Here is a 288,358-nt window from a genome sequence, read left to right on the forward strand (position 1 = left end):
ACAACATCTTGGTGGCTGGCCCAGCACCTGAACTTTCCTATCAGTCCTGGGATGTGCGTGGCAGTGTGTGCTCTCTTTGGCTCTCTTAGTTTATTAGGCAGTGACATGACTATACAGTGTTGTGGCATGATCTCAGTGTGTGTATTGTGCTGCATCTGCCAGGGGTGGGTATGCATGTGTTATTTGTCCTCACACCCACATGTGGTGTGTCATGCAGTGGGGGAAAGACATCCATCCTCCTGGGAGTGGGACACTGCTGTCAGTGATGTGTTGTTATGGCACTATCATCATTGTCCAAAGTTAGGGATACGTACATACACCCATGGAGTTGTGGTCATCTGATAAGGATGTACACCCCCCATTTCTCTGTCCACTGCTGGGAGTGATGGGCACCCACCCCTCACATGTCCCTGTCCACTGGTGGTATTCCTCTGCACCCACCCCATGTCTCTGTCCACTGCTGGGAGTCCTCTGCACCCACCCCCATGTCTCTGTCCACTGCTGGGAGTCCTCTGCACCCACCCCCTTGTCTCTGTCCACTGCTGGGAGTGATGGGCACCCACCCCCATGTCTCTGTCCACTGCTGGAGCTGATATGCACCCACCCCCATGTCTCTGTCCACTGCTGGTATTCATCTGCACCCACCCCCATGTCTCTGTCCACTGCTGGGAGTCCTCTGCACCCACCCCCATGTCTCTGTCCACTGCTGGGAGTGATGGGCACCCACCACTCACATTTCCCTGTCCACTGCTGGTATTCCTCTGCACCCACCCCCATGTCTCTGTCCACTGCTGGGAGTCCTCTGCACCCACCCCCATGTCTCTATCCACTGCTGGGAGTCCTCTGCACCCACCCCTATGTCTCTGTCCACTGCTGGGAGTCCTCTGCACCCACCCCCATGTCTCTGTCCACTGCTGGGGGTGATGGGCACCCACCCCCATGTCTCTGTCCACTGCTGGAGTTTATATGCACCCACCCCCATGTCTCTGGCCACTTCTGGGAGTCCTCTGCACCCACCCCAATGTCTCTGTCCACTGCTGGGAGTCCTCTGCACCCACCCCCATGTCTCTGTCTACTGCTGGGAGTCCTCTGCACCCACCCTTCATATGTTTGTCCACTGCTGGGGGTGATGGGCACCCACCCCCATGTCTCTGTCCACTGCTGGAGTTAATATGCACCCACCCCCATGTCTCTGTCCACTGCTGGGAGTCCTCTACACCCACCCCCATGTCTCTGTCCACTGCTGGGAGTCCTCTGCACCCACCCCCATGTCTCTGTCCACTGCTGGGGGTGATGGGCACCCACCCCCATGTCTCTGTCCACTGCTGGAGTTGATATGCACCCACCCCCATGTCTCTGTCCACTGCTGGGAGTCCTCTGCACCCACCCCCATGTCTCTGTCCACTGCTGGGAGTCCTCTGCACCCACCCCCATGTCTCTGTCCACTGCTGGGAGTTCTCTGCACCCACCCCTCATATGTCTGTCCACTGCTGGGTTGATGGGCACCCACCCCCATGTCTCTGTCCACTGCTGGAGTTGATATGCACCCACCCCCATGTCTCTGTCCACTGCTGGGAGTCCTCTGCACCCACCCCCATGTCTCTGTCCACTGCTGGGAGTCCTCTGCACCCACCCCCATGTCTCTGTCCACTGCTGGAGTTGATATGCACCCACCCCCATGTCTCTGTCCAGTGCTGGTATTCCTCTGCACCCACCCCCATGTCTCTGTCCACTGCTGGGAGTCCTCTGCACCCACCCCCATGTCTCCGTCCACTGCTGGGAGTGATGGGCACCCACCCCTCACATGTCCCTGTCCACTGCTGGTATTCCTCTGCACCCACCCCCATGTCTCTGTCCACTGCTGGGAGTCCTCTGCACCCACCCCCATGTCTCTGTCCACTACTGGGGGTGATGGGCACCCACCCCATGTCTCTGTCCACTGCTGGGAGTCCTCTGCACCCACCCCCATGTCTCTGTTCACTGCTGGGGGTGATGGGCACCCACCCCCATGTCTCTGTCCACTGCTGGAGTTGATATGCACCCACCCCCATGTCTCTGTCCAGTGCTGGTATTCCTCTGCACCCACCCCCATGTCTCTGTCCACTGCTGGGAGTCCTCTGCACCCACCCCCATGTCTCTGTCCACTGCTGCGAGTCCTCTGCACCCACCCCTCATTTGTCTGTCCACTGCGGGGGTGATGGGCACCCACCCCCATGTCTCTGTCCACTGCTGGAGTTGATATGCACCCACCCCCATGTCTCTGTCCACTGCTGGGAGTCCTCTGCACCCACCCCCATGTCTCTGTCCACTGCTGGGAGTCCTCTGTCCTCTGCACCCACCCCATGTCTCTGTCCACTGCTGGGGGTGATGGGCACCCACGCCCATGTCTCTGTCCACTGCTGGAGTTGATATGCACCCACCCCCATGTCTCTGTCCAGTGCTGGTATTCCTCTGCACCCACCCCCATGTCTCTGTCCACTGCTGGGAGTCCTCTGCACCCACCCCCATGTCTCTGTCCACTGCTGGGAGTGATGGTCACCCACCCCTCACATGTCCCTGTCCACTGCTGGTATTCCTCTGCACCCACCCCCATGTCTCTGTCCACTGCTGGGAGTCCTCTGCACCCACCCCCATGTCTCTGTCCACTGCTGGGAGTCCTCTGCACCCACCCCATGTCTCTGTCCACTGCTGGGAGTCCTCTGCACCCACCCCCATGTCTCTGTTCACTGCTGGGGGTGATGGGCACCCACCCCCCATGTCTCTGTCCACTGCTGGAGTTGATATGCACCCACCCCCATGTCTCTGTCCAGTGCTGGTATTCCTCTGCACCCACCCCCATGTCTCTGTCCACTGCTGGGAGTCCTCTGCACCCCCCCCATGTCTCTGTCCACTGCTGCGAGTCCTCTGCACCCACCCCTCATATGTCTGTCCACTGCTGGGGGTGATGGGCACCCACCCCCATGTCTCCGTCCACTGCTGGAGTTGATCTGCACCCACCACATGTCTCTGTCTACTGCTGGGAGTCCTCTGCACCCACCCCCATGTCTCTGTCCACTGCTGGGAGTCCTCTGCACCCACCCCCATGTCGCTGTCTACTGCTGGGAGTCCTCTGCACCCACCCCCATGTCTCTGTCCACTGCTGGGGGTGATGGGCACCCACCCCCATGTCTCTGTCCACTGCTGGAGTTGATATGCACCCACCCCCATGTCTCTGTCTACTGCTGGGAGTCCTCTGCACCCACCACCATGTCTCTGTCCACTGCTGGGAGTCCTCTGCACCCACCCCCATGTCTCTGTCCACTGCTGGGAGTCCTCTGCACCCACCCCTCATATGTCTGTCCACTGCTGGGGGTGATGGGCACCCACCCCCATTTCTCTGTCCACTGCTGGAGTTGATATGCACCCACCCCCATGTCTCTGTCCACTGCTGGGAGTCCTCTGCACCCACCCCCATGTCTCTGTCCACTGCTGGGAGTACTCTGCACCCACCCCCATGTCTCTGTCCACTGCTGGGGGTGATGGGCACCCACTCCCATGTCTCTGTCCACTGCTGGAGTTGATATGTACCCACCCCCATGTCTCTGTCCAGTGCCGGTATTCCGCTGCCCCCACCCCCATGTCTCTGTCCACTGCTGGGAGTCCTCTGCACCCACCCCCATGTCTCTGTCCACTGCTGGGAGTGATGGGCACCCACCCCTCACATGTTCCTGTCCACTGCTGGTATTCCTCTGCACCCACCCCCATGTCTCTGTCCACTGCTGGGAGTCCTCTGCACCCACCCCCATGTCTCTGTCCACTGCTGGGAGTCTTCTGCACCCACCCCCATGTCTCTGTCCACTGCTGGGAGTCCTCTGCACCCACCCCAATGTCTCTGTCCACTGCTGGCTGGGGGTGATGGGCACCCACCCCCATGTCTCTGTCGATTGCTGGCGTTGATATGCACCCACCCCATGTCTCTGTCCACTGCTGGGAGTCCTCTGCACCCACCCCCATGTCTCTGTCCACTGCTGGGAGTCCTCTGCACCCACCCCCATGTCTCTGTCCACTGCTGCGAGTCCTCTGCACCCACCCCTCATATTTCTGTCCACTGCTGGGGGTGATGGGCACCCACCCCCATGTCTCTGTCCACTGCTGGAGTTGATATGCACCCACCCCTATGTCTCTGTCTACTGCTGGGAGTCCTCTGCACCCACCCCCATGTTTCTGTCCACTGCTGGGAGTCCTCTGCACCCACCCCCATGTCTCTGTCCACTGCTGGGAGTGATGGGCACCCACCCACATGTCTCTGTCCACTGCTGGAGTTGATAAGCACCCACCCCCATGTCTCTGTCCACTGCTGGGAGACCTCTGCACCCACCCCCATGTCTCTGTCCACTGCTGGGAGTCCTCTGCACCCACCCCCATGTCTCTGTCCACCGCTGGGAGTCCTCTGCACCCACCCCTCATTTGTCTGTCCACTGCTGGGGGTGATGGGCACCCACCCCATGTCTCTGTCCACTGCTGGAGTTGATATGCACCCACCCCCATGTCTCTGTCCACTGCTGGGAGTCCTCTGCACCCACCCCGATGTCTCTGTCCACTGCTGGGAGTCCTCTGCACCCACCCCCATGTCTCTGTCCACTGCTGGGGGTGATGGGCACCCACCCCCATGTCTCTGTCCACTGCTGGAGTTGATATGCACCCACCCCAATGTCTCTGTCCAGTGCTGGTATTCCTCTGCACCCACCCCATGTCTCTGTCCACTGCTGGGAGTCCTCTGCACCCACCCCCATGTCTCTGTCCACTGCTGGGGGTGATGGGCACACACCCCATGTCTCTGTCCACTGCTGGAGTTGATATGCACCCACCCCCATGTCTCTGTCCACTGCTGGGAGACCTCTGCACCCACCCCCATGTCTCTGTCCACTGCTGGGAGTCCTCTGCACCCACCCCCATGTCTCTGTCCACTGCTGGGAGTCCTCTGCACCCACCCCTCATTTGTCTGTCCACTGCTGGGGGTGATGGGCACCCACCCCCATGTCTCTGTCCACTGCTGGAGTTGATATGCACCCACCCCCATGTCTCTGTCCAGTGCTGGTATTCCTCTGCACCCACCCCATGTCTCTGTCCACTGCTGGGAGTCCTCTGCACCCACCCCCATGTCTCCGTCCACTGCTGGGAGTGATGGGCACCCACCCCTCACATGTCCCTGTCCACTGCTGGTATTCCTCTGCACCCACCCCCATGTCTCTGTCCACTGCTGGGAGTCCTCTGCACCCACCCCTCATATGTCTGTCCACTGCTGGGGGTGATGGGCACCCACCCCCATGTCTCTGTCCACTGCTGGAGTTGATATGCACCCACCCCCATGTCTCTGTCCACTGCTGGGAGTCCTCTGCACCCACCCCCATGTCTCTGTCCACTGCTGGGAGTACTCTGCACCCACCCCATGTCTCTGTCCACTGCTGGGGGTGATGGGCACCCACTCCCATGTCTCTGTCCACTGCTGGAGTTGATATGTACCCACCCCCATGTCTCTGTCCAGTGCTGGTATTCCGCTGCCCCCACCCCCATGTCTCTGTCCACTGCTGGGAGTCCTCTGCACCCACCCCCATGTCTCTGTCCACTGCTGGGAGTGATGGGCACCCACCCCTCACATGTTCCTGTCCACTGCTGGTATTCCTCTGCACCCACCCCCATGTCTCTGTCCATTGCTGGCGTTGATATGCACCCACCCCATGTCTCTGTCCACTGCTGGGAGTCCTCTGCACCCACCCCCATGTCTCTGTCCACTGCTGGGAGTCCTCTGCACCCACCCCCATGTCTCTGTCCACTGCTGCGAGTCCTCTGCACCCACCCCTCATATTTATGTCCACTGCTGGGGGTGATGGGCACCCACCCCCATGTCTCTGTCCACTGCTGGAGTTGATATGCACCCACCCCCATGTCTCTGTCTACTGCTGGGAGTCCTCTGCACCCACCCCCATGTCTCTGTCCACTGCTGGGAGTCCTCTGCACCCACCCCCATGTCTCTGTCCACTGCTGGGGGTGATGGGCACCCACCCTCATGTCTCTGTCCACTGCTGGAGTTGATATGCACCCACCCCCATGTCTCTGTCCACTGCTGGGAGACCTCTGCACCCACCCCCATGTCTCTGTCCACTGTTGGGAGTCCTCTGCACCCACCCCCATGTCTCTGTCCACTGCTGGGAGTCCTCTGCACCCACCCCTCATTTGTCTGTCCACTGCTGGGGGTGATGGGCACCCACCCCCATGTCTCTGTCCACTGCTGGAGTTGATATGCACCCACCCCCATGTCTCTGTCCACTGCTGGGAGTCCTCTGCACCCACCCCCATGTCTCTGTCCACTGCTGGGAGTCCTCTGCACCCACCCCCATGTCTCTGTCCACTTCTGGGGGTGATGGGCACCCACCCCCATGTCTCTGTCCACTGCTGGAGTTGATATGCACCCACCCCCATGTCTCTGTCCAGTGCTGGTATTCCTCTGCACCCACCCCATGTCTCTGTCCACTGCTGGGAGTCCTCTGCACCCACCCCCATGTCTCTGTCCACTGCTGGGAGTCCTCTGCACCCACCCCTCATATGTCTGTCCACTGCTGGGGGTGATGGGCACCCACCCCCATGTCTCTGTCCACTGCTGGAGTTGATATGCACCCACCCCCATGTCTCTGTCCACTGCTGGGAGTCCTCTGCACCCACCCCCATGTCTCTGTCCACTGCTGGGAGTACTCTGCACCCACCCCATGTCTCTGTCCACTGCTGGGGGTGATGGGCACCCACTCCCATGTCTCTGTCCACTGCTGGAGTTGATATGTACCCACCCCCATGTCTCTGTCCAGTGCTGGTATTCCGCTGCCCCCACCCCCATGTCTCTGTCCACTGCTGGGAGTCCTCTGCACCCACCCCCATGTCTCTGTCCACTGCTGGGAGTGATGGGCACCCACCCCTCACATGTTCCTGTCCACTGCTGGTATTCCTCTGCACCCACCCCCATGTCTCTGTCCATTGCTGGCGTTGATATGCACCCACCCCATGTCTCTGTCCACTGCTGGGAGTCCTCTGCACCCACCCCCATGTCTCTGTCTACTGCTGGGAGTCCTCTGCACCCACCCTTCATATGTTTGTCCACTGCTGGGGGTGATGGGCACCCACCCCCATGTCTCTGTCCACTGCTGGAGTTAATATGCACCCACCCCCATGTCTCTGTCCACTGCTGGGAGTCCTCTACACCCACCCCCATGTCTCTGTCCACTGCTGGGAGTCCTCTACACCCACCCCCATGTCTCTGTCCACTGCTGGGAGTCCTCTGCACCCACCCCCATGTCTCTGTCCACTGCTGGGGGTGATGGGCACCCACCCCCATGTCTCTGTCCACTGCTGGAGTTGATATGCACCCACCCCCATGTCTCTGTCCACTGCTGGGAGTCCTCTGCACCCACCCCCATGTCTCTGTCCACTGCTGGGAGTCCTCTGCACCCACCCCCATGTCTCTGTCCACTGCTGGGAGTTCTCTGCACCCACCCCTCATATGTCTGTCCACTGCTGGGTTGATGGGCACCCACCCCCATGTCTCTGTCCACTGCTGGAGTTGATATGCACCCACCCCCATGTCTCTGTCCACTGCTGGGAGTCCTCTGCACCCACCCCCATGTCTCTGTCCACTGCTGGGAGTCCTCTGCACCCACCCCCATGTCTCTGTCCACTGCTGGAGTTGATATGCACCCACCCCCATGTCTCTGTCCAGTGCTGGTATTCCTCTGCACCCACCCCCATGTCTCTGTCCACTGCTGGGAGTCCTCTGCACCCACCCCCATGTCTCCGTCCACTGCTGGGAGTGATGGGCACCCACCCCTCACATGTCCCTGTCCACTGCTGGTATTCCTCTGCACCCACCCCCATGTCTCTGTCCACTGCTGGGAGTCCTCTGCACCCACCCCCATGTCTCTGTCCACTACTGGGGGTGATGGGCACCCACCCCATGTCTCTGTCCACTGCTGGGAGTCCTCTGCACCCACCCCCATGTCTCTGTTCACTGCTGGGGGTGATGGGCACCCACCCCCATGTCTCTGTCCACTGCTGGAGTTGATATGCACCCACCCCCATGTCTCTGTCCAGTGCTGGTATTCCTCTGCACCCACCCCCATGTCTCTGTCCACTGCTGGGAGTCCTCTGCACCCACCCCCATGTCTCTGTCCACTGCTGCGAGTCCTCTGCACCCACCCCTCATTTGTCTGTCCACTGCGGGGGTGATGGGCACCCACCCCCATGTCTCTGTCCACTGCTGGAGTTGATATGCACCCACCCCCATGTCTCTGTCCACTGCTGGGAGTCCTCTGCACCCACCCCCATGTCTCTGTCCACTGCTGGGAGTCCTCTGTCGTCTGCACCCACCCCATGTCTCTGTCCACTGCTGGGGGTGATGGGCACCCACGCCCATGTCTCTGTCCACTGCTGGAGTTGATATGCACCCACCCCCATGTCTCTGTCCAGTGCTGGTATTCCTCTGCACCCACCCCCATGTCTCTGTCCACTGCTGGGAGTCCTCTGCACCCACCCCCATGTCTCTGTCCACTGCTGGGAGTGATGGTCACCCACCCCTCACATGTCCCTGTCCACTGCTGGTATTCCTCTGCACCCACCCCCATGTCTCTGTCCACTGCTGGGAGTCCTCTGCACCCACCCCCATGTCTCTGTCCACTGCTGGGAGTCCTCTGCACCCACCCCATGTCTCTGTCCACTGCTGGGAGTCCTCTGCACCCACCCCCATGTCTCTGTTCACTGCTGGGGGTGATGGGCACCCACCCCCCATGTCTCTGTCCACTGCTGGAGTTGATATGCACCCACCCCCATGTCTCTGTCCAGTGCTGGTATTCCTCTGCACCCACCCCCATGTCTCTGTCCACTGCTGGGAGTCCTCTGCACCCCCCCCATGTCTCTGTCCACTGCTGCGAGTCCTCTGCACCCACCCCTCATATGTCTGTCCACTGCTGGGGGTGATGGGCACCCACCCCCATGTCTCCGTCCACTGCTGGAGTTGATCTGCACCCACCACATGTCTCTGTCTACTGCTGGGAGTCCTCTGCACCCACCCCCATGTCTCTGTCCACTGCTGGGAGTCCTCTGCACCCACCCCCATGTCGCTGTCTACTGCTGGGAGTCCTCTGCACCCACCCCCATGTCTCTGTCCACTGCTGGGGGTGATGGGCACCCACCCCCATGTCTCTGTCCACTGCTGGAGTTGATATGCACCCACCCCCATGTCTCTGTCTACTGCTGGGAGTCCTCTGCACCCACCACCATGTCTCTGTCCACTGCTGGGAGTCCTCTGCACCCACCCCCATGTCTCTGTCCACTGCTGGGAGTCCTCTGCACCCACCCCTCATATGTCTGTCCACTGCTGGGGGTGATGGGCACCCACCCCCATTTCTCTGTCCACTGCTGGAGTTGATATGCACCCACCCCCATGTCTCTGTCCACTGCTGGGAGTCCTCTGCACCCACCCCCATGTCTCTGTCCACTGCTGGGAGTACTCTGCACCCACCCCCATGTCTCTGTCCACTGCTGGGGGTGATGGGCACCCACTCCCATGTCTCTGTCCACTGCTGGAGTTGATATGTACCCACCCCCATGTCTCTGTCCAGTGCCGGTATTCCGCTGCCCCCACCCCCATGTCTCTGTCCACTGCTGGGAGTCCTCTGCACCCACCCCCATGTCTCTGTCCACTGCTGGGAGTGATGGGCACCCACCCCTCACATGTTCCTGTCCACTGCTGGTATTCCTCTGCACCCACCCCCATGTCTCTGTCCACTGCTGGGAGTCCTCTGCACCCACCCCCATGTCTCTGTCCACTGCTGGGAGTCTTCTGCACCCACCCCCATGTCTCTGTCCACTGCTGGGAGTCCTCTGCACCCACCCCAATGTCTCTGTCCACTGCTGGCTGGGGGTGATGGGCACCCACCCCCATGTCTCTGTCGATTGCTGGCGTTGATATGCACCCACCCCATGTCTCTGTCCACTGCTGGGAGTCCTCTGCACCCACCCCCATGTCTCTGTCCACTGCTGGGAGTCCTCTGCACCCACCCCCATGTCTCTGTCCACTGCTGCGAGTCCTCTGCACCCACCCCTCATATTTCTGTCCACTGCTGGGGGTGATGGGCACCCACCCCCATGTCTCTGTCCACTGCTGGAGTTGATATGCACCCACCCCTATGTCTCTGTCTACTGCTGGGAGTCCTCTGCACCCACCCCCATGTCTCTGTCCACTGCTGGGAGTCCTCTGCACCCACCCCCATGTCTCTGTCCACTGCTGGGAGTGATGGGCACCCACCCACATGTCTCTGTCCACTGCTGGAGTTGATAAGCACCCACCCCCATGTCTCTGTCCACTGCTGGGAGACCTCTGCACCCACCCCCATGTCTCTGTCCACTGCTGGGAGTCCTCTGCACCCACCCCCATGTCTCTGTCCACCGCTGGGAGTCCTCTGCACCCACCCCTCATTTGTCTGTCCACTGCTGGGGGTGATGGGCACCCACCCCATGTCTCTGTCCACTGCTGGAGTTGATATGCACCCACCCCCATGTCTCTGTCCACTGCTGGGAGTCCTCTGCACCCACCCCGATGTCTCTGTCCACTGCTGGGAGTCCTCTGCACCCACCCCCATGTCTCTGTCCACTGCTGGGGGTGATGGGCACCCACCCCCATGTCTCTGTCCACTGCTGGAGTTGATATGCACCCACCCCAATGTCTCTGTCCAGTGCTGGTATTCCTCTGCACCCACCCCATGTCTCTGTCCACTGCTGGGAGTCCTCTGCACCCACCCCCATGTCTCTGTCCACTGCTGGGGGTGATGGGCACACACCCCATGTCTCTGTCCACTGCTGGAGTTGATATGCACCCACCCCCATGTCTCTGTCCACTGCTGGGAGACCTCTGCACCCACCCCCATGTCTCTGTCCACTGCTGGGAGTCCTCTGCACCCACCCCCATGTCTCTGTCCACTGCTGGGAGTCCTCTGCACCCACCCCTCATTTGTCTGTCCACTGCTGGGGGTGATGGGCACCCACCCCCATGTCTCTGTCCACTGCTGGAGTTGATATGCACCCACCCCCATGTCTCTGTCCAGTGCTGGTATTCCTCTGCACCCACCCCATGTCTCTGTCCACTGCTGGGAGTCCTCTGCACCCACCCCCATGTCTCCGTCCACTGCTGGGAGTGATGGGCACCCACCCCTCACATGTCCCTGTCCACTGCTGGTATTCCTCTGCACCCACCCCCATGTCTCTGTCCACTGCTGGGAGTCCTCTGCACCCACCCCTCATATGTCTGTCCACTGCTGGGGGTGATGGGCACCCACCCCCATGTCTCTGTCCACTGCTGGAGTTGATATGCACCCACCCCCATGTCTCTGTCCACTGCTGGGAGTCCTCTGCACCCACCCCCATGTCTCTGTCCACTGCTGGGAGTACTCTGCACCCACCCCATGTCTCTGTCCACTGCTGGGGGTGATGGGCACCCACTCCCATGTCTCTGTCCACTGCTGGAGTTGATATGTACCCACCCCCATGTCTCTGTCCAGTGCTGGTATTCCGCTGCCCCCACCCCCATGTCTCTGTCCACTGCTGGGAGTCCTCTGCACCCACCCCCATGTCTCTGTCCACTGCTGGGAGTGATGGGCACCCACCCCTCACATGTTCCTGTCCACTGCTGGTATTCCTCTGCACCCACCCCCATGTCTCTGTCCATTGCTGGCGTTGATATGCACCCACCCCATGTCTCTGTCCACTGCTGGGAGTCCTCTGCACCCACCCCCATGTCTCTGTCCACTGCTGGGAGTCCTCTGCACCCACCCCCATGTCTCTGTCCACTGCTGCGAGTCCTCTGCACCCACCCCTCATATTTATGTCCACTGCTGGGGGTGATGGGCACCCACCCCCATGTCTCTGTCCACTGCTGGAGTTGATATGCACCCACCCCCATGTCTCTGTCTACTGCTGGGAGTCCTCTGCACCCACCCCCATGTCTCTGTCCACTGCTGGGAGTCCTCTGCACCCACCCCCATGTCTCTGTCCACTGCTGGGGGTGATGGGCACCCACCCTCATGTCTCTGTCCACTGCTGGAGTTGATATGCACCCACCCCCATGTCTCTGTCCACTGCTGGGAGACCTCTGCACCCACCCCCATGTCTCTGTCCACTGTTGGGAGTCCTCTGCACCCACCCCCATGTCTCTGTCCACTGCTGGGAGTCCTCTGCACCCACCCCTCATTTGTCTGTCCACTGCTGGGGGTGATGGGCACCCACCCCCATGTCTCTGTCCACTGCTGGAGTTGATATGCACCCACCCCCATGTCTCTGTCCACTGCTGGGAGTCCTCTGCACCCACCCCCATGTCTCTGTCCACTGCTGGGAGTCCTCTGCACCCACCCCCATGTCTCTGTCCACTGCTGGGGGTGATGGGCACCCACCCCCATGTCTCTGTCCACTGCTGGAGTTGATATGCACCCACCCCCATGTCTCTGTCCAGTGCTGGTATTCCTCTGCACCCACCCCATGTCTCTGTCCACTGCTGGGAGTCCTCTGCACCCACCCCCATGTCTCTGTCCACTGCTGGGAGTCCTCTGCACCCACCCCTCATATGTCTGTCCACTGCTGGGGGTGATGGGCACCCACCCCCATGTCTCTGTCCACTGCTGGAGTTGATATGCACCCACCCCCATGTCTCTGTCCACTGCTGGGAGTCCTCTGCACCCACCCCCATGTCTCTGTCCACTGCTGGGAGTACTCTGCACCCACCCCATGTCTCTGTCCACTGCTGGGGGTGATGGGCACCCACTCCCATGTCTCTGTCCACTGCTGGAGTTGATATGTACCCACCCCCATGTCTCTGTCCAGTGCTGGTATTCCGCTGCCCCCACCCCCATGTCTCTGTCCACTGCTGGGAGTCCTCTGCACCCACCCCCATGTCTCTGTCCACTGCTGGGAGTGATGGGCACCCACCCCTCACATGTTCCTGTCCACTGCTGGTATTCCTCTGCACCCACCCCCATGTCTCTGTCCATTGCTGGCGTTGATATGCACCCACCCCATGTCTCTGTCCACTGCTGGGAGTCCTCTGCACCCACCCCCATGTCTCTGTCCACTGCTGGGAGTCCTCTGCACCCACCCCCATGTCTCTGTCCACTGCTGCGAGTCCTCTGCACCCACCCCTCATATTTATGTCCACTGCTGGGGGTGATGGGCACCCACCCCCATGTCTCTGTCCACTGCTGGAGTTGATATGCACCCACCCCCATGTCTCTGTCTACTGCTGGGAGTCCTCTGCACCCACCCCCATGTCTCTGTCCACTGCTGGGAGTCCTCTGCACCCACCCCCATGTCTCTGTCCACTGCTGGGGGTGATGGGCACCCACCCTCATGTCTCTGTCCACTGCTGGAGTTGATATGCACCCACCCCCATGTCTCTGTCCACTGCTGGGAGACCTCTGCACCCACCCCCATGTCTCTGTCCACTGTTGGGAGTCCTCTGCACCCACCCCCATGTCTCTGTCCACTGCTGGGAGTCCTCTGCACCCACCCCTCATTTGTCTGTCCACTGCTGGGGGTGATGGGCACCCACCCCCATGTCTCTGTCCACTGCTGGAGTTGATATGCACCCACCCCCATGTCTCTGTCCACTGCTGGGAGTCCTCTGCACCCACCCCCATGTCTCTGTCCACTGCTGGGAGTCCTCTGCACCCACCCCCATGTCTCTGTCCACTGCTGGGGGTGATGGGCACCCACCCCCATGTCTCTGTCCACTGCTGGAGTTGATATGCACCCACCCCCATGTCTCTGTCCAGTGCTGGTATTCCTCTGCACCCACCCCATGTCTCTGTCCACTGCTGGGAGTCCTCTGCACCCACCCCCATGTCTCCATCCACTGCTGGGAGTGATGGGCACCCACCCCTCACATGTCCCTGTCCACTGCTGGTATTCCTCTGCACCCACCCCCATGTCTCTGTCCACTGCTGGGAGTCCTCTGCACCCACCCCCAGGTCTCTGTCCACTGCTGGGGGTGATGGGCACACACCCCATGTCTCTGTCCACTGCTCGGAGTCCTCTGCACCCACCCCCATGTCTCTGTTCACTGCTGGGGGTGTTGGGCACCCACCCCCATGTCTCTGTCCACTGCTGGAGTTGATATGCACCCACCCCCATGTCTCTGTCCAATGCTGGTATTCCTCTGCACCCACCCCCATGTCTCTGTCCACTGCTGGGAGTCCTCTGCACCCACCCCCATGTCTCTGTCCACTGCTGCGAGTCCTCTGCACCCACCCCCCATATGTCTGTCCACTGCTGGGGGTGATGGGCACCCACCCCCATGTCTCCGTCCACTGCTGGTGTTGATATGCACCCACCCCCATGTCTCTGTCTACTGCTGGGAGTCCTCTGCACCCACCCCCATGTCTCTGTCCACTGCTGGGAGTCCTCTGCACCCACCCCCATGTCTCTGTCCACTGCTGGGAGTCCTCTGCACTCACCCCCATCTCTCTGTCCACTGCTGGGGGTGATGGGCACCCACCCCCATGTCTCTGTCCACTGCTGGAGTTGATATGCACCCACCCCCATGTCTCTGTCTACTGCTGGGAGTCCTCTGCACCCACCCCCATGTCTATGTCCACTGCTGGGAGTCCTCTGCACCCACCCCCATGTCTCTGTCCACTGCTGGGAGTCCTCTGCACCCACCCCTCATATGTCTGTCCACTGCTGGGGGTAATGGGCACCCACCCCCATGTCTCTGTCCACTGCTGGAGTTGATATGCACCCACCAAAATGTCTCTGTCCACTGCTGGGAGTCCTCTGCACCCACCCCCATGTCTCTGTCCACTGCTGGGAGTCCTCTGCACCCACCCCCATGTCTCTGTCCACTGCTGGGGGTGATGGGCACCCACTCCCATGTCTCTGTCCACTGCTGGAGTTGATATGCACCCACCCCCATGTCTCTGTCCAGTGCTGGTATTCCTCTGCCCCCACCCCCATGTCTCTGTCCACTGCTGGTATTCATCTGCACCCACCCCCATGTCTCTGTCCACTGCTGGGAGTCCTCTGCACCCACCCCCATGTCTCTATCCACTGCTGGGAGTCCTCTGAACCCACCCCTATGTCTCTGTCCACTGCTGGGAGTCCTCTGCCCCCACCCCCATGTCTCTGTCCACTGCTGGGGGTGATGGGCACCCACCCCCATGTCTCTGTCCACTGCTGGGAGTCCTCTGCACCCACCCCCATGTCTCTGGCCACTTCTGGGAGTCCTCTGCACCCACCCCCATGTCTCTGTCCACTGCTGGGAGTCCTCTGCACCCACCCCCATGTCTCTGTCCACTGCTGGGAGTCCTCTGCACCCACCCCCATGTCTCTGTCCACTGCTGGGAGTCCTCTGCACCCACCCCCATGTCTCTGTCCACTGCTGGGAGTCCTCTGCACCCACCCCCATGTCTCTGTCCACTGCTGGGAGTGATGGGCACCCACCCCTCACATTTCCCTGTCCACTGCTGGTATTCCTCTGCACCCACCCCCATGTCTCTGTCCACTGCTGGGAGTCCTCTGCACCCACCCCCATGTCTCTATCCACTGCTGGGAGTCCTCTGCACCCACCCCTATGTCTCTGTCCACTGCTGGGAGTCCTCTGCACCCACCCCCATGTCTCTGTCCACTGCTGGGGGTGATGGGCACCCACCCCCATGTCTCTGTCCACTGCTGGAGTTGATATGCACCCACCCCCATGTCTCTGGCCACTTCTGGGAGTCCTCTGCACCCACCCCCATGTCTCTGTCCACTGCTGGGAGTCCTCTGCACCCACCCCCATGTCTCTGTCTACTGCTGGGAGTCCTCTGCACCCACCCTTCATATGTTTGTCCACTGCTGGGGGTGATGGGCACCCACCCCCATGTCTCTGTCCACTGCTGGAGTTAATATGCACCCACCCCCATGTCTCTGTCCACTGCTGGGAGTCCTCTGCACCCACCCCCATGTCTCTGTCCACTGCTGGGAGTCATCTGCACCCACCCCCATGTCTCTGTCCACTGCTGGGGGTGATGGGCACCCACCCCCATGTCTCTGTCCACTGCTGGAGTTGATATGCACCCACCCCCATGTCTCTGTCCACTGCTGGGAGTCCTCTGCACCCACCCCCATGTCTCTGTCCACTGCTGGGAGTCCTCTGCACCCACCCCCATGTCTCTGTCCACTGCTGGGAGTCCTCTGCACCCACCCCTCATATGTCTGTCCACTGCTGGGTTGATGGGCACCCACCCCCATGTCTCTGTCCACTGCTGGAGTTGATATGCACCCACCCCCATGTCTCTGTCCACTGCTGGGAGTCCTCTGCACCCACCCCCATGTCTCTGTCCACTGCTGGGAGTCCTCTGCACCCACCCCCATGTCTCTGTCCACTGCTGGAGTTGATATGCACCCACCCCCATGTCTCTGTCCAGTGCTGGTATTCCTCTGCACCCACCCCCATGTCTCTGTCCACTGCTGGGAGTCCTCTGCACCCACCCCCATGTCTCCGTCCACTGCTGGGAGTGATGGGCACCCACCCCTCACATGTCCCTGTCCACTGCTGGTATTCCTCTGCACCCACACCCATGTCTCTGTCCACTGCTGGGAGTCCTCTGCACCCACCCCCATGTCTCTGTCCACTGCTGGGGGTGATGGGCACCCACCCCATGTTTCTGTCCACTGCTGGGAGTCCTCTGCACCCACCCCCATGTCTCTGTTCACTGCTGGGGGTGATGGGCACCCACCCCCATGTCTCTGTCCACTGCTGGAGTTGATATGCACCCACCCCCATGTCTCTGTCCAGTGCTGGTATTCCTCTGCACCCACCCCCATGTCTCTGTCCACTGCTGGAAGTCCTCTGCACCCACCCCCATGTCTCTGTCCACTGCTGCGAGTCCTCTGCACCCACCCCTCATTTGTCTGTCCACTGCGGGGGTGATGGGCACCCACCCCCATGTCTCTGTCCACTGCTGGAGTTGATATGCACCCACCCCCATGTCTCTGTCCACTGCTGGGAGTCCTCTGCACCCACCCCCATGTCTCTGTCCACTGCTGGGAGTCCTCTGTCCTCTGCACCCACCCCATGTCTCTGTCCACTGCTGGGGGTGATGGGCACCCACGCCCATGTCTCTATCCACTGCTGGAGTTGATATGCACCCACCCCCATGTCTCTGTCCAGTGCTGGTATTCGTCTGCACCCACCCCCATGTCTCTGTCCACTGCTGGGAGTCCTCTGCACCCACCCCCATGTCTCTGTCCACTGCTGGGAGTGATGGGCACCCACCCCTCACATGTCCCTGTCCACTGCTGGTATTCCTCTGCACCCACCCCCATGTCTCTGTCCACTGCTGGGAGTCCTCTGCACCCACCCCCATGTCTCTGTCCACTGCTGGGAGTCCTCTGCACCCACCCCCATGTCTCTGTCCACTGCTGGGGGTGATGGGCACCCACCCCATGTCTCTGTCCACTGCTGGGAGTCCTCTGCACCCACCCCCATGTCTCTGTTCACTGCTGGGGGTGATGGGCACCCACCCCCCATGTCTCTGTCCACTGCTGGAGTTGATATGCACCCACCCCCATGTCTCTGTCCAGTGCTGGTATTCCTCTGCACCCACCCCCATGTCTCTGTCCACTGCTGGGAGTCCTCTGCACCCACCCCCATGTCTCTGTCTACTGCTGCGAGTCCTCTGCACCCACCCCTCATATGTCTGTCCACTGCTGGGGGTGATGGGCACCCACCCCCATGTCTCCGTCCACTGCTGGAGTTGATATGCACCCACCCCCATGTCTCTGTCTACTGCTGGGAGTCCTCTGCACCCACCCCCATGTCTCTGTCCACTGCTGGGAGTCCTCTGCACCCACCCCCATGTCTCTGTCCACTGCTGGGAGTCCTCTGCACCCACCCCCATGTCTCTGTCCACTGCTGGGGGTGATGGGCACCCACCCCCATGTCTCTGTCCACTGCTGGAGTTGATATGCACCCACCCCCATGTCTCTGTCTACTGCCGGGAGTCCTCTGCACCCACCCCCATGTCTCTGTCCACTGCTGGGAGTCCTCTGCACCCACCCCCATGTCTCTGTCCACTGCTGGGAGTCCTCTGCACCCACCCCTCATATGTCTGTCCACTGCTGGGGGTGATGGGCACCCACCCCCATGTCTCTGTCCACTGCTGGAGTTGATATGCACCCACCCCCATGTCTCTGTCCACTGCTGGGAGTCCTCTGCACCCACCCCCATGTCTCTGTCCACTGCTGGGAGTACTCTGCACCCACCCCCATGTCTCTGTCCACTGCTGGGGGTGATGGGCACCCACTCCCATGTCTCTGTCCACTGCTGGAGTTGATATATACCCACCCCCATGTCTCTGCCCAGTGCTGGTATTCCGCTGCCCCCACCCCCATGTCTCTGTCCACTGCTGGGAGTCCTCTGCACCCACCCCCATGTCTCTGTCCGCTGCTGGGAGTGATGGGCACCCACCCCTCACATGTCCCTGTCCACTGCTGGTATTCCTCTGCACCCACCCCCATGTCTCTGTCCACTGCTGGGAGTCCTCTGTACCCACCCCCATGTCTCTGTCCACTACTGGGGGTGATGGGCACCCACCCCATGTCTCTGTCCACTGCTGGGAGTCCTCTGCACCCACCCCCATGTCTCTGTTCACTGCTGGGGGTGATGGGCACCCACCCCCATGTCTCTGTCCACTGCTGGAGTTGATATGCACCCACCCCCATGTCTCTGTCCAGTGCTGGTATTCCTCTGCACCCACCCCCATGTCTCTGTCCACTGCTGGGAGTCCTCTGCACCCACCCCCATGTCTCTGTCCACTGCTGCGAGTCCTCTGCACCCACCCCTCATTTGTCTGTCCACTGCGGGGGTGATGGGCACCCACCCCCATGTCTCTGTCCACTGCTGGAGTTGATATGCACCCACCCCCATGTCTCTGTCCACTGCTGGGAGTCCTCTGCACCCACCCCCATGTCTCTGTCCACTGCTGGGAGTCCTCTGTCCTCTGCACCCACCCCATGTCTCTGTCCACTGCTGGGGGTGATGGGCACCCACGCCCATGTCTCTGTCCACTGCTGGAGTTGATATGCACCCACCCCCATGTCTCTGTCCAGTGCTGGTATTCCTCTGCACCCACCCCCATGTCTCTGTCCACTGCTGGGAGTCCTCTGCACCCACCCCCATGTCTCTGTCCACTGCTGGGAGTGATGGGCACCCACCCCTCACATGTCCCTGTCCACTGCTGGTATTCCTCTGCACCCACCCCCATGTCTCTGTCCACTGCTGGGAGTCCTCTGCACCCACCCCCATGTCTCTGTCCACTGCTGGGAGTCCTCTGCACCCACCCCCATGTCTCTGTCCACTGCTGGGGGTGATGGGCACCCACCCCATGTCTCTGTCCACTGCTGGGAGTCCTCTGCACCCACCCCCATGTCTCTGTTCACTGCTGGGGGTGATGGGCACCCACCCCCCATGTCTCTGTCCACTGCTGAAGTTGATATGAACCCACCCCCATGTCTCTGTCCAGTGCTGGTATTCCTCTGCACCCACCCCCATGTCTCTGTCCACTGCTGGGAGTCCTCTGCACCCACCCCCATGTCTCTGTCCACTGCTGCGAGTCCTCTGCACCCACCCCTCATATGTCTGTCCACTGCTGGGGGTGATGGGCACCCACCCCCATGTCTCCGTCCACTGCTGGAGTTGATCTGCACCCACCACATGTCTCTGTCTACTGCTGGGAGTCCTCTGCACCCACCCCCATGTCTCTGTCCACTGCTGGGAGTCCTCTGCACCCACCCCCATGTCGCTGTCTACTGCTGGGAGTCCTCTGCACCCACCCCCATGTCTCTGTCCACTGCTGGGGGTGATGGGCACCCACCCCCATGTCTCCGTCCACTGCTGGAGTTGATATGCACCCACCCCCATGTCTCTGTCTACTGCTGGGAGTCCTCTGCACCCACCACCATGTCTCTATCCACTGCTGGGAGTCCTCTGCACCCACCCCCATGTCTCTGTCCACTGCTGGGAGTCCTCTGCACCCACCCCTCATATGTCTGTCCACTGCTGGGGGTGATGGGCACCCACCCCCATTTCTCTGTCCACTGCTGGAGTTGATATGCACCCACCCCCATGTCTCTGTCCACTGCTGGGAGTCCTCTGCACCCACCCCCATGTCTCTGTCCACTGCTGGGAGTACTCTGCACCCACCCCCATGTCTCTGTCCACTGCTGGGGGTGATGGGCACCCACTCCCATGTCTCTGTCCACTGCTGGAGTTGATATGTACCCACCCCCATGTCTCTGTCCAGTGCTGGTATTCCGCTGCCCCCACCCCCATGTCTCTGTCCACTGCTGGGAGTCCTCTGCACCCACCCCCATGTCTCTGTCCACTGCTGGGAGTGATGGGCACCCACCCCTCACATGTTCCTGTCCACTGCTGGTATTCCTCTGCACCCACCCCCATGTCTCTGTCCACTGCTGGGAGTCCTCTGCACCCACCCCCATGTCTCTGTCCACTGCTGGGAGTCTTCTGCACCCACCCCCATGTCTCTGTCCACTGCTGGGAGTCCTCTGCACCCACCCCAATGTCTCTGTCCACTGCTGGGGGTGATGGGCACCCACCCCCATGTCTCTGTCCATTGCTGGCGTTGATATGCACCCACCCCATGTCTCTGTCCACTGCTGGGAGTCCTCTGCACCCACCCCCATGTCTCTGTCCACTGCTGGGAGTCCTCTGCACCCACCCCCATGTCTCTGTCCACTGCTGCGAGTCCTCTGCACCCACCCCTCATATTTCTGTCCACTGCTGGGGGTGATGGGCACCCACCCCCATGTCTCTGTCCACTGCTGGAGTTGATATGCACCCACCCCTATGTCTCTGTCTACTGCTGGGAGTCCTCTGCACCCACCCCCATGTCTCTGTCCACTGCTGGGAGTCCTCTGCACCCACCCCCATGTCTCTGTCCACTGCTGGGAGTGATGGGCACCCACCCTCATGTCTCTGTCCACTGCTGGAGTTGATATGCACCCACCCCCATGTCTCTGTCCACTGCTCGGAGACCTCTGCACCCACCCCCATGTCTCTGTCCACTGCTGGGAGTCCTCTGCACCCACCCCCATGTCTCTGTCCACCGCTGGGAGTCCTCTGCACCCACCCCTCATTTGTCTGTCCACTGCTGGGGGTGATGGGCACCCACCCCATGTCTCTGTCCACTGCTGGAGTTGATATGCACCCACCCCCATGTCTCTGTCCACTGCTGGGAGTCCTCTGCACCCACCCCGATGTCTCTGTCCACTGCTGGGAGTCCTCTGCACCCACCCCCATGTCTCTGTCCACTGCTGGGGGTGATGGGCACCCACCCCCATGTCTCTGTCCACTGCTGGAGTTGATATGCACCCACCCCCATGTCTCTGTCCAGTGCTGGTATTCCTCTGCACCCACCCCATGTCTCTGTCCACTGCTGGGAGTCCTCTGCACCCACCCCCATGTCTCTGTCCACTGCTGGGGGTGATGGGCACACACCCCATGTCTCTGTCCACTGCTGGAGTTGATATGCACCCACCCCCATGTCTCTGTCCACTGCTGGGAGACCTCTGCACCCACCCCCATGTCTCTGTCCACTGCTGGGAGTCCTCTGCACCCACCCCCATGTCTCTGTCCACTGCTGGGAGTCCTCTGCACCCACCCCTCATTTGTCTGTCCACTGCTGGGGGTGATGGGCACCCACCCCCATGTCTCTGTCCACTGCTGGAGTTGATATGCACCCACCCCCATGTCTCTGTCCACTGCTGGGAGTCCTCTGCACCCACCCCCATGTCTCTGTCCACTGCTGGGAGTCCTCTGCACCCACCCCCATGTCTCTGTCCACTGCTGGGGGTGATGGGCACCCACCCCCATGTCTCTGTCCACTGCTGGAGTTGATATGCACCCACCCCCATGTCTCTGTCCAGTGCTGGTATTCCTCTGCACCCACCCCATGTCTCTGTCCACTGCTGGGAGTCCTCTGCACCCACCCCCATGTCTCCGTCCACTGCTGGGAGTGATGGGCACCCACCCCTCACATGTCCCTGTCCACTGCTGGTATTACTCTGCACCCACCCCCATGTCTCTGTCCACTGCTGGGAGTCCTCTGCACCCACCCCCATGTCTCTGTCCACTGCTGGGAGTCCTCTGCACCCACCCCTCATATGTCTGTCCACTGCTGGGGGTGATGGGCACCCACCCCCATGTCTCTGTCCACTGCTGGAGTTGATATGCACCCACCCCCATGTCTCTGTCCACTGCTGGGAGTCCTCTGCACCCACCCCCATGTCTCTGTCCACTGCTGGGAGTACTCTGCACCCACCCCCATGTCTCTGTCCACTGCTGGGGGTGATGGGCACCCACTCCCATGTCTCTGTCCACTGCTGGAGTTGATATGTACCCACCCCCATGTCTCTGTCCAGTGCTGGTATTCCGCTGCCCCCACCCCCATGTCTCTGTCCACTGCTGGGAGTCCTCTGCACCCACCCCCATGTCTCTGTCCACTGCTGGGAGTGATGGGCACCCACCCCTCACATGTTCCTGTCCACTGCTGGTATTCCTCTGCACCCACCCCCATGTCTCTGTCCATTGCTGGCGTTGATATGCACCCACCCCATGTCTCTGTCCACTGCTGGGAGTCCTCTGCACCCACCCCCATGTCTCTGTCCACTGCTGGGAGTCCTCTGCACCCACCCCCATGTCTCTGTCCACTGCTGCGAGTCCTCTGCACCCACCCCTCATATTTATGTCCACTGCTGGGGGTGATGGGCACCCACCCCCATGTCTCTGTCCACTGCTGGAGTTGATATGCACCCACCCCCATGTCTCTGTCTACTGCTGGGAGTCCTCTGCACCCACCCCCATGTCTCTGTCCACTGCTGGGAGTCCTCTGCACCCACCCCCATGTCTCTGTCCACTGCTGGGGGTGATGGGCACCCACCCTCATGTCTCTGTCCACTGCTGGAGTTGATATGCACCCACCCCCATGTCTCTGTCCACTGCTGGGAGACCTCTGCACCCACCCCCATGTCTCTGTCCACTGTTGGGAGTCCTCTGCACCCACCCCCATGTCTCTGTCCACTGCTGGGAGTCCTCTGCACCCACCCCTCATTTGTCTGTCCACTGCTGGGGGTGATGGGCACCCACCCCCATGTCTCTGTCCACTGCTGGAGTTGATATGCACCCACCCCCATGTCTCTGTCCACTGCTGGGAGTCCTCTGCACCCACCCCCATGTCTCTGTCCACTGCTGGGAGTCCTCTGCACCCACCCCCATGTCTCTGTCCACTGCTGGGGGTGATGGGCACCCACCCCCATGTCTCTGTCCACTGCTGGAGTTGATATGCACCCACCCCCATGTCTCTGTCCAGTGCTGGTATTCCTCTGCACCCACCCCATGTCTCTGTCCACTGCTGGGAGTCCTCTGCACCCACCCCCATGTCTCCATCCACTGCTGGGAGTGATGGGCACCCACCCCTCACATGTCCCTGTCCACTGCTGGTATTCCTCTGCACCCACCCCCATGTCTCTGTCCACTGCTGGGAGTCCTCTGCACCCACCCCCATGTCTCTGTCCACTGCTGGGGGTGATGGGCACACACCCCATGTCTCTGTCCACTGCTCGGAGTCCTCTGCACCCACCCCCATGTCTCTGTTCACTGCTGGGGGTGTTGGGCACCCACCCCCATGTCTCTGTCCACTGCTGGAGTTGATATGCACCCACCCCATGTCTCTGTCCAATGCTGGTATTCCTCTGCACCCACCCCCATGTCTCTGTCCACTGCTGGGAGTCCTCTGCACCCAACCCCATGTCTCTGTCCACTGCTGCGAGTCCTCTGCACCCACCCCCCATATGTCTGTCCACTGCTGGGGGTGATGGGCACCCACCCCCATGTCTCCGTCCACTGCTGGAGTTGATATGCACCCACCCCCATGTCTCTGTCTACTGCTGGGAGTCCTCGGCTCCCACCCCCATGTCTCTGTCCACTGCTGGCAGTCCTCTGCACCCACCTCCATGTCTCTGTCCACTGCTGGGAGTCCTCTGCACTCACCCCCATCTCTCTGTCCACTGCTGGGGGTGATGGGCACCCACCCCCATGTCTCTGTCCACTGCTGGAGTTGATATGCACCCACCCCCATGTCTCTGTCTACTGCTGGGAGTCCTCTGCACCCACCCCCATGTCTATGTCCACTGCTGGGAGTCCTCTGCACCCACCCCCATGTCTCTGTCCACTGCTGGGAGTCCTCTGCACCCACCCCTCATATGTCTGTCTACTGCTGGGGGTAATGGGCACCCACCCCCATGTCTCTGTCCACTGCTGGAGTTGATATGCACCCACCCCCATGTCTCTGTCCAGTGCTGGTATTCCTCTGCCCCCACCCCCATGTCTCTGTCCACTGCTGGTATTCATCTGCACCCACCCCCATGTCTCTGTCCACTGCTGGGAGTCCTCTGCACCCACCCCCATGTCTCTATCCACTGCTGGGAGTCCTCTGAACCCACCCCTATGTCTCTGTCCACTGCTGGGAGTCCTCTGCACCCACCCCCATGTCTCTGTCCACTGCTGGGGGTGATGGGCACCCACCCCCATGTCTCTGTCCACTGCTGGGAGTCCTCTGCACCCACCCCCATGTCTCTGGCCACTTCTGGGAGTCCTCTGCACCCATCCGTCATATGTCTGTCCACTGCTGGGGGTGATGGGCACCCACCCCCATGTCTCTGTCCACTGCTGGAGTTAATATGCACCCACCCCCATGTCTCTGTCCACTGCTGGGAGTCCTCTGCACCCACCCCCATGTCTCTGTCCACTGCTGGGAGTCCTCTGCACCCACCCCCATGTCTCTGTCCACTGCTGGGAGTCCTCTGCACCCACCCCCATGTCTCTGTCCACTGCTGGGAGTGATGGGCACCCACCCCTCACATTTCCCTGTCCACTGCTGGTATTCCTCTGCACCCACCCCCATGTCTCTGTCCACTGCTGGGAGTCCTCTGCACCCACCCCCATGTCTCTATCCACTGCTGGGAGTCCTCTGCACCCACCCCTATGTCTCTGTCCACTGCTGGGAGTCCTCTGCACCCACCCCCATGTCTCTGTCCACTGCTGGGGGTGATGGGCACCCACCCCCATGTCTCTGTCCACTGCTGGGGTTGATATGCACCCACCCCCATGTCTCTGGCCACTTCTGGGAGTCCTCTGCACCCACCCCCATGTCTCTGTCCACTGCTGGGAGTCCTCTGCACCCACCCCCATGTCTCTGTCTACTGCTGGGAGTCCTCTGCACCCACCCTTCATATGTTTGTCCACTGCTGGGGGTGATGGGCACCCACCCCCATGTCTCTGTCCACTGCTGGAGTTAATATGCACCCACCCCCATGTCTCTGTCCACTGCTGGGAGTCCTCTGCACCCACCCCCATGTCTCTGTCCACTGCTGGGAGTCATCTGCACCCACCCCCATGTCTCTGTCCACTGCTGGGGGTGATGGGCACCCACCCCCATGTCTCTGTCCACTGCTGGAGTTGATATGCACCCACCCCCATGTCTCTGTCCACTGCTGGGAGTCCTCTGCACCCACCCCCATGTCTCTGTCCACTGCTGGGAGTCCTCTGCACCCACCCCCATGTCTCTGTCCACTGCTGGGAGTCCTCTGCACCCACCCCTCATATGTCTGTCCACTGCTGGGTTGATGGGCACCCACCCCCATGTCTCTGTCCACTGCTGGAGTTGATATGCACCCACCCCCATGTCTCTGTCCACTGCTGGGAGTCCTCTGCACCCACCCCCATGTCTCTGTCCACTGCTGGGAGTCCTCTGCACCCACCCCCATGTCTCTGTCCACTGCTGGAGTTGATATGCACCCACCCCCATGTCTCTGTCCAGTGCTGGTATTCCTCTGCACCCACCCCCATGTCTCTGTCCACTGCTGGGAGTCCTCTGCACCCACCCCCATGTCTCCGTCCACTGCTGGGAGTGATGGGCACCCACCCCTCACATGTCCCTGTCCACTGCTGGTATTCCTCTGCACCCACACCCATGTCTCTGTCCACTGCTGGGAGTCCTCTGCACCCACCCCCATGTCTCTGTCCACTGCTGGGGGTGATGGGCACCCACCCCATGTTTCTGTCCACTGCTGGGAGTCCTCTGCACCCACCCCCATGTCTCTGTTCACTGCTGGGGGTGATGGGCACCCACCCCCATGTCTCTGTCCACTGCTGGAGTTGATATGCACCCACCCCCATGTCTCTGTCCAGTGCTGGTATTCCTCTGCACCCACCCCCATGTCTCTGTCCACTGCTGGAAGTCCTCTGCACCCACCCCCATGTCTCTGTCCACTGCTGCGAGTCCTCTGCACCCACCCCTCATTTGTCTGTCCACTGCGGGGGTGATGGGCACCCACCCCCATGTCTCTGTCCACTGCTGGAGTTGATATGCACCCACCCCCATGTCTCTGTCCACTGCTGGGAGTCCTCTGCACCCACCCCCATGTCTCTGTCCACTGCTGGGAGTCCTCTGTCCTCTGCACCCACCCCATGTCTCTGTCCACTGCTGGGGGTGATGGGCACCCACGCCCATGTCTCTGTCCACTGCTGGAGTTGATATGCACCCACCCCCATGTCTCTGTCCAGTGCTGGTATTCGTCTGCACCCACCCCCATGTCTCTGTCCACTGCTGGGAGTCCTCTGCACCCACCCCCATGTCTCTGTCCACTGCTGGGAGTGATGGGCACCCACCCCTCACATGTCCCTGTCCACTGCTGGTATTCCTCTGCACCCACCCCCATGTCTCTGTCCACTGCTGGGAGTCCTCTGCACCCACCCCCATGTCTCTGTCCACTGCTGGGAGTCCTCTGCACCCACCCCCATGTCTCTGTCCACTGCTGGGGGTGATGGGCACCCACCCCATGTCTCTGTCCACTGCTGGGAGTCCTCTGCACCCACCCCCATGTCTCTGTTCACTGCTGGGGGTGATGGGCACCCACCCCCCATGTCTCTGTCCACTGCTGGAGTTGATATGCACCCACCCCCATGTCTCTGTCCAGTGCTGGTATTCCTCTGCACCCACCCCCATGTCTCTGTCCACTGCTGGGAGTCCTCTGCACCCACCCCCATGTCTCTGTCTACTGCTGCGAGTCCTCTGCACCCACCCCTCATATGTCTGTCCACTGCTGGGGGTGATGGGCACCCACCCCCATGTCTCCGTCCACTGCTGGAGTTGATATGCACCCACCCCCATGTCTCTGTCTACTGCTGGGAGTCCTCTGCACCCACCCCCATGTCTCTGTCCACTGCTGGGAGTCCTCTGCACCCACCCCCATGTCTCTGTCCACTGCTGGGAGTCCTCTGCACCCACCCCCATGTCTCTGTCCACTGCTGGGGGTGATGGGCACCCACCCCCATGTCTCTGTCCACTGCTGGAGTTGATATGCACCCACCCCCATGTCTCTGTCTACTGCCGGGAGTCCTCTGCACCCACCCCCATGTCTCTGTCCACTGCTGGGAGTCCTCTGCACCCACCCCCATGTCTCTGTCCACTGCTGGGAGTCCTCTGCACCCACCCCTCATATGTCTGTCCACTGCTGGGGGTGATGGGCACCCACCCCCATGTCTCTGTCCACTGCTGGAGTTGATATGCACCCACCCCCATGTCTCTGTCCACTGCTGGGAGTCCTCTGCACCCACCCCCATGTCTCTGTCCACTGCTGGGAGTACTCTGCACCCACCCCCATGTCTCTGTCCACTGCTGGGGGTGATGGGCACCCACTCCCATGTCTCTGTCCACTGCTGGAGTTGATATATACCCACCCCCATGTCTCTGTCCAGTGCTGGTATTCTGCTGCCCCCACCCCCATGTCTCTGTCCACTGCTGGGAGTCCTCTGCACCCACCCCCATGTCTCTGTCCGCTGCTGGGAGTGATGGGCACCCACCCCTCACATGTTCCTGTCCACTGCTGGTATTCCTCTGCACCCACCCCCATGTCTCTGTCCACTGCTGGGAGTCCTCTGCAGCCACCCCCATGTCTCTGTCCACTGCTGGGAGTCTTCTGCATCCACCCCCATGTCTCTGTCCACTGCTGGGAGTCCTCTGCACCCACCCCAATGTCTCTGTCCACTGCTGGGGGTGATGGGCACCCACCCCCATGTCTCTGTCCATTGCTGGCGTTGATATGCACCCACCCCATGTCTCTGTCCACTGCTGGGAGTCCTCTGCACCCACCCCCATGTCTCTGTCCACTGCTGGGAGTCCTCTGCACCCACCCCCATGTCTCTGTCCACTGCTGCGAGTCCTCTGCACCCACCCCTCATATTTCTGTCCACTGCTGGGGGTGATGGGCACCCACTCCCATGTCTCTGTCCACTGCTGGAGTCGATATGCACCCACCCCCATGTCTCTGTCTACTGCTGGGAGTCCTCTGCACCCACCCCCATGTCTCTGTCCACTGCTGGGAGTCCTCTACACCCACCCCATGTCTCTGTCCACTGCTGGGAGTCCTCTGCACCCACCCCCATGTCTCTGTCCACTGCTGGGAGTCCTCTGCACCCACCCCCATGTCTCTGTCCACTGCTGGGGGTGATGGGCACCCACCCCCATGTCTCTGTCCACTGCTGGGAGTCCTCTGCACCCACCCCATGTCTCTGTCCACTGCTGGGAGTCCTCTGCACCCACCCCCATGTCTCTGTCCACTGCTGGGAGTCCTCTGCACCCACCCCCATGTCTCTGTCCACTGCTGGGGGTGATGGGCACCCACCCCCATGTCTCTGTCCACTGCTGGAGTTGATATGCACCCACCCCATGTCTCTGTCCAGTGCTGGTATTCCTCTGCACCCACCCCATGTCTCTGTCCACTGCTGGGAGTCCTCTGCACCCACCCCCATGTCTCCGTCCACTGCTGGGAGTGATGGGCACCCACCCCATGTCTCTGTCCACTGCTGGTATTCCTCTGCACCCACCCCCATGTCTCTGTCCACTGCTGGGAGTCCTCTGCACCCACCCCCATGTCTCTGTCCACTGCTGGGGGTGATGGGCACACACCCCATGTCTCTGTCCACTGCTGGAGTTGATATGCACCCACCCCATGTCTCTGTCCAGTGCTGGTATTCCTCTGCACCCACCCCATGTCTCTGTCCACTGCTGGGAGTCCTCTGCACCCACCCCCATGTCTCCGTCCACTGCTGGGAGTGATGGGCACCCACCCCTCACATGTCCCTGTCCACTGCTGGTATTCCTCTGCACCCACCCCCATGTCTCTGTCCACTGCTGGGAGTCCTCTGCACCCACCCCCATGTCTCTGTCCACTGCTGGGGGTGATGGGCACACACCCCATGTCTCTGTCCACTGCTCGGAGTCCTCTGCACCCACCCCCATGTCTCTGTTCACTGCTGGGGGTGATGGGCACCCACCCCCATGTCTCTGTCCACTGCTGGAGTTGATATGCACCCACCCCCATGTCTCTGTCCAATGTTGGTATTCCTCTGCACCCACCCCCATGTCTCTGTCCACTGCTGGGAGTCCTCTGCACCCACCCCCATGTCTCTGTCCACTGCTGCGAGTCCTCTGCACCCACCCCTCATATGTCTGTCCACTGCTGGGGGTGATGGGCACCCACCCCCATGTCTCTGTCCACTGCTGGAGTTGATATGCACCCACCCCCATGTCTCTTTCTACTGCTGGGAGTCCTCTGCACCCACCCCCATGTCTCTGTCCACTGCTGGGAGTCCTCTGCACCCACCCCCATGTCTCTGTCCACTGCTGGGAGTCCTCTGCACCCACCCCCATGTCTCTGTCCACTGCTGGGGGTGATGGGCACCCACCCCCATGTCTCTGTCCACTGCTGGAGTTGATATGCACCCACCCCCATGTCTCTGTCTACTGCTGGGAGTCCTCTGCACCCACACCCATGTCTCTGTCCACTGCTGGGAGTCCTCTGCACCCACCCCCATGTCTCTGTCCACTGCTGGGAGTCCTCTGCACCCACCCCTCATATGTCTGTCCACTGCTGGGGGTAATGGGCACCCACCCCCATGTCTCTGTCCACTGCTGGAGTTGATATGCACCCACCAAAATGTCTCTGTCCACTGCTGGGAGTCTGTTAGACGGCGACCTCAGAGGAGCCCGGAAGGGGGGTCCTGACTACCCTGAGTCCCACCCGTGTAGTATCGTAGCCGGGCACTGGCGGGAGATTCCCCAGGGGGAGGAATCTCGCAACTAGGATCGTACTTCTGGCACCACACGACACAGAGAGACCACACTGGGTATTCTCAGAAAACAAGCTTTATCAAATAGGTATCACTGCAAATATGTACAAGGTGAGTACGGGCTCAAGAGTCTCGGAAAGGTAGGGGGTAGCGGGACTGTCTCTGGTAACGGTTCAAAGCAGGGACGTATCCGGCGCACAGCTCACAATCCTCGAGCTGGGGGATACGTGGTCGGAGTCGGGGTCCGGCGGGACCGTGAGAGTCTGGGGGAGCCGCGAGTCACTCAGCGGGCTCAGGTACAGGTTCAGAGGTCTTACGATCTTCAAGGAGCCGCGAGTCACTCAGCAGGGCTCAGGTACAAGTTCGGAGGTCTTACGATCTTCAGGGAGCCGCGAGTCACTCAGCAGGGCTCAGGTACAAGTTCGGAGGTCTTACGATCTTCAGGGAGCCGCGAGTCACTCAGCAGGGCTCAGGTACGAGTTCGGAGGTCTTACGATCTTCAGGGAGCCGCGAGTCACTCAGCAGGGCTCAGGTAGGTTCAAATTCCAGGAGCCGCGACCGCGTCGGTAGGCTCTCGTTGTTCCAGCGTCGAATCTGCCGGACAGTCTCAGAGCACCCCTTGTTATAGGTCGACCCCTCTTTGATGTCCGGAGTCTGTGCAGGCAGGGGTCTTGTCACCTGGGGGGCCGCTTGTCGGGGTTTCCTGCTATTGTCTTTTGATCCTTTCAGGGCCGGGTCGGGAGGAGTCCCAGACACCCAGCAGGCACGGAGCCAGCCCGCAGGGAGGCCGGAGGGCCGATCGAAACCCATCGTCCCAGGGGAGTTAGAGGTGCGATAGAAACTGCTCCTCCCTCTCTCATCCCCTGGAAGCGTGATGTCCTCCAGCCGGAGTGGCGCCTCGAGGCCCGGGTCGCGCTGGGGCCGGGCGGCCATCTTGTTGCATGGAGTGGGCACGCGGGCCCGGGGTGGCCGAAAGGAGAGAGGCCATGGACGGGGATGTCCGGGGTTGGTGCGGGTGTCCTGGTGGGAAGGGTCGGCTGGGCCGTGTGCTTGGGCTGCAGGTACCAGGTTTCGGTGGTGCGGGGGCACGGAGGGCCATTCTACGAGGCCGGGTCCAACACGCGTCCCCCCCAGCTGAAAGCCGGAGAGAACTGCCCATCACCTTGGGGGGTTCTCTTCGCTGAGGCGGAAGAACCGGGAGAGGCCGTCAGCGTTGGCGTGGTCCGTACCAGGGCGGTGTTCTACGGTGAAGTCCATTCCCTGGAGGGAGATTGACCACCGCAGTAGCTTGGGGTTTTCTCCTCGCATCTGCATGAGCCATCGCAAGGGCCGATGGTCAGTTTGGACTCTGAAATGAGTGCCGAACAGGTAAGGTCGTAGTTTTTTTAGTGCCCAGACCACGGCAAAGGCTTCGCGCTCTATGGTGCTCCACCTCTGTTCTCGGGGCAGCAGCCGCCGACTGAGGAAGGCGACGGGCTGGTCTAGGCCTTGATCATTCACTTGGGACAGGACGGCCCCAATGCCATGCTCGGAGGCGTCGGTCTGGACTAGGAACTCCTTGGTGTAGTCGGGAGCCTGGAGGACGGGGGCAGTGCACATGGCCTTTTTTAGAGCATCGAAAGCTTCCTGGCAGGCAGCCGTCCACTGCACCTTCTTTGGCTGTTTTTTAGACGTGAGTTCAGTGAGAGGGCCGACCAGGCTGCCATACCCCCGAATGAATCGGCGGTAGTAGCCCGTGAGTCCCAGAAAGGCTCGGACCTCCGTTTGGGTGATGGGTGGTTCCCATGCCAGGATGGCGTCGATTTTTGGCTGTAGAGGGGCGACCTGGCCACTCCCGACTTGGTGCCCCAGGTAGACTACGGATCCTTGCCCGATCTGGCACTTGCTGGCTTTTACGGTGAGGCCTGCCTGGCGCAGGGCGGTTAGCACTCTCCGGAGGTGCTCACTCCACTCTGAACTGAAGACAGCGATGTCGTCCAGATAGGCCGCGCTGAACTGTTCTAGCCCGGCCAGGACCCTATTCACCAGTCTCTGGAAAGTGGCCGGGGCATTTTTCATCCCGAAGGGCATCACGCGGAAGCGGTAGTGCCCATCGGGGGTGGAGAAAGCAGACCGCTCCTTGGCCCCTTCGGTGAGCGCAATCTGCCAGTATCCGCAGGTGAGGTCGAAAGTGCTGAGGAGCCGGGTGGCCCCTAGTCGGTCAATGAGCTCGTCGGCTCGTGGAATGGGGTGGGCATCGGCTCGGGTAATGTCATTGAGCCCCCGGTAATCCACGCAGAACCGGAGCTCGGGGGCGACACCGGGGGCTGCTGCCTTCGGAACCAGGACCACGGGGCTGGCCCAGGGACTGTCAGAGGGCTCGATCACCCCCAGGGTCAACATCTTCGAGACTTCAGCTTGAATGCAGGACCGGACCCGGTCAGGAACCCGGTAGGCTCGGTGTCTCACCGGCGGGCTGTCCCCGGTGTCCACATCGTGAACACACCAGTTGGTGACCCGGGGGGTCAGGGAGAAGAGGTCGGAAAATTGTCTGAGGAGCTGGCGGCAGTCCGCTTGTTGCTGGGCAGTGAGGGCTGGGGAGAGGTTCACTCCCTCCACGGAGCCATCCTGCTCCTTGACACACAGGAGGTCCGGGAGGGGATCCGACTCATCTTCGGCCCCGTCATCGGTGGCCAGCAGGAGGCTCAGTTCTGTCCGCACGAAGTGAGGCTTGAGGCGGTTCACGTGCAGGACCCGGAGGGGATCCCGAGGCGACTGGACGTCCACCAAGTAGGTGACTTGACTCTTCCTCTCAACCACTTTGTAGGGCCCAGTCCATCGGTCCTGGAGGGCGCCAGGCTTCACGGGGGCCATGACCCACACCTGCTGGCCCGGCTGGAACTCGACCAGAGTAGCATTCTGGTCGTACCAGCGCTTCATTTCTTCTTGACTCGCCTCCAGGTTGGCCTCGGCCAGTTCTCGGAACCTCCTGGTCTGGTTCCGGAGGGCCAGGACATATTGGAACACATCTCGGGGGGTGGTCTGGGGTGCTGCCTCCCACCCTTCCTTAACCAAACTGAGGGGACCTCGGACGGGGTGCCCATAGAGTAATTCAAATGGGCTGAACCCTAAGGACTTCTGGGGGACCTCCCGGTAAGCGAACAAGAGGCAGGGGAGCAGGACGTCCCACTTACGCCGGAGGGGCTCTTCTAGGCCAGCGATCATCCCTTTCAAAGTCCTATTAAACCTCTCTACTAGGCCGTTCCCTTGGGGATGGTACGGGGTGGTAAACTTATAGGACACCCCACATTGTTGCCACAGGGACGTCATATACCTTGATATAAAATTAGTTCCGCGATCGCTCACGACCTCGCGGGGGAAACCCACCCTGGAAAAGATCCCCATCAGGGCCCGGCCCACCACGGGGGCCATAATGGTGCGTAGGGGAATAGCCTCCGGATAGCGGGTGGCGTGGTCTACTAGGACCAAGATGAAACGGTGACCTTGGGAGGTGGGGGGGTCCAGTGGCCCCACGATGTCGATTCCGACTCGTTCGAAGGGGGTACTGACGACCGGGAAGGGTTGGAGGGGAGCCTTGCGCTTCCCCCCACTCTTCCCACTGGCTTGGCACGTGGGGCAGGACTTGCAGTGTGCCTCTACCGCTGCTTTCATCTTAGGCCAAAAAAAATGGGTCACGAGACGGCTGTAGGTCTTGTCCTGACCCAGGTGGCCGGCGAGGGGGACGTCGTGGGCTAAGCCCAGGAGGAAATCTCGGAAGCGGAGGGGTACCACCAGTACCCGTCCGGATCCCAGCTCCACCGACTTCTGCTCACTATACAGGATGTTATTCTCCCAATAGATTCGGTGCGTTCCGGTCTGGTCACCTGCGGCTTGGCCCTCGGCCTGGCGCCGCAGCCCGATCAGGGAAGGACAGGTGGCTTGCTCCCGGCAAAATTCTTCCCGGGTGGGCCCGCCCTCGTGGCGCCAATGGGCCAACTCGGGTAGATCCCCCAACTCGGGGACCGGGGCGGGGTCGGATGGTGCGGGTTCGTCGCTGGCGACGGACCCTTCCGATGGGGGAATGGGAGGACCCTCGGCGGGGACGGTACGGGTTTCTTCGACCGGGGTGCTCTCGACTTCTCTCCGGGGAGTGAGTCGGGCTGTCATAGATCGGGTGGTGGCACACACCCACTCGGGGAGTCCCATCATTCCTAGGTGGGCCTTGCGCTCTACGTGCTTCCAGGGAGAACTCTCCAGGTCGTTCCCTAGGAGGCAGTTGACCGGCTGGGAGGTTCTTACGGCCACCTTGAGTTTACCTATCACCCCTCCCCACTCAAATGGCACCAGGGCTACCTGACACATACTTTCCCTATTGTCTGCGGATATTACGGGGCAAAAGACATTGGGGAGGATCAGCTCCTCGGGGACTAGGTGCCTGAGGACACCGGTGATACTGGCCCCGGTGTCCCGCAGGGCCTCTACCTGGTGGCCATTGATCTTGACGAGCTGCCCATATTTCTGTGTGTTGGACGGTAGGAGGCTACCAGGGATCATTTCCCTATCTCCCAGGGATACTAGGGCCATAGCGGCGGGTTCCCACTCCTCGGCTTCCTCAACCTCCTCCCCCAGGGCTACGTTGGCTATCTGTCTCGCAGGGGTGACTTGGGTGGCCATGGGGCACTCTGGGTCATTGGCGTAGTGCCCGGGTTTCTGGCAACGGAAACATGTGACGGTCCCCCGGTGTCCTCGTCTCCCAGGGGGCCCTGTCACTGGTGGGGGGGGCGCCGGGAAAGGTGGAGGTGGTGTCTTCGGGGGGCTAGGCTGGGACTCTCTCGGCCCTCCCTGGTTCCCTCCCCCTCTATGGCGGGGTGGTCCCTGACTGGTTCGGGGGTACTCTCCTACCATGCCCCGGGAGACCCGGGTGTTGGTCCAGCGGTCGGCCTCCACAGCCAGCTTCCGGGGATCTGTGAGCTTGCTATCCAGCAGATGTTGACGTAGCTCTATGAAGCAGTTCGCAGCCAGATGTTCCCATAACATGAGATCAGTGAGTTCGGCAAGGGTGGTGACTTTGCTGCCCTTGACCCACCCATCGAAGGCCCGACTAAAAAAGTTTACATACTCCACCCAGGTGGTGCCCGGGATCTTCCTGCAGTCCCGGAACCGTTGGCGGTACATTTCTGGGGTGAGGCCGTATCTTGTGAGGAGAGCCTCTTTCATGTGGCTGTAGGAGGTCTGCAGGGAGAGGGGTAGGTCGAGCAGGGTGTCCCTTCCTTCGCTCAGAAACCGCCCCCACAACCCCGCCCCCCAGTCCTTCTGTGGGATCCGATGGGAGGTCATGGCGACCTCGTAGGCCCGAAACCATTGCTGAATGTCATCGTTTTTTTAATATTCCTTGACCACATCCTTGGGGATGTGGACCTTCTGTTCCGATGGGGGGGCCGTCTCTCGGTTTCCCGAGGGCCTCCCGTCCTCATTTCGGGCCTTGAGCTCGAGTTCCTTTAAGCTGCGTTCGTGCTCCAGTTGGAGCTTCCTTCCTTCGTGCTCCCGTTGGAGCTTCTTTTCTTCCAGTTCGCCTTGTACGCGCATTTGCTCTACCGCTAGCTTTTTCTCCGCTAACTTCAATTCGCCCTCGATTTTGAGTTTGGCTAACTCGAGTTCATGACTGCGGCTTCTCTCTCTGTCCGTGAGTTCTTCCGGGGATAGGCCCCCGTCTGGTACAATGCCTCGCACCTGATTGTCGCTGCTTTCACTTGGAGGGGGTTCGGCTTCGTCGGGGCGCTCCCCGGTGCCTTCCGGGCGGGAGGCCCCGGTCTCCACCCAAGTTTTCAGTGCTTTCTGCAAGTCTTCCTTAGTGTTGAGGCCAGTGGTAGCGATTTTAAGTTCTTTGCAAAATTGCTTTAGCTCTTTGTGTGTGTATTCTTCTAGATGCTCCACCTGGAACACTCTGTTGGCGTTGGTTTCTGCGGAGCTCATGGCGCTTCCTTCTGCCATCTTTGTTGGTCGTGCGTCCGTTGTTCACTGTACGATCTCTAGGTGATGGGCCCGAATCCCGTCGCTTGCCACCAATGTTAGACGGCGACCTCAGAGGAGCCCGGAAGGGGGGTCCTGACTACCCTGAGTCCCACCCGTGTAGTATCGTAGCCGGGCACTGGCGGGAGATTCCCCAGGGGGAGGAATCTCGCAACTAGGATCATACTTCTGGCACCTCACGACACAGAGAGACCACACTGGGTATTCTCAGAAAACAAGCTTTATCAAATAGGTATCACTGCAAATATGTACAAGGTGAGTACGGGCTCAAGAGTCTCGGAAAGGTAGGGGGTAGCGGGACTGTCTCTGGTAACGGTTCAAAGCAGGGACGTATCCGGCGCACAGCTCACAATCCTCGAGCTGGGGGATACGTGGTCGGAGTCGGGGTCCGGCGGGACCGTGAGAGTCTGGGGGAGCCGCGAGTCACTCAGCGGGCTCAGGTACAGGTTCGGAGGTCTTACGATCTTCAAGGAGCCGCGAGTCATTCAGCAGGGCTCAGGTACAAGTTCGGAGGTCTTACGATCTTCAGGGAGCCGCGAGTCACTCAGCAGGGCTCAGGTACAAGTTCGGAGGTCTTACGATCTTCAGGGAGCCGCGAGTCACTCAGCAGGGCTCAGGTACGAGTTCGGAGGTCTTACGATCTTCAGGGAGCCGCGAGTCACTCAGCAGGGCTCAGGTAGGTTCAAATTCCAGGAGCCGCGACCGCGTCGGCAGGCTCTCGTTGTTCCAGCGTCGAATCTGCCGGACAGTCTCAGAGCACCCCTTGTTATAGGTCGACCCCTCTTTGATGTCCGGAGTCTGTGCAGGCACGGGTCTTGTCACCTGGGGGGCCGCTTGTCGGGGTTTCCTGCTATTGTCTTTTGATCCTTTCAGGGCCGGGTCGGGAGGAGTCCCAGACACCCAGCAGGCACGGAGCCAGCCCGCAGGGAGGCCGGAGGGCCGATCGAAACCCATCGTCCCAGGGGAGTTAGAGGTGCGATAGAAAGTGCTCCTCCCTCTCTCATCCCCTGGAAGCGTGATGTCCTCCAGCCGGAGTGGCGCCTCGAGGCCCGGGTCGCGCTGGGGCCGGGCGGCCATCTTGTTGCATGGAGTGGGCACGCGGGCCCGGGGTGGCCGAAAGGAGAGAGGCCATGGACGGGGATGTCCGGGGTTGGTGCGGGTGTCCTGGTGGGAAGGGCCGGCTGGGCCGTGTGCTTGGGCTGCAGGTACCAGGTTTCGGTGGTGCGGGGGCACGGAGGGCCATTCTACGAGGCCGGGTCCAACAGAGTCCTCTGCACCCACCCCCATGTCTCTGTCCACTGCTGGGAGTCCTCTGCACCCACCCCCATGTCTCTGTCCACTGCTGGGGGTGATGGGCACCCACTCCCATGTCTCTGTCCACTGCTGGAGTTGATATGCACCCACCCCCATGTCTCTGTCCAGTGCTGGTATTCCTCTGCCCCACCCCCATGTCTCTGTCCACTGCTGGTATTCATCTGCACCCACCCCCATGTCTCTGTCCACTGCTGGGAGTCCTCTGCACCCACCCCCATATCTCTGTCCACTGCTGGGAGTGATGGGCACCCACCCCTCACATTTCCCTGTCCACTGCTGGTATTCCTCTGCACCCACCCCCATGTCTCTGTCCACTGTTGGGAGTCCTCTGCACCCACCCCCATGTCTCTATCCACTGCTGGGAGTCCTCTGCACCCACCCCCATGTCTCTGTCCACTGCTGGGAGTCCTCTGCACCCACCCCCATGTCTCTGTCCACTGCTGGGGGTGATGGGCACCCACCCCCATGTCTCTGTCCACTGCTGGGAGTCCTCTGCACCCACCCCCATGTCTCTGGCCACTTCTGGGAGTCCTCAGCACCCACCCTTCATATGTCTGTCCACTGCTGGGGGTGATGGGCACCCACCCCCATGTCTCTGTCCACTGCTGGAGTTAATATGCACCCTCCCCCATGTCTCTGTCCACTGCTGGGAGTCCTCTGCACCCACCCCCATGTCTCTGTCCACTGCTGGGAGTCCTCTGCACCCACCCCCATGTCTCTGTCCACTGCTGGGAGTCCTCTGCACCCACCCCCATGTCTCTGTCCACTGCTGGGAGTCCTCTGCACCCACCCCTCATATGTCTGTCCACTGCTGGGTTGATGGGCACTCACCCCCATGTCTCTGTCCACTGCTGGAGTTGATATGCACCCACCCCCATGTCTCTGTCCACTGCTGGGAGTCCTCTGCACCCACCCCCATGTCTCTGTCCACTGCTGGGAGTCCTCTGCACCCACCCCCATGTCTCTGTCCACTGCTGGGGGTGATGGGCACCCACCCCCATGTCTCTGTCCACTGCTGGAGTTGATATGCACCCACCCCATGTCTCTGTCCAGTGCTGGTATTCCTCTGCACCCACCTCCATGTCTCCGTCCACTGCTGGGAGTCCTCTGCACCCACCCCCATGTCTCCGTCCACTGCTGGGAGTGATGGGCACCCACCCCTCACATGTCCCTGTCCACTGCTGGTATTCCTCTGCACCCACCCCCATGTCTCTGTCCACTGCTGGGAGTCCTCTGCACCCACCCCCATGTCTCTGTCCACTGCTGGGGGTGATGGGCACCCACCCCATGTCTCTGTCCACTGCTGGGAGTCCTCTGCACCCACCCCCATGTCTCTGTTCACTGCTGGGGGTGATGGGCACCCACCCCCATGTCTCTGTCCACTGCTGGAGTTGATATGCACCCACCCCTATGTCTCTGTCCAGTGCTGGTATTCCTCTGCACCCACCCCCATGTCTCTGTCCACTGCTGGGAGTCCTCTGCACCCACCCCTCATTTGTCTGTCCACTGCTGGGGGTGATGGGCACCCACCCCCATGTCTCTGTCCACTGCTGGACTTGATATGCACCCACCCCCATGTCTCTGTCCACTGCTGGGAGTCCTCTGCACCCACCCCCATGTCTCTGTCCACTGCTGGGACTCCTCTGTCCTCTGCACCCACCCCATGTCTCTCTCCACTGCTGGGGGTGATGGGCACCCACGCCCATGTCTCTGTCCACTGCTGGAGTTGATATGCACCCACCCCCATGTCTCTGTCCAGTGCTGGTATTCCTCTGCACCCACCCCCATGTCTCTGTCCACTGCTGGGAGTCCTCTGCACCCACCCCCATGTCTCTGTCCACTGCTGGGAGTGATGGGCACCCACCCCTCACATGTCCCTGTCCACTGCTGGTATTCCTCTGCACCCACCCCCATGTCTCTGTCCACTGCTGGGAGTCCTCTGCACCCACCCCCATGTCTCTGTCCACTGCTGGGAGTCCTCTGCACCCACCCCCATGTCTCTGTCCACTGCTGGGGGTGATGGGCATCCACCCCATGTCTCTGTCCACTGCTGGGAGTCCTCTGCACCCACCCCCATGTCTCTGTTCACTGCTGGGGGTGATGGGCACCCACCCCCCATGTCTCTGTCCACTGCTGGTATTCCTCTGCACCCACCCCCATGTCTCTGTCCACTGCTGGGAGTCCTCTGCACCCACCCCCATGTCTCTGTCCACTGCTGCGAGTCCTCTGCACCCACCCCTCATATGTCTGTCCACTGCTGGGGGTGATGGGCACCCACCCCCATGTCTCCGTCCATTGCTGGAGTTGATATGCACCCACCCCCATGTCTCTGTCTACTGCTGGGAGTCCTCTGCACCCACCCCCATGTCTCTGTCCACTGCTGGGAGTCATCTGCACCCACCCCCATGTCTCTGTCCACTGCTGGGAGTCCTCTGCACCCACCCCCATGTCTCTGTCCACTGCTGGGGGTGATGGGCACCCACCCCCATGTCTCTGTCCACTGCTGGAGTTGATATGCACCCACCCCCATGTCTCTGTCTACTGCTGGGAGTCCTCTGCACCCACCCCCATGTCTCTGTCCACTGCTGGGAGTCCTCTGCACCCACCCCCATGTCTCTGTCCACTGCTGGGAGTCCTCTGCACCCACCCCTCATATGTCTGTCCACTGCTGGGGGTGATGGGCACCCACCCCCATGTCTCTGTCCACTGCTGGAGTTGATATGCACCCACCCCCATGTCTCTGTCCACTGCTGGGAGTCCTCTGCACCCACCCCCATGTCTCTGTCCACTGCTGGGAGTCCTCTGCACCCACCCCCATGTCTCTGTCCACTGCTGGGGGTGATGGGCACCCACTCCCATGTCTCTGTCCACTGCTGGAGTTGATATGTACCCACCCCCACGTCTCTGTCCAGTGCTGGTATTCCGCTGCCCCCACCCCCATGTCTCTGTCCACTGCTGGGAGTCCTCTGCACCCACCCCCATGTCTCTGTCCACTGCTGGGAGTGATGGGCACCCACCCCTCACATGTTCCTGTCCACTGCTGGTATTCCTCTGCACCCACCCCCATGTCTCTGTCCACTGCTGGGAGTCCTCTGCACCCACCCCCATGTCTCTGTCCACTGCTGGGAGTCTTCTGCACCCACCCCCATGTCTCTGTCTACTGCTGGGAGTCCTCTGCACCCACCCCAATGTCTCTGTCCACTGCTGGGGGTGATGGGCACCCACCCCCATGTCTCTGTCCACTGCTGGGAGTCCTCTGCACCCACCCCCATGTCTCTGTCCACTGCTGGGAGTCCTCTGCACCCACCCCCATGTCTCTGTCCACTGCTGCAAGTCCTCTGCACCCACCCCTTATATTTCTGTCCACTGCTGGGGGTGATGGGCAACCACCCCTGTTGGACAGGCCACATGAAGGGCTCGCTCCCTCCCCGCATGACACGGCCCAAGCCCCGGACTCCTAGGTGTTACCCACAAGAGCAACCCGCACCCCGTCTCCCGACGGAACTCCTGCCCCCGGACATCCATGGATCATGGGGCCGAACCCCTACCGGCTCCCCCGGCCGGATCAGCCGCCATCTTGGACACTGCGCCACGAGGCCGCATGGCCTCAGCTCGACCCTAACCCTGGACCTGGCCCGGCCCCGACAGCCCGGCACCACCCTCCACCCAGGAGGTGAACGGGCACTGGCTCCACCCCCTGCTGGGTGTCTGGACTCCCTCATCCCGGACCCCCCGACCTCCAAGTGCGAGGGTCCGGACATCAAAGGGCGCCAGACCTATAACTAGGGCAGCTCCAGAGCAGGAAGGCAGTTGTATCCTGGAGTCGAGAGACACCGAGAAGAACTCAGCCTTGACGGACTACTGGCGCTGCCGTAGCCCTGCCTTGTGAATTATCGTCCTGCCTGCTGGCGCTGCCGCGGCCTTCTGCATCATCCACCTTCATCGGGACCTGCTGGCGCTGCCGCGGACCGTGTAACGACCACCTTCCTCGGGACCTGCTGGCGCTGCCGCGGACCGTGTAACGACCACCTTCACCGGGACCTGCTGGCGCTGCCGCGGACCGTGTAACGACCACCTTCACCGGGACCTGCTGGCGCTGCCGCGGCCCGTCCAAGCTAGAACACCGAGCTCGAGGATTGTGAGCTACCCACCATACCATCTCAGCTACCAGATTGGTAACCAGAATGTCCCGCTACCCCCTTTCCCAAACCAAGAGACTAGAATCGAGGGGACCCCTGAGTCCAGACCTCCTTGTACCATTTCATCGTACCTCAAGAAATCGCCTATAAAGAACGTTAAATCCTATCCTTGTGTGGTGTGTATCTGTGGGGGTGAAGTTACTCATCTGTACGATCGCTGGAGACGGCTCTCCCCGGAGACCTCTCCCCTTGTCCTCGGCCGACCCTCCCGGTCCGTCTAACATTGGTGGCCAGCGGCGCGATCCGAATCAACGCGTAATCGTACAGAGAGTAGCTCACCCCACGACAAAACCACGATGTCAACCAAAGAGAGCGGATCCACCGAGAAATTCCAGATGGATAAATTGGAAGAGTATAGCCATCGTGAACTCAAACAATTCTGCATGGAACTAGGCATTGCTACCACCGGCCTGAGTACCAAAGACGATTTTAAGCACGCCATTGAGTCGTGGGCAGAAACCGGGGTCGCCTGATCCCCAGACCAAAACGGTGCAGCATCGGAGAGGAACGCCACGGCTCCCGAGGAGCGAGGAACGGGCCTCTCGCAGGAAGAGATCCAAGAAAGAGAAAAAAACAGACTACATGAGTTGGAAATGGCACGACTCAAAATGGACGGTGAACTAAAATTAGCCGAGCAAAAACTGAACCTAGAACATCTGCGGCTCCGAGAAGAACGGGAAGAAAAACAGAGGCAGAGAGAGCTCGAAGAAAAAAGACTAACATTCGAACACGAGCGCAAACTGGCAGAAATAGAACTACGGAAGCAGAACAAAGAACCGGAGGTGCCCGAGCGACCGCGCACCCCGGGAGCGACAGAAAAGAAAGTCCACATCCCCAAGGATGTTGTCCGAGAGTATGTCCGAGAGGACGACATACAACAGTGGTTCAAGGCCTACGAGATCGCCATGACCTCCCACCGGATCGATCGGAGTGACTGGGGAGCCGGCCTATGGGGGAGGTTCGTCAACGAAGGCCGCGATGCCCTACTGCAGCTCCCAGACCATCAGATGTCATCCTATGACCACATGAAGGCTGCCCTCCTCACCCGATATGGGCTCACACCCGAAATGTACCGCCAGAGGTTTCGGGACTGCACCCGGATCCCGGGTACAACGTGGGTGGAATATGTCAACTATTTCAGCCGAGCCTTCGAGGGTTGGATCAAGGGAAGCCACGTAACGACCTACGAGCAACTTTTTAACCTCATGGTGTGGGAGCACCTGTCTAACAACTGCTTCGTCGAGCTCAGGCAGCACCTCCTCGACAGTAAATTGACTGACCCACGGCAACTCGCCGCCGAAGCTGACCGGTGGGAAAGCACCCGAGTGGGCCGGAGAGGGCCACACGAGCAAAACCGGAACAACCAAGGTCAGCACCGTCCCCGAGGAGGAGGAGGAGGCCAGGGGCGAGGGAGAGACACCGTCCCGGCCACTCCCGCTGCCAGCACCCCGCCCCCGGCCGGCCGGGGCAACCCCCCGATGTGCCCGGGGTTCCGAGCCAACGTCACGTGTCACCGATGCCAGCGAGTCGGCCACTACGCCAATGACCCGAACTGCCCGCAGAACCAAACGCCAAAACCCCGCCAGGTAGCTGCCTCCGCCCTGGGGGGAGAACAAACCTCAGAGGAACAAGAAGAATATGAGCAGGCACAACAAGAGTGGGAACCGGCCGCCATGGTTCTAGCGTGCCTAGGGGGAAAAGACATGGTCCCGCGGGCTCCCCTACCCGCCAACACCAGAAAATATAGCCAGTGGGTGAACATTAATGGGCGCCGGGCCGAAGCCCTACGTGACACAGGGGCCAGTGTGACGGCCGTCCGCTGTCACCTGGTAAAACCAGAGCAGATCCTGCCGAACATTCTCTGCCCCGTCCGCTCAGCCGACAATTCCGAGAGTCTATGTCGGATGGCCTGCGTCCCCTTCGAATGGGGAGGGGTCTCCGGCATGTTGAAGGTGACGGTCCGGGATGATGCCCCCGTGGACTGTCTCCTGGGGAATGATCTTGAGAGTTCCCCGTGGGCCGCCGTCGAAAGAAGAGAGCACCTGGGGATGCTGGGCCTCCCGGACTGGGCGTGCGTAACCACCCGGTCCATGGCCGCCCGTGCCATCCCCCGACCAGAAGAACCAGAATGGCCTGCACCTCCTCCCCCGATCGCTCCAGTAGAGGACACCGACTATACCGACCCCCCAGAGCCAACCCCCGAAGGGGTGGCCCAGCCCCAGGACCTTCCCGGCCTGGCTCAGTGGCGTCAAGAAGGGGGGCCCACCCAGGAACAGTTCCGCCAGGAGCAGAAGACCTGTCCCTCCCTCGAGGGACTCCGCCAGCAAGCCATCGCCCAGAGCGCAGGGGACTCCACCGGAGCCCATTGGGTCTATTGGGATAACGACCTGCTATACAGTGAACAGAGAATCGCGGAGTTAGGGGCCAGTCGAGTGCTGGTGGTGCCCCTCCGTTTCAGAGACTTCCTGCTAAATTTGGCCCACGATGTCCCTCTGGCGGGACACCTGGGCCAGGACAAAACCTACAGTCGCCTGGTGACCCACTTTTTCTGGCCGAGGATGCGAAACGACGTCCTCAACCACTGCCGGTCCTGCCCCACGTGCCAGGCCAGCGGGAAGAGCGTCCGCAAGCTCAAAGCACCTCTGCAACCCTTCCCAGTTGTCACCACCCCGTTTGAGAGGGTGGGAATAGACATTGTGGGGCCCCTGGACCCCCGCACAGCACAAGGACATCGGTTCATCCTGGTACTGGTGGACCACGCCACCCGCTACCCCGAGGCTGTGCCCCTGCGAACTGTAACAGCTCCGGTGGTCGGCCGGGCCTTAATGGGGATCTTCTCCCGGGTGGGCTTCCCCCGAGAAGTCGTCAGCGACCGAGGCACAAACTTTATCTCGAAATATATGAAGTCCCTCTGGCAACAGTGCGGGGTCACCTACCGATTCACGACCCCCTATCATCCTCAAGGAAACGGACTAGTTGAGCGATTCAACCGCACGCTCAAGGGAATGATTGGGGGATTGGAAGAGCCCCTCCGTCGCCAGTGGGATGTACTACTTCCGTGCCTCCTCTTCGCCTATCGAGAAGTTCCCCAGAAGTCCCTCGGTTTTAGCCCCTTCGAACTGTTGTACGGGCACCCTGTGCGAGGGCCCCTCAGCCTAGTCAAAGAAGGTTGGGAGATGGCCCCCCTAAAGACCCCTCCAGACGTCTTCAAGTACCTCCTGGCACTGCGCAATCAGACCCGGCGATTCAGGGAAATGGCAAAAGCGAATCTTGAGGCCAGTCAGGAGGACATGAAAAAATGGTACGATCAAAATGCCTCCTCCGTCGAATTCGAACCTGGTCAACAAGTGTGGGTGATGTCCCCCACCGAACCATGTGCCTTGCAGGACAAGTGGACGGGGCCCTTCAAAGTGGTCGAACGCAAGAGCCCCGTCACCTATCTCATCGATATGGAGTCTCCCCGGAACCCCCTCCGGGTCCTCCACACCAACAGACTCAAACCCCACTTTGTGCGCTCGGAACTCAGCCTCCTGATGGCTACAGACAGTGGGGCGGAAGAAGACTCCGAGCCTCTCCCTGATCTCCTGAAGACTCAGGAGAAAGACGGTTCCGTGGACGGGGTCCGGCTCTCCGATGCCCTCACCCCAGAGCAACGCCAAGGCTGCCGGAACCTCCTGCTGCAGTTTGCTACTCTGTTTTCCCTCACCCCAGGGGTCACCCCCTGGTGCTTGCACGACGTGGACACGGGGGACAGTCCCCCTATCAGACACCGGGCATACCGCGTACCAGATAGGGTGCGGGCCTGCATCCAAGAGGAAGTGTTCAAGATGCTCACGCTCGGGGTCATCGAGCCCTCGGACAGCCCCTGGGCCAGCCCGGTCGTGCTGGTCCCCAAAGCCGCTGCCCCCGGCACCACTCCTGAACTCCGATTCTGCGTCGACTATCGGGGCTTGAATGCTGTCACCAGGACCGACGCTCCTCCCATCCCCCGAGCAGATGAATTGATCGACCGCATGGGGGCTGCCCGCTACCTCAGCATCTTCGACCTGACAGCGGGCTACTGGCAGATCGGTCTCACACCCCGAGCCCAAGAACGGTCCGCCTTTTCTACCCCCGATGGCCACTACCACTTCAAGGTCATGCCCTTCGGCATGAAGAATGCCCCAGCTACTTTTCAGCGACTAGTGAACCAGGTCTTGGCGGGGCTCGAAGAGTTCAGCGCCGCCTACCTGGACGATATCGCTGTGTACAGCCACCACTGGTCCGACCACCTCCACCACCTCCGAGAGGTCCTGCAAGCCCTCCAGCTGGCCGGCCTCACAATCAAGGCCGGCAAGTGCCAAATTGGTCAGGGGTCCGTGACCTACCTCGGACACCAGGTGGGAAGCGGTCTGGTGGCCCCTCTGCAACTCAAAATCGCTGCCATCCAGTTCTGGCAACCCCCAGTCACGCAGACCGAGGTCCGAGCCTTCTTGGGACTCACCGGCTACTACCGGCGGTTCGTGAGGGACTATGGCAGCATTGTGGGGCCCCTCACGGGTCTCACGTCCAAAAACCAACCGAAGAAGATTAACTGGACCCCCGACTGTCAGGCGGCCTTCGAGAAGCTGAAAGCCGCCCTGTGCACCGCCCCTGTGCTCCAGGCCCCCGATTACAGTCGGGAATTCATTGTGCAAACGGACGCCTCCGACCACGGCATCGGGGCGGTTCTCTCCCAGCTGAACCCCGAGGGTCTTGACCAGCCGGTGGCCTTCATCAGCAGACGCCTCCTGGCCCGAGAACAGCGCTGGAGCACAATCGAGAGGGAGGCCTTCGCAGTGGTGTGGGTTCTCAAAAAGCTCCGGCCCTATCTCTTCGGTACCCACTTCCGGGTGCAAACCGATCATCGACCCCTGCAGTGGCTAATGCAGATGCGGGGGGAAAACCCAAAACTATTGCGCTGGTCCATCTTCCTGCAGGGGATGGACTTCACTGTGGAACATCGACCGGGCCAAGACCACGCCAACGCAGATGGCCTGTCACGCTTTTTCCGCCTCGACGAGGAGAGTCCCCAAGAGGATGGGTGACTCTCCCCGCCTTCAGCTGGGGGGGACGCATGTTGGACAGGCCACATGAAGGGCTCGCTCCCTCCCCGCATGACACGGCCCAAGCCCCGGACTCCTAGGTGTTACCCACAAGAGCAACCCGCACCCCGTCTCCCGACGGAACTCCTGCCCCCGGACATCCATGGATCATGGGGCCGAACCCCTACCGGCTCCCCCGGCCGGATCAGCCGCCATCTTGGACACTGCACCACGAGGCCGCGTGGCCTCAGCTCGACCCTAACCCTGGGCCTGGCCCGGCCCCGACAGCCCGGCACCACCCTCCACCCAGGAGGTGAACGGACCACTTGGCAGGTCAATGGGAGAACGAAGTGTCGATGGCTCTCCCCCGCCAGGTGCCGATCGCCCTCCAGCTCCCCCGGGCGCTGGCTCCACCCCCTGCTGGGTGTCTGGACTCCCTCATCCCGGACCCCCCGACCTCCAAGTGCGAGGGTCCGGACATCAAAGGGCGCCAGACCTATAACTAGGGCAGCTCCAGAGCAGGAAGGCAGTTGTATCCTGGAGTCGAGAGACACCGAGAAGAACTCAGCCTTGACGGACTACTGGCGCTGCCGTAGCCCTGCCTTGTGAATTATCGTCCTGCCTGCTGGCGCTGCCGCGGCCTTCTGCATCATCCACCTTCATCGGGACCTGCTGGCGCTGCCGTGGACCGTGTAACGACCACCTTCCTCGGGACCTGCTGGCGCTGCCGCGGACCGTGTAACGACCACCTTCACCGGGACCTGCTGGCGCTGCCGCGGACCGTGTAACGACCACCTTCACCGGGACCTGCTGGCGCTGCCGCGGCCCGTCCAAGCTAGAACACCGAGCTCGAGGATTGTGAGCTACCCACCACACCATCTCAGCTACCAGATTGGTAACCAGACTGTCCCGCTACCCCCTTTCCCAAACCAAGAGACTAGAATCGAGGGGACCCCTGAGTCCAGACCTCCTTGTACCATTTCATCGTACCTCAAGAAATCGCCTATAAAGAACGTTAAATCCTATCCTTGTGTGGTGTGTATCTGTGGGGGGGAAGTTACTCATCTGTACGATCGCTGGAGACGGCTCTCCCCGGAGACCTCTCCCCTTGTCCTCGGCCGACCCTCCCGGTCCGTCTAACAACCCCCATGTCTCTGTCCACTGCTGGAGTTGATATGCAATGGGATTTCTGGTTGGCTAGGGCTTGCGCCAAAGCCAGACAGAAACCACCACTCTAGTCAGGGCTGGGGAGTTACACGCCAAAGATAACCCCTGCTCACCCCCTTGGTAGCTTGGCACGAGCAGTCAGGCTTATCCCTGAGGCGATGTGTAAAGCGTTTGCGCGCGCACCCAGCAACAACACCCAAGGCCCTCCACAAAGGAAACTCCACACAAGGTATTCTATAAAAATAGCCTTTGTATTATACACAACACATTAGATAAAAACACACACTCTACAATGTGCCAACAGGCACGGGCAGAATTTACAAGGGATTATATATACAGGGGACAGGGCCACCTGGACCACTGTCAGGAATTAGCACTTTTTAGAACATAGGAATAATACTGTAGTACAAAATAACATATGTAGCACACAACCAGTAACTACTGGTATCAGGTAAGTACCACCTACGCAACCCTAACCACCTTAGGACAATATTGCGCAGGGAATCAGGACCTCACTAGCACCACCTGTACTAGGAGAAAACAACCACCTAAGTATCACAATACCTGTAGGGGTAAACGCACATTACACATGATGCATCACATTCAGAGGTGTAGGGAAGGAACAATAGCGCCAAACTCACATTAGCCACCACTGTGGCAGTCCCTAGGCCAACTGGCTTTGAAGGGGCAAGGACGCCCTGTGTCCAGGAAAGTCAGGGTGCGCCTGCGCAGGCTGCGCAAGCCAGAACACCGAGGCCACAACCTAAACGTTGCAGCTGCCCACTAAGTGCTGGGCAGCTGGGAAAAGGAGCGTGGGCCCCACTGTGCCTTCTCCAACCAATATATAGGACTGGAGCCACCGAGGCTCTACGAGGAGAATGCCCCCTAACGGCGTGGGAGCCTACTAGGCTCTTGAACAAAGAAATGCGCCCCTGGCACGTGGGTTCTCTAATCACACAAAATGCCTCCTAGAGTCTCTCAGGGCTCTATTTAAATATGGCCCCCGACGTTGGAGCCACGGGGCTCTTAACACTAAAATGCCCCCGAGATCGTTGGAGCCTCATGGGCTCGAAAGAGAAATGCCCCCGTTCGTTGGAGCTACCCTGAGCTCTTAGACGAAACTACACTGCCTCCAACGGGGGAGTCCCTCTCAGGGACTCGAGAGATTACTGCCCCCGCACTCCCACCACATGCGCGGAGTCCCCCAGCCCTCTTGTACTTACTGGGCTGCTCTCGGGGGACTCCTGCGTTGCCTCCGCTTCCCGCCGTCGGCTCCACGGGACCGGCAGCACTCCTCTCGCGGCGGGGCAGTCTCGTCCTTCTCTCCTGGGGGAAGCGCGGGGTAGGCTCCCGCCCGCTTCCTCCCACGACGTCCTGGCTTCACCCGGGCACTTCAGCACTTCACAGGAGCGCGGGGTAGGCTCCCGTCCGCTTCCTGATTCCAGAACGAGGCTTCCGTCCCGCGGCACGCCCCCAGGGGACGCCTGACTTCCTGTCTGTCCCGGCCCGGGCTGCAGCGGTGATTTTTAGATCGCGGAAACAGTTTCACGTCGCGGGGTGGGCACCCGCGACGTAGGGGAAATAAACGGGGTGGGCACCGCAACGTAAATGATCAAATAAGCGGGGTGGGCACCCGCCAACGAGTGGCAATGTCCCTGGCAGGGTGGGCACCTGCCAGGAGGCTTTAAAATCCGCAAAGACGGGTCAAACGCCGGGTGGGCACCGGCTTCCCCAAATAAAGCGCTCCTAGCGCTACGGCCAAAGGAAAAGCGCTCTGGAAGCGCTGGGGGTACCATAAAAAGCGCTCCTAGCGCTATTTGCAAGATAAAAGCGCTCCCAGGCGCTTAGGGGTGCCAGTAGCCACAAAAGTCCAGCAAAGTCCTTCCCTGCATGCAGCAGGGCAGGGGTGGGGGGCAAGGCTAGGCCCAGAGCCAGCTCACTGGGCCTCCAGGCAGGGAGGTAGTCCAAGTGGCGGTCCTCTGGTCCAGCAGCAGCAGCAGCCCCCCTCAGGTAAGATCCTGGCAGAGAACAGTTTCTGTGGGGACACAGCCCCATTTTTATACAGCAAAACCCCTTTGTTCTGGGTTCAGGGTGAGGGGGAAAACCAGTCGCAGCTGGTTGGGGAGCACCCTTGATGTGCTCAGCCCCTCACTCTATTCATTGGCAGGGCTAGGGTCGTCAGTCGCACCGCAGGGGGCGGGGCCAGCATTGTGTGTGGAAAACCCTGTCCTATTCAGGACCCAGGTGTACTCCTCCCACCCATCTAGCTGCTGATCTCCCCAGTCACCACTGGGTGACTCATCCTGACTCTGGGGAATCCCTAGCCCGTCACATGACATGACCAGCCAATCACGCGACAGACACACTGCACACAGAAGTGCCCACTTCTAGAAGTGGCACTTCCACACTAGGTACATGCACGCCGCACACATCATCGCGCAGCATTCACTCCCACGAGTCCGCACATACCAAACTCGGGCCTGCACACCCCATGCATCAGGAACTACTAGGGACACATACATTCCCCATGCATTCCTATGGGAGGGCAGGCCTATCTCACCACATGCACTCAGAGCACGCACGCACTTTACCCTGGGACACAGGGAAAGTGCGCAGAGACCAAACAATTACCACACCAAGTCACCAATAAAAAGCAAAAAAGTTCAGGGGTGAACCTGCCAGAAGGGCCAAGTCCAACAGGGAAGTTACTCATCTGTACGATCGCTGGAGACGGCTCTCCCCGGAGACCTCTCCCCTTGTCCTCGGCCGACCCTCCCGGTCCGTCTAACAACCCCCATGTCTCTGTCCACTGCTGGAGTTGATATGCACCCACCCCCATGTCTCTGTCTACTGCTGGGAGTCCTCTGCACCCACCCCCATGTCTCTGTCCACTGCTGGGAGTCTTCTGCACCCACCCCCATGTCTCTGTCCACTGCTGGGAGTCCTCTGCACCCACCCCAATGTCTCTGTCCACTGCTGGCGTTGATATGCACCCACCCCATGTCTCTGTCCACTGCTGGGAGTCCTCTGCACCCACCCCCATGTCTCTGTCCACTGCTGGGAGTCCTCTGCACCCACCCCCATGTCTCTGTCCACTGCTGCGAGTCCTCTGCACCCACCCCTCATATTTCTGTCCACTGCTGGGGGTGATGGGCAACCACCCCCATGTCTCTGTCCACTGCTGGAGTTGATATGCACCCACCCCCATGTCTCTGTCTACTGCTGGGAGTCCTCTGCACCCACCCCCATGTCTCTGTCCACTGCTGGGAGTCCTCTGCACCCACCCCCATGTCTCTGTCCACTGCTGGGGGTGATGGACACCCACCCACATGTCTCTGTCCACTGCTGGAGTTGATATGCACCCACCCCATGTCTCTGTCCACTGCTGGGAGACCTCTGCACCCACCCCCATGTCTCTGTCCACTGCTGGGAGTCCTCTGCACCCACCTCCATGTCTCTGTCCACTGCTGGGAGTCCTCTGCACCCACCCCTCATTTGTCTGTCCACTGCTGGGGTTGATGGGCACCCACCCCCATGTCTCTGTCCACTGCTGGAGTTGATATGCACCTACCCCCATGTCTCTGTCCACTGCTGGGAGTCCTCTGCACCCACCCCCATGTCTCTGTCCACTGCTGGGAGTCCTCTGCACCCACCCCCATGTCTCTGTCCACTACTGGGGGTGATGGGCACCCACCCCCATGTCTCTGTCCACTGCTGGAGTTGATATGCACCCACCCCCATGTCTCTGTCCAGTGCTGGTATTCCTCTGCACCCACCCCATGTCTCTGTCCACTGCTGGGAGTCCTCTGCACCCACCCCCATGTCTCCGTCCACTGCTGGGAGTGATGGGCACCCACCCCTCACATGTCCCTGTCCACTGCTGGTATTCCTCTGCACCCATGCCTTAGTGAGAATGGATAGAGTAGGCCAGATGGGTGGTGGGATTGGCATTCTTCACAGGGACCATCTGTCCTGTCATATCACTCCCCTAGACGAGTATCAGGAGTCCTTTCAGGCCCTCCAATTTTCTATTAATGGGGCTTATGGAGCGCCGTTTAAGGGTCTCCTTATTTACAGACCCCCAGCGAGCAAAACAGATTTCTGTACTCAAATGCTCAAGATCTTAGAACCTTACTTCGGTTGTGACCATCTCACCGTTCTGGGGGATGTAAATTTTCATCTAGAGAAGGTGGATCTGTCCGAAACCCAATCTCTTTTGGATACATTCTCTGTGTGTGGGCTGACACAATTAGTCAGTGGACCCACCCATTCGGCTGGCCACACGCTCGATGGGGTTTTTTCCAACGACACTCGGTTGGTCACTGAACGGCCTCTTCCCCTTTCATGGTCAGACCGTTATGCAATTCCCTTGGTCCTAACGACCTCCCTCTCCAGCAGTAGGGGAAATAAGCCTAGCAAGTTTGAACGAAGACGTAATCTGAAAAAGTTAACTAATAACTTACTCGCTCCCAAACTTGCAGGGCTATTGATTACCCCTGGGGAGGATGTAACATCGGCAGTGGAGAGGTTGGAGAAAGGGGTCACAATAGCCCTGGACGAACTGGCACCGGCCACCTCGTGCTATTCTGCCAGAAGAACTCCCTCGGCCCCTTGGTTCTCGGAACCACTCCGACTACTCAGGCAGGGTCTACGGCGACAGGAACGTCGCTGGCGGTCTAGCGGGTTCTCGTGTGAGAGGGATAGACATAAAACTCTTCTGAGGATATATAAGAAGGAGGTAATAAAAATCAAACAAGAATATTTCACCTCTCTCACTGCCTCACTTTCCTCACCTAAAGATCTCTTTAAAATCGTGGACACCCTCATATCACTAAAGACGCCAGACCCTGTGGTAAGCTCACAACAGTTGTGCAATGATATTGCACAATTCTTTAACACCAAGATTGCTGATATTCATTCAGCATTGGAGCTACAGAGGGTGACCCTATCCATCTCCACAGACTGTTTGCCGCTATCTCCATCTGAGGAGGTGTCTACTGGAAGTCTGCTTAGTTTTCCTTCCCTCTCCCTACTGGATCTTGAAGGCCTTCTGGCCAAGGTTAGGTCGGGTTCCCCCTTAGACCCTTGCCCCCTTAAGCTTCTTAAACAGTGCAAAGACTGTCTTCTCCCACCCTTATTGGGTGTGATGAATGGAGCAATAAAGCAAGGGACCTTTCCCATTCAGTGGAAGAAGGCGGTGGTCAAGCCTCTTTTAAAAAAAAACACTCTTGATCCGGGGGTGCTTAAAAATTTTCGCCCCATATCGTTGCTCCCAGCTCCGGCCAAGATGCTGGAAATTCACCTAAATAAGCATCTTGTTGACTTTCTGGAGTCCCATGATAAGTTGGATCATTCGCAGCACGGTTTTAGGAGAGAACACAGCACCGAATCCGCCCTTACTATTGTGCTTGACACCATTCGCACCAGGGTTGATAAGGGACTGACTACTCTCCTCATCCTTTTGGATCTCTCGGCTGCCTTTGATACCCTGTCTCCCTCAGTATTAACATCCAGGCTGAGGGAGATTGGGGTCAAGGGTACGGCACTTAGTTTGCTGGTATCCTTCCTTAATCAGAGGGAACAGAGAGTAAAGCTGGGGGAGTTCTTATCTCCATCCCTCCCTGTGCTTTGTGGGGTCCCTCAGGGGTCGGCCTTAAGTCCGACCCTTTTTAACATCTATGTTACCCCACTGGCCAGGCTTATTAGATCTTTTGGGATGGAGGTAATCTCCTATGCCGACGACACACAGATTCTGCTGTCTTTTACCCAACCTACTAGTCTGGCTGCCTCCAATTTTAAAAACTGTATGAAGGCAGTCGCTCAATGGATGGTAGGTAATTCATTGAAACTTAATGGGGAGAAGACAGAGATTCTGGTGTTCGGGGGAAAGGAGGATCTCTGGTCAGCTGATTGGTGGCCGTCCTCCATGGGGGTGTGCCCTATACCGTCGACTCTGGCCAAAAACCTAGGGGTCTTGATCGATCCCCTTCTGAGGATGGATCAACAGGTAAAGAGGACCATCTCCACGTGTTGGGGACTGATAAACATCCTACGGAGGATTAGGCACTATTTGTCTCCTCAGGCCAGGAAACAAACTGTCCTGGCACTGATTGGGTCCAGGCTTGATTATTGTAATGCTCTTTATTTGGGCATCAATAAAGGCCTGGTGACCCGTCTTCAAATGGTGCAGAATGCTGCCGCCAGACTGGTCCTGGACCTGCCCAAACGGGCGTCGGCTCATTCGGCTAGAAGGTCTTTGCACTGGCTCCCTATTGAGGCCAGGATATCCTTCAAGGCCCTGACTTTGATCTATAGAGCACTGGCAACTAAGCGGTCGGGTGGTGTGAAGGATTTGCTGGTCCCCTACACACCTCCTAGAACTCTCCGGTCGTCAAATAAGCTCCTGCTTCTAGTGCCCAGGATACGTAAAGCTAAGTGGGGAGGTAGAGCCTTCTCAATTCTTGCTCCCAGGCAGTGGAATTCCCTGCCTTTTGAGATAAGATCTCTTCCCTCGGCGCTGGCTTTTAGGAAGGCCCTTAAGACATGGCTTTTCGCCAAGGCCTACGCCTAGATATGATCTGCCTTACTATTGAATTTGTTTTGGTTAGGCGCCTTGATGCCTTTGGGCTAAGTAGCGCGTTTATAAGTCTTCTTTCATTTCATTTCATTTCATTTCACCCACCCCCATGTCTCTGTCCACTGCTGGGAGTCCTCTGCACCCACCCCCATGTCTCTGTCCACTGCTGGGGGTGATGGGCACACACCCCATGTCTCTGTCCACTGCTCGGAGTCCTCTGCACCCACCCCCATGTCTCTGTTCACTGCTGGGGGTGATGGGCACCCACCCCCATGTCTCTGTCCACTGCTGGAGTTGATATGCACCCACCCTCATGTCTCTGTCCAATGCTGGTATTCCTCTGCACCCACCCCCATGTCTCTGTCCACTGCTGGGAGTCCTCTGCACCCACCCCCATGTCTCTGTCCACTGCTGCGAGTCCTCTGCACCCACCCCTCATATGTCTGTCCACTGCTGGGGGTGATGGGCACCCACCCCCATGTCTCCGTCCACTGCTGGAGTTGATATGCACCCACCCCATGTCTCTGTCTACTGCTGGGAGTCCTCTGCACCCACCCCCATGTCTCTGTCCACTGCTGGGAGTCCTCTGCACCCACCCCCATGTCTCTGTCCACTGCTGGGAGTCCTCTGCACCCACACCCATGTCTCTGTCCACTGCTGGGGGTGATGGGCACCCACCCCCATGTCTCTGTCCACTGCTGGAGTTGATATGCACCCACCCCCATGTCTCTGTCTACTGCTGGGAGTCCTCTGCACCCACCCCCATGTCTCTGTCCACTGCTGGGAGTCCTCTGCAACCACCCCCATGTCTCTGTCCACTGCTGGGAGTCCTCTGCTCCCACCCCTCATATGTCTGTCCACTGCTGGGGGTAATGGGCACCCACCCCCATTTCTCTGTCCACTGCTGGAGTTGATATGCACCCACCAAAATGTCTCTGTCCACTGCTGGGAGTCCTCTGCACCCACCCTCATGTCTCTGTCCACTGCTTGGAGTCCTCTGCACCCACCCCCATGTCTCTGTCCACTGCTGGGGGTGATGGGCACCCACTCCCATGTCTCTGTCCACTGCTAGAGTTGATATGCACCCACCCCCATGTCTCTGTCCAGTGCTGGTATTCCTCTGCCCCCACCCCCATGTCTCTGTCCACTGCTGGGAGTCCTCTGCACCCACCCCCATGTCTCTGTCCACTGCTGGGAGTGATGGGCACCCACCCCTCACATGTTCCTGTCCACTGCTGGTATTCCTCTGCACCCACCCCCATGTCTCTGTCCACTGCGGGGAGTCCTCTGCACCCACCCCCATGTCTCTGTCCACTGCTGTGAGTCTTCTGCACCCACCCCCATGTCTCTGTCCGCTGCTGGGTGTCCTCTGCACCCACCCCAATGTCTCTGTCCACTGCTGGGGGTGATGGGCACCCACCCCCATGTCTCTGTCCATTGCTGGAGTTGATATGCACCCACCCCATGTCTCTGTCCACTGCTGGGAGTCCTCTGCACCCACCCCCATGTCTCTGTCCACTGCTGGGAGTCCTCTGCACCCACCCCCATGTCTCTGTCCACTGCTGCGAGTCCTCTGCACCCACCCCTCATATGTCTGTCCACTGCTGGGGGTGATGGGCACCCACCCCCATGTCTCTGTCCACTGCTGGAGTTGATATGCACCCACCCCCATGTCTCTGTCTACTGCTGGGAGTCCTCTGCACCCACCCCCATGTCTCTGTCCACTGCTGGGAGTCCTCTGCACCCACCCCCATGTCTCTGTCCACTGCTGGGGGTGATGGGCACCCACCCACATGTCTCTGTCCACTGCTGGAGTTGATATGCACCCACCCCCATGTCTCTGTCCACTGCTGGGAGACCTCTGCACCCACCCCCATGTCTCTGTCCACTGCTGGAAGTCCTCTGCACCCACCCCCATGTCTCTGTCCACTGCTGGGAGTCCTCTGCACCCACCCCTCATTTGTCTGTCCACTGCTGGGGGTGATGGGCACCCACCCCCATGTCTCTGTCCACTGCTGGAGTTGATATGCACCCACCCCCATGTCTCTGTCCACTGCTGGGAGTCCTCTGCACCCACCCCCATGTCTCTGTCCACTGCTGGGAGTCCTCTGCACCTACCCCATGTCTCTGTCCACTGCTGGGGGTGATGGGCACCCACCCCATGTCTCTGTCCACTGCTGGAGTTGATATGCACCCACCCCCATGTCTCTGTCCAGTGCTGGTATTCCTCTGCACCCACCCCCATGTCTCTGTCCACTGCTGGGAGTCCTCTGCACCCACCCCCATGTCTCTGTCCACTGCTGGGAGTGATGGGTACCCACCCCTCACATGTCCCTGTCCACTGCTGGTATTCCTCTGCACCCAACCCCATGTCTCTGTCCACTGCTGGGAGTCCTCTGCACCCACCCCCATGTCTCTGTCCACTGCTGGGAGTCCTCTGCACCCACCCCCATGTCTCTGTCCACTGCTGGAGGTGATGGGCACCCACCCCATGTCTCTGTCCACTGCTGGGAGTCCTCTGCACCCACCCCCATGTCTCTGTTCACTGCTGGGGTGATGGGCACCCACCCCGATGTCTCTGTCCACTGCTGGAGTTGATATGCACCCACCCCCATGTCCAGTGCTGGTATTCCTCTGCACCCACCCCCATGTCTCTGTCCACTGCTGGGAGTCCTCTGCACCCACCCCCATGTCTCTGTCCACTGCTGCGAGTCCTCTGCACCCACCCCTCATATGTCTGTCCACTGCTGGGGGTGATGGGCACCCACCCCCATGTCTCTGTCCACTGCTGGAGTTGATATGCACCCACCCACATGTCTCTGTCCACTGCTGGGAGTCCTCTGCACCCACCCCCATGTCTCTGTCCACTGCTGGGAGTCCTCTGCACCCACCCCCATGTCTCTGTCCACTGCTGGGGGTGATGGGCACCCACTCCCATGTCTTTGTCCACTGCTGGAGTTGATATGCACCCACCCCCATGTCTCTGTCCAGTGCTGGTATTCCTCTGCCCCCACTCCCATGTCTCTGTCCACTGCTGGGAGTCCTCTGCACCCACCCCCATGTCTCTGTCCACTGCTGGGAGTGATGGGCACCCACCCCTCACATGTTCCTGTCCACTGCTGGTATTCCTCTGCACCCACCCCCATGTCTCTGTCCACTGCTGGGAGTCCTCTGCACCCACCCCCATGTCTCTGTCCACTGATGGGAGTCTTCTGCACCCATCCCCATGTCTCTGTTCACTGCTGGAAGTCCTCTGCACCCACCCCAATGTCTCTGTCCACTGCTGGGGGTGATGGGCACCCACCCCCATGTCTCTGTCCACTGCTGGAGTTGATATGCACCCACCCCCATGTCTCTGTCCACTGCTGGGAGTCCTCTGCACCCACCCCCATGTCTCTGTCCACTGCTGGGAGTCCTCTGCACCTACCCCATGTCTCTGTCCACTGCTGGGGGTGATGGGCACCCACCCCCATGTCTCTGTCCACTGCTGGAGTTGATATGCACCCACCCCCATGTCTCTGTCCAGTGCTGGTATTCCTCTGCACCCACCCCCATGTCTCTGTCCACTGCTGGGAGTCCTCTGCACCCACCCCCATGTCTCTGTCCACTGCTGGGAGTGATGGGTACCCACCCCTCACATGTCCCTGTCCACTGCTGGTATTCCTCTGCACCCCCCCCATGTCTCTGTCCACTGCTGGGAGTCTTCTGCACCCACCCCCATGTCTCTGTCCACTGCTGGGAGTCCTCTGCACCCACCCCCATGTCTCTGTCCACTGCTGGAGGTGATGGGCACCCACCCCATGTCTCTGTCCACTGCTGGGAGTCCTCTACACCCACCCCCATGTCTCTGTTCACTGCTGGGGGTGATGGGCACCCACCCCCGTGTCTTTGTCCACTGCTGGAGTTGATATGCACCCACCCCCATGTCCAATGCTGGTATTCCTCTGCACCCACCCCCATGTCTCTGTCCACTGCTGGGAGTCCTCTGCACCCACCCCCATGTCTCTGTCCACTGCTGCGAGTCCTCTGCACCCACCCCTCATATGTCTGTCCACTGCTGGGGGTGATGGGCACCCACCCCCATTTCTCCATCCACTGCTGGAGTTGATATGCACCCACCCCCATGTCTCTGTCTACTGCTGGGAGTCCTCTGCACCCACCCCCATGTCTCTGTCCACTTCTGGGAGTCCTCTGCACCCACCCCCATGTCTCTGTCCACTGCTGGGAGTCCTCTGCACCCACCCCTCATATGTCTGTCCACTGCTGGGGGTGATGGGCACCCACCCCCATGTCTCTGTCCACTGCTGGAGTTGATATGCACCCACCCCCATGTCTCTGTCCACTGCTGGGAGTCCTCTGCACCCACCCCTATGTCTCTGTCCACTGCTGGGAGTCCTCTGCACCCACCCCCATGTCTCTGTCCACTGCTGGGGGTGATGGGCACCCACTCCCATGTCTTTGTCCACTGCTGGAGTTGATATGCACCCACCCCCATGTCTCTGTCCAGTGCTGGTATTCCTCTGCCCCCACCCCCATGTCTCTATCCACTGCTGGGAGTCCTCTGCACCCACCCCCATGTCTCTGTCCACTGCTGGGAGTGATGGGCACCCACCCCTCACATGTTCCTGTCCACTGCTGGTATTCCTCTGCACCCACCCCCATGTCTCTGTCCACTGCTGGGAGTCTTCTGCACCCACCCCCATGTCTCTGTCCACTGCTGGGAGTCCTCTGTACCCACCCCAATGTCTCTGTCCACTGCTGGGGGTGATGGGCACCCACCCCATGTCTCTGTCCATTGCTGGCGTTGATATGCACCCACCCCATGTCTCTGTCCACTGCTGGGAGTCCTCTGCACCCACCCCCATGTCTCTGTCCACTGCTGGGAGTCCTCTGCACCCACCCCCATGTCTCTGTCCACTGCTGCGAGTCCTCTGCACCCACCCCTCATATGTCTGTCCACTGCTGGGGGTGATGGGCACCCACCCCCATGTCTCTGTCCACTGCTGGAGTTGATATGCACCCACCCCCATGTCTCTGTCTACTGCTGGGAGTCCTCTGCACCCACCCCCATGTCTCTGTCCACTGCTGGGAGTCCTCTGCACCCACCCCCATGTCTCTGTCCACTGCTGGGGGTGATGGGCACCCACCCACATCTCTCTGTCCACTGCTGGAGTTGATATGCACCCACCCCCATGTCTCTGTCCACTGCTGGGAGACCTCTGCACCCACCCCCATGTCTCTGTCCACTGCTGGAAGTCCTCTGCACCCACCCCCATGTCTCTGTCCACTGCTGGGAGTCCTCTGCACCCACCCCTCATTTGTCTGTCCACTGCTGGGGGTGATGGGCACCCACCCCCATGTCTCTGTCCACTGCTGGAGTTGATATGCACCCACCCCCATGTCTCTGTCCACTGCTGGGAGTCCTCTGCACCCACCCCCATGTCTCTGTCCACTGCTGGGGGCGATGGGCACCCACTCCCATGTCTTTGCCCACTGCTGGAGTTGATATGCACCCACCCCCATGTCTCTGTCCAGTGCTGGTATTCCTCTGCCCCCACCCCCATGTCTCTGTCCACTGCTGGGAGTCCTCTGCACCCACCCCCATGTCTCTGTCCACTGCTGGGAGTGATGGGCACCCACCCCTCACATGTTCCTGTCCACTGCTGGTATTCCTCTGCACCCACCCCCATGTCTCTGTCCACTGCTGGGAGTCTTCTGCACCCACCCCCATGTCTCTGTCCACTGCTGGGAGTCCTCTGCACCCACCCCAATGTCTCTGTCCACTGCTGGGGGTGATGGGCACCCACCCCATGTCTCTGTCCATTGCTGGCGTTGATATGCACCCACCCCATGTCTCTGTCCACTGCTGGGAGTCCTCTGCACCCACCCCCATGTCTCTGTCCACTGCTGGGAGTCCTCTGCACCCACCCCCATGTCTCTGTCCACTGCTGCGAGTCCTCTGCACCCACCCCTCATATGTCTGTCCACTGCTGGGGGTGATGGGCACCCACCCCCATGTCTCCGTCCACTGCTCGGAGTCTTCTGCACCCACCCCCATGTCTCTGTCCACTGCTGGGAGTCCTCTGCACCCACCCCAATGTCTCTGTCCACTGCTGGGGGTGAAGGGCACCCACCCCCATGTCTCTGTCCATTGCTGGCATTGATATGCACCCACCCCATGTCTCTGTCCACTGCTGGGAGTCCTCTGCACCCACCCCCATGTCTCTGTCCACTGCTGGGAGTCCTCTGCACCCACCCCCATGTCTCTGTCCACTGCTGCGAGTCCTCTGCACCCACCCCTCATATGTCTGTCCACTGCTGGGGGTGATGGGCACCCACCCCCGTGTCTTTGTCCACTGCTGGAGTTGATATGCACCCACCCCCATGTCCAATGCTGGTATTCCTCTGCACCCACCCCCATGTCTCTGTCCACTGCTGGGAGTCCTCTGCACCCACCCCCATGTCTCTGTCCACTGCTGCGAGTCCTCTGCACCCACCCCTCATATGTCTGTCCACTGCTGGGGGTGATGGGCACCCACCCCCATTTCTCCATCCACTGCTGGAGTTGATATGCACCCACCCCCATGTCTCTGTCTACTGCTGGGAGTCCTCTGCACCCACCCCCATGTCTCTGTCCACTTCTGGGAGTCCTCTGCACCCACCCCCATGTCTCTGTCCACTGCTGGGAGTCCTCTGCACCCACCCCCATGTCTCTGTCCACTGCTGGGGGTGATGGGCACCCACCCACATGTCTCTGTCCACTGCTGGAGTTGATATGCACCCACCCCCATGTCTCTGTCCACTGCTGGGAGACCTCTGCACCCACCCCCATGTCTCTGTCCACTGCTGGAAGTCCTCTGCACCCACCCCCATGTCTCTGTCCACTGCTGGGAGTCCTCTGCACCCACCCCTCATTTGTCTGTCCACTGCTGGGGGTGATGGGCACCCACCCCCATGTCTCTGTCCACTGCTGGAGTTGATATGCACCCACCCCCATGTCTCTGTCCACTGCTGGGAGTCCTCTGCACCCACCCCCATGTCTCTGTCCACTGCTGGGAGTCCTCTGCACCTACCCCATGTCTCTGTCCACTGCTGGGGGTGATGGGCACCCACCCCATGTCTCTGTCCACTGCTGGAGTTGATATGCACCCACCCCCATGTCTCTGTCCAGTGCTGGTATTCCTCTGCACCCACCCCCATGTCTCTGTCCACTGCTGGGAGTCCTCTGCACCCACCCCCATGTCTCTGTCCACTGCTGGGAGTGATGGGTACCCACCCCTCACATGTCCCTGTCCACTGCTGGTATTCCTCTGCACCCAACCCCATGTCTCTGTCCACTGCTGGGAGTCCTCTGCACCCACCCCCATGTCTCTGTCCACTGCTGGGAGTCCTCTGCACCCACCCCCATGTCTCTGTCCACTGCTGGAGGTGATGGGCACCCACCCCATGTCTCTGTCCACTGCTGGGAGTCCTCTGCACCCACCCCCATGTCTCTGTTCACTGCTGGGGTGATGGGCACCCACCCCGATGTCTCTGTCCACTGCTGGAGTTGATATGCACCCACCCCCATGTCCAGTGCTGGTATTCCTCTGCACCCACCCCCATGTCTCTGTCCACTGCTGGGAGTCCTCTGCACCCACCCCCATGTCTCTGTCCACTGCTGCGAGTCCTCTGCACCCACCCCTCATATGTCTGTCCACTGCTGGGGGTGATGGGCACCCACCCCCATGTCTCTGTCCACTGCTGGAGTTGATATGCACCCACCCACATGTCTCTGTCCACTGCTGGGAGTCCTCTGCACCCACCCCCATGTCTCTGTCCACTGCTGGGAGTCCTCTGCACCCACCCCCATGTCTCTGTCCACTGCTGGGGGTGATGGGCACCCACTCCCATGTCTTTGTCCACTGCTGGAGTTGATATGCACCCACCCCCATGTCTCTGTCCAGTGCTGGTATTCCTCTGCCCCCACTCCCATGTCTCTGTCCACTGCTGGGAGTCCTCTGCACCCACCCCCATGTCTCTGTCCACTGCTGGGAGTGATGGGCACCCACCCCTCACATGTTCCTGTCCACTGCTGGTATTCCTCTGCACCCACCCCCATGTCTCTGTCCACTGCTGGGAGTCCTCTGCACCCACCCCCATGTCTCTGTCCACTGATGGGAGTCTTCTGCACCCATCCCCATGTCTCTGTTCACTGCTGGAAGTCCTCTGCACCCACCCCAATGTCTCTGTCCACTGCTGGGGGTGATGGGCACCCACCCCCATGTCTCTGTCCACTGCTGGAGTTGATATGCACCCACCCCCATGTCTCTGTCCACTGCTGGGAGTCCTCTGCACCCACCCCCATGTCTCTGTCCACTGCTGGGAGTCCTCTGCACCTACCCCATGTCTCTGTCCACTGCTGGGGGTGATGGGCACCCACCCCCATGTCTCTGTCCACTGCTGGAGTTGATATGCACCCACCCCCATGTCTCTGTCCAGTGCTGGTATTCCTCTGCACCCACCCCCATGTCTCTGTCCACTGCTGGGAGTCCTCTGCACCCACCCCCATGTCTCTGTCCACTGCTGGGAGTGATGGGTACCCACCCCTCACATGTCCCTGTCCACTGCTGGTATTCCTCTGCACCCCCCCCATGTCTCTGTCCACTGCTGGGAGTCTTCTGCACCCACCCCCATGTCTCTGTCCACTGCTGGGAGTCCTCTGCACCCACCCCCATGTCTCTGTCCACTGCTGGAGGTGATGGGCACCCACCCCATGTCTCTGTCCACTGCTGGGAGTCCTCTACACCCACCCCCATGTCTCTGTTCACTGCTGGGGGTGATGGGCACCCACCCCCGTGTCTTTGTCCACTGCTGGAGTTGATATGCACCCACCCCCATGTCCAATGCTGGTATTCCTCTGCACCCACCCCCATGTCTCTGTCCACTGCTGGGAGTCCTCTGCACCCACCCCCATGTCTCTGTCCACTGCTGCGAGTCCTCTGCACCCACCCCTCATATGTCTGTCCACTGCTGGGGGTGATGGGCACCCACCCCCATTTCTCCATCCACTGCTGGAGTTGATATGCACCCACCCCCATGTCTCTGTCTACTGCTGGGAGTCCTCTGCACCCACCCCCATGTCTCTGTCCACTTCTGGGAGTCCTCTGCACCCACCCCCATGTCTCTGTCCACTGCTGGGAGTCCTCTGCACCCACCCCTCATATGTCTGTCCACTGCTGGGGGTGATGGGCACCCACCCCCATGTCTCTGTCCACTGCTGGAGTTGATATGCACCCACCCCCATGTCTCTGTCCACTGCTGGGAGTCCTCTGCACCCACCCCTATGTCTCTGTCCACTGCTGGGAGTCCTCTGCACCCACCCCCATGTCTCTGTCCACTGCTGGGGGTGATGGGCACCCACTCCCATGTCTTTGTCCACTGCTGGAGTTGATATGCACCCACCCCCATGTCTCTGTCCAGTGCTGGTATTCCTCTGCCCCCACCCCCATGTCTCTATCCACTGCTGGGAGTCCTCTGCACCCACCCCCATGTCTCTGTCCACTGCTGGGAGTGATGGGCACCCACCCCTCACATGTTCCTGTCCACTGCTGGTATTCCTCTGCACCCACCCCCATGTCTCTGTCCACTGCTGGGAGTCTTCTGCACCCACCCCCATGTCTCTGTCCACTGCTGGGAGTCCTCTGTACCCACCCCAATGTCTCTGTCCACTGCTGGGGGTGATGGGCACCCACCCCATGTCTCTGTCCATTGCTGGCGTTGATATGCACCCACCCCATGTCTCTGTCCACTGCTGGGAGTCCTCTGCACCCACCCCCATGTCTCTGTCCACTGCTGGGAGTCCTCTGCACCCACCCCCATGTCTCTGTCCACTGCTGCGAGTCCTCTGCACCCACCCCTCATATGTCTGTCCACTGCTGGGGGTGATGGGCACCCACCCCCATGTCTCTGTCCACTGCTGGAGTTGATATGCACCCACCCCCATGTCTCTGTCTACTGCTGGGAGTCCTCTGCACCCACCCCCATGTCTCTGTCCACTGCTGGGAGTCCTCTGCACCCACCCCCATGTCTCTGTCCACTGCTGGGGGTGATGGGCACCCACCCACATCTCTCTGTCCACTGCTGGAGTTGATATGCACCCACCCCCATGTCTCTGTCCACTGCTGGGAGACCTCTGCACCCACCCCCATGTCTCTGTCCACTGCTGGAAGTCCTCTGCACCCACCCCCATGTCTCTGTCCACTGCTGGGAGTCCTCTGCACCCACCCCTCATTTGTCTGTCCACTGCTGGGGGTGATGGGCACCCACCCCCATGTCTCTGTCCACTGCTGGAGTTGATATGCACCCACCCCCATGTCTCTGTCCACTGCTGGGAGTCCTCTGCACCCACCCCCATGTCTCTGTCCACTGCTGGGGGCGATGGGCACCCACTCCCATGTCTTTGCCCACTGCTGGAGTTGATATGCACCCACCCCCATGTCTCTGTCCAGTGCTGGTATTCCTCTGCCCCCACCCCCATGTCTCTGTCCACTGCTGGGAGTCCTCTGCACCCACCCCCATGTCTCTGTCCACTGCTGGGAGTGATGGGCACCCACCCCTCACATGTTCCTGTCCACTGCTGGTATTCCTCTGCACCCACCCCCATGTCTCTGTCCACTGCTGGGAGTCTTCTGCACCCACCCCCATGTCTCTGTCCACTGCTGGGAGTCCTCTGCACCCACCCCAATGTCTCTGTCCACTGCTGGGGGTGATGGGCACCCACCCCATGTCTCTGTCCATTGCTGGCGTTGATATGCACCCACCCCATGTCTCTGTCCACTGCTGGGAGTCCTCTGCACCCACCCCCATGTCTCTGTCCACTGCTGGGAGTCCTCTGCACCCACCCCCATGTCTCTGTCCACTGCTGCGAGTCCTCTGCACCCACCCCTCATATGTCTGTCCACTGCTGGGGGTGATGGGCACCCACCCCCATGTCTCCGTCCACTGCTGGGAGTCTTCTGCACCCACCCCCATGTCTCTGTCCACTGCTGGGAGTCCTCTGCACCCACCCCAATGTCTCTGTCCACTGCTGGGGGTGAAGGGCACCCACCCCCATGTCTCTGTCCATTGCTGGCATTGATATGCACCCACCCCATGTCTCTGTCCACTGCTGGGAGTCCTCTGCACCCACCCCCATGTCTCTGTCCACTGCTGGGAGTCCTCTGCACCCACCCCCATGTCTCTGTCCACTGCTGCGAGTCCTCTGCACCCACCCCTCATATGTCTGTCCACTGCTGGGGGTGATGGGCACCCACCCCCATGTCTCTGTCCACTGCTGGAGTTGATATGCACCCACCCCCATGTCTCTGTCTACTGCTGGGAGTCCTCTGCACCCACCCCCATGTCTCTGTCCACTGCTGGGAGTCCTCTGCACCCACCCCCATGTCTCTGTCCACTGCTGGGGGTGATGGGCACCCACCCACATGTCTCTGTCCACTGCTGGAGTTGATATGCACCCACCCCCATGTCTCTGTCCACTGCTGGGAGACCTCTGCACCCACCCCCATGTTTCTGTCCACTGCTGGAAGTCCTCTGCACCCACCCCCATGTCTCTGTCCACTGCTGGGAGTCCTCTGCACCCACCCCTCATTTGTCTGTCCACTGCTGGGGGTGATGGGCACCCACCCCCATGTCTCTGTCCACTGCTGGAGTTGATATGCACCCACCCCCATGTCTCTGTCCACTGCTGGGAGTCCTCTGCACCCACCCCCATGTCTCTGTCCACTGCTGGGAGTTCTCTGCACCCGCCCCCATGTCTCTGTCCACTGCTGGGGGTGATGGGCACCCACCCCCATGTCTCTGTCCATTGCTGGAGTTGATATGCACTCACCCCCATGTCTCTGTCCAGTGCTGGTATTCCTCTGCACCCACCCCATGTCTCTGTCCACTGCTGGGAGTCCTCTGCACCCACCCCCATGTCTCCGTCCACTGCTGGGAGTGATGGGCACCCACCACTCACATGTCCCTGTCCACTGCTGGTATTCCTCTGCACCCACCCCCATGTCTCTGTCCAATGCTGGGAGTCCTCTGCACCCACCCCCATGTCTCTGTCCACTGCTGGGGGTGATGGGCACCCACCCCATGTCTCTGTCCACTGCTGGGAGTCCTCTGCACCCACCCCCATGTCTCTGTTCACTGCTGGGGGTGATGGACACCCACCCCATGTCTCTGTCCACTGCTGGAGTTGATATGCACCCACCCCCATGTCTCTGTCCAGTGCTGGTATTCCTCTGCACCCACCCCCATGTCTCTGTCCACTGCTGGGAGTCCTCTGCACCCACCCCCATGTCTCTGTCCACTGCTGCGAGTCCTCTGCACCCACCCCTCATATGTCTGTCCACTGCTGGGGGTGATGGGCACCCACCCCCATGTCTCTGTCCACTGCTGGAGTTGATATGCACCCACCCCCATGTCTCTGTCTACTGCTGGGAGTCCTCTGCACCCACCCCCATGTCTCTGTCCACTGCTGGGAGTCCTCTGCACCCACCCCCATGTCTCTGTCCACTGCTGGGGGTGATGGGCACCCACCCACATGTCTCTGTCCACTGCTGGAGTTGATATGCACCCACCCCCATGTCTCTGTCCACTGCTGGGAGACCTCTGCACCCACCCCCATGTCTCTGTCCACTGCTGGAAGTCCTCTGCACCCACCCCCATGTCTCTGTCCACTGCTGGGAGTCCTCTGCACCCACCCCTCATTTGTCTGTCCACTGCTGGGGGTGATGGGCACCCACCCCCATGTATCTGTCTACTGCTGGAGTTGATATGCACCCACCCCCATGTCTCTGTCCACTGCTGGGAGTCCTCTGCACCCACCCCCATGTCTCTGTCCACTGCTGGGAGTCCTCTGCACCCGCCCCCATGTCTCTGTCCACTGCTGGGGGTGATGGGCACCCACCCCCATGTCTCTGTCCATTGCTGGAGTTGATATGCACCCACCCCCATGTCTCTGTCCAGTGCTGGTATTCCTCTGCACCCACCCCATGTCTCTGTCCACTGCTGGGAGTCCTCTGCACCCACCCCCATGTCTCCGTCCACTGCTGGGAGTGATGGGCACCCACCCCTCACATGTCCCTGTCCACTGCTGGTATTCCTCTGCACCCACCCCCATGTCTCTGTCCAATGCTGGGAGTCCTCTGCACCCACCCCCATGTCTCTGTCCACTTCTGGGAGTCCTCTGCACCCACCCCCATGTCTCTGTCCACTGCTGGGAGTCCTCTGCACCCACCCCTCATATGTCTGTCCACTGCTGGGGGTGATGGGCACCCACCCCCATGTCTCTGTCCACTGCTGGAGTTGATATGCACCCACCCCCATGTCTCTGTCCACTGCTGGGAGTCCTCTGCACCCACCCCCATGTCTCTGTCCACTGCTGGGAGTCCTCTGCACCCACCCCCATGTCTCTGTCCACTGATGGGGGTGATGGGCACCCACTCCCATGTCTTTGTCCACTGCTGGAGTTGATATGCACCCACCCCCATGTCTCTGTCCAGTGCTGGTATTCCTCTGCCCCCACCCCCATGTCTCTGTCCACTGCTGGAAGTCCTCTGCACCCACCCCCATGTCTCTGTCCACTGCTGGGAGTGATGGGCACCCACCCCTCACATGTTCCTGTCCACTGCTGGTATTCCTCTGCACCCACCCCCATGTCTCTGTCCACGGCTGGGAGTCTTCTGCACCCACCCCCATGTCTCTGTCCACTGCTGGGAGTCCTCTGCACCCACCCCAATGTCTCTGTCCACTGCTGGGGGTGATGGGCACCCACCCCATGTCTCTGTCCATTGCTGGCGTTGATATGCACCCACCCCATGTCTCTGTCCACTGCTGGGAGTCCTCTGCACCCACCCCCATGTCTCTGTCCACTGCTGGGAGTCCTCTGCACCCACCCCCATGTCTCTGTCCACTGCTGCGAGTCCTCTGCACCCACCCCTCATATGTCTGTCCACTGATGGGGGTGATGGGCACCCACCCCCATGTCTCTGTCCACTGCTGGAGTTGATATGCACCCACCCCCATGTCTCTGTCTACTGCTGGGAGTCCTCTGCACCCACCCCCATGTCTCTGTCCACTGCTGGGAGTCCTCTGCACCCACCCCCATGTCTCTGTCCACTGCTGGGGGTGATGGGCACCCACCCACATGTCTCTGTCCACTGCTGGAGTTGATATGCACCCACCCCCATGTCTCTGTCCACTGCTGGGAGACCTCTGCACCCACCCCCATGTCTCTGTCCACTGCTGGAAGTCCTCTGCACCCACCCCCATGTCTCTGTCCACTGCTGGGAGTCCTCTGCACCCACCCCTCATTTGTCTGTCCACTGCTGGGGGTGATGGGCACCCACCCCCATGTCTCTGTCCACTGCTGGAGTTGATATGCACCCACCCCCATGTCTCTGTCCACTGCTGGGAGTCCTCTGCACCCACCCCCATGTCTCTGTCCACTGCTGGGAGTCCTCTGCACCCGCCCCCATGTCTCTGTCCACTGCTGGGGGTGATGGGCACCCACCCCCATGTCTCTGTCCATTGCTGGAGTTGATATGCACCCACCCCCATGTCTCTGTCCAGTGCTGGTATTCCTCTGCACCCACCCCATGTCTCTGTCCACTGCTGGGAGTCCTCTGCACCCACCCCCATGTCTCCGTCCACTGCTGGGAGTGATGGGCACCCACCCCTCACATGTCTCTGTCCACTGCTGGTATTCCTCTGCACCCACCCCCATGTCTCTGTCCACTGCTGGGAGTCCTCTGCACCCACCCCCATGTCTCTGTCCACTGCTGGGGGTGATGGACACCCACCCCATGTCTCTGTCCACTGCTGGGAGTCCTCTGCACCCACCCCCATGTCTCTGTTCACTGCTGGGGGTGATGGGCACCCACCCCCATGTCTCTGTCCACTGCTGGAGTTGATATGCACCCACCCCCATGTCTCTGTCCAGTGCTGGTATTCCTCTGCACCCACCCCCATGTCTCTGTCCACTGCTGGGAGTCCTCTGCACCCACCCCCATGTCTCTGTCCACTGCTGCGAGTCCTCTGCACCCACCCCTCATATGTCTGTCCACTGCTGGGGGTGATGGGCACCCACCCCCATGTCTCCGTCCACTGCTGGGAGTCTTCTGCACCCACCCCCATGTCTCTGTCCACTGCTGGGAGTCCTCTGCACCCACCCCAATGTCTCTGTCCACTGCTGGGGGTGATGGGCACCCACCCCCATGTCTCTGTCCATTGCTGGCGTTGATATGCACCCACCCCATGTCTCTGTCCACTGCTGGGAGTCCTCTGCACCCACCCCCATGTCTCTGTCCACTGCTGGGAGTCCTCTGCACCCACCCCCATGTCTCTGTCCACTGCTGCGAGTCCTCTGCACCCACCCCTCATATGTCTGTCCACTGCTGGGGGTGATGGGCACCCACCCCCATGTCTCTGTCCACTGCTGGAGTTGATATGCACCCACCCCCATGTCTCTGTCTACTGCTGGGAGTCCTCTGCACCCACCCCCATGTCTCTGTCCACTGCTGGGAGTCCTCTGCACCCACCCCCATGTCTCTGTCCACTGCTGGGGGTGATGGGCACCCACCCACATGTCTCTGTCCACTGCTGGAGTTGATATGCACCCACCCCCATGTCTCTGTCCACTGCTGGGAGACCTCTGCACCCACCCCCATGTCTCTGTCCACTGCTGGAAGTCCTCTGCACCCACCCCCATGTCTCTGTCCACTGCTGGGAGTCCTCTGCACCCACCCCTCATTTGTCTGTCCACTGCTGGGGGTGATGGGCACCCACCCCCATGTCTCTGTCCACTGCTGGAGTTGATTTGCACCCACCCCCATGTCTCTGTCCACTGCTGGGAGTCCTCTGCACCCACCCCCATGTCTCTGTCCACTGCTGGGAGTTCTCTGCACCCGCCCCCATGTCTCTGTCCACTGCTGGGGGTGATGGGCACCCACCCCCATGTCTCTGTCCATTGCTGGAGTTGATATGCACCCACCCCCATGTCTCTGTCCAGTGCTGGTATTCCTCTGCACCCACCCCATGTCTCTGTCCACTGCTGGGAGTCCTCTGCACCCACCCCCATGTCTCTGTCCACTGCTGGGAGTGATGGGCACCCACCCCTCACATGTCCCTGTCCACTGCTGGTATTCCTCTGCACCCACCCCCATGTCTCTGTCCAATGCTGGGAGTCCTCTGCACCCACCCCCATGTCTCTGTCCACTGCTGGGGGTGATGGGCACCCACCCCATGTCTCTGTCCACTGCTGGGAGTCCTCTGCACCCACCCCCATGTCTCTGTTCACTGCTGGGGGTGATGGGCACCCACCCCATGTCTCTGTCCACTGCTGGAGTTGATATGCACCCACCCCCATGTCTCTGTCCAGTGCTGGTATTCCTCTGCACCCACCCCCATGTCTCTGTCCACTGCTGGGAGTCCTCTGCACCCACCCCCATGTCTCTGTCCACTGCTGCAAGTCCTCTGCACCCACCCCTCATATGTCTGTCCACTGCTGGGGGTGATGGGCACCCACCCCCATGTCTCCGTCCACTGCTGGAGTTGATATGCACCCACCCCCATGTCTCTGTCTACTGCTGGGAGTCCTCTGCACCAACCCCCATGTCTCTGTCCACTGCTGGGAGTCCTCTGCACCCACCCCCATGTCTCTGTCCACTGCTGGGAGTCCTCTGCACCCACCCCCATGTCTCTGTCCACTGCTGGGGGTGATGGGCACCCACCCCCATGTCTCTGTCCACTGCTGGAGTTGATATGCACCCACCCCCATGTCTCTGTCTACTGCTGGGAGTCCTCTGCACCCACCCCCATGTCTCTGTCCACTGCTGGGAGTCCTCTGCACCCACCCCCATGCCTCTGTCCACTGCTGGGAGTCCTCTGCACCCACCCCTCATATGTCTGTCCACTGCTGGGGGTGATGGGCACCCACCCCCATGTCTCTGTCCACTGCTGAAGTTGATATGCACCCACCCCCATGTCTCTGTCCACTGCTGGGAGTCCTCTGCACCCACCTCCATGTCTCTGTCCACTGCTGGGAGTCCTCTGCACCCACCCCCATGTCTCTGTCCACTGCTGGGGGTGATGGGCACCCACTCCCATGTCTCTGTCCACTGCTGGAGTTGATATGCACCCACCCCCATGTCTCTGTCCAGTGCTGGTATTCCTCTGCCCCCACCCCCATGTCTCTGTCCACTGCTGGGAGTCCTCTGCACCCACCCCCATGTCTCTGTCCACTGCTGGGAGTGATGGGCACCCACCCCTCACATGTTCCTGTCCACTGCTGGTATTCCTCTGCACCCACCCCCATGTCTCTGTCCACTGCTGGGAGTCCTCTGCACCCACCCCCATGTCTCTGTCCACTGCTGTGAGTCTTCTGCACCCACGCCCATGTCTCTGTCCACTGCTGGGAGTCCTTAGCACCCACCCCAATGTCTCTGTCCACTGCTGGGGGTGATGGGCACCCACCCCCATGTCTCTGTCCATTGCTGGAGTTGATATGCACCCACCCTATGTCTCTGTCCACTGCTGGGAGTCCTCTGCACCCACCCCCATGTCTCTGTCCACTGCTGGGAGTCCTCTGCACCCACCCCCATGTCTCTGTCCACTGCTGCGAGTCCTCTGCACCCACCCCTCATATGTCTGTCCACTGCTGGGGGTGATGGGCACCCACCCCCATGTCTCTGTCCACTGCTGGGAGTCCTCTGCACCCACCCCCATGTCTCTGTCCACTGCTGGGAGTCCTCTGCACCCACCTCCATGTCTCTGTCCACTGCTGGGAGTCCTCTGCACCCACCCCCATGTCTCTGTCCACTGCTGGGGGTGATGGGCACCCACTCCCATGTCTCTGTCCACTGCTGGAGTTGATATGCACCCACCCCCATGTCTCTGTCCAGTGCTGGTATTCCTCTGCCCCCACCCCCATGTCTCTGTCAACTGCTGGGAGTCCTCTGCACCCACCCCCATGTCTCTGTCCACTGCTGGGAGTGATGGGCACCCACCCCTCACATGTTCCTGTCCACTGCTGGTATTCCTCTGCACCCACCCCCATGTCTCTGTCCACTGCTGGGAGTCCTCTGCACCCACCCCCATGTCTCTGTCCACTGCTGTGAGTCTTCTGCACCCACGCCCATGTCTCTGTCCACTGCTGGGAGTCCTTAGCACCCACCCCAATGTCTCTGTCCACTGCTGGGGGTGATGGGCACCCACCCCCATGTCTCTGTCCATTGCTGGAGTTGATATGCACCCACCCCATGTCTCTGTCCACTGCTAGAAGTCCTCTGCACCCACCCCCATGTCTCTGTCCACTGCTGGGAGTCCTCTGCACCCACCCCCATGTCTCTGTCCACTGCTGCGAGTCCTCTGCACCCACCCCTCATATGTCTGTCCACTGCTGGGGGTGATGGGCACCCACCCCCATGTCTCTGTCCACTGCTGGAGTTGATATGCACCCACCCCCATGTCTCTGTCTACTGCTGGGAGTCCTCTGCACCCACCCCCATCTCTGTCCACTGCTGGGAGTCCTCTGCACCCACCCCCATGTCTCTATCCACTGCTGGGGGTGATGGGCACCCACCCACATGTCTCTGTCCACTGCTGGAGTTGATATGCACCCACCCCCATGTCTCTGTCCACTGCTGGGAGACCTCTGCACCCACCCCCATGTCTCTGTCCACTGCTGGGAGTCCTCTGCACCCACCCCCATGTCTCTGTCCACTGCTGGGAGTCCTCTGCACCCACCCCTCATGTCTCTGTCCACTGCTGGAGTTGATATGCACCCACCCCCATGTCTCTGTCTACTGCTGGGAGTCCTCTGCACCCACCCCCATGTCTCTGTCCACTGCTGGGAGTCCTCTGCACCCACCCCCATGTCTCTATCCACTGCTGGGGGTGATGGGCACCCACCCCCATGTCTCTGTCCACTGCTGGAGTTGATATGCACCCACCCCCATGTCTCTGTCCAGTGCTGATATTCCTCTGCACCCACCCCCATGTCTCTGTCTACTGCTGGGAGTCCTCTGCACCCACCCCCATGTCTCTGACCACTGCTGGGAGTCCTCTGCACCCACCCCCATGTCTCTGTCCACTGCTGGGGGTGATGGGCACCCACCCCATGTCTCTGTCCACTGCTGGGAGTCCTCTGCACCCACCCCCATGTCTCTGTTCACTGCTGGGGGTGATTGGCACCCACCCCCATGTCTCTGTCCACTGCTGGAGTTAATATGCACCCACCCCCATGTCTCTGTCCAGTGCTGGTATTCCTCTGCACCCACCCCCATGTCTCTGTCCACTGCTGGGAGTCCTCTGCACCCAGCCCCATGTCTCTGTCCACTGCTGCGAGTCCTCTGCACCCACCCCCATGTCTCTGTCCACTGCTGGGAGTCCTCTGCACCCACCCCTCATATGTCTGTCCACTGCTGGGGGTGATGGGCACCCACCCCCATGTCTCTGTCCACTGCTGGAGTTGATATGCACCCACACCCATGTCTCTGTCCACTGCTGGGAGTCCTCTGCACCCACCCCCATGTCTCTGTCCACTGCTGGGAGTCCTCTGCACCCACCCCCATGTCTCTGTCCACTGCTGGGGGTGATGGGCACCCACTCCCATGTCTTTGTCCACTGCTGGAGTTGATATGCACCCACCCCCATGTCTCTGTCCAGTGCTGGTATTCCTCTGCCCCCACCCCCATGTCTATGTCCACTGCTGGGAGTCCTCTGCACCCACCCCCATGTCTCTGTCCACTGCTGGGAGTGATGGGCACCCACCCCTCACATGTTCCTGTCCACTGCTGGTATTCCTCTGCACCCACCCCCATGTCTCTGTCCACTGCTGGGAGTCCTCTGCACCCACCCCCATGTCTCTGTCCACTGCTGGGAGTCTTCTGCACCCACCCCCATGTCTCTGTCTACTGCTGGGAGTCCTCTGCACCCACCCCAATGTCTCTGTCCACTGCTGGGGGTGATGGGCACCCACCCCCATGTCTCTGTCCACTGCTGGAGTTGATATGCACCCACCCCCATGTCTCTGTCCACTGCTGGGAGTCCTCTGCACCCACCCCCATGTCTCTGTCCACTGCTGGGAGTCCTCTGCACCTACCCCATGTCTCTGTCCACTGCTGGGGGTGATGGGCACCCACCCCCATGTCTCTGTCCACTGCTGGAGTTGATATGCACCCACCACCATGTCTCTGTCCAGTGCTGGTATTCCTCTGCACCCACCCCCATGTCTCTGTCCACTGCTGGGAGTCCTCTGCACCCACCCCCATGTCTCTGTCCACTGCTGGGAGTGATGGGTACCCACCCCTCACATGTCCCTGTCCACTGCTGGTATTCCTCTGCACCCCCCCCCATGTCTCTGTCCACTGCTGGGAGTCCTCTGCACCCACCCCCATGTCTCTGTCCACTGCTGGGAGTCCTCTGCACCCACCCCCATGTCTCTGTCCACTGCTGGAGGTGATGGGCACCCACCCCATGTCTCTGTTCACTGCTGGGGGTGATGGGCACCCACCCCGGTGTCTTTGTCCACTGCTGGAGTTGATATGCACCCACCCCCATGTCCAATGCTGGTATTCCTCTGCACCCACCCCCATGTCTCTGTCCACTGCTGGGAGTCCTCTGCACCCACCCCCATGTCTCTGTCCACTGCTGCGAGTCCTCTGCACCCACCCCTCATATGTCTGTCCACTGCTGGGGGTGATGGGCACCCACCCCCATGTCTCCATCCACTGCTGGAGTTGATATGCACCCACCCCCATGTCTCTGTCTACTGCTGGGAGTCCTCTGCACCCACCCCCATGTCTCTGTCCACTGCTGGGAGTCCTCTGCACTCACCCCCATGTCTCTGTCCACTGCTGGGAGTCCTCTGCACCCACCCCTCATATGTCTGTCCACTGCTGGGGGTGATGGGCACCCACCCCCATGTCTCTGTCCACTGCTGGAGTTGATATGCACCCACCCCCATGTCTCTGTCCACTGCTGGGAGTCCTCTGCACCCACCCCCATGTCTCTGTCCACTGCTGGGGGTGATGGGCACCCACTCCCATGTCTTTGTCCACTGCTGGAGTTGATATGCACCCACCCCCATGTCTCTGTCCAGTGCTGGTATTCCTCTACCCCCACCCCCATGTCTCTGTCCACTGCTGGGAGTCCTCTGCACCCACTCCCATGTCTCTGTCCACTGCTGGGAGTGATAGGCACCCACCCCTCACATGTTCCTGTCCACTGCTGGTATTCCTCTGCACCCACCCCCATGTCTCTGTCCACTGCTGGGAGTCCTCTGCACCCACCCCCATGTCTCTGTCCACAGCTGGGAGTCTTCTGCACCCACCCCCATGTCTCTGTCCACTGCTGGGAGTCCTCTGCACCCACCCCAATGTCTCTGTCCACTGCTGGGGGTGATGGGCACCCACCCCCATGTCTCCGTCCATTGCTGGCGTTGATATGCACCCACCCCATGTCTCTGTCCACTGCTGGGAGTCCTCTGCACCCACCCCCATGTCTCTGTCCACTGCTGGGAGTCCTCTGCACCCACCCCCATGTCTCTGTCCACTGCTGCGAGTCCTCTGCACCCACCCCTCATATGTCTGTCCACTGCTGGGGGAGATGGGCACCCACCCCCATGTCTCTGTCCACTGCTGGAGTTGATATGCACCCACCCCCATGTCTCTGTCTACTGCTGGGAGTCCTCTGCACCCACCCCCATGTCTCTGTCCACTGCTGGGAGTCCTCTGCACCCACCCCCATGTCTCTGTCCACTGCTGGGGGTGATGGGCACCCACCCACATGTCTCTGTCCACTGCTGGAGTTGATATGCACCCACCCCCATGTCTCTGTCCACTGCTGGGAGACCTCTGCATCCACCCCCATGTCTCTGTCCACTGCTGGAAGTCCTCTGCACCCACCCCCATGTCTCTGTCCACTGCTGGGAGTCCTCTGCACCCACCCCTCATTTGTCTGTCCACTGCTGGGGGTGATGGGCACCCACCCCCATGTCTCTGTCCACTGCTGGAGTTGATATGCACCCACCCCCATGTCTCTGTCCACTGCTGGGAGTCCTCTGCACCCACCCCCATGTCTCTGTCCACTGCTGGGAGTCCTCTGCACCCGCCCCCATGTCTCTGTCCACTGCTGGGGGTGATGGGCACCCACCCCCATGTCTCTGTCCATTGCTGGAGTTGATATGCACCCACCCCCATGTCTCTGTCCAGTGCTGGTATTCCTCTGCACCCACCCCATGTCTCTGTCCACTGCTGGGAGTCCTCTGCACCCACCCCCATGTCTCCGTCCACTGCTGGGAGTGATGGGCACCCACCCCTCACATGTCCCTGTCCACTGCTGGTATTCCTCTGCACCCACCCCCATGTCTCTGTCCACTGCTGGGAGTCCTCTGCACCCACCCCCATGTCTCTGTCCACTGCTGGGGGTGATGGGCACCCACCCCATGTCTCTGTCCACTGCTGGGAGTCCTCTGCACCCACCCCCATGTCTCTGTTCACTGCTGGGGGTGATGGGCACCCACCCCCATGTCTCTGTCCACTGCTGGAGTTGATATGCACCCACCCCTATGTCTCTGTCCAGTGCTGGTATTCCTCTGCACCCACCCCCATGTCTCTGTCCACTGCTGGGAGTCCTCTGCACCCACCCCCATGTCTCGGTCCACTGCTGCGAGTCCTCTGCACCCACCCCTCATATGTCTGTCCACTGCTGGGGGTGATGGGCACCCACCCCCATGTCTCCGTCCACTGCTGGAGTTGATATGCACCCACCCCCATGTCTCTGTCTACTGCTGGGAGTCCTCTGCACCCACCCCCATGTCTCTGTCCACTGCTGGGAGTCCTCTGCAGCAACCCCCATGTCTCTGTCCACTGCTGGGAGTCCTCTGCACCCACCCCCAATGTCTCTGTCCACTGCTGGGGGTGATGGGCACCCACCCCCATGTCTCTGTCCACTGCTGGAGTTGATATGCACCCACCCCCATGTCTCTGTCTACTGCTGGGAGTCCTCTGCACCCACCAGCATGTCTCTGTCCACTGCTGGGAGTCCTCTGCACCCACCCCCATGTCTCTGTCCACTGCTGGGAGTCCTCTGCACCCACCCCTCATATGTCTGTCCATTGCTGGGGGTGATGGGCACCCACCCCCATGTCTCTGTCCACTGCTGGAGTTGATATGCACCCACCCCCATGTCTCTGTCCACTGCTGGGAGTCCTCTGCACTCACCTCCATGTCTCTGTCCACTGCTGGGAGTCCTCTGCACCAACCCCCATGTCTCTGTCCACTGCTGGGGGTGATGGGCACCCACTCCCATGTCTCTGTCCACTGCTGGAGTTGATATGCACCCACCCCCATGTCTCTGTCCAGTGCTGGTAATCTTCTGCCCCCACCCCCATGTCTCTGTCCACTGCTGGGAGTCCTCTGCACCCACCCCCATGTCTCTGTCCACTGCTGGGAGTGATGGGCACCCACCCCTCACATGTTCCTGTCCACTGCTGGTATTCCTCTGCACCCACCCCCATGTCTCTGTCCACTGCTGGGAGTCCTCTGCACCCACCCCCATGTCTCTGTCCACTGCTGTGAGTCTTCTGCACCCACGCCCATGTCTCTGTCCACTGCTGGGAGTCCTTAGCACCCACCCCAATGTCTCTGTCCACTGCTGGGGGTGATGGGCACCCACCCCCATGTCTCTGTCCATTGCTGGAGTTGATATGCACCCACCCCATGTCTCTGTCCACTGCTGGGAGTCCTCTGCACCCACCCCCATGTCTCTGTCCACTGCTGGGAGTCCTCTGCACCCACCCCCATGTCTCTGTCCACTGCTGCGAGTCCTCTGCACCCACCCCTCATATGTCTGTCCACTGCTGGGGGTGATGGGCACCCACCCCCATGTCTCTGTCCACTGCTGGAGTTGATATGCACCCACCCCCATGTCTCTGTTTACTGCTGGGAGTCCTCTGCACCCACCCCCATGTCTCTGTCCACTGCTGGGAGTCCTCTGCACCCACCCCCATGTCTCTATCCACTGCTGGGGGTGATGGGCACCCACCCACATGTCTCTGTCCACTGCTGGGAGTCCTCTGCACCCACCCCCATGTCTCTGTCCACTGCTGGGAGTCCTCTGCACCCACCCCCATGTCTCTGTCCACTGCTGGGGGTGATGGGCACCCACCCCCATGTCTCTGTCCACTGCTGGAGTTGATATGCACCCACCCCCATGTCTCTGTCTACTGCTGGGAGTCCTCTGCACCCACCCCCATGTCTCTGTCCACTGCTGGGAGTCCTCTGCACCCACCCCCATGTCTCTGTCCACTGCTGGGAGTCCTCTGCACCCACCCCTCATATGTCTGTCCACTGCTGGGGGTGATGGGCACCCACCCCATGTCTCTGTCCACTGCTGGAGTTGATATGCACCCACCCCCATGTCTCTGTCCACTGCTGGGAGTCCTCTGCACCCACCCCCATGTCTCTGTCCACTGCTGGGAGTCCTCTGCACCCACCCCCATGTCTCTGTCCACTGCTGAGGGTGATGGGCACCCACCCCCATGTCTCTGTCCACTGCTGGAGTTGATATGCACCCACCCCGATGTCTCTGTCCACTGCTGGGAGTCCTCTGCACCCACCCCCATGTCTCTGTCCACTGCTGGGAGTCCTCTGCACCCACCCCCACGTCTCTGTCCACTGCTGGGAGTCCTCTGCACCCACCCCTCACATGTTCCTGTCCACTGCTGGTATTCCTCTGCACCCACCCCCCATGTCTCTGTCCACTGCTGGGAGTCCTCTGCACCCACCCCCATGTCTCTGTCCACTGCTGGGAGTCCTCTGCACCCACCCCAATGTCTCTGTCCACTGCTGGGGGTGATGGGCACCCACCCCGATGTCTCTGTCCATTGCTGGAGTTGATATGCACCCTTCCCATGTCTCTGTCCACTGCTGGGAGTCCTCTGCACCCACCCCCATGTCTCTGTCCACTGCTGGGAGTCCTCTGCACCCACCCCCATGTCTCTGTCCACTGCTGCGAGTCCTCTGCACCCACCCCTCATATGTCTGTCCACTGCTGGGGGTGATGGGCACCCACCCCCATGTCTCTGTCCACTGCTGGAGTTGATATGCACCCACCCCCATGTCTCTGTCTACTGCTGGGAGTCCTCTGCACCCACCCCCATGTCTCTGTCCACTGCTGGGAGTCCTCTGCACCCACCCCCATGTCTCTGTCCACTGCTGGGGGTGATGGGCACCCACCCACATGTCTCTGTCCACTGCTGGAGTTGATATGCACCCACCCCCATGTCTCTGTCCACTGCTGGGACACCTCTGCACCCACCCCCATGTCTCTGTCCACTGCTGGGAGTCCTCTGCACCCACCCCCATGTCTCTGTCCACTGCTGGGAGTCCTCTGCACCCACCCCTCATTTGTCTGTCCACTGCTGGGGGTGATGGGCACCCACCCCCATGTCTCTGTCCACTGCTGGAGTTGATATGCACCCACCCCCATGTCTCTGTCCACTGCTGGGAGTCCTCTGCACCTACCCCCATGTCTCTGTCCACTGCTGCGAGTCCTCTGCACCCACCCCCATGTCTCTGTCCACTGCTGGGAGTGATGGGCACCCACCCCTCACATGTCCCTTTCCACTGCTGGTATTCCTCTGCACCCACCCCCATGTCTCTGTCCACTGCTGGGAGTCCTCTGCACCCACCCCCATGTCTCTGTCCACTGCTGGGAGTCCTCTGCACCCACCCCCATGTCTCTGTCCACTGCTGGGGGTGATGGGCACCCACCCCATGTCTCTGTCCACTGCTGGGAGTCCTCTGCACCCACCCCCATGTCTCTGTTCACTGCTGGGGATGATGGGCACCCACCCCCATGTCTCTGTCCACTGCTGGAGTTGATATGCACCCACCCCCATGTCTCTGTCCAGTGCTGGTATTCCTCTGCACCCACCCCATGTCTCTGTCCACTGCTGGGAGTCCTCTGCACCCACCCCCATCTCTCTGTCCACTGCTGGGAGTGATGGGCACCCACCCCTCACATGTCCCTGTCCACTGCTGGTATTCCTCTGCACCCACCCCCATGTCTCTGTCCACTGCTGGGAGTCCTCTGCACCCACCCCCATGTCTCTGTCCACTGCTGGGAGTCCTCTGCACCCACCCCCATGTCTCTGTCCACTGCTGGGGGTGATGGGCACCCCCCCATGTCTCTGTCCACTGCTGGAGTTGATATGCACCCACCCCGATGTCTCTGTCCACTGCTGGGAGTCCTCTGCACCCACCCCCACGTCTCTGTCCACTGCTGGGAGTCCTCTGCACCCACCCCCACGTCTCTGTCCACTGCTGGGAGTCCTCTGCACCCACCCCTCATATGTCTGTCCACTGCTGGGAGTGATGGGCACCCACCCCTCACATGTCCCTGTCCACTGCTGGTGTTCCTCTGCATCCACCCACCCACCCACTTGCGCCCTTTCTGTGGTACACTGCTGTCCTGGGCATACACCACCCCCAATTTACAGCTGATGTGCTGCACCAAGCCGTACACCTACATCCGTGGCGTGTGTATGCCTTGTATCCATCATGTGATGGCGCTGTAGGGGTACGCGTGGTACGGCCCGTACCCATGCTCTGGGGGCGTGGGTACGGGCCATACCACCATAGTGGCGGTGACGTTGGGGTACGCGTGGTATGACCCGTACCCACGCTCTGGGGGGTGTGGGTACAGGCCGTACCACCATAGTGGCGGTGACGTAGGGGTACGCGTGGTACGGCCCGTACCCATGCTCTGGGGGCGTGGGTATGGGCCGTACCACCATTGTGGCGGTGATGTAGGGGTACGCGTGTACAGACCGTACCCACACCCCCAGAGCGTGGGTACTGTCCGTACACGTGTACCCCTACATCACCACTACAATGGTGGTACTGCCCGTACCCACGCCCCACAGAGCGTGGGTACGGGCCGTACCACCATTGTGGCGGTGACGTAGGGGTACGCGTGGTACGGCCCGTACCCACGCCCCCCAGAGCGTGGGTACAGGCCGTACCACCATTGTGGCGGTGATGTAGGGGTACGCGTGGTATGGCCCGTACCCACGCTCTGGGGAGCGTGGGTACGGGCCGTACCACCATTGTGGCGGTGACGTAGGGGTACGCGTGGTACGGCCCATACCCACACTCTGGGGGGCGTGGGTACGGGCTGTACCACCATTGTGGCGGTGACGTAGGGGTATGCGTGGTACGGCCCGTACCCAAGCTCCCCAGAATGTGGGTACGGGCCGTACCACCATTGTGGCGGTGATGTAGGGGTACGAGTGGTACGGTCCGTACCCACACTCTGGGGGGCGTGGGTACGGTCCGTACCACCATTTTAGTGGTGATGTAGGGGTACACGTGTACGGACCGTACCCACGCTCTGGGGGCGTGGGTACGGTCAGTACACGCGTACCCCTACATCACCACTGCAATGGTGGTACGGACCGTACCCACGCTCTGAGGGGCGTGGGTACGTCCCGTACCACCATTGTGGTGGTGACGGGTACGCGTCCACGTCCACTTCCGTTGTGGCGGGACATGGGATTGGTGGACACGCCCCCCGAAGTGACCAGACCATGGAGGTAATTAATGTGCAGGATATATTAGTTTTTTGTGGGGTGTGGGTTATGTTTCATGCCCCTTGCACCCCCCCTTTGCCCCTGGGGGTTGTTCTGACCTTCTGCGGCGTCTGCGTCGGTTTCTGAACACGAGGTCGTAGGCTATGAGGGCTGGGATGGCGCGTAGGTTGGGGTCCATCGCTATCCGTCGCGTACCGGTGCTCCTTGTTCGCGTCGTTCTCAATTTCCCGGCAGTTTTTGGCTCCCGTAAAAAATGCTACGTGCAGAGGCACGAATCGTACTTGCTGGTCCGTAAAACTCTGCCTGACTCTGTCCGGACGTCGCGTATGCGCCGTCCAGAATCAGATTTGTATGTATTTTTTTGCCGGTCGGTCTTTTGTACGACTCGTACGGAAATGGTATTTCTGTGCGAATCGTACTTGCGAGTTTGTAAGGTGTTTTTCCCGGGTACGAGTCGGACGGAGAAAACGCTCCGTACGACCATTTGTACCCGGGTTTTACAGGATCGGAATCGGCACCTTAATGTTTTAACTTCTATTTTTACACGTGTTTATATTGTTAAGGTTTTGATTGACCAAACAATAAAAATTTACTTACTTACTTACTTACTTACTTACACTGTGGTGCCGATTCCGATCCGTTAAAAAACATTTACCGTCCGACTCGTATCCGTATTTTTTTACGTACGAATCATACAAGTACCGTACAAACTGCGAAGTACGATTCGTAAGTTAAAAATACATACGAATTGCATCGGGAAAATGGTCCGAGAGGGAGCCGTAAATTTTTACGTCCGAATAGCGTCGGGAATTGTGTCCGACAGGGAGCCGGACATTTTTACTTGCAAATCGTAAAACAGAAGTCCGAGCGCGCAAGTACGATCCGTACCACCCGTCCGAATACACAACTGCATGTAAAAGACCCCGTACGGAGCGAACGCTGTAGCCTACATGTACACGGGTAAACTTGTGCCCGAATACGAGTCATACAGCCCCCCTCACCCCGCACATGTCAGCACCATACCCCCGTATGTCAGCACCGTACCCCCCTCCGCACTGTACCCCAACACCGTAGCACAGCCCCGCACCTGTACGGGCCGCACCCCAGGCCCGTCTCCCAGCCCCCCACCTGTATGCGCCGCACCCCAGGCCCGTCTCCCAGCCCCGTACCCGTACGCACCATACCCCAACACCGTAGCCCAGCCCCGTACCTGTACGCACCGTACCCCAACACCGTAGCCCAGCCCGTACCTGTACGCACCGTACCCCAACACTGTAGCACAGCCCCGCACCTGTATGCACCGTACCCTAACACCGTAGCACAGCCCGCACCTGTACGCTCTGCACCCCAGGCCCGTCTCCCAGCCCCACACCTGTATGCCCCGTACCCCAGGACCATACCCCAGCCCCCCACCTGTACGCACCACACACCAGGCCCGTCTCCCAGCCCCGTACTTGTACGCACCGTACCCCAACACCGCACCCCAGCCCCGTACCTGTACGCACCGTACCCCAACATCGTAGCCCAGCCCGTACCTGTACGCACCGTACCCCAACATCGTAGCCCAGCCCCGTACCTGTACGCACCATACCCCAACACCGTAGCACAGCCCGCACCTGTACGCCCCGTACCCCAACACCGTAGCACAGCCCGCACCTGTACGTGCCACACCCCAACACCGTAGCACAGCCCCGCACCTGTACACACCATACCCCAACACCGTAGCACAGCCCGCACCTGTACGCGCCGCACCCCAACACCGTAGCACAGCCCCGCACCTGTACGCACTGTACCCCAATACCGTACCCCAGCACCCTCACCCAGCATCGCGTATGTACGGACCGTACCTACGCGAAAAAGACTCTTACAGAACCAGGACACTAAAACAGCACAAGGAGGGTCAATTCGACTCGCACAACACCACAAAACACGTCAACATGACAAAATACATCTCTATGACTGACCTGGCACATCCAAACAGGCAAACAGAGGACCAAATCACAACCACCTCTTATAACACACCCACACCCACCACAAATTCAAACACAGCCACACCCACAAATGGACCAATAAAAAGGGCCCACACACACAACCCATGAGCCATTGCAACAGACCCACTGCTCATAGACACCACAGACAAACAACTGCACCTTACTCACACCTTAACTACACCTTAACTTACACACCTTCACACAACCTCCTTCACAAACACCCCCTCTTCACCTTCACACACACACCGTCACATTCACACCCACACACCCACAACCATCCACACCCACACCCCACACCATGCCCACTGACAAGAATCCAAAGTTCACAATGGCGGAGCTGGAGCTCCTTGTCAACGAAGTCATCAGAGTCGAGCCACAGCTGTTTGGAACATTGGTCAGACAGACCAGCATAGCCCAAAAAACCAGCCTGTGGCAGAGGATCGTCGATAAGGTGAATGCTGTTGCGCCCATCCAAAGGACCAGGCATGAATGCCAAGCCAGGTGGTACGATCTGCGCAGGGCAGTCAAGGGGAAAATGAACATGGAATACGCCCAGAGTAACATCACTGGAGGTGGGCTGCCCCGCAGACCCGTACATTACCATCCCTGGGAGGAGAAGGTGATGGCCACGCTTCCGCCGGTGGGAGTACACGGAGTCGAAGGAGTCGCAGAGCCTGGTGAGTACACAAAGAACTTACGTAACATGGGGGGAATGGCATCCACACCCCAACTACACCAAATGCATGCAACTACCCCCAAGCCCTCACCGGACACCACCACACTCAAAAACAACGCTCATACCACTAACATGTGTATGCCCCATCCACAAAGCAAGGCCATGCCAAGTCCCAGGCTACACGAAGCACAAACCCAAGACTGGATGTCTGGGATGCTGGGAGGGTGGGGCTCACAAAACACATTGTTCAACTCTGAATCAGACACCATTGCCCTCAGCCCATATGGCCGAGGTACATACCGATGCACCATGCTCAATCCACAGGGACTGGCAAAGTACTGACAAGGTAGCTGACACTTGGCCCTGCTGTAGCCAGCACAAGGCCCTCCTGTGACCACTGTAAACTCAAACACCAACTCACACTCACAGTCATGCCAGCATGCACCATGAGGGGACAGATACATCACCTGGGAGACCCACAGCCAAATCACACTACACCCACCAGCAGGCCCTGTCACACACACCCCTTACACAAGCACACACCCCTGGGGCAGGCAATGGATTTACCCTCTCTCACAATGGACATGTGACACAACAAGATCAATCCATAGCCAAAGAAGCACCCAAGCCAAAAATCTACATGTCAAACACTCAGGAGAACATATCATTCTGTCCCCCGCAACATACCCATCCACAAGTGAACAGTGAGGGGAATGCTAGACACATACAACTACCTGGAGGAACTGTGCCAACCTGAATATGTATGAAACATGGATGTCGCATGAAACAGCATTAACATTGTCTCTCTCTCAAACACAGGGCAACGCCATGGATCTCCCCCCAACAATGGGGGGGAAGAATCACAGTCCCAGGTTCGGGAGGAACCTGATCCCACCGGCAGCGACGCCTCTCAACACTTCGCGAATGACCCCAACCCACCTGGACCCTCTGTTGTCCAAGCCCCTGCAGCACCTGCCTCAGGTACATCTGTGCCAACCACCACCCCCATTCCTGCCACATCCCAGGAGATACCCAGGAGCCCTGCCCGCACTGAACAACTGAGCCAGTCTGACCTGGAGGGACAAGGTTAGCCGGGCACCCAGGAGGAGGCAGACAACCCCGGAACTGCCATCCCTCAGGGGTCCCGTAGACCCGATGTGTCTACAACGGCAGACCAGGCTCGTGTGGGCAGGGGTGGTGGGAGTGGAGGACGGCGGAGGCGAGAACCTGACCAGCCAGCTGAAGGGCCCGGTATGTCACACATACGCAACATCATGGACGCATACCGGCGTGACACCAGGGCCATCAGTCAGGTAGTGGAGACCCTCACATAGATTAAGAACCAGCAGGCCGAGCAACACGCCAGTCAACAACAACACCAAGGATGGATGAATGCAAGACTGGCTGAGCTACTGGCGGTGCAAATGGACATAAGCCGTTCACTCCGTCGGATCGCCGACAACATGGGCAACCCTCCCTGTGCCACCAGGCGAAGACCAACACCAGCCACAGGGAGGGAGGAGGAGGAGGATTCGTCCGACGGAGCGTCCCAAACATCGTCAAGGCCTGCATCTGAGGGTCCCGCGAGGAAGGTGGGTCGTCCATGGAAAAGACCGTGAGAGGCAGCGGACCATCCATATCTCCCAGGTCACCTGGCCTGGCACCTGGCCTTCATGCGCAACAGCAGCACCTCATTCACTGACATTCTCTGCCAAATGGACTTGCTGGTCACCGTCTGACCAATGATGACAAACACTGTATTCTGGACTCTGATGACTTCAAATGCAAAGGATCCCATCTCCCCCTGTGAACTTTGGATTCTAGGCACACTGTATAGCACCTATTTTTACCCACAATAGACGCCCCCCACCGAGAATAAAACTAAATTTCATTAATTAGATGTTGCAGTCATTTTGCATGAATCCACAACATATGTGTGGGGAAATGTCAAACTATGCCGGAGTGTTGAAATAACTCCAGCCATCCATTCCCTGGGATCTGAGTCCGGTACAGGACACACATGGGTCACAATGTATCATCCAATACAGACATGGAGCACAATACTCACCCTGAGGGGGGGCTTGCAATACTGTGCGGACAGACCAATTTGGAAGAGCATCATTAAGGTATAGAGGTCATGGCTCATGTGGAGGTGCCCGGGGAGGGAGTCCCAGGTATGTTTAGCCAGGTGGGAGAACTATGTCCTGCATGCTGGACTTCGGTGGATGTGAAGAATGTTGGCCAGGGCAAGGTTGGATGCACGGAGTTGGCCCAAAGGGGTCTTGGATGACAGACGTCCAAGGTTGGTTTGGGGTCTGGGGTTGTGGACTGCCTCCTGAGTGTGGGTGAGGAGTCTGAAGGTCATCCTGCAGCAGACAGTGATCCATTGCAGCTATATCAGGTGGACGGTGATGTGGCTGGCGCGCGGGATGTTGAAGCTGAGGTGTGCAGATGCACCCTGGATGTGGACAAGTTTTCCGGGAATTTGGCTGTACTTGCTCCGTAGAGGGCGGGGCTGTAGTTGACAAGGCTGGTGTCGTGGACCTGGGGGACGGTCTGTCTTGCCTTGGAGTGGATCTATCGGTGGGTCATGTGCATCATGCGGAGGGTGTTGCAGCATGAGGTACAGATGCTGGTGAGTTGCATGGCAATTGTGAGCGACGAGTCCATGATGCACATCATCTTGTGTGCGTTGCCACTGGGTGCTGGTGCAGTGCCCTGGTGGGTGGGACACAAGGAGTTGACCCAGCTGTAAGGGGACAATCCTCAGATGATTACCTCAGTCCTGTACAAGTCCAGCCTCAGGTGGCTAATGTTCAGCCATTCATCAACGGACCTATTGCCTTCTTGAAGATTGGAACTGGCAATAGCTGTGCCTTTGGTGAGGGTGAGGAGCAGCTGGCTGTCAATGGCATACGAGATGATGATGAGGTTGTGTGCGCATGTGATGGTAGAGAGGGGGGTCATGGACACATTGAAGATTGACACGCTGAGAGATGAGCCCTGGGCCATGTGCCAGATGACGCCACTGTACTACATGCTGAAGGCTTGAGTCCCACTCCCATGGCCTTGCTGGTGAGCCACTTGGTGATTTCATCCTGGTCCATCCCCTGGATACCAGTGTTGGAGATGTGTGAGCTGACAGTGTGTGAGCACATCGTGCATAATGCTGTGGAGAGGTCAAGGGGGGTGGCCTCACCATTGTTGAGCAGGGCAAAGTTGTCGGTGTTGGTGGCAATGATGACGGTTGCAGTGGGGTGATTACTGTGAAAGACGGTCTTGTGCAGGTTGCCTGGAGCTCTTTGCATGGAGGAAGTTTGTCAGTTGCTCGTTGACTGTCTTCCTGATGACATTTGCCAGCTAGGGAAGCACGTTGAGGTTCCTTGAGAGCCAGCGTTCCTGTCGTCCATTGTCTAAGAAGGGCCTGGGTCACTGCATGCCTCTATCTACCATGGAATGTGGCTAACTCCAAAGATACATACATGACGTGCTGGACGGGGGCTACAAGGATGTGGAATGATGTGGTTGAGATGTTGTGTGCGAAGGGTCCTGATGGAGATCCCCAGGGGATGTTGCACATGAGCCGGGTGTTGTATCTGCTGATGATGGAAGTCCAAAACCTGAGGGTGGTTGGTCACGCGTATAATAGTGCGTTCTGCCTCTGTGTGCCAAGGCTTGCGTGTATGTCCATGAGCTTTCAGTGGTAGAATGTTGCAAGGGATTGACTCAGCCTTGCAAGGGTGGGGTGTCTTTTGGATGGAGAGCTGATGTCAGTGCACTCACGATGCTGATGAGCTCCTTGATGTCGTGCTGTTTTTTGGCCTCGTCCCCATCTGAAGGATCTCCAATTGTCCTTGCTGATGATATGGTGACGGCTGTGTTTTCCAGGGTTGTAAGGCCACTGATGGTTATTTATGTTGCACGCTGTGCACAAGAGTCATGCTAGACGCGTATGAGTCCAGTAGGTCTGCCTTGTCCCAGGTGGCTTAATTGTTGATGTGCGTCACAGGAAAGTCCGTCAACGTGGCTAGATTGTTGGATCTGTTGCTGATCCAGTGTGTGAGGTTGCAGGGTGTGGCGGTGGTGTTGGTTCCAGTGTCCCACACAGCATGTCTGTGTTAACTTATATCAAGCATCTTTGGGGTCTTGGTAGCGGGGTGTGTGGCAGTGTGTTGCCCGTCGGAGACGTGGATGCTAATATGGATGGACCAATGATGGATGCTGGTGTTGTTCTCATCCAGCCAGAAGTTCCTGGCCCACAGCCACATGTATCCTGTGGATGTGAGAGCGTGCGTGACGATGGACGTGTTGATGGCTTTGCGGAATTGTGGATGTAGGCCTGGAGATCTGTAGATGAGTGTTACTCTGAGGGTTTGCAGGGGGTTTGAGCCAAACCAGATTTGTGACCCTGAGTGCGTACTTGGGAATAGATATCAATTCATCCTCCGGGACTGTTAGTGCCGTCCTTGCGGGTGCTCTTGTATCTGTCTGAGATGGCAATGAAGAAGTTGTGTGCTGAGGATGCTTTCATCCAGGTCACTGTCATGATGGTGATGTGTGGGACTGTTGTGTTGAGGAGGTAACAGAGTCCAATGGCGTGCTGTTGGACGGAGCCGGTGTGGAGTAGGAGGGACATGACCTGGTTGCTGTGACAGGGCCTGGAAGGTGGGGCAGCGCTGTGTAGGCAGTTGGAGTTGCACACTCAGCATGCGAAGGTGTGGTGTGTGCGCTTAGGGTATGCCTGAGAGTAGGCGGTTGATTTTCGCATGGACATTGCTTGGAGGGTGGCTGCAACATGAGACTGTTGTATGATGTGGGTCTTGCAAGGACATGAGGGTCATGCGTTGATGGTCCTGCCTTTGGCACCGCCTGGCCGCAACAGTGGCACAGTCAAGCTGATGACAGCCTAATGAATGGGTGGAGGGAGGAAGGGAGGAGCATCTTGGAGGTGTGTGAGTTGCAGAATCGGGGAACTTGGGAACTTGGTGGGCCCTTGCCGCAGGACCCGCAGCAGCAGGCGGCATGCACTGGAAACTAGGCCAAAAGTAGCACACAAAGACAAGGATGCCAGAAAGGACAACTGCAACAGGTGCATGTAAAGGAAGGAGTGTCAGGTTACTCATGGCTCACCCAGAGAAAATGGATGAACAATCACCAAAGATGACTGACCCAGGATCAGGAAACAGAAGGCCAAGCTGCGCACAGGAGACACACCCTCAGCAGGCGTTGACGGCCCGTAGGTGGGAGCAACCTGCCCAAATACATACAAAACCATGGACTTCATGCACAATAGAGATTATTATCCATGAAGAACTGCATGCATGTTGCCGAACTACACATACACTCATATGCACAATCTTTGACAACTATGCCAGAGATGACGCATGCAAAGTGGCAAGAGTCCTGCATTGACAGAGATGAGGCACTTCGGAGGGTGAGGAACACCTTTATTACTCAAGATCACACTGAGGGAAATGCATCAATATGAACAGACTCACAGGTCATTTGACTGAACATGTGGGACCTACGCTGGACACCCCCTTCACAACACGAATGTGGTAAATCCAAATGAACTGGCACACAAGTTAAGGGGATGAGCCAAACACCTCCTGCTGCACACGGAGAGGCTGCAATTCCCCATTGAGCCCGTCATGGGGATGTCCCACACTATGTCCACCCGTAGCATCCTGTATGTTTCAGAGGGAAGTTTTACACACATTAATGCCTTCATCAGAATCCAAAAACCATTAAATATGCCTCTCACGAAGGGTGACTGTCAATTCATGGGAGTCATGCTACATGTTATGTGCCCCATGGTGAGTCAACATGTGTGCATGGTAACAACACATGCACAGAAGCAGTCCCCACACATTCCAAACACGTACCACCCCCAAAATGCCTTGCGCAATCCTTACCCAAAATGAAATTTTCCAATGTCCGTGCATGGAACGCTGATTCAGCACACGTTGCAATACTCATGAAGAATAGCAGGAGGACAGCGATGACACGAGCAGACAACATGCACAAGAACCTGGGAATGACAGACACACAAAGAAGTCAGCTAAAAGATATATCTCCGCATACATGGTCATTTACTAAACAGGAACAATGTTGTCCCCATACAAATATAAAAGAAAGTGTCCCAGCTAAAATGTGTGGAATGACATCATCACTCGAGTGACACATCAGAACACACATCTAAGTCACTTAGCATACAGTCAGCTGGACACACACATTGCAACACATGCCACCCAAGGCTACAAGCGTGCACACTCAGACCCAGTGACTCACCATTATGAGAAGAAGTTGCGTATGAGCTGACTCCGGATATCCTCCTCCTCCTCCTCCTCCTCACTTGCCTCGTGACCAAGCCCTCCATCCTCCAAGGGTGGATGTTCCTGCTTATCCTGCTCCAGGATGAGTGGCACTGCCTTCTCCACTGCCATGTTGTGCAGCATGCAGCACACAAGGAAGATTTTGCAGACCTTCGCCGGGGCATATGGGAGGGACCCACCTGTCTTGTGAAGGCACCAGAATCGGCTCTTCAGGAGGCCAAACGTCCTCTCAATCACTCGCCTGGTCTGCCCGTGTGCATTGTTGTACCGGTGATCTGCAGCTGATCTTGGGTTGCGGAGAGGCGTCATCAGCCATGGCATGTTGGGATAGCCAGAGTCCCCTACATGGAAACATCATGTAAATAAGTGGGTCAGGAGATGCCGTAAGAGCCAGAGATACCGCAACACACAGGACAAACAGAGTATACCCACCAACAAGACATGCTCGTTCGTTGTGCAGCCGCAGCATCATTTGTGGCACCCTGCTACGCCTCATGATGTAGGCTTCGTGTGCTGACCCTGGAAAACGTGCACAGACATGGGAAATCAGCATGTTAGCAAGACACACCACAAGGGCATTTATAGAGTGGTAATGTTTACGGTTGCAGTAGGCTACCTCCTGTGCTTGTGGTGGTACCAAAGCCACATGTGTCCCATCAATGGACCCAATGACATGGGGCATCCGTCCCAGGGCATAGAAATCACCCTTGACACCTGTCAACTCCTCAGGAGTCGGAAAATGGATGAATTCATCAAGGTGCTCCAACATGGCTGCCAAATCATCACGCAGGACACGGCTGAACATTGTCTGTGACATGCCACCAACATCAGCTATGGTGAATTGAAACGTACCTGTGGCAAAAAAATGTAGGGCTGCCATCACCTTCATCTTGGGGGTCAGCGCAGTGGCATACCTGTGTCGCGGTTGGAGGTGTGGTGCTACCTTGGCGGTCAAGTCCTCAATCAACTCTTGAGTGAATCTGTAACGTCGGCTGCAGGCACGTTCCCTCATGGCACCCCAAGTCTGGCATTGGTCGGGGGACAGGCGGTGCCCTGCAGAAAATTGTGATGAATGACGAAGATTGAGAGCATAACAACATCAATGTCAATGAACAGAGCACATGCTCAACTGCTACTACACATCTGCTGAATACAGAGTCTGGTGTGTGCAATACATCCAGGACACGTATGCTAGCTTGGTGATACTCCTACGAAAAGTCAGATACACCCGATGATTGGCAAGTCTACATGACATGCCCTGAAACGAGCTGGGGGCCAGTCTGAGTGAACAGCCAGAGACATCACAGGAGTGACCTACATCCACATAGCTGCATGTAAAGGATGTCATCTCATACAGACAGCTGACGGCAAGCTAGACGCACAGGTCACATGGAATGTCAAATGTACAGATCACACACATTGTGATGAAGGAGTACACGTGAAAACAGGAAACACAGACATTGAGATGACGCAGATATGTCCTCATGTGAAAATATCATGTCCAATGCATACAGACCCTGCTTACATGGGAATCCACATGTGGCATGGTGTGCGTAGATGTGTGCCATGCCCATCTCCACACAGACACATGTTGGATGCAGCAACAGCAGATGTAGTTGACGGAACAGTAACAGCAAGCTCATGGGAACACATGACACACACATGACATAGTCACATCGGGGCACGCTGATTGTGAAATGTCAGTTTTTAGTGTCCCTGTCCCTGGCATCAGGGGACAGTTGCGGGTGGTGGTGACTGTGCCATACCAGTGATGCTGTGCTTGACACGTTTGTACTACAGGCCCACATGTGCAAATTGTGAAGGGGAAGTGTGTCACATAGTGCCCCATCACACATGCCATGTGTACACAGGTCATCACACATCAATTGTGCAACTACATGAGGAGACATGTGCAATATCACTGCCTGACACACCTAGGCCCTGCACATGAAAGTCTGCAATGACAATGACTTGCTGTACAGCCTTTTGCGAGTCGGAGACCTCTATTCCTTTCGTGTGCGCCTCCTATCACCAGTGTAAGTGTGTGAAACGCACCATACACACGCTCTGAGAGCGTGTGTACGGTCCGTATCACTATTGTAGTGGTGCCGTAGGAGTACGCTTGTTACGGACCGTACACACGTCATGTGTACGGTCCGTATCACTATAATAGTGGTGCCGTAGGAGTACGCGTGGTACGGACAGTACACACGCTCTCAGAGCGTATGTATGGTCCGTATCACTATAGTAGTGGTGCCATAGGAGTACGCGTGGTACGGACCGTACACACGTTCCCAGAGCGTATGTACGGTCCGTATCACTATAGCAGTGGTGCCGTAGGAGTACGCGTGGTAAGGACCGTACACACGCTCACAGAGCGTATGTACGGTCCGTATCACTATAGTAGAGGTGCCGTAGGAGTACGCGTGGTACGGACCGTACACACGCTCTCAGAGTGTATGTATGGTCCGTATCACTATAGTAGTGGTGCCGTAGGAGTACGTGTGGTACGGACCGTACACACGTCGTGTGTATGGTCCGTATCACTATAATAGTGGTGCCGTAGGAGTACGCGTGTTACGGACCGTACACACACGCGTACTCCTACGGCACCACTACTATAGTGATACGGACTGTACACAGGCTCTCAGAGCATGTGTACGGTCCGTATCACTATAGTAGTGGTGCCGTAGGAGTACACGTGTTACGGACCGTACACATGTCATGTGTACGGTCCGTATCACCATAGTAGTGGTGCAGTAGGAGTATGTGTTGTACGGACTGTACACGCATTGTGTGTACGGTCCGTATCACTATAATAGTGGTGCCGTAGGAGTACGTGTGTTACAGACCGTACACACACGCGTACTCCTACGGCACCACTACTATAGTGCTACGGACCGTACACAGGCTCTCAGAGTGTGTGTACAGTCCGTATCACTATAGTAGTGGTGCCACAGGAGTACGCATGTTACGGACCGTACACATGTCGTGTGTACGGTCCGTATCACTATAGTAGTGGTGCCGTAGGAGTACTCATGGTATGGACCGTACACACACGCCTACTCCTACGGCACCACTACTATAGTGATACGGACCGTACACAGGCTCTCAGAGCATGTGTACGGTCCGTATCACTATTGTAGTGGTGCTGTACGGGTACGTGTGAAACGCACCGTACATATTTTTTTGAATCAAAAATGACATAGGGGACAAGTATTAGGCCCAAAATGCATGCTGGTTGTCATGGATACAGAGATTTCAGTTGCAATGTGGCCATCATGTGGGCTTGAAAAGTCAGTTGGCCCAAAAATTACAATGTTGCAAAGTGGTGTTTGCCTTGCTATGATGCTCAAAATTTGAACCATGCCAATTCGTGTCATTGGTGTATGTTTAAAGGGATTGGAGGAAACGTAGGATGCAAATGAGTCTGACCAATCACTCTGTTCTCCTGTAAATGAATGCCCCCAGCAAGACAGATACAAGTCAGCCAGAACCCATGAGAGGGCACTTGCCTGCACAACTTTCCTGTCGACCACACTGCTGCTGTCTGTGCTTCCTCTGGCGTCGCGGACTGTGGAGAGGGCCCAGCCATTCACACTTGAGGGGAATGAGGCCTTGCTGAATATCCTCCTCCCACAGTACCCCAGCCTGTTTGGGAGACCAGGGGAGCAGGTGAGTGCTGACCCCACTACCTTTGACTGTGCACCTTTTTCGTGGCTGTCACTTCTGGCATTGTGTCCAGGTGTGACAGACATGCAATGAGGTTTAGAGTGGGTCCCGGGGGGGGGGGGGGGGGTAAGGCTTATGTCTGTCATGCAGAGCATGAAATAATTCCTGTGTGCACTCCTCACTTGCATTGTGCTTACTGTGACATTCACTGCATAGTGCATGACACATTCAGCCTGGCAAATCCTTTGTGGCATTTTTTGGCTATTGTCCTGAGGTGATTCAGTGGTCCCCCCGGTGTGACAGGTGACTGTACCCACAGATGTGTATGAGTTGAGGGGAGCTGTGGTGAGAGTGTCCAAGTGATGTGTACGCCCTCCTGGACATTGATGTGTGTGAAGGTTCCTTGTAATGTTGGTGAGTGTCTATGTGAAGTGTTGCACCACAGCTGCATGGAGGAGGCAACAGCTCTACCCATCTGATGTGAGAAGTAAGCCGTACTGTGTGTCTGACTTGCTGAGCTAGCCCGACACCTGTGACACCCCACAGGCAAGTGGCACATGTGCAGAGTGAGGTATGTATCCGCTGTTGCCAATGGCAGGTGATTGATCTGTGCCTTTGTGTGTCTGTGCACTCTGCTGAGGTTGCGTCAGTGGGCTGGGGCATGTAACTGCTTTGAGGTGGTGTCCATCAGCCTTGTGTTGCATGTGATGCACAGTGTGTGCCATGATCAGGGAGTGTGTCGCACCACTCTTGCCACCTGCGTACTTTCAATGCCATGTAGTGCATTGGGGCTTCCACAGAGGCCAATGTCGATATAAGTAAGATGGGATTCCTTGGCAGCATCCTATGCCCTGTTCAACATATCATCGATGTTCAAATGTGTGTCTCTGTGACATGGAGCAGGTGTAGTGATGTTGTCTCACTTTGTCATCCTCACAGGTAACTGCCTACGAGAAGGGGGGGATCTGGAAGCGGATCGTCAGGGCCGTGAGAGTAGCGGGGGGTCGCAGTCGGCGCCTAGCCCAAGTCAGAAAACGGTGGCAGGACATCCGGTGCTGGACCCGGCGGATCGCCCGGGTCCAGCTGGGGCTCTCACCTCCACGCCCCCACAGCGGGCGCCGACGCCTGACCACCCACATGATGTGTGTCCTGGCGGTGGTGTTCCCTGACCTGGATAGGCAGTTACAGGAGAGACAGCAGCAAGGAGGGGGTAGGTACATGTCTGTTTGTTGTGTTGTGTGTCCCCAGCTTTTGGAAGTGCTCTGTAGCCTGGATACACTGCCAGGGTTTATATGTGCAGTGCATATTATGTTCCCCAAAGTCAACTGGTGCTCTTATTCGTCCATTCCCCTGCTTGACATGTGTCCCCTGGTCTGTGTGTAGTCACAATTGCACATGGTCATCTAGCCTGCCAGTTGATCCAAGTGCACATTGCTTTCTGCATCATGTGGGAGGGTGGTCTGTGACATGTGTTGTTACCTTGCCTGTGCACTGTCCTGTTCACTCTGTTGGGGGTCCATATTTGTTGGCACTGATGATGAGTCTCAACATGGGAGTGTGAGGTTTCAAATGAACACCCTTGCAGCATGCATGACCAATGTTGTGGCCTCAGACATGATGTGCATGAGTGGGAGATATGCATAGTGCCAGGCCGGTTGCTCATGTTATAGTCAGATCATTCCAGGAACAAGGAGCAGTGAGCCCACTACAGTCCCCTGAGACACCCTTGCCTCGTAATCATGTGTGTCATCCAACACTGTGTCCATTCTCAGTGTGTTCAGCATATGTTTGCCTCTGTGGCATTGTTCCCTGGCCTCATTTGTATTTATCCAAAGTGTGCTACATGTGTCCACTGGACAGGGAGACCCCATTTGGCTTGTGCATACTCGCACTGGGCAGTGCCTGTGTGTCTATTCACAACTATCTGTCGATGGTTCTTAGTCACAAATATGTGTTGGCAGCCTCACGAGGTGATGTGGAGTACATTCGGGAAGTCTTGCTGCACATTTTAGTAAAGCCTCAGTAAGAGGTGTCACTTCTTGATCTGTCTCAATCACATTGTCTCAGGTATAGGGGATTTGTGCGGGCGAGGCCTACATGGCCAGACCTGATGTCTCCTTGCCTGGTCTGACCTGTGTGTGATAATTGGCTGGACAGAGACTCAACGTGCTGTGTCCCAGTGATGTTGTGCAGGGTTTAATGTTTGTGCTTTGCAGCATGTGTCAATTGTTTAAATACATGATTCCTGTTCATTCATTTTTTGCACTAGTGTGTGGTCAAGATGCTACGTAGTTTGGTCTTTGTGTGCTGACATCTGTGTGGACATTCTGGCTTGCCAAGGGGGTGTATCCTCAGTGCAGGTATGCCTTTTTACCACACTATAGCAGGCCCATTAGCTCATGCATTGTCCTTGGTTTGGACATGTGTGCCACTCCACATGACAGGCAGTGGGTCAGATGTGTTGGCAACTGTGTCATCAGGTCACGGATGGCCATGTGACAACTGACATAATTCAAGTTGTTAGTCACAAGGTATTGTACCTTGGCACTCACAACACTTGTCAACAGGTCTTCATGTTTTCTATGCTTTAGTTTGATGTTTTGTTGTTAAGAACAGTAATGTGCCTGCATGACAGATGTCTCCCAAGGAAGGGCACACCAAACCACCTTTACACTTTCAGGGAACACGCCAGGGAACACGCTGGCACAATTTTAAAGAAGGCACTGTTCTAATGAGACTGTTTTTCAGATTATACATATACATGTTCCCCCAGTGTTGTGGAAATTGGGTAAGTCCTTGGTTGTTGGTGATGCCAACTTACGAGTGTCAAGTCATCAAGCCCTCCGTGGGCCCATGTATATGTACTTTCTGCAACAACATTTCTTTCTAACAGTGGCTTCTTTAAAGAAGGCTGCCAGCTTCTTCAATGACTGGGTAAATGTAGTTTTGTGTGCACCTCCATGGGAGCCATATGTTATGAAGGCACATGTGTGTTCTGTTCACAAAATGGCACATTCCCACATTCTGACCATGTCGATTGTGTCAAGTATTGTGATTCCCATGGGACCAACTTTTTTTCGTTTTGTGTTCCAAAGTACTTACAGGTCTCTGAGTGTGGGGACACCTTTGGTATTGAGGTGTGTTACTTTGCCTTGGGTGCACCACTACTGTTTCTTTCAGGGTAAACAAGAGGTGGCATGACTTCATTGTATTGCTGTGCTCACCTGTTCCCAGACACTAGCTCCTCAGTGTTTTCTCATTCAAGTTTTGGGTTGGTGTGTCCTATTGTTCCTTGTGTCCAAGTGCCATGGTGGGTCTACCAACTGGGGAGTACAGGGCTTACATATGTGCGGAGTAATCTAGCTGTTACTCATGATGCATTGCCTGATATGCACTGTGACCTATTGTTTTTGTACTCATTTGTCAGTTGTATACAGGTGACTGATGTTTTTCTGTATCTTCACCTTGCCCACAGCATCATCATTGGAAACTGAGGGAGACACCTGCACGGACCTGGATGAGGGACCCAGCACCAGTGCCACCAGTGCTGGCGAGTCTGTGGGAGCCAGTGGCACGGAGGACAAAGGGAGTCAGTCAGAGGACCTGTCTGGTTGCGATTCAAACTACGACGCAGACGGGTCCGAGGCTGACCTCATCGAGGGGGCGGAGGCTGCTACAACACCTGGCAGCAGCCCAACATCTGTCCCCGCCTCCTCCATTCCCAGCACCACCCTCCCAGTTGCTCCGGTCCCTTCTGTCCGTGCAGGGCACCACCATGTCTCCTTCGGGACAGGCACCGCACTCCTGCCCCTGTCACCCCTGCTGTCCTCAGTGCAGAGTCTGTCGACATACTGCGGCAGTTTCAGGTTGAGCAAGCATAGGTGCTGACTGTCCTCCATGGCCACACCACACTGCTAACACAGATGGTGTAGTTCATGGAGGGCATGTCAGCATCGATGTCTGAACAACGCAGGTTTCTGCGGTCCATGGACTCTGTCTTCACTGACGGCAGTAGTGAGTCTCCTGCAGCGCTTCGTCCCCCCCTACCCCAGCCCCATCCACACTTCCCTCTCCCATACCTGTCCCATGCATACCCAGACATTCTCAAGCACGCACCCCACCAGCCACAGGCAGCACACCACCAAGTAAGGGCAAGCGCACACCTCCTGTCACGCACACTGAGGGGGATGTACGCACACCCACTGGGTCTGGGGCAAAAAGACATACATGCAGCCACAGTCTGAGTCCGCCGGCCTCACAACCCAGTCCCTCTAAAAGCACTCCCCTTGGCTCCCCTGCCAAACTGACACCCGAAGAGCTACCCATCAACCCCACTGTGACACCACCCCGCAAGCGGGTGAGGAAGTACTCCCCCACGAGTGCTGCACCCCATCCCTCGGCCACCCCCCCTCCATTGGCCCTGGGGTTTCTTCCGGTGCAGGGCTTACCATGGATGCCCTGGCAGCAGTGTGCAGCGACGTGCTCACATCCACCTTTGCCGCTGCCCCACCCCCTGCATTGGAGACGTCCACCCCTGCACCCACCACACCTGCCCTTCCCCCTCCTGTGCCTGTGCCTGGTCCTTCCCCACATGATGCCCCCCCCCCGGTCAACGAACCTGAGGGTGCCAATGTGCAGGTAAGCTAGGGGAGACGCGTGCCCATGTGTCCCCCCAAGGACTTCTATTGTGGACTGGCCATTGGCCTTTGTATATAGTGTCATTTCATTTTTGTTATGCTGAATAAAGCATTTTATTTTTACTTTGCACACTATTGCATTTCAGGTATTGATGTTGGTGCTGAGGCTCCTGGAGTTGGTGTTGTGGTAATGTGTTATGGTTCTGAGAAATGTTCTACTCTGATGGTCAAGAGGTGGACCATGGTTTCTGCGTGCCATCACAAGGTCTCTGCAAAGAATCATTGGTAGTGTGTGTTATTTTGGTTTTGAGACAAATTCCCAAGGAGTGTTCCTTCCTCTGTGGCACCTGACATCTTCCCTGCAAAGAGTTGTACAATTGTTGTGCTGACCTGTGTCTACATTTCCTTTGTTGGTGACGGATCCCTTCAACTATGGCCATGCCTGCTCAGCAATGTCTCCGGCTGCATCGTCTGTGCCATCCTTGCTAGTCACTATACTTGTGTATTAATTATGTTGAAAAGCCTTCATGGAGAAATTCTCCCTTTTCAGCACTATGCATGTGTGTACTCCCGGCCTAGCACACATACGGTACTTTTTCTGCAGGGTATTTGGGCACCTGACTCACAATTGTGGGGATTGTATCTGTGGGAACTCCACCCTAGTCCTTCCATGAGGGACAAAATCTTGGTGGCTGGCCCAGCACCTGAACATTCCTATCAGTCCTGGGATGTGCGTGGCAGTGTGTGCTCCCTTTGGCTCTCTTAGTTTAGTAGGCAGTGACATGACTATACAGTCTTGTGGCATGATCTCAGTGTGTGTGTTTTGCTGCATCCACCAGGGGTGGGTATGCATGTGTTATTTGTCCTCACATCCACATGTGGTGTGTCATACAGTGGGGGAGTCACATCCATCCTCCTGGGAGTGGGACACTGCTGTCAGTGATGTGTTGTTATGGCACTATCATCATTGTCCACAGTTAGGGATGCGTACATACACCCATGGAGTTGTGGTCATGTGATAATGATGTACACCCCCCCATGTCTCTGTCCACTGCTGGGAGTGATATGCACCCACCCCTCATATTGCAGGCCACTGCTGGGAGTCCTGTGCACCCACCCCCATGTCTCTGTCCACTGCTGGGAGTCCTCTGCACCCGCCCCTCACATGTCTGTCCACTGCTGGGAGTGATATGAACCCACCCCTCATATTGCAGGCCACTTCTGGTAGACATTTACACCCACCCCTGAAATGTCTGTCCACTGCTGGTAGTGATATGCACCCACCCCCATGTCTCTGTCCACTGCTGGGAGTCCTCTGCACCCACCCCTCACATGTCTGTCTACTGCTGGGAGTGATATGCACCCACCCCTCATATTGCAGGCCACTGCTGGGAGTCCTCTGCACCCACCCCCATATCTCTGTCCACTGCTGGGAGTCCTCTGCACTCACCCCTCACATGTCTGTCCACTGCTGGGAGTGATATGCACCAACCCCATGTCTCTGTCCACTGCTGGGAGTCCTCTGCACCCACCCCTCACATGTCTGTCCACTGCTGGGAGTGATATGCACCCACCCCCATGTCTCTGTCCACTGCTGGGAGTCCTCTGCACCCACCCCTCACATGTCTGTCCACTGCTGGGAGTGATATGCACCCACCCCCATGTCTCTGTCCACTGCTGGGAGTCCTCTGCACCCACCCCTCACATGTCTTTCCACTGCTGGGAGTGATATGCACCCACCCCCATGTCTCTGTCCACTGCTGGGAGTCCTCTGCACCCACCCCCATGTCTCTGTCTGGTGCTGGGTGTCCTCTGCACCCACCCCTCGCATGTCTGTCCACTGCTGGTAGTGATCTGTACCCACCCCCATGTCTCTGTCCACTGCTGGGAGTCCTCTGCACCCACCCCTCAAATGTCTGTTCACTGCTGGGAGTGATATGCACCCACCCCTCATATTGCAGGCCACTGCTGGGATTCTTCTGCACCCACCCCCATGTCTCTGTCCACTGCTGTGAGTCCTCGGCACCCACCCCAGCTATATCAGGTGGACGGTGATGTGGCTGGGGCACGAGATGTTGAAGCTGAGGTGTGCAGATGCACCCTGGATGTGGACAAGTTTTCCGGGAGTTTGGCTGTACTTGCTCCATAGAGGGCGGGGCTGTAGTTGCCATGGCTGGTGTCGTGGACCTGGGGGACGGTCTGTCTTGCCTTGGAGTGGATCTATCGGTGGGTCATGTGCATCATGCGGAGGGTGTTGCAGCATGAGGTACAGATGCTGGTGAGTTGCATGGCAATTGTGAGCGACGAGTCCATGATGCACACCATCTTGTGTGCGTGGCCACTGGGTGCTGGTGCAGTGCCCTGGCGGGTGGGACACAAGGAGTTGACCCAGCTGTAAGGGGACAATCCTCAGATGATTACCTCAGTCCTGTACAAGTCCAGCCTCAGGTGGCTGATGTTCAGCCATTCATCAACGGACCTCATGCCTTCTTGAAGGTTGGAACTGGCAATGGCTGTGTCTTTGGTGAGGGTGAGGAGCAGCTGGCTGTCAATGGCATACGAGATGATGATGAGGTTGTGTGCGCATGTGATGGTAGAGAGGGGGGTCATGGACACATTGAAGATTGACACGCTGAGAGATGAGCCCTGGGCCATGTGCCAGATGACGCCACTGTACTACATGCTGAAGGCTTGAGTCCCACTCCCATGGCCTTGCTGGTGAGCCACTTGGTGATTTCATCCTGGTCCATCCCCTGGATACCATTGTTGGAGATGTGTGAGCTGACAGTGTGTGAGCACATCATGCATAATGCTGTGGAGAGGTCAAGGGGGGTGGCCTCACCATTGTTGAGCAGGGCAAAGTTGTCGGTGTTGGTGGCAATGATGACGGTTGCAGTGGGGAGATTACTGTGAAAGACGGTCTTGTGCAGGTTGCCTGGAGCTCTTTGCGTGGAGGAAGTTTGTCATTTGCTCGTTGACTGTCTTCCTGATGACATTTGCTGGCTAGGGAAGCACGTTGAGGTTCCTTGAGAGCCAGCGTTCCTGCCGTCCATTGTCTAAGAAGGGCCTGGGTCACTGCATGCCTCTATCTACCATGGAATGTGGCTAACTCCAAAGATACATACATGACGTGCTGGACGGGGGCTACAAGGATGTGGAATGATGTGGTTGAGATGTTGTGTGTGAAGGGTCCTGATGGAGATCCCCAGGGGATGTTGCACATGAGCCGGGTGTTGTATCTGCTGATGATGGAAGTCCAAAACCTGAGGGTGGTTGGTCACGCGTATAATAGTGCGTTCTGCCTCTGTGTGCCAAGGCTTGCGTGTATGTCCATGAGCTTGCAGTGGTAGAAAGTTGCAAGGGATTGGCTCAGCCTTGCAAGGGTGGGGTGTCTTTCGGATGGAGAGCTGATGTCAGTGCACTCACAATGCTGATGAGCTCCTTGATGTCGTGCTGTTTTTTGGCCTCGTCCCCATCTGAAGGATCTCCAATTGTCCTTGCTGATGATATGGTGATGGCCGTGTGCGCCGTTTTCCAGGGTTGTAAGGCCACTGATGGTTATTTGTGTTGCAAGCTGTGCACAAGAGTCCTGCTAGACGTGTATGAGTCCAGTAGGTCTGCCTTGTCCCAGGTGGCTTAATTGTTGATGTGCATCACAGGAAAGTCCGCCAACGTGGCTAGATTGTTGGATCAGTTGCTGATCCAGTGTGTGAGGTTGCAGGGTGTGGCGGTGGTGTTGGTTCCAGTGTCCCACACAGCATGTCTGTGTTGACTTACATCAAGCATCTTTGGGGGATTGGTAGCAGGGTGTGTGGCAGTATGTTGCCCGTCGGAGACGTGGATGCTAATATGGATGGACCAATGATGGATGCTGGTGTTGTTCTCATCCAGCCAGAAGTACCTGGCCCACAGCCACATGTATCCTGTGGATGTGAGGGCGTGCGTGACGATGGACGTGTTGATGGCTTTGCGGAATTGTGGATGTAGGCCTGGAGATCTGTAGATGAGTGTTACTCTGAGGGTTTGCAGGGGGTTTGAGCCAAACCGGATTTGTGACCCTGAGTGCGTACTTGGGAATAGATATCAATTCATCCTCCGGGATTGTTAGTGCCGTCCTTGTGGGTGCTCTTGTATCTGTCTGAGATGGCAATGAAGAAGTTCTGTGCTGAGGATGCTTTCATCCAGGTCACTGTCATGATGGTGATGTGTGGGCCTGTTGTGTTGAGGAGGTAACAGAGTCCAATGGCGTGCTGTTGGACGGAGCCGGTGTAGAGTAGGAGGGACATGACCTGGTTGGTGTGACAGGGCCTGGAAGGCGGGGCAGCGCTGTGTAGGCAGTTGGAGTTGCACACTCAGCATGCGAAGGTGTGGTGTGTGCGCTTAGGGTATGCCTGAGAGCAGGCGGTTGATTTTCGCATGGACATTGCTTGGAGGGTGGCTGCAACATGAGACTGTTGTGTGATGTGGGTCATGCAAGGACATGAGGGTCATGCGCTGACGGTCCTGCCTTTGGCACCGCCTGGCCGCAACAGTGGCACAAACAAGCTGATGACAGCCTAATGAATGGGTGGAGGGAGGAAGGGAGGAGCATCTTGGAAGTGTGTGGGTTGAAGAATCGGGCAACTTGGGAACTTGGTGGGCCCTTGCCGCAGGGCCCGCAGCAGCAGGCGGCATGTACTGGAAACTAGGCCAAAGTAGCACACAAAGACAAGGATGCCAGAAAGGACAACTGCAACAGGTGCATGTAAAGGAAGGAGTGTCAGGTTACTAATGGCTCACCCAGAGAAAATGGATGAACATTCACCAAAGGTGACTGACACAGGATCAGGAAACAGAAGGCCGAGCTGCGCACAGGAGACACACCCTCAGCAGGCGTTGACGGCCCGTAGGTGGGAGCAACCTGCCCAAATACATACTGTTAGAAGGCGACCTCAGAGGAGACTGGGAGGGTACCTGAGCACCCTGAGACCTACCCTCGGGGTATCGTAGCCGGGCACTGGCGGGAGACTCCTCAGGGGAAGAGTCTCGTGTCTAGGATCGTACACACTGCACCACACGACAAAGAGACACAACACTGTATGTACTTGGGAACAGATCTTTATCTAATCAGCTTCGTAGGATCTCTATGATCAACAAGTTGGATATTTACAAATAGAGCACGGGCTCAAAGAGTCTCGGTAGGGATAGGGGGAAGCGGGACAGTCTTTGGGGATCCGGATCAATGCAGGAACGTACCCGGCGCACAGCTCACAATCCTCGAGCTGGGGAATACGCTGTGGTCACTGGGGTCCAGCCAGACCGAGGGAGTCTTCAGGAGCCACGAGTCACTCAGCAGGGCTCAAGCACAAGGTCGGAGGTCTTACGATCTTCAGGGGAGCCGCGAGACACTCAGCAGGGCTCAAGCACAAGGTCAGAGGTCTTACGATCTTCAGGGGAGCCGCGAGTCACTCAGCAGGGCTCAAGCACAAGGTCGGAGGTCTTACGATCTTCAGGGGAGCCGCGAGTCACTCAGCAGGGCTCAGGTGTTCCAAGGTTGCAAGGGAGCCACAACCACGTCAGCAGGGCTCTCGTCGTTCCAGAGTCGAATCTGCCAGATAGTCCCAGAGCTCCCCTTGTTATAGGTCAACTCCTCTTTGATGTCTGGAGTTTGTGTAGGCAGGGGTCTTAGCACCTGGGGGTCGCTTGTTGGAGTTTCCTGCCAGGTCGTCCTTTGATCCTTTCAGGGCCGGGTCGGGAGGAGTCCCAGACACGCAGCAGGCATGGAGCCAGCCCTCAGGGAGGCCGGAGGGCCGATCGAAACCCATCTCCCAAGGGGAGGTCAGAGGTGCGATGGAAACTGCTCCTCCCTCTCTCACTCCGTGGGAGCGCGATGTCCTCCAGCCGGGGCGGCGCCTCTAGGCCGGGGTTGCGCTGGAGCCGGGCGGCCATCGTAGGTGCATGAAGTGGGCACGCGGGCCCTGTGGTGCTGGGAAGATGGAGGGCACGAACGGGGAAGTCCGGGTCGGGTGTGTGTGAGTTCTGGCGGGAAGGACCGGCTAGGCCGTGTACTCGGGGGCTGAATGAGGTGCACGGGTCAGGGTGTGTGGCTAGGGGTCAGGGATGGCCACGCCACAAGGCCGGGTCTAACACGCGTCCCCCCCAGCTGAAAGCCGGAGAGAACTACCCATCCTCTTGGGGGTTCTCTTCGCTGAGGCGGAAGAACCGGGAGAGGCCGTCAGCGTTGGCGTGGTCAGTACCAGGGCGATGCTCTACGGTGAAATCCATCCCCTGGAGGGAGATTGACCACCGCAGTAGTTCGGGGTTTTCTCCTCGCATCTGCATGAGCCATCCCAAGGGGCGATGGTCGGTTTGGACTTTGAAATGGGTGCCGAACAGATAAGGTCGTAATTTCTTGAGGGCCCAGATTACGGCGAACGCCTCGCGCTCAATGGTGCTCCATTTCTGTTCTCTTGGTAACAGCCTTCGGCTGAGGAAGGCTACGGGCTGGTCTAGGCCTTGGTCATTCACCTGTGACAGGACTGCCCCAATGCCATGCTCGGAGGCATCAGTTTGCACCACAAACTCCTTGGAGTAGTCGGGGGCCTGGAGCACGGGGGCAGTACACATAGCCGCTTTCAGGGCATCGAATGCCTCCTGGCAGGCAGAGGTCCACTGCACTTTCTTGGGCTGTTTCTTGGACGTGAATTCCATGAGGGAACCGTCAAGGCTGCCATTCCCCCCGGGTGAATCTCCGGTAGTGGCTGGTGAGGCCCAGAAAGGCTCGGACCTCCGTTTGGGTAGTGGGTGGTTCCCAGGCTAGGATGGCGTCGATCTTAGGCTGCAAAGGGGCGACCTGCCCGCTTCTGACCCGGTGCCCTAGGTGGACCACCAAACCTTGCCCAATCTGACACTTGCTGGCTTTTACTGTGAGGCCTTCCTGTCGCAGGGCCGTTAGCACCCTCCGGAGGTGCTGGAGGTGCTCACTCCATTCGGAACTGAAAACCGCGATATCGTCTAGATATGCGGCGCTGAACTTTTCCAGCCCGGCCAGGATTCTATTTACCAGTCGCTGGAAGGTGGCCGGGGCATTTTTCATCCCGAAGGGCATCACGCGAAAGCGATAGTGCCCATCCGGGGTGGAGAAGGCGGACCGCTCCTTGGCTCCTTCTGTGAGCGCAATTTGCCAGTACCCGCAGGTTAGATCGAATGTGCTGAGGAAATGAGCAGACTCGAGACGGTCAATGAGCTCGTCTGCTCGGGGAATGGGGTGAGCGTCGGCTCGGGTGACTTCATTGAGTCCCCGGTAGTCCACACAGAATCGGAGTTCTGGGGCGACACCGGGGGCAGCTGCTTTCGGGACCAGTACCACGGGGCTGGCCCAGGGGCTGTCTGAGGGTTCGATCACCCCCAAGGTCAACATCTTCGAGACCTCGGCCTGAATGCAGGACCGGACTCGATCAGGGACTTGGTAGGCTCGGTGCTTCACCGGCGGGCTGTCTCCGGTGTCCACGTCATGGACACACCAGTCGGTGACTTGGGGGACAAGAGAGAATAAGTCGGGGAACTGCCCTAAGAGCTGGCGGCAGTCCTCGCGTTGCTGGGAAGTGAGGGATGGAGAGAGGTTCACTCCTTCCACGGAGCCATCCTTCTCCTTGGTACACAGGAGGTCAGGGAGGGGATCTGACTCCTCTTCGGCCCCATCATCGGTGGCCAGTAGTAGACTCAGCTCCGTCCGCACGAAGTGAGGCTTGAGGCGGTTCACGTGAAGGACCCGAAGGGGGTCCTGAGGTGACTGGACGTCCACCAAGTACGTGACCTGGCTCTTCCGCTCAATGACTTTGAAGGGCCCGGTCCATTTATCCTGGAGGGCGCAAGGTTTCACTGGGGCCATGACCCATACCTGCTGGCCCGGCTGGAACTCGACCAGAGTGGCATTCTGGTCGTACCAGCGCCTCATTTCTTCCTGGCTCGCCTCCAGGTTGGCCTCGGCCAGTTCTCGAAACTTCCTAGTCTGGTTTCGGAGGGTCAGAACGTATCGGAACACATCTCGGGGGGGTCTTGGGGCGCCGCCTCCCACCCTTCCTTGACCAGGCTGAGGGGCCCCCGGACGGGATGCCCGTAGAGTAACTCAAACGGGCTGAACCCCAAGGATTTCTGGGGAACTTCCCGGTAGGCGAACAAAAGGCAGGGGAGCAGGACGTCCCACTTGCGCCAGAGGGGCTCTTCCAGGCCCGCGATCATCCCCTTCAGAGTCCGGTTAAACCGCTCTACTAGGCCATTTCCTTGGGGATGGTACGGGGTGGTGAACTTATAGGACACTCCACATTGTTGCCACAGGGACGTCATGTATTTGGAGATAAAGTTCGTCCCGCGATCGCTCATGACCTCACGGGGAAAACCCACACGGGAAAAGATCCCCATCAACGCCCGGCCCACCACGGGGGCTGTGATGGTGCGTAGGGGAATGGCCTCAGGGTATCAGGTCGCATGGTCCACTAGGACGAGGATGAAGCGGTGACCTTGTGAGGTTGGGGGGTCCAGGGGCCCCACGATGTCGATCCCGACCCGTTCAAAAGGGGTACTGATGACAGGGAAGGGTTGGAGGGGAGCCTTGCGCTTTCCTCCACTTTTCCCACTAGCCTGGCACGTAGGACAGGACTTGCAGTGGGTTTCTACATCTGCTTTCATTTTAGGCCAGTAGAAGTGAGTCACTAGGCGACTGTAGGTTTTGTCTTGGCCCAAGTGGCCTGCGAGGGGGACATCGTGGGCCAAGCCCAGGAGGAAGTCTTGGAAGCGTAGGGGTACCACCAGCACCCGGGCTGATCCTAGCTCCACCGACTTCTGCTCGCTGTACAAAAGGTCATTTTCCCAATGTTAGAAATAGGGGTCTCTAGTTGGCAATGGCTGGCCACTGTCCAAGTAGGGACCCTTCTTCCTAAGTCAGAGTAAGCAGCCTACACCCTTTGACAACCCCTGCTCAACCCTGTGGTAACATAGCACGAGCAGCTAGGCTTATCTCAGAGGCAGTGTGTTAAGCATTTATGACCATACACAGTAATATAATGATGAACACTACAAATGGACACCACTCAAGTAGTTATGAAAAATAGGTATTTTTATATAGACTTAATCACAAGACCAATAACAGGAAAAATCCACAATACTATAAAAATATAATTACTTTAGAAATGCTGCAAGGAAAAATAGTTCAGGATGCACAAAATGTTGTTTAGTTCAAGGCAGTGGTCTCTGCGACCCTTTTACTCACAAAGTATCTGGTTCCTGGAGCAAAGCAACAAAAATGTCGCTAAGGAGCTGTAGCGATAGATTTCCTCCGCTAACCAGCGATGCGTTGAATCCTTACTGCAAGGGAGGACGATGCGCTGGGTTGCGGGCAGGACAAAGCGACAAACTTCTTCACGCTAAGCGGGTGATGCGATGAAATCCTTGCCGCGAAGGGAGGATGACGCACCGGGCCTGTTGCGTGTGTGATCGTGCTGCGATGACGAAAATGGCGCTCCGCGAGGGAGCGACGATCCGGATGCGATGCGGGGAAAATGGCGAACACTCTGCGTCCGCGCTGCGATGATCCTGTTGCGATGATTTTCAGATAGCGGGCGTTGTCGGGCCCGCTGACTAATGATGCGATCTTCTTGGGGATAGCGAGCACTCGGCGACAGCGGAGCGGCGATTTTCCTCACGCTCACCAGCTGCAGCGGCTCGCTAACGGGGGTTAGCGACGATTCTCAGCGCTCTCTTCTCAGCAGTAGAAATAGAGGCCCTGGAACACACAGGGGCCTCACCTGCAGATAGTAATCCTCGCTGGGAGGAAACAGGAGGCTGATGGTGGAGTCTGATGTGCCTGAGACTCCAGCAGGAGGCTAGCTCTCTTCTAGCCCTTGGGTAATTGCTGTAGCAAAAGAAAATAAAAGTCCAATCAAAGTTCTTTTCCTCTTCTTGAAGTCCCGTAGTAGCAGCTGCAGGCCAGTCCCAGAAACAGCACACAAGCACAAGGACAGTCCTTCTCCTGCAGATCCTTGTAGCCACACGGACAGAGGTTCTTCTTGTTATCCAGGAGCAATACAAATTGTAGGGGTTTGTGCACAAATATTTATACCCCCAAAGTCTTTGTTCTTAGGGGTCCCAAGCCTCTGAACCCAGCCAGAACCAGTTTTGCCCAGCCCTGGAGCACTTTGTTGATCAGGCTGCATCCTTCCTTTCAGAAAGAGGGGGTCTGCCTCAGACGCCAGTGGGAGGTGGAGCCAGCTTTCACCTTGCCAGGCACAGCCCTATTCAAGTGCAGGAGCTACCCCTCCCCTCACACCTAGGCAGGTCGCTCTATTCAACCCAGGTCTGACTCAGCCTGCCCTGTCCCTCCAAAACCAGACAGCCAATACACATAATAGCAGAGCAACTGGAAGGCTTAGGCAAGAAAGTACCTATACTTTAAAAGTGGTAGTTTCAAACACAGAATATAAAAATAACCTTCACTAAAAGATGTATTTTAATATTCTGAGCTCAGGCATACTAAATTCGTTTTTCTACCATGTTCTGTGGGTCAGTTAGGACTATAGGATGTAATAGCCCAGACCTCCCATTCTGGCCTATGGAGAACAGGTAGCCTTACAGTAGTGAAAAACGAAATTGGGTGTAATTCACTACTAGGACATGCTACATACAACAGGGCATGTCCTACCTTACACATACAATGCGCCCTATCATAAGGGGGGCTTACATGATGCCAAGGGAAGGTTTAGGGGCTGGGAAGTGGGTGCACTTCACAGCCAAGATGGCAGTTCTGGACTGCACGCAGACACTGCAGTGTCTCAGGTCTGAGACACACTTTACAAGCTGCTTCTGTGGGTGGCACAAACCAGTGCTGCAGGCCCACCAGCAGCATTCGGTTTACCAGCCCTGGGCACACACCGGCCACGCTACTAGGGACTAACAGGTAAACTGAATAAGCCAATCAGGGATATACCAATTCACATAGTCATATTTACAAAGGGAGAGCATATGCACTTTAGCACTGATCAGCAGTGGTAAAGTGCCCAGAGTCATAAAGCCAACAAAAACAGGTTAGGAAAAATCCAGGAGGGAGGCAAAAAGCTTAGGGATGACCCTGCAAAAAGGGCCATTTCCAACGCAACCCCCTTCCAGCCAAAATGCAGGGGAGACCAATCACCACCTTGATGGGATTCCCTGCTTTGGGCGATAGAACACGGAACTGGCCCGCGACTGCAGGGGCATATTCCAGTTCTACGCCAATCTGAATCCTGGTGGAGCCCTCTGTCCACTCTCTCAGGGCCCACTAAAACAACCAATGGGGAACTCTTCCCCTCACCTGTGGACACCACCTGTGCAGCACCTAACCCTAACTTGATCACAGGTGTGTCCCAACAGAGATACTGCAAGCCACAGTTCCCACGGACAGTAGTCAGCGACAAGACCCAGGCCCTATACCTCTCAGGGCTCTCAAACCTCTGTGGCATCAGAGAACGGGGAACAGTAGCCCCAGGTGCCCGGCACCTTTTGTCCACTCTCCCTCCTGTCAGGTCAGGCATATCACCCTTACTCGGACCCACCAGCCCTGGGCCTGTATCCAGCAGCTGGGTGAGAGACTGGGGTGGGCTTTCCCACACCCGGTCCTCCTCCTTGGGGCTCGGTACCCTCCCACCTGGAGCGGTAACCCCTTCCAGACTTGTCAGGGCACCTGTGGCGGGTGTCCTGCACAAGTCACCCACCAGTTCAGGGGTTCTATCCTGCAACTGGCATACCAGCCTAGGGTCTGCACCCTTAGACTGGGCGGAGGTCAGGGGGGAGGCTGCCCTCTCCCTGCCCCCCTTACTGGGGCCCTGCACCCTCCCACCTGGAGAGGTGCCCCCATAACACAAACCGGGAGGGGCACTGTTAGCAGTGGCCCCTTCCTCCAGGTCAGGGGGGACACCCTGAACCTGGCCCTCCAACCCAGGGTCTGTACCCTTAGGCTGGGCCTGTGCCTGGCAACCCAGGACTTCTGGGGGAGTATTCCAATTCCCCCCAAGGAAAACACACTCCTCTAGAGTTGTGCAACAGTCTGCCTGGCACACCAGGACTTCCTGGGGGGCACACAGGCCCCCCTTGAGGGAAACATACCCCTCCACCAGATCAGGGCCTTGATCCTGCAACCGATCTACCAACCTGGAAAACCCCTCAGGTGGCACCGGGGTCAGAGGCGAGGACTCCCTCCCTCTGCACCCCCTTCCAGCATACTGCACCCTCCCACCTGGAGTGGTGCCCTTAGAAAAAAAAATTGTTGGGACACTGCTTACAGTTGTCCCTCCCTCCAGGTCCGATAACACCTGGACCTGACTTGCCAACCCAGGGACCAACCCCTGCGGCAGAACAACTGCCTGGCCAACCAGGACTTCAAGGGGTGCACACAACATCAACCCCATGGGCAAGACACCACCCATCGATGTCCTTCCCTCCAGGTCAGGAATCGCCTGTACCTGGCCTTCCAACCCAGGGACCATCCCCTGCGGTTGAGCAATTGCCCGGCAAACCAGGACTTCTTGGGGAGTACTAACACCCTCCCCGAGGGTAACACATAACTCCGGTGTTGCGTGACAGTCTGCCTGGCGCAGATCTCCCGGTCCCTGCCCACCTGACAGGGCGCGAAGATCTCCGGGGACAGAAATGGTGTCACCATGGTCACTCCTCTGGTGCTCAGTCCTTCTGACTGGCCCCTGACCCACTGGTTCTCCCACTGGGGGCTCCTTCCCCCTCTCACCCCTCAAGCTGGACTTCTGCACCCTTCCCCTAGGAGTGGCACTGCCAGACACAAGAACTGATGGAGGCCTGACTACAGGCACTCCCAGCTCACCTAACACAGGGATATTCCCCACAACTGAAGGTCCATCCGGACAGACTAGATTCCCTACCTGGCGTTCCCTCATGGAACCATCCAGTACTGGAGACTGAGGTGGGAGCACTTCGGGACCTATCCCAGTCTCACTCCTGCTCCCACGAGACAGGATGTGAGTCCCTACAACCTCCTCACAATAAGGGGACCTAGCTGCATCACTCCGGACCTCTCCCACCACTCTGGGTTGGAAGACCTCTGAACCACTCATATTAGGGTCATTCCCTAATGCCTCTACAGAGCCTCTGGTACTCACCCAGAGGTCTGCCTCCTGTGCCAGCTTCCTATGACCAGAGAACTTGCGCTCTAACAGGTGTTGGTTTAGCTCTGGAAAATAGGAACTCACAATATGCTCTCCCACAATTGGATTACACATTTCCACGCAGGTGCTAACCTTCACCTCACAATCCAGTGCCTCACATACGTACCCCACACCACTCTCCTGAAATGGGCGAGACATTACATGACTGTCTCTATCACTCAACCCACACTCTTCTGGGCGGTTCTCACACTCATACACCAGGACTTCTACCACGGGGGACCCCTCTCCCTGCACCTCACATCTAGAGTTGGTAGGGCGTCCTTCCCCTCACAAGGACTATGGGCCCCTGCGCTAGTTCCCCAATCCACCTCAGGGACACTGCACACCAATGGAGCTACCTCATATCCTTGAATCCCCTGGTGTAGATCAACCCCCTTCTTCGAGTCAGGTGCCACATCTCTGGGTGGGCGTACTACACTGTCATCATTACATAACTCAATTTTGCTGCCACCACTGGACCCCACCCTCACTGGTGAATCCAGACAATTAAAACTGCACTCAGGGGATAACCTACCCTCCAGAGCTAACTTTTCCTTTACTGATATCTGCGCTAGGTGTGCCTCCAGCTGGGCAACCTCCATTTGGAGCCTCTCTAATACCCGCTGGTTCTCCCTCTCCCTCTGTCTGTCCAACTCCTCTGGGGACCATGAAGGGGATTGGGCACTACTCTGGGCACTAGACCTAGCAAGGGACTCTCTACCTATGGGACCCTCCCACCTGTCCACCAACTCCTCTGGGGACCATAAAGGGAATCGGCACTAAACTCAGCAAGGGACTCCCCATCTCTGAGATATTCCATAACACTTTCTCCATCCTCTTCAAATTCTCCAGAGCCACCCTCAGACCAGCTACCCTCTTGGTAGGTGTACTGGGACTCCAAGAATCTCCATCTTTCTTGTTGCCAAAGCCTCAGGGATGTCTGCAAGGATAGCTGAGTCTCCTTCCTACTCACTGCTAAACCTCTCTCCTCACAGAACCCCCTTAGCTCCTCTAGACTGTATGTCAACAGGTCATCTATGTAAAAGGTAGGTCTCATATCAGCAAGACCCATTGTAGCAATAACTGGAAATAACGATCAAAAATAGAATCAAAAATCTCAAAAACGTACGTGGTTATGTTATGGTCTGCACTCACTAGTAGTGTACACTATAATTACTGTATGCAATCATAAATGCAAGTCCAGATCCTCACCGCTGACCACCAATGTTAGAAATGGGGGTCTCTAGTTGGCAATGGCTGGCCACTGTCCAAGTAGGGACCCTTCTTCCTAAGTCAGAGTAAGCAGCCTACACCCTTTGACAACCCCTGCTCAACCCTGTGGTAACGTAGCACGAGCAGCTAGGCTTATCTCAGAGGCAGTGTGTTAAGCATTTATGACCATACACAGTAATATAATGATGAACACTACAAATGGACACCACTCAAGTAGTTATGAAAAATAGGTGTTTTTATATAGACTTAATCACAAGACCAATAACAGGAAAAATCCACAATACTATAAAAATATAATTACTTTAGAAATGCTGCAAGGAAAAATAGTTCAGGATGCACAAAATGTTGTTTAGTTCAAGGCAGTGGTCTCTGCGACCCTTTTACTCACAAAGTATCTGGTTCCTGGAGCAAAGCAACAAAAATGTCGCTAAGGAGCTGTAGCGATAGATTTCCTCCCGCTAACCAGCGATGCGTTGAATCCTTACCGCAAGGGAGGACGATGCGCTGGGTTGCGGGCAGGACAAAGCGACAAACTTCTTCACGCTAAGCCGGTGATGCGATGAAATCCTTGCCGCGAAGGGAGGATGACGCACCGTGCCTGTTGCATGTGCGATCGTGCTGCGATGACGAAAATGGCGCTCCGCGAGGGAGCGACGATCCGGATGCGATGCGGGGAAAATAGCGAACGCTCTGCGTCCGCGCTGCGATGATCCTGTTGCGATGATTTTCAGATAGCGGGCGTTGTCGGGCCCGCTGACTAATGATGCGATCTTCTTGGGGATAGCGAGCACTCGGCGACAGCGGAGCGGCGATTTTCCTCACCAGCTGCAGCGGCTCGCTAACGGGGGTTAGCGACGATTCTCAGCGCTCTCTTCTCAGCAGTAGAAATAGAGGCCCTGGAACACACAGGGGCCTCACCTGCAGATAGTAATCCTCGCTGGGAGGAAACAGGAGGCTGATGGTGGAGTCTGATGTGCCTGAGACTCCAGCAGGAGGCTAGCTCTCTTCTAGCCCTTGGGTAATTGCTGTAGCAAAAGAAAATAAAAGTCCAATCAAAGTTCTTTTCCTCTTCTTGAAGTCCCGTAGTAGCAGCTGCAGGCCAGTCCCAGAAACAGCACACAAGCACAAGGACAGTCCTTCTCCTGCAGATCCTTGTAGCCACACGGACAGAGGTTCTTCTTGTTATCGAGGAGCAATACAAATTGTAGGGGTTTGTGCACAAATATTTATACCCCCAAAGTCTTTGTTCTTAGGGGTCCCAAGCCTCTGAACCCAGCCAGAACCAGTTTTGCCCAGCCCTGGAGCACTTTGTTGATCAGGCTGCATCCTTCCTTTCAGAAAGAGGGGGTCTGCCTCAGACGCCAGTGGGAGGTGGAGCCAGCTTTCACCTTGCCAGGCACATCCCTATTCAAGTGCAGGAGCTACCCCTCCCCTCACACCTAGGCAGGTCGCTCTATTCAACCCAGGTCTGACTCAGCCTGCCCTGTCCCTCCAAAACCAGACAGCCAATACACATAATAGCAGAGCAACTGGAAGGCTTAGGCAAGAAAGTACCTATACTTTAAAAGTGGTAGTTTCAAACACAGAATATAAAAATAACCTTCACTAAAAGATGTATTTTAATATTCTGAGCTCAGACATACTAAATTCGTTTTTCTACCATGTTCTGTGGGTCAGTTAGGACTATAGGATGTAATAGCCCAGACCTCCCATTCTGGCCTATGGAGAACAGGTAGCCTTACAGTAGTGAAAAACGAAATTGGGTGTAATTCACTACTAGGACATGCTACATACAACAGGGCATGTCCTACCTTACACATACAATGCGCCCTATCATAAGGGGGGCTTACATGATGCCAAGGGAAGGTTTAGGGGCTGGGAAGTGGGTGCACTTCACAGCCAAGATGGCAGTTCTGGACTGCACGCAGACACTGCAGTGGCAGGTCTGAGACACACTTTACAAGCTGCTTCTGTGGGTGGCACAAACCTGTGCTGCAGGCCCACCAGCAGCATTCGGTTTACCAGCCCTGGGCACACACCGGCCACGCTACTAGGGACTAACAGGTAAACTGAATAAGCCAATCAGGGATATACCAATTCACATAGTCATATTTACAAAGGGAGAGCATATGCACTTTAGCCCAGAGTCATAAAGCCAACAAAAACAGGTTAGGAAAAATCCAGGAGGGAGGCAAAAAGCTTAGGGATGACCCTGCAAAAAGGGCCATTTCCAACACCCAATATAACCGGTGTGTTCCAGATTGGTCGCCCGCTGCTTGGGCCTCTGCTTGCCGCCGGGGTCCGACCAGGGAAGGACAGGTAGCTTGCTCCTGGCAGAACTCCTCTCGGGAGGGGCCCCCCTTGTGGCGCCACTGGGCCAACTCGGGCAGATCGCCTAACTCTGCGATCTGTGCGGGGTCGGAAGGTAGGGGTTCGTCGCTGGCGACAGATTCTCCTGGTGGGGAGATGGAGGGGACCTCGGCTGGGACAATCCTGTCCTCGTTGGCAGGTGCGTCCTCGACTTCCCCAAGGGGGGGCAGTCGGGTCGCCATAGATCGGGTGGTGGCGCACACCCACTTGGGGAGACCCATCATCCCTAGGTGGGTCTTGCGCTCGACTTGCTAACAGGGGGAATTTTCCAGGTCGTTCCCCAGGAGACAGTCGACCGGCTGGGAGGTTCTTACTGCTACTTTCAATTTACCGACCACTCCTCCCCATTCAAAAGGCACCAGGGCTACCTTACAGAGGCTCTCTGTGTTGTCAGCTGCAATTACAGGGCAAAATATATTGGGGAGGACCTGGTCTTCGTGGACTAAGTGGCTGAGGACACCGGTGATGCTCGCCCTGGTGTCACGAAGGGCCTCTACCTGTTCGCCATTGATCGTCACTAGCTGCCCGTATTTCTTTGAGTTGGAGGGCAGGAGGCTCCCAGGGACCATTTCTCTGTCTCCTAATGATACTAAGGCCATGGCGGCGGGTTCCCACTCTACGGTCTCCTCCATCTCCTCCCCTAGGGCTACATTGGCTATCTGTCTGGCTGGGGGGGCTGTAGTGGGGATGCGCAGGGCCATGGGGCATTCGGGGTCATTGGCGTAATGCCCGGGCTTCTGGCAACGGAAACAAGTGATGGTCACCCGGTGCCCCCGTCTCACGGGTGGACCGGATACAGCTGGTGGGGGTGCCGGGAAGTGCGGAGGTTGGTTTTTCAGAGGACCGGAATGGGATTCTTTCTGCCCTCCCTGGTTCCCCCCCCTCTCTGGCGGGGTGGTCCCTGACTGGCTCAGGGGTATTCTCCTACAGGGCCCCGGGAGACCCGGGTGTTGGTCCAGCGATCTGCCTCAACCGCCAGCTTCCTCAGATCCGTGAGCTTGCTGTCGAGCAGATGCTGGCGTAGTTCCACAAAGCAGTTCGCGGCCAGGTGTTCCCATAACATGAGGTCGGTTAGTTCGTCCAGGGTGGTTACTTTGCTGCCCTTAATCCACCCGTCGAATGCACGGCTGAAAAAGTTCACATACTCCACCCACGTGGTGCCAGGGATCTTCGTGCAGTCCCGGAACCGCTGGCGGTACATCTCCGGGGTGAGGCCGTACCTTGTGAGGAGGGCCTCCTTCATGTGGCTGTAGGAGGTCTGCATGGAGGATGGTAGGTCGAGCAGGGTGTCTCTCCCCTCGCCCCCCAATCCTTCTGCGGGACTCGGTGTGAGGTCATGGCGACCTCGTAGGTCTTGAACCATTGTTGGATGTCATCATTTTTGTAATATTCCTTGACCACATCTTTGGGGATGTGGACCTTCTGTTCCGCCGGGGGGGCCGCCTCTCGGTTCTCCAGGGGTCGAGCTTCTTCGCTCCTTGCTTTGAGCTCGATTTCTTTCAAGCTGCGTTCGTGCTCCAGTTGAAGTCTTCTTCCTTCGTGCTCCCGTTGGAGTTTCTTCTCTTCTAGTTCGCCTTGTACTCGCATCTGTTCTACTGCTAGTTTCGTCTCAGCTAATTTCAACTCGCCCTCGATTTTCAGTTTGGCCAGTTCGAGTTCGTGATTACGACTTCTCTCTCTGTCTGCGAGTTCTTCCTGGGATAGACCCCCGTCTGGTATGAAGCTTCGTACCTGGTTGCTGCTGCTTTCTCTTTGGGAGGGTCCAGCTTCGTCGTGGATCTCCACCGCTCCTTCTGGGCGGGGGGCTCCGGATTCCACCCAAGCTTTCAGTGCCTTCTGCATATCTTCTTTGGTGTTGAGACCAGTGGTAGCGATTTTTAGTTCTTTGCAGAATTGCTTCAGTTCTTTGTGCGTGTACTCTTCCAGTTGTTCCGCCTGGAACACAGTACTCGCGTCGGTTTCTGTGAGACTCATGGCATTTTCTTCTGCCGTCTTTGCCGGTAGGGCGTCAGCCGTTTACGGTACGGTCTCTAGATTATGGGCCCGAATCCCGTCGCTTGCCACCAATGTTAGAAGGCGACCTCAGAGGAGACAGGGAGGGTACCTGAGCACCCTGAGACCTACCCTCGGGGTATCGTAGCTGGGCACTGGCGGGAGACTCCTCAGGGGAAGAGTCTCGTGTCTAGGATCGTACACACTGCACCACACGACAAAGAGACACCACACTGTATGTTCTTGGGAACAGATCTTTATCTAATCAGCTACGTAGGATCTCTATGATCAACAAGGTGGATATTTACAAATAGAGCACGGGCTCAAAGAGTCTCGGTAGGGATAGGGGGAAGCGGGACAGTCTTTGGGGATCCGGATCAATGCAGGGACGTACCCGGCGCACAGCTCACAATCCTCGAGCTAGGGGATACGCTGTGGTCACTGGGGTCCAGCCGGACCGAGGGAGTCTTCAGGAGCCGCGAGTCACTCAGCAGGGCTCAAGCACAAGGTCGGAGGTCTTACGATCTTCAGGGGAGCCGCGAGTCACTCAGCAGGGCTCAAGCACAAGGTCGGAGGTCTTACGATCTTCAGGGGAGCCGCGAGTCACTCAGCAGGGCTCAAGCACAAGGTCGGAGGTCTTACGATCTTCAGGGGAGCCACGAGTCACTCAGCAGGGCTCAAGCACAAGGTCGGAGGTCTTACGATCTTCAGGGGAGCCGCGAGTCACTCAGCAGGGCTCAGGTGTTCCAAGGTTGCAAGGGAGCCGGGACCACGTCAGCAGGGCTCTCGTAGTTCCAGAGTCGAATCTGCCAGATAGTCCCAGAGCACCCCTTGTTATAGGTCAACTCCTCTTTGATGTCCGGAGTCTGTGTAGGCAGGGGTCTTAGCACCTGGGGGTCGCTTGTTGGAGTTTCCTGCCAGGTCGTCCTTTGATCCTTTCAGGGCCGGGTCGGGAGGAGTCCCAGACACGCAGCAGGCGTGGAGCCAGCCCTCAGGGAGGCCGGAGGGCCGATCGAAACCCATCTCCCAAGGGGAGGTCAGAGGTGCGATGGAAACTGCTCCTCCCTCTCCGCGATGTCCTCCAGCCGGGGCGGCGCCTCTAGGCCGGGGTTGCGCTGGAGCCGGGCGGCCATCGTAGGTGCATGAAGTGGGCACGCGGGCCCTGTGGTGCTGGGAAGATGGAGGGCATGGACGGGGAAGTCCGGGTCGGGTGTGTGTGGGTTCTGGCGGGAAGGACCAGCTAGGCCGTGTACTCGGGGGCTGAATGAGGTGCACGGGTCAGGGATGGCCACGCCACAAGGCCGGGTCTAACACATACACAACCATAGACTTCATGCACAATAGCGATTATTATCCATGAAGAACTGCATGCATGTTGCCGAAATACACATACACTCATATGCACAATCTTTGACAACTATGCCAGAGATGACGCATGCAAAGTGGCAAGAGTCCTGCATTGACAGAGATGAGGCACTTCGGAGGATGAGGAACACCTTTGTTACTCAAGCTCACACTGAGGGAAATGCATCAATATGAACAGACTCACTGAACATGTGGGACCTACGCTGGACACCCCCTTCACAACACAGATGTGGTAAATCCAAATGAACTGGCACACAAGTTAAGGGAATGAGCCAAACACCTCCTGCTGCACACGGAGAGGCTGCAATTCCCCATTGAGCCCGTCATGGGGATGTCCCACACTATGTCCACCCGTAGCATCCTGTATGTTTCAGAGGGAAGTTTTACACACATTGATGACTTCATCAGAATCCAAAAACCATTACATATGACTGTCACGAAGGGTGACTGTCAAATCATGGGAGTCATGCTACATGTTATGTGCCCCATGGTGAGTCAACATGAATGCATGGTAACAACACATGCACAGAAGCAGTCCCCACACATTCCAAACATGTACCACCCCCAAAATGCCTTGCTGCAATCCTTACCCAAAATGAAATTTCCCAATGCCCGTGCATGGAACGCTGATTCAGCACACGTTGCAATATTCATGAAGAATAGCAGGAGGACAGCGATGACACGAGCAGACAACATGCGCAATACCCTGGGAATGACAGACACACAAGAAGTCAGCTAAAAGATTTATCTCCGCATACATGGTCATTTACTAAACAGGAACAATGTTGTCCCCATACAAATATAAAAGAAAGTGTCCCAGCTAAAATGTGTGGAATGAAATCATCACTTGAGTGACACATCAGAAAAACACATCTAAGTCACTTAGCATACAGTCAGCTGGACACACACATTGCAACACATGCCACCCAAGGCTACAAGCGTGCACACTCAGACCCAGTGACTCACCATTATGAGAAGAAGTTGCGTATGAGTTGACTCCGGATATCCTCCTCCTCCTCCTCCTCCTCACTTGCCTCGTGACCAAGCCCTTCATCCTCCATGGGTGGATGTTCCTGCTCATCCTGCTCCAGGATGAGTGGCACTGCCTTCTCCACTGCCATGTTGTGCAGCATGCAGCACGCAAGGAAGATTTTGCAGACCTCCTCCGGTGCATATGGGAGGGACCCACCTGTCTTGTGAAGGCACCGGAATCGGCTCTTTAGGAGGCCAAACGTCCTCTCAATCACTCGCCTGGTCTGCCCATGTGCATTGTTGTACCGGTGATCTGCAGCTGATCTTCGGTTGCGGAGGGGCGTCATCAGCCATGGCATGTTGGGATAGCCAGACTCCCCTACATGGAAACATCATGTAAATAAGTGGGTCAGGAGATGCCGTAAGAGCCAGAGATACCGCAACATACAGGACAAACAGAGTATACCCACCAACAAGACATGCTCGTTCGTTGTGCAGCCGCAGCATCATTTGTGGCACCCTGCTACGCCTCATGATGTAGGCACCGTGTGCTGACCCTGGAAAACGTGGGAAATCAGCATGTTAGCAAGACACACCACAAGGGCATTTATAGAGTGGTAATGTTTACGGTTGCGATAGGCTACCTCCTGTGCTTGTGGTGGTACCAAAGCCACATGTGTCCCATCAATGGACCCAATGACATGGGGCATCCCTCCCAGGGCATAGAAATCACCCTTGACACCTGTCAACTCCTCAGGAGTCGGAAAATGGATGAATTCATCAAGGTGCTCCAACATGGCTGCCAAAACATCACGCAGGACACGGCTGAACATTGTCTGTGACATGCCACAAACATCAGCTATGGTGAATTGAAACGTACCTGTGGCAAAAAAATGTAGGGCTGCCATCACCTTCATCTTGGGGGTCAGCGCAGTGGGATACCTGTGTCGCGGTTGGAGGTGTGGTGCCACCTTGGCGGTCAAGTCCTCAATCAACTGTTGAGTGAATCTGTAACGTCGGATGCAGGCACGTTCCCTTATGGCACCCCAAGTCTGGCATTGGTCGGGGGACAGGCGGTGCCCTGCAGAAAATTGTGATGAATGACGAAGATTGAGAGCATAACAACATCAATGTCAATGAACAGAGCACATGCTCAACTGCTACTACACATCTGCTAAATACAGAGTCTGGTGTGTGCAATACATCCAGGACACGTATGCTAGCTTGGTGATACTCCTACGAAAAGTCAGATACACCCGATGATTGGCAAGTCTACATGACATGCCCTGAAACAAGCTGGGGGCCAGTCTGAGTGAACAGAGACATCACAGGAGTGACATACATCCACATAGCTGCATTTAAAGGATGTCATCTCATATAGACAGCTGACGGCAAGCTAGACGCACAGGTCACATGGAATGTCAAATGTACAGATCACACACATTGCGATGAAGGGGTACACGTGAAAACAGGAAACACAGACATTGAGACGACGCAGATATGTCCTCATGTGAAAATATCATGTCCGATGCATACAGACCCTGCTTACGTGGGAATCCACATGTGGCATGGTGTGCGTAGATGTGTGCCATGCCCATCTCCACACAGACACATGTTGGATGCAGCAACAGCAGATGTAGTTGACGGAACAGTAACAGCAAGCTCATGGGAACACATGACACACACATGATATAGTCACATCAGGGCATGCTGATTGTGAAATGTCAGTTTTTAGTGTTCCTGTCCCTGGCATCAGGGGACAGTTGCGGGTGGTGGTGACTGTGCCATACCAGTGATACTGTGCTTGACACGTTTGTACTACAGGCACACATGTGCAAATTGTGAAGGGGAAGTGTGCCGCATAGTGCCCCATCACACATGCCATGTGTACACAGGTCATCACACATCAATTGTGCAACTACATGAGGAGACATGTGCAATATCACTGCCTGACACACCTAGGCCCTGCACATGAAAGTCTGCAATGTCAATGACTTGATGTACAGCCTTGTGCGAGTCGGGGACATCCATTCCTTTCGTGTGCGCCTCCTATCACCAGTGTAAGCATGTGAAACGCACCATACACACGCTCTGAGAGCGTGTGTACGGTCCGTATCACTATTGTAGTGGTGCCGTATGAGTACGTGTGTTACGAACCGTACACACGCTCTCAGAGCGTATGTACGGTCCGTATCACTATAGTAGTGGTGCCGTAGGAGTACGCGTGGTACGGACCGTACACACGCTCTCAGAGCGTATGTATGGTCCGTATCACTATAGTAGTGGTGCCGTAGGAGTACACGTGGTACGGACCGTACACACGCTCTCAGAGCGTATGTACGGTCCGTATCACTATAGTAGAGGTGCTGTAGGAGTATGCGTGGTACGGACCGTACACATGGCGTGTTTACGGTCCGTATCACTATAATAGTGGTGCCATAGGAGTACGCGTGTTACGGACCGTACACACACGCGTACTCCTACGGCACCACTACTATAGTGATCCGGACTGTACACAGGCTCTCAGAGCATGTGTACAGTCCGTATCACTATAGTAGTGGTGCCGTAGGAGTACACGTGTTACGGACCGTACACACGTCGTGTGTACGGTCCGTATCACCATAGTAGTGGTGCAGTAGGAGTACGTGTGGTACAGACCGTACACACACGCGTACTCCTATGGCACCACTACTATAGTGATACGGACTGTACACAGGCTCTCAGAGCGTGTGTACGGTCCCTATCACTATAGTAGTGGTGCCGTAGGAGTACGCGTGTTACGGACCGTACACACGTCGTGTGTACGGTCCGTATCACTATAGTAGTGGTGCCATAGGAGTACGCGTGGTACGGACCGTACACCCATGCGTACTCCTACGGCACCACTACTATAGTGATACGGACCATACACAGGCTCTCAGAGCATGTGTACGGTCGGTATCACTATTGTAGTGGTGCCGTACGTGTACGGCTACGTGTGAAACGCACCGTACATATTTTTTTAATCAAAAATTACATAGGGGACAAGTATTAGGCCCAAAATGCATGCTGGTTGTCATGGATACAGAGATTTCAGTTGCAATGTGGCCATCATGTGAGCTTGAAAAGTCAGTTGGCCCAAAAATTACAATGTTGCAAAGTGGTGTTTGCCTTGCTATGATGCTCAAAATTTGAACCATGCCAATTCGTGTCATTGGTGTATGTTTAAAGGGATTGGAGGAAACGTAGGATACAAATGAGTCCGACCAATCACTCTATACTCCTGTAAATGAATGCCCCCAGCAAGACAGATACAAGTCAGCCAGAACCCCTGAGAGGGCACTTGCCTGCACAACTTTCCTGTCGACCATACTGCTGCTGTCTGTGCTTCCTCTGGCACCATGTCGCAGACTGTGGAGAGGGCCCAGCCATTCACACTTGAGGAGAATGAGGCCTTGCTGAATGTCCTCCTCCCACAGTACCCCAGCCTGTATGGGAGATCAGGGGAGCAGGTGAGTGCTGACCCCACTACCTTTGACTGTGCACCTTTTTCGTGGCTGTCACTTCTTGCATTGTGTCCAGGTGTGACAGACATGCAATGAGGTTTAGAGTGGGTCCCTGGGGAAGGGGGGGGGCGGGAGGCTTATGTCTGTCATGAAATAATTCCTGTGTGCACTCCTCACTTGCATTGTGCTTACTGTGACATTCACTGCATAGTGCATGACACATTCAGCCTGGCAAATCCTTTGTGGCATTTTTTGGCTATTGTCCTGAGGTGATTCAGTGGTCCCCCAGGTGTGACAGGTGACTGTACCCACAGATGTGTATGAGTTGAGGGGAGCTGTGGTGAGAGTGTCCAAGTGATGTGTATGCCCTCCTGGACATTGATGTGTGTGAAGGTTCCTTGTCGTGTGGGTGAGTGTCTATGTGAAGTGTTGCACCACAGCTGCATGAAGGAGGCAACAGCTCTACCCATCTGATGTGAGAAGTAAGCCGTACTGTGTGTCTGACTTGCTGAGCTAGCCCGACACCTGTGACACCCCACAGGCAAGTGGCACATGTGCAGAGTGAGGTATGTATCCACTGTTGCCAATGGCAGGTGATTGATCTGTGCCTTTGTGTGTCTGTGTACTCTGCTGAGGTTGCGTCACTGGGCTGGGGCATGTAACTGCTTTGAGGTGCTGTCCATCAGCCTGGTGTTGCATGTGATGCACAGTGTGTGCCATGATCAGGGAGTGTGTCGCACCACTCCTGCCACATGCGTACTTTCAATGCCATGTAGTGCATTGGGGCTTCCACAGAGGCCAATGTCGATATAAGTAAGATGGGATTCCTTGGCAGCATCCTATGCCCTATTCAACATATCATCGATGTTCAAATGTGTGTCTCTGTGACATGGAGCAGGTGTAGTGATGTTGTCTCACTTTGTCATCCTCACAGGTAACTGCCTACGAGAAGGGGGGGATCTGGAAGTGGATCGTCAGGGCCGTGAGAGTGGCGGGGGGTCGCAGTCGGCGCCTAGTCCAAGTCAGAAAACGGTGGCAGGACATCCGGTGCTGGACCCGGCGGATCGCCCGGGTCCAGCTGGGGCTCTCACCTCCACGCCCCCACGGCGGGCGCCGATGCCTGACCACCCACATGATGAGTGTCCTGGCGGTGGTGTTCCCTCACCTGGATAGGCAGTTACAGGAGGGACAGCAGCAAGTAGGGGGTAGGTACCTGTCTGTTTGTTGTGTTGTGTGTCCCCAGCTTTTGGAAGTGCTCTGTAGCCTGGATACACTGCCAGGGTTTATATGTGCAGTGCATATTCTGTTCCCCAAAGTCAACTGGTGCTCTTATTCGTCCATTCCCCTGCTTGACATGTGTCCCCTGGTCTGTGTGTAGTCACAATTGCACATGGTCATCTAGCCTGCCAGTTGATCCAAGTGCACATTGCTTCCTGCATCATGTGGGAGGGTGGTCTGTGACATGTGTTGTTACCTTGCCTGTGCCCTGTCCTGTTCACTCTGTTGGGGGTCCATATTTGTTGGCACTGATGATGAGTCTCAACATGGGAGTGTGAGGTTTCAAATGAACAACCTTGCAGCATGCATGACCAAAGTTGTGGCCTCAGACATGATGTGCATGAGTGGGAGATATGCATAGTGCCAGGCCGGTTGCTCATGTTACAGTCAGATCATTCCAGGAACAAGGAGCAGTGTGCCCACTACAGTCTCCTGAGACACCCTTGCCTCGTAATCATGTGTGTCATCCAACACTGTGTCCTTTCTCTGTGTGTTCAGCATATGTTTGCTTCTGTGGCGTTGTTCCCTGGCCTCATTTGTATTTATCCAAAGTGTGCTACATGTGTCTACTGGACAGGGAGACCCCATTTGGCTTGTGCATACTCGCACTGGGCAGTGCCTGTGGTGTGGAGGAGTGTGGCTCAATGGTTAGAGCGGCAGACCCTGAAGCAGAGTTCTGGCCAGGGACCAGGGTTCGATTCCCGCCTCGGCGGGGCTCGGGCTCAGTTTCCTCGGACCTGTCTATTCTCGCCTCGGTGCCTATTCTAATCACGGGCCCCACGCTGCAACTCTGGGCAATAGCTTGCTTAGCCTCCACACCGGCCCCAACAGCGCTAAGGATGCCTGGCTTCACCCTGGGGGTGCCCAGGAGTGGACACTTCACAGGGAAAAGCCAGGAGGGGTTCCACAGCGGTATGAGTATCAGCGCCAGGAAACCGCAAAAGGCGACACCGCAAGGTGGCCGTCTGGTGACAGTGCGCTCTATAAGTACCTTGACATTTGATTTTGCCTGTGTGTCTATTCACAACTATCTGTCGATGGTTCTTAGTCACAAATATGTGTTGGCAGCCTCACAAGGTGATGTGGAGTACATTTGGGAAGTCTTGCTGCACATTTTAGTAAAGCCTCAGTAAGAGGTGTCACTTCTTGATCTGTCTCAATCACATTGTCTCAGGAATAGGGGATTTGTGCGGGCGAGGCCTACATGGCCAGACCTGATGTCTCCTTGCCTGGTCTGACCTGTGTGTGATAATTGGCTGGACAGAGACTCAACGTGCTGTGTCCCAGTGATGTTGTGCAGGGTTTAATGTTTGTGCTTTGCAGCATGTGTCAATTGTTTAAATACATGATTCCTGTTCATTCATTTTTTGCACTAGTGTGTGGTCAAGATGCTACGTAGTTTGGTCTTTGTGTGCTGACATCTGTGTGGACATTCTGGCTTGCCAAGGGGGTGTATCCTCAGTGCAGGTATGCCTTTTTACAACACTATAGCAGGCCCATTAGCTCATGCATTGTCCTGGGTTTGGACTGTGTCATCAGGTAACGGATGGCCATGTGACAACTGACATAATTCAAGTTGTTAGTCACAAGGTATTGTACCTTGGCACTCACAACACTTGTCAACAGGTCTTCATGTTTTCTATGCTTTAGTTTGATGTTTTGTTGTTAAGAACAGTAATGTGCCTGCATGACAGATGTCTCCCAAGAAAGTGCACACCAAACCACCTTTACACTTTCAGGGAACACGCTGGCACAATTTTAAAGAAGGCACTGTTCTAATGAGACTGTTTTTCAGATTATACATATACATGTTCCCCCAGTGTTGTGGAAATTGGGTAAGTCCTTGGTTGTTGGTGATACCAACTTACGAGTGTCAAGTCATCAAGCCCTCCGTGGGCCCATGTATATGTACTTTCTGCAACAACATTTCTTTCTAACAGTGGCTTCTTTAAAGAAGGCTGCCAGCTTCTTCAATGACTGGGTAAATGTAGTTTTGTGTCCACCTCCTTGGGAGCCATCTGTTATGAAGGCACATGTGTGTTCTGTTCACAAAATGGCACATTTCCACATTCTGACCATGTCGATTGTGTCAAGTATTGTGATTCCCATGGGACCAACTTTTTTTCGTTTTGTGTTCCAAAGTACTTACAGGTCTCTGAGTGTGGGGACACCTTTGGTATTGAGGTGTGTTACTTTGCCTTGGGTGCACCACTACTGTTTCTTTCAGGGTAAACAAGAGGTGGCATGACTTCATTGTATTGCTGTGCTCACCTGTTCCCAGACACTAGCTCCTCAGTGTTTTCTCATTCAAGTTTTGGGTTGGTGTGTCCTATTGTTCCTTGTGTCCAAGAGCCATGGTGGGTCTACCAACTGGGGAGTACAGGGCTTACATATGTGCGGAGTAATCTAGCTGTTACTCATGATGCATTGCCTGATATGCACTGTGTTGGACAGGCCACGTGAAGGGCTTGCTCCCTCCCCGCATGACAGGGCCTGAGCCCCGGCCCCCCAGGTGTTACCCACAGAAGCAACCCGCACCCCGTCCCAAGACGGGATTCCTGCCCCCGGACATCTCTGTATCATGGGGCCGAACCACTACCGGCTCCCTCGCCCGGCCCGGCCGCCATCTTGGACACTGCACCACGAGGCCGCATGGCCTCAGCTCGACCCTAACCCTGGGCCTGGCCAGGCCCCGACATCCCGGCACCACCATCCACCCAGGAGGTGAACGGACCACTTGGCAGGTCAATGGGAGAAAGAAGTGTCGATGGCTCTCCCCCGCCAGGTGCCGATCGCCCCCAGCTCCCCCGGGCGCTGGCTCCACCCCCCTGCTGGGTGTCTGGACTCCCTCATCCCGGACCTCCCGACCTCCAAGTGCGAGGGTCCGGACATCAAAGGGCGCCAGACCTATAACTGGGGCAGCTCCAGAGCAGGAAGGCAGTTGTATCCTGGAGTCGAGAGACACCGTGAAGAACTCATCCTTGACGGACTACTGGCGCTGCCGTAGTCCTGCCTTGTGAACTATCATCCTGCCTGCTGGCGCTGCCGCAACCTTCTGCATCCTTCATCCTCGTCGGGACCTGCTGGCGCTGCCGCGGACCGTTGTAACTACCATCCTCGTCGGGACCTGCTGGCGCTGCCGCGGACCGTTGTAACTACCATCCTCGTCGGGACCTGCTGGCGCTGCCGCGGACCGTTGTAACTACCATCCTCGCCGGGACCTGCTGGCGCTGCCGCGGACCGTTGTAACTACCACCTTCACCCGGACCTGCTGGCGCTGCCGCGGCCCGTCCATCTCGAACGCCGAGCTCGAGGATTGTGAGCTATCCATCATACCATCGCATCTACCTGATTGGTAACAAGACTGTCCCGCTACCCCCTTTCCCAACCAAGAGACTAGAATCGAGGGGACCCCTGAGTCCGGACCTCCTTGTACCATTCTATCGTACCTAAAGATTGCTTATAAAGAACGTTAAACCTTATCATTGTGTGGTGTACCTCTGTGGGGGGGAAGTTATTCGTCTCTACGATCGCTGGAGACGGCTCTCCCCGGAGACCTCTCCCCTTGTCCTCGGCCGACCCTCCCGGTCCGTCTAACATTGGTGGCCAGCGGCGTGATCCGAATCAACGCGTAATCGTACAGAGAGTAACTCACCCCACGACGAAACCACAATGACAACCAAAGAGAGCGGATCCACCGAGAAATTCCAAATGGAGAAATTGGAAGAGTACAGCCATCGTGAGTTGAAACAATTCTGCATTGAACTAGGCATTGCTACCACCGGTCTGAGTACTAAAGACGATTTCAAGCACGCCATTGAGTCGTGGGCAGAAACCGGGGCCGCCAGACCCCCGGACCAAAACATTGCAGCATCAGAGAGGAACACCACGGCTCCCGAGGAGCGAAGAACGGGCCTCTCGCAGGATGAGATCCAAGAGAGAGAGAAAAACAGACTACATGAGTTAGAAATGGCACGGCTCAAAATGGACGGTGAACTAAAATTAGCCGAACAAAAACTGAACCTAGAACATCTGCGGCTCCGAGAAGAACGGGAAGAAAAACAGAGGCAGAGAGAGCTCGAAGAAAAGAGATTAGCGTACGAGCACGAGCGCAAACTGGCAGAAATAGACCTACGGAAGCAGAACAAAGAACTGGAGGTGCCCGAGCAACCGCGCACCCCAGGAGCGACAGAAAAGAAAGTCCACATCCCCAAGGATGTCGTTCGAGAGTATGTCCGAGAGGACGACATACAACAGTGGTTCAAGGCCTACGAGATCGCCATGACCTCCCACCGGATCGATCGAAGTGACTGGGGAGCCGGTCTATGGGGGAGGTTCGTCAATGAAGGCCGCGATGCCCTGTTACAGCTCCCAGACCATCTGATGTCATCCTATGATCACATGAAGGCTGCCCTCCTCACCCAATATGGCGTCACACCCGAAATGTACCGCCAGAGGTTCCGAGACTGCACCCGGATCCCGGGTACAACTTGGGTGGAATATGTCAACTATTTCAGCCGAGCCTTCGAGGGTTGGATCAAGGGAAGCCACGTAACGACCTACGAGCAACTTTTTAATCTCATGGTGTGGGAGCACCTCTCTAACAACTGCTTCGTCGAGCTCAGGCAGCACCTCCTCGATAGTAAATTGACTGACCCACGGCAACTCGCCGCCGAAGCTGACCGGTGGGAAAGCACCCGAGTAGGCCGGAGAGGGCCGCACAAACAGAACCGGAACAATCAAGGTCAGCACCGTCCCCGAGGAGGAGGAGGAGGTCAGGGACGAGGAAGAGACACCGTCCCGGCCGCTCCCGCTGCCAGCACCCCGCCCCCGGCCAGCCGGGGCAACCCCCCGATGCGCCCGGGGTTCCGAGCCAATGTCACGTGTCACCGATGCCAGCGAGTCGGCCACTACGCCAATGACCCGAACTGTCCACAGAACCAAACTCCGAGACCCCGCCAGGCAGCTGCCGCCACCCTGGGGGGAGAACAAATCTCCGAAGAACAGGAAGAATGCGAACAGGAACGACAAGAGTGGGAACCGGCCGCCATGGTTCTAGCGTGCCTAGGGGGAAGAGACATGGTCCCGTGGGCTCCCCTACCCGCCAACACCAGAAAATATAGTCAGTGGGTGAACATTAATGGACGCCGGGCCGAAGCACTACGTGACACGGGGGCCAGTGTGACGGCCGTCCGCTGTCACCTGGTAAAACCAGAGCAGATCCTGCCGAACATTCTCTGCCCCGTCCGTTCAGCCGACAACTCGGAGAGTCTATGTCGGATGGCCTGCGTCCCCTTCGAATGGGGAGGAGTCTCCGGCATGTTGAAGGTGACGGTCCGAGATGATGCCCCCGTGGACTGTCTCCTGGGGAATGATCTTGAGAGTTCCCCGTGGGCCGCCGTAGAAAGAAGAGAGCACCTGGGGATGTTGGGCCTCCCGGACTGGGCGTGCGTAACCACCCGGTCCATGGCCGCCCGGGCCATCCCCCGATCAGAAGAACCAGAATGGCCAGCACCTCCTCCCCCGATCGCTCCAGTAGAGGACACCGACCATACCAACCCCCCAGAGCAAACCCCCGAAGGGCTCGCTCAGCCCCAGGACCTTCCCGACCTGGCTCAGTGGCGTCAAGAAGGGGGGCCCACCCAGGAGCAGTTCCGTCAAGAACAGAAGACCTGTCCCTCCCTCGAGGGACTCCGCCAGCAAGCCCTCGCCCAGAGCGCAGGAGACACCACCGGAGCCCATTGGATCTATTGGGACAACGACCCATTGTACAGTGAACAGAGAATCGCAGAGTTAGGGGCCAGTCGAGTGCTGGTGGTGCCCCTCCGTTTTAGAGACTTCCTGTTAAATTTGGCCCACGATGTCCCTCTGGCTGGACACCTGGGCCAGGACAAAACCTACAGTCGCCTGGTGACCCACTTTTTCTGGCCAAAGATGAGAAACGACATCCTCAACCACTGCCGTTCCTGCCCCACGCGCCAGGCCAGCGGGAAGAGTGGCTGCGCACTCAAAGCACCTCTGCAACCCTTCCCAGTGTTCACCACCCCGTTCGAGAGGGTGGGAATAGACATTGTGGGGCCCCTGGACCCCCGTACAGCACAAGGACATCGGTTCATCCTGGTACTGGTGGACCACGCCACCCGCTACCCCGAGGCTGTGCCCCTGCGAACTGTAACAGCCCCGGTGGTCGGCCGGGCCTTAATGGGGATCTTCTCCCGGGTGGGCTTCCCCCGAGAAGTCGTCAGCGACAGAGGCACAAACTTTATTTCGAAATATATGAAGTCCCTCTGGCAACAGTGCGGGGTCACCTACCGATTCACGACCCCCTATCACCCTCAAGGAAACGGACTAGTCGAGCGGTTCAACCGCACGCTCAAGGGAATGATTGGGGGGTTGGAAGAGCCCCTCCGTCGCCAGTGGGATGTGCTACTTCCGTGCCTCCTCTTCGCATATCGAGAAGTCCCCCAGAAGTCCCTCGGCTTTAGCCCTTTCGAACTCTTGTACGGGCACCCTGTGCGAGGGCCCCTCAGCCTAGTCAAAGAAGGTTGGGAGATGGCCCCCCTAAAGACCCCTCCAGACGTCTTCAAGTACCTCCTGACCCTACACAATCAGACCAGGCGATTCAGAGAAAAGGCGAAAGCGAACCTTGAGGCCAGTCAGGAGGACATGAAAAAATGGTACGATCAAAATGCCTCCTCCATCGAATTCGAACCTGGCCAACAAGTGTGGGTGATGTCCCCCACCGAGCCATGTGCCTTGCAGGACAAGTGGACGGGGCCCTTCAAAGTGGTCGAGCGCAAGAGCCCCGTCACCTATCTCATCGATGTGGGATCTCTACGGAACGCCCTCCGGGTCCTCCACACCAACAGACTCAAACCCCACTTTGTGCGCTCGGAGCTCAGCCTCCTGATGGCTACAGACAGTGGAGCGGAAGAAGACTCCGAGCCTCTCCCTGATCTCCTGAAGACTCGTGAGAAAGATGGTTCCGTGGACGGGATCCGACTCTCAGATGCCCTCACCCCGGAACAGCGCCAAGGCTGCCGGGACCTCCTGCTGCAGTTTGCGACCTTGTTTTCCCTCACCCCAGGGGTCACCCCCTGGTGCTTGCACGACGTGGATACTGGGGACAGTCCCCCTATCAGACACCGGGGGTACCGCGTACCAGATCGGGTACGGGCCTGCATCCAAGAGGAGGTATCAAAGATGCTCACGCTCGGGGTCATCGAGCCCTCGGACAGCCCCTGGGCCAGCCCGGTCGTGCTGGTCCCCAAAGCTGCTGCCCCCGGCACCACTCCTGAGCTCCGATTCTGCGTCGACTATCGGGGCTTGAATGCTGTCACCAGAACCGACGCTCATCCCATCCCCCGAGCGGATGAACTGATCGACCGCATGGGGGCTGCCCGCTACCTCAGCATCTTCGACCTGACAGCGGGCTACTGGCAGATCGGTCTCACACCCCGGGCCCAAGAACGATCCGCCTTTTCTACCCCCGATGGCCACTACCACTTCAAAGTCATGCCATTCGGCATGAAGAATGCCCCAGCTACTTTTCAGCGACTAGTGAACCAGGTCTTGGCGGGACTCGAGGAGTTCAGCGCCGCCTACCTGGACGATATCGCTGTGTACAGCCGCCACTGGTCCGACCACCTCCACCACCTCCGAGAGGTCCTGCAGGCCCTCCAACGAGCCGGCCTTACAATCAAGGCCGGCAAGTGCCAAATTGGTCAGGGGTCCGTGACCTATCTCGGACACCAGGTGGGAAGCGGTCTGGTGGCCCCTCTACAACTCAAGATCGCTGCCATCCAGTCCTGGCAGCCTCCAGTCACGCAGACCAAGGTCCGAGCCTTCTTGGGGCTCACCGGCTACTACCGGCGGTTCGTGAGGGACTATGGCAGCATTGTGGGGCCCCTCACGGGACTCACATCCAAAAACCACCCGAAGAAGGTCAACTGGACCCCAGACTGTCAAGCGGCCTTCGAGAAGCTGAAAGCCGCCATGTGCACTGCCCCTGTGCTCCAGGCCCCCGACTACAGTCGGGAATTCATCGTACAAACAGATGCCTCCGACCATGGCATCGGGGCGGTCCTCTCCCAGTTGAACTCCAAGGGACTTGACCAACCAGTGGCCTTCATCAGCAGACGCCTCCTGGCCCGAGAACAGCGCTGGAGCACCATTGAGAGGGAGGCCTTCGCAGTGGTGTGGGCCCTCAAAAAGCTCCGGCCCTATCTCTTCGGTACCCACTTCCGGGTGCAAACAGATCATCGGCCCCTGCAGTGGCTAATGCAGATGCGGGGGGAAAACCCCAAACTATTGCGTTGGTCCATCTCCCTGCAGGGGATGGACTTCACTGTGGAACACCGACCGGGCCAAGACCACGCCAACGCGGATGGCCTGTCACGCTTTTTCCGCCTCGACGAGGAGAGTCCCCAAGAGGATGGGTGACTCTCCCCGCCTTCAGCTGGGGGGGACGCATGTTGGACAGGCCACGTGAAGGGCTTGCTCCCTCCCCGCATGACAGGGCCCGGCCGCCATCTTGGACACTGCACCACGAGGCTGCATGGCCTCAGCTCGACCCTAACCCTGGGCCTGGCCAGGCCCCGACATCCCGGCACCACCATCCACCCAGGAGGTGAACGGACCACTTGGCAGGTCAATGGGAGAAAGAAGTGTCGATGGCTCTCCCCCGCCAGGTGCCGATCGCCCCCAGCTCCCCCGGGCGCTGGCTCCACCCCCCTGCTGGGTGTCTGGACTCCCTCATCCCGGACCTCCCGACCTCCAAGTGCGAGGGTCCGGACATCAAAGGGCGCCAGACCTATAACTGGGGCAGCTCCAGAGCAGGAAGGCAGTTGTATCCTGGAGTCGAGAGACACCGTGAAGAACTCATCCTTGACGGACTACTGGCGCTGCCGTAGTCCTGCCTTGTGAACTATCATCCTGCCTGCTGGCGCTGCCGCAACCTTCTGCATCCTTCATCCTCGTCGGGACCTGCTGGCACTGCCGCGGACCGTTGTAACTACCATCCTCGTCGGGACCTGCTGGCACTGCCGCGGACCGTTGTAACTACCATCCTCGTCGGGACCTGCTGGCGCTGCCGCGGACCGTTGTAACTACCATCCTCGTCGGGACCTGCTGGCGCTGCCGCGGACCGTTGTAACTACCATCCTCGCCGGGACCTGCTGGCGCTGCCGCGGACCGTTGTAACTACCACCTTCACCGGGACCTGCTGGCGCTGCCGCGGCCCGTCCATCTCGAACGCCGAGCTCGAGGATTGTGAGCTATCCATCATACCATCGCATCTACCTGATTGGTAACAAGACTGTCCCGCTACCCCCTTTCCCAACCAAGAGACTAGAATCGAGGGGACCCCTGAGTCCTGACCTCCTTGTACCATTCTATCGTACCTAAAGATTGCTTATAAAGAACGTTAAACCTTATCATTGTGTGGTGTACCTCTGTGGGGGGGAAGTTATTCGTCTGTATGATCGCTGGAGACGGCTCTCCCCGGAGACCTCTCCCCTTGTCCTCGGCCGACCCTCCCGGTCCGTCTAACACACTGTGACCTATTGTTTTTGTACTCATTTGTCAGATGTATACAGGTGACTGATGTTTTTCTGTATCTTCACCTTGCCCACAGCATCATCATTGGAAACCGAGGGAGACACCTGCACGGACCTGGATGAGGGACCCAGCACCAGTGCCACCAGTGCTGGCGAGTCTGTGGGAGCCAGTGGCATGGAGGGCGAGGGGAGTCAGTCAGAGGACCTGTCTGGTGGCGATTCCAACTACGACGCAGACGGGTCCGAGGCTGACCTCATCGAGGGGGCAGAGGCAGCTACAACACCTCGCAGCAGCCCAACATCTGTCCCCGCCTCTTCCATTCCCAGCACCACCCTCCCAGTTGCTCCGGTCCCTTCTGTCCGTGCAGGGCACCACCATGTCTCCTTCGGGACAGGCACCGCACCCCCTGCCTCTGTCACCCCTGCTGTCCTCAGTGCAGAGTCTGTCGACATACTGCGGCAGTTTCAGGTTGAGCAGGCATAGGTGCTGACTGTCCTCCATGGCCACACCACACTGCTAACACAGATGGTGTAGTTCATGGAGGGCATGTCAGCATCGATGTCTGAACAACGCAGGTTTCTGCGGTCCATGGACTCTTCACTGACGGCAGCAGTGAGTCTCCTGCAGCGCTTTGTCCCCCCCTACCCCAGCCCCATCCACACTTCCCTCTCCCATACCTGTCCCATGCACACCCAGACATTCCCAAGCACGCACCCCACCAGACACAGGCAGCACACCACCAAGTAAGGGCAAGCGCACACCTCCTGTCACGCACACTCAGGGGGATGTAGGCACACCCACTGGGTCTGGGGCAAAAAGACATACATGCAGCCACAGTCTAAGTCCGCAGGCCTCACAACCCAGTCCCTCTAAAAGCACTCCCCTTGGCTCCACTGCCAAACTGACACCCGAAGAGCTGCCCATCACCCCCACTGTGACACCACCCCGCAAGAGGGTGAGGAAGTCCTCCCCCACGAGCGCTGCACCCCATCCCTCGGCCCCCCCCCCTCCATTGGCCCTGGGGTTTCTTCCGGTGCAGGGCTTACCATGGACGCCCTGGCAGCAGTGTGCAGCGACGTGCTCACATCCACCTTTGCCGCTGCCCCACCCCTGCATTGGAGACGTCCACCCCTGCACCCACCACACCTGCCCTTCCCCCTCCTGTCCCTGTGGTGCCTGGTCCTTCCCCACATGATGCCCCCCCCTGGTCAACGAACCTGAGGGTGCCAATGTGCAGGCAAGCTAGGGGAGACGCGTGCCCATGTGTCCCCCCAAGGACTTCTATTGTGGACTGGCCTTTGGCCTTTGTATATAGTGTCATTTCATTTTTTTTATGCTGAATAAAGCATTTTATTTTTACTTTGCACACTATTGCATTTCAGGTATTGATGTTGGTGCTGAGGCTCCTGGAGTTGGTGTTGTGGTAATGTGTTATGGTTCTGAGAAATGTTCTACTCTGATGGTCATGAGGTGGACCATGGTTTTTGCGTGCCATCACAAAGTCTCTGCAAAGAATCATTGGTAGTGTGTGTTATTTTGGTTTTGAGACATTGTCCCAATGAGTGTTCCTTCCTCTGTGGCACCTGACATCTTCCCTGCAAAGAGTTGCACAATTGTTGTGCTGACCTGTGTCTACATTTCCTCTGTTGGTGACGGATCCCTTCAACTATGGCCATGCCTGCTCAGCAATGTCTCCGGCTGCATCGTCTGTGCCATCCTTGCTAGTCACTGTACTTGTGTATTGAGTATGTCGAAATGCCTTCATGGAGAAATTCTCCCTTTTCAGCACTATGCATGTGTGTATTGTGCTGCATCCGCCAGGGGTGGGTATGCATGTGTTATTTGTCCTCACACCCACATGTGGTGTGTGATGCAGTGGGGGAGTGACATCCATCCTCCTGGGAGTGGGACACTGCTGTCAGTGATGTGTTGTTATGGCACTATCATCATTGTCCACAGTTAGGGATGCGTACATACACCCATGGAGTTGTGGTCATGTGATAATGATGTACACCCCCCCATGTCTCTGTCCACTGCTGGGAGTGATATGCACCCACCCCTCATATTGCAGGCCACTGCTGGGAGTCCTGTGCACCCACCCCCATGTCTCTGTCCACTGCTGGGAGTCCTCTGCAACCACCCCTCAAATATCTGTCCACTGCTGGGAATGATATGCACCCACCCCTCATATTGCAGGCCACTGCTGGTAGAAATTTACACCCACCCCTGCAATGTCTGTCCACTGCTGGTAGTGATATGCACCCACCCCCATGTCTCTGTCCACTGCTGGGAGTCCTCTGCACCCACCCCTCACATGTCTGTCCACTTCTGGGAGTGATATGCACCCACCCCTCATATTGCAGGCCACTGCTGGGAGTCCTCTGCACCCACCCTCATGTCTCTGTCCACTGCTGGGAGTCCTCTGCACCCACCCCTCACATGTCTGTCCACTGCTGGGAGTGATATGCACCCACCCCCATGTCTCTGTCCACTGCTGGGAGTCCTCTGCACCCACCCCTCACATGTCTGTCCACTGCTGGGAGTGATATGCACCCACCCCCATATCTCTATCCACTGCTGGGAGTCCTCTGCACCCACCCCCATGTCTTTGTCCACTGCTGGGTGTCCTCTGCACCCACCCCTCACATGTCTGACCACTGCTGGTAGTGATATGCACCCACCCCCATGTCTCTGTCCACTGCTGGGAGTCCTCTGCACCCACCCCTCACATGTCTGTCCACTGCTGGGAGTGATATGCACCCACCCCTCAAATTGCAGGCCACTGCTGGGAGTCCTCTGCACCCACACCCATGTCTCTCTCCACTGCCGGGAGTCCTCTGCACCCACGCCTCACATGTCTGTCCACTGCTAGGAGTGATATGCCCCCACCCCCATGTCTCTGTCCACTGCTGGGAGTCCTCTGCACCCACCCCTCAAATGTCTGTTCACTGCTGGGAGTGATATGCACCCACCCCTCATATTGCAGGCCACTGCTGGGAGCCCTCTGCTCCCACCCACATGTCTCTGTCCACTGCTGGGAGTCCTCTGCACCCACCCCTCATATGTCTGTCCACTGCTGAGAGTGATATGCACCCACCCCCATGTCTCTGTCCACTGCTGGGAGTCCTCTGCACCCACCCTTCACATGTCTGTCCACTGCTGGGAGTGATATGCACCCACCTCTCATATTGCAGGCCACTGCTGGTAGTCATTTACACCCACCCCTGACATGTCTGTCCACTGCTGGTAGTGATATGCACCAACCCCCATGTCTCTGTCCACTGCTGGGAGTCCTCTGCACCCACCCCTCACATGTCTGTCCACTGCTGGGAGTAATATGCACCCACCCCTCATATTGCAGGCCACTGCTGGGAGTCCTCTGCACCCACCCCAATGTCTCTGTCCACTGCTGGGAGTCCTCTGCACCCACCCCTCACATGTCTTTCCACTGCTGGGAGTGATATGCACCCACCCCCATGTCTCTGTCCACTGCTGGGAGTCCTCTGCATCCACCCCCATGTCTCTGTCCACTGCTAGGTGTCCTCTGCAACCAGCCCTCACATGTCTGTCCACTGCTGGTAGTGATTTGCACCCACCCCCATGTCTCTGTCCACTGCTGGGAGTCCTGTGCACCCACCCCTCACATGTCTGTCCACTGCTGGGAGTGATATGCACCCACCCCTCATATTGCAGGCCACTGCTGGGAGTCCTCTGCACCCACCCCCATGTCTCTGTCCACTGCTGGGAGTCCTCTGCACCCACCCCTCGCATGTCTGTCCACTGCTGGGAGTGATATGCACCCACCCCCATGTCTCTGTCCACTGCTGGGAGTCCTCTGCACCCACCCCTCACATGTCTGTCCACTGCTGGGAGTAATATGCACCCACCCCCATGTCTCTGTCCACTGCTGGGAGTCCTCTGCCCCCACCCCTCACATGTCTGTCCACTGCTGGGAGTAAGATGCACCCACCCCATGTCTCTGTCCACTGCTGGGAGTCCTCTGCACCCACCCCATGTCTCTGTAAACTGCTGGGTGTCCTCTGCACCCACCCCTCACATGTCTGTCCACTGCTGGTAGTGATATGCACCCACCCCCATGTCTCTGTCCGCTGCTGGGAGTCCTCTGCACCCACCCCTCACATGTCTGTCCACTGCTGGGAGTGATATGCACCCACCCCTCATATTGCAGGCCACTGCTGGGAGTCCTCTGCACCCACCCCCATGTCTCTGTCCACTGCTGGGAGTCCTCTGCATGCACCCCTCACATGTCTGTCCACTGCTGGGAGTGATATGCACCCACCCCCATGTCTCTGTCCACTGCTGGGAGTCCTCTGCACCCACCCCTCACATGTCTGTCCACTGCTGGGAGTGATATGCACCCACCCCCATGTCTCTGTCCACTGCTGGGAGTCCTCTGCACCCACCCCTCAAATGTCTGTTCACTGCTGGGAGTGATATGCACCCACCCCTCATATTGCAGGCCACTGCTGGGAGTCCTTTGCACCCACCAACATGTCTCTGTCCACTGCTGGGAGTCCTCTGCACCCACCCCTCACATGTCTGTCCACTGCTGGGAGTGATATGCAACCACCCCATGTCTCTGTCCACTGCTGGGAGTCCTCTGCACCCACCCCTCACATGTCTGTCCACTGCTGGGAGTGATATGCACCCACCCCCATGTCTCTGTCCACTGCTGGGAGTCCTCTGCACCCACCCCTCAAATGTCTGTTCACTGCTGGGAGTGATATGCACCCACCCCTCATTTTGCAGGCCACTGCTGGGAATCCTCTGCACCCACCCCCATGTCTCTGTCCACTGCTGGGAGTCCTCTGCACCCACCCCTCACATGTCTGTCCACTGCTGGGAGTGATATTCACCCACCCCTCATATTGCAGGCCACTGCTGGTAGTCATTTACACCCATCCCTGACATGTCTGTCCACTGCTGGTAGTGATATGCACCCACCCCCATGTCTCTGTCCACTGCTGGGAGTCCTCTGCACCCACCCCTCACATGTCTGTCCACTGATGGGAGTGATATGTACCCACCCCTCATATTGCAGGCCTCTGCTGGGAGTCCTCTGCACCCACCCCCATGTCTCTGTCCACTGCTCGGAGTCCTCTGCACCCACCCCTCACATGTCTGTCCACTGCTGGGAGTGATATGCACCCACCCCCATGTCTCTGTTCACTGCTGGGAGTCCTCTGCACCCACCCCTCGCATGTCTGACCACTGCTGGGAGTGATATGCACCCACCCCCATGTCTCTGTCCACTGCTGGGAGTCCTCTGCACCCACCCCTCACATGTGTGTCCACTGCTGGGAGTGATATGCACCCGACCCTCATATTGCAGGCCACTGTTGGAAGTCCTCTGCACCCACCCCCATGTCTCTGTCCACTGCTGGGAGTCCTCTGCACCCACCACTCACATGTCTGTCCACTGCTGGGAATCCTATGCAGCCCCCCACCCACCCACCCACCCACCCCCTTGGTGCAGTACACTGCTGTCCTGGGCCTACACACACACCAATATAGAGGTAATATGCTGCACCAGGCCGTAGGCCAACATTCGTGGCGTGCGTACGCCTTGTATCCCAAATGTACTGGTGCCGTAGGGGTACGTGTGATACGGACCGTACCCCCACATTCATGGGGTGTGTACGGTCCGTACCACGTGTACCCCTACGGCACAAATACAATGGTGATACGGACCGTGCCCACGCTATGTATGTGTGGGTGCGGTCTGTATCACTATAGTAGTGGTGCCGTAGGAGTACGCGTGGTACGGCCTGTACACACGCCCTGTGAGCGTGTGTACGGTCTGTTCCACGCGTACCCCTACGGCACCACTACAATGGTGTTACGGACCATACACGCGCTCTGAGGGTGTGTGTACGGTCCGTACCACGCGTACCCCTATGGCACCACTACAATGGTGATACGGACCATACACACGCTCTGAGGGCGTGTGTACGGTCTGTACTACGCGTACCCCTACGGCACCACTCCAATGGTGTTACGGACCGTACACACGCTCTGAGGGCGTGTGTATGGTCCGTACCACGCGTACCCCTATGTCACCACTACAATGGTGATACAGACCATACACACGCTCTGAGGGCGTGTGTACGGTCCGTACCACGCATACCCCTATGGCACCACTACAATGGTGATACGGACCGTACACACGCTCTGAGGGCATGTGCACGGTCCGTACCACGCGTACCCCTATGTCACCACTACAATGGTGATACAGACCATACACACGCTCTGAGGGCGTGTGTACGGTCCGTACCACGCGTACCCCCACGGCACCACTGATATAGTGCTACGGACCGTACCCACGCTATGTATGTGTGAGTACGGTGCGTATCACTATGATAGTGTTGCCGTAGGGGTACGCGTACACATCCACTTCCGTTGTTGCGTGACGCAGGGATTGGTGGACACGCCCCCCGGAGTGACCAGACCCTTGAAGTAATGTATGTCCTCAATATTGTAGGTTTTAATTTGGGTAGGAGGTATGTTTCATGCCCCTCACCCCCCCTTGGCACCTGGGTGTTGTTCTCACCTTCTGCGGCGTGTGCGTCGGGTTCGGTGCACCAGGTCATAGGCTAAGAGGGCCGGGATGACACATAGGATGGGGTCCATGGCTGTCCGTCGCGTACCGGGGCTCCGTTTTTGCGTTGAACTCAGTTTTCCGGCTTTTTTTGGCTGCCGTAAAAAAATAGCTGTGCGGAGTGACGTAGGGACGAATCGTACTTGCTGGTCCATAAAACGCTGTCTGACTCCGTACGGATGTCGCCTACGCGCTGTCCAGGATCAGACTCGTAGGTATTTTTTAGCCGTACGGTGTTTTGTACGATTCGTACAGAAATGGTATTTCTGTACGAATCTTACTTGTTGGATTGTACGGTGGATTTCCCGGGTACGAATCGTATAGAGAATACGCTGCGTACGACAAATCGTACCCGGGTTTTACAGGATCGGCCCGGGTACGAATCGTATAGAGAATACGCTCCGTACGACGAATCGTACCTGGGTTTTACAGGATCGGAATCAGCACCTAAATCTACAAACAACTAAATGATCCATCTCCTTATGAGAGGGATATCTTAGGTCTGAGGTCAATGTGTTTAGAGTAAGGTAAAGGTATTCCTCTCATGTCAGCGTTTGGAAGCGTATTTCCCTCAGAGGACAGATCAACGGAGTGTAAGTATATTGGTGTTATGGGCCCCACCAATGAATGTATTTGAGCGAATTTGTTGCTGAGGTAGTTGGTCTGTGCCGAAAGGGGAATTTGACGTTCCGCGCTGCAACAGTTTTTCTGGTAGCAAGACGATGGTTTTTATTGTTTTGGTTTGGTGATTATTGCTTGCAAATAGCTTATTGATTATTGGTTATTGATATTGGTTTATGTACTAACACTCTATGGTGAGTCGTGTTGAGTTTTATGTTGTTTGCACGGCTTCTGCGATGTAGGAAGTCGGAAATTTGTAACGGTTCCGTAGTAGAGCAGAGGTAAGCGCTGTTCTCGGGAAAGACGGAATTGTTGTTATCCTGTAGGTAACCAGGAGAAAACATGTGACGATTGAAGTTGCACGACGCATTGTCTGGGTTCGATTCGGTGACATCGCCGTGTGTTGCCATTAGATACATTTTCTGTGTGGAAGAAGTGTATATGATAGTGAAGGTTACCTGTGAAATTCTGGTCTTAGGTACCAGGGATCCAACTGGCATTCCGATAACGCTTATCACTGGAAAGGTAATAGGTACTCTCTGAACTTGTTAGAAGGACAAAGAAGAGGTAAGCGCTGCTTTGTTAACGTATGTCATAATTCTGTAGCAGGACAGACTGTTTGCTGTTCTCGGGAAAGACAGGATTATGTGTGAATGTACTACATTTTTCTTATGTGAAAGTGTGTGAACGAAATAGCATTTGGGTTAATTGTGAAACTCTGGTTTTATTTCTCAGGAGCATTGGGTCTCCAACTATTTGTCTTAATTCTGGAGAAACGGTTAGCTAATGCTTGTTTGAAGGGTGAAGAAGAGGGATGTGCTACTTTATCAACGGAAGTAACGATTCCGTAGTAGGGCAGAGGTAAGCGCTGCTCTTGGGAAAGACGGAATTCTCATGAGAAAGGTCTATTGCTATTCTTTGGTTAGCGAAGCGGACAATGGAGACATTTTTATGTTGTTACTAACAGAAATGTAGAAATTGAAACAAAAACTTACTGAGCAGATTTGTAAAGGAGGGGTAGACAGGAGCAGGAGCTGCCGCAGCGGCTTCTGACGTCAGAACGACCGCGCTGGGATTGGACAGTCGGTCAGAAACGCAAAACGCTCCGGATTGGTGCGTTAGTGTGCGCCGCGCTAGGAGTGGAGAAATACAAGGTGACGTAAACGCTCCCTATTGGTGCGTTAGTGTGAATCGCGCTGGGATTTGAGAATTGTGACAGTGACGTAGATGCTCCGGATTGGTGCATTAGTGTGGGGCACGCTGCGATTGGACAGAAAAGCAGTACAGTCGTAAGGAGAAACTAGTGAGACACGAAAGAAAGGAAAATGTATTACGATCCACCAGAAAAGGAGAAAAAGTATTGGTTTGGTAAAATTAAGAAGTGGTTTAAGAAGGACAAACCGATCATAACTAGGGAAGGACAGTTACTTCCTCCACCGAAAACCCCTGCATCCTTTATGGTTGCGAAATATGGATATCACACCTGCATTTGGTTAGATAACTGGGTTAAATACACTGAAAAAGACGGAGTGTTGGCTTTTCCAGAGCATGGTTTGTTTAATTTGGCTGTTTTGAGAAATTTGAGAGAGAAAATGAGGAATTTAGAACCGAGACCTAGACCGACTCAATTTGAGGCTTTGACGGAGTGGGAAGACGAAATGCATGACCGAGAAAGACAGAGAAATGGTAGAGGATATAGGTATCTGTTTGGCAGATCATACGAACATGAGACGCATGATGATCGAAGGAGAAGGTGGCGAAATGCGAGTATGACTGAGGGTTTGTTTCCCGTAAGAACTGCAGGAGAGAATGAAGGACGAAAGTGTGTAGAAAAGAGGCATAATGTGGAATCGAGAGGGTATGGAATGAATGAATCAGAGGATGATGTTCTTGATGATATGTTTTATAAGAATCCACCTCCATACCGACCACAACCAGAAATATTAACTCCAAGTGCCCTAATGAAAGAAACAGTACGAATCATAAAATCGGAGCCAGAGTTCCAAGATTTGGGAAGAAACAATTCCATTAGACAGGTAGAGAGGAAGTCTGGATGAAAATTGGATGGAGAAAATTCAGCAGAATTAGCAAAAACGACCCTAGAATTAACTGAGAAAATAAGAGAATTGACTAAGAATTTAGAAGCAGTAACTGTACCAGTAACGATAGGTCCAGTAATGCCTATTTTTGACAAACAGAAAGACAGCGAACGTTGTTTGACAGTCCCTTATAAAAGTAATAAACCGGTTGAACAACCAAGAATGAGTCAGAGTGAGAATCCATGGAGACAGACTATGAGTATGATTGAACCAAATTTTTCAAATAACCCTTTTGTAGGTCAAAACTGTGCAGAGAAACGTATGACAATGATAGAGACAATGTCAGAAACTCAAAAAGATTTTGGACAACGAAATATAGAGAAGCCAGGAGGACCATCTACAGAGGAGTTAAGTGAAGTGTTGAGAAGCTTGCAAAAGAAAGACAAGGAATCCCAGTCAAAAGATGTGGCAAAATTACGAATGGTACTGGAAGAATTAATAGTAGGAACTATCCCGACAGAGAAATAAAAAACGTACCAAGATGAGGAGTTGTTATTTCTGTGCAAAAGCGTAACATGGAGAGCGAAAAGTCTTCATGAAAGATTAGAAGAAGTGGCAAATGAGATGGGTATTGATATTGAAAAGGTAAAAGCCTTACAGAAACCCTATCGAGTAGATTTCACCGAAAAAGACATTGAAAACATGAATACCACAGGACGAATAGGTCAGATTAAGGATATAATTATTTTGTTGAGAAAATGGGGAGATGTGGACAAATGGAAGAGCAGATGGTATCGTAAGTGAGACGAAGTTTCAGACAAAACGTTTTCAGCCTATCCTATGAGAGAAAAAGAGAAGGTTGTGACAGAATACCCTATGAGAGAGATTCCGGGAGGTGGATATGTGCATGTCCCATGGACTAGACAGGATATTTTGTCATTTAAGAATGACTTCCCTCGACTGCGTGAAAAACCCGTCGAGTGGTATAGACAGGTGGACAGATTTGTGAAGCTATCCAAAGTATTGTGGATTGATTTGAATAGCTTGTTTGACATAATCGTACCAGCAGATCTATGTACAGAATGTAAAATAGTAATAGATTGGCCGACACAGGAATACCCAAGGGATCCTAAGACAGGAGCTCCAGACCGTGAGGTAATGAAGAAATATGAACAGGTTATGGCATTCTTGAAGAACAAGGTACCCTCTAAAGAGACAGATTGGGTGAAAATTGACAGAACACATCAGGAAAGCAAAGAATCAGTACATGCCTATTATGAGAGGTTAATTTTAGCCTTTAAACAATTCAGTGGAGATGAAAATTTGAGTGACAAGGATTTGAGTCATTTCGTATACAGATTTGTATATGGTCTTCGTCCAGAAATTAGTGAAATGATAAAACAACATACGGTAGATTGGCAAAATAAGAAAATAGACGAAGTATTGAGACATGCTAAATATTTCAGTGATGAAATTGAAGCAAAACAGCGAAAACTAAAAGAGAAGGCAATGTGGGCACAGGTAAAAGTAGCAGAGAGACAGGAAGCACAATTAGTGGAACAAGCTGGGTCAAAACAGAGACTCAATTCTGGAAAAATAAAGGGAATATTGAGGAAGCTAAAAAGAAATTTCCGTGTCATAATTGCGGTAGGATAGGGCATTGGAAATCCGAGTGTAAGAATCCACCAAGTACTAATGATGAACATTCATCATTGAATCCATAGGTGCAGAATGAGGTGAGTGGTCAACAGCAACGACAACAGCAGGGTGTAACACAACAGAATCAGGTGCCAAAACCACCTTTTCCACAGAACAAAAATTGCCAGAAGTATAGTAAGGAGAATGGATTCTACAACGAAGAACAGGTAAATAAGCCGCAACGCGCTAGCGCTGCTTCGCAGTATTGGCTGCAACGCGATGAAAGCGATTCAGAAGAGGGTTATTGACGGTGCCGAAGGGAGGAAGAGGAGTGCGTACTTGGCGCAACTCTAGAAGTAGACCAGACAGGCCCATTTGTAGATGGAAAAGTTAATAATTAAAATATTACTTTCCTAGTTGATACTGGTGCTACTCGATCAACTGTTAGATCAGCTGATGTCAAGAATCTTCCTCTCTCGGATGAAACGATCCAAGTAGTTGGGGTCTCCAACAGACAGATTAAAACTTACCTTACAGAACCAGTGAAAGTTAGTATAGGGAAATTTTCTGAAATGCACAGATTCGTAGTGTGCGATACCAGTCCTGTGAATTTGTTAGGTAGAGATTTATTGTGCAAGATGAATTGCACTATATTTTGTACTCCAGATGGAATAGCCTTTGGAACACCAGATGATGATGTGCTGTACAAAATAACAATGGCAAACAGAGAGAAAGAGGTTACAGGAATCTATGCTGTATTCAACCCTGACGAACTACCAAAAGAATTGAAACAATCAGTAAAAGCAGAAGTTTGGGACTTCACAGGAGAAGATGTAGGATTGATGAGGAATGTAGATCCAGTAAAGATAACTGTAAAAGAAGGAGTATGTTATCCAAATGTTCCACAATATAAATTGACCCCTGAAAAAATCGAAGGAGTTACTCCTGTGATTGAGAAAATGATAAAACAAGGAATTTTGAGAGAAATAATGAGTAGCCCATGTAATTCACCAATAATGGGACTGAAAAAGCCTAGTGGGAAGTTCAGAATAGTGCAAGATCTGAGAAAGATAAACAAAATTGTTGTACCATGTTGTCCCATTGTACCGAATCCATCTGTGATTTTATATCAGATCCCTCATGACGCAGAATGGTACACATTGATTGATTTATGCCATGCTTTCTTTTCCATCCCATTGCACCATGACAGTCAGCAAATTTTTGCATTTCGTTTCGGTGAGCGTATTTTGGCGTGGTGTCGAATTCCACAGGGGTATACAGAAAGCCCCTCAATATTTAATCAGCTATTGAAAAAGTCTTTGGAGAGTCTAGAAATGCCTGAAAATTCAGTACTAGTCCAGTATATCGATGACCTACTTGTGGCATCGAAAACTCGTGAAGCTTGTGAGGTAGACACGGTAGCTTTGCTGAATCATTTGGCAGATGGAGGACTAAAAGTGTCACCATCGAAATTACAATTCTGTAAGGAAGAAGTCCAATATTTGGGACACAGCATTGAGAAAGGACACAGGAAAATAACCATAGATAGAATCAGGATCATAAAAAGAATGAGTCCACCAATGACCCAAAGAGAAGTGAGAATGTTTCTGGGAATGGTTGGATATTGTCGCCAGTGGATAGGAAATTTTTCATTGATTGCAAAACCTTTGGTACGATTGACAAGAAGTGATGTGAGAGATCCAATTGATTTGAACAAAGAGGAGTTGGCAGCATTCAAGAAGTTGAGAGAAGGATTGTGTGAAGTGCCAGCATTAGGTATGCCTGACTATAAGGAGTTCGAGTTGTATTGCAGTGAGAGAAATGGATGTGCGCTCTCTGTTCTAGTACAGAAGCATGGAAAACTGAGGAAACCAATTGCATATTTTTCATCCATGTTGGACCCAGTAGCTGTAGCCCTTCCAGGGTGTCTTAAAGCAGTAGCAGCTACATGTCGAAGTTTGGAACAGAGTGAAGGAATTGTGATGGGATATCCTGTGAAAGTGTTTGTACCTCATGATGTGGCGATTCTTTTAACAAGGAGTCATGCTCAGTATATGACGCACATCCAACTGACTAAGTATGGAAAGGTCATTTTGGGTGCAACAAATGTGAGTCTCGTGAGATGCGTAAATGTGAATCCTTCAACATTGTTGTCTGATGTATATCATGATTGTTTGGATGTACTTGTTTTCTGTACAAAACCAAGACCTGACATAAAAGATGAACCTTTGCCAGAAAGTGATTATGTCATGTTTGTTGATGGATCTTGTTTGAGAACAGATGATGGAGTGCTGAGTGCAGCATATGCGGTATGTACAGTTACAGCAGTGATGGAAGCATCCTATTTGAAAGGAGTAAGGTCGGCCCAAGTAGCTGAACTTGTTGCCCTGACCAGAGCATGTAAGATTGGGAAAAGTGTGAGAGGGACTGTGATAACTGATAGCCAGTATGGCTACGGGGTGGTCCATGATTTCGGCCAAATTTGGCTGCAAAGAGGTTTCCTGACCTCAAGTGGAACTCCCATTAAGAATGCTGAAGTGGTTGGAAAGTTGCTTGAGGCAATACAGCTGCCTAGGCAAATGACTGTGGTAAAATGTGCTGCTCATAGTCGCAGTGGTGATTACATTGCTACTGGAAATAAATTTGCCTATGATATGGTGCAATATTGTGCACGAAATCAGAATTCAATCAATCGGGCAAAGGAAAAGGAGATGATTTCTTGTTTCCCAATGTTTACTAACACTGTGGGAACATGGGATGAGATAAGACAATTGCAGGAAGAAGCAGGAGAGGAAGAAGTAAAACAGTGGGTAAAAGCAAGATGTGCACCAAGAGAGAAAAATCATGTGTGGGTCTATCGAGATGGAAGACCAGTTATGCCTGATGGCATGATGTCTGCCATTGCACGGATGTATCATGGACAGGGACATATAGGGAGAAACGCCATGATTAGGTCTTTTAAACAAACTTGGTATAATGCTAAGTTTAGGCTTGTGGCGGAGAGTATTTGTCAAAGATGTCTAATTTGTCAGCAGTACAATCCAGGAAGAAAAACAGTGGTGAGTCTAGGAACAATAAGCCGAGAGGGAGGACCTTTCACCAGAATGCAAGTAGATTTCATTGAGATGCCTCCTTGTAACAGGTTGAGGTATGTTTTGGTAATGGTATGCCTATTCTCTAGGTGGTTAGAGGCGTTCCCAACAAGAAGAAATGATGGAATGACAGTGGCAAAAATATTGTTGAGGGAATTTATACCTAGGTTTGGGTTCCCAGTAACAATTGAATCAGACAGAGGAGGACATTTTCATAATGAGATCATAAAACTGATTTGTGAAGCATTGAATGTACGACAAAAACTGCATTGTGCCTACCGACCAGAGGCTTCTGGTGTAGTAGAACAAATGAATGGTACTATCAAAAACAGAATAGGGAAAATGTGTTTAGCCACAGGTATGAAATGGCCCGATATCTTGCCTCTAGTACTCATGACTATTAGATCAATACCAGACAGACCTACTGGTTTGAGTCCTCATGAGATCCTCATGGGACACGCAATGAGACATGTATTTATACCAGTCAACAAGCTGATGACAATAACTGATGACATGGTATTGGAATACTGTTAAAGCCTGGCTCACGCAGTTCATTCTGTGTTTCATCAGGTTGGAGCGGATGCCACCACTCTTGAAAAGAATCCAGCTCATGATCTAAGCCCAGGGGACTCGGTAAGGTTAAAAGTACACAGAAGAAGAAACTGTTTGGTTCCCAGGTGGGGAAAACCAAGGCAAGTCATTTTGACTACAACAACAGCTGTGAAGTGTGCTGGATTGAAGAACTGGATCCATGCAAGTCATACCTTGAGAATTCCAAATCCAGTTGACTGTAAAGAAAAGGAGTACTTTGATGAGTCAGAATCCAGTACTGAGTCAGATGACAGAGAGCCAAAAGACAAAGAAGGAGAAAACTCTGAAAGAGGGGAGACAGAGCCAAGGTTAACTTGGTTCCCAGAACTAACTCCCTGAGGAAAAGGTTACAGATTTCTGAATCCAGTTCAGACTCAGAGACAGAACAAAGAGCACATTCGTCCAAGAAAGAACAAAGGAGGAACAAAGAAAAAGAAAGTGGAGAGACAATAAAAGAAATATGTGAGAAGGAAGTGCCAGATGAAAGATTGAGAGAAATTCCACCTGAAATAACACCTTTAGATGGACAGGTGCCAGATACAGAGAGAGAGGAAAAGATTATTGCGGACGACCCCCGAGGAGGTGTAGGGAACTCCAACATCCAGTTCGAAGCAGGAACAAGTAGTCAGCAGGAAGATTGCGTGACGGAGATTCGAGGAGGGACAGAAGTAGGGAAAACAAAAGAAGAGGTGGAAAAAGAACTCGTTGAAGGTAAAAAGCAAGTTGAAACAGAGTCTGAGGAAAGCGAAGATGAAATACCAGGAGGCCGAGTTCGGAAAAAGAGAGCTTGGAGAACTGAAAAGAATGAAAAGGGAGTAAATTGAAAAGAGCGGCAAAAGACGAGGTGTGGCCAAACAAAATAAAGAGACTGAGATATTGACTGACACGTGTAAATTCGCCAAGAACTGAACAGGTGAAGGAAGTAACGAGTCAGGAAAAATCGAAAGAAGAAGAACAGACAGTAATCAAAGAAAACAAACGAACAAGAAAACCTAACCAGAAGTATAAATCACCGGAATGGACATATGTGGCCCTGCCTGAAGTGAAGGAAGAGGCGGATAGCCAAGGAAATCCAGAGGTGGTTGTACCGGAAGTGGTTGAGGAAGACGAAGAATCGGAAATCCTGAGAGTTATCTCGTCCGATATTGGAGAAGAAGCGGATGTTCAGGACAACCTGTATGCTGAAAACGAAAGGAAAGTGAAAGATGATGAGATGCCAAACTGAATGAGACAGGGAAGTTACTGATGGAAAAACAATAAAATACTGAAAAATACAAAAACTGGTAGAACCACGTAGGTGCTTAGAAGCCTTGGGCTAGAAACTAATTGTGAAGTAGAAGAGTCTAAGTCAAAAGACACGGCTCATTTAGAAAAGATGGCAAACATAGAAAGTAGCAAAAGTAGATGCACCTTCCTCAGAAGATGGTGCAAAATGTGTTGTTGTTGTATAGGATTATTAATGCTTCTTTGGAGTATTCTTGCTCTGCTAATTTCATTTAAAGTTACTGTTGATACATTAGAAGGACATAGTATTAACATAACTAATATAGAGAAAGTTCAAAAGGTAGTTCCAACTAGAATAGATAAAAACTATTTACATAAAGACAGGTCAATAACAGATTTCTCTAACAATGTGTTTTCAAAGTTGTTGTATGAATATGTAAAAACAATGGACCTAAGGGATTGCTACGTATGTATGCAATTACCTGCATCTGTATCTGAAGGAGTGACTTATCATCACCTTCCTGTAACATATGGAATAACATGTAGTGTAATAGCTAGTTTATTTTATCAAACAGGTAAATTAGAGTATTATTTTTCGGATGTAGATACTATATTTTCACAAGTACCAGCAATTAACAAACTAAACAAGGTAAAACCTGCAATGGTATTAGGTGAATTTTTCTTAGAGACAAATGAACTAACCTTAGAATATATATTTAGAAATAACTTGACTTGCAGTTTAAAGAAAGAGGAGAAGACATTTTTGGATATGGTTGAAGAAAGGAGATTGAAAATGCAAAGGAAGGTTTCAGAAGGGAAAGTGGAGAAAACGGTTTGGGATGTAGAAACGGAGAAACATTTAAGAGGGGAAACAAGTCCAACAATGGCTTTAGATTGGCCTCAGAAAGGGAAATTGTGTATAAGAAGGAATCAGACGGCGTATGACAATTATTTTCTACGGAATAGTGAGTGCCATGATACATACCGAATCATGGGAGGATGGGGATTTAAAGGTGGAAGAGATCCAGTCTTTCCAGGACTGTATTTCATTTGTGGGAACAGGGCATATTATCGTTTGCCAGACCATTGGTATGGCACATGTTATGTTGGCCTGGTTTTTCCAAAGATTTTTCACATGGATGGAGGAGAAGATGGTGTACATAGTTTAGGTAGTTATTTAGCACGTAGTAAGAGAGAATCTTGGACTGAAATTGTGGGTGAAATTTTTGGAGCACTGATACCCGCAGTGGGAATATCTCTGAATGCGAACAAATTAGAAAACTTTCAACAGTAGTGGATCGCTTGTCAACAAGCACCGCTGGAGGATTCTTATTGGTAAATACTGAAATGGTTGCCATGCGTGCTATGGTAATGCAAAATCGACTTGCCCTTGATATTTTATTGGCAAAAGAGGGTGGAGTCAGTGGAATGCTGAAAGTTCAACATTGTTGTACTTACATTCCTGACGAAAGTAGAGATTTGAAAATTTATATTAACAATATTACAGAATTGCATGACGAAATTGTACCACTGGAGGTTGAAGGTGTTTGGGAGAAGATTGGTAAGAAAATATCAGCTATTAAAGACTTTGTAGTAAAACTAGGTAGTACGTTTCTAGGTAAGATATTATTTCCATTAACATGTGTGATTACTTTAGTATTAATAATTAGACTAGGTTGTATTTGTTGTAGAAAGAATAACAACCAGAAAAGAATAAAAAGAGAAAACTTAAGGAGAAGGGATAAGAAACAAGAAAGAGAATTTGAAGAAATAGAACTAGAAGCGTTAAAGGATAGCATGTATAAAACAGCAAACAGAGAAGAAACAGGGGAGACTGAAATATGAACGAAACAAGAAATCAATTTAAACTTCCGTAAAAGGGATACAAACATTTTAATCAGTGTGGTGATATAATCACCAAAGGGGGGATTGCTGGAGCGGGTAGCACAACATTGTGTATACCTCCCATTCTGCATGTTTATATTAATCTGAATAATCAATTAATTGTAATATTATTAATTTGTTTGAAGTGATAACTCACCATTTATATTAACAAAAGAATTACACGTGGGAATTGCACCTTGCATGGCTATATTAATTGTAAACTAACTTGAGTACGCATATTAATAGTAGAAAACTAGAATATTGCATGTTATATGTCGCTTTGGTGATGTATTTGTGATTTTTGCTTTATTCAGTGAGTATAAACCGCTCTGAGTGTTGCTTCTGCTAGATAAATACACACACATATGGGTATTAGCAAGAGGATAACATTTTATTAGCCATTTCCATGTTTTAATTACGTTTTTCTGTTTCTTTTGCTTAAGTTGACCATTTTGGCCGTTAGACGTGACTGCCCTGACAACACAAGGTTCTGGGTGAAGTGCGCAGGCGTCACCGCCAGCAGCAGTGGCCTGGACCTGACCCCGGGAGAACATGTACCCTTCAAGGACGCTCCGGGAACCTATCCAAGACCAAAGACAAAGCTCAATTTAAAAACTGTAACAAGCAAGTTTGATGACTTCATCGTTCGACACCCTGAGAACTGTACCTCTCGACCCCAAGTGGACCAATCAGGACTTTCTAAACCCCGATCTTGATACTTTTTGACATTATTTTCATTATAAAAGTAGGTAGGGAATTGAAATGTCATCGCTTGCTCTTCTTTGACGAACTCGATTTCCTGACGTTATGCTGACGGAGAGGATGGTGACACTGTTGGACAGCTGTTATCCTGAATCTTTGAGAGACTGAATTGCGGCCTAACATTGCTGAATACAATTCTTCTTGACTGACTGACTTAGAGGACAACTTTAGCCAGAATAGGTAAATATGATGCTCTGAAATGCTGATGATGATTTCTAACGTTTCTTGCAATATTTCTTAGATAAAGAATAATTGATTAATTGACAAATGTGTTGTGTTGATTATTTAAGAAGAGAATTTAATGAGATTTAAAGACTAGATAAATGATTGTAACACTAAATCTACAAACAACTAAATGATCCATCTCCTTATGAGAGGGATATCTTAGGTCTGAGGTCAATGTGTTTAGAGTAAGGTAAAGGTATTCCTCTCATGCCAGCGTTTGGAAGCGTATTTCCCTGAGAGAACAGATCAACGGAGTGTAAGTATATTGGTGTTATGGGCCCCACCAATGAATGTATTTGAGTGAATTTGATGCTGAGGTAGTTGGTCTGTGCCGAAAGGGAAATTTGACGTTCCGCGCTGCAACATACGCACCTTAAATAAAACACAAAGGCAAGTTAAACTAGATGCTGGGAAATGCACTCTTATGTTGTGAAAGCTCAGTTGGTTAATGCGATAACGGCTTGTGTTTTTGTGTTTAACATTGACACATAATTGAATCCTTGTTGATGCATTGGAGATTAGCCCCAGCCTCTGATAGCACTATGAATATGCATTTCGATATTTTCAATTTGTACCACACACAGTTAGAAAGGCTGCGATAAAATGTGCCAAAAAATCCATGGACTATTTAGAGTTTGGCAGGGGCGTAAGGACATCTCCACTACCGCCGGAGTCCGGGTGAACCCCTGCCTCCCAGTCCTTAAAGAGGCACCTCAGCAAATGTATGAACTTAGTATTGTGTCTACTGTGTTAAATGTTCAGCATGTACCTTAGCCAAGCCTCGAACGGACATCAAAACGTTAGTTTCTCTTTCAGTTGGGCCGGTCAAAGAAGCCTGGTTTATAGAGCAGGTTGGGCCAGAGCTTTAAACCAGAATATAGAAGTTCAGGTACTCGCTATTTGGAGAACCTCTTTGCTTCTGAGAAGTGCCAGTCGTAGAGCTTGGAAATGTATGGGGGCATGAGTGCTGGAAGAGGAAGGGCTAGCCATGATCCGTGCAGGTAACACTGGTGGGACTTTGGGGCCGCGTTGGGGAGGATTCTGAAGGACGATGCCAAGGGAGAATTAATTATTTATTTAATTTTAAGGGAGAATTAATTATTTATTTCATCATCTCAATCTTTATTTCGACACATAGTCATAAAAGTACAAACAGTTTGAGAAAAAGTACAATAAATAAACAACATACATATACATCACAATGGGGAAATTAATATCATAGACTGGATACCTAGGACTTCAGGCAGGGATTACACAAGATCTTCTCTTCCTCCACATAGACGCAAGAAATGAAGATACAGCAAAGACTATTGGAGTAGATAGATCTGTTTTGAAGACCCGATAGGCAGGCATACATAGAATAAACCCCAGATTCCTATAAAGAGGGACAATCCAACATTTCCTGATTTTTTTATAAAAAGCGGGACAAAAGAATAATACGTGTAGGCCAGTTTCCAGTTCTGCATCGCAGCCAGGAAAGCGGCATCCATTTGCTTGTAAACGCTCTTATGGGCAATGTGCCATATCTCCACTGCATGTAGAGTTTTCTAGCAAGGTGGGGTCTAATCTCGCTCAAAGCCTCCTCAACATGGTAAAAATCTTTAAAATTTAAAAAAGCATATGTTAGAGTAGAAGATTGAGATTTGCGAATAAGAGCTACTAACTTAAATTCATAATAAGAATTAATGAGAAGCTTTCGGGAGACAGTAGGACATGTTGTCAGCGGGTCCGACCATAATTGTGGGAAGCCTAGTGAACCTAGTTCCTTCTTCACATAGCTAAGCCAAGGGTGTCTCCCTGCATTTGGTAAGCTCAAAATTTCCATGAGTTCGTTTCTATATGCCTGAAGCTCTGGAGTAGTCCAGATCCTCCGCCAAAATGTTAGAGGTTTGAGACCAAGAACTTCATCAATTGGTCGCAAGCCCAGGTCGAGTCTCAGTGAAAGTAGGGGAGTGCTAGAGGGGAGGGCAAACAATTGCCTGAGGAACTTAGTTTCAGTGGATGAAATCACTGGGAACACTTGGTCCCCCAGAGTTCACCTCCATAAACCGCTCAACCTCTTGCCTGAGCTTTATATATTTCGATGGGCGGGGCAATCGGTTTTACGCTTGATGTAGTAAAAAGTTTCATAATCCCCCCAATTGCTTGGACTAGTTTTAGTTGGGCCTTAATTTGGTGTGGAGCCCACGTCATTGTTTCGTTTAGAATAAGCCCCAAATACTCAAAAGTATGGACCCTTTCCAAAGCAATTCCCCCTATACACGGATTTGGGCGTGTCATAGTTGGTGGGTTAAAAACCATGAATTTGGTTTTAAGGGTATTTATTTCTAAGCCCTGCTCCAAACAAAATAATTCAAAGCCATTCAGCACTCGCTGTAGGCCCATCGGGGATTTAGAGAGTAATAGGGTATCATCTGCGAACATTATCGCTGGGACCCTATTACCGGCAAGTTTGGGGGCGTCATTATCAATAACCTTATTTAGATGTGAGAAAGCTCCATTTACATATAGACAAATGAGGGTTGGAGCCAAAACACACCCCTGTCTGACTCCCTTAACGACGGGGAATTTAGGTGTTAGTGCCCCGTTCTTCCCACACCTAACTTGCGCAAAATTTCCCGTATGAAGACGAATTATCATGTTCAGTAGAGAGGCAGGGATACCCAACTGAGATAGTACGGACCATAGTTTTGATCTAGGGACCAAATCAAAGGCCGCACGTAAGTCCACAAATACAGTGTACAAAGAGCCACCCTCGACCTTTACAGTTTTCCAATATAACATCATGAGGCGGAAGATCTGGTCCAAAGTTGAAACATTCTTCCTAAACCCTGCCTGGTAGGGACTCAGGATGGAGAACTCCTCTATCCAGGCCCCAAGGCGCTCTAAAATCAGCTTTGCAAAGATTTTTTGGGGAACATCTATAAGGCTTATAGGCCTGTAATTAGCCGGGAGTAAGGGAGAGCATTTCTTAAAAATTGGCACTATTTCAGCTCCCAGCCAGGTACTGGGCATTGGCATACCCTGCTGAACTGCATTAAATAACGCCATTAGGTAAGGGGCCCAAATCATCGGTTCATTTTTAAAAAGATCACCGGGGAGTTTGTCAAGACCGGGCGCTTTGCCTGCTTGAAGACTAGAGATTATATCCAAAACTTCCTGTTCCCCAAAATCATCCCCATATTGAACAGTAGTAAGTTTGGTCGTTTTTTCCCCCTGGACATCACCATCAATGGCAGCTCGCTACCATAAAGGGAGGAGAAGTGGGCTTCCCACACACTAGCAGCGATGTTAGGAGCTATAGCCGATAAGGGTTCGGACGAGCCCGTATTGACGATTTGCCAAAACTTGCGAGAGTCTTTCTTATGGATTGCCTCCGTTAAATTATCCCATTTGTCGCTGTCCCACTCAGATTTAGCATGATCACTTAATTGCTTGTATTCCCAGCGTTTCTGTCTAACTAATGCCTTATTATTGTTAGATTTAACAGCTTCAAGAAGTTCTGTTTTTAATTTTCTACAAGCAGTATTGTACCAAGTAGGAACATTACGGCTCCTAGACTCTTTAGTCACTATAGGATTTAAAACAGTGGCCAGAATAGTGTTTAGCTCCAGATTTAGCTCCTCAAACTTCTTGTGCATTTCAGGGGTGGGAGCATGCAGTGGTAAAGAGCCAACAGCTTCCAGTACCGGGATTACCTTTTCATATAGTTCAGGCAGTGAGGCAGGGTGGTTAACTAATTTTTCCCACCTTAGCCTGCGCCTGTTACTGGATAAATCACAACCTATGTCTGAGTCCTTATTTTCAATGCATGGCACAATTGAATTCCCCGGAGATAGCAACTGGAGAATCAGTGGGTTGTGATCGCTATCTTCCCTTGATTCAACCCAGAAGTCCAGAACCTTTTCCCATGCACTTGTCTCAACAAAGATGTAATCCAACCTAGACTCTTTACCAGGTTTATTATAAGTGCACTTAGTGGGGACATCAGATTGAAAACGGCCATTGCATGCCCTAAATGAGTACTTGAAAGTTAGGGCCGTAATCTGCACAACGAGAGGCGTCCATGACCTTGGTGACAGACCCACAGCTGGGGGTATTGCCCAGTAATCATCCTCCTCCTGAATATCACCATCTATCAAACCCGGTAGCGGCTCAAAATGACAGTTAAAATCTCCCCCTATTAGCGTGATGGAGCCCTGGGGAATGGTATTTAGGAAGGTGGAGAGCTCGTCAATGGTATTAGACTCCGCTGTAATGCTTACCGGTCTAGAGTAAACATTAATCAGAGTGAGCCGGAAATCATTAGGCCATGCCAGGATCACACACTGCACATCCGGGGATGATGTATCCACAACCGTCGCCTGGCATCCCAAATCTGTACGAACCCAAATTGTCAGACCTCCAGATGGTCTACCCCCCCCCACCTAGATGGGATCGAAAAAGAGGCAAAACCACTACGGTAGTGTTCATCCCTTGCCCAAGTTTCTTGAAAAAGGCATATATCATTCTTGTCTATAAACAGGCCCCATTCAGGGCACATTAGTTTATTACCAATACCGGCTAAATTCCATGATAAAATTGTTAGTGGTGCAACAGGAGGTAGAACTTCCGGAATTGGGCCCACAGTATCTACAGTGACTGTCGAATTTGCAGCCCCCAGGCTATTATCAATGGGCTTATTCGAGTCACCTAAATATGGTATGGCAGGAAGAGCTGTAATTAGTAGATTCTTGGGAACATCCAAGCCCTCCAGACCACCCTTGTTGGCTAATGTGGCTCTGGGGTCGGAGTAAAAAGTTTCATTGCTATCCGTAGGAACAAAGGGCGGGGCGCTTGCTGGATTGGAGTTAATGGTTAGTCAATCTATCTCGCTCAAGCCTCTGAACCTGTTATAGTCCCTAAAGTACGGAATAGAGCTTGGGGGAAGACAATGACTCGGGGCCCCTCTAGAGTGACTTCTCCGGCCCACCCTCGTCCACCCTGGTTCCAGAACCTCGTCAAAATGCATATCATATGGTGGATAAAAGAAAGCCAATGGGAGAGTTCGAATCAAAGACTCTTCCTCTGCATGGGGGCAGCCAAGAATAAAAGAGACAGCTCCTGGGTCCCTTAAATTTTCAACAACACAGTCGCCAGAGATACTTTTCCTAGAAGATCCCAGCCATGGTACCCTTCTAGCCATTAAAATTTCACCCAAAAATTTGGGGGGAAGAGGTCTATGCTTATTTAGCCAACTCACTACTTTGTTCTTTACAGAAACATATGATTCATCTTTTGTGTTAGTAAGTTTAGGGACTCCAGCTAGGACAACTACCAATGGCGCTGCTTCCGGAGGGAGATGTAATGTTTGGCCCTTCCCCATACCATTGACCTCCTGGTTTTCTTGCTCTATGTCCGTAATAGGCTTATCTAGCACCTCAAGAGTGGAGGGGGAAACAACATGATTTGTTACTTTTGGAACAGCTGGTAATTGGGGAGGGGGATTTACCAAACTTGAAACAGTTGCTGTAGAGACAGAGTTGGATAAAGACTCTAATGGTACAGTAACATCCCTCTCTCTTCCCAAAGTTAGCGGGGTATGAGGAAGTTCAGACCTAGGCTTAATGAACCTTTCTACATTTGCCAGCCTGAGGTCTATTTGGTCCAGTCTGGCAAGGAGAGGGTTCAAAGGATATTTCAAAAGACCTTCAGAACCTTGGGTTTGAGGATCGGCCCTAACCGGTGTATTATCACTGGCGGTCATAGTATGAGGGTGAACTACTGGAGAGCTCGGGGTAAAAAGGGAAGCCGGTTGAATGATTGAATCATTTACTATGATAGGAATTACCTTATCTTTTACCCCTCGGGAAAGTCCTGTGTCGGATAAAGCGTCAGCTACCCTTGGCTTTTTACCACCCGCAGCCTGTCCTCCCCGCTTTCTTTTAGGGACAGCCCCCTCCCTATTAGCTCGCAATTGCTTGCCACTAATTTCTAAGCCACTAGAAGACCGTTGATTGGGTACAGAAGGAAGGTTAGGGCTGTTAGAGGAGGAGAGGGGATCAGTCTTTTTATCAAGTGGACACACTGGGGCCACAGACATGTTTACCTGTGAACGGTCGCAGTGTGATACAGGCTCAGGCAGCAAATCATGTCTATTGGGTGTTCTTGCATTAGCTATATGGCCCAAAGATGATCTTTTAACGTTATCAATGCCATGCGAGAGACACCTTTCCAAGATAGTGATCTCATTCGAAATCAAAGAGTTGGCTCTCAGCAAGAAACAGTCCAAAGTGCCCAACATAGAGGCACTAGATGAAAGATCTTTACTTCTGGTCTCCCTAGTCGACATATTCTATCTTGGGTAAATAGAGAAAACCCTGGGTCACCAAGCTACAAACAGGGGGAAATAAAATGCAGTACACAACCAAGAGATGTGGCCCGGTCCGGTCTTACGCGGTCTGTAACGGGCTAGAACGGGCCCGCCCTTGGCCCGGGCTTCGCCCGCGCTGCGACCCGCGCTGCATGTCTGTGCACACTTGGTAATCAATCATGGTATGGGGGCGGAGTCACAATGGAAGAGTCAGCAGCAGCTGAAAGGTGGAGGGCTGCTGGTCCTCGCAGTCCGTTGAGCAATCTCCCCTGTTATCACCAGTGAAGCTCCCGAGTGGCACCCGCCTTATTATAAGTAAATCATGATTATTAAAGATTTATTTAATCTCCCCCCAGCATCGTCTCTCGAAATCCACCCCCACACAAACGGCCCCACCACTGTTACCTGCACGGACCGTGGCTGGGAAGGGCACTGGGCTGTCGTAGGCAGCGAGAACTGAAATAAGTCAATTCAAACTTCCATCACATCGGGACCAACTTGAAGCAGCAGCCGGAGCCTTGGCCCTGCCAGCAGAGATCGGGTGTATGTGCAGATCCCAGGAAGAGGCAGTCTCGCTCAGTAAAGGGTTTAAGGCAGTGGGTCTGCAGTGCCCACATCACATACTTACCTTATTGAACCAGGGCTTCCTTTCGTGCTTTAAATGTTAGACGGATGCCCCCAAAAGAGTTTTTGCATCATCAGAATAGAGCTCAGACTTTTATTAAGGCAATCTTATGGCAGTGAGTGTAAAATTCAGTTTACATGAAACGAAGGCTGTAGAGTGAGTCTTTCATCGCTGGGAGTGTGTTTATGGCCCCACCTTAAGTCCATCATTTTATTTTCTCTGCTGCGAAGGACTGCGAGTCACTGGTGGAAGGTGTGAGTCATTTACATAGTGACACCACTTCACAGTCCCTCTACAGCGCAACCCTACACCTCACAGGCCTCATTTCTAAATTTCAGTGAGATAGTGCTGACAAATAAGAACCGCACTGCCCAGCTCGATACATTAATGATTATTACAAGGAACAAGTAATCATTTTGGTTACATGCAAATACTGCTTAGGGGCAGAAGATATAGGATGTATCAGTTCAATGACGATTATAGCTAGATACATGCTACAAGTTTTCACAATCTCTGTCCTCTGCTGTTGGCATTGTGCTAAAGAAGTGCTTTATGCACCCATCCTACCATGCACATATCCCATCCATTCAACCTTCCATCAAGAATCTATCCACCCTTCCACTCATGAATCCACCTCTTCAATCATCCTGTCCAGCCATCTTACCACCAAAACTATTCATTTGGCCATCCATTCACTCATCAATCCATATGCCATCTTTCCATTCACCATGTTATCCATCCTTCCACAACACCATCCGTTTTCCTTCCAGTTCATCCATCCAACCCTTCTTCCTGCATCCGTCTATTTGCCCCCACAATCTCATCCATCCATTTATCCATAACCCACAGCCCCATTCATTCACCCATCACCACATTTGACCGCTCACCCATCCATCCTCAAACACATTCATCCACTCACTCACCCCCATCCACATCATAAGTTATCCATACATACATACCTGCAGGCATTCACCAATTCACCAATCCACCCATCCATCACTGCCAAATAACACTGATCAATTTCTGAACAATGTATAAACATTTAAAATATGGTCAGCAATTTAGTTCCTATTTATATTTCAAATATTTTGCTTAATCTTACATTCCTTAAGAGCTCACTATTTCCAGGATGTTGTGTTTATGTATTTTTTGTGTAGCATATTTCTCTTATACAAGGCACATATTGAATTGAGTTGCCTTCAGGCCTTTTTAACGGGTTACCACTGAGAGCTCTTGAGCAAAGGCTGGAGGCAGTGTGAATTTCTCACAGTGGGTCAAAAAGGTGTCCAGAATACCTGGGGATCCAATCCTTGGCATCTCTGCTGAACAAACAGAGAAATGGTCACTTATTCCAGTTGCAAGTGTGATTCTGTGCAACTGTGTGTGAAGGAGGTACACAGTTTCCAAAATATTGAGAAGAAAAATGTAAATTAAAATACAGTGTTTACAGGTGAGTCGGTGCATTGTGTGTTTGAGGGTTGTGAATTTCTCTGCCTATGCTGAACAAGCAGCTAACTACGTCATTATCATATGAAATCTCTTTATTGTTGTCGTAACTTGTCGTAACTACACTTTCACAATTGCTTTATTAACCTTCTTGAATTTTCATGAGGTTTGGGCATGCTTGCGCACTACAGGGGACTCATGCCTCATTTTACACAGCACCACTTTCAAATGTCACCAGCCGCCACTGGACTGACTGTGTTGCAGGGATTCTGGAGAGTCACAGTACTATGCTTGGGACTGAGTCATCCTGCCACCTGAGTACCCTTGAGCCTGGGAATGACTAGTCTCACTTGCCCTCCTTCTCACTCAGAGAGGAACAAGTGATTAGACACCCCAGAATACAACACTCCCGATCCTCTCCAGAATTGCGGTTGCAGGGCACACCCTTTCGCTCTCACTCTCGTACCAGCCAAAAATAAGATTTGACAGAGACATGAGAGAAGTTTAAAATGTTTATTTTAACTATTGCGCTCTAGTATGCAGTATACGTGCCACAACAAGTAGAAAAATGCCTAACAGAAATACAGTTAGCATAGCAAGTAGACCATGAATCATAAAAGGTGCTGTAATTGTATACGATGGTATAGCCTGACCTCCCTCTCCTTCTACAGAAGCAAAATGGTTATATATTAGAAGATCTCTGGATGTTTTCAGCAGATCCCGTACCTCAGTCTATAGATGGAAGATCTACACCACAGGTACTGTCACACTGCCTTCTCTGGAAAGATCCCTCTCCAAATGTGTGTTACCCACCCGTGTATACCTATATGACCAAAGTCCATGTTCCCTAACAACAGCTGCATCTGCATGTTTTGTCTAGGGGCTAGGGCCTGACAAGAACAGAATAACTAGGAGCGTTGTTGTTCGACCTTGTCTGCAGTGTTCAGTCTAAATCCCAGGAACGACAAGAATGCAAAAGCAACAGCATGCAAAAGTTTGTTGCACAAAGCAAAATATGTTTGTGTCGTAACATGTGCAAGGCAGAAGGCAGTCTGCCACGGGCTCATGCTAACATAAGAAAAACGACAATGGCCACACGGACCACATAACAAGTGGATGCATCAAAGAGGACACGTCAGAACGGGAAGCAGACAGGAGCACGGACAGGTAAGTGGGGCTGGGTCAGTTTTAAAGGGTCGTGTGTCGGTTTTAGGGCTCAGGGCAGCGATTGGGGGGTCGGGGCAATTTTTGGAAGGGGGCAGAGTTTCTGGTTTTTGGAGTCATGGGGGAAAGGGGGTTAGGGTAGTTTCAAGGGCTGGGGTTGGGGGGATTTAGGGGTGAGGGTAGGTTTTAGGCTCAGGGTGTGGGGGTTGACATAGTCTTAAGGGCTGGGGAGGGAAGGGTTTTAGGCCTCAGAGTGGGGGTAGGAGTAGTTTAGAAGGTGGTGGGGGAGTTGGGTCAGTTTAAGGGCAAGACTGGGTAGGTTTTAGACCTCAGTGCGGGGGTGGGGGAGGCAAGGTTGGGGAGACAGAAGCTTAGGGTGAGGGGAAGGGTCGGAGTAGTGGGAACTTAACAATGCACATTCCCTTACCAAACATGCCTTTACAACGAAAATGCATAGTAAAGGCATGCATGGTTAAGTCGGATTCATGGTTCGGGCTGCTTTGTAGAGGCATCTGTGGTTTGACTATGTGTACCTCTGTCATACAACCATTTCCTTAACCTTGTCATCTTTGAGTACTTTTGCTTACATCCGCGTTATGGCCTTTCGAAGCTTGTAGACCAATAGCCAGTCTGCCTTGTCGCCTTTTTGTAGTAGGTTTGATTGATGTATAGTAACCTCTTTGATGGATCTTTAATTTGTAGGTGTTCTAATTCTCCCCTGATTCTGCGCAAGACTCTCATGGTTCTAGTGGATCCCCTTGTTTATCTCTGGTCTCAGCTTGGGAGAGTTGTAGTTCTAGATCTTCTTTTTTTGTTTGGGGAGGTATTCAAATGTAGCTCAATAAGAGTTTAGGTCACCCCTAAACACTGCTTTGGCCACGTCCCACAGGGAAGAAGGGGTTGACCTCAACATTATTGTTTTCTACATAGTAATACGTTCTTTAATACGGTCCCTGAGGGTTGGATCTTTCAGAGCCATTTTGTTTATTATCCAGGACTGCAGAAATGGTCTCTGCGGCATGAGGGGGCACACTAAAAGTCACAATGGGGGCATGATATGACATGGATTTAACACCAATAGGCGAGTCTTCCAGGCCAGGTAGCATGCTTCAGACATCTATTAAATTGGCCCTGTGTACGTCAGAATGAAACGTGTAGTCTTTCTTGTCGTTGTGTTGGTGACGCTATAAATCGACCAGATTTAGGTCAGTAATCCCCAGAGCTAGTGAGGTTGGTGGTTGTGTGAAGTGGAACCGGTCCACCGAAGAGTCGAGTAATGTGTTTTAGTCATGCCCGATTATAAAATCTCCCGAGGTAAGGTGAGGAAGTGAGGAAAGAGAGCGGAGTAGAAATTCTGTTCGTCCTCATTGGGATCATAGGGGAAATGATGGTCAGTGGGGTCAAGTCTAATTTCCTCCGGATGCCCACCTGGCAGCCTTCTCGATCCTTATATGTATCTGCAATATGGAAGGTCAAATCCCTATGTATGGGTATAGCCACCTGTCTAGTTTTACGTGTGTGATGAATGGAATTGTGTGGGAGCAAACTCGTTTCACTGTTAGACCGTGGAAAGCGTCACAAATCCTGGTATTTTGCCATTTTGGACAAATGGAAAATATGTGCCTTAACACAGGGCTGTAGAAATAGAAAAATATCTGTGCCTTACAGCAGCATTGAGGAACTGAGGAAAGTGAGAAGGGAGAAGGTGTCTGCTTTACCACAGCACTGTAAACATGTACATTATATCAAGTGTGTGCTTCTGATAGAATTACTCTTGGTCACACGCACTGGTTATAAGGTATGTTGTGTAGAGTTAGCTTTGATATAGGGCCAGTTAGAGACACTGTGCATCACAAAAATGACCCCTTTGGAAATGCCTGTGAACCCCTTTCTATTGTCGATGATGCATTTGGCTAATTGGTTCTAAATGTTCCTTTCCTTAACATTTCTCATACATAATAGAGGTGATGGGAATCACGCAGATATGGTACATATATAAATCACTACCTGTACCAAGGGACTGAAAGCCCGAATAAAGAGTAACAGTCAGGGTACAGATGCATTCTGCTAAAAGGCCAAACATAATAATACAAGTTTAGGAACAGGAACCAACGGGCGTGCGGGGCGAGGTGGGGTTGCATTAAGCTGTAGCCATACATTTTACTTCCCAGGGTGTGAGGTTACTGCAATCTTTGCATGCATCTTCCAAGTCAAACTTAATTAGACACATCCTAACCTTCAAAGCCACGAGTTTGGCAGAAGGTTTGCGAAGCTTTAAAGTCCACCAGGTCCCTGCAGAGAGTAAGGACAGCGTGATGTCTGTGTTGTAACCGGAAACTGTAGGACACACTTTGAAGTATTCGAGTCAATACTGTCCCCTAGCAGACAAATGTCACCTGTGCCGCTGCGTGCCCGTGCTCCACCCATTCACAACGATGCAGAGTTATTGTACCCCTTGTTAAAAATGTTATGTCAGGTTACGCTCGCAATTATGGTAAAAAAGAGGTTTTCATTTTATCACTTCCCTATTAAACACTGCATGTAGGTATATATTCTATAGCTCGAGTCAATTTGCCAGGATAATTAAAAATTCTGGGGCAGATTTATAATAACTGGCGCATCCCTGCATATCAGCAGGGATGCGCCAGTTATTTTGCACCCCAGCTCCGCCATCATGAATGCGCCGCATTTATAATGCGGCGCACCATGGGGCAAAAACGGCACAGATGCGTCACGCATCTGTGCCGTAAAAGTGGCTCATTGCTGGAGTTGCGTCGCAAGCGCGACGCAGCTCCAGCAATGCTCTGGGGGGCCCTATCTGCACAATGCTGCGTCAATCCTTACGCCTGCTTCAAGCAGGCACAGGGTTTTGACGCAGCATGGGCTCAAAAGTGACTGAGTGAAATCTTGTAGATTTCACTCAGCCACTTTTAGGAGGCGTTCCTGCGCCGGAACGCCCCCACCTGCCCTGGAACGCCTACATGTGGCGCAGGGCTTTACAACGTGACGCATCTCCCAGATGCGTCACGTTGTAAATACCCCGCACCATGGCGCAGGATTTGCGCCGCTGCTGCGTCACAAAAGTGACGCAACGGCGGCGCAAAAGTGGCGCAAATGCAAAATAAATCTGCCCCTCTGTTTTAAATTCCAGAGGAACATCTTCTCACGGCTAAGCACTTCAAAACCCGGGCCTCGGATCTATAGCTCACTTTGAAGGCAGAGAAAAACTGGGATATGGAAATAAAGTTGAATAATTAACCGAAGGTGACTTTTAAATCAAAGTGAAACATTACACCACTTAAATTATATGGCTTAGCGTGCCTGGCGCTCTTCTTTATGCTTGTTCTAGCTTTTATTTTCTGTAGGTGCCTGGGGTGGAATTCTTAATGAGGGCATAAATGTTTCGTTTGTTTACTGTGCGTTGCTGCTCACAACTGTGCTTTCAGCTATATATCTGTCTCAGGTCTTGAACTCAATCTTGTCTCTGATGCCCCAGATACTGCAGGGGGAACATTGACGTAGCACCTGGAAACTTTCAATCAACTCCAAGGCAGTGCATAATTTGGAAACCAATAAGTGCCAGAGCCCTCGTCAGGAGGACACTGCAGCTTGCACTACGCATTGCCCCCATCAGCGCTGCCAATGACAGGACCAACACAACTACTAACCATCACACTCCTACAGGTGTGACAAAACTCTTACATTTGTTTTCCCTACAGCAAGGCCTACCTTGCCCATAGGATAACACTGGAGTTACCTTATTACATTTTTATAAATGTAATTTCCAAATAGAAACAGGTAACCCCTTCATGTTTGATTTCTCTGGAATCACAATTCAAAAGATTAACTTATGGTGAAGTAAATTTTAAATTGCAATTCTGAAAATGCCTCTTTTAGAAAGCTGGCATGTTTTGCCTTAGCCATTTGGTACCTGCAGCCTGTCTCTGGGTCACATGACTGGATGTAGCTGACATTTGAGCTTTGTGTATTACCCCTGGAAAGCCTTACACAATGGGGGCTTAGGTGTGACTGGATGGACCATCACTGGCAGGGTGGGCAGGAGGAGCTGGGCTAAGCCCCACGTACACTTGAATAGGCTGAGTCCTGTTTCTACACAAAGGGATGCATACATCCTTTAGTTAGTCTGGAGTCAGGGCTAGGAAGGCAGGACATCTGTTTACTTCAAAGGCAAGTCTCTAGAAGCCCCTCCCCACTTCAAAGGCACAACTGTGTAATAATACAGGACCTCAGACACCAACCCTTCAGTGCATTTCTGGCCTTATGGATACTCTGCCGGAAGGACTGCTGTGCTGCTACAAGGACTACCACTCTGCTGGACTGCTGATCTAAAGGACTGCTGTCCTGCTGTGCTGCCCTGCTGCCTGCTGACCCTCTTGCCAAGGTGAGGAGGACTGTACCTGCATTTGTTGAGCCCCGGACCCAAGGCGCTTTGTGCGTTTACACTTTATTCTTTAAAAATTCATAGCTCCGGCTTCACTGATTGGATTTGTGTCATTTTCATCTTATCTTATTTACTGGATTTTCTAACTTGTGGGGGATCTTATTCTGTGGGTTGTTCACTGTATTACTGTTTGAAGTGTTGCACCAATACTTTACACATTGCCTCTAAGTTCAGCCTGAGTGCTCCGTGCCCAGCTACCAGAGGGTTGAGCACAGGTTAATCTGGAGTTTGCTTGTGCCTTACCTTGACAAGGATTGTGGTTGCTGCTTGACCAAAGATCACACTCCAGTCAGCCCAATTTCTTACATTGGTGATCAGTGGTGAGGATCAGGACTTGTGTTTCAGCAGTGCCATACAGTGATTTAGTGTAAACTGCCATTTGAGTTTGAATTCTCCTTGATTGGCTTCTTTTCGTCTTTTCCAAATTGTTCCCCTGAATGTTGTGTTTGAAACCACATCTGCAAGGATGTAAGTTGAGCTGGCTAACATGGATGCCTACACTTCGTCCCAGCTCAAGGAGTTCTGCAAGCAGAGGAGACTTCCAGCAAAGAGCATCACCAGGGTGGTGGAGCTCCAAAAAGACCTAAGGGCCTGGACAGAAGCTCACCAGTCACTGTTGGAAGCCACAGAAGGGATGAGGTGATGAAAGAACAAGGAGAGGGCTTCCCTGAGATCCAGCCTTTAGCTGAGTGGGATGACTTGGTTCAGATTCATCCATTACACTACCTCTCACACCTTGAAATCCTCCTCAGCCAATCTCCTCAAACCCCCTACCTTTAGGTATAAGACCAAGGGTAGCAAATCTCTGGCAGTACTGAGAACAAAGGCCTGGAATCAACTCCCTAAACAGCTGAGATTTATTGACTCCGAGCCTGTTTCTCCATCGTGGTCGGCCTGAAGCTATGACATTGACCCGGTCCAGTGCGACCAGATAACTGCGGTTGGCGCTTTTAGGTGTTATTTTACACTTATTATTTAAAAATTCATAACTCCAGTTCTACTGATTGAAGTTTTGTTGTTTTGGTCTTGTTTTATTGATTACATTTTGCTCTATTTTTCTAACTTTCTGTGGGGTTGTTTTGTGTGGTTTTCACTGTATTACTATTTGAAGTGTTGCACAAATACTTTTCACATTGCCTTGAAGTTAAGCCTGACTTCTCTTTGCCTAGCTACCAGGGGGTTGAGCACAGGTTAATTTGGTGCTTACTTGTACATTACCCTAACACGTATTGTGTTAGCTGCTTGACCAAGGCTCACACCTTAGTCAACCAGTAACCTAGGCCTTACAGTCTGCATAATATACCAATGGCTTGGCCTCAATGGTCAGAAAACAAAGGTGTTACTCGTGTGGTCATAGAATACCTCAGCCTTACCTTTCACTTTTACTGACCTTATATGCTCTTGTAACACTGTTCAAAAGATATGCAACCTATGAGTATTATTTGACTCTGATCTTTCTTTCCACAAATCAATAATATTACCAAGAGTTCCTTCTGCCACCTATCAGAACTGCATAGAAAGATCCCTTTGAGTGCACGTCCTCACAAAATGGTCCATTACTGCAATGCTCTGAACACTGACCTAACAAAAAAAAGATCAGACTAAACATTGAAGAGTTCAAATTCAGGCAGCCCACCTAATTTTCAATCTGAGGCACCGGGATCATATCAGTCATGCCCTGAAGATCCTTAACTGGCTTTCTTTTAAACAAAGGACTCAGTTCAAAACAGTATGCCTTAGACACAAAGTTCCACATTATCACACAAGAATAGCTCTCCAACATCTTCTAGTTTTATCATCCTTTCAGAAGTGTGAAGTAATCCACCACAATTTCAGTGCCTTCCACACACACAGATGCAAAATATTTGGTGGCAGAACTCTTCAAGTCCGAGGCTCCGCATTCTGCACATTCTCTCTAAGCACTTAAGGACTGAAAACGATGTTCTCAAATTCAGGATAGGTCTGAAGAGACACCTGTTCATTCTGGTTTTTTTTGGACCTTCTCCGCTTGTCCTGCACCCTCAGTACTGTCGATGGAACCCAGGTCTGGTAAGACACATAACATCCAGAATCACAAAGCAATCATCCTAAAACCGTTGCTCACTGTTCCTGATATCAAGTGAAAGTTACACCGTGTATCCCCAGAACCCAGATTGAAGAATCAAATGGACCAACAAAATGTCTTGTCTTGTTCTCACACTATTCTTGTTATTAAAACTTCACATCTCATGGGTGCTCTGAGGTGGCTAGCAGTAATTATGTGCATAACAAATACAATACATAAATTGAACGTTGCATTTTGCCTCTGTCTGATATAAATCTATCTATGTTAATGGGTGGTCTGATACAGGGAGGGTTTTTTTCCACTGGGAGTTGGTGAAGAGACTGTACTGGTGAAGGACCTGTCATGTAATTTCAAAATGTACGTCAAACATATCTATCACCATAACTTTGGGCTCTCCTTCTGCACACACTTTTTCAGCTGACTAAGATTCATGTAAAGCAGTGAGGTATTTCCATCTACAATGTCCTGTTATTCTTTTTTGCTGGGTGCACTTCTTGATGCCTTCTTCTTTGGGGGTTGCTGACAGCAGAGCAGGCTATTTGTGGAAGCTCCCTGTGATCTAGTTGCAACTGTTGTGCTCATTGGAGCATGTGGTGCTACTTTCCTCCAGATTGTCTGAATTACTGTGCCGAATGGGGTGGCTCCTGTTACCATGTATGGAGGTATGCTGAAAACTGTAAGATTCTTGTCTTCAGGTCATTCAAAGTTGGCTGCCTATGTCAGCACTTATGGTGGTCCTGTGGTGGTATCATAGAGTATCAGCCAGCCTGCCATTCTAACAACCTCCAAGTCTCATGTTTATATCCTACCACATCTTGTCTATACAGTTTATGCAATTGTGCGACGTTGTTCCTTACTCTGTGCATGAATCTGTTGGTGCTGTTGACAGCAAAAGTTGTGGTTGTGTGGTGGTGATATTCCTGTGTAAATTGCATGCCTTGTTGCATGAGAAATGCAACACAGTACACATCTATCTATTACACTTTTATCTATCGTATATGGAAATCTGTTGCCTTCTCAATGTGTGTGGAGCCTCCTGCATGATCTGGATTCATAGACTATGGGAGAGCGAAGCCTCTGTCTTGATTAGAATTGTGACTGAGCTCCCAGACCCCCATAATACTCTAGTGCTGAGAGGTTGAACAGGATTCCTAACCCCTGGTTGTTTAGCACAAACAATAACAAGACTTTCCTCACAGGTAAAGATGTGTGATACATAAACACTAACATTAAAACTGCATTTCAGTTAAGTTGTTAACCTTGCTGACCCTTATGGGTCAACAAGAGACCAACTCCCTTGGTCCTCAGAATAGATTTCAGTTTCAGAGGTTCAAGGAGAAGCAGTCGCAATGATCAGTCCTTCTCAAGATAGATATTCTCCAAGCAGAAAATCTTCTGTTGTCTTCTTAGATCGAAATACACTCTCTCATGTCAAATGGCTTTACTAGTTTAACCCAACAGTGAACGGTGAATCACTATAAACGAATCGCATCAGAATTCCAACAATTTCTCGACTCTTACTTTTCAGACATATGCTCAAGTTCCTACTACCAGTGATAACTGATCACAAACTTAAAGACATATTAGTACTCCAATTTTGCAAAAAAACATTTTTTTTCAATTCTGTTTCTCTTATTTTCTGGCCAATCACAAAGCCAACCTTCTGGAGCCTCTCACGTATCAAAGCAAAACACACGCCTTGTAGGTAACTTTGCCTACACCTTAGTCTGTTAGATCACATCCTTCAAATAAGTCCAGCATACTCACTTCCCTTTGACCTTTGGCTGTCAAACAGAAGGACAGTGTCAGGCAGGATGGCATTTGTTGGATCTGCACTTCGTTCAAATCAAACAGGGAGTTATCAATAGAAAAAGCACAACTGGGGAGGCAGAAATGTTTAATCAGGTCCAAATCTACTTTGGCTGATAGCTGCTAAGACAGAAAGCAGTTCTTGGTAAACTTCATGTCAATAGCAGGAATCACTTCTCCCACAGAGGGAGAAGGTGTGAAAAAAACTCAGTATTGGTGATCTAGAGAGAGTCCAGCCAGAGAAAAAAGATTAGGGCCACCAAGCCAAACTTGATTTATGAAAGGCACAAATATGACAATGGTATACAAGTCGCACTTGCAACATATACCCATGACAAATTAATTTTAGTTTCTTTAATTAGTTACATGTTGTGAGAATGACTTCTCTATTTATGTCTAAACCCAGTTTGAAATAAGTAAACCTTTAGAATTGCAGCAGTTTAAAGTGTGCAACTTGACTTGTATCACCTCATGTACCTCATGTTATTCTTTTTAGAATGTAGTTGTGCTCAACTCACATTTACAAATTAAGCACAAGGCAGCCACGCGTTACCTTTATGAAGTGCATTGGTTGTGATGGAGCGGGTAAAACAAAATGTTGTATACCCCCCCCATTCTGCATGTTTACACTAATGAGAATAATCAATTAATTATAATAAGTATTAATATGTTTGTTTGCTATCTAATCAACCCTACTAATGTATGAATTACACGTGGGATTTGCATTTGCATGGCTAAAATAATTTGTAAACTAATATACATATGCATACTAATACTAGAAAAATAGAATATTGCATGATATATGTTGCTTTTGTGATGTAATTGTAAGTTGCACCAGATGACATCATTGGGTGAGTATAAACGCTTTAAATGTCGCCAATATGCTAGATAATTACACACACATAAGGGAATTAGTGAGGGTTAAACATTTTATTTGTTATTTCCATGTTTTAATTACTTTTTGTGTTTGTTTTGCTTAAGTTGACCAATTTGGCCAATGACAAAATGGCCGACTCATGGACACGACGAAACAGCTACCCTTCCACGAGGCTTCCGACTAAGTGCGCATGCTCCAGGCTCCTGAACACGTGGCCTCAAGATGACCTACACAGACTGTACCAGAACAAGGTCATGACTGGACTACTGCCAAGAGCTTTAACAATGGACAATTTTAACAAACCGGATGGATCATGTCTGACAGTGTGACCTCATAGACTTTGGGAAACCGAAACGGATGATCTTAACTATCCAATCAGAAGTGCCTAAAACTGACTTTTTCTACATTTTATCATAAATTTCATTATAAAAAGATGGTAGAATAGTGAGTTGTGTCGGACCTTTTTCTTTTTCCTGACGTTATGCTGACGGAGAGGACGGTGACACTGCAGGACAGTTGTTTCCCTGAATCTTTGACAGACTAAATTGCTGCCCATTTTCCTGATGAACTGAGGACTCTTAGACTGATGGACATTGATTGATGCGTACACGCTTATGGTCCAGACCCAATCTTTGGGACTGTAGCATGCTGCATGACGAATTGATTGACTTAAGAGGACGACTAATAGCCAGATTAGGTAACTATGATGTTCTGTGGTTTGATTGAAATTTTACTAAAATTTGCATTAATTAGATAAAATATTATTGATTAACAAGCAAATGTGTTGGGTTATTTACTATCATCTGAATATAAATGAAGAGGATTAGAATCACTTTTCCAAATTCAACTAAATTGATCCATCGACTAAGTGGAAGGAATATCTTGAGATTCAGGATCAAGATGCATTGGATTAAGGATATTTAGGGGCCGATTCCGATTCTGTAAAAAGGCCCTACGAATCGTCGTACGGAGCGTTTTCTCCGTACGACTCGCACCCGGTAAACTGTCCCTACAACCTAGGAAGTACGATTCGTACAGAAAGCCTATTTCCGTACGAATCGTACAAAAGACCGTACGTGGAAAAACTACCTACGATTCTGATCCGGAACAGCTTGTACGCAACGTCCGGACGTATTCAGGCAGCGGTTTCCGGCCCAGCAAGTACGATTCATCCCTACGTCACTCCCTACGGCCCTTTTTCTACGGGAGTCAAACACAGCCGGAAAAGCAGAGTTTGACGCGAACCGCTAAGCAAAGGAGCCCCGGTACGCGACGTACACGCCATGAACCATCGTACGTGTCATCCCGGTCCTCTTGGCCTACGACCTGGTGCACCGCACCCGACGCACACGCCGCAGAAGGTGAGAACAACACCCAGGGGCCGGGGGGGGGGGGGGTGAGGGGCACGAAACATACCCCATGACCAAACCCAAACCTATAATATGGAGGCCATACATTACCACCAGGGTCTGGTCACTTTGGGGGGCGTGTCCAGCAACCCCTGCGTACCGCAACAACGGAAGTGGACGTGTACGGTGCGTACCACACGTACCCCTACGGCACCATTACAACAGTGGCATGAACCGTACACACGCATGAATGCGTGAGTACGGTGCGTACCACACGTACCCCTACGGCACCATGCCAACTCAGGTACGGACCGTACCCTGGATACGGTGCGTACCACACGTACCCCTACGGCACCATTACAACTCAGGTACGGACCGTACCCACGCACGAATGCGTAAGTACGGTGCATACCACACGTACCCCTACGGCACCATGCCAACTTAGGTACGGACCACACCCACGCATGAATGCGTGGGTACGGTGCATACCACACGTACCCCTACGGCACCATGCCAACTCAGGTACGGACCGCACCCACGCATGAATGCGTGGGTACGGTGCGTACCACACGTACCCCTATGGCACCATTACAACTCAGGTATGGACCATACCCACGCATGAATGCGTGAGTATGGTGCGTACCACATGTACCCCTACGGCACCATGCCAACTCAGGTACGGACCGTACCCACGCATGAATGCGTGGGTACAGTGCGTACCACACATACCCCGTTATGGCAGCAGGAAATTTGGGATAGGATGCGTACACACGCCAGGAATGTGGGCCTAGATGACTGGCCCAGCATGTTACTCTCATATTGGTGTGTGTGTAGGTCCAGGCCAGCAGTGAACAGCCCCAAGGGGGTGCGTGGGTGGGTGCATATGACTCCCAGCAGCATCCAGACATATGAGGGGTGAGTGCAGAGGACTCCCAGCAGTGGACAGACATATGCGGGGTGGGTGCATATCACTACCAGCAGCGTCCAGACATATGAGGGGTGAGTGCATGTCACTACCAGCAGCGTCCAGACATATGAGGGGTGGGTGCAGAGGACTCCCAGCAGTGGACAGACATATGAGGGGTGGGTGCATATCACTACCAGCAGTGGACAGACATATGAGGGGTGGGTGCATATCACTACCACCAGTGGACAGACATATGGGTGTGGGTGCATATCACTACCAGCAGTGGACAGACATATGGGGGTGGGTGCATATCACTACCAGCAGCGTCCAGACATATGAGGGGTGGGTGCAGAGGACTCCCAGCAGTGGACAGACATATGAGGGGTGGGTGCAGAGGACTCACAGCAGTGGACAGACATATGAGGGGTGGGTGCAGAGGACTCCCAGCAGCGTCCAGACATATGAGGGGTGGGTGCAGAGGACTCCCAGCAGTGGACAGACATATGAGGGATGGGTGCATATCACTACCAGCAGCATCCAGACATATGAGGGGTGGGTGCAGATGACTCCCAGCAGTGGACAGACATATGAGGGGTGGGTGTAGAGGACTCCCAGCAGTGGACAGACATATGCGGGGTCGGTGCATATCACTACCAGCAGCGTCCAGACATATGAGGGGTGGGTGCATATCACTACCAGCAGCGTCCAGACATATGAGGGGTGGGTGCAGAGGACTCCCAGCAGTGGACAGACATATGAGGGGTGGGTGTATATCACTACCAGCAGCGTCCAGACATATGAGGGGTGGGTGCATATCACTACCAGCAGCGTCCAGACATATGAGGGGTGGGTGCAGAGGACTCCCAGCAGTGGACAGACATATGAGGGGTGGGTGCATATCCCTACCAGCAGTGGACAGACATATGAGGGGTGGGTGCATATCACTACCACCAGTGGACAGACATATGGGTGTGGGTGCATATCACTACCAGCAGTGGACAGACATATGGGGGTGGGTGCATATCACTACCAGCAGCGTCCAGACATATGAGGGGTGGGTGCAGAGGACTCCCAGCAGTGGACAGACATAGGAGGGGTGGGTGCAGAGGACTCACAGCAGTGGACAGACATATGAGGGATGGGTGCAGAGGACACCCAGCAGCGTCCAGACATATGAGGGGTGGGTGCAGAGGACTCCCAGCAGTGGACAGACATATGAGGGGTGGGTGCATATCACTACCAGCAGCGTCCAGACATATGAGGGGTGGGTGCAGAGGACTACCAGCAGCGTCCAGACATATGAGGGGTGGGTGCAGAGGACTCCCAGCAGTGGACAGATATATGAGGGGTGGGTGCATATCACTACCAGCTGCGTCCAGATATATGAGGGGTGGGTGCAGAGGAATCCCAGCAGTGGACAGACATATGAGGGGTGGGTGCAGAGGACTCCCAGCAGTGGACAGACATGTTAGGGGTGGGTGCATATCACTACCAGCAGCATCCAGACATATGAGGGGTGGGTGCAGAGGACTCCCAGCAGTGGACAGACATATGAGGGGTGGGTGCATATCACTACCAGCAGTGTCCAGAGATATGAGGGGTGGGTGCAGAGGACTCCCAGCAGTGGACAGACATATGAGGGGTGGGTGCAGAGGACTCCCAGTAGCATCCAGACATATGAGGGGTGGGTGCAGAGGACTCCCAGCAGTGGACAGACATATGAAGGGTGGGTGCATATCACTACCAGCAGCGTCCAGACATATGAGGGGTGGGTGCAGAGGACTCCCAGCAGTGGACAGACATTTGAGGGGTGGGTGCAGAGGACTCCCAGCAGTGGACAGACATATGAGGGGTGGGTGGATATCACTACCAGCAGCGTCCAGACATATGAGGGGTGGGTGCAGAGGACTCCCAGCAGTGGACAGACATATGAGGGGTGGGTGCATATCACTACCAGCAGCATCCAGACATATGAGGGGTGGGTGCAGAGGACTCCCAGCAGTGGACAGACATATGAGGGGTGGGTGCAGAGGACTCCCAGCAGCGTCCAGACATATGAGGGGTGGGTGCAGAGGACTCCCAGCAGTGGACAGACATATGAGGGGTGGGTGCATATCACTACCAGCAGCGTCCAGACATATGAGGGGTGGGTGCATATCACTACCAGCAGTGTCCAGACATATGAGGGGTGGGTGCAGAGGACTCCCAGCAGTGGACAGACATATGAGGGGTGGGTGCATATCACTACCAGCAGTGGACAGACATATGAGGGGTGGGTGCATATCACTACCAGCAGCGTCCAGACATATGAGGGGTGGGTGCAGAGGACTCCCAGCAGTGGACAGACATATGAGGTGTGGGTGCAGAGGACTCCCAGCAGTGGACAGACATATGCGGGGTGGGTGCATATCACTACCAGCAGCGTCCAGACATATGATGGGTGGGTGCATATCACTACCAGCAGCGTCCAGACATATGAGGGGTGGGTGCAGAGGAATCCCAGCAGTGGACAGACATATGAGGGGTGGGTGCAGAGGACTCCCAGCAGTGGACAGACATGTTAGGGGTGGGTGCATATCACTACCAGCAGCATCCAGACATATGAGGGGTGGGTGCAGAGGACTCCCAGCAGTGGACAGACATATGAGGGGTGGGTGCATATCACTACCAGCAGTGTCCAGACATATGAGGGGTGGGTGCAGAGGACTCCCAGCAGTGGACAGACATATGAGGTGTGGGTGCAGAGGACTCCCAGCAGTGGACAGACATATGCGGGGTGGGTGCATATCACTACCAGCAGCGTCCAGACATATGATGGGTGGGTGCATATCACTACCAGCAGCGTCCAGACATATGAGGGGTGGGTGCAGAGGAATCCCAGCAGTGGACAGACATATGAGGGGTGGGTGCAGAGGACTCCCAGCAGTGGACAGACATGTTAGGGGTGGGTGCATATCACTACCAGCAGCATCCAGACATATGAGGGGTGGGTGCAGAGGACTCCCAGCAGTGGACAGACATATGAGGGGTGGGTGCATATCACTACCAGCAGTGTCCAGAGATATGAGGGGTGGGTGCAGAGGACTCCCAGCAGTGGACAGACATATGAGGGGTGGGTGCAGAGGACTCCCAGTAGCATCCAGACATATGAGGGGTGGGTGCAGAGGACTCCCAGCAGTGGACAGACATATGAAGGGTGGGTGCATATCACTACCAGCAGCGTCCAGACATATGAGGGGTGGGTGCAGAGGACTCCCAGCAGTGGACAGACATTTGAGGGGTGGGTGCAGAGGACTCCCAGCAGTGGACAGACATATGAGGGGTGGGTGGATATCACTACCAGCAGCGTCCAGACATATGAGGGGTGGGTGCAGAGGACTCCCAGCAGTGGACAGACATATGAGGGGTGGGTGCATATCACTACCAGCAGCATCCAGACATATGAGGGGTGGGTGCAGAGGACTCCCAGCAGTGGACAGACATATGAGGGGTGGGTGCAGAGGACTCCCAGCAGCGTCCAGACATATGAGGGGTGGGTGCAGAGGACTCCCAGCAGTGGACAGACATATGAGGGGTGGGTGCATATCACTACCAGCAGCGTCCAGACATATGAGGGGTGGGTGCAGAGGACTACCAGCAGCGTCCAGACATATGAGGGGTGGGTGCAGAGGACTCCCAGCAGTGGACAGATATATGAGGGGTGGGTGCATATCACTACCAGCTGCGTCCAGATATATGAGGGGTGGGTGCATATCACTACCAGCAAGGTCCAGACATATGAGGGGTGGGTGCAGAGGACTTCCAGCAGTGTCCCACTCCCAGGAGGATGGATGTCTTACACACACTGCATGACACACCACATGTGGGTGTGAGGACATATAACACATGCATACCCACCCATGGCGGATGCAGCACAATACACACCCAGATTTCATGCCAACAGACTGTATAGTCATGTAACTGCATACAAAACTAAGATAGCCAAAGGGAACACCCACTGTCACGCACATCCCAGGACTGATAGGAATGTCCAGGTGCTGGTCCAGCCACCAAGATGTTGTCTCTCATGGAAGGTATAGGGTTCAATTCCACCAGATACAATGCCCACAATTGTGAGTCAGGTGCCCAAATACCCTGCATAACAAGTACCATTTGTGTGGTAGGCCGTGATTACACACATGCATAGTGCTGAAAAGGGACAATTTGTCCCTGAAGGCATTCCTACATACCCAAAACCCAAGTACAGTGACTAGCAAGGATGGCACAGACGATTCAGCAGGAGACATTGGTGAGCAGGCATGGCCATTGTTGAAGGGATCCGTCACCAACAAAGGAAATGTTGACACAGGTCAGCACAACAATTGTGCAACTGTTTGCAGGGAAGATGTCATGTGCCACAGTGGAAGGAACACTCCTTGGGACAATGTATCCAAAGAAAAGGAACACACACTACCAATGCTTCTTTGCAGAAACATTGTGATGGCACACAGATACCATGGTCCACCTCATGACCATCATACAAAAACATTTCTCAGAACCCTAACACATTACCAGAACAACAACTCCAGGAGCCCCATCACCAACATCAAGTACCTGAAATGCAATAGTGTTGAAAGTAAAAGAAAAGGCTTTATTCAGCACACAAAAATAATAAATTAAGAATACACTATCTACAAAGGCCAATGGCCAGTCCTTTGTTATAGTCCAAGGGTGGACGTAGGGGACTGTGTCCACCCCTACCTTGCCTGAACAAAGTAACCCTAAGGTTTGTCGACTGGGGGGGGGCATCATCTGTGGCAGGACCAGGCACCGCTGGGACAGGAGGGGGTTGGGTAGGTGTGGTGGGTGCAGGACTGGACGTCTCCACCACAGGGGGTGGGGAAGTGCCAAAGGTGGGGGTGAGCTTGGCGCTGCACACTGCTGCCAGGGCGTCCAGAGTAACCCCTGCACCTGAAGAGACCCCAGGGCCAACAGAGGGGGGGTGGCAGAGGGATGGGGTGCAGCGCTCATGGGGGAGGGGGTGGACATGGGGGGACTCAACTCCCCTGCTCGGGGACTTCCTCACACGCTTGCGGGGAGGTGTCACAGTGGGGGTGAGGGCCAGCCCACCCATGTAGAGCTCTTTGGGTGACAGTTTGGAAGGGGAGCTAAGGGGAGTAGTTTTGGAGGGACTGGGTTGTGAGGACTGCGGACTCTGACTGTCGCTGCATGTCTGTTGTTTGCCCCCAGACCCTGTGGGTGTGCCTACATCCCCCTGAGTGTGTGTGCCAGTAGGTGTGCGCAGTGCCTTACTTGGGGGTGTGCTGGATCTGTCTGTTGGGGTGCGTGCCCGTGACTGTCTGTGTGTGTGTTGGGCAGGCATGGGAGAGGGCAGTGTGGATGGGTCCGGGGTAGGGGGGGACAGAGTGCCGCAGGAGAGAAACTGCTTCCGTCAGTGAAGAGTCCATGGACCGCAGAATACTGCGTTGCTCAGACATCATTGATGACATGCCCTCCACGAACGACACCAACTGTGTGAGCAGTTTAGTGTGTCCATGGAGGACATGCAGCACTGATGCCGGACCAACCTGCAACTGGCGCAGTGTGACCACAGACTCTTCACTGAGGGCAGCAGGGGTGACAGGGGCAGGGGGTGCGATGCCTGGTCCGAAGGAGACATGGTGGGACCCTGCACGGACAGAAGGGATGGGAGCAACTGGGAGGGCGGAGATGTCAATAGAGGAGGCGGGTACAGATGGTGGGATGCTGCCAGTTGTTGGGGCATCCTTCGCCTCCTCAGGGAGTTCAGCCTCGGACCCGTCGGCGTCGTAGATGCTCTCGCCTCCAGACAGGTCCTCCGACTGACTCCCCTCGCCCTCCGTGCCACTGGCTCCTGCTGACTCCACAGCACTGGCAGCACTGTCGCTGGGTCCCTCCTCAAGGTCCATGCAGGTGTCTCCCTCGCTTGCGGATGATGATGCTGTGGGCAAGGAGAAGAAACCAAAATGCATCAGTCACCTGTTTACATCTGACACATGAGCACAAGAACAATTGGTCACAGTACAATGCATCATGAGTAACAGCTAGCTTACTCCGCACATATGTAAGCCCTGTACTGCCCAGTTGTTAGACCCACCATGCCACTTTGACACCAGGAAAATACATACACAAAAGGCCGCAACTTGAATGAGAAATACACTGAGAAGCTAGGGTCTGTGAACCTGTGAGCACAGCAATACAATGAAGTCATGACACCTCTTGTTTAGCCTGAAAGAAACAGTAGTGATGCACTCAAGGTAATCTAACACACCTCAATACTCAAGGTGTCACCACACTCAGAGACCTGTAAGTCCTTCGGAACACAAAACGAACAAATGTTGCTACCTTGGGACTCACAATACTTTACACAATCTACATGTTTGGAATGTGCCAATTGGCCATTTCGTGAAAACCACACTCATGTGGCTGCATGCAATAAGTCGCACAAGGCAGTGCACACAAAAGTACATGTACACTGTCATTGAAGAAGCTGGCACCTTTGCTGAGAAGCCACTGTTAGAAATAAATGGTGTTGCAGAAAGTAGATATACATGGACCCACGGAGGTCCTGATGTCTTGAGACTCGTTAGTGTGTATCACAAACAACAAAGGAGTCTCACAAAATCAAGACCACTGTGGGAACATGTATATGGAGAATCTGCAACACCATTTAATTTGAACAGTGGCTTCTTTGAATAGGTGCCAGTGTGTTCCATGAAAGTTGAAATGTTGTTTGGTGTGAGCTTCCTTGTTAGACTTTTTTCATGCAGGCACATCAGTGTACTTAACACAAATCATCCAATTTCCACATTTAAAACATGAAAAACTGTTGACAAGTGCTGTGAATGCCAAGGTACAATTTAGTAAGAGTAACAACTTTAATCATGTCAGTTGTCACGAGGCCATCCGTCACCTGATTACACAGTTGGCTACACATATGACCTACTGCCCGTCATCTGGAGTGGCACACATGTCCACACCCAGAACAATGCATGCGCTAATGGGCCTGCAATTGGCTGGTAAAAAAGCCCAGCTGTACTGTGGGGACACCCTCATGGCAAGCCAGAATGGACACACAGATATCAGCACACACAGTCCAAAATGCGTTGCATCTGAACCACACACAGGTGCAAAAACTGTATGATCAGGATTCATGTTGGTAAAAAAATTACACAGGCTGCAAAGCACGAACATTGAGCACTGGCCGCCATCACAGGGGCACTGCACAGTGTATTTTTGTACAGGCAATTTTCACACACAAGTCAGACCTGGCAATGAAAAATCAGGGTTGCACATGTATGCCTTTCTCGCACCCCCCCCCCAATACCTGAGTCAATGTGGTTGATACATATCAAGAACTGACACCTCTTATTCTGGGTTACAACAACTGTGCTTGAAAAATAGCTTCATTTACGCAACATCACCTTGTGGGGCTGCAAACACATATTTGTGACAAACAACCATCAACAGATTGTTGTGAATAGCCACACAGGCACTGCCCAGTGTGAATATGCACAAGCAAACTGGTGTATCCCTGTCCAGTGGACACAGGTAGCACACATTAGCAAAATACAAACTAGGCCAGGGAACAATGCCATTAGAGGCAGACCTATGCAGAACACACAGAGAAAGTGCACAGTGTTGGATGACACACATGATTAGGAGGTCAGGGTGTCTCAGGGGACTGTAGTGGGCACACTGCTCCGTGGTCCTGGAATGAGCTGACTGTACCATCTTGAACCGTCATGACACTATGCATATCTCACACTCATGCACATCATGTCTGAGGCCACAACATTGGTCATGCATGCTGCAAGGGTGTCCAGTTAAAAGCTCACACTCCTATGTGGAGAGTCAGCATCAGTGACAACAACTATGGACCCCCAACATAGTGAACAGGTCATGGCACAGGCAAGGTACCAACACAAGTCACAGACCACCCTCACACATGATGCAGAAAGCAATGTGCACTTAGATTTACTGGCACCCTAGATGACCACGTGCAAATGTGGTTACACACAGACCAGGGGACACATGTCAAGGAGGGGAAGGGATGAAAAAGAGCAACAGGTGACATTGGGGAACAGAAAATGCACTGCACATATCAACTCTGGGAGTGTATCCAGGCTACAGAGTGCCTACAAAAGCTTGCGACACATAACAGCCATGTACCTACCCCCTCCTTGCTACAGTCTCTCCTGTAACTGCCTATCGAGGTCTGGGAAGACCACTGCCAGGACACGTCTCATTTGGGGGGTCAGCCGTCGGCGTCTGCCGTGGGTGCAAGGAGGGTCCAGCCCCAGCTGGACCCGGGCGATCTGCCGGGTCCAGCACCGGATGTCCTGCCACCTCTTGCGGACCTGTGGAAGCCGGCGACTACGCTCCCCCTCATATCTCACAGCCCTGACGATGTGGTTCAAAATCACCCCCTTCTCGTAGGCAGTTACCTGTCAGGATGACAAAGTGACACACCATCAATATACCTGCTCCATGTCACCGAGACACACATTTGAACCTCTTAGAAATGTTGAACAGGGCATAGGATGCAGACAGGAATTACATCATACACAATAAGAAATTGGCCTGTGTGCAAGCCCCAATGCAATACATGGCATTGAAAGTCAACCGGTTGGCATGAGGGTTGCGACACACTCAGTGATCATGCCACACTGTGCAGCACATGCAACAGCAGGCTGATGGCCAGCACGTGCCAAGCAGTCACATGTCCCACTCCACTGACGCAGCATCAGCATACTAGACAGACACACCCAAGCACAGATCACTCGCCTGTCATTGACAACAGCAGATACAACCCTCACTCTGCACATGTGCCACTTGCCAGTGGGGTGTCACAGGTGTCATGCTAGCTATGTAAGTCAGACACACAGCATGGCCTACTTGTCACATCAGATGGGTAGATATGTTGCCACCTCCATGCAGGTGTGGCGCAACACTTCACATAGACACTCACCCACATGTAAAGGAAGAGTCACACACATCAATGTCCATGAGGTCGTACACATCATTTGGACACTCTCACCACAGGTCCACTCAACTCATACACATCTGTGGATACTGTCACCTGTCACACCGGGGGAGCACTGAATCACCTCAGGACAATAGGAAAAAAAGCCACCAAGGATTTCACAGGCTGCATTTGTCATGCACTATGCAGTGAAAGTCACTGTAAGCACTATGCAAGTGAGGAGTGCACACAGGGACTACATCAGGCTCTGCATGAGAGACATCAGCATGTCCCCCCCCGTGGGACCCACTCTAAACAACATAGCATGTCTGTCCCACCTGGACACAATATTGACAGTCACACAACAGGTGCCTAGGCAAAGATAGTGGACTCAGCACTCACCTGCTCCCCTGGTCTCCCATACAGGCTGGTGTACTGTGGGAGGAGGGCGTCCAGCAAGGCCTGATTCTCCTCCTGGGTGAATGGCTGGGCCCTCTCCACAGTACGCAACATGGTCCAGAGGAAGCAGAGACAGCAGCAATGTTGTCGACTGGAAAGTTGTGCAGGCAAGTGCCCTCTCATGGGTTCTGGCTGCCTTATATCTGTCTTGCTGAGGGGCATTCATTTAGAGGAGTACATAGTGATTGGTCAGACTCGTTAGCATCCTACGTTTACTCCAATCCCTTTAAACATACACCAATGACTTTAAACATACACCAATGACAGCATTCGCATCGTTCAAATTTTGAGCATCATGTCAAGTCAACAACCACTTTGCAACATTGTATTTTGTGGCCAACTGACTGTTCCAGGACACCTGATCGACACTTTCCAACTGAAAACTCTGTCTCCATGACAACCAGCATGCATTTAGGGCCTAACACTTGTCCCTTATGTGACCCCTATGTAATTTTGAAATCCACACACCGGTACGGAGCGTTTCACACGTACCCCTACGGCACAAGTACAATGGTGAAACGAAGCATACACTCGCGATGATAGCGGGTGTACGGTGTGTTTCACATGTACCCCTATGGCACAAGTACAATGGTGAAACGAAGCGTACACACGCGATGATAGCGGGTGTACGGTGCATTTCACACGTACCCCTACGGCACAAATACAATGGTGAAACGAGGCGTACACACGCGATGATAGCGGGTGTACGGTGCGTTTCACACGTACCCCTACGGCACAAGTACAATGGTGAAATGAAGCGTACACACACGATGATAGCAGGGGTACGGTGCGTTTCACACGTACCCCTACGGCACCAGTTGTACAGTGCGTTTGACAGGTACGTGTACTACTAGTGCGTACACGTACGTGTACTACCTTAGTACATGTACATGTACACACTAGTAGCACACGTACGGGTACGTGTACTACTAGTGCATACGGGTATGTCTACTACTAGTGCATACACGTACGTGTACCACCTTAGTTCACGTACGTGTATGCACTAGCAGTACACGTACGGGTACATGTACTACTAGTGCGTACAGGTACATGTACTACCTTAGTACACGTACGTGTACTACTAGTGCGTACATGTATGTGTACTACCTTTGTACACGTACGTTTATGCACTAGTAGTACACGTACGGGTACATGTACTAGTGCGTACCGGTACGTGTACTACCTTAGTGTACTACTAGTGCATACAGGTATGTGTATTACCTTAGTACACGTACGTGTATGCACTAATAGTACATGTACGGGTAGGTGTACTACTAGTGCGTACAGGTACGTGTACTAAGGTAGTACACGTACGTGTACGCACTAGTAGTAGACGTACCCGTATGCACTAGTAGTACACGTACCCGTATGTGTACTACTAGTGCGTACAGGTACGTGTACTAAAGTAGTACACGTACCCGTACGTGTACTACTAGTGCGTGCACGTACAGGTACGCACTAGTAGTACACGTACGATGCATGCACTAGTAGTACAGTGCGTACCCGTACGTTTACTCATTTCAGACGCTTACAATGGTAATACAGGCGTACACATGACAGGAATGGAGGGCTACGAGTCGCACATGGATGTCCATCAAGTACTTGTCTTTGCATACTTACATGTGCAGGCCCTAGGTGTGTTAGCCAGTGATATTGCACAGGTCATCTCAATTGATGTGTGCTGACCTGTGGACACATGTCATGTGTGATGGGGCACTATGTGGCACACATCACCTTGCCACTTGCCGGATGTGTGTCTGTAGTCCAACTGTGTCATGCACAGCAGCAGTGGGATGGCACAGTAATCAACACCCGCACCTGTCTCCTGATGCCAGGGACAGGGACACTCTCTCAACTGACAGGTCTCGATCACCGTGCCCCTTTGGGACTATGTCAGGTGTGTGTCATGTGTTTCCATGAGCTTGATATCAGTGTCCCGTCAACTGCATCTGCTGTTGGTGCATCCAACAGGGGTCTGTGTGGAGATGGGCATGGAACACGTCTACGCACACTGTTAGACCTGGCACCTTGGCGTGAGTCTCCCTTCCACTTTTTGTCGATGTGCCTCATGTGTTTTTATGGTGTTGGCCGCTCAGAGCACTGTGCCACTGCCAACCAGTGCCACAGTGCAAGTGCTCCCTATGTAAAATGTATATGTTGGTTGGATTCCATGATTGGCTTATTTGGTTTACTATCAGACCCCAGTAAAGTGCACCAGGAGTGCCAGGGCGTGTAAATACAAATGCCGCTGGTGGCCTTGCAGCACTGGTTGTGCCACCCACAGAAGCGGCCTGGTAAAATGTGTCTAGGTCTGCCATTGCAGAACCTGCGTGCAGTCTGGTACTGACATGCTGACTGGCAAGTGCACCCACTTGCCAGTCCCTAAACCTTCCCTTAACTTCATGTTAGTCACCCCTATGGCAGGCCCAAGGGCAGGGTGCATTGTAGCATAAGGTAGGACAAGCCCTGATGTGTGTGGCATGTCCTAATAGTGAATTACAGCCATTTTCATTTTTCACTATTGTAAGGCTACCCTGTTCTCATAGGCCAGAATGGGCTGTTAAGATTGTTACATCCTATGATCCTAACAGACCCAGGGAACGTGGTAGAAAATCAAGTTTAGTATGCCTGAACTCAGAATAATAAGGTACATCTTTTAGTAAGGTTTATTTTAATATTCTGCAATTGCAAATGCCACTTTTAGAAAGTTGGCCTTTGCTTGCCTAACCATTTCAGCCCGCCTCTGCGTGATGTGTATCTGCTGTCTGGCTTGTGTGAGTGACAGGGCTGGGGAAACCCAGATGGGCAGGGCTAGGTAGCCTGGTGGTGAATAGGAAGATTGGCAGGTAGATGGGTGGGAGGAGTACACCTGGACTCTGAACAGGGCTGTGCTCTGCCACCACAATGCTGGCTCCACCCCCTGTGGAGTGTCTGATGGCTCTGCCCTGCACCCTGAAAGAAGAAGCCTGCATCGCGTCAACAAAGTGCTCCAGAACTGGACTGAACTAGGCAAGGGCCCCCCCTGGCCTGGGAGAACAAAGGATTTGTGGTATAAATGTAGGAGCCCTGCTCCTAAGAAACTAGATCCTGTCCTGCCAAGAAGAAACCTCTGTCCGACCTGAAGGAACTGGAAACGCTGCATGGAGGAGTACTGTCCCTGACCTGGGGGATTGGCCTGCAGTGGTTGCCTTGCTGCTGAAAAAGAGGAAGAAAACACCAAAGAAACTTTTATTTGACTTGTGCTGAAGATCTCCAAGGGCTTGTGAGTGAGCTTGCCCCCTGAACGAAGTCCCAGGGCCAGTGGACTTCACCGCTGTGAGATCGCCTTGGAAAACGGACCGTTTTCCCCGCATCTTTGACTCGAACTGCTGCGTACGTCTCGCTGATCGCAGCGTACCCCCTGAAAGCTGGTATCCCGCTGTCTGGCCCGAACAACGTGACTAAGGCCCCTCTACGAGCCGTAGCTCGCACCACAAAGGAAGGTATCGTCCGGCCTGAGCAACGCGACTAACAGGCCCCTACGAGCCGTAGCTCGCACCGTAATGGAAGGACTGCAAACCGTACTTGCTACTATCCCCTACGAACCATACTGCCGGCGTACGCTCCTTTCCCCTGCTTTGGAAAGGCTGTGGTGCGTACGGTAGTTGCGTACGTCTCCCCTGTGCGGAGCGTACTGTTCGCTTGTATCCAGCGCTTTAAATCAAGATTGCCGATCTCATGGTACGGCAGGAACGCCGCGCCGAACTTTGAACGCACCGTACCTACGCACCATCCCCTGAAGCCCTGCACGCACAAGGTCTAACGTATCTTAGTACGCATCACACCAGGAGGACAACGCACCGTACATCGCGCTTGATGTCAGCACAGCATTCGTGTCGAACTCACCAAAAGTAAAGGTACTGTGCCTGTTCGCACCGTAGGGTGTACACTTCATCCCGAAGCGCCTACAGTGCGTGTGAGACCCGTTCCCAAGCAGTTGTTACCACGTACGAAGCACAGAACTTTGAAACTACGCTAAAACCAAGAACTCTTTGTTTAATAAGTATTGTGGGCTGTTTAAACGTTATCTGGTCTTGTGCTAAGCCTAAACTATATATATAAAGTATTATTTTTCTATATCCCAGTGTGGAGTCCATTTGTGGGGTTGTCACTGAGTTACTGTGTGTGTGTTCACAAATGCTTAACCTGAACGCTCTGAGATAGGCCTTGTCTGCTCGCACCAAGCTACCTAGAGGGTGAGCAGGGGTTATTGTTGAAGTGTGCCCCCCTACCCTGACTAGAGGAAAGGTTCCCTGCTTGACACAAGTACCTACCTGTGCCAACCAGAGAACCCGGATTCTAACATTGGTGGTCAGCAGTGAGGATAATGAATTTGCATTTGTGATACATATACAGTGATTGGTGAACACCACATAGTGAAGGCAGACCAATAGCGCAACCACTTTCTTTTAATTCGCATTTTTTGGGAGATCGCCAGTTGTTAAAGGAATCATGCCTGGTTCAAGTGTTGTGGAAAGGGCAGCATCCCTCATCTCTGAAACTGAAGACGTGGAATGGGAAGAAGAGAGATTAGAGAGCTACACCAAGGCCAAGCTGAAGGGCTTCTGCAGAAAATTCAAAGTCCCCACTGTTGGGTGTAAGCTCAAAGTAGATCTTTGCAAGGCGCTGAGGGCCTGGATGGAGTCAAGAAAAGACTCTGATGAGATGGAGGAAATTGAGCAGGCAGAGAGCATCGCTAGCTTGGGCAGAGGCCTGTCGCCAGAGGAATTGGCCGTCAGGAAGGAAACCAGAGCTCATGAGATAGAGATGGCGAAACTAAATGGACAACTGGCAATGGAAAGAAAAATGCTAGAGATGAAAGAGAGGAGAAGACAAATGGAGCATGAGATGAAATTGAGGGAGCTGGAGTTGAAAGCCCAGGGCTTGGGAAGCACTCCCTCTGGTGGCAGCACACCCCCAGTGCAGGTAGAGTCCAGAGTGTACATACCCAAAGTTGTAGTGAAGGAATTTTTTAAAAATGATGACATAGGGCAGTGGTTCAAAGCCTACGAAGTAGCCATGTCCTCCCACTGGGTCCCTGAGAAGGATTGGGGAGCGGGGTTGTGGGGGCGGTTCTTGAGTGAAGGGCGGGACACACTGCTAGATTTGCCTCAGATGTGTATAACTCTTACCCCCATATGAAGGATGCTTTGATGGCTAGGTATGGGTTAACTCCTGAAATGTATAGGCAGAGGTTCAGGGGTTGCACTAAGATTCCCAATAGTACGTATGTAGAGTATGTGACTTTTTTTTGCAGAGCACTGGATGGTTGGGTAAAGGGTAGCAAGGTTGATAATTTTCAAGGGCTTCTTGATTTAATGGCATGGGAGCACTTGTCCAGTAATTTTTTCCTGAGCTTCGCCAGCACCTGATTGATAGTAGGCTGACTAACCCTAGGAAGCTTGCTGAGGAGGCGGACCGCTGGGTCAGTACCAGGGTCCACAAGGGTCACATGGGAGACTCTGTCAAAGGTGGGCAGGGTCCCCAGCAGAAGAGCGGGGGGGACAAGGGTAAACCGAGGGAGTTCCAGAAGAGGCCCCAAAGTAATCCCCAAGGGAACCAAGGGAAGGGTTCTCAGCCTCCCCCACCCCAGAAACCGACCGGGGCCCCGACAGGTAACCCTGTTCAAAGAGGGCCCCCAAACTGTTACAGATGTGGTGAGCTGGGTCATTTTGCCAATGATCCCAAGTATCGCCAGTTTGGTAAACCAGCACCCACTGGTGCAACCCCCCGGCAGACGACTAGTGTAGCCCTGGGTAGAGAAATGGGTGTCCAAGGTGGGTGGGGTTCAGTAGAAATGTCCCTGGTCTCATTAGGAGACCGTGAAGTGGTCCCCAAAACCCAGCTGCCTGAGAACAATAAGAAATACAGGCAGTGGGTGACCATAAATGGCCATAGGGTTGAAGCTCTGAGAGATACAGGAGCCAGTGTGACGGCCGTCAAGCGCCACCTGGTGTCTCAGGAGCAGGTTGTCCCAGGAGCATTCTATCTGGTTGTTGCCGCTGACAACACGGAGAGTCACTGCCCGGTGGCTCAGGTTCCCTTTGAGTGGGGAGGGGGGGGTCTCTGGTACTCTTCAGGTAGCTGTGAGGCCCGCCATTCCTGTAGACTGTCTGTTAGGGAATGACAGTTGGCGACAAAGCTCGACGAATCTCACCTTGGGCTAAGGTGTAGCGGAGTGCTCACCTGAAGATGTTGGGTATGCCTGATTGGGCGTGTGTCACCACATGGTCCATGGCAGCAAGTAGAGGTGCTCAAGAGGACCTGGAGCCTGAGAGGGAGGCCCAGGAACCGGCCTTAGGGAGAAGAGGCAGGGGACGTGGGAAACCGGCCCCCGAAGTTCCCACGGTCCAGGAGGAAGCAGACCTTGAGGGGGATGCCCTGGAACCTACAGGGGAACAGATAGCTGAACTGGGGGACCTGCCTGAGCTGACCCATTGGCAGCAAGAAGGAGGACCCTCCAGGGAAGAATTCTGCATCTCTCGTGGGTATGCGGCAGCACTGGAACACATTTAATTTACTGGGAGAACGACCTCCTGTATTCTGAGCCTAAGGTTGCTGAGCCTGGGTCAGCCCGTGTGCTGGTGATACCCCAGCGCTTCAGAGCCTTCCTACTGGGACTGGCTCACGATGTGCCATTGGCAGGACATTTGGGGCAGGACAAGACCTTTGAAAGGCTTGTCACCCACTTCTTTTGGCCCCAAATGCGCAGGAGTTCAGACACTCACTGCAGGACATGCCAGAATTGCCAGGCAAGTGGAAAGAGTGGGAGGAAGCAGAATGCTCCTCTCCAACCATTCCTTGTGGTCAGTACCCCCTTTGAGAGAGTGGGAATTGACATTGTGGGACCGCTGGACCCCAGGACAGCCATGGGCAACAGGTTTATCCTGGTCCTGGTGGACCATGCCACCCGGTACCCGGAAGCCATCCCTCTGAGGACAGTGACGGCCCCCGTGGTGGGACGTGCACTGATGGGAATTTTCTCCCTAGTGGGATTCCCTCTAGAGGTGGTGTCTGACCGGGGTACCAATTTCATATCCAAATATATGAAATCCCTTTGGCAAGAGTGTGGTGTAACCTACAAATTCACCACACCTTACCACTCCCAAGGAAACGGGTTGGTTGAGAGATTCAACTGAACCCTGAAGGGCATGATAATGGGTCTGGAAGAACCCATGAGGCGTAAGTGGGACGTCCTCTTGCCATGCCTTCTCTTTGCGTACCGTGAGGTGCCACAGAAGTCTCTAGGGTTCAGCCCCTTTGAGCTCCTGTATGGCCACCCAGTGAGAGGACCTCTAAGTCTGGTCAAAGAAGGCTGGGAGCAATCTCCCAGGAAACCTCCCCAGAATGTATATAGCTACATGCTGGCCTTCAGGAACCAGACTAGGCGTTTCAGGGAACTTGCTGAGGCAAACCTGGAAGCCAGCCAGGAGGAGATGAAGCGGTGGTACGACCAGAATGCCACTCTGGTAGATCTTCAGCCTGGAAAGAAGGTATGGGTCTTGGCCCCCGTGGAGCCTTGTGCGCTCCAGGATAAGTGGGCCGGTCCCTTTGAGGTGGTGGAGCGCACCTATTTGGTGGACTTGCGGTCTCCAAGGAACCCCTTAAGGGTCCTTCATGTCAACCGCCTCAAGCCGCACTTGGAGAGGTCCCAAGTGGGCATGCTCTTGGCAACAGATGCTGGGATGGAAGAGGAGACCGAGCCTCTTCCTGACCTCCTGTCAGCCAAGGAGCAAGATAGGTCAGTGGATGTTGTCATCCTCTCTTCCACCCTGACCCCTGAGTAACAGAATGATTGTCGCCAATTGTTGGGGCAATTTTCTGATCTGTTTTCCCTGGTTCCCGGTGTCACTGACTGGTGCGTGGACACTGGGGATAGTACACCTGTGAGGCACAAGGCCTACAGGGTGACTGACAGGGTGAGGGCATGCATCAAGGAGGAGGTCTCCAAGATGTTTGCACTCGGGATAATTGAGTCCTCCAGCAGTCCATGGGCCAGCCCAGTTGTCTTGGTCCCAAAGGCTGCAGCGCCGTGAGCCACACCCAAACTCCGGTTCTGTGTGGACTACAGAGGACTCAATTCGGTCACCAGGACTGACGCACACCCCATCCCCAGAGCTGATAAGCTCATAGATCGGCTAGGGGCTGCCAACTACCTCAGCACGTTTGATTTAACGTCTGGGTACTGGCAGATCGCCTAGACCGATGGGGCCAAAGAGAGGTCAGCATTTTCCACCCCTGATGGGCACTACCAGTTCCGGGTTATGCCCTTTGGGATGAAGAATGCCCCTGCCACCTTCCAGAGGTTGGTCCACCAGGTGTTGGTTGGACTGGATTCGTTCAGTGCAGCCTACCTGGATGACATCGCAGTGTTCAGCTCCACTTGGGAGGAACACCTGCGCCACCTCTGGGAAGTGTTGATGGCGCTGCGGAGGGCAGGCCTCACGATGAAGGCGAGTAAGTGCCAGATCGGGCAGAGTTTGTTGGTGTACTTGGGGCACCAGGTTGGGAGCGGCCAGGTGGCGCCCCATTCAACCCAAGATAGAAACCATCCTGAATTGGGAGTCGCCCAAAACCCAGACAGAGGTGAGAGCCTTCCTAGGTCTCGCCGGGTACTGCAGGAGGTTTGTCAAGGGGTATGGCAACATTGTTGCCCCCCTGACAGCGCTGACTTCTAAGAAGCAGCCCAGGAAAGTGATTTGGACTGACACCTGTCAGAAAGCTTTTGCGGCCCTGAAAGCTACTATGTGCACGGCGCCCGTGCTCTTGGCTCCCAACTTCTCCAAAGAGTTTATCGTTCAGACTGACGCTTCAGAGCATGGTGTGGGGGCTGTTCTTTCACAGATTAATGAAGAGGGCCTAGATCAACCTGTAGCCTTCCTTAGCAGGAGGTTACTTCCACGGGAACAGAGATGGAGTGCTATTGAGCGTGAGGTATTTGCTGTGGTCTGGGCACTGAAGAAGCTAAGACCCTACCTGTTTGGGTCTCACTTCCGGGTTTAGACAGACCACAGGTCCCTCAGATGGTTGATGCATATGAGGGGTGAGAATCCAAAGCTGTTGAGGTGGTCCATTTTCCTACAGGGTATGGATTTCACGGTGGAACATCGCCCTGGTACAGATCACGCCAATGCTGACGGTCTGTCCAGATTTTTCCGCCTTATGAGAAAATTCGATTTTTGATCGTGATCGAATCGACCCACCATTTTGTGCTCCGCCGCCATTTTGTGTTGCCTTCACTCAGGCAGCACGGCGAACAAAGTCTATTCTGCTTTTTCTGCAGCTTCGTGTCAAAATATCCCTTCTGCCTCTATTTGCAAAACTGGTGTTAGGACTGGCCGAGTACACTAATCCCTGTCTGGTTTTTCTAATCCCCGTCTCAACTATCTGTTGGTTCACACTATTCTTTTCTAACTTTATCTTATCGTCTGGCCTTCACTGTCCTCTGCTAGCATTATCTTGTTTCACAACTGTCCTCTAACACACACAAACGTATCTCGCCACCTGCAAGTTAGTTACGAATCTGTTAATGAATTAGTTTGAGGGAGGGGTGACAAACATGGTTGAAAGAGAGGTTTCTTTGAGTCATCTGACACTTTGTTTTCAAACCTTTTCTATTGGTTCTGTCCTGTTTTCCAACTTTTCTTATTGGCTCTTTCTTATATGTTCTGGGAGTGTATTTGGTTAATGTATATGTCACCTATGTGGTATAAAAGATTGTGCGCCACGGAGTGAAGTGGCAGTCTCCTGAGAACCTACCTTGTGTACTTCTGGGATAACTGTACTAGCTGCAGCTAATAAATCCAATCTTCTAACGCCTAACAGAGTGTCCTGTGTCTCTGTGTAGCTGAGCAGGAGAACCCAGGAGATTAAGGCGTACCCTGCGCCGCCAGGCCCAAAAGGTTCTGGTTCTTCAACTGGTGCCCAAAGTCGGGCGGCTTCAGTGGTACCGGTTCTGCCTGAAGGTCGTGAGGAACCCCGCAAGAAAATTCCGGAGGATTTGCGAGCCACGTCAAGCGACCCCTGTATGTCAAAAGTGGTCCGAAGGTCTTTTGCAGCGTGGTTACTCCTTCCTGACGGCTACTGACGACTGCTGCCCTGACTGCCGCCCTGCCTTAGCCCTTCCTTTGGTGATGTATGGTAAGGCGAGACGATAGACGGGCCTCTGTTGGCGTGAGAAGACGTCCTTAGTTAAGTATTTGGTGGGTCGCTCCCACAATTTTGTTTTCTTGGTTGCTTTGATCCTCTGGTTCTTAGATTCGACTATTGCAATAGCCGAAACCTAGGGGTAAGTGCATTTGTGCTGCGTAAACTGAGTTTTACCCCCTTGAAGTTTGTGAACAGTCAGGTGAAATCACGAGATGCCTGGTCTGACTAAGTTTGGAAAACTTTGTTGCTTTGGTTGTACTAGGGATTCCCGGCTTGAGGACTCTTGTCCGATTCCTTCGGTTGGAACTCCCACATATGAGCTCTATTCAAAAGATGGTATTGGCCCCATTGCCTTTAACGAGGCATGGACCCGATACACAAAGAAAGATGGTGTTCTAAAATGGCCAGAAAATGATAGTTTCGATCCTGATGTGTTAGACAATTTAGAAGCAGTCTTATTAAAAAGAAAAGCCCGGCCGGCAATGTTTGACTCTTTCCGCCTTTGGCGTAAGGAAGCCAAACAGAAAGAAATTAAGCAAACAAAACAAGATAGAAAAGCACAGGGTATGACAATTATACAGGCTGCCCAACGATTTAAAGACGATGAAATTGATAATGCGACGGAAATCTCAGAGAGACCGCATCGTATGGCGATAGAAAAATGCTATCCGGTGTTGCCTGTTTCCCCTTCCGAAAACAAGAGAGATTTAGAAGAAGATCCCCTAATGTCTCACTTATTGAGATTGCCTCCGCCCTATGCATAAGGTGCCAATGCACCCCAGTTGTTACAGCCTGTTCAGCCGCCAGCGGTACCTCCGCCTGTTCCGGCTTTTCCGCATTTGCCTCCTCCAGCATTACCGCCTTTGCCAGTTTTACCATTAACTTCGACTTCTTTGCCCTCATCTCCTGATCTTCGATCTCCTTTGCCTTCTGCACCTCCTGCAATTATCGGCTCTCCTTCCGTTAGCTCGCCTAATACTTTGTCTCCTATTCTTATGTCCAATTCTCCGTCTATTCGTAAGCGACTCACGGACACTGTCACTGGTATTCTATCTCCTTTCTTTGAAGCTTTAAATGTATCTCCGGCTTTTGCTCGAAGACAATCTCGTAGTCAGTTCCCAGATTCGGAAGAACGAGAGGGATTGGAATCTCTCGCACGAAAATGGATCAATAAGGGTCCCCAATACAGTGTACTCGATATCATGCCTACCTTCTCACAATGGAATGCACCCACACAAAGATACGTTTTCGATGTAATGTGTGATACTCTCATTAAAGAATGGGGGGATGTGAATTTAAATTCAGTTCCACAGGGTCTGTTAGATGTTCAGGCTGACTTTGATAAAGGACTTATTGTGGGTTCCAAAGTTGAAAATGCTGTAAGGACACTTATTTCCTTTAGAAATGTATTATCCTCTCAGACTTTCCTTGATTCTGATCCGTCGGTTAGACTGACACTGAAAATTTATCCCATGAGAGAGGTTCCTCCAGTATGGAAGGAAGAGGTTGCAGCAGTAGGTGCTAATCCAGCTTTTCCTGCTCATTTTCAGCGTATATGGGTACATGTCCCCTGGAAGAGATCTGAAGTTTTGGCCCTAAAACAGACTCTACCGGATCCTCGTAAAAACCCTGCGGGTTATTATAAAGAATTATCACAGACAGTTGATGCTTGCATCATGAACCTCGCTGATATCGATATGTTAATGGGAAATGTAGTTCCACAGACAATATGGGCTAAGATTCGTAAAGAGAATCACGCACAGGAATTAGGTGCTAATTGGGATGTCATAACTGCCACAGATAGAGACCAAGGTTGCCGATTACGATCCGGTAAAAACCGGGTACGAACCGTCGGTTGGAGCGTTTTCTCCGTCCGACTCGTATCCGGTCGTAAAACTTTACAAACATGGAATTACGATTCGCACGGAAACACCATTCCCGTACGAATCGTAAAAAACACCGACCGACGAAAATATACATACGAATGTGATCCGGGAATGCAGCGACGTGACGTCGGGACGCTTACAGGCAGCGTTTCACGACCCAGGAAGTACGATTCGAACCGACAGCAGTCCGGACGGCAATATTTTCACTGCACCCAAAAAGTGCCGGAAAAGCGAAGTACGGTGCGAAACGACCAGAGTAGGTGGCCCGGTACGCGCCGTACCCCCCCCAGCCCCCGTATGTATGCGCCGACCCCCCCCAGACCCCGTACGTACGTGTCGAACCCCCCCGTGTATGTACACCCGTGTACGTGTCATACCCCCCCGTGTATGTACACCCGTGTACGTGTCAAACCCCCCAGTGTATGTACACCCATGTACGTGTCGAACCCCCCATGTATGTACACCCATGTACGTGTCGAACCCCCGTGTATGTACACCCATGTACGTTCGAGTCGTACCCCCACCTGTGTATGTATGGTGCGTAACCCCAGCGCGTAGCGCTGGGGGTATGCACCGTACATACACGGGTGGGGGTATGACTCGAACGTACACGGGTGTACATACACGGGGGGGTTCGACACGTACACGGGTGTACATACACGGGGGGTACGACACGTACACAGGTGTACATACACGGGGGGTTCGACGCGTACGTACGGGGGCTGGGGGGGTCGGCGCGTACATACGGGGGCTGGGGGGGGTGTTCGGCACGTATGCGGGCACATGTCTCCATGGTTGCTATGGGAGTTCGGTGCGGACGGTGTTTTTTCCATACGGTTGTAACATCGGACGCACGGGATGGATGTAATTCTGCGGTCTGACTTCACTTTTCACGTTTGTACGGTAAATCGTCCGTGGACGTGTCGGACACATTTTCCGACCCGAGGACGTGTGGGGAATAATTCCCAATGAGATTCGTATGGACTTTTTCCCATGTGAATCGTAATTGGCAGTTTGTACGGCACTTGTACAATTCGTACGGTAAAAAGACCGGATACGAGTCGTACGGGGAATTTTTTTACCGGATCGCAATCGGCACCCATGTGGGTGGTGCAAAGCCTGACGCTTTGATTTCAGAACTCCCTGGTAGGATTATTACATTAATGAAAATGATGATGCCTGCATTGAAAGTTAATTGGGATAAATTAGCGGCATGCAAACAAAAGAAAGATGAAAGTGTCTCTGATTTCTTTACTCGTTTCGAGGAGACATTTATTGATCACAGTGGTCAAGATATGGCTACAGAGGGTGGACAGCGATTATTTGTGGACAATTTCGTATTTAATTTGCTTCCCGAGCTGTCACACAAATTGAAAGATTCAGAAAGTTCATGGGCTGTTTCTTCTTCTGCCCAGATATTGGCTACTGCACAATATTATGAAAACAGAGATAAAGAAGAAAAAGAAAAGCAAGAGAAAAAGACGAAAGAATTAAAAATGAAGGTTCTCCTGCAACAAGCTTATCCTCCTCGCTTTGCTCAGCCTCAGTTTCAACAGCCTCCGCAGTTTCAGAGGTTGTATCAAAAACCTGAGCCATACATTTCGCGATCTTTGTTAGGACCTAATCAATGTGCCTATTGTAGAGAAGACGGTCATTTTAAAAATAGTTGTCCGATTTTATTACAGCGCAATGGAGCATTATCTGCTCCACGAGGTCGTGCTGGCCTCCAGTCAGCAAACAGAGATAGAGGTCGAGGTGTGTTGACTCAAGAACAGCGTGCTCTTCCTTTTCCCAATTCCATGAATTACTTTGATCAGCAAAATGTTAGGTCTACACAGTACTACAATGAAGACCATTATATTGAAAACGGAAATGAAAGTCTTCATGCTAACTAGGACAGCCATGGACAAAGTAAGGGAGTTGTGTCGATTCCAGTAGATCAGAATGAACCTTATGTTAACGTCACTACAATGGGTGTTTTAGAGCCATTTCTTCTAGATACTGGGGCGATGAGAAGTTCTATCATTCATTCTAAACTCCCTGGGGCACCTTTGTCTGGCTTAATGAACGTATCCGTAGGATTTTCTGGCGCCCCTGTTCGTAATCCGGTTTCTTGCCCTCTGCCTATTTCAATTGGCCCTTATGATTTGGAAGCTCCACTTCTGTTGACGAATGGTTGCTGTGAGAATCTGTTGGGTTTGGACCTATTGAAAACAATGCATGCTTTAATATATTGTTCTCCTTCTGGTGTACATCTTACTTTAGGACAGAAACTGATTTCTCCAATGTATTTATCCAAAGATCAGTTTCCACCTGAATTGCTTTCTCTTCCGGCAACACTTTGGGCCACGGGTCCGAACGATGTAGGCTGTCTTGAAATTCCACCTTATGTTGTCACTCTCAAGCCTAATGTTGAATTGCCGCGTGTTCCGCAGTATAGAATTTCCACTGAAGGTGAAAAAGCGCTTTTGGAAATCATTCATGATTTGATTCGGAAGGGTGTGGTTGAGGAAACAAGAGGTAACACATGCAAAGTCCTATTCTTCCTGTTCTTAAACGCACTGATCCTTCTCAGCCACCTGTATATCGTTTCGTAATTGATCTTCGGGAGGTAAACAAAATTGTTGTACCACAATTTCCTGTCGTCCCAGATATCAATGCTCTGTTGACGATGATACCTTCCACAGCGACTTGGTTCTCTGTTATCGATCTAAAGAATGCCTTCTTTAGTATTCCCATTGCAGAAGAGAGTAGGGATATTTTTGGCTTCTCTCTTGGAGGCCGAAGCTTACGGTTTAAGCGCGCAAATCAGGGCTATTGTGAAAGTCCTTCCATTTACAGCCAAAATTTACAATGTCATCTTGATACTTTTCATTTGCCGTCTGGTGCTGCTCTTATACAATACATGGATGACTTGTTGATCGCTGCTGATTCAGAAGATATTTGCAAAAATGTGACTGTTGCATTGTTACGCCATTTGTTTAATCTGAATCACAAGGTTTCACCTTCCAAACTACAATATGTCCGTCAAGAGGTTACCTATTTGGGTCATCTCCTATCAAAGGAGGGACGACGATTAACCCCAGAACGAATTCAGGCGATTACGCAAATGTCTGTGCCATCCACACAAAGGGAGGTACGTGCCTTTCTGGGTATTACTTCTTACTGTAGGCAGTGGATCCCTAACTTCTCTCTGTTGGCCAAGCCTTTGTTGGCACTCACTTTGAAAGATACGCCTCAGCCCCTTCCTTGGACTGACGAGTGTCAAAGGAGTTTTACTGACTTACGTACTGCTCTGTGTTCTGCTCCTGTACTGGGTACTCCTGATTACAGTAAGCCTTTTTCGCTCTATGTTCATGAGAGAGAGGGTTGTGCGTTGTCAGTTTTAACACAGCAATTTGGAGACAAACAGCGGCCATGTGCCTATTTTTCGGCTACGTTAGATCCTGTAGCTAAAGCATTACCTAGTTGTCTCAAAGCGACAGCAGCAATTTCTATTCAACAGTCTGCTGGAGTGGTGCTAGATAATACTCTCATTGTCATGGTACCACATGCAGTGGATACTTTACTAAACAGAACGAAAACGCAGCATCTTACGAGTGCTCGTCTATCTGGATACGAGCTGACGCTTTTGGCTAGTCACGTACACATCAAACGATGTAATACCCTAAATCCAGCTACTCAGTTGCCCCTTCCAGAGGAGAAAGGTGTTGAGGAGCAACATGATTGTTTCTTCCGTACTGAGGAAGAGACAAAAGGAAGAATTGACTTGAAAGATATGCCGCTAGAGAATCCGGATGGAACTCTATGGGTAAATGGTTCTTGTTTTAAGATGCCTAATGGAGATACTGTTTCAGCCTATGCTGTTACTACTTTACATACAGTTGTGGAAACAGCACGTATCAGACACAACTCAGCTCAAGCAGCAGAACTGATAGCTTTAACGAGAGCATGTGTATTGTCAAAAGGGAAAAGAGTGAACGTGTACACCGATAGTCAATACGCCTTTGGGGTAGCGTTCAATTTTGGGCGTCTTTGGAAAGAGAGGGGATTCCTCACTTCACATGGCACTAAAATACAACATGGTCAATTGGTGAGTGATCTTCTTGAGTCACTTGCCTTGCCCACCCAAATAGCAATTGTGAAGTGTAGTGCGCACAAAAAGATTACAGATGATGTTGGCCGAGGAAATGCATTTGTAGATGAAGTAGCGAAAAAGACAGCGAGAGATGCTACAAGTCAAATGTATGTGGCGGGTCCTCCGAATTGGGTCAGAGAGAGAGGAATGTATGAGAATACAGTAGAAAGTGTAAAGTCGATTCAGAAAGAGGCTACAGAGAAGGAATTGAGTAGGTGGAAAGAAAGTACAGGAATGTTAGATGAGATGGGTTGTTGGGTGGAATTATCTGAACACCAACGTTGGCTGTTACCAGATGCCTATGTACTCCCAGTGGTTACTATGGCACATGGTCCAGCCCACTTAAGTGCAAAAGGTATATGCAAGCTTCTGGCTCCAGTGTGGCAAAATGAAGGAATCCCAAAATGCGCAGACAATGTAGTGAAACATTGTATTGTTTGTTTAATGTACAATCCGGGAAAGGGAACCCCAACTCCAGCGGGTCACTTTGCTCCTCCGACATATCCATTTGAGGTTTTGCAGATCGATTACATACACATGGAACGATGCAACAATCTCAAATACGTTCTGGTGGTAGTATGCGCCTTCTCTAGGTGGATAGAAGCATACCCTCTAAAAGACAATACAGCCTTATCCACAGCCAAAATTTTGCTGAAAGAATTTTTCCCCAGGTTTGGTTTGCCGCGCATTGTCTGGAGTGACAATGGGAGCAAATTTGTGGGCCAAGTCATGCAAAAGGTTTGTGCGGGTCTTGGTATCAAGCAAAAATTCCATGCGGCAAACCATCCACAGTCAGCAGGTTTAGTGGAATGTTATAACGGAACTTTGAAGCTAAAACTGGCAAAAGTCCAAGCTAGTACAGGACTTAATTGGCCCGATGCTTTGCCACTGGCTCTCCTGTCCACCAGAACTGCAGTACACTCTCGTTTGGGACTTAGCCCTTACGAAGTGGTCTTTGGGCGTCCAGCTACTGTATGGGGAGTCCCTCGCCCTAGGAAATACTCAGACTTGCCATATCCAACTTTGATTGACTACTTGCATGAACTTACAACTAAATTGCGTGTTCTCCATCAACAGGTTCAGAGAGCTTTACCGGAGGCTTCCACAGATCCAGGTCATTCCATTCGGCCAGGTGACTGGGTCTGCACCAAGAATTTCCAAAGGACAAGAAATTTGGAGCCCAGGAGGAGGGAGCCTCGTTTAGTGCTTTTGACAACGAGAACAGCAGTCAAAGTCAAAGGAAAGAAAAATTGGATTCACGGCGTGCATTGCAAGAAAGTGCCTTTGCCTCTACCCTTCGATCAATGGGCACGTAGGGGCATTGGTGACTCTGAGAGTGAGAAGGTTCCACGATTCGTATATTTTAGCGATGCACGCCTGAATGGAACACTGTCTGAGAAAGAGGATGACGACATTCTGCAGGAAGCGATAACACCACATCGTCACTTGGATATGACAAATCCACGAACATTGTTCCGAGACCAAACCGTACCTGATAAAGAACATTATAATTTGAGACCTAGACCAAAGAACAATTAAGATTTTTCTCTCTCCTGTGTAGTATTCTATCCCGGTTGCAGGGTCACGGTAGGAGTCTTGATTGTGACCTGAGTAGTGGCAATAGGCCTGCAGGACTTGCAGTGTCATAGGACGGCAGATAATCGTAATTAAGTGATCGAGGAAGATTGCCGTGAGCATCCATTAGAAAGATGGAAACTACACTAGGCAAAAGAGAGAGAAAGAATGAAATGAAGAAAGAACCCTGTAAATTAATGTACAGTCGTTTCAGTATAACCTTATGTATCATTATATTATTGTGTATCCTTTTGGCGTTTTTATAAATTGGATTATTTATGCTCTGCAGCAAAAAGTTGTCTCTCCTTCTTCCTCTTCGTCTTCTTCTACTGTCTCTCCACATCTATTTCATACCCTTCCTCAACATGAACTCATTAGAAGAACTGAATATTATAACAATTCCTTTGTCCAGTTATTACATCAACACCAGTTAGTGGTCAATATAACTGTCTGTTGGGTGTGTGGACTTATGCCACATACCACAGAAAAAGGAATGCCATATTTAGTTCTCCCGTTTTCTTATGAGGGTTCTGCTTGGGCTTATTTTGTCATCTTCTCCAATGCCTACCAAAGCAAGTTCAAACGATCCATTAGTTCACATATTGGTAGTCCAGATTTTAGTCATAGCTCATTAATTAAGGGAATGGTAGCTATGGCTAAAATCATGAAAAATAGTAAGATTTCCATTGACGAAAGGAAAGCGTATACAAACTGGAACGTCACCCATGATGTCACTAGCCTTAGTGATAAAGTTAAATAAAGAAAATCTCCACCAATTTGGACTATTCCTCATCAGGGAAATTTCTGTCTACAAATAAATGATCGGTCTTCTGACACCATACAAAGAAACAACTGTTCCCACACATACGTCTACTCCTCTCAGAACTCGCCTCCTCTAGTGCCATCTCAGGGCACGTATTTTATCTGCCACAATAGGGCTTACACGTGGTTGCCAACTGATTTTTCTGGCACCTGCTATATAGCTTTCCTTCTTCCCCCTACATACACCACTTCTGCAAACTATCATCGAAACAGATATGGCAGAGGGATTATTGATTCAAAAGACACAGCAGGACAGGAGGGAGGAGATTTCCTCAAAGGATTTCTTCCTTTCTGGGGTCCAATGGCCAACAGCAGAAATATAAGGCAACTGGTTCGTGTCGTAGAAACCACAATAGACATCACTGTAGGAGCCTTAAGTAATATCACGGCAGAACTACAGGCAGATCGTCTTATGACCTTACAAAACCGAGTTGCCTTAGATTTTGTTCTTGCGGATCGTGGTGGAGTGTGCAAATTGATCGGGTCAAGTTGCTGTATTTTCATACCTAATGACGCTCCGACAGTATACCAAGCTATCTCTAAGTTGCATATAATCTCTGAGTCGATTCATCAGGACGAAGAAGATTGGTCATTTTCGGAGTGGTTTTGGGGACTACTGTCCAAATGGGGTTTGAAAGCGTTGAAATTCCTTGGAATAGTTTTGACCATTATTTTCTCTTGTTGCCCTTGTATGCACTGTGGTCCCACCATCTGCAACCTTTGTGCTACTATGTGCATCCCTAAACCCAAATCACAAAGAGCAGAGAACATAAGAATGATGTTATAGCAACAGCTCGATGACCTCATGGCCATCGACATTGACTCAGATTAACATGAGTCTATCTTGCCTGAGTTCTGGCAAAAGGAGGGTCTGAGAAAATTCGATTTTCGATCGTGATCGAATCGACCCGCCATTTTGTGCTCCGCCGCCATTTTGTGTTGCCTTCACTCAGGCAGCACGGCGAACAAAGTCTATTCTGCTTTTTCTGCAGCTTCGTGTCGAAATAACCCTTCTGCCTCTATTTGCAAAGCTGGTGTTAGGACTGGCCGAGTATACTAAACCCTGTCTGGTTTTTGTAATCCCCGTCTCAACTATCTGTTGGTTCACACTATTCTTTTCTGACTTTATCTTATCGTCTGGCCTTCACTGTCCTCTGCTAGCATTCTCTTGTTTCACAACTGTCCTCTAACACACACAAATGTATCTCGCCACCTGTCAGTTAGTTATGAATCTGTTAATGAATTAGTTTGAGGGAGGGGTGACAAACACGGTTGAAAGAGAGGTTTCTTCGAGTCATCTGACACTTTGTTTTCAAACCTTTTCTATTGGTTCTGTCCTGTTTTCCAACTTTTCTTATTGGCTCTTTCTTATATGTTCTGGGTGTGTGTTTGGTTAATGTATATGTCACCTATGTGGTATAAAAGATTGTGCGCCACGGAGTGAAGTGGCAGTCTCCTGAGAACCTATCTTGTGTACTTCTGGGATAACTGTACTAGCTGCAGCTAATAAATCCAATCTTCTAACGCCTAACAGAGTGTCCCGTGTCTCTGTGTAGCTGAGCAGGAGAACCCAGGAGATTAAGGCGTACCCTGCGCCGCCAGGCCCAAAAGGTTCTGGTTCTTCACTTAGTGATGAGGAACTCCCTGGGGTAGGGTAGTTCTCCCCACTTTTCAGCTGGAGGGGACACGTGTTAGACCTGGCACCTTGGCGTGAGTCTCCCTTCCACTTTTTGTCGCTGTGCCTCATGTGTTTTTTTGGTGTTGGCCGCTCAGAGCACTTTGCCACTGCCAACCAGTGCCAAAGTGCAAGTGCTCCCTATGTAAAATGTATATGTTGGGTGGATTCCATGATTGGCTTATTTGGTTTACTATCAGACCCCAGTAAAGTGCACCAGGAGTGCCAGAGCGTGTAAATACAAATGCTGCTGGTGGGCTTGCAGCACTGGTTGTGCCACCCACAGAAGTGGCCTGGTAAAATGTGTCTAGGTCTGCCATTGCAGAACCTGCGTGCCGTCTGGTACTGACATGCTGGCAAGTGCACCCACTTGCCAGTCCCTAAACCTTCCCTTAACTTCATGTTAGTCACCCCTATGGCAGGCCCAATGGCAGGGTGCATTGTAGCATAAGGTAGGACAAGCTCTGATGTGTGTGGCATGTCCAAATAGTGAATTACAGCCATTTTCGTTTTTCACTATTGTAAGGCCACCCTGTTCTCATAGGCCAGAATGGGCTGTTAAGATTGTTACATCCTATGATCCTAACAGACCCAGGGAACGTGGTAGAAAATCGTGTTGAGTATGCCTGAACTCAGAATAATAAGGTACATCTTTTAGTAAGGTTTATTTTAATATTCTACATTTGCAAAAGCCACTTTTAGAAAGTTGGCCTTTGCTTGCCTAACCATTTCAGCCCGCCTCTGCGTGATGTGTATCTGCTGTCTGGCTTGTGTGAGTGACAGGGCTGGGGAAATCCAGATGGGCAGGGCTAGGTAGCCTGGTGGTGAATAGGAAGATTGACAGGTAGATGGGTGGGAGGAGTACACCTGGACTCTGAATAGGGCTGTGCTCTGCCACCACAATACTGGCTCCGTCCCCTGTGGAGCGTCTGATGGCTCTGCCCTGCATCCTGAAAGAAGAAACCTGCATCACGTCAACAAAGTGCTCCAGAACTGGACTGAACTAGGCAAGGGCCCCCCTGGCCTGGGAGAACAAAGGATTTGTGGTATAAATGTAGGAGACCTGCTCCTAAGAAACTAGATCCTGTTCTGCCAAGAAGAAACCTCTGTCCGACCTGAAGAAACTGGAAAAGCTGCATGGAGGAGTACTGTCCCTGACCTGGGGGATTGGCCTGCAGTGGTTGCCTTGCTGCTGAAAAAGAAGAAGAAAAGACCAAAGAAACTTTTTTTTGACTGGTGCTGAAGATCTCCAAGGGCTTGTGAGTGAGCTTGCCCCCTGAACGAAGTCCCAGGGCCAGTGGACTTCATCGCCGTGAGATTGCCTTGGGAAACAGACTGTCTTCCCCGCATCTTCAACTCGAACTGCTGCGTACGTCTCGCTGATCTCAGCGTACCCCCTGAAAGCTGGTATCCCGCTGTCCATCCCGAACAACGTGACTAAGGCCCCTCTACAAGCCGTAGCTCGCACCGCAAAGGAAGGTATCGTCTGGCCTGAGCAATGCGACTAACAGGCACCTACGAGCCGTAGCTCACACTATAACGGAAGGACTGCAAACTGTACTTGCTACTATCCCCTACGAACCGTACTGCTGGCATACGCTCCTTTCCCCTGCTTTGCAAAGGCTGTGGTGCCTACGGTAGTTGCGTACATCTCCCCTGTGCGGAGCGTACTGTTCTCTTGTATCCAGCGCTTCGAATCAAGATTGCCGATCTCATGGTACAGCACGAACGCCGCGACGAACTTTGAACGCACCGTACCCACGCCCAAGGTCTAATGTACCGTAGTACGCATCGCACCAGGAGGACAACGCACCGTACATCGCACTTGATGTCAGCGCAGCGTCCGTGACGAACTCACCAAAAGTAAAGGTACTGTGCCTGTTCGCACCGTAGGGTGTATGCTTCATTCCAAAGCGCCTACAGTGCGTGTGAGACCCGTTCCCAAGCAGTTGTTACCGCGTACGAAGCGTACGGACAGGAACGAAGCGCACAGAACTTTAAAACTACGCAAAAACCAAGAACTCTTTGTTTAATAAGTATTGTGGGCCGTTGAAACGTTATCTGATCTTGTGCTAAGCCTAAACTATATATATAAAGTATTATTTTTCTATATCCCAGTGTGGAGTCCATTTGTGGGGTTTTCACTGAGTTACTGTGTGTGTGTTCACAAATGCTTAACCTGAACGCTCTGAGATAGGCCTTATCTGCTCGCGCCAAGCTACCTAGAGGGTGAGCAGGGGTTATTGTTGGAGTGTGCCCCCCTACCCTGACTAGAGGAAAGGTTCCCTGCTTGACACAAGTACCTACCTGTGCCAACCAGCGAACCCGGATTCTAACACAGCATGCCACATGTGGATTCCCAAGGCTGTAGGGTCTGTGTGCATCGTATTTTCCCAGTCAGACATGTGTGCGTTGTCTCAATGGCTGTGTTTTTTAGTTGTCACGTGTACCCCTTCATCGCAATGTGTTTGATATGTACATTTGACATTCCATGTGACCTGTGCGTGTGCCTTGCAGTCAGCTGTCTGGATGAGATGACATCCTTCCAATGCAGCCATGTGGATGTGTGTCACTCTGGTGATATCTCTGGCTGTTCACTCAGACTGGCCCCCAGCTCATTTCAGGGCATGTCATGTAGACTTTACAATCAACAGGTGTATCTGTCTTTTTGTAGGAGTGCCAGCAAGCGTGCATATGTGTCCTGGATGTACTGCACACACCCGACTTCATAGTTACCTGATGTGTATTAGCAGTGTAGCATGTGCTATGTTCATTGACATTGATGTTGGCCGACTCTCAATCTTCATTCATCCGAACAATGTCTTGCAGGGCACCACCTGTCCCAAGACTAATGCCAGACTTGGGTGCCACTGGATTCAAGCAAGCCTGGCTGAAGACGGCTGAAATGCCAGAAACCGGTCCTAGGAAGCTTGTTTCCGGTCCAGGGAAGACATGGCTTGGCAGTTCGGGCTGGACTGTTCCCATGAGGCACAGGGTCAGACTGATTTGCATATGGCCATGTCTGAACTGGGGTGGCAGAGTGGGCTAAAGAACGGTGGTGGATTAAACCCAGATCAGTTGACTGGGGGTGAGTGCTTGCAATGTTCAACACTCCGTCCATCATTTCCTTTGGTTTTGCTTTGTTCGCCATAAGTTGGCAGGGTATGCTCAGACGTGAGTCCCTTGCTCACTTTGCCACTGGATTCAAGCAAGCCTGGCTGAAGACGGCTGAAATGCCAGAAACCGGTCCTAGGAAGCTTGTTTCCGGTCCAGGGAAGACATGGCTTGGCAGTTCGGGCTGGACTGTTCCCATGAGGCACAGGGTCAGACTGCTTTGCATATGGCCATGTCTGAACTGGGGTGGCAGAGTGGGCTAAAGAACGGTGGTGGATTAAACCCAGATCAGTTGACTGGGGGTGAGTGCTTGCAATGTTCAACACTCCGTCCATCATTTCCTTTGGTTTTGCTTTGTTCGCCATAAGTTGGCAGGGTATGCTCAGACGTGAGTCCCTTGCTCACTTTGCCACTGGATTCAAGCAAGCCTGGCTGAAGACGGCTGAAATGCCAGAAACCGGTCCTAGGAAGCTTGTTTCCGGTCCAGGGAAGACATGGCTTGGCAGTTCGGGCTGGACTGTTCCCATGAGGCACAGGGTCAGACTGATTTGCATATGGCCATGTCGGAACTGGGGTGGCAGAGTTGGCTAAAGAACGGTGGTGGATTAAACCCAGATCAGTTGACTGGGGGTGAGTGCTTGCAATATTCAAAACTCCGTCCATCATTTCCTTTGGTTTTGCTTTGTTCGCCATAAGTTGGCAGGGTATGCTCAGACGTGAGTCCCTTGCTCACTTTGCCACTGGATTCAAGCAAGCCTGGCTGAAGACGGCTGAAATGCCAAAAACCGGTCCTAGGAAGCTTGTTTCCGGTCCAGGGAAGACATGGCTTGGCAGTTCGGGCTGGACTGTTCCCATGAGGCACAGGGTCAGACTGATTTGCATATGGCCATGTCTGAACTGGGGTGGCAGAGTGGGCTAAAGAACGGTGGTGGATTAAACCCAGATCAGTTGACTGGGGGTGAGTGCTTGCAATGTTCAACACTCCGTCCATCATTTCCTTTGCTTTTGCCATGAGGGAACGTGCCTGCATCCGACGTTACAGATTCACTCAACAGTTGATTGAGGACTTGACCGACAGGCTGGCACTACACCTCCAACCGCGACACAGGTATCCTACTGCACTGACCCCAAAGATGAAGGTGATGGCAGCCCTACATTTTTTTGCCACAGGTACGTTTCAATTCACCATAGCTGATGTTGGTGGCATGTCACAGACAATGTTCAGCCGTGTCCTGCGTGATGTTTTAGCAGCCATGTTGGAGCACCTTGATGAACTCATCACATTTCCTACTCCTGAGGAGTTGACAGATGTCAAGGGTGATTTCTATGCCCTGGGAGGGATGCCCCATGTCATTGGGTCCATTGATGGTACACCTGTGGCTTTGGTACCACCACAGGCACAGGAACAAGCCTGTCGCAATAGAAAACATTACCACTCTATTAATGCCCTTGTGGTGTGTCTTGCTAACATGCTGATTTCCCATGTCTGTGCACGTTTTCCAGGGTCAGCACACAATGCCTACATCATGAGGCGTAGCAGGGTGCCACAAATGATGCTGCGGCTGCACAACGAACGAGCATGTCTTGCTGGTGGGTATACTCTGTTTGTCCTGTGTGTTGCGGTATCTTTGGCTCTTACAGCATCTCCTGACCCTGTTTTTTACATGATGTTTCCATGTCGGGGACTCTGGATATCCCAACATGCCATGGCTAATGACACCTCTCCGCAACCCAAGAACAGCTGCAGATCACAAGTACAACGATGCACACGGGCAGACCAGGCGAGTGATTGAGAGGACGTTTGGCCTCCTGAAGAGCCGATTCCGGTACCTGGACAAGACAGGCGGGTCCCTCCCTTATCCCCGGAGAAGGTCTGCCGAATCTTCCTCGTGTGCTGCATGCTGCACAACATGGCAGTTGAGAAGGCAGTGCCACTCATCCTGGATCCGGATGAGCAGGAACATCCACCCGTGGAGGATCAAGGGCTTGCACACGAGGCTAGTGATGAGGAGGAGAAGGAGGAGGATATCCGGAGTCAGCTCATACGCAACTTCTTCTCATAATGGTGAGTCACTGGTTATGAGTGTGCAAGCTTGTAGCATTGAGTGGCATGTGTTGCAATGTGTGTGTCCAGCTGACTGACTGCAAAGTGATTTGGATGTGTGTTCTGATGTGTCACTAGAGTGATGATGTCATGCCACACAGTTTTGCGGAGAGACATTCTTTGAAATTTGCATGTGTCAAACATTGTTCATGTTTGGTAAATGTCCATGTGTGCGGTGAGAATTGTTTTAGGTGACTTCTTGTGTGTCTGTCATTCCCAGGTATTCAGCGCCTGTTGTCTGCTCGTGTCATCGTTGTCCTCCTGCTATTCCTCATGAGGATTGCAACGTGTGCTGAATCAGCGTTCCATGGACGGACATGTGGAAAGGTCAGTCTTGGTAAGGTTTGCAGCATGGATTTTTAGTGGTGGTACGGGTTTGGAATGTGTGTGGGCTGCTTCTGTGCATGTTGTGGTACCATGCATACATGTCTTCTCACCATGGAGCATATAACATGTAGCATCACTCCCATGAAATGATAGTCACCCTTCTTGACAGTCATCTGTAGTGGAGTGTGGCGTCTGATGAAGGAATCAATGTGTGTAAACCTTGCCTCTGAAACATTGCAGATGCTCCGGGTGGACACAGTGGGTGACATCACAACAACAGGCTCCATGGGGAATTGCAGCCTCTCCGTGTGCAGCAGGATGTGTTTGGCTCATCCCCTTAACTTGTGTGCCAGTTCATTGGGATTGACATCATCCGTGTTGTGAAGGGGGTGTCCAGCGTATGTCCCACATGTTCTGTCAACTGACCTGTGAGTCTGTTAATATGGATGCATATCCCTTTGTGTGTGTATGTGGAATAAAGGTGTTCAGCACAATCCAAAGGGCCTCATCTCTGTCACTGCAGCTCTCTTGACAGTTTCCATGCGTCATCTATGGCATAATTGTCGAAGATTGAGCATCTGTGTGTATGTGTACTTTGGCAACATGCATGCATGCGGTGCTCTATGGCTAATGATCTCTATTGTGCATGAAGTACCTTGTTGGGTATGTATTTGTGCAGCTTGCTCCCCACAACGGGACGTCAACGCCTGCTGATGGTGTGTGTCCTTTGCGCATCTCTGCATTTTGTTGCCTGATTCAGTGGCTGTAATTTATAGTGATTGTTCATACATTTTCTCGTAGTGACCCATGAGTGACCTGACACTCCTTCCTTTACATATACCTGTTGCACTGTGCCTTTCAGACCTTGTCTGTGTGTGCTACTTTTTCCCTAATTTCTAACCCCTTCTGCCTGCTGCTGCCTCACCTGCGGCACCGCCCCACCGAGTGCCCTGATTCTGCAACCCCCACGCCTCCGAAATGCTCTGCCCTTCCCCCTCCACCCATTCGAAATGCAGGCAGCAGCTTTTCTGTGCCACTGTAGCCCCAGCGCCGTGCCAAAGGCAGGTACGTATGCGCCTGCAACATGCACAGTGCACGACCCTCTAGTCTTTGCATGACCCACGTCACACAACAAGCTCATGCTGCAGCCACTCTAGAAGCAATGTCATCGTGACAATCATCCTCCTACTATCAGGCAACCCCTAAGCACACACACGACACCTTCGCATGCTGAGTGTGCTACTCCAACTGCCTACACAGCGCTGGCCAGCCTACAAGACCCTGTCAGAACAACCAGGTAATGTGCCTCCTACTCCACAGGCGCTCCGTCCACCAGCACGCCATTGGACTCTGTTACCTCCTCAGCACGACAGCCCCACACATCACCTTCATGACAGTAACCTGGACAAAAGCATCCTCAGCACATGACGTCTTCATTGCCATCTCACACGGATACAAGACCACCCGCAGGGACGGCAACACCAGTCCCGGGGGATGAATTGCTATTTATTCACAAGTACACCCTCAGAGTCACAAATCCGGGATTTCAGCAACTCCATGGCAACCCTCAGTGTAACACTCCTCTACAGATCTGCAGGACTACATCCACTATTCCGCTAAGCCATCAACACGTACATCTGCACGCACGCCCTAACCTCCACGGGCTACATGTGGCTGTGTGCCAGTAACTTCTTGCTGGAGGGGAACAACACCACCGTCCATCAACATTTGACTCCACATCTGCCACAAGCAACACACTGCCCCACACCCCGCTCCCGATCCCCCAAAGATGCTTGATGTAAGTCACCACAGACAAGCTGTGTGGGACACTCAAAACAACACCCCCGCCACACCGTGCAACCTCACGCACTGGATCAGCAACTGATCCAACAATCTTGCCACATTGACGGACTTTCCTGTGAAGCACAACAACAGTTCATGCACCTGGGACAAGGCAGACCTACAGGACTCCTACAGACTTAGCCGGACTCTTGTGCAAACCTTGCAACACAAAGAGCCATCATTTACCTTACAGCCCTGGAAAACACCACACACAGCCATCACTATATCATCAGCAAGGACAAGTGGAGATCCTTCAGATAGTGCCGAGACACCCAAACACACGACATCAAGGGGCTCATCAGCATTGTGAGTGAACTGACAGCAGATCTCCATCCAAGACACCCCAGCCTTGTAAGGCAGATCACATCCCTTGCAACTTTGTACCACTGCAAGCTCATGGGCATACACGACAGCCTTGGCACACAGATGCAGACAGCACTTTTATCCGCAGGACAAACCCCCATCAGGTTATGGACTCCCATCAGCAGCAATGACACAACCTGGCTCATTGCAACATACACTCTGGCTCTCCATCAGGCCCCTTCCCAAAAACATCTAAACCACATCATTCCACATCCTTGAAGCCCACGTCCAGTGCGTCCTGAATGTCTCCTTTGAGTTTGCCACATTCCATGGGTGCAGGAGGCATGCAGATACCCAGGCCCTTCTTAGACAACAGACGGCAGTACCTCAGGATCTCCTGGTACATCACCCTGCTTCCCTACCCAGGAAATGTCATCAGGAAGACACTCAACAAGCAAATGACAATTTTCATCCATGCAACCTTCTCCAGGCAATCGGCACCAGACCATCTTCCACAGCAATAACACCACTGCAACTGTCAGCATTGCCACCACCAACGACAACTTTGCCATGCTCAACAATGCTGAGGCCACCACCCTTGACCTCTCAATGGCATTCTACACCATGTGCTACCACACTGTCAGCTCACACATCTCCAACACTGGTATCCAGAGGAGGGCCCAGGGTTAAATCAGAAAGTCGCTCACCAGCAAGGCCCAGGGAGTCTGCCTCCACCCTGCAGCATGTAGTACACTGGGGTCATGTGGCCCATGCCCCAGGGCTCCTCTCTCAGCATGACGATCTTCAATGTCTCCATGACCCCCCTCTCCACCATCACATGCACACACAACCTCATCATCATCTCGTATGCCATTGACACCCAGATGCTCCTCCAACTCACCAAAGACCCAGCCATTGCCAGATCAAAACTTCAAGAAGGCATGAGATCCATTGAGGAATGGCTGAACATCAGCCACCTGAGGCTGGACTTGGACAGGACAGTAGTCATCATCTGAGGATTGTCCCCTTACAGCTGGCTCTACTCCTTGTGTCCCACTGGTCTGTGCACCGCACCAGCACCCAGTGACCACGCACGCAAGCTGGTGTTCATCATTGACCCATCGCTGACAATTACCATGCAACTCACCACCATCTGTACCTCATGCTGCAACACCCCCCACATGCTGAAAATAACCCACAGATGGATCCACTCCAAGGCAAGACAGACCGTTTCCCTGGTCCACAACAGCAGCCGGCTCAACTACAGCACCGGCCTCTACGGAGAACAACAGCAAAACTGCAGGAGAAGTTGTCCACATCCTGGGTGCATCCGCACACCTCATCTGCAACATCCCCCACCCCAGCCCCATCACCGTCCACCTGAGATAGGTACAATGGCGCACTGTGTGCTGCAGGATCACCTTCAGACTCCTCAACCACACTCAGGAGGCAGTCCACAACCCCAGACCCAACACCGACCTTGGATGTCTCTTCATCCAAAACCACGTTGGCCCAACTCCATGCAGCCCACCTTGCCCTGGCCACCATTCATCACATCCACACAAAAACTGCATGCAGGAGATAGTTCTCCCACCTCGCAAAACAGACCTGGGACTCCCTCCCCGGGCACATCAACATGACCCATGACCTCTACACCTTCATGATACTCTACCAAATGGGTCTGTCTGAGCAGTATTGCAAGCACCCCCTCAGCATGAGGCCATCACGTGTGAGTATTGGGCTCCATGTCTGTATTTTGTGATACATTGTGACCCATGTGTGTCCTCAACCGGACTCAGATCCAAGTGTGGGGATGGCTGGAGTTTGTTCCACAATCAGGCATACTTCGACATATCCCCACACGTATGTTGTGTAATCATTCTAAATGACTGAAACATAACATTTCATGTCTTAATTTTTTATTTATAGCTCTGGGGCATGATTTGTGCACAGAAAAAGGTGCTATGCAGCGACCATAGAATCCAAAGTTCACAGGGGGAGATGGGATACTTGGCATTTTAAGTCATCAGAGTCCAGACCACAGTGCTGGGCATCATTGGTCAGACTGTGACCAGCAAGTCCATGTGGCAGATGATGTCAGTCAATGAGGTGATGCTGTCGCACATGAAGGCCAGGTGCCAGGCCAGGTGACCTGGGAGATGTGGATGGGCCGCTGCCTCTCATGGTCTTTTCCGTGGATGACCCACCTTCCTCGCGGGACCCTCAGATGCAGGCCTTGACGATGCTTGGGACGCTCTGTCGGATGAATCCTCCTCCTCCTCCCTTCCTGTGGTTGGTGGTGGTCTTCTCCTGGTGGCACAGGGAGGGTTGCCCATGTTGTCGGCGATCCGACGGAGTGAATGGCTTATGTCCCTTTGCACCGCCAGGAGCTCAGCCAGTCTTGCCTCCATCCGTCCTTGGTGTTCTTGTTGACTGGCATGTTGCTCGGCCTGCTGGTTCTTGATGTCTGTGAGGGTCAGCACTACCTGGCTGAACTCCCTGGTGTCACGCCGGTATGCCTCCATGATGTTGTGGATGTGTGACATACCGGTCCCTTCAGTTGGCTGGTCAGGTTCTCGCCTCCGCCGTCCTCCACTCCCACCACCCCTGCCCACATGAGCCTGGCCTGCCGTTGTGGGCACATCGGGTCTATGGGACCCCTGAGGGATGGCAGTGTCGGTGTTGTCTGCCTCCTCCTGGGTGCCCACCGCACCTTGTCCCTCCTGGTCAGACTGGCTAAGTTGTGGCAGGAATGGGGTGGTGGTTGGCACAGATGGTCCTGAACCAGGTTCTGCAGGGGCTTGGACACCAGAGGGTCCAGGTCGGTCGGGGTCATCTGCGGAGTGTTGAGAGGCGTAGCTGCCGGTGGGATCAGGTTCCTCCCGAGCCTGTGACTGTGATTCTGCCCCCCATTGTTGGGGGATATTCCTCACGTTGCCCTGTGTGTGAGAGACAGACAATGTTAATGCTGTTTCATGCAACATGCATGTTTGATACACATTCAAGTTGGCACTGTTCCTCCAGGTAGTTGCACGTGCCTAGCATTCTCCTCAATGTTCAATTGTGGATGGGTATGTTGCGGGGGACAGATTGATATGTTCTCCTGAGTCTTTGACATGTCGATTTGTGGCTTGGATGCTTCTTCGGCTCTGTATTGGTCTTGTTGTGTTGCATGTCCATTGTGACAGTGGGTAAATTCATTGCCTGTCTGCTTGTGTAAGGGGTGTGTGTGACAGGGCCTGCTGGTGGGTGTAGTGTGATTTGGCAGTGGGGCTCCCAGGTGATGTAGCTGTCCCCCCATGGAGCATGCTGCCATGACAGTGAGTGTGAGTTCCTGTCCTAGATATCTGACCTTGTTGTCTTGGTGTTTGTGTTGGCACTGGTCACAGGAGGGCCTTGTGCTGCCTACACCCAGGCAGAGTGTGAGCTATCTTGTCAGTACTTTCCCAATCCCTGTGCATTGCACATGGTACATGGGTATGTAGCTGGGCCATATGGGATGAGGGCAATTGTGTCTGATTTGGAGTTCAACAATGTGTTTTGTGCCACCCACCCTCCCAGCATACGGGACATCCATTCTTGGGTTGGTGCTTCATGTAGCATGGGACGTAGCATGGCCTTGCTTTGTCAAAGGGGCATACACATGTTATTGGCATTAGCGTAGTTTTTGAGTATGGTTCTGGACGGTGATGGCTTGGGGGTAGTTGGGTGCATTTGGTGTAGTTGGGGTGTGGATGGCATTACCCCCATGTTACGTAAGTTGTTTGTGTACTCACCAGGCTCTGCAACTCCTTGGAGTCCAAGAACTCCCACCGGCGGAAGCATGGCCATCTCCTTCTCCTCCCAGGAATGGAAATGTACTGGTCTGCGGGGCGCACCACCTCCAGTGATGTTGCTCTGGGCGTAGTCCTCATTCATTTTGCGCTTGACCGCCCTCCGCAGATCGTACCACCTGGCTTGGCATTCATTCCTGGTCCTTCTGATGGGTGCAACAGCATTCACCCTATCGATGATCCTCTGCCACAGGCGTGATTTTTCAGCTATGCTGGTCTGTCTGACCAATGTTCCAAACAGCTGTGGCTCGACTCTGATGACTTCATTGACAAGGATCTCCAGCTCCTCCCTTGTGAACTTTGGATTCTTGTCTGTGGGCATGGTGTGGGGTGAGGGTGTGGATGGTTGTGGGTGTGTGGGTCTGAATGTGACGTTGTGGGTGTGAATGTGTAGAGGGGGTATGTGTGAAGGAGGTTGTGTGAAGGTGTATATGGTAAGGTGGATGGGTGCAGTTGTTGGTGTGTGCTCTGTAGCTGCAGTGAGTCTGTTGCAAAGGCTCATGGTTTGTGTGTGTGGGCCCTTTTTATTGGTCCATTTGTGGGTGTGGCTCAGTTTGAATTTTTGGTGGGTGTGTCATAAGAGGTGGTTGTAAGTTTGCCCCTCTGTTTGCCTGTTTGGATGTGTCCAGATGAGTCCTTTCCATTTTTTGTGCATGCGTTGTGTATGTATGGGGCGTAGGCCGCCATTGCTATGTACGGTGAGTAGGCCGCCATTGCTATGTACGGTGCGTACACCGCCATCGCTTATGTACGGTGCGCACACCGCCATCGCTATGTACGGTGCGTACACCACCATCGCTATGTACGGTGTGTACACCGCCATCGCTATGTACGGTGCGTACACCGACATTGCTATGTACGGTGCTTACACCGCCATCGCTATGTACGGTGCGTACACCACTATCGCTTATGTATGGTGCGTACACCGACATTGCTACTGTACGGTGCGTACACAGACATTGCATTTGTACAAGTCATTCCCCTTGTAAGGGACGGACGTTTTCCGAACAAATCGTAAATCGGTAAGCCGGTCCGGATCGTACTTGTACGCTCGGACTGTGTTTTTACGATTCGTATGGAAAAGTGTCTGGGTCCGTCTCGTAAAACTTTTCCCGCTACGATTTGTACGGATCGGGCCGATCCGTATGTACTTTTTCCCGTACGAATCGTACTTCACGGGTCGGACGTGACTTGTACGATTCGTACGGAAAAAAATACGGATACGAGTCATACGGCCCAAAAAAATACAGGATCGGAATCAGCCCCTTAGTGTATTTTTATGTAAATAGAATTACTTTAGATTATAAGATATTCTTTTCACGCCAGCGTTTGGAACATCTATCTCTCCTGTAAGAGCAGAACAAATGAGAGTGTGTGAGTGTTGGTGTTATGGGCCCCACCAATGAATGTATTGAGTGAAAGTGTTAGTATGGTATCAGGTTTGTGACGAAGGGAGGATAGGCAATTCCACGCTGGAGCAGTTTTTCTTGGTAGCAAAGGATGATGGTTTTTATTGTTTTGGTTTGGTGATTATTGCTTGTAAATAGCTTATTGATTATTGATTGTGGATAGGTATCGGTTTATGTATTAACACTCTATGTTGAGTCGCGTTGAGTTCTATGTTGTTTGCACGACTTCTGGGATGTAGGAAGTCGGAAGTTTGTAACGGTTCCGTAGTAGAGCAGAGGTAAGCGCTGCTCTCGGGAAAGACGGAATTGTTGTTGCCCTGTAGGTACACGGGGAAAATGTGTGACGATTGAAGTTGCACGACGCATTGTCTGGGTTCGATTCGGTAGCATCGTCGTGTGTTGCCATTAGAGATATCTCCTGTATGAAAGAAGTGTATGGTAGCGAAGGTCACCTGTGAAATTTTGGTCTTAGGTACCAGGGGTCCAGAAGGCACTCCGATAACGCTTATCACTAGAAAGGTAATAGGTGCTCCCTAAGCTTGATAGAAGGATGAAGTAGAGGGAAGTGCTACCTTATTAACGAGTGTCATAATTCTGTAGTAGGACAGACTGTTCGTTGTTCTCGGGAAAGACAGAATTCTGTGTGAATGAACTACATTTTTCGTATGAAAGTGCGTGAATGAAATAGCATTCGGGTTAATCGTGAAACTCTGGTTGTATTTCTCAGGAGCATTGGGTCTCCAACTAGGTGTCTTAATTCTGGAGAAACGGTTAGCTAATGCTTGTTAGAAGGGTAAGGTAGAGGGATGTGCTACTTTATGAACGGAAGTAACGATTCCGTAGTAGGGCAGAGGTAAGCGCTGCTCTCGGTAAAGACAGAATTCTTGTGAAAAAGGTCATTAACTATCCTTTGTTAGTGAAGCGGACAATGGTGGTGTTTTTATGTTGTTATTAACAGATTTGTAAGTTAGAAAGAGCGAAAAGAGCTTACCGAGAACATTTTGTAAAGGAGGGGTCAGTAGAAGCTGGAGTAAGAGCAGCGGCTGCTGACGTCAGAAGGACCACGCTGGGATTGGCCAGTCAGTTAGAAACATAGACGCTCCTGATTGGTGCGTTAGTGTGAGTCACACTAGGAGTGGAGAATTACAGGGTGACGTAAACGCTCCGGATTGGTGCGTTAGTGTGAGTCGCACTAGGAGTGGAGAATTACAGGGTGACGTAGACGCTCCGGATTGGTGCGTTAGTGTGAGTCGCGCTACAATTGGCTAAAATAACAGAATAGTCATAAAGGAGAGACTAGTGATACACGGAAAGACAAAATTATGTATTACGATCTACCTGAAAAGGAGAAAAAGTCCTGGTTTGGAAAGATCAAGAAGTGGTTTAAAAAGGACAAACCGATTGTGATTAGGGAAGGACAGTTGCTTCCCCCACCGAACACCCCCGCATCCTTTATGGTTACAAAATACGGATATCACACTTGTATTTGGTTAGATAATTGGGTAAAATATACCAAGAATTACAGAGTTTTAGCATTTCCGGAGCATGGTTCGTTTAATTTAGCGGTTTTGAGAAATCTGAGAGAAAGAATGATTAATCTAGAACCGAGACCTAGACCAACACAGTTTGAAGCACTGACAGAATGAGAAGATGAGATGCATGATAGCGAAAGACAGAGGAGTGGCGGGAGGTATAAATACATGTTTGGAAGATACGGGCATGATACTCATGATGAGAAAATGAGGCGGAATGCGAGTATGACTGAGGGTTTGTTTCCTGTAAGAATGGTTGAAGGAGTTGGAGGGAAAAAATGTACAGAAAAAAGACATAATTTAGAACCAAAGGGGTATGGAGTGAACGAACTAGAGGATGATGTTCTTGATGACATGTTTTATAAAAATCCACCTCCGTATCAACCAGAATCTGAAATGTTGACACCAAGTGCCCCAATGAGAGAGACTTTGCGAGTCATTAAGACAGAACAAGTACCTCAAGAATTAGGGAAAAGTAAAACAATGGGAGAAATAGAGAAAAAATTAGATGAAAAAACGAATAGTGAAAATTCAGCAGAGTTAGCAAAAACAACCTTAGAATTAACTGAAAAGATAAGAGAATTGACCAAAAATTTAGAAGCTGTAACTGTTCCGGTGACTATAGGCCCTGTGATGCCTATTTTTGACAAACAGAAGGATAGTGAACATTGTCTAATGGTTCCTTATAACAGTAATAAACAAATTGAAAAGCCAAAGCAGAGTTTAAATGAGAATCAATGGAGACAGACAATGGGTACGATGGAGCAAAATGCCTCGAATAACCCATTTATAGGCCCAAATGTAGTAGAAAACCATAATGTGAAGATGGAAGCAATATTTGAAACCCAAAGGGACTTAGAGCAAACTAATGTAGAGAAACCAGTAGGCCCATCTTCAGAAGAACTGAGCGAATGGTTGAGAAGTCTGCAGAGAAAAGACAAAGAATCTCAATCAATAGATGTAGCCAAACTACGAATGGTATTGGAAGAGTTAATATTAGGAACTATTCCCACAGAGAAGTTAAAAAGCTACCAGTATGAGGAGTTGCTGTTTCTATGTAAAAGCATAACTTGGAGTGCAAAAAGTCTCCATGAAAGATTAGAAGAAGTAGCAAATGAAATGGGTATAGACATTGAAAAGGTAAAGGCCCTACAGAAACCATATCGAATGGATTTCACTGAAAAGGACATTGAAAATTTGAATACCACAGGACGAATGAGTCAGATTAAGGAAATAATTATCCTGCTGAGAAAATGGGGAGATGTGGACAAATGGAGAAGCAGATGGTATTGAAAACGAGATGATGCCTTAGACAAAACTTTTGCAGCTTTCCCTGTTAGAGAAAAGAAGACGGTAGTAACAGAATGCCCTATGAGAGAAATTCCAGGAGGAGGATATGTACATGTTCCATGGACTAGACAAGATATTTTGTCATTTACAAATGATTTCCCTCGACTACGTGAAAAACCCGTCGAGTGGTATAGGCAGGTAGACAGATTTGTAAAATTATCTAAAATATTTTGGATTGATTTAAAGAATCTGTTTGATATAATAGTACCAGCAGATTTATGGACGGAATGCAAACTCATGATAAATTGGCCCACACAAGAATACCCTAGGGATCCAAAGACAGGAGCCCCAGACCCCGAGGTAATGAAGAAATACGAGCAGGTCATTGTCTTTTTGAAAAACAAAGTACCTCCTAAAGAAACAGATTGGGTAAAGATTGACAGAACTCATCGGGAAAGTAAGGAGTCGGTACATGCCTAGTATGAGAGGTTGATTTTGGCTTTTAAACAATTTAGTGGTGATGAAAATTTGAGCGAAAAGGACTTGAGTCATTTTGTATACAGATTTGTATATGGTCTACGTCCAGAGATTAGTGAAATGATCAAGCAACATACCGTAGATTGGCAAAACAAGAAAATAGATGAAGTATTGAGACATTCAAAATATTTCAGTGATGAGATTGAGGCCAAACAACGAAAGTTCAATGAAAAAGCCATGTGAGCACAAGTAAAAGTGGCAGAGAGACAGGAAGCCCAGTTAGTGGAACAAGCGAATAATATAGGCCCCAAAAAGTTCATTCCTGGGAAAGGTAAGGGAAATTTTAACATAGAAGAAGCCAAAAAGAAATTCCCATGTCATCATTACGGTAGGATAGGGCATTGGAAATCTGAGTGTAAATTTCCCCCTTGTACTAACAATGAAAATACATCATTGAATCCACAGGTGCAGAATGAGGTGAGTGGTCAACCGCAGCAATAGCAGCTGGTTGTAACCCAATAGAATCAGGTGCCAAAACCGCCTTTTCCACAGCGCTAAAAAACTCCCAGAAATATAGTAATGAAACAGGATTCTACAACGAAGAACAGGTAACTAAGCTGCCGCGCGCTAACGCTGTTTCGCAGTATTGGCTACAATGCGATGCAAGCGATTCAGAAGAAGGTTATTGACGGTGCTGAGGGGAGGGAGAAGAGTGCGTACTTGGCACAACTCTAGAAGTAGACCAGACAGGCCAATTTGTGGATGGAAAGATAAATAATGATAATGTTACTTTCCTGGTAGATGCTGGTGCTACTAGATCAACTGTTAGGTCAGCTGGTGTTAAAAATCTTCCTCTCTCGGATGAAACGATCCAAGTAGTTGGTGTATCCAACAGACAGATTAAAACTTATCTAACAGAACCTGTAAAGGTTAGCATAGGGACATTTTCTGTGATGCACTGCTTTGTTGTGTGCGATACAAGTCCTGTGAATTTGTTAGGAAGGGATTTATTGTGCAAAATGAATTGCACTATATTCTGTACTCCTGATGGTATAGCATTTGAGACCCCGGATGAAGATGTGTTGTATAAGATGACTATGGCAAACAGAGAAACTGAGGTTACTGAAGCCTATGCTGTATTTAACCTTGATGACCTACCCAAAGAATTGAAACAAACTGTAAAGGCAGAAGTTTGGGACTTCACGGGAGAAGATGTGGGACTAATGAGAAATGTAGACCCAGTAAAAATAACAGTGAAAGAAGGAATAAGTTATCCAAATATTCCACAATATAAATTGACACCTGAGATAATTGAAGGGGTTACCCCTATAATTGAGAAAATGATAATACAAGGTATTTTAAGGGAAATAATGAGTAGTTCATGTAATTCCTCAATTATGGGACTGAAAAAACCAAATGGAAAGTTCAGGATAGTACAGAATTTGAGAAAAATAAACAAAATTGTTGTGCCATGTTGTCCCATTGTACCGAATCCATCTGTGATTCTGTTTCAGATTCCCCATGAAGCAGAGTGGTATACAGTAATTGATTTATGCCATGCTTTCTTTTCCATTCCATTGCACCATGACAGCCAGCAGATTTTTGCGTTTCGTTTTGGCGAGCATATTTTGGCATGGTGCCAAATTCCACAGGGGTATACAGAAAACCCCTCAATCTTTAATCAGATACTGAAGATATCTTTAGAAAGCCTAGAGATACCCGAGAATTCAGTGTTAGTACAATATATCGACGACCTACTTGTGGCGTCGAAGACTCGCGAGGCCTGTGCAACGGACACTATAACATTGTTGAATCATCTGGCTGATGAAGGACTTAAGGTGTCACCATCAAAATTACAATTTTGTAAGAAAGAAGTACATTACTTCGGCCATAATCTCGAAAAGGGTTTGAGGAAAATAACAATAGACAGAATCAGGATCATAAAAGGAATGAGAACCCCTATGACACAAAGAGAGGTAAGGATGTTTCTTGGAATGGTTGGATATTGTCGTCAATGGATAAGGAATTTCTTCCTGATCGCAAAGCCATTGGTACGCTTGACAAAAAGTGATGTGAGAGATCCCATTGATTTGAGCAAAGAAGAATTGGCAGCTTTTAACCAATTGAGAGATAGTTTGTGTGAAGCGCCAGCATTGGGAATGCCGGACTATGAGAAGGAGTTTGAGTTGTATTGCAGTGAGAGGAATGGATGTGCACTTTCTGTATTAATTCAGAAACATGGAAAACTAAGAAGGCCAATTGCATACTTTTCATCAATGCTAGACCCAGTAGCTGTAGCTTTACCTGGGTGCTTGAAAGCAGTAGCTGCTACCTGTCGAAGCCTGGAACAAAGTGAAGGGATTGTGATGGGATATCCTGTGAAAGTGTTTGTACCTCATGATGTGGCAATCCTTTTAACAAGGAGTCGCACTCAATACATGACACATAGTCGGCTGACTAAATATGAGAAAGTCATATTAGGTGCAACAAATGTGAGCCTTGAGAGGTGCTTGAATGTGAATCCTTCAACATTATTGCCTGATACTGAGAAAGTGGAAGTCAGAGATGAAGCAGATCATGATTGTCTGGATGTACTCGATTTCTGTACCAAGCCACGTCCAGATATAAAAGATGTACCATTGTCAGAAAGTGATTTTGTGATGTTTGTAGATGGTTCTTGCTTGAGAACAGATGATAGAATGTTGAGTGCATCATATGCAGTATGCAGGGTTGCAGCAGTAATGGAAGCATCCTATCTGAAAGGAGTGAAATCAGCCCAAGTAGCTGAACTTGTTGCTTTGACTAGAACATGTAAGATTGGGAAAGGTGTGAGAGTGACTGTGATCACTGACAGCCAGTATGGTTTTGGTGTTGTGCATGACTTTGGCCAAATATGGCTACAGAGAGGATTTTTGACATCAAGTGGAATGCCCATTAAGAATGCTGAAGTGGTTGGAAAATTGCTCGAGGCGATACAGCTGCCAAAGCAATTGGCTGTTGTGAAGTGTGCTGCACATAATCAGTCTGGCGATTACATCGCTGTGGGCAATAAATACGCCAACGATATGGCTCAATGCTGTGCACGAAATCAGAATTCAATCAATAGGGGAAAGGAAAAGGAAGTGACTTCTTGCTCCTTACTGTTTACTAACATTGTGGGTACCTGGGAGGAAGTGAGACAAGTACAGGAGGAAGAAGGAGATGAGGAAATGAAACAGTGGGTAAAAGCAGGATGTGCACCAAGAGAGAAGGATCATGTATGGGTCTATCGGGATGGAAGACCAGTTATGCCTGATAGCATGATGTCTGCCATGGCACGGATGTATCATGGATAGGGACATGTAGGGAGAGATGCCATGATAAGGTCATTTAAACAGGCCTGGTACAATGCAAAATTTAGACTTGTAGCAGAAAGTTTATGTCAGAGATGTCTCATATGTCAGCAATATAACCCAGGAAGAAAGACAGTGGTGAGTCTGGGAACAATAGGTCGAGAAGGAGGACCTTTTACCAGAATGCAAGTAGACTTCATTGAAATGCCTCCTTGTAACAGATTGAGGTATGTTCTAGTTATGGTCTATTTGTTTTCAAGATGGGTAGAAGCTTACCCAACGAGAAGAAATGATGGAATCACAGTGGCAAAATTGCTTTTGAGGGAATTTATTCCCAGATTCGGGTTCCCAGTAACAATTGAATCAGATCGAGGATGGCATTTCCAGAATTAGATCATAAAACTGATTTGTGAAGCATTAAGTGTACAGCAAAAACTACTTCTGGTGTGGTGGAACAAATGAATGGTACTATCAAAAACAGGATAGGGAAAATGTGTTTAGCCACAGGTATGAATTGACCTGATGTCTTGCCTCTAGTACTCATGACAATTAGATCAATTCCAGACAGAACCACAGGGCTGTGCCCCCATGAAATTATCATGGGAAGAGCAATGCGCCATGTGTTCATACCAGTCAACAAGCTGTTGCCTATAACTGATGACATGGTGTTGGATTACTGTAAATGACTGGCTGACGCAATTCATTCTGTGTTTCATCAGGTTGGAGCGGATGCCACCACCCTTGAAAAGAAGCAAGCTCATGACCTGATCCCAGTGGACTGGGTAAGAATCAAAGTACACAGAAGAAGAAACTTGTTCGTTCCGAGGTGGGGAAAACCACGACAACTGATTTTGACTACAACAACTGCTGTAAAGTGTGCTGGAATCAAAAACTGGAATTATGCAAGTTACAGGTTGAGAATCCCAAATCCAGTGGATAGCACAGAAAAGGAATATTTTGACGAGACAGAATCGAGTACTGAATCAGACGAGGAAGAGACAAGAACAAAAGAAAACCCTGAAAGGGGGGAATTGGAGATAGATCAAACAGTTGTCCCGAGAAGTGTTTCCTTGAAAAGAAGATTACAAATTTCTGATACCAGCTCAGACTCAGAGACGGAACAAGCAACTTTACATTTGAGAAAAGAAAAAGACAGCGAAAAGACAATTAAAGAAATTGTGGATAAAGAGATTCCAGACGAAAAATTGAGAGAAATTCCACCTGAAGTAACAAAATTAGATGGACAGGTACCAGATACAGAGAGAGAGGGAAAGAAGTAGGGAATTCCAACATCCAGTTAGAGAAAGGGACAAGTAGCCAGCAGGAAGAGTGTGTGCAAGAAACCCGAGGAGGGACAGAAGTAGGGAAAACGAAAGAAGCAAAAGAAAGAAAAGAGGTTGGAAGGAAAAAGCAAGTTGAAACAGAGTCGGAAGAAAGTGAAGACGAAGTACCAGAAGGTAGAGTCTTAAGAAAGAGAGCTTGGAAGACTGAAAGGAATGATAAAGGAAATAAATTGAAAAGATCAGCAAAAGATTAAGTTTGGCCGAATAAGATAAAGAAGTTGAGATACCGACTGACAAAAGTAAAATCACCAAGAGCTGAACAGGTGAATGAAATAACGAGTCAAGAAAAATCAAAAGACGAAGAAACAGTTGTAATTGAGGAAAGCAAAAGAACGAGGAAGGCTAACCAGAAGTATAAGTCGCCGGAATGGACATATGTAGCCCTGCCTGAAATTAAAGAAGAGGCAGATAGCCAAGAAAATCCAGAGGTGACTATACAAGTAGTGGTTGAGGAAGACGAAGAATCGGAAATCCTGAGAGTTATCTTATACGATATTGGAGAAGATAAGGATGTTCAGGAAATCCAATATCTAGACAACGAAGGAAAAGTGAAGAATGATGAGATGCCAAACTGAATAAGACAAGAATGCTGCTCATGGAAAGACAATAAATAAGGAAAAAGATAAAAACTGGTAGAACCAAGTGGGTGCTTAGAGCCTTGAGTTAGATAAACTAGTTGTGAAGTAGAAGAGGCTAAGTCAAAAGTCACTGTTCATTTCACGGAAATGGCTGACAAAAATGGTAGAAAAAGTAGATGTATATTTTTGAAACAATGGTTAAAATGTGTTGTTGTTGTACAGGATTACTAGTGCTTCTATGGAGTATATTAGCATTGATGATTACATTTAAGGTTAGCTTTGACACAATAGGAGAACATAGTGAAAACAAGACTAATATAGAGCAGATTCAAAAGATAGATCAAACTAGAGTAGATAACATTTATATGCATAAAGACAGGTCAATAACTGATTTCTCTAAAAATGTATTTTCGAAATTACTGTATGACTATGTAAAGACAATGGATGTAAGGGACTGCTATGTCTGTATGCAGTTACCTGCATCTGTTTCAGAAGGAGTGACTTATCACCACCTTTCTGTAACTTATGGAATAACATGTAGTGTAATAGCTAGTTTATTTTATTGAACAGGGAAGTTAGAATATTATTTTTCAGATGTAGATAACATATTTTCACAAGTACCGTCAATTAACAAACTAAATAAGGTAAAACCCGCAAAGGTATTAGGTGAATTTTTCTTAGAAACTAAAGAATTAACATTAGAATATATATATATATAGAAATAATTTGACTAAAGTCTAAAGAAAGAAGAAAAGACTTTTTTAGATATGGTTGAAGAAAGAAGACTGAAAATGCAGAAGAAGATCTCTGAAGGGAAGGTAGAAAAGACAGTTTGGGATGTAGACATGGAAAAACACTTGAAGGGAGAAGCTAGTCCAACTATGGCTTTAGATTGGCCTCAGAAAGGCAATTTGTGTATTAGGAGGAATAAGACTTGCATATGACCATTATTTTGTAGGTAACAGTGAGTGCCATGATACATACCGAATCATGGGTGGATGGGGATTTAAAGGAGGAAATGATCCAGTTTTTCCAGGATTATATTTTATCTGTGGGAACAGGGCGTATTATCGTTTGCCAGACCATTGGTATGGGACACGTTATGTAGGCCTGGTTTTCTCAAAGATCTTTCACATGGAAATAGGAGAAGATGGTGTACATACTTTAGGTTGCTATTTAGCACGTAGAAAGAGAGAATCTTGATCAGAAATTGTAGGTGATATCTTTGGAGCATTGATACCAGCAGTGGGAATGTCTCTGAATGCAAATAAAATTAGGAAACTGTCAACAGTAGTGGATCGCTTGTCAACAAGCACCGCTGGAGGATTTTTATTGGTAAATACTGAAATGGTTGCCATGCGTGCCATGGTAATGCAAAATCGACTTCCCCTTGATATAATATTGGCAAAAGAGGGTGGAGTCTGTGGAATGTTGAAAGTCCAACATTGTTGTACTTACATACCAGACGAAAGTAAATATTTGAAAATTTATATTAAAAATATAACTGATTTGCATGACGAAATTGCACCACTGGAGGTTGAAGGTGTTTGGGAAAAGATTATTAAGAAAATATCTGCTATTAAAGACTGTTTAGTAAATTTAGGTAGTACTTTTATGGGCAAAATCTTATTTCCATTAACATGTGCGATTTTCTTAGTATTAATATTAAGATTAGGATGTCTTTATTATAAACGGAAGAAAATTCTGAAAAAGTTAAAAGGAGAACATTTTAGGAGACAGAATAAGAGACAGAAGAGGGAATTTGAAGAAATAGAATTAGAAGAGATAAATGAAGATATGTATAAGACAGCTAAAATTGAAGAAATTGGGGAGACTGAGATGTAACAATAAAAGCAAGAATTCACTTTTACTCCATAAAAAGGGGAATACAAACTTTTAACGGTGTGGTGATAAAATCACCAAAGGGGGGATTGATGGAGCGGGTAAAACAAAATTTTGTATACCCCCCATTCTGCATGTTTACACTAATGAGAATAATCAATTAATTATAATAAGTATTAATATGTTTGTTTGCTATCTAATCAACCCTACTAATGTATGAATTACACGTGGGATTTGCATTTGCATGGGTAAAATAATTTGTAAACTAATATAGGTATGCATACTAATACTAGAAAAATAGCATATTGCATGATATATGTTGCTTTTGTGACGTAATTGTAAATTGCACCAGATTACATCATTGGGTGAGTATAAACGCTTTAAATGTCGCCAATATGCTAGATAATTACACACACATAAGGGAATTAGTGAGGGTTAAACATTTTATCTGTTATTTCCATGTTTTAATTACTTTTTGTGTTTGTTTTGCTCAAGTTGACCAATTTGGCCTATGACAAAATGGCCGACTCATGGACATGACGAAACAGCTACCCTTCCACGAGGTTTCCGACTAAGTGCGCATGCTCCAGGCTCCTGAACAAGTGGCCTCAAGATGACCTACACAGACTGTACCAGAACAAGGTTGTGACTGGACTACTACCAAGAGCTTTAACAATGGCCAATTTTAACAAATTGGATGGATCATGTCTTGACCATCCAATCAGAAGTGCCTAAAACTGACTTTTGCTACATTTTATCATTAATTTCATTTGAAAAAGATGGTAGAATAGTGAGTTGTGTCGGACCTTTTTCTTTTTCCTGACGTTATGCTGACAGAGAGGACGGTGACACTGCAGGACAGCTGTTTCCCTGAATCTTTGACAGACTAAATTGCTGCCCATTTTCCTGATGAACTGAGGACTCTTAGACTGATGGGCATTGATTGATGCATACACGCTTATGGTCTAGACCCAATCTTTGGGACTGTAGCGTGCTGCATGACGAATTGATTGACTTAAGAGGACGACTAATAGCCAGATTAGGTAACTATGATATTCTGTGGTTTGATTGAAATTTTACTAAAATTTGCATTAATTAGATAAAATATTATTGATTAACAAGCAAATGTGTTGGGTTATTTATTATCATCTGAATATAAATGAAAAGGATTAGAATCTCTTTTCCAAATTCAACTAAATTGATCCATCGACTAAGTGGAAGGAATATTTTGAGATTCAGGATCAAGATGTGTTGGATTAAGGATATTTAGTGTATTTTTATGTAAATAGAATATCTTTAGATTATAAGATATTCTTTTCATGAGAGTGTGTGAGTGTTGGTGTTATGGGCCCCACCAATGAATGTATTGAGTGAAAGCGTTAGTATGGTATCTGGTTTGTGACGAAGGGAGGATAGGAAATTCCACGCTGGAGCAATAGCTGACCTCTATAGTGTTAAATTTTTAATTCCAATTGAAGTGCTTTATCAAAAATGGCTGCGCTTTTCATATCAATGACGGAGACTGGATTAAGGCTTTTAATGACTACTGCTCAGCTGCTGTTGTATGTTTTGCTCCAGATGAGATGAAAGAAGACGTCACTGCAGTCTCACATTGGCCTTTAAGGCCTGATTTACATCTTGACGGTCTTACTGCTGTCCCTCCATGCCGGCAATTCTAAGTACTCTGCCAAGTTGATGGTCTTTCACCTGCTGTATTTAGATGCATGCAGGCTGACTCGACATCCACGTTGACAGAGTGCTTCCCACCATGGTCGTGGCTCACCGTTGCCGACGCAATGGACTCCAATACTGGCAAATAGTACTCAGTCACGTCAGGAGCAGCTTTAGATTTCACAGTTGTGCTGGTGGTCTCCTAGCGGCAGGTCACTGACGGGGGGAGTCAGTTGCGGTATGTGCTCACCAATGCACCATCACTGTGGCCATTGGATGAATGGTAGTAGAACACACCTGATGTCCATTGGCCAAATGGAAACACCTGCATGCCACACTATAAAACACACTTCATTTCAGACCATGATCCTTTGTCATTCTACTGCACCACAGCATTTCAAAGGCGACTTTTGCTCAGAGAAGGCAGGGTTTTGTTTGTTCACTCTCCCATCCTCCAGTCACTTTTTTTCGTCACATTTATTTTCTTGGTGTCATTTAGTTTGTTGCCTTGAATCATTTTTTTTCACTTGCATATAAGGCAGGGAAGAAAAATCCACATTTTACAGAGGTAGAGTTGTCAGTCATGGTGGGTGAGGTCATTAGAGTAGAGCCACAAATGTTTGGAGTCCAAATCCAAAATTCCACTATAAGTCAGAAATCTGAACCAGAATATTTGACAAAGTGAATGCCATAACTAACAACCTGCACACACAGAGGAGAAAATTAAGAAGAGGCAAAATGACCTGCGGGGTAGAATGCGTTCCCTGGCCTCCAAGTATCATCTGGAGGCCCAGAGGGCTGGTGGTGATTCTCCCAGGCCCCCAGTACAATTGTATCCCTGGGATGAGAAGGTCTTGGAGTTCCTACATCCTGAAGGCTTGACAGGAATACCTGGTGGAGTAGAGTCTGGTAAGTTACACTTACACTTTACAAAATCTCACTAAACCTCAATGTCCTATTTGTTCTCAAGTCAGCTGTTGCCAATGTGTCCTGCACACAATTTCTTAACATAAAAAACTCAAACTATCAGTATCAGATAAATTGGATTGTTTGTGTGAATGTATTGTGTTGCATTACAGGTGTCAATCTCCATTACATGTCACATGATGGTATGGTGCCTGTAAGTGTTAGAACTCTAAATAACTCATTACCCATATGTGTGTCATATTGTAAGTTTCTGTCCCATTTCAACTGCATAATTTCCACAGGTATGTTCCACTAACCATTTTGCAAGTGTTGGGAAGTTGTCTTTGAAATGACTACAGCTACCATGATGCCCTGTTTCTGTTTTGTCAAAAGAATATGGCTATGTCATATTGCTAATTCTCTCTTGTCTAGCATATTTCCACATATGGTAAAGTATCATGTCGTGATTCAATGCTCTCTCCTGAAACTTATTTGTGTTATTTTTCTGAATGTTGTCCTATTCTTCTCAACTAATTGAGTTGATGTCATAAGTTACACAAAACAAACTGTGTTGACCGAAAAATCGTAAGGTATGGAAATTACTATGCTGAATATCAATGGTAATTCTGTTCACTTGATGAATAATGCCAAACATCCATACAAGTTGTGTAGATGTCTGTTTTGAAGTCAGCTAGACTTTGAAATTACCCATTTCACCTCTCCACTATGTTGGGTTGAATTATTGGTATATGTTAGGTATACTTCCTAATAGCTTCATTCACATTTCAGGGCATCTTGTTACCTCCCTATTTGGAGTTGTAACATTTGAAATTGCAAAAGGTTATGGTAATATGTTCAATACCACTGAAAGCTATAATCATATTAATATCTACATTTTCTTCTAGGTATCTACATTGTTTGTCTAAAAGATGTGGATGTATACTCCACACTTTTACTAATAGAATTGTACTCAATTTCTCAATAGGTCCAACTGTCAGACCACGTAGCCAGGAATGTTCCACTGAAGAGACCTCCAGTCCAGCCCAGGATCAAGCCTTCAGTGAGGACGACACTCCTGGTAATATGGATGACGATGAGGATCCTTGTCCATCTGGTCAGCCTGAGTAGAAGCCTTCAGTGAGTCTCGCTGGGCCCGCACCTACATCTCCCACCCAAGCTGTAACACTTCAGCTAACTGAAGTCTCCACTTCCTGTGTTACTACCACTGTAACACCGATCATGTGGGCCCCAATCTGGGTATTGTTCAGACCACAGCACAAACAGCTCAAGCTCAGCCAAGACCCAGTGGGATGTGACACACTGGGCTAAGGACACATGGTAGTGGGGGTAGGGGGTGAGGGAGGGATTCTTTGGGCCAGCAAAGTGAGGCCACAGGGATCACTCTCATCTAGACCACCTTCGACCAAGTCTTGAGAACCAATCATCAGTACCAAAACATGATGGGCCAGGTACTCACAGAGCTCCAGGAAATGAAGCAGTGGAAAGGGAGCTCAATTATCAGATGGAGGCTCATATTTATTATTTTTATTTATAATTGTATGTAGCGCTGAATCACCCCTAGGGGTATCTCTGCACTTGTAACAGATAAACTACCCTATCAAACAAGTTAGAAAAGATAAGTCTTTATCAGCTTTCTAAACTGGAGAAGGGTCATTTCAGCGCGAAGGTATTGAGGAAGGCTGTTCCAAAAACTCGGAGCGAGGTAAGAAAAAGCCTTACCTCCAGTTCGTGCCTTCTTAATTCTGGGAATCGAAAGAAGTCTTTTACATCCAGATCTGAGTGAGCATCCAGGAGTGTAGATATTAAGTTTCCTGGCCAGATAAGAGGGACTAAGCTTGTTTAAGGCCTTGAAGATCATGCATCCTATCTTAAATTACACTCTTTTTTTTACTGGGAGCCAGTGAAGCTTTACTAGCAGAGGCAGAGAAGGAGTCCTAGACGGTAAGCCAGTCACCAGACGGGCTGCCGTATTTTGTATAACCTGCAATTTTCCCAATGAGGCTACATGCGTAGAAAAGAGCAGATCGTCACAATAATCAATTCTGCTCATAATCAGGGCCTGAATTAAAGTCTTCCTGGTGGAAATAGGGAGCAGAGGAAAACTTCTCCTAAGGAGACTCAGAATATGATAACAAGTGCCAACGGTTGTATTGACGTGGGTATCTAGGGTAAGTTTTTGATCGAGTTTAATGCCTAGATTTTTTACCTCCTCCTTAGGAATGGGAGCTTTACCCAACTCCTCAGGCCACCAATTTGGCGACCAACTGATGGCAGCACCTCCAAACAACATAATCTCAGTTTTTTCGGAGTTCAATTGGAGAAAACTACTTTGCATCCAAGAGGCAATAGCCATCATACCCTGGGAGAAAATATGTTGTGTGTCTGATCTTTTTTTGCCAAAGGTGAGGAGGAGTTGGATATCATCTGCATAAGAAATAGGGCTGAACCCCAAATTTCTCATAAATTTCACCAGGGAGGTCACGTGGATGTTAAACAGAGTAGGGCTCAAACATGAGCCCTGGGGGGCACCCCTGGTAACTTGGGAGGGAGCAGATTTAAAAGAGCCCAACGTGACTGCCTGAGTTCTGTTTGTCAGAAAATCTGACAACCACTTCAGTGCAAGTCCTTTAATCCCAAGCCCCTGTAATCTGGACAGCAGAATTTGATGGGAGATGGTATCGAACGCTGCTGAAAGGTCAAGCAGCATCAAAAGTGCTGCTTGACCATTATCCAGAGCCATCCTAATATTGTCCGTTACTTCCACTAAGGCAGTCTCCGTGCTATGTTTAGCTCAAAAGCCTGATTGAGAAATGTCAAATGCATGAGTGGACTCAATAAATGCCGATTTGCTGTAGATGGGCTTTCTGACTGGTGTGCTGCAGGACAATTACACCCAGATGTGCACAGCTTTCCCAGCACCATCTAGCGCTTCCTGAGCTCCTACAACATCTGGCCCATCTACATCTTCCACAGCCACAGAGAGGAAGACAATTACACCCAGATGTGCACAGCTTTCCCAGCACCATCTAGCGCTTCCTGAGTTCCTACAACATCTGGCCCATCTACATCTTCCACAGCCACAGAGAGGAAGGCCCTGCCACAGGAAGAACCACCTGCAGCCACTCCAGGCCCTGACCCTAATTTCCTCCAGTGTGTGACTTCCATTCACTCTGTGGACTATTTCTGGACACATTTACCTTTCTGATGCCAGTTGTATTTTGGACATTGGACTTCAAACAATTTTGGCACTTCAACTATGATTTCATTTACCATGACTGACTTCTTCATTTTTTGGTTTGCTTTTTATTTTTCAACCAGTTTAATTTATCCACGTTTAGTTCAATAAATTCTCAAGTCAAAAAATCATAGACCGGTGTTATATATCTCAACTCTATCAATGCATTTGTTTCCTTCCATCATAACTTTACAATGACAAAAATCTAATGATTGTGTAAACATAGATAATTTTCAAGTAGGTAAGATTTTTCTCAAGTTCCCAACCATGACTCCCAAAAAATATACCATGAAATCATCTACTATATGTTTATTCCATTCAACCAATACTTGTCTGTCAACATTTTTACTAACATTACAATACATACATGACACTAAAACTCAGTGCTAGTTTTCAAATTTCCAGTTCCAGACCTTGCCAACATGGAAGAAAGGGATATATACAAAACAATCAGATTGAATAGGCAAATTATCATTGACTCATGTCATCAGCTGGAGCCAGATCGTCTGGCTCATATAAGGAATTCCACATCAATAACACCAATAGACAAAAACATGGCAGTACTACATTTTGTAGACACAGAATTCTTCCAATCCACTGTTCCAGCATCTGGTGGAATGTCACAGCCAAATTTCAGTGGTATGCCACAAGAAGTATGTCCAAAATGATGAGACACATCAACAGCTACATGCACTTTACACATAATGAGGATTTTGCTCATGTGAAGGTAGATTAGCATGATTTAGCTCCCCTACCACATGTGGTTTGAGCTAATGATGACACACATATTGCCTTGGTGCCAACACACAATAGAGAATAAGTCCAATGTAATTTTCAAACTTTCTATTCAATCACAGCGCAAGTTGGCTTGGTCCAAGATTTGTGCACCCAGAGTCTGTGTCCTTTCCCAGGATCAACTCATGTTCCCCTTGTACTTCAAAACAGCACCATATACCTGCAAATGTCACATCCCTGAAATGTCCAAATGAAGATGAAGTGGTGAATGAACCTAAAACAGATTTTAAAAAAGATTACCAATCAAACATAAGATAATAAACATATTACAAAGTCAACTTTTGGAGGACATATTTTCACAAAGCAATCAGAGATAAACCATGTCACTGAATACATTAAACATGTCAATACTTTGATCAACAAGTACCTTGGTATGAATTTCCCTTAATTTGCCCTTCATAACAAATTACCACCATATACTTCTCTAATCATCAAATCAATAGTTAGTGTGAAGGTGAAAGTGATAACATGTAAATTTATACTTGCACTCATGAGAAGATGTTGTCAATGACATCTTGAGGTATGTCAACTCCTTCCTCTTCACCACTATAATCTTCATTTGGCATTTCAGGATCCTCACCCGGTGGCTCCTCATGGTCTGTATCCTCTGCAATGTAAGGAATGTTGTGGAGCATGCAGCAGGCCACGATGATTTTACACACCTTATCGAGTAGGGCTACACCAGTTTTTTTTCAGACAATAACATTTTGCCTTTAGGAGCCCATAAGCCCGCTCCACTGGCCACCATCATTGAAGTGGACTATCCCTGGCATTGTTGGATTCCTCAGCAGTGCTAATAACTATGGTTGGTTGGGATAAGCTGAATCTCATAGATGGAAGACAAAAAAAGTGCCCAAAAATGTAACACAATTTCAGATTATTCAACTAGAAATTTCCCAAACAATATTATGATTGTACTGACCAATAAGCCAGGCCCTCTCATGTCCAAGTTGTGACATTTTCAGGGTTATGGAGCTGTTCCGTAGTAGAAAGGAATCAGGGGCAGACCCGGGGAAATGCACATAGATGCTACACAAATCCAGTAAGTACACAACTTGCACGTTATTTGAATGGAAATGTTTCTGATTTCAGTAGATATGTTCTCTGGTGTGTTTTGGCTCTAAGGCAATATGTGTGCCATCAATTGCTCCAACCGCATGTGATAGGCAACATAAATTGTAAAAGTACCCCTTCACATTGGATAAATCCTGCTGCGGTGGAAACTGGATGAATCTGTTGATGTGTCTCATCATTGAAGATAAACTTTCTTGTAGCACACCACTGAAAGTTGGCTTTGACATTCCACCAGATACTACCACAGTGTATTGGAAGGATCCTGTGGCCACAAAATGAAGTACTGCAATTAATTTGATAATTGGTGTAGTATATGGGGGATAACTGTTTTGAGGCTGAAGATCTGGCTCCAGCTAATTAAATAAATCCAGTTTAGTTTGCCTATTCAATCTGAACTTCTTGATTATATCCCTTTCTTCCATGATGGCAAGGTCTGGAAATGGGTGGTACACCTGAGGCTGCCATCTCCCCACTCTCCCAGGGTTTATATGTCTGCATTGGAAAAATATTTGAAGATTTGTCACATTTTCTACAGCAACATATTTAATAATTAACAAGTCCTGTAGTTCTACAATATATATATGGTTTACTAAATATTTTAATCAAACATTTGCTTTTTGTCCTTCATTCTTTACAAATGACATTTATAGCCTAAAATAAATGTCTATTATAAATAATTTGCAAATAATACATTTCAAATTTATTAATTACACATTCTTTTTTCTCCGAAAATACAGTCAATGGAGTTGTAAACAACACCGCACAAATATTGCATTTCAGCACAATAACGCACTACACATGAATATTTATAAAAAATAAACAAATGAGACTAGACACCATTTTGAGTGGTAGTGATGCACTTAACAGTCGAAAACAACTATTTTGAACTTCAAAAATGGTGGATGCCTGACCTCGCCGATACAATAGTTGGTATCAGTGGGTGCGGCGAAAGTTGACCGGGTAATGGGCTGTAAATTTCACGACGGACACAGCCATAGCCTAATGTTGGTGAAAGTAACTAACAAAGGCCAATGGCTGTGTCCATCTCCTGCTGAGGGTCGTGCACGTTGCGGCAGTTGGAAAAAGAGCTCACTTGCCTCCTAACACTCCTGTCATCAAGACTTCCTCCACCTTTGCTGCTGTTTGTCATCTGTGGCAGGAACCATGCTAGTCGAGCAGGTGAGTGGGCCCCTGCCTCCATGCCAAAGGAGCTGGAGGTGCTGGCACAGGAGGTTCTTACCCTGAATGGCCAGCTCTATGGCTTACCAAAGAAACAGGTACATGTTTGAAATGCATATGTGAATCCGTCCAACTGTTGTTTTTCCATTAACACAGGCAACAATGTCCCTTTGAGCTCCGAGTGAAGTGTAGTGATTCATGTTAAGTGTCATATATTTTGGTGCTTACATAGGACAATGATGTTTTGGATTTGTAAGCATGTTACAAGTTAAAAAACGACAAAAATTAATATGTGTTGTGTATTTAAAGGCCCAGATTATATTTGGTGTGTCTATAGATATATATATATATATATGTGTATGTTTGATTTACATGTGATACGTTGAAACCTCACATCATGGAAATTAGAAAACACATGATACACTCTTTAAAACTGTACATAAATATGTATTCTGTACAAGCCAAATGAAAATGATGACTTTGTGTATCGTCCCACAAAACACTTAGCTGAGATCAGGGCTCTCTAAACAGTTGTTTGGGAGCTATCAGTAGCTCCCAGACCCTTCAGAGTAGGATATATAGCCTTGAGGTCACTTATTAGATGGACACAAGGTCATTTTTTCATGCAAAAATTAAGGGAAGTTTGTGTTCATTTGAGATCATGATAATCAGTTTGCAGATATCAGGGCCTGACAATGAGCAGTGCTCAGTCGGAATCATGGACCAGGCTGGGGCTGAGTCACAAGGACAAACAATTGAAGCACTGAGGTATATCTTTCATAAAAATATATCCTTGCCAGGACAAATTATGAGGTGGGCTTAAAAATATGATCCTGAAAGCTTTTAAATGGATAACAATTGAAAGCGAGAGTTACCTAACTTCTTGAACTAACACTTGATTTAATTTTACTCACATTTCAAAGTGTGTTATGTCGAAACTGCAGGCCCCTTACTCCCAGAGGCCTGTATTTACTGTGCCATAAGAATTCATGTTTAGTCTTCAGTAGTTCACAATGTTTTGCACTGATCAGAAGTAGGTCACATCACAGATTATGTAGAAGCCACCTGGGCTCGATGGTGTCACAGGACAGGGTTAGTGAGTTTAGGCCACGACATGGGATGAGTGTAGTCAACAGGTCACTACAAAAGTGTGTGGTAAGTTTATTGTTTTGGTCATCATGTGAAAATACACATGTTGTATGGTAAATATGTGTCCTGCTTGTGATAGATGTAGAAAAATTGTGTTACATCAATACAGACAAAGAAAAATTCATAAAACCATTGTTTTTTCTTTCATTTCTTGTATCCATACAGGTCAACGTCCATCAGAAGCAGGAGATTTGGAAGGCCATCACCAGGAAGGTGCGGACCCTGGAGGTCTACAAGCGGTACAGCGTCCATTGCCACCAGAGGTGGGAGGACCTACGATGCTAGACCAGAAAGACAGCCGAATCCCAGCTCGGGCAGTCCTCCCAATTTGGAAAGTGTTTGCGCTGTACCCTGACCCCCCTAATGGTCTGCATTCTTCCAGCAGCCTATCTGGAGCTTGACAAATGTTTTGTAACAGCCAGGACTTTTCCCATCAACATTAAGGGTGACCCATGTCCAACGCACAAGAAAAGTTCTTGAAGGTGTAAGTTTTGCACAATGTGCATGATGATGTGCTTTGTCTATTGATATTGATTTTTTGGAAAGGATGCCACCTGATTCCTGTTCACAACCACAGGACTGTACTGAGAAGACACATGGCTGCCTACACTACACATATACATCAGGTTCTTTTTTTTTTAAAATAACATTTTATTAACAGTAAAATCCGCAGCAGTTACAGCAGTCGTGATACTTAAGCAGTACTTATTTATACAGAGTGCATATAAGGGCATCAGAGACGACAAGCATCACATCAAGAGCATTTAGCACAAAGACAAACCAAGCATAAAACAGTGTACAGGCGATTCTCTGAACAGATTAGGACCCGGGAGGCTCCAACCCACATAGTGTATGATTAAGTTTCTCCAGGAGCTCCGGACAACCCACCCACACCTAAGTTGTCAAGTAGGGCCCGTCTCTCTCGTCCGAGTTCTACCGTAGGAGAAATGCAGACGTCCCCCGATATTATTCCACCTTCCCCATTTGTGGTCCCATTTTTTGGGGCAACCTCGACCCTTATAGACCGTTTTCTCCGCCACCATCGATAAATCCATGTCTTTGGCCCAGGCGCTCAACGATGGCACGGCGGCTACCCCCCATTTCTGGGCAATATTTTTTTAGCTATGGCCCAACCTAGCGCCGCCCATTCCTGCTCCGCTTGGGTAAGGTCAGTATCATCCCACACATTAAGGAGACATAACTGTCCAATAGTGTTGTATGGGGGGGCAGGCCCACAAAATGTGTGCGAATGTGCCTACATGAGGACAATTCCGAAGGTAGAGCTCATCGGGACGCCTACCTAGTTTATACAATAAGGTCGCATCAAAATATACACGATGCAGAACTTTGAGCTGAACCAGGCGGAGCCGCATCGGTATCGCCACCTACCGAGGGGAGTCAAGCGCATCTCTCCATTCCTCGTCCGACATTTCGCCCACATCCGTCTCCCACCTGGCCCGTACTTTCTGCATTATGTCAGCTCGGTTATTGATTAACTTTTTATATGTTAAGGATATGGCCCTGTGGTCCATTGGGTCTAGCAACAATCTATCTTCCAAGGGCGAGTAGTTTGGAAGGGGAGTCTCAGCGAGTAGTACGCAGTCGATAGCATGGCTTATTTGTAGATAGCGGTAATGCTCAGAGGGAGCAAGCTGGTATTTAAGTTGAAGCTCCACAAAGGTCGCCTTCCTGCCTTTAACCCATATGTCCCCCACTGTAGAAATGCCAATAAGATCCCACTTATCGAACCCCGCACAGGTGCTCAGCCGTCCCAGACAATCCGGTTCCCAGAGCGGAGTGGCCTTAGTCAGCCGCCCATACCACCCCATTCTTTCTGGAGAAGATGCCAAGTTTCCACCGTTCTGGCCGTGGGGCCAGTCAGACCTAATTTCTTCGGATTCGAGTATAAGGCCCTATTATACCCTCCCTTCCCCATGAGCCATCGGTCGGTTCGAAAGCTAGGGTCATCCTGCGCCCCGAAAACCCACTGGTTGATCGCGATCAGTTGTGTTGTCTGATAATAAAGGCGTAGGTCCGGCAGTCCAATCCCACCATCGTACCAGTCCATAGTCAGTTTTTGCATTGCAATGCGTGGCGATCCGGTGTCCCACAACAATCCCCGCAATGTAGCGTCGATCTTTCAGAAATAGGCTTCTGGGACCGGGATAGGCGTATTCTGAAGGGCGTAGTGGAAACGGGGGAGGGCTAGCATCTTGAAAAGGGCTGCCCGGCCCAGGAGTGTAAGGGGCAGCGTTTTCCAATGGAGCACGTCAGATTTGAACCGCTGCAATGGGCCTTCTAGGTTTCGCTCGTAGAATAGTGTTGTATCCAATGTTATAAAAACGCCCAAATATTGGAAACCCTGTAGCGCCACCGGTATATCGTATCTCCTGGGGCTAAGCGGCGGATCACCCCGAAGTGGATATATCTGGGATTTGGACCAGTTGATCTGGTATCCGGAGTGGGCCCCAAATATGTGAAGGATATGTAGTACCCGACGGATCGATCGCGCGGGGGAGGCCAGGTACAGTAAAATATCGTCCGCATATAGCGAGATGCGGTCTTCCTGATCTGCTGTCCATTTAAGGCCCCTAATTTCTGGGTCCTTTCGGATCCAGACCGCTAGCGGCTCCAGTGCCAGGGCAAAGTGGAGCGGCAACAGGGGGCAGCCCTGTCTCGTGCCACGACCGAGGGAAAAGGAGGTCGAACGGTGGTTATTGACTGATACACTAGCCGTGGGCAAGGTATATAGCAGTCGAATCCATCCTATCAGTCGAGGGCCCAGCCCCACACTGGTTAGGACAGCGAAGAGATACTCCCACGCCACCGTATCAAACACCATCTTGGCATCGAGCGCTAGCAATAGTGCTTCCTCTTGGAGTGTTGCCGCCCGACCCAGGGCCCCATGGACTCGACGCAGATTCCGTGCGGTGTTACGGCCCGGCATGAAATTCGACTGGTCCGGGTGTATCACGGCCGTGAGATATGGGAGCAGTCGATTGGCCAGCAGCTTAGCCAGGATTTTGGCCTCCACTGCGATCAGGGAGATGGGCCTGTACGATGCACATTCATCCGCTGGTTTGCCGGGTTTACGGATTACCACTATTGTGGCAGTGCGGCTTTCGGCCGGAAGGGTGCCGGTCTCATAGCACTCCTTGTACAAATTTAGCAGGTGGGGTGCCAATTTCAGAGCCATATTTTTCATGAATTCTATCGGGATTCCGTTGGGACCCATGGCCTTTCCAGAGTAGGGTATCCCGGATGGCTATCTGAATTTCCTCTAGTGAGATATCTGACTCCAGAGTCTCTTGTTCTTGCTATGAGAGACATCGCACATCAATGGTGGCGAGGAGGTCTGCCGACCAACGTGCCTGCGAGTCATGCGGCGGGGTATATATTTGCTCATAATAATGAGCAAACGCTTCAGCGATATTTTGAGGGTCTGTGATCAACACCCCATCCGGCCCTTTGATCGCTCCCACCCATCGCGCCGCCAATTCTTTCCGCTCCAGCCATGCCAGCAATTTACCCGTGCGTTCCCCCAGCCCATAAATTCTGTGCCGGGTGATGAGGGTTTGTTGACTGGCTTCCTCATAGAGCAGTTGTTTATAATCTCGTCTCTTGACTTCCAGTAGGTGTTGGGCCTCGTGGGCGGAGGTGTGTGCAGTCCCTTGCTCGAGCTGAAGTATATCCGCCTCTAGCTCGCAAACACGCCGTCTGCGTTCAGTTTTGTGTCCCACCATCAGGGACAGCGCTCTCCCTTTGATAACCGCCCCGTAGGCGCCCCATAATGTGACCGCCAAAGCCACCGACCCCTCATTTTCATCAAAATAGCAATCAGTGTCGTGGCGCAAGGAATCTCTGATGTACGGGATTTTCAGCAACCACGGCTGAATCCGGATGGGACCAGGTTGTCGGTTTAGACTGGCACCAAAGAAAGATATGACCGGGGAGTGATCGGAAATCCCCCGTGCCAAGCTCAAAGAATCTGTGAAGTTATGAATATCTTGCGCGTGTGTGAACAGGTAATCAAGCCGTGAGTGACTTCCGTGTACTCCGGATTGAAAAGTGTAAAGCGTGTCTCGGGGGTGCGACCATCTCCAAATGTCCACCAGGCCGAATGCGTCCGCGAAATTGCTCAGTTGTGAGCCCTGCGGATCGCTCCCTTGGGGTGGGGTACGGTCTACTGTGTCTTCCATCGTCAGGTTAAAGTCGCCGCCCATAACCACAGCGCCCTCTGGAAGGGTCAGTAGAAACGTCCCACCATCCACCAGGGTCTGGCGCTGAAGGCCCGGCGGCGCATATACCGAGAGCAAGTTGAGGGCCTTCCCTTCCCAACTGCCTGAGCAGACAACGTATCTACCTTGGGGCTCGGTATGAGCTGTGTGAACCACATAGGGGCAGCCCTTTCCCAGGAGGATCCCCACCCCTCTAGAGCCCGACGTAAAGCCCGAGTGGACAATCATACGGTATCCCTTCCGGTCTAGGGCATGACAGGAGTTGCCTATGAGATGTGTTTCTTGGAGCAGCACTACATCTATACGATGTCGGTGTATGTATTGTTGCACTATGCTCCGCTTAATTTTATCACCCAGCCCGTTAACGTTCCAGGTCATTAGACTATGTCTCTGAGCCATTGCCGTACAGTCGAAATAGCAACATACTGGGATGGTCGGAGTGGCCCCCGTACAGGGTTACCACAGCAAACACCCTCAGTGACAACACCCGCCACCCCCGCCCTTTCTGATTGTGACGGAGAGGAGACCAAGAGTCAATAGGTGAATAGTTCGTGCCCTGCCCTGACAAAAGGTATCGTGTAAGACTACTGCAGAAAAACAGTGCATAACAACCCCCCCAACAAATTCAATCCCACAACATACCCCCCCTCCCTGCTTCCCTGCAGAACGGGACTAAAACCGCCTGCCTCCCCCAACATGCAGAGTGCCTGTCGCCCCTCCATAAACACTGCGAGGAAACGTGTGCTGCCCCACTCCCATCATGGCAGCTAGCATCATACAAAACCTTCCCCTTCTCCCCCAACCCTACTCTCGCCAGGCCAGCGAATTCCATGAAAGGTCCGCCCGGCCAGCCCGAACCTCGCTCCACCCAGTATCTACCCATTGGAGTTAGACCCCCTCCGAGACCAATCAAGAAAGCAAGTCTATCAGGAAACGTATCGTTGAGGGGAGTCCATCTATGTTCATGGAGGCTCGGCTCTCGCCCCTCGGATGTCTACAATGGAGGGCCCTATTGGCCATCAAACACAGAGTTCAACTCTCTCCCCACGTAAGTACCATCTATACCAGGCATAATGTCACCATGGGGATAGTAGTCCGCCCTCTGCACAGCTACAGGGGAAGTTCAGGGCTGCCATGTTAGATCATATACCATCTTACCATCGTCCATAATCAGTGTTCCTCCGCAGGGCCCGGGGCCCCAGAGTCAGAGCGCGAAGGCGAGCAGCCCTGTTGGCGCCACTCCGTAGCCGCATCTGCTGCCGAGGGTTTCTTCCTTTTCCGGGTGTCTACAGTGCGCCAACCCTCCAGCCAGTCCCAGGCATCCTCCGGGCGCGTGAAGAACCATGATTTGCCCTTGCCCTCTACCCGAAGCTTGGCCGGGAACATCATTGCGTACTTGACATCGTGGTCACGCAGGGCCTTCTTCACTTCCTGGAAGCTCCGTCTTTGTTTCTGGACTCGTAGGGTAAAGTCCGGAAAGAACGTGACGTTGCTATTCTCCACAGAGACGGGTGGCGCTGCCCTCGCCGTTTGAAGGATAATGTCTCGGTCACGGAAGTTAAATACTCGGGCCAGAATAGGTCTTGGAGGGGCCCCCGGCCTAGGGTGACCCCCCGGCACCCGATGGGCTCTTTCAATGGAAAAACACTTGGAGAGTCCCCTAGGTTGCAGGTGAGTGAGGACCAAGTCTTTGACAAAGAGGTCCACCGTAGCCCCTCTGCCCGTTCCGGAACACCAATAATTCGCACATTATTCCGACGCATTCTACCTTCGTAGTCGTCTAGCTGCCGGGCAAGCACGTCTTGGGAGGCGCGTAGGTCATTGACCTCTCGTTTGAGGAGGCCGGTGTCGTTTGACAATTCTTTGGTAACATTTTCCACTGCCCCCACCCAGTCGGCAATCTTTCTTACATCCTCTCGGATCAGACCCACATCGGTGGCCACAGTGTCGATCCGCTGTTCAAGGGACGTCTTGACGGCCGTAATGGCGTCCAAAAGGTCTTTGTTCGACGGGTCAGGCTTACCGTCCGAGGCCGGCATCCCAGCCCGATCTCCGCTCAGTTGCTGGTGCCACGCAAATTTGTCTAGTTTTGCCTGCATCGTCGTTTTGCTGTTCCGCCCAGATGGCATGATTACCCTTCAGTGGGCATCCCCAGCTAGAAGGCGCAGCCGCTAATCCCCGCTGCCTGCGGTGGAGACCTCCACCCGGCCTGTCGGTTTTCGCAGACTGTACCCCCGTCGCCAGTGCTCTCCACCCGGCTTCAGGGTCGCTTAATGGAACGCGGGAAGGCCAGTCTCTGTCCTCTCCGTCCCCGCTATGCCTCTGTAGGATTATCACACTCCAGCCAGGAGCCCCCACCCTGGGAAGCCTGGCGTCGCAGTTCAAAAGGCGATCTTTATAAAGGACGGGGTAACCCAATATGGTCAAGGACCTGGGTAATGTATATTACAAAAAACAGTGGTCCTGGACCTATATTCTGAATGAATTAATCAAATTGCTTCGTATTTTATGGTTGAGTTAACCACAACATTAGATGAATTAATACAATAAACAGAAGACAAACGACCTCGAAGAGAATTCATCATGTATTTATTCAATGATATATTGGAAGAGTGCCATCCATGTGATATTTAAACAAATGAATTAATCAAAAAAGAGAGGTTGCACCAGAAGGGATGTGCAGTGAAAAGGAGAGGGTGCTCAAGTGTAAGGAAATCAGAGGAAAGAATATTTCAACATTTTATCCGAAATTGAATATGTCGGGGCAAGAGGGCACGGCTACAAGTCACCGTCCTAAATGGTCTGTCCCAATGTCTTTCATAGGATCATTGGCTATTGTTCAAACACAGAAATTAATTCTGATTCAGCACATTGAAGAGGATATTTCGGGTACAGACTGGATTCAAAGAGGGGCGTCGACGTTTCGATCCGACTTGCGACCATAAGGGAAATTAAACTGCCTCGGTCTTGCGGATCTTCATCAGGACTGGGCCTGGGCAACCTAAAAGGCAATTGGCGCCGATTAGTAGGTCGTTGAATTAAAAGGAGTTTCTTAAAAACAATAAAAGGTTTACAGGGGCTCACCTATCAGTTATAGGCGACGTGAATTCAAGGATTCAGCCTTGGAGTCCAGTAGATTGAAATCAACCTTTAAAAGACAGATGTGATCAATGTGGGATCAGTTAATTTTAACTATTAGTTCTGGATTCAGAGAATTAATTAAATTAATTACCTTGACATTCAATGTCCAAAAATGAACCACCAGAGGTTTCAAGGGACAAATCCAGCAAACTGTGTAAACAAAAGGAGAGCTAGGTTGTAGCCTCTGTGCCGGTTGAATGGTACAATTTGAAACGTTAAGCACACTACCACAGCGACCCATTATGTCTAGTAGCTAGCGGTCTAAGGCTGGAAAAGGGGCTTAAAACTCATAGCGTTCGGCTTTTAGTGGAGAACAATCTCAATTGGTCAACTAAGGTCGTCTCACAGCGGTGAAAGGGTTCCAGACGCAAGTGAGAACTGAGTGCAATGATCGGCACGGCCGTGTCTATGATATCAGATGCAGGAGAGGAACTGAGCACATTAATTGTCACGGCCGCGTCTGTGATAACCCCGCGATGGGCTGAGGCGGGGGAGTTTTAGAATAACTTACTGTTCGGCAATAAGGTTAGGGCGGTCCACTGGGGTTCCGTAAATTTCTTTGAAACAGCGCGCCTCGTCAGTACGCGGTCGTCGCTGTAGGAGTCAGGCACGAATGAACGCGGGAGGTGAATGATGCGCACGTTAATTATAACGTTACCGGCAGCGTCAGGCAGTACGTGACCGGTGTGGGTGTAAGAAGGGAGGAAAGACTTCCGAAAAGGTAGCGAAATGACACAGCAAAGGACAGCAAGATATATACAATTACATACAGAGTTACAGTAGCACAACCAATGTTACAATTGTGAAGTACCTAAGCAAACAATATTAGACCGACCTCACAAGAAGCAGAGTTATAATAGCACAGACAATGTTATAATGAACGGACCTAAGCAAACAAAATTAGACCGACCTCACAAGGAGGTATGGCAAAACCACAGTATTGCAATTACATGAGGGCCATAAGAATGGAACATTTAAAATAATTACAAAAATTACAAAACGATTCAATACATGGTAGACATCAGAGCCCTAATGTCTAACCCAGTCAGATGGAGTCTAAGGGGATACAATTAATTTAGTAGTTCGGGAGCATTGAGACCTGTCTACTGATCTCCTCAAACTCGTTAAGGCCTCGGGTTACTGTATTAAGAGAGTGTATCCATTTACACTCCCGTTTATTGAGTGTTATACTGAAGTCTCCCCCTCTGGGGTTTGGGCTAACCTTTTCTATGACCCACCATTGAAGGCTGTTGGCTGCATGGTCGAACAGTGTAAAATGTTCCACTAGAGGGGCACCCTGTACTTTGCAGCGAATACGGCTACAGTGTTGTAGTATGCGGCATTTGACTTTTTGTATTGTTTGCCCAACATAGATAAAACCACAGGGGCATTGGATAGCATAAATCACCCCGCTCGTATTACAATTGCTGTGTTCCTTTAAGCTGTACGTGCACCCATTATATGTGAAATCAGTTGTTTCTTTTGACATAGAGCAGGCCTTGCAGCTACCACACTTATGATGGCCATGGATAGGTGGGAGACCCCATAGAGTAGTCTGTGTATCAATCCTGGGAGTGTCTAACATGGAACTAACCACATTGTCCCTAATATTCTTGGCTTTTTTAAAAGCATGTAGGGGCAGTGGTATGTTTTTTAACTCATCGGAAACCAGGTGCCAGTGTTTATTGATTACCTTCTTGATGGCGTTACTCTTTGTGTTAAAGGTAGTGACACAAACCAGGCGTTCATCGTTATTCTCCATTCTGACCCTTGGGCTCAGCAGAAGGTCCCTAGGATTGTGCCATGCCCGCTTACGTGCCTTTTTCAGTAATCTAACGGGGTAACCTCGTTCACTTAATCTAGCAAGGAGACCCGCCGACTCTTCAAAGAAGTCCTCTTTTTTGGAGCAGTTTCTCCTAAGTCTAAGGAACTGGCCAAAAGGCAGGTTGTCTCGTAAATTACGTGGGTGGTGGCTTGTGTATCTCAACAGGGTGTTCCGTTCACTGGTTTTTCTATACAGACCAGTGTGCAATCTGTCTGATTGTGCATTTATGGTAATGTCCAGGAAGTTGATAGTCGCCCTGTTGAAGTCAAGGGTAAACTGAATGTCGGAGGAGCAGGTGTTAAGCCAATGGTGAAAAGCAATCAGTTGCGCTTCCTCCCCTTTCCAAATCATAAGGACGTCGTCTATATAACGACGCCACAGCATGATGCAATCTCTGTATTGGTTGTAGTCATTAAAGACAAAGCATCGTTCGTATTCATGCATGTATATGATTGCTAGATTCGGAGCGAAGCTAGCGCCCATAGCCACGCCTTTTGTTTGCAGGTAGTAGTCACCCTGGAATGTAAAAAAGTTTCGTGTCATGGCAATTCTTAGAAGCTCAATAATGAATTCAGTAGGAACCCTGTGTGGTGTTGTACGGTTGTTCAGTACTGACTCAATACATGTAAGGGCAGTGTCCTGTGGGATATTCGTGTACAATGATGTTATATCCATTGTAACCAAGATATTAGTCGTGGGGTCATGAGGACGCCCATCAACTAGCTGAATTGTTTGCATCGTGTCTCTTAAATATGTGGATGTGTCTTCAGCGATAGGTTTTAGGAACACGTCAACATATTTGCAAAGTGGCTCCAGGATGGAGCCACAACCAGAAATTATCGGTCTACCAGGTGGACACTCCAACCGCTTATGTATTTTGGGAAGAGTATAGATGGTTGGTGTGCGGGGATGTTTATTATTGAGGTAATCATACTCAGGTTTTTTGAGGATACCTAGCTCCAAAGCCTCCTGTGTGGTACGTCTGATTATGTTAGTGATTTCTTGGGTGGGGTCCCTCCTTAGTTTTTTGTAATTTCCTACCACAGACAATTGTGCGAGAATCTCTTTCTTGTAATCCTCCACATTTTGCACCACAATTGCACCCCCCTTGTCAGCTGGTTTTATGACTATTTTGGTGTTTGTTTTAAGGGAATCCAAACCTTCCCGTTCCGATTTGCTGATGTTGTACTTGACATATTGTCAAACCTGAGTATGATTACCTTTGTCTTTAATGACTACAACCAATACAGAGATTGCATCATGCTGTGGCGTCGTTATATAGACGACGTCCTTATGATTTGGAAAGGGGAGGAAGCGCAACTGATTGCTTTTCACCATTGGCTTAACACCTGCTCCTCCGACATTCAGTTTACCCTTGACTTCAACAGGGCGACTATCAACTTCCTGGACATTACCATAAATGCACAATCAGACAGATTGCACACTGGTCTGTATAGAAAAACCAGTGAACGGAACACCCTGTTGAGATACACAAGCCACCACCCACGTAATTTACGAGACAACCTGCCTTTTGGCCAGTTCCTTAGACTTAGGAGAAACTGCTCCAAAAAAGAGGACTTCTTTGAAGAGTCGGCGGGTCTCCTTGCTAGATTAAGTGAACGAGGTTACCCCGTTAGATTACTGAAAAAGGCACGTAAGCGGGCATGGCACAATCCTAGGGACCTTCTGCTGAGCCCAAGGGTCAGAATGGAGAATAACGATGAACGCCTGGTTTGTGTCACTACCTTTAACACAAAGAGTAACGCCATCAAGAAGGTAATCAATAAACACTGGCACCTGGTTTCCGATGAGTTAAAAAACATACCACTGCCCCTACATGCTTTTAAAAAAGCCAAGAATATTAGGGACAATGTGGTTAGTTCCATGTTAGACACTCCCAGGATTGATACACAGACTACTCTATGGGGTCTCCCACCTATCCATGGCCATCATAAGTGTGGTAGCTGCAAGGCCTGCTCTATGTCTAAAGAAACAACTGATTTCACATATAATGGGTGCACGTACAGCTTAAAGGAACACAGCAATTGTAATACGAGCGGGGTGATTTATGCTATCCAATGCCCCTGTGGTTTTATCTATGTTGGGCAAACAATACAAAAAGTCAAATGCCGCATACTACAACACTGTAGCCGTATTCGCTGCAAAGTACAGGGTGCCCCTCTAGTGGAACATTTTACACTGTTCGACCATGCAGCCAACAGCCTTCAATGGTGGGTCATAGAAAAGGTTAGCCCAAACCCCAGAGGGGGAGACTTCAGTATAACACTCAATAAACGGGAGAGTAAATGGATACACTCTCTTAATACAGTAACCCGAGGCCTTAACGAGTTTGAGGAGATCAGTAGACAGGTCTCAATGCTCCCGAACTACTAAATTAATTGTATCCCCTTAGACTCCATCTGACTGGGTTAGACATTAGGGCTCTGATGTCTACCATGTATTGAATCGTTTTGTAATTTTTGTAATTATTTTAAATGTTCCATTCTTATGGCCCTCATGTAATTGCAATACTGTGGTTTTGCCATACCTCCTTGTGAGGTCGGTCTAATTTTGTTTGCTTAGGTCCGTTCATTATAACATTGTCTGTGCTATTATAACTCTGCTTCTTGTGAGGTCGGTCTAATATTGTTTGCTTAGGTACTTCACAATTGTAACATTGGTTGTGCTACTGTAACTCTGTATGTAATTGTATATATCTTGCTGTCCTTTGCTGTGTCATTTCGCTACCTTTTCGGAAGTCTTTCCTCCCTTCTTACACCCACACCGGTCACGTACTGCCTGACGCTGCCGGTAACGTTATAATTAACGTGCGCATCATTCACCTCCCGCGTTCATTCGTGCCTGACTCCTACAGCGACGACCGGGTACTGACGAGGCGCGCTGTTTCAAAGAAATTTACGGAACCCCAGTGGACCGCCCTAACCTTATTGCCGAACAGTAAGTTATTCTAAAACTCCCCCGCCTCAGCCCATCGCGGGGTTATCACAGACGCGGCCGTGACAATTAATGTGCTCAGTTCCTCTCCTGCATCTGATATCATAGACACGGCCGTGCCGATCATTGCGCTCAGTTCTCACTTGCGTCTGGAACCCTTTCACCGCTGTGAGACGACCTTAGTTGACCAATTGAGATTGTTCTCCACTAAAAGCCGAACGCTATGAGTTTTAAGCCCCTTTTCCAGCCTTAGACCGCTAGCTACTAGACATAATGGGTCGCTGTGGTAGTGTGCTTAACGTTTCAAATTGTACCATTCAACCGGCACAGAGGCTACAACCTAGCTCTCCTTTTGTTTACACAGTTTGCTGGATTTGTCCCTTGAAACCTCTGGTGGTTCATTTTTGGACATTGAATGTCAAGGTAATTAATTTAATTAATTCTCTGAATCCAGAACTAATAGTTAAAATTAACTGATCCCACATTGATCACATCTGTCTTTTAAAGGTTGATTTCAATCTACTGGACTCCAAGGCTGAATCCTTGAATTCACGTCGCCTATAACTGATAGGTGAGCCCCTGTAAACCTTTTATTGTTTTTAAGAAACTCCTTTTAATTCAACGACCTACTAATCGGCGCCAATTGCCTTTTAGGTTGCCCAGGCCCAGTCCTGATGAAGATCCGCAAGACCGAGGCAGTTTAATTTCCCTTATGGTCGCAAGTCGGATCGAAACGTCGACGCCCCTCTTTGAATCCAGTCTGTACCCGAAATATCCTCTTCAATGTGCTGAATCAGAATTAATTTCTGTGTTTGAACAATAGCCAAGGATCCTATGAAAGACATTGGGACAGACCATTTAGGACGGTGACTTGTAGCCGTGCCCTCTTGCCCCGACATATTCAATTTCGGATAAAATGTTGAAATATTCTTTCCTCTGATTTCCTTACACTTGAGCACCCTCTCCTTTTCACTGCACATCCCTTCTGGTGCAACCTCTCTTTTTTGATTAATTCATTTGTTTAAATATCACATGGATGGCACTCTTCCAATATATCATTGAATAAATACATGATGAATTCTCTTCGAGGTCGTTTGTCTTCTGTTTATTGTATTAATTCATCTAATGTTGTGGTTAACTCAACCATAAAATACGAAGCAGTTCAAAAGGCGGCCCCTGGATCCAGCCATCCGGCAAGGCGGAACCCCGGTTCCTCCAAACTGGTAGTCGTTTGATCAGCACGATCGGCCGAGTCCTGCCCCGTCACAGCCGAGGGAGATCAGGGACCCCCCGGTTAGTCTCTCATCTCACTCCCAGGTAGATCTATGGAGGTGGCGGGAGACCTCTACGCGCTCCCACCCCCATCGTGTGTTCCTCCGTCACCCCTCGCCGATTACTGAGGCCGGGGCGTCATCGCTACCCCGGGCATAGTAGGGGGACAACCAGCTTCATGGACGAGGCCCCCAACAACCCCGAGGCCCGGCCTCTATTTGATATCAGTCCGGTGTCTGGACACTCCGTAGGGCCCACGTCGTCGCAGCGGAAGTGTTGTGTTCAGGCCGTCGGTATGGCCGCTCACACGCCTCAGCACACACCACCGCTGCACCAGAGGCTCCGCGCTCCCCTCCACCGCCTTTGCGAGCTTCCAGCTGCCACCACCACAACTCTCCTCTTCACCCCACTGTCCAAACGCACCCCTTACCGGCTGCGCGGCGGTCGGTCATTAAGTATGGAGCTCCGCCGATTCCTCGTCACGGGAGCGCCGCCGATCCCGTCTCTTTACTGTTCGGGTCTCAGAGGTGCAGGGGAGGCCACCGGGTCTCACTGAGCAAGTTTATGTCCCATTGGCGGCGCCGCGCCCAAAGCTGCCTCTCCCCATGCGCCTCAGGCCGCCACCACAGCCTTGCGTATTTTGTGCCTGCCTGGGCTGTACCTCTCTCCAGGTGATGTCGTCCGCGCGTCGGGCCTGGAGTCAGCCAGCCCCCCGCTCCCTCCGCGCAGAGCTGCAAGCCAGCACCACAGCAATCGCCTCCTCTGTCGGGGCCCGGCCGTCACTGGTAACTCTGCGGCCACACCACCAGGCCCGAAACTCCGCCGTCGGTTCCCGGTTTTGAGCCGTCCCTCAGCCTCCACTGCCGCTGGGGCATCCACTATGTCGGGCAGACCAGAGGGCCCAGCAACATCAGCTCCCGAGTCGTCAGGGGTGCCGCGCCTCAGCCTGCTCCGCCTCCGGAAATCCCAGGCCGCAGCCGCGGCCTCCCGCAGCCGCTGCGTCCGGACAGGGTCACACCAGCAACCGCACGGCAGTCCACCAGCTCCCGGAGAGTGGAGCCTGATAACGGTTCCACCTCCGATCACCCCCAAACTTCACCAATCGATCCACGGGGGCCTCGGAACCACCAGCACCAACTCTCTGCACGGGTCGGGACCTCGGGGCAAAGGTTACCAGGATGATTCGGGAGTGGCGCTGCAGAGCTTCGCTACTGCGCGGCCATTCCCGTCGGCAGCAAGCCACGCCCCCCCTACATCAGGTTCTTTGAAGTCAAGAGGGACAGTTGTACCAAACAGGCCAATATTCTTTGCTGTGTCAGGTGTGAGGCTCCTTCACTATTGTGAATGATGTAATGGTAGTCCAATTACAAGTAACATTGCATAATATGCGGTTATGATACAGTGGATGTTCCCAGTGTCATACTGTATAATTGGATATATTTTGGAGTCAAATGTGAATAGTTAGTTGTTCTAAATTTGAGTCTACTCGTGCTAAGGTAGGTTCCTGGAATTTTGAAGATAGCACTGTAGGCTTTAATGCAACAAATAGTAGAATCAATTGGAATATCCTAGCTACCTCTAAATTAAAGGAAAATTTAACAGGTCTGATAGAAGATCAGCAGCATTTAATAATGGCCGAATGTTATTCTCGTCAATCTAATTTATTTGAAGCCTTTTGTCGCATTATAAGTACTTTGGCTACATCATTTAAATCCTCGTATGTTCCAGCTAAACAGAGACTGCATTCTAACCCAATACTCTCTTTAAATAGGAATATAAATAAATTAGTGAGGGCTCAGTTCCTGAATTTTTCTCTCAAACGTAGTAAATTAATAAATCTACTAAAGAGGAAAAGACAGAGGAAAAAACGCTCCTTAAAGCAAATAAAGGAAGATCGTGATTGGTTACAGTGAAAAGAAGAGGCCTCAGAAAATAACTCTAACAGGTATTGGGGAATAATCGCTGATTGCAGCGGCAAAAGAGTAAAATCATATTCCCATTCCTATTAATGAAGAGAAATGGAAATCCCATCTAGTAGATCTTCACTCTGCGAATCGTAATCCTATCGGCCTTGCCTCTGCTGTACCCTATTCGTTTAATATTCCTGAATTTAGTTATGCACCCTCAACGAGTGACGTGGTAGGATTTATTAAAAAAATGAGAGCCATAGGTGCAATGGGTCCTGTTGAAATTCCCATGACAGTAATTAAAAAGGAACCTATGTTGTGGGCTACTTATCTAACTCCACTATTTGATTTTTGCTACTCGAAGGGGAAGACGCCTCCATCCTGGTCTGAAAGTATTCTAATCCCGCTGTACAAAAAGGGGTAACAACCGGCAAATAGCTCTATTAGATGTGGTGGGAAAAATATTTGCTCGTAGTATTCTTGATCACCTCACTGAATGGGTCGTGGAGAAGAAGGTCCTCCCTATAGAACAAGCAGGCTTTAGGAAAAATCACTCCACCGTGGATAACATCTCCATGTTGAAGTTAATTGAGGAGAAATTCACGATTTTTCATAGGTGAAATGTATATATGGCCTTTATAGATTTTTCAACGGCCTTTCATAAGGTAGACCGGCCACTATTGTGGAGAAAATTGTATAAAATGGGAGTGCCTTCTCTTTTGTTATCTTTAATTATTGCCCTACACTCTCAAACATGGTGTCAGGTATTAATGGGAGGAAATCAAGGCTTATCATCTGTAATCCCTACATAAAATGGTCTGAAACAAGACTGTCTATTAGCTCCGCTGCTTTTTACCTTGTACATAGCAGATCTTCCTGAATTTTTTTCTCATTTAGAGGGAGATGCACCGAAGACAGGCAGCCGTTCATTTGCATGCCTCCTATGTGCAGATGACATAGCAGTGATGGATCTAACCCCTAATGGGCTGAATAAAAAGCTGATGTCATTACAGAAATACACGATGGCACACTTTTTGAAGATCAATGTTTCTAAAAGTAAAGTTTTCATTCTGAAATGTAACAGAAGCAGAAATGTATGTAATTTCAAGTGAAAAATTGGTCCTGAAAAGCTGGAGGTGGTAGATTCCTTCCTCTATTTAGGGAAAGTAATAGCGGGCGATACAAAGAATAAAGCTCATATCGAACACAGTTCTTGGAAAGTGGCATCTCATGCAAATGGCCTGTGTATTTTTTATAGTGCAATGGATTGAAGACATTTTTTACATCTAATTATGGTCTTTAAAGTAAAAATTCCTCTGACTTTGCTTTATGCTAATGAATCAATTCCAGTAAAGGACTGGATTTTTCAGATAAGACTGAAGGCCAGATCTTACATAAATTATGTAATTTTAACACTCTACTCCCAATAGCAGCTATTAGATTGGAATTTGGCTTGACAAGCTCCTTTATGTAAGGTTTAGCCAGGATTCTCCTTTGGGGATATCAGTTAAAAAATAGTGAGTTATGCACATTAAGAGGTTTCATGTGTCAAGAAATTTTCTTTTTCTTGTGACTTTTCTCTGGCTCTAAAAGTTTTTTGTGCACAGGAAGAGTCAGTGATTACCCTCCCGCCTCTCGAATTTAAATCCTTTTTAAATACTACAAGTTGTAAGATTAGTTATGATATAGATTTACATTTTGCAATTCAAAAGAAAGGCTAAAGATAATAGACAGGTCGAATACACCGAGAATTCCTCAGAAATACCTATCTTGGAACCTAGAACATAGCATTCGAAGATGGCTTATCCTATGTTGCATGAACCTTTTACCTCTAAAAGACCTAACAGCAAATTGGTATCACTGAATGAAAAATGGAAAAATCTGTAACCTATGTGATTTGGGCATTCAGAACCTAGATCATGTCCTGTTTGTCTGTCCAGCATTGGTTCTGTGTCGTCATCATTGGCTTCGTCCGATGTTTTTACAAAACTGTATCAGAATTGTAACATCATCCTGTGAATTTCTCTTTTGTCCGAAGAATGAGGCAGCTTGTGTAAAATTATTTGACTTTTTTAAAGAGTTTATGAACATATTTTAATTTGCATTTTCTCCTTTTAATAGGTTTTCCTTTTAGATACACGGCTCTCCCTCCAATTATGTTGTTAATCGTAGGGCCTCGGTGTCTTTAAGGTCAAAAGAGTCTTAGTGCTCATTTCTTTTTAGATTGTATTTTACAAATATATAATGGCTGCTATCCAACTGTTCTTTGCACATTTGGGATTTATTGTACTCTGACTCTCTTGCTGCTATTCAAAACCTGCACATGTTATGGCTGCTATTCAACGGTTCTTTGCACATTTGGGATTTATTCTGCTCCCACTCTCCTGCTGATATTTAAAACCTGATTTCCTTAAGAAGCTGTTATTATGCATAGCTGTATACTATGTTGAAATTTACACCTGTAGTTGCTTCCATTTTAAAGTGTTTTTGCACAAAATTAGAATATAGTTTAATTTTCACACTTTGTTCACTGTTTAATCAAATATGCTGGTTGTTTTAGAACACCTCCCTGGTCTGAGTAATGAATTGAGCTTATGTTTTATTATATTCATTTTGTAATAACTGTATGTATATTTTATGTTGACCTTATTGAAAATCCAAATCTTTAAATAAATATTTAATTGAATAGTTGCTCTGTATTAAAGTGGATTATAAATGTGTCAAGCCCTATGTATTTACTTTTGTTATTGGACTACTTTATCAATCCACAATGACAATATGTCAACATGTCTTTCACAGCATAGGTAAATATATATTGTGTTTTACATTGATAAGCTACTTCAGAACTGAAAGCATATAATATGTTGCACATGTAAACAATACTTGAATTACTAGTGCAATGGTCATACAAAGGAGACAGGCTTTCAGTTTCTACAAATATTGTTGAAACATTTCAATATTTGTTGACACACATTGATTCGTATATTACTTTTAATGTATGATATTAATGCTGCTTTTTGGACTTGTATACACAGTGTCCCAAGTGTTCATAGGTATGTTTGGGTATATCCTAATTGGTGACATACGTTTACTATTCTGGAGAACAAAGGCCAACCATTCGAAGGTGTTCAACAGTTCCTTTAGACAAATGATTATGTTTAAGAGACACAATCATATTTGATGTAGGAGTTTTCATGGGGAATTATAAAAATGTGAGCAAATGTTGTCTGAAGATTTTCCATACATGCATGAGATGATGATGAAAAGAACCAAAAGTTGCAAGCCTTGTAGCAGGTGCAATATGGAAACAAGGAAAATGTTTTTGCTCAAAGTTTTTAATCAGCTCTATTCACACAGCTACAATAATAAAGTGTATCTGTCTTTTCAGCATCATGCAGAGCTGGCTTGACACTGTGTCTCACCAGGTGAGACTACCGACACCGAGTGACACAGTGTCACACAGGGCGAGGGGGCTGGCATGGAGGGCTCCAGCTCATCATCTTCTTTGTAGGCCTCCCGAAGCAACAAGTCCCTAGTGGTGGAAGACCCTATGGCTCCTGTTATACCTGCATACTTGTCTGCCACCCAGAGTACCATCTCTACCCCCCCTCTTGGTCTCCTCTCAGGAGGCCCACCCTGCCCTCTAAAAGCAGTGGCCTCTCCTTTGCACCAGGCACCTCACCCCGTGCCCATGTCCCCCAGCTGCGCTGGGTGAGGAGGCTATTGACCTCCTCTGCAGCATCACTGTAGGCCTGACTGCACTCCTGAAATGCTAGCTTACCTGGAAGGTATTTGTAGTGGTATGTCTGGCCTACAGCGGTCTTTTCAAGGTCTGGCCTCCTCAATGACTGCAGCCTTCCAACCATCCCAACCTTGTGCCCCACCTCCCGCAATTTCCCTATTTCAAGTCCCTATTCCCAGCCCTGTCCCAGGCACACACCTTTGCACACACCCATTCCAAAACACACAAGCAGCACACATACACACATAAACACAGAGACCACAAAAAACACAGGTGCACAGCCAAACATACAACATCGGAGCCACATGCAGTACCCGCACCACCAGCGCATCCACAGACACTGCATCTACCACCACACCCACATGTACCACCACCAGCACAACCTGACACTGCAGCCACCACCACACAAACACACCACCAGCAGACCACAGATGACGCACTCACCATCACACATACTTGTACCAAAACTATACTCAGCACCTCCACAGACACCACAGCCACCACCACACTGACATGTACCACAACCACACCCAGCACCTGCACAGCAAATCCATCCACACACACCTTAGAATTCACACCTACAAAACGCAACTGCAGACATTCATCCAAACAACAGACATCAATGATGCAAGACAAACCCAAACATGCATGATATACACAAGACTCACAGGCACCTGCACCCTCAACTGGAACATGCACATCAGACACTGTCACTCCCTCTACCTCCCAAAACCAACTCCCTGCTGAACACCCTACCCAAGTTCCCATAGAAAATGTCCCTAGTACCCTTGCCCTAACCCCTTCCAAACCCCAACCACCCCTAAGCAAATGGAAATCTACCCCCTGCACATCCTAACCCACCCCTACCAAATGCAAATCTATCCCTTTCCTACAAAAACCCACCCCTTCCACATCCCAAAGCACTCCCACCAAATGCAAAAACACCCCTTCCATAACCACCCCCTCCCAAACCCAAGGGACCCCTCCCAAACCCAAACTGCCCTCTCCCATGTAAGGTCTTAGAGGTGCCTGCTCTGTGTGCTTTCTGAAGAGGTTCTGTATAAGAAACAAGGGTACCCCTGTAGTACGACCTGGGGTTGTTTACATAGTAGAAGGAAACAGTGGTCTCAGGGAGGCCTCACAGGTCCTCGTGTAGCCTGGGCTACTATAAATGGGTGCAGTATTAATCAACAGAAACACTTTCAAATGGAGTCCGAGCGGGACTCTTTAAGCAATGTATGCCGGGACACAAGGTTCGGAATGGCATCACATTTATTTAGCAGCATAAATGGAGTATAATTCAATTTTCAACGATAATAGTTCTGGTGCTCACACGAAAAAAGTGCAAGTGTGTGAAGTGAAAGTGCTCAGTGACATTTTAAAAACTTTACATCGCATTGACAACAAACTGCAAAACTCCAATCTATTCAATTACAATAAAGGAGTTTTGGTTGTGAGGTCGACGGTGTTTCGATCTTAATAACTAAAGATCATCATCAGGACAGTAGTGTGAGCAAGTAGAATCTATAGAGGAAGAAAAACAATGGAATGACCAAGTGTCCCGAGTGTAAGGACAATTATAACAGTTGCATAATCTGTCATTAGATTAGCTACAGCAGTAAAGTGCGATCAATATATGCAGGTCAGACAGTTACTTATTATTGGCTTAGTCATGGTGACACAAGAGGGTGGAGGTAAGTTAAAAACATGAGAGAAGCGGAACGAAATTCCAATTAGACAAGAGATGGCAATATAACACAGAGGCAATTGTGGATGACGCCTGCGCGGTGTCCAAAAATTACAAAGCTGCCTTAGCGCAAGGAGAAGGAAGGAAAAGAATCCAGTCCTGAGACATGCAAGAAGGACTGTGCGGTGAGGAAAAACAAGGTACAGACCTAAGTTGGGGTGTCTCAATAGTGAGGACGTCAGAAGTTGTGAGAAGCCGATGCCTAAAACCGGAGGAGCTTGGTGAATTAATTCAATGTTCCTGAAAGGGAGAAGGGGTGTCAGAGCCTGGGTGTGATAACCTCATGGGAGACAGCGGGGTTAGCGGTGTACTTACGGGGAGAGTTCAATTCTAATCGCGGAGCCGGGAGGAGTCGTCGGCAGCGAGGGAACAATCTAAAAATGAAGTTGGTGGGTCAGAGCATGACGAAGGGAAAAGTACAGTTCTACCGAATGCCCACGGGACAGTCCACTTACTTGTGAGCCGGGGTGAGTCCGGAGTCTGCCTGAGTGAATCTATGTGAGCACAGCCAGGCCGATGCGAATCCATAGGTTGTCCAGAGGGAAATGAGCCTGATTAAACCACAGCGAGTGGAATGGCGCGCATGCGCAGTGGGATGCTGATCTGATCTAGAGCTCCCATCGTTTAGTGAAGTGACTGGGTGTGGCAGCCATGTTGGGTAGGAACGCGAGAGGTCCGAATGAAACCAATTGAGGGAGCAGGCACCGCAGTAGGGATTTCAAGCAGAATAATTGCAGCTGGCATATGCATGGATTGGTGGTGGCTACACGTGGCGAGTCTACAGGGAAACACTTGGGTGCTTCATATTATCTAGTAGAGTGAACGCAGCTAGCAAGTGTGTGGAGAAGTGGTAGCACCACGTGGGGAGTCAATAAATAAACGCACGGGTCAGAGACAGTATGAATGCCTAAGAATTCAAGCAGAGGGGCCATAGGAAGCCCGGACAGGGTCCCAGAGTTGGCCCTGATAGTGAAGGTTGGATAGGAAAGTAGGACAGTAAGAATAGTGTCATTAAATATATACATAATAAAAACAGGTGCAGGCAAAAACCTTGAAAATCCTCAAGGCAGGCCTATCCTGTCAGGTTGTGGTGCAGATCCTCTCTTGGAAGGTGTCTGGATTATGTACCCAGTTCGTTGACCCAATATGGGGCAACTTTATCGATTCCTACCATCTTTGGCTCTTCCAGGAGACCTGTGCACGTGAGCCAGTACACATGACTGGTTTTGATACCTTTTCAGCAGACACGATCCCCTCCACGTCTGGCCTCCCCTCTGGGGACCTCCTGATATAAGTCAAAAATTCAGAGCATATTAAAAATAGAGTCAGCGGACGTGCTGGGGCTGTCTGTAAGGGCTAGTAACGGACCTGCTATTAATATCTACAGCATTTATAACTGTAGCATGGGCTTCAACAGCCTCTTTTCCTCCCTGACTATTCTTGATAATCATCTAGAGTCATTGCTCCATAAACCTAAGCTAAAATTCTTTGCGTGAAGCTCCCCTTAAAAACACGTTCTGCAGTGACCACACAACTGGCCCTGTTTACCACAGCCAATAGGGTCCAGCATGGAATGGCAGGACAGACTCTGACCTTTCTAGGGCTTTCATGTTCACCAGGGGCCCAGTAAAAAGCAGAATCAATTACATATTGTTATCCCTTGACCTATGGAACAAACCATTTGACTTCCCTCTTAAAGAAGGGCTGTTTGATATTTTGCACCAGAACAGGCAATCTGGGGATGTAAATGTAGGAAAATTCAAGAAGGCTCTCAAGTGACCAAAAATCAACTCCTGCTCAATGCGGCTCTCCCATATTTATAACCTTTTTGTTACAGTTCTTTCTCCTTACAAGGATGCTGAAATAGGCGATCTTCACATCTCTACCTTTCATTGCCACTTCTATGGCTTTTTAAGTCACCTCTTTGAGATGGAGGTTGGTGCTGGCACACACGAAAGTGCTATCTTTTAGTCTGGCACCTCGTTTTCCAAGGGCGGCAGAGAGGCCAAAACACATTTGTTAACTGCCATTAATGGGTCGATTACGATGCCGTCTGGAAAGGTTCAGAACGGGATTCGGCGAATCTGATTCAGAACCTATGTTTCCAACCGAATCTGCGACCTTTCTGAACTACCGATTACGATGCAAGGAAACCGTTTGGGCTGACCAAATCAGTACTCAACGGCATTTGGACAGATTGAGTCATTCGAAGCCGATTTGTACAGCTCTATGAACACAGTTTCCAAATGAGCAATTATGATGATCGATTCGGACAGCCATTCCGATTTGGTCTGCCCTACACGAAACGACTGTTGGAATCTGACTTTGGGGGCCTGTAGCAGGCCCACCTTCACCTTGAGGTCTCTGGTTGGGGCCTGTGAGGATACCCAAGGGACCCCCTGTTAAACTATGCAGAGTGTTGCAGGCACCATAGGGGGCCCATCACATGATGCATGGTTTTCCCCAACAACCCCTTTTTTTCAAATGGGACCCTGTGTTGTAGTTCGGAACACAGTTCTCATTGAAGTCAATGGGAATCTGACAGAACGGTGTACAGAAGCATCGTAATCCGTCGCGCAGAATACGATTAGTTCGGAAACGATTCCGAAACCGATTCAGTCAGACGTTTCCTAATGAGATTGTAATCGGCCCCTAAGTCTTTTTGACCTGAGCAAATTGGGAAGGCAAGGAGTGTGTACAAAAAGGGGTTGGAGGCCACCAAATAAAGACAAATTTAGGGCCATAGGACCGCTGCTACTGCCAGGGATCCGCAATCCCTGGCAGTCTGAGGCCACAATATGTTGGTGCTGCAGCTGCTGTGCAGTCAAGCATATTATGAGTTTCCTCACTACCCTCATTTACATTGCAGTAAGCCCACCATGAAAAGGGTGGTGGTGAGGAAACATAGGGGGCCCTACAGAGCCTACTTGTGCCTTGGTGCACAGAGGTGCATGCAAGAGGACACATAGTGTGCCCCCCATCCTCCTGCACCCCCTGCTCCTGGACGGCAAGAACTTTTATAGTCCATGTCATGATGGAACACACTGTGGTGGTCCCATGGTGCTGCCTTTCTAAGGCTCCCCTATAAGGCTTTGAAGGGCAGCATCATGGGCCAGCTGCCACAGGACCGTCCGTCCAGATTACAACTTGTTATTCGGCTGACGTTCTGCGGTGGGCTTTGGCAGTGTGAGAGCAGGACGGTGGTGTGCTGCCCCTCTCCTTCACTGTCAAACTCATAATCAGGCCCTTAGTCCCCTAATGGAAAATTTGGAAGACACTTGGTTCAATAGGCTGCATCACTAGGGACACAGACACCACCCTAAATTCCAAATTCCATTGTGGAATGTCTATGACAGAACCTTGGCACAGGAAGCCAAAACAAACAATGCAGTGGAAGGATGGCACAACACCTTCCAAGCCCCATTAGGCAGAACTCAACCTACACTCTACAAATTTATAGAAGCGTTACAAAAAGAGCAATGCTACCAAAAACTACAAATGGAGCAACCTGTTAGCCAAGTTGCCCCTAAACTTAGCAAAGGAACCAAAAGAATATGCAACATGTTACAATTTAAAGTCAAACACTTCATAAATATGAAAGGACTAGATTACGTAGAAATCATAGCCAAAAGCATATTACAATATACATAGTAATCTACCAGAGTCCTCAAAAACGATGACTAACTATAAACCAAAATACCAAATCTTTTTTTACAATTTAAAGTCAAACAATTATTTAAAATCCCAATGTTAATAAAGACTGATATAATAAAAATCATATATAAATTATTTTTAAGTAATATATAACTATCACCAACCATGATAGTTAAAAACTAACTCAATCCATCACATAAAATAATTTGAGCACATAACCCAAACAATTCCATATAACAATCACATAATTTTGACATAAACAATATAATATCACATTTCCCACCCAGAAGAAAAGAAAAATAAACTTACTGTTCTGTAGCTGCAGATCTTCTTCTGTAGTCACATCATAAAAAATAGTAATCCACCACAAATGAGGTAAATAATATCCAACAAACCCCCCAAAAATGCAAAAATATAACAAGTCAAATAGAAAGAAATCCAAAGTATCTAGGATCCATAAAAAAACCTTTAAAAGGAAAGCACCTAAACCACTGGTTTATTATAAACCAAAACTGATATCCTTAAAAAAATAAATATAAAGTCCAAATGCCCAAAGGAAATGTTCATAGACAGAAACCTGGAAAGTAAATAAATAAACCCACCTGGGAAGTACATTATATTCTGAAAAATATTAAAGATATTAATATGAGAAAATAAAATTAGAAAATCTAAATTATTAATTTGCCTATCTTTAGAATGTTTTACTTCAAATTTACATTTAAATCATATTTTTTTTTAAATCACCCCACCTTTATCCCCTAAAAACCCAAAAGCCTGCTACCAAAAAGAAGTATTCAAAAAATATTTATATTCATTAATAGAACTGATAATTACACATTTCTACAATTTCATAACTAAAAACTGATTAAACTAAAAAAACAAACAAAAAAATAATACACATATACAATCAAATTCACTACAGTAAATTAATTACTAATTAACACTCCCAAATTATATAACAGACAACAATATTAAATAGAACACTAAAAACAATATTTCGACCTTTGGTATTCCAGTCACCAATATTTTTGATATTCTGATATTCCTGACATAATATTTTTGTAGTAGTTTTTCCAAACACCACACCAAATAAAGCTGTCTGCCATTAAGCTGTTTTTGTTAGTACTACCAAAAGAAAAAACTTGGGAACAATTAGCAAAGTGGTGTGTAGTACAAGTTTCAATCTTTTCAAAACGAGGCTTAGAACTTACCTGAGTCCTTGGTATACCATGTTAGAATGAGACTGGTCTGCTGCATGGTGCTCCGCCTCAAAACGGCCAGTGTTTTGAAGGTGAGCACCTGTAGAAGAAGCTGACGTCAAGAGGGCATATTCCATACACATCATCACATTGCAAAGCGTATAAAGTGAGTATGAGCCCATGTTTCTAATATGAGCATCTTGATTGAAGCTGTATGGCAGGCAAATCAGTGGAGACAATTCAGAAAGGGAAACTATGGTAATTCCTATTTCGTTTGTAAAGATGTAGTCAAGGAGGCTTACTGAAATCTGATGGTCACCATCACTATAAAGATAGTTGATATATTGTGAGCAAGGCAAATTTCTTTTTTTAAAGTGAAGCGAGTGGCTAATTATTTTCGGCAATTCCCAAGTGCTGCAAATAAGTGCTGTTGCTTTATATTTTTAAAAGTATCTCATAGTGTGACTGTCAAGAGTTTTAGCTAGCAGAACTCATTAGTCATAAAATAACCTGTCAAGTGTCACACTGGAATGTTACACACACATAAACTCTGGCCATTAAGTAAGGCATGTTGCATTATTCAATTATTGACCGGATATTTCACACTGCCTTTTTTACACCGCTAATAGATGTGTAATAATGATATGTATATGTTTTATGATAACTCATGATTCAGTATTGTACATGTGTCTGCTTACACACTTTCTTTCACCAGATATCAATTGAGTGCAGGGCTCAGCCATGTGGATCCCAGAAAACAAAAATTAGTAATCGTGTAAGACATTGATGATTTCTCCTTTACACACTAGAACTAGACTGGGGAAGTCTTTCAGGAGGGTTCGTAAAGTGTGGCATGTGTGAATGAGTGTGTTTGAGGTACTGAGTGGAGTGCACTGAATTAAAATGATTTTAAAATAATTTCCAAGAGGATTCTGATAGGGATCTATTGATTTGGTCCTGATGAAAGCCAACTGACCAGTCGTAGGGCACCTATGGCTTCAACGTACAGACCCTGGACGTTAATAACTTTTCCCAGCAGCATCGCATATTGTTTTCTTTTTTTAATACACCAAATTTAATAGATTTTGGTGCAAAAATAAACATTAACATACACAGCTCAATGGGTATCCATGATACACAGCTCAATGTAACTCATGGAAGCCCTACCATTTGCCCCACATATTTCTGTGATTGGGTGGGCATCGCCTTGCCACATAGATAGGCTCTTCTATTTTTTCACACCAGTCCATACCCTGCACCAAGCTGCAATTTTCAATGCTGCAGCCGAATTCTATAGTCGAGCAATGTCTTTCTCTGCCATTAAGGTTCACACCCCAAAGAGTAGCCTGTATCCCATGCGCCCATCTAGTTTCTCCATTTGTCCTAGAAGAGCAATACGGGCCATCTTCTCCACTGGACATCCCAACACCTGTGACAGTATGTGGAAAATAGATCCTCAATAAAGACATGTAATAGGGCAGGACCAAACTACATGGAAGAAATCTGCACTCTCCTTTCCGCAGTATGAACAGGAGGACAAAGGGTGTCTGCGGGCCCTCCATAACTTCAACAGAGCTAGGTAAGTAGTAAGTTGATAAATATGGTAAATGGAATGATGCTTTGAAGATATCACGCTCCTAAAAAGGAAGTGTCACTCGTGTTGCACTCGTTGAGAGAAATGGACGAGATAACAGCAAATATCTCCTACAAAGAGAATTTTTTTGGATTCATAAACTTAATTCTATTCAGCCAAAAGGTCTTAATGAACGTTATGATCGGGGCTGTTTTTTGTAACTGAGTCTCCCACTCCCTCGAACTGATTCCATTGCATGAGGACGGCCCATTGTTGGAACACCCTATGACCTTATACCGTTCACGTTTTGTGATTCATTTGTATATTCTTGTTTTCTTTGTTTCTACTTTGTTCACTTCATATTGTGATATGTACCTGATGCTCTGATTTTATTTTTCTTGACGCATTACTCCATGTACAACATCGTTCTTATTTTCTTGATTCTCCATGTTTTAGTACTCACTTTCTAAGACCCGGTCTCGACATACCATCAGCGTACCCACACCTATTCAGTATGCTCTACTTTCTCACCACATCCTTTCCAGTACTTTGTTACCACTCCGCGATTAACCACACGAGCACCTTTTCCTATTTTTACACTATTCTGCAGCATGAAAACTACGAGTCTTTTTTCTATGTAGTTCATGTTCATTCACTTCCTTGAAATTCACGTGTTTCCTCATCACATGATCGCTACTCGCGAACTTCACACTCACCGAAGCACTTTGGAGCGTCTTTTCGCTACGTGACCTTGTTTATCGCTATTGACAGTTCCTAGACCCCCCGACGACATTCCTTCACTTCACTAGTTGTGACTCTCTCAAATCCCCACAGACCTCTTTCTTGTCACTAACAACCACACGTCGACAATCAGAGTATGTCAGTAGTCACTTCCCTGCCTTCACACGAACGCACTGATTATTACAGTTAATCGCTTGGCCACCACGTTTCTAACCACTGACTCGCTCTGTTTTAGTTACGCACCACGTGTAATTCCTTCGTGAGCACCATTATCACCCATTAACTCGTTTTTAGCTCACCATGATTGACCGTGAGCGCATTACCGGAGACCTTCTGCACCATTTTTCAACCTTCACATTTCCCCCCCTGGGATTCTTTTAACACCATCTTTCACACTTTGTTCGCTTTTTAACTTACTAGGAGTATTTGTACAAACAATCTCGGATATTGATACTGATTCCTGACTCTTTCCTCTAGAGTGTTTCCCCTGATGAAGGGCTTGAACAGCCCGAAATGCATTAGGCATTTGGACAAAGGGTTGATTGAAAAAGAATGATTACAATTCTACATTATTATTTGAAGAAAAGGTTCAATAAATCAAATTGACCTCGGATACAGTCTTTTGTGAAATCTGTTTCATGGAAAAAGAGAACCCATTTCTCTCAACGAGTGCAACACGAGTGACACTTCCTTTTTAGGAGCGTGCTTACCTTACTAGATTTGAATTCCCAACTCGGGGGGATATGCTCGTCTGCACCAACTACTTATTTTTCAAACTGTTTACTTGTTGAACATTGAGTGCGCAAATTCTGTTTTTTCTACTGCTTTGAAGATATCCCCAGCAACCTTGGAGCATAAGTGCCCCACTCCATTCACTGTCCTCCAATGACCCTAGCCAAATCTACCACTTGACACTTGTTGAGGAGAACCGGTCTGGTAAATTATTGACTGACTAAGCCTGGGCGGAGTTCACGGAGTTAACTCCGCAAAGTGCAATAAAAACTCGTGGAGCTCCGCAAGCGCCGGAGTTTCTTTAGATAAATGGCGTTTGCGGTGATTTTCAGTGGCAGATGCTTGTCCACACTGTGCAATCACCATGAATGGGACTATGTGCAGCTCAAGCGGGTGCTGCTTCCTTTCTGCCACTTGAGTAGATTTTTACTCAAGCGGCAGCTTTGTCAAAGCCGACGGATGGTTTCTCAACATGAGCGGTTGCAAGCATAAGCGACCACTCGCAATGAGAAATCTGCCCCCCCCCCGCATTGAGAAATCTCGTCGGGAGGTTGATTTTCCTTTCTTGCGCTCACCAACTTGATGTTGACGATCGCAAATGAGGAAAAATCTTGCCAGGTGGTGGATTTTCCTCGCTCATGCTCACTGACTTGACGCTGATGAGCCCGAGCGAGGAAAACTCTGCATACTCAGAGAGCTGACTTTCTAATGACCTATACACTTGGGAGATAAATCCTTGCCCCACCAGTCCCAGCAACAACTGGGCCTCCAGCGGGTTGAAATCAGGGTGTTTCCCAATAAAGTCCCCATAGGCTGACAACGCATGCCCAAGTTGGAGATATTTATATAAATTGACACTATTTTAAGTTGAAATATGCTATTATATTTTGAAATGATTTTATGTGACAACCTCACCAGACATCCCTTAGCTGCGTGGTGCTAATAAGGTTCCACTTGTCAAAGCCCTCCAATTGTGTAACCTGATCTAACCACCGCTCCTGCCAAAGTGGAGTCTGTAATGTGATCTTCCCGTCCCACCCAATCCAGCGCAGAGCCGATCTCCACCTTTGAAATATCAATCTTGTCAGCTCCAAGAGCGGTCTATGGAGCGTCGCACCACAGAGTATTTTCACAATGTTGTCTATGCCCAGGATTGTTATTTACAGCCGGAAAAAAAGGGTCATACCTTCTTCCCTGAAGCCAGTCATTCTGCATGATAAGCTGTGTGTCCCAGTAACATAGCTGAAAAACCACTTCTGCCATCACCCCATCAAATGTAGATTGAATGCATTTCCCAAACACCATGCGAGCGACCCTTGGAGCCAAAAGGTTAGTCAAAATGGTACTCTGGACCCCCATAAACCATCTCATTATATTCACATGCGGATAATTTTGAAGGACATAAAGAAAGCACACCAATACCAGCATTTTAAATAGGGCCACTCTGCCAAGCATATTGAGAGAAGACCAAGCTCATTTTCCCAGGTCTACCTGCCTTTTAGCCCTCTAGGGGGCTATATTGAGGGACCATATTGAGGGACCAAGCCCTGTCCGGTAGCAGTGCTATATATATATATATTGCGGTCACCAGTAGGTAGTTATAGTTAGAATGTAGTTTCCTTAGGAAAAGTGTTTTTTGATTTGCTAATAAAATAACATTGGCGTCGTTTAACGAATCTTCGCAAAATTTTCAAAACTAATGGGGCACCTTGGTCAGCTCCTGTCTTGAAAGTTTTGGAGTGATTCGTCAAGCGGGTGCCGAGAAAAAAGGGGGGTCTCCATGTTAATTTCCATAGGAACTTTAGACAAAGCTACAGTCCGAACTGCTGAATGGAATTACACCAAATTGGACAAAAAGGTAGGTCTTGGTCCAGAAAGCGTTCTTCTTTTTAAATGGGGTAAATCCATTCAGTAGTTCCTGAGAAATTAAAAAAAGAAAAATATTGATATCTGAGCACCCAGGAGGGGTTGTGACTCCTCCCGAGTGGGAGCTGAATTCTGATTGGCTGCCAACACTCCAAACCAGGAAGTGTTGGCAGCCATCTTGTGACTCGGTAACTGAGTCACAAGTAAACAGAAGAAAAAAAGGTGAAAATCAAGAAAAGGGGGTCCCACATCAGTGATGTCATCAGTGATGTCACTGACCATGTCATGAGTGATGTAATATGTGACGTCATCAGCAGTGCATTGCGGGGGCGCATGTTATAGTTAGCTGAACTAACTATAACAGGGGAATTTCTAGGGTTTTGTATAAGGGAAATGTCCAGCTAACTATAACACCCCTGAAACCTAAGGTTTTTTCAGTGAATTTCAAAGGTTTTTTAAATGCCAATTCCTAACTATAACGTGCATGAAACCTATGGTTTTTTTCAGTGAATTTCAAAGGTTTTTTAAATGCTAATTCCTATCTATAACTTATCTCTAAAGATATCATGAAAAGCATTCTTTTTTAAAAGTAGAGTGCACATTAGTTTTGTGGAAAAGCATCTTTGTGATTGGTTAAGAAAAAGCAGTTTCAACGTGGAGTACATATCATAGGATAAAATTTGCTCAGCTCAACCACACCTGCTACTTGCATTTGGAAGGCACTGTTCGAACTTAAAATAATCGTGAACTTTTAACCTGCACGTGTCGTTAAATGTTCAAGAAAATGTTGCAAAAAAATATAGTTAAGTTTTAAAAAATTGATGAACTTTTAACCTGCACTTGTTGTAGAATGTTCTAGAAAGTGTGTTGATAGAACACGTTGCACTTCTGACTTCTATGTGTTGTTGAATATTAAAAAAACGGTTCATATGGAAAATTAAAAAGAAACCAATAGAGAAGTTTTGAAACCTAAAAGAATCAAGGAACTATTCTAATTTATTCTTTACATGTATTTATGTGTGGAGCAACAAAATTATAGACACAACAGCACCAGGAAGAGGAAGAAGCAGGGAGTGGGGGGAGGGGGGAGATGGGCAGACTGGCACACATGCACAATTAAGTACAACACACATATAGACTAACAATGGCCAAAATGAAACACACCAACAAGGAGCACAAGTCACACAACCCGCCAACATCACACCACTGAACGAGCATAGAAGTGAAAACCACGCTGCATTCATACAGGATGTTTACAAAGGCCAGTCGTTGGTGTTGTGGGATGTCTGCGACCGTGGTCATCATGGATGAGATGCCCAGCATGTGGCACATGGTCGAGTTCACTGTGTGTTATGTTGCCAAACGGCTGCTCCTCCCTCCCACGAGCCCCCACACTTTTGTACGGTGCACTGCTGTATCTCATGCACTCGTACGGCACATCATTGTAATGCCTATTTGCGCATGTCCTGCTACATTCCAACTACACCATCACACTGCCGTTTGGAGGTGGTGCATGCCACTTTACAACATCGACTGCTGCGGCTCTTGTAGCAGGCCACACCAGAACACAGAGATACACTTACCGCACTTCCTGTACACGGACATGTCCGAGACACCCCATTCCCCTTGCCGGATAGGCACAACCCTGCACTGACCTGTGAACCCCAGACCAGCACATGCCAGTTGTGCATGCAGGAGGATGCCTGCGTAGCTAAACGTCCAGGCTCACTGCCAACGCTGAGGTTACAGCACACTGTGATGTTGCAGGGCTCGTGCCTATCATGCTAAGATAATGACCACAGGGACACACTTGCTAAGATGTGGGATTGGGGGGCATTGCCGGTCCTGGAGTTGTTGAGATTAGTCTTCTGGCCCTCATGGGTATCCCTGTATCATGCTCATTGACTCTATGGCACTTGTGGGTGTTCTGGTAGGGCTCTTGGCTGTGTTCCCTTTCATGGTGCAGGTAGTTGTCCTGCTTAACACCAGCAGAAAGCAGGTGTAAAATCCCTGGTGCTAACGTGTCTTATCACCGGAATTTGTTTCCCATTGCAATTGGTGTGAAAGTTGTGATGTGATTTTTTTTGTGTGCAGAACAATATATGAACTGAGCAGTGTATCTCGTCAAGATCCAGCACCTGACGCACTATTCCCAATCAATATAAATACAATGAGATTTCTTAATAGATTTTGTGTGTACACTGTAAGTGCAGCCAATACCTCAGTGCAATTCAATACAGGATTTTAGTATTTAGAATTAATCGGAAAGGTGCACCTCGTGTCTTTTTGCACGGGAACGGCTAGTCTCCATTTCATTACCAGCACTTTAACGGAAGTAAAGTTGAGATAAATCTAACACACTATTCAGAAGTTGGTGCAAACTGCAGATATCACCAGTATTCCAGCGATAAGTGCCCCAAAATTTAACACCATGGTGGACTCCATCAAATAACTGTAATAAGAACAAGAAAGAGTCACACAGCAGTTAAGAGAACAACCAAAAATGTTATAAATTTTTTTTTCAAACTTTATTTTTTATAATCATAAATATGTAAACGATAAACTATTTTCAAACTTTATTTTTTTATTAACATATATATAAACGATAAACTAATAAACAAAATGTATCAAAAATAATACAAAACAACAAGGCGGAACACTCCTGTGCGGACCATGGATGTCGACGACAGACCTGGAAAATCAGAAAGATTGTTAAAAAAATCCCAACATGCTATTCTCAACAAAATACCACAAGAAACAAATCACAGATATATAAAATGCATACAGCTACCAAAATTTTATAAGTTTAATTTACAAAAACTGTAAATGTTGCCGCTTTAAAATATTTACCGAATCTGAGGAATTTTTTTTGCAGAAGGCACCACGCCCACAACGTTTTTCTTCAGTGGTGAGGACATTTTTTACTTTTCCCAAGGAGCAAACAAAGACCAATGCCACCTTGGTCACGTGCAAGATTTGCAAAAGAGTTCTGTCACGAGGGGATGCTAACAAGAAATACGCGTACGGCATGGCAAGTATGATGAAACACCTAAGGACCCTTCATCCGAACAATCTTGCACGAGAAGAGTGCAAACAGATGAGAAACACTCCTATTCTGTATCTGTAAAAAAGAATCACAAATAAATGTATATTAATAACTTTCAAAATTATACTATTCCATTACTGTACAAACACATTTTATAAAAATACTGACTAAGAAACTATGTCCCTGAACCACAAGTGTGACGCAGTTCATGCCCTAAAGCCTACCTCACCAAAACTCTCCATGCTAACTGACTAAATGATTACAGTACTATAAGGAGACACACTGGGTGAGTGACAGGGTGTTTGCTAAAATGAATGGGTCACTAGAGGAGTGCAAAGGCAGTGACAAGATGTTTGCTGGACTGTATGGATACTGACTAGGAAATTGAAAGTGTGAAAGACAAGTGTCTAGGTGGTTAGAAGACGGCATGCATAGTGGATAGGGGTTTGAAGCAGTCCATGTGCTAAGGACTGTCTCAGTGCATGAATACTTAGGCACTGACTGAATGATTAGAGTACTGCAAAGATAGTATCTTGGTGAATTTATAAGTGTTTGAGTTTTCGCACAGTGAATGGATTAGTACATGATGCTGAATGGGTTACTAGAAGACTGTAAATGGAGTGACAGAGTGTTTCCTGGAAGTGTATGGATACTGACTAGGGAATTGAAGGTGTGAAAGACAATTGTGTAGGTGGTTAGAGGACTGCATGTATGATGGATTAGGGTTTGAAGCAGTCCATATACTAAGGCCTGGGTCACTGGATGAGTACTTGGGTACTGATTGAATGATTAGAGTACTTCAAGGAGAGTGCCTGGGTGAATTTATTAGGGTTTGGCGCAGTGAATGGATTAGTACATGATGCTTAATAAGGTCACTAGAGGAGTGCAAGGGGAGTGACAGGGTGTTTGCTGGATGTGTATGGATACTGACTGGGGAATTGAAGGTGTGAAAGACAAGTGTGTAGGTGGTTAGAGGACTGCATGCATAGTGGATGGGGGTTTGAAGAAGTCCATGTGCTAAGGCCTGGCTCAGTGCATGAATACTTAGGCAGTGACTGAGTACTGGAAAGAGAGTGTCTTGGTGAATTTATAAGTGTTTGGGTTTTGGCACAGTGAATGGATTAGTACATGGGGTTGAATGGGTCACTAGAGGACTGCAAAGGGAGTGCAGGATGTTTGCAGGACTGTATGTATACTGACTAGGAAATTGAAAGTGTGAAAGACAAGTGTCTAGGTGGTTAGAAGACGGCATGCATAGTGGATAGGGGTTTGAAGCAGTCCATGTGCTAAGGACTGTCTCAGTGCATGAATACTTAGGCACTGACTGAATGATTAGAGTACTGCAAAGATAGTATCTTGGTGAATTTATAAGTGTTTGAGTTTTCGCACAGTGAATTGATTAGTACGTGATGCTGAATGGGTCACTAGAAGACTGCAAAGGGAGTGACAGGGTGTTTCCTTGAAGTGTATGGATACTGACTAGGGAATTGTAGGTGTGAAACACAACTGTGTAGGTGATTAGAGGACTGCATCCATACTGCATAGGCATTTAAAGCAGTCCATGTGCTAAGGCCTGGCTCACTGCATGACTACTTGGGTACTGACTGAATGATTAGAGTACAGCAAGGAGAGTGCCTAGGTGAATTTATAAGTGCTAGGCTTTTCGCACAGGGAATGGATTAGTACTTGGTACTGAATGGGTCACTAGAGGAGTGCAAAGGCAGTGACAAGATGTTTGCTGGACTGTATGGATACTGACTAGGAAATTGAAAGTGTGAAAGACAAGTGTCTAGGTGGTTCGAAGACTGCATGCATAGTGGATAGGGGTTTGAAGCAGTCCATGTGCTAAGGCCTGTCTCAGTGCATGAATACTTAGGCACTGACTGAATGATTAGAGTACTGAAAAGATAGTATCTTGGTGAATTTATAAGTGTTTGCGTTTTGGCATAGCGAATGGATTAGTACATGGTGTTGAATGGGTCACTAGAGGACTGCAAAGGGAGTGACAGGGTGTTTCCTGGAAGTGTATGGATACTGACTAGGGAATTGAAGGTGTAAAAGACAAGTGTATAGTATGTTAGAACACTACATGCATACTGCATAGACATTTGAAGCAATCTATTTGGTACTTAGAAACTGACTAAATAATCAGACTACTTCTAGGGCAGTGCTTAGGTAAAACTTTTAAATTTTCAGTTCTGCCACAGTGAAGAGAATAGTACATGGTACTGCACCTTAGTGTCAAACCCTGACTCATTTTATCAATGCATAAGCAAAGACTAGCTTCTAATGCTACTAAAACTTGACAACATGACAGGTTTTAAAAGAGTTATCTGCTAAAAAATACACGATGTTACCAAATGCTTCTCTCACAGTGGTTCCCAAATGCACACAGACTCACAGTGTGATTCTAGACAAGAACCACTATACCTAGGAGTTTACCAAAAATCATTCACTACTGTGGAAGTGGTAAGGGAACTGCACACAATCTTCATATTTCAGGACTGCACTTTTGTGTCAAAGCCTGACTCATTTAATCAAAGCATAAACAAAGACTGGCTTCTAATGCTACTAAAACTTGACAACATGGCCGGTATTAAAACAGTTATCTGTCAGCAAATACACGATATTACCAAATGCTTCTCTCACAATCCTTACCCAAATGCACACAGACTCACAGTGTGATTTTAGACAATCAACACTATCCTAGGAGTTTACCAAAACTCATTCACTAGTCTAGAAGAGTTAATGGTACTGCACACAATCTACATATTTAAGTACAGCACATCAGTGTCAAAGCATGACTCATTTAATCAAAGCATAAGCAAAGACTGGATTCTAATGCTACTAAAACTTCACAACATGACAGGTTTAAAAAAAGTTATCTGTCAGCAAATACATGATGTCACCAAATGCTTCTCTCACAGTGATCCCAAATACACACTAACTCACACTGTGATTCTAGACAAGCACCACTATCCCTAGGAGTTTACCAAAACTCATTCACTACAGTGCAAGTGGTAAGGGAACTGCACATAATCTACATATTTCAGGACTGCACTTTTCTGTCAAAGCCTGACTCATTTAATCAAATCATAAGCCATAACTAATGCTACTAAAACTTCACAACATGACAGGTTAAAACAGTTATCTGTCAGCAAATACACGATGTTACCAAATGCTTCTCTCACAGTGGTTCCCAAATGCACACATACTCACTGTGTGATTCTAGACAAACAACACTATCCCTTGCACTATACCAAAACACATTTATTCATCTAGAAGAAGTACTACATTTTAGTATAGAGACATAACATAACTCATTTCACAAATTCATAAACAATGACTGGTTTCTAATTCTACCAAAATATAAAAACAGCACAGTTATCTGTCTGCAAACACATGAAAAACACAAATGCTTATCACAGAATGGTTTCTACATGCACACACACTGTCAATAAGATTGTAGAGAAAAAAAGTACTCCCTACACTTTAGCAGGAGAAATACATTAGTCTGATTAAAATCAAAATAGTCTATATACATCCCCTCACAATTAAATAACTCATCTTTCAAGTTCTTTTGTAGATTAAGAAGTATATCAGTCACTCACCATATTTTCTTTTACAGAATCTCTGCACTGTGCACCTCAGCAAAAACAAAGAATGGAAAAGTTTCCCTTTCATTTTCCACACATATACATGTAAACATCAAATCACAATCCTATACATTTCAACCCTTCCCCCAATCTGCCTTCTGCCTGTTACCATAGAAACAGGTCATGGAACACTGCACTAAGCACACAGGTCAGAAGTTCAGCACACAATGTTCCTACACAAGAGAGGAAGTGTGCTTCACTTTTCAACATATCAGCTAATCATATATAATGTTCCTTACAATCTGTTTTTGTTAACCAATAAGAATCATACCTTTAAAAACAGAAATATACACCCTACCTTTCAGTGTACAAAGTAGTCATACAACCAATGATTTCTTGTCTTTTTTAAAAAAACATTCCGTGGATCCGCGCACCCAACGTGATAGGATGCGCGCACCGTGCGCGCATTTCGACGTTTAAAAAAAAAAAAAAAAGGGGGCCCCAGGGGGTCCTTCTGGGACCCCCTAAGCACCTCTAGAGGGTCAGAGTATTTCCACTCTGCCCCCTTTATATGTTTTACACACTTATTCCCCTTGTTTCTTCAGCCTCGCTTCTACCAAGGCAGAAAATGGCCGCCAATAGTTCCTGTTTTCGAATGTAGAGAGACACTTGACAGCCAATTAGCATTCAGCGCGCGATCGGGAGGGTGCGCGCTTGGTTCGGGGAGGGTGCGCTTACGGTGCGGGTAGGGTTCGCGGATCCTCCCCGGCCATAGATATTTATGTACTTTTAACTCTAATTTTCTCAGGAACTACTGAACGGATTCACACCATTTATGCAAAAGGCATGAGTCTGAACTGAGGACTACCTCTTTACCAAATTTGGTGTCATTCCGTTCAGCGGTTCGGGCTGTAGCTGCGACAACAGATCCTATGGGAAATTGCATGGGGAAAACGTGTTTTGGGACCCCCCTTTTTTCTCGGCCTCCGCTTGACGAATCACCACAAAACTTTCACGGTAGGAGCGGAGCGGAGCTGGCCAAAAGTTTGGAAAATTTTGCATGGATTCGTCAACCGGCGCCAGACTTATTGGGAATAGAATGTTGCGGATTTCCTATGGAAAATAGGTCCTAACTATAACTATCTATTCACACACTTGTACACCCACTCATTCTTCAACAGGGCTTTCAATATATATATTAACCCCTCCTCTGCTCATGACGAAGCCATTCCGTCATGAGCCACGGTTGCCGTGTGCTCATGACGGAGTGGTTCCGTCATGCCGCGGCCGTTGGCGGCCGCTCCGCCCACGCGGCGCTAATTCCCCGCCTGTGCGGGCGATTAGCGCCGTGGGTGGAGTCATGACGGAACCACTCCGTCATGAGCACAGCTCAACCGTGGCTCATGACGGAGTGGCTCCGTCATGAGCACAGCGCCACCGCGCTGCCCCCCAGTGCTGCGGCGGAATTCCCGCCGCAGCGAAGGGGTTAAACATATTAAAACTTTACAGAAACACAGACTCACTGGATGACGTCATCAGTGATGTCATTTGAGATGTCATCAGTGATGTCATCAGTGATGTCACTGACCATGTCATGAGTGATGTAATATGTGACGTCATCAGCAGTGCTTTGCGGGGGCGCGAGTTATAGTTAGCTGAACTAACTATAACAGGGGAATTTCTAGGGTTTTGTATGAGGGAAATGTCCAGCTAACTATAACGCCCCTGAAACCTATGTTTTTTTTAGTGAATTTCTAAGGTTTTTTTAAATGCCAATTCCTAACTATAACGCCCCTGAAACCTTCGTTTTTTTCAGTGAAAAAAAAAATAATATATATATATATATATATTTCCTACTGGCAGTCGATAGTTATAGTTAGGACCTATTTTCCATAGGAAATCCTCAACATTCTATTTGGAATAACGTTGGCGCCGATTGACAAATCTTCACGAAATTTTCCAAACCTTTGGCCAGCTCTGGTCCGCTCCTATCCTGAAAATTTCACAGTGATTCGTCAAGCGGGGGCTGAGAAAAATGGGGGGTCCCAAAACACGTTTTCCCCATGCATTTTCCCATAGGACCTGTTGACGCAGCTACAGCCCGAACCGCTGAACGGAATGACACCAAATTTGGTAAAGAGGTAGTCCTTAGTTCAGACTCGTGCCTTTTGCTTAAATGGTGTAAATCCGTTCAGTAGTTCTTGAGAAAATTAGAGTTAAATAGATAGATATATCTGGGCGGAGCCTAACCACACATCTCATCGTGAGATCTGATTGGCTGTCAGTACTTCATCCAAGAAGTGTTGGCAGCCATCTTGGGACCAATATACATGATAGCACCTCATTAAAAAGCATTGCAGTTAATAGAAGGTTTTAAAACTTTAGTTATATTATAAATCATTTGTTGATGGTACCGTACTCATTTTAGGAATTGTGGTGTGTTCTAAGGTGATTTTACCATGTGAAAAAGCCTTCTGCTGTGATATCATGAATCATGTTTGAGAGAAAACTATTTTCTCATGCTTTTACTACAGAATTTTGGAAGGTGATCTATAAGCTAATCTGAGAGCATATTTTCTGTAAATTCACATTATCTTTCTCAGTCATGTGAGAATGAAGTCTGACATTCTCAGTAAAACATGAACATCCAACAAGGGCAGAGACTGTCAGTTGATTCCTTTGTGTTCTACTGCAGCTTCCCAAAGTGTTCCAAAGAACAACTAGAGCGCTAACAGTCCTACTTATGACAAACGTATTGCACACCTGAAGCCATCTTGATTGGAAAAAAGTGGTAACTCTTAAAACATTTAATTTAAAAAGGAACAAAATGAGGGGGTTCATTTTGCCATAGAAAGTATGATTAGTGCTGCAGAAAGAAAAATTAGGGCACATTTTGAGTGACTTCTCAAATCCTTTTCTATTTCATTAAAAAATTCTGACATGCAGACTGAAACATGCACTTTCAATACCAGCAGCAGACTTCCCTGGTAACCAGTAGCTTTACTACAGTGATCTAATGAGCAACTAGAGTGCTAACATTCTGAATTTGAGGCAAATGTGTGACACATCTGAATGCCGTCTTGATGGAATCAAAGTTTAAAACTGAAAGTATTTCCTACTGAGGAGACTGTAGTAAATGAGGAAATTAGGAAACTTCATAAAAAATAAGTCTCCCAAAATGGCCACCAGAGACAAACGAGCCCAAATGTAGCCCAAATATCCCCCAGATGTAGCCCAAGTATTGCCCAATGACAGAATGTCCCAGAGTGTTCTAACGAACAACTAGAGCGCTAACAGTCTTACTTATGACAAAAGTATGGCACACCTGAAGCCATCTTGATTGGAATAAAGTGGTAACACTTAAAACATTTATTTACAAAGGAACAAAATGAGGGGGTTCATTTTGCTATAGAAATTATGATTAGTGCTGCAGAAAGAAAAATTTGGGCACATTTTGACTTCTCAAATCCTCTTCTATTTCATAAAAAAATTCTGACATGCAGACTGAAACATGCACTTTGAGTACCAGCAGCAGACTTCCCTGGTGAGCAGTAGCTTTACTACAGTGATCTAATGAGCAACTAGAGTGCTAACATTCAGAATGTATGGCAAATGTGTGACCCATCTGAATGCTTTCCTGATGGAACCAAAGTAAAAAACTGAAAGTATTTCTTACTGAGGAGACTGCAGTAAATGAGGAAATTAGGAAACTTCATAACAAATAAATCTCCCAAGATGGCCACCAGAGACAAAAGAGCCCAAATGTAGCCCAAATATCACCCAGATGTAGCCCAAGTATAGCCCAATGACAGAATGCCCCAGAGTGTTCTTAAGAACAACTAGAGCGCTTACTGTCATACTTATGACAAAAGTATAGCACACATGAAGCCATCTTGATTGGAATAAACTGGTAATACTTAAAACATTTAATTTAAAAAGGAACACAATGAGGGGGTTCATTTTGCCATAGAGATTATGATTAGTGCTGAAGAAAGAAAAATTAGGGCACATTTTGAGTGACTTCTCAAATCCTCTTCTATTTCATAAAAGAAATTTTGATATGCAGACTGAAACATGCACTTTTAATACCAGCAGCAGACTTCCGTGGTGAGCAGTAGCTTTACTACAGTGATCTAATGAGCAACTAGAGTGCTAACATTCAGAATTTATGGCAAATGTGTGACATATCTGAATACCTTCTTGATGGAATCAAAGTAAAAAACTGAAAGCATTTCCTACTGAGGAGACTGCAGTAAATGAGGAAATTAGAAAACTTCATAACAAATAAATCTCCCAAGATGGCCACCAGAGACAAAAGAGCCCAAATGCAGCACAAATATCACCCAGATGTAGCCCACATGTAGCCCAATGACGGAAGTGTGCAAAACACTTATTTTTTGTGTATTTGCAGTTTTATATAGTGCAGACTTGTCAGGTATTGGAGTGCTTCACATGAGTATTGGTTACATCACACAAGATAAAATTCATTTTGGTTGTAGACATGGGGAGATTAAGTGATTTGACCAGAATCACAGAATGTTGAGCTGAAGCAGAAACTCCAACCTGGTTCCCCAGTTGCAAAGTCTGCAGCTCTGGAAGTAACACTACATCCTCTCCCCTAAGTGCAACATTTAATCAAGTGGTCAATTGGATAAAAAAACAGAAAGATTACAAATAATTTAACAGTTCTTTGTCGTTATTTGAAAAATCAGAAAATGTGTCCTCATTTTATTTTTTTAGAGCACTAACCATAATTTTGATGCAAATAAGACCCTCTCATATATGTAATTTCTAAAGGAAATGCTCTAGGTATTACAGTTTTGATTACATCAAGATGACGTCAGGCGTTCCACACTTTTGTAATAAATATAGAATGTTAGCAATCTAGTTGTTCATTGGGATACTGTTGAGAGGCAGAGGCCAGGGGCATGGACTCTGAAAATTGAAGGCAGGTAGGAGAGTGCAGAGGCAACAATTTGACCACACTGGGCAGGCAGGAAGGGCAGTGGCAGGACAACAGACTATGGAGGGCAGTGGAAAGGGGGGCAGGGGCAACAAACCAACAATACAGGACTGGCAAGAGAGACTGTGGCAATATAATAGACCATTGTGGGCTGAAGGAAGAGGAAGAGGCAGTGGTAGTACAACCATACATGCCAACAGACCCGTTTCAGCCAAGAAATGTCCAATGTTTTTAAGCTCAAATGGGCTTTATTTGATCTGTCTCCTGTCTACAATCTCCTCTATTTCAATGTAACTCAAAGGGGAAAATCAATACCCCAGTTTGTTTTCCAAATCTCTCTCTTACCAAGTTTAAAATGTTCACAAGTATGGTACATTGGATCATGGTAGGCAGGAGGAATTGGGGTAGGGACATGGACTCGGATAACAGAGGACAGGAGGGACATGGAGAGGTGCACCAAACTGACCCTGCAGGGCAGCATCAGGGTTTGCAGCAGCACAATACACCACACAGGGCATGCTGGACGGGAGTGCAGCACAACAATCCTTAGACAGCAATAGGGAGGGGACAGGGCCATGCACATGGACAACAGAGAACAGAGGGGAAAGAGGCAATGGTAGCTAACTGACCATAATGAACAGACAGGAGAGAAAGCTGCAGCATAACAGACCATAACGGGTAGGAGGGACGGATCAGGGGCATTACAATAGAACTTACAAGCCAGGAGGGAGGGAATAGGGGTCTGCAAATGGAAACAGAGGGCTGGGGACAAGGGTGCAGGGCAGGAGCAGCAAGATGACCATGGAGGTCAGGCAGGATGGGCACTAGAAACAAGACGCACCATGGAGAGCAACAGTGATACCAGGATGGCATACACACAGACCATGGAGGGAAGGTGGGAGGGGGTCAGGGGCAGCTAGTTGACCACACAGGGAAGGTGGGAGGGGCCATGGCAGCACAGAATGCCATGCATGGCAAGCGGGAGGGTTAGTGGCAGCACAATGGCTATGATGGGCAAGAAGGAGGGTGCAGGGGTATGCACAAACGACCATGGAGGATAGAAGGGAGGGTCAGGACCTGGGCACAGACAAGATAGTTCAGGGGAAGGGGCCTCACAACAGACCGCACGGGGTAGGCAGGTGGAGCAGTTGCAGCAAAACAGACCAGGGAGGGCAGAAGGGTGAGGCAGGAAAATGGACCATGGAGGACAGGAGGAAGGGGATAGGGGCATAGCATGTGGACAGGCAGGGTGGAGGTGGCAGGGACAGGTTACAGTCATCTGACAATGCTAGGCAGGTGGGAGGGGAGTGGCAGCTCAACAGAACACTCAGAGTAGATAGGAGTGGCAAGTCCATGGAACATGGTGGGCAAGAAGGATGGAGCAGGGGCATGCACAAAGACATCGGAGGGCAGGGGGAAGGAGAATAGGGGCAGCAAGCTAAGCACAGGGGCTAAGCAGGAGGTCAATGATGGGCCATAGAATTGGGCAATGGAGGGCAGGAGGAGTGGACTGGTACATCATGCTAAATGGAGGGCAGTGGCAGCACATCAGACCATGCATGGCAGGAGGGAGGAGGCTAGTCCATGGATTCAGACAACAGAGGATAGGAAGGAGGTGGACGGTCAGCAAGCTAACTGTTCAGAGAAGGTGAGTATTGGGAACTTTATTGTTTTTACAATGTGTGTCTGTGCGAACTACTTAAAATATGAACAAGTATGCAGCATAATCTCACTTTTATTCAGGAAGAAGAGGACGTTTGTGACTGTGACTCCGGGCTCACTTGGCAGAAACACCCCCTGACCCTCCACCCCCCATCGCAAAATGTAATGCCCATGAAAAGGGTAGGTGAACGCAGTGTTATATAGAACATAGTCCTGAGAGCACGATGGAAAATGAAAACTAGATATAGTATATGATAAAAACTATGCACCAAAAAGTGTGATATAAGATGAACCGGGGCGTGAAATATAATATGCAATACATTGTGCGCAATGACAGATTCATTGGAGAGCAAGAGATAGCACAGGCACTAGCGCGTGCTATGTGATGTGCGCCTTGGAGTGTAATATGCACAGGGCAGTGTTGTGTAACCTAACTAGTCTCTAAAGTTGTAATATAAAATATGTGCTGGGGAGTGTAACGTTGCATATGCACTGTGACAAAGATATGGATCCCAGATTGTAATAAGTATGGCATAGCGCTGTGCGTTATAACATAGGCATCGAGGAAGGCACGTTAGATGGGGCAATATAACCCGTGCGAAGGCAAGTGTGGCATAACATATTTACGGGGTGGAGTTACAGTGCACATGGGCTAGAGAGTGTCATAGCATACGCACTAGCTGGTGGAATACAACACAGAGGTGTGTGGCACTCTGCGGGCACTGGTGGGTGTAACACAGCATTGGGCTCAGCCAGGAGCACGCTGTGACTCTCAAGTGAGGTTCGTCTCCTTTCCAGGGAGTAAAATAAAAAGTATTACACATCCGGCGGTGGATGTGTGTTTATTAACCGTGAGGTGGGTTTCTTGCATAGTTTGGTCGAATTTTTGTCGAATCCCCTTTGAATTGCTTGGTGTGCTTGTGTATTAAATGTGCCCTTCAATAGCTACCCATGTTTATATAGAAAAACGACAAGGGTGTCTACTTGGAGAGTACCCACCGGCGGGGGCGCAAGGATTAGGCACGGTAGGGCGTCAGACACGTCAGAGCTTCACTAGCGGTGTAAATACATTCCACGTGGATTCATTGTATGCATAGTCGCCTTTTAATGAATATCACGCAAATTGTCATGGTGATAGGTACATACGGTTTGTCCAGCATGTCCTAGGTGTTTCTATAAATATATTGGAAAAAAAAAAATAATAAAAAACAAAGGCCGGCCCCGGGGGATGGGGTCCCCGGGGCCATAAGTGGACTTAATCTCTCAACTTAGAGCGGCCACAGGGCGCGTTTACACAGTGGTGAAGAGAGGGGACGGGGCCTGAGGTGACGTGTGCAAACACGCTCTGTGGCGCGTTTTAAGTTGGGGAAATAATTCCCTTTCAATCCTGAGGGACCCTGGGGGCCAACTAGCCCACCAGGTGCTTCCAGGAAGCGCCACTGCTCTGTGTTGCAGAGAGGTGGTGCAGGCCGTGCCCCTTTTTACACCTCTCTGCAATGGCACTTACTGGACGTACCTAGTGGGCTATTTTGCCCCTAGGGACCCTCAGGATTCAAGGGGACATAATCTCTCAACTTAAAACGGCCACAGGGCGTGTTTACACAGTGGGGAAGGGAGGGGACGGGGCCTGAGGTGATGTGTGCAAACACGCCCAATGGCGCGTTTTAAGTTGGGGAAATAATTCCCCTTCAATCCTGAGGGCCCTTGGGGGCTAACCAGCCCACCAGGTGCTTCCAGTAAGCGCCACTGAGCTGCGTTGCAGAGAGGTGGTCCAGGCCGTGCCACTTTTTACACCTCTCTGCAACGCAGCTCTGTGGCGTTTACTGGAGGTACCTAGTGGGATAGTTGGACCCTGGGGACCCTCAGGATTCAAATGAACTTAATCTCCCAACTAAAAACGGCCACTGAGCGTGTTTACACAGTGGTGAAGGGAGGGGACGGGGCCTGAGTTAACATGTGCAAACACGCCCTGTGGCGCGTTTTAAGTTGGGGAAATAATTCCCCTTCAATCCTGTCATTGACCATTGTCAAAATGTCATTTGAGATGTCATCAGTGATGTCATCAGTGATGTCACTGACCATGTCATGAGTGATGTAATATGTGACGTCATCAGCAGTGCATTGCGGGCGTGCGTGTTATAGTTAGCTGAACTAATTATAACGGGGGGATTTTAATGGTTTTGTACAAGTGAAAAGTCCAGCTAACTATAACGCCCCTGAAACCTATGGTTTCTTCAGTGAATTTCTAAGGTTTTTTAAATGCTAATTCCTAACTATAACGTGCCTGAAACCTATGGTTTTTTCAGTGAATATATATATATATATATATATATATATATATATATATATATATATATATATATATATATATATATATATATATATATATATATATATATATATATATATATAACAATCTTTATTCGGCATGTAAAAATACCATAAACGAAACAATGTGTCAAGGGCAAAGGTTATAGGTACAAACTTAAAAACAATTAATCAAGCTGAGTTCTGCATGATACATTAAAGATATATACATCACATATGATCTATCCCTCGCCAATCTAAATCATCTTCAAACTCAGTTTGAAAAAAGTTACCAGATGGAAGAGTAAAGGAACCATTTTTGGGACAATAAAAAGCAATGGGAATCGAGAGATCTATGTACTTCCGCTGCCCCTTGTAATCCTTAATCTGGATGCAGCCCGTAGCAAATTAGTGACCCAAAAAAGTATAAAAGTATCTGGGGCCAACTTTAAAAATGACAAGGCCACCCGTGCTTGTTTAAATCTAGCTTTCTTTAAAATACCCTTTAGGAAAAGACTTCTGGGGTGTGAATAAAATGGGCATAATAAAACGAAATGAAGGGTGTCCTGTGGAGACCTGTGGTCGCAGCCACAGGGCCCCTTCATCTCTATTGACGGTGTGAACCTTGCCGGCTCTGCTAATACGTGATGCAAAAGGTTTAGCCTGAACCGTGTCATTAAAAATCTGTTGTGAGCACTGCTTAAACAGGACAAGTATGGTTCAATGCCCTCAGTCGACTTGACTGCTAAATGTTCTCTCACCGATGGTTTGGCTAACTCTCTGTGTTCCCGGTGCATCAAGGTACACTTGAAGAACCGATCCTTGACCAGAGCCTTAGCCTGCATGCTCATTTTAGATGGATTAGTAAATAAATCTGCACATCCCATTTTCTCAAAGGACTCCTTCACCTATTTCAGCCAGGGGATTTTTAGCCAGTGGTCAAGAGATAGACAGTCTTCTATGACCTGCCTGCTTAAAGCTGCCTCCTCATTTTCCCAGATCTTTACCCAACAGACTAGGGGTTTGACTGCCACCCTGTCCGTGATGTATCGAGCACCCAATTCTTCACGGACAATATGAGCTGGCGTGCTCTGGGGAACTTTTAGCAGGTGCCGGAAGTATATGTTCTCTTCAGTTTGCAGTTGTGTAGCCTCAATGAATCCCCACACCTCACTTCCATATAGCACTTTAGCACAACACATGGAGCTATATAATCTCAAAATCTGCTCTGGGGAACAACGTCCTAGCCTTTGTGCAATGTTCATTATTGATCTGGTGCATCCGGTCATAGCTCGGCATTTCTCTTCCAATAAATATTTAAAATGTAATCGGCCATCAAATAAAATCCCCAGATATGAAAAGGACTGTACCTTTCCCAAATGATGTGTTCCAATTGTGTAGTTATAGGCTTTACCTGACTTTTTTCCCACTTCCATAACGCAAGATTTACCTATCCTGGGGGTATCTGCCTGCAGGGTACTTAATGCGCAGTCCAGACCATTTATGTATAGCATGAACAAAAAGCGAGCTAATATGCAACTCTGCCTGACCCCGCTAGAGCACGTAAAGGGTTCTGTTATTTTTCCATAATGACTGTATCTAACCGCAGCGGTGGTATTCAGGTGCAAAGATTTTAAGATGTTAATGAGCTCCGGGTCCACCCCGAGCCCGCCCATGATAGCCCATAATTTCCCACTATTGACTCTGTCAAAGGCCGCGGTCAGAGATCCATAAATGCCAGATACATCGTCCCTGGGCTGACCACTGTGTATTTGGCTGAAATGAGGTATGAGTTAAGGCATTGATCGGTGGTAGATTTCCCTGGCCTGAAGCCACATTGGAGATCAGTTATGACTTGGTGCTCCTCAGCCCAATCTGACAGCCGGCTTAAGACCACCCGCCCTAATACCTTTGCTGACACATCAATGAGAGAAATTGGATGGTAACATTGTGGGCTATCCTTGTTACCTTTTTTTAAAATGGGGACAATCGTGGCTGTGGACCAAGATGCTGGCATTACTGTGTCCACCGCTGTGTTTATGACCCTAGTCAGGATAGGTGCCCAAAGATCCACATTCCTTATAAAAAGGTCGGGTGGGATCCCATCTGGGCCTGGGGCCTTATTCCTGGTTAAACCTTCAATTCCTATTTTTACCTCGCCTGGTGAAAATCTTGGTGGGGATATGCTCTGCTCCCTATTCTGCTTCTGCGACTGATCCATGCTTGAATGGTAATTGTAAAGCCCTTGAAAGTGATCATGCCATTGCTCCGGCAGAATGTTATTACTTAACCCGGGTTTATTAGCATCATGAAAACAGGGCCTATTTATGACTCTCCAAACGGCGGTAGAGTCCTTTAGTGCCATTGCCTCTGCCAAGTCTTCCCAAGCTTGTTGTTGTAATTGATCTTTCTGTCCCTTGACATCTAGCTTATATTTTTTCCGACAAAGTGTCACCCGGTCCCTGTTTCTTGGAGAAGTTTTTAAAGCATCTCTCAGCTCTCTTAGAGCGCGTGAGCATTGTGGATCAAACCATCTTGGGTTGTCCATTTTGACCTTATGAGCTGGGGCTCTCAACAGACTATCAACTATTTGTGCGACGGCCTTGAGAGCCTCAACTAATTCAGCCCCTTCCACTTCTAGGTCTAGACCCCTTAGGATGACCTGCTCGCCTTCTTTTAAAAGAGATCTATGAAAGTCCTCACCATTGACCTGCGCCCATCGCAGCCTCCTGCCTTGGTCCGTAGCCCTAACCACCCCCCACTCTAAGGGGTTCCTAGTGGTGGGATGCGTCAACAAGGGATAGGGCAAGAGGATTGTGATCACTGAAGGCACTGTAGCCAATACTAAACCCAGATACGCAATTTTTGAGTGATGCAGAGACAAAAATATAGTCAATAAATGAGGCACATCCTCTACCTTTAAATGTGGGATGAACCGTTTTATCCTGATTAGCATCAATTAAATCCATTGTGTGTGTTTGAGCGTGCGTGTTTAGAAGGCCACTGAGTTCCTTTCCCTTCTTTGTGTGTTCCATGTGTGGGCCGTCCATGAGCGTACACGATGACCAGTCTCCATAAGATACCCTCAGATTTGGGCACAAATGACAGTTAAAATCACCTACTAAGACCAGCTGCAGCGCCGTCAGCCCTCACTCCTGTGTCTGAGTGAGTCTAGTATACAATTCCTGTAGGCTTACGGAACCCTGTGGTGTTGCATTATAAAAATTTATAAAAAGTAACCTATAACCTTTAATAAAAAATGTGAGCCTCTGCACAACTTCTGATCCCCAAGCCAAGTCTGACCATCTTCCCTGTAATGTGATACTGCATATATAACAAGCCCTCACATGGCTCTCACTGACACTGACTTACGTGCCGGCAAAAGAAGGTTTGGTATCCCTCTAGGTAAAAGTTGTTATTTACGGGTTCCCATGTTTCTTGTAAACAAATTATCTGAAATTCCTGTATATACAGTGGCCATTGTTCATTCTCAAATTTAGAGGCTAGGCCTGCTATATATCAGGAGACTATTTTTATTTCTCTCCCGTTAAGCATTTCTGCACTAACTGTTGCCTGGGAGCTACAGGTCCTAATGGTTGTCTTGCTTAAAACACATTCCGCGTGGGCATTTACATCCTGATGATCACAAGTAGTTTGATCTTCAGCTATCTTCGAGATGATCTCTTCTCCCCTCCCCATTAAGTATATGTTAGTCACGGGGGTGTCTCGAACTCTGTCAGCTTCCCTCATCGGACCTAGTCAGTCAATATCGTTTAGGTCTCTTAATGGGGCAAAGGTGTTTTTAGTCGGTACTGTATTGACCCACCATGTTGCACCCTCCTGTTGACCCACATAGCCTTATCATTGATTGGAATTGGCCAATGGTCTATAAAAGAAACCCAGCGGCAGCAGCTTAATACTTGAGTTCCCTTCAGCTGGGTAAAGCCCGCTACTCTGAGCAAGAGTCTTATGCACAAGGTCAGGGTGTCTAAGTGTCAAAATCACACAATCCCCTGAGAAGACATTCCTGGTTCGACCGATCCAGGACACTCTCCTTGCCATCAGAATGTGTATGTGATCTCTAATATTAAACCCCGCATTCCTACACATCCAATGCGCCGCCTTAATAATCAATTGTGGCGTGGGCTCCTCTTTTTGGTTTATATTTGCTGGGACACCAGTTAAAACAACTGTATAAGGACATGAAGCTGGGGGTAGGTCTAAAACTGGTAGGCCTGGAGTGCTCTGCGTGGTTTGTGAGGACATCTCTTTGGATCGCTGTTGCGCATTGTCTCTCCTTTCTGTCCTTGCGGTGTCTGCTTGCTGTATAAGGGAATTGCCTGCAGTCCGTATCCTGGGTTCCCTCGGCCCCCTATTGACAGTACTTGTATTGGGTCTGATTAC

Source organism: Triturus cristatus, chromosome 1_1, assembly GCF_964204655.1.
Source record: "Triturus cristatus chromosome 1_1, aTriCri1.1, whole genome shotgun sequence".
NCBI lineage: Eukaryota > Metazoa > Chordata > Amphibia > Caudata > Salamandridae > Triturus > Triturus cristatus.